The sequence below is a fragment of the Danio rerio genome, chromosome 14 (genome assembly GCF_049306965.1).
Source record: "Danio rerio strain Tuebingen ecotype United States chromosome 14, GRCz12tu, whole genome shotgun sequence".
In the NCBI taxonomy this organism is placed as follows: Eukaryota; Metazoa; Chordata; class Actinopteri; order Cypriniformes; family Danionidae; genus Danio; species Danio rerio.
The window spans coordinates 30,778,563-31,034,654 of NC_133189.1; the positions used below are offsets into that span (position 1 = coordinate 30,778,563).

A 256,092-nucleotide genomic window follows, 5' to 3' on the forward strand; every position below is an offset into this window, starting at 1 on the left:
TAATTAAATAAGTTATAAATAAAATTTATTTAATTAAATACAAAATAAATTTAAGGAATTGTGTTTCACAGTTTTTCTCAACATCTTAACATTCAAATCTCAAAACGTTTTGCTGGAACTATAGAACTCTATTTAATGTCTGCAAAATGTACACTGAAAAAAATATTTCTGCTGTTTGTTCAAACCACCTGTTTAAAATGAGCTGAAACAACACAATTTTTGTCATTTCTTTGGCAAATAATTTGTTCAGTCAATTTAAATTTGTAAACCATTAAGTTAACTTAAGCGTTTTGCGTTGGAACAATATGAAGAAATTGTGTTGGTCCAGCTATCTAGTTAAGGGAGTTGTAGGTCCCAGCATGCTTTGCATGGGATTGAATTAAGAAAGTGAAATGTTGACAATAAAAGTAATCTTATGTGTTAAAGTTAATAAACTTAGACTTGCTAATAGACTAATAGACTTGTTAGAGTTTATTCTTTACTTTAGTTTGAAGATGTAGAAGAGTTTCATGTAATGCTTCGAGTTTTGTGATTACCACCTAGAAGAAGAACCCATGCTTTTTTCAGCTTAATTAGCAAAAATGCAGTTTGTTGCTTTGCTCTGTGAGCAATAACTGTTTTAAAATTAGTTCTAAGATCAATCTCAACCAACTGTATATGTAACTCATGAAATAGGCTTTAAAACACTCTTTTAGTTCATTTAGGATAACTTCAAATAAAACTAAGAGACTTTGAAATGTACAACACATAATAGAAATACATGATATTATCACACCTTTGAGTTTACGTTAAATAAAATACAAATTTATTTAAACTTTTTTTTGATAAATGTCTCACCATCTCAATTGCATTTAGTTGTGTAAATTTTTTTTTTTCAGTTGGTGCTAAACAAATTTATTGGATAGAAATCCTGCCCTCCAATAAATTGCGTTCAACCAATGGCTTATTTTTTTGAGTGTAGTTACTCCCCCAAAACATTTTATTCATGCTTCAAAACAAGAGAAAATCACTTACTGTTGTGCACATTTCAACTCTGATCTGAGAAATGTACCAAAGCGTCTGAGAAAAACTGTAGTCGTTTGCTCATGACATAAGACTTTACATGAAAAATGTTTACATATTGTCATAATATTTAGTCATAATGTATTTTCCTATACATGTCCATTAGACTTCTTTTTACAAATCTGTCTACAATTGGAACATTTCTCCCTGGTGACTTGATTTTTTCTAATGAAGGTGCATCTTGAAGATTGTCCTATGTTAACATTTCTCCCTTTGTTTTGTTTTTTCTCTGTGCTTTTTCTCAGTACTGTGTCTTTTCCTTTCTCAAAACGACATGATCTGTCAACAAATTACAGTACAAACAGCAAAAGGAAAAACAGCCATAATTTACATCAGAACTGCAGCCCTCCAGAGTAGTGTTATACTGACAACATGACTAATCAATTTGACTGTCTCATCTAATGACAGCAGGACTTGTCATTCTGACAGCACTGACATCTTCATTGACACAGAAATTTAGTTTTGAGAGGTAAACTAAGGATTTTGAGCAAAAGAGCTTTTGTGGGTAATCCATGGTGTTTTACTATTTGTACACAATGTCTTGAGAAATGCACTTACTTACTGTTTTGCAAATTTCAATTCTGATCTGATAAATGTAAAGTGACTGAGAAAAACTGTAATCAACTAAATAGAGATCAGTGTATGTGTCTGAATGTGTGGGTGGGTGTTTCCCAGTACAATGTTGCAGCTAGAAGGACATCCGCTGTGTAAAACATATGCAGGGAAAGTTGGTGGTTCATTCCACTGTGGCGACCCCTGATAAATAAAGGCACTAAACCGAAGGAAATTGAATAAATGAAAGAGATCTGCTCTCTCTTTTCTCCCCCCTTCCGTTAAATTCAGAACACAGAGACACACTTCCTGAAGTAAACACAAGGGGTCAGTCTTTCCCTTTGAAAAATTATTTCCCAGTCACTTTTATTCTTTACATTCTCTCCAAATGTATGAAATCGATGTGCCATATCGTTAAACATTTCCATTGTTTTGTTATTTGTTTTAAACAGCACATACAATATACAATACAATACATATATATTGGCAATATTGGCTGAAGACACCTGAAGTAACAAACAATGAGGTCAGAGGTCAGTAAGTTTATTATTAAATGAACAATTACTCTTCCTGAGTAGAGTGTGTTGATATTTTTTGGTGCAGTTGAAGGCGATTAAGTTTAATTTCTCTTCCTGTTTTACTTTGTGCCTCCCCCTTTGATTCCCCCAGATTTTGTTCATACAGGCTTCATGCTTTCACAAGCTGTGAGTTTTATGGATACTGGAAACCTGGTTCTACAATCTGTTCTCACTGGGTGTCCTGCATGTGATATAAAGGGAGCTATTGTGGGTCAAGCCCACACAGCAAAAGGCCAAATCAGAGGGCAACATGTGTAGAGCAGGTCATGCGTGTTGTCAAAGTCATCCATCCAGATCCCCAAACATCTGTGTCTGTCTGTCTGCAAGCGCAGAAGAAGGACTTATTCATTTCAGTTTCGCAAATCTAAACAGTTTGTCTCTTTTATCTCACTGCCTTTTTGAACAGACACTAAAGCCGAGTGCTTTCTGTTACTGTAAGCCTCTCCATCAATGAGAACGCACTCCATCACTTGGGCTAAAAGAGAACAGCTGCATGCAATACAAAAATTTAATGTGAAACTTATGACTAGCATGAAATGACTGCCCTGGATTCCATTTATGTTTGAATGTAAGCCCTGACTTCATTGTGCATTTTTCCAATCAAGACGCAAGTTGCTCAGCACTGATGCTTTTGCAGACTTAGTTCTTGGTTGGACACATCTAGTAGAGTCTACTGATTATGTTTGTGTGGTTGTTACATTAAAGTGTTTTTTTTAATGAAAGATAAATAAGTAATCTTGATTAGGACAAAGTACACATCACTCTTGAAAGTGTATTTAGCTATGCACAGTGCACTCAAGTTCACATTGTATCGTGAAACCCATTTGTTCCAATTTAGGTGGGATACAGTTAACATTAGGGCAAGTTTAGTGGTCTGGGTAGGTTTAAGTGTGCAAGGTTAAGAGGTAAATGCAGGGTCAAGACTAACTAGGGGCCATAAACCTACTGTGTATTTTGGAATTTGGCACAGACAGAGTTTAGTCTCAACTTTAAATAGCAAATTTATAATCTCAAACTCAAAGTCACCAACAGTCCAGATTTTCGTTCAAATTTATGTCAGTAACTTTTGCAGCACATAGCTTAGCTAATTTATTTTTCAAGAGTTCATACTTAGCTGATGATTGATAATAAAGTGTGTTTGGCATGCTGTCCTGGGAGAGAGCTCTGCTCTCAGAATATCGAGCCCGGAGCTCCCTCAGGTTTGAAGGGCGAGAGGGGAGTTTGAGCTCAGGTAGGTCTCGAGAACTCCCCTGCTTGCAAATGTGTTAGGAATAGCTGAGAGATGTAGCTGTCTAAGAGTTTGTCTTATGATGCCACTTAGGATTAGAAAATTTACTTGTATTTTATGTCTTTGGACAGTGGGAGGAAACCAGAGCACCCGGGGAAAACCCACACAAGCACAGGGAGAACCTGTAAACTCCGCACAAAAATGCAGACTGGCCTGGTGAGGGCTCAAACCACTGCCGTTCTTGCAATGAGGCAACAGTGCTAATCACTGGGCCGCCGTGCCACCCTAACAAGAGAAGGGGAGAAGTGAGCCTGGAAGGGGGCATTACAAGATAAATATGACTGTAGTGAGAAACACTGGTTGTTTATAGTGAGTTAGTCTTCATTTGACTGGCGCAATATGTAAAGCTGATGCAGGACCAGCCATGATCAATCGTGAGCATGTGACCCTCTCAAAATTAGTTAAGAAATAAACTACATTTTACAGTCATTCCATGACTTACCCTTTTTCAAATATGCTAATCATTTTCTTTAGACCATGCACACATAAACCTTCTTATTAAAGGGGGACCTGTTATGCAAAAATCACTTTTTAAGAGGTTTAAACACAGTTGTGTGGCAAGAGTGTGTGAATATAACCAGCTTCTAATGGTAAAAAAATATTATTTTCACACTTCATAAAAACGGCTTTGACGCAATCTACAAAAGCGCTACAGTATATAAACTTGAACTGAATTGAATAAAAACAGAAACACTTGGACTGACATTCTCCCTTTGTACATGTCATCAGAGGGGGAAGCCCTGCACATTAATAATGATCTCTCCCTCATTAGCATAGGCCATTAGTTTTGTTTTTGAATCTGCCACTGGCTGTTTCTCAATCACCGTTCTTGCATTCTCGTGTTCTCATGTTATGTCATCATCAACTGCCAAAGTTCAGTTCCAAAACTCAAGACCGCAAGAACAGAGGATGCGGAAAGTTCCCGGATGTATTCTTGATATTGAGGATGCGTGCAGCGTGGATGCAGACTTGAGCGCAAAACTTGCTCGAAAAGACCCAGAAATCATTGTAGCTGAATAAAGAAAGTGAAGAGCACAGCATTTTATATAGGTTTCTTATTCAAGTTCAGAGATATAACTTATTTGTCTCAGCAGTTTCCCTAAATGAAAATTAGTTTTAATTCAACATGGAGGCTCAGTGGTAAGCACTGTTGCCTCACAGCAAGAAGGTCGCTGGTTCAAGTACTGGCTGGGTCAGTTGGCATTTCTGTGTGGTGTATGCATGTTCTCTCTATGTTGACGTGGGTTTCCTCCAGTCCAAACACATGCGCTAGGTGAATTGAATAAACTAAATTGTCCATTGTGTATGTGTGTAAATGAGTGTGTGTGGATGTTTCCCAGTACTGGGTTGCAGCTGGAATGGCATCCGCTGGGTAAACATATGCTGGATTAGTTGGAGGTTCATTCCGCTATGGCGAACCCTGATGAATCAAGGGACTAAGCTGAAGGAGAATGAATGAGTTGTTTGTATTGTGCAACATATATTTGTAAGGTTTTTATAGTTTATATTGTGAAAAGGGAAAAAACATTAAATCATTGTAGGAATGTTGTAATGTTTAAATCACTTTTCATTAAAATGCGTGAAGCTCTTGTGACCATCAGGAAGAATACAGCATTTCATTTCTCACAGGACATGTTCTCTGTTCTCGCGGTCTCCCAAGTTCGTTTTTCTGAGGTAACTTGGCTAGAATGGTCTCCACAAGAACATGAGTCTATTCTCTGCATTTTTGGAATTGAGCCACAGCCACTATGCTGACACATAGGCATTTGTAGCTTCGCCCTCTTTTAAAAACAGGACAGTCTCGTTTGAATTTAAAGCCAAAGCAGCACAATTTGGATCAAAGCCTAAAGGGGAATTTACAAAGTTACAAACATTATTTGTGTAGCATGGAGCTGAAACTTCACATACACACTCTAGGGGCATCTTCTAAAACATGAGCCTGATAGGTCATCTATAACACAGATGAATTTGTGAAACTAAAACTGTGGCTTCATTTCTGAAACATTTTCTTTGCATATTGACACCAAACTTTGTCCTTGCCACCTCACTGTCAGCTCAAAGTAATTACAGATATATGTTTACATGTAACGTAACAGTATACTATCTAATGTAATAAGACTCATTGCTTTGTCAGATACAATTACAAGCAAAAACTAGTTAACTTAATAATATAGAGTATAATCTAAATATTTTAAGCTATTGGACATGTGACCACATGAAGCCAACTTTTGACACACAGAGAGTGAAACATTAACATCTGGACATGTGTTTCACATTTGAAATGAGAGATATCTCAATAGTAGCCGTGTGTAGGTGTAATAGGAACACCTTTCCAATACTTTATTTATGCAGTTCACCCTAAAACACACAGAACCATAAATCATCCATGAAATTGCCAAACTTAACAACGTTTTTTTTTCCAAACCTGGTTACCTGATTTAAATGTGGGAAGTCAGAATAGTAAATATACTAAAGCAAAACAGACATCAGATTATTTATGAAGGTCCCAGGCATCCTGCTGTGCAACCCTGAATTTAATTCAGATGTAAGTGGATTAGACTTGACATTTGCTTCCGTGCAGTGGCATAATTGACTCAAACGTGTGGTTAAGCATAGAGTTGAGCAGCTGTTTCTAAAAGGAGATGAGGATATATTTAATATGTTGCAGCAAACTGACCACTGGTTGCGATACTGTACACTGTGACAACTTAACTTGTATGTTAGCCAACACTAAAGCTCTGTGCCACTAAACAGTGTGCCAGTGTCTCGCTCCGGGAGCAAAAAGCCTGTTGGAATGTTTGGTCGAGGCTGCCAGCTGAGAAAGGATACAGCGCACATATGTTTCCTACTCCAGCACTGTTGGGCAGCTTGAGACATCCCGCGGCAGGGAACTGAAGCTCTGTTTACCATCCTCAAACGCTTCCTGAGTTTACACGGCAATATAACAAGCACAGTAAAGTCAAATGGCAGGTTTAAACAACAGGCATCTTTCCATGTAAAGTCATGCGGAAGCTCTTTTCAAAGACCAGCGGTTGGTTGAGATCCAAAAATTGCACGTCTGTTTGGATTATCGGAGAAAAAAATGCAGAATGTGGATAATAAATCCAACAAACCTTTAATTGTAAATGAAATAGGTGTAACAACATTTAAGACCTCATGAAATTAAGATAAAGGTTTTATAGCTTTTATAGTTGGGTTTATGGTAATGACCTACCCTACAGTATAGCCTATATGTAAAACTACAAAAACCTTTCATTGTCAGATATTTGCATCAGCCTTTTCATCTAAAAAAAGAGAAAAAAAACAGAAGAAAATATTGATGACTCATCCTGCACTATGCTGATTTTTGCCCAATTAGGTGCTGTCTAGAAAAAGAATGTTCACACGTGTACCTTGGTTGTCGGTTCTTTCAGTCTGGTCCAAAAATGAAAAATAAGTTTGTCCTGGTCTGTTAATGGTTCACTAAGTCATCTTCATGATGATAATAATAATAATAATAATAATAATAATAATAATAATAATAATAATACTTATATATATATATATATATTTTAGAAAACACTCTATGAAGCTCAAATAAAAGTTTAGAGTATACAAAAATATACTCTTGATTAAAAAAATCCTGGAAATGTACCTTTAGGATGTATATAATTAAAAATACCAATTTATTAAATAAAAAGGCTAACACGTAACATTTTGAGTACACTGGCTCTTCATCAGACTGATGTTACAAGCTTTGTGTTAGGCTTTTTAATTTACTAAATTAGTATTTTTTGAGCTATGGTGTTGTCTCCTTTTTGATTATGTTTTTGTACTTTGTATTGTTTGTCTGAGCACCCATTAAAATTGATGTGTTTGTTTTTGTGCATTTTTTCCTCTTAATATACACTCAGCAACCACTTTATTACACCAGTCTAACTGCTCGTTAATGCAAATTTTTGCATTTAGGCATGCAGACATGGTCGAGACGATCTGCTGCTGTTCAAACTGAGCATCTGCTGAAACTGCTGATTTACTGGGATTTTCACGCACAACCATCTCTAGGGTTTACAGAGAATAGTCAGAAAAAGAGAAAATATCCATATATCCATATATATTCTGTGGGCGCAAATGCCTTGCTGATGCCAGATGTCAGAGGAGAATGGCCAGACTGGTTCCAGCTGATAGAAAGGCAACAATAACTCAAATAACCACTCGTTACAACCGAGGTATGCAGAAGAGCATCTCTGAATGCACAACACGTCGAACCTTGAGGCAGATGGGCTACAGCAGCAGAACCATACCGGGTGCCACTCCTGTTAGCTAAAAACAGGAAAATGAGGCTACAATTTGCGTAGGCTCACCAAAACTAGACAATAAAAGATTGGAAAAACTTTGCCTGCTGATAAGTCTCAGTTTCTAATGCAATATTTTGATGGTAGAGTCAGAATTTGGCATTAACAACATAAAAGAATCCTGCCTTGTATCAACGGTTCAGGCTGGTGATGGTGGTGTAATGGTGTGGGGGATATTTTCTTGGCACACATTGAGCCCATTAGTGCCAATTGAGCATCATGTCTACCTGAGTATTGTTGCTTATCATTTCCAATCCTTTATGACCACAGTGTACCCATCTTCTGATGGCTATTTCCAGTAGGATAACACACTATGTCATAAAGCCCGAATCATCTGACTGGTTTCTTGAACATGACAATGAGTTCACTGAACTCAAAAGGCCTCCACAGTCACCAGAACTCAATCTAATAGAGCACCTTGGGATGTGGTGGAATGGGAGATTCGTATCATGTATGTGCAGCCGACAAATCTGCACATACAGATTGATGCCTGATGCCAGCATTGATGGCTTGAAGCCATCATGTCAAAAAGGACAAAAGTCTCAGATGAATATTTCCAGTAACTTGTTGAATCTATCTCACGAAGGATTAAGGCAGTTCTGAAAGCAAAAGAGGGTCCAACTGGTACTAGTATGGTGTACCTAATAAAGTGGCCGGTGAAAAGAAACAATTCTTCTGGAAAAATAGATAATATTGATCTTGCACAAGACATCTTTTTTTCCAGTCTTTGCTTCTAGAATTAGAATATTCCTCCCAGCTTCTGCTAAAATCACCTACACCAGGAACAATGATAAACATTAAATAGTGACTGCTGGAATTTTTCTGCTTGTGGTTTTCATGCAGAATTTACATTCAAGCGAGCGAACAGAGAAACGATTTAGTCATGAATAATGTGAGCAATCAACTGAGTGAGAGTTTTATTGCCACACACATTAATCAACACATTATGACAATCCACCACATTGTGAATTCAGCTCAGTGAACTGACAAATTGGCTTGTAACAGACAGCGCAAACTACATTCAAGGGCACTTACTAGTTATATGTAAACTATAACTCTGTGGCTACAAAACAGTCATGTTATAATGAAATATGCAGACAGTGATCTTTGGTTCTTCACAAAATATCTTTGGCATATAAACATGAATAATCTGCACAAGTTACAGGTCTTACATTACACATGAAGACATCATTTTGGTCGTTTTTTATGTGCACAAAATAGCATTTGTTCCAGCTTAAACCATGCAAACATGCTACAGGTATAACAAATACAACCAAAAACATTACAAAAATGATAAAGAGAGAAATACAAAAATGTTATTAATGAACTGGTCTCCTGACATTTCCTCCTACCCATCAGATTATGCTCCCAACATTGTTTTTGAATGGTTCTGAGGTTGGGGTTTGGGATTAGGTAGGGCGATATTACAGCTTCATATCACACTACTCTACATTAAAGTTAACACTGGTAGCAAAACCTGATGGGTAGCATAATGCGTCATCAAAATGTGCAACTTACTTTTCTAAATGGGAGGACAATCTGACAAAGTAAGATAAATCGAACACCGACATCAGATTCAAAAATGCAGACTGAATAAATCATAACACATGAAGTGCCATGGCAACCTGATATAATCAATTTATGAGATTTGAAAAATAACACTGCTTTCCATCCAAGGATCTTCGGCATTTGAAAAAAATGCATTGTTGAACTGCTTTGCATTTTCAGATTTCTGTATGTTGTTCTCTGGATTTTCTTAATCTTCTAATTAGCTCTTCTTAAAATAAGACACCAAACTCTGTGTTTCCATCCTCTGAAAGTGGTGAGGGTTAAAATGAACTACAGTTTTACTTTGTAGAAAGCGTTTACTGGACACGAGACAATGTTCTGCTGCTGTGACTTCTCAGAACCTTCTGGAAGAGATCATCTGTAATGTGGCAAAAAATTATTATTTATTATTTTATTTTACATACAGTGCTCAGCATATATGAGTACACCCCTCACAAATCTATCTTTTAAATTAATATTTTCAATAGGGAGCTATACAATATTAAATTTGTGCATATACATTAGATCAGTCAGTACTGGAGCCAAATCTGGAGATAATCTAACAAAATAACTTTTGATAATGGCCCAAAAACTAGTACAGCCATATTTATATTTTTTAGAAAAATATTTAATACAAATTTTAAAAAGAGGAAAGATCAAGAGAAGCAAAAAAAAAAAAAAAAATTGAGTTTAATTTTTTTTCAATATTTAGCTTGAATTTAATTTGACTAGCTTTTAATTTCTAAATATGTTTGGTGACTAAAGCATGACTTTAATAAATATCTCTAAATGGATAAAAATATTCGTTTTCAAAATGGGGTGTACTCAATGATGCTGTATTTCAGTATCATCACAAAAGTACAGATGAGACTAATAACTGCATTGATGTGAGAAAAGTGAAGTTAGCCAACATTACTTACCATTTTTGGATACTTGAGACCCAGCCTAGAACAAAAAATAAAAACCCAATATAAACATTTTTCTTTATCATTTATAAATAAGTTAGAGGCACAACGACAATTCATAAACAAGTAAAAGTACTGGAAAATTGGTTTATTGTATATACTAACCCTGACAGCAGATGTGCGTCTGATTGTTGAGCCTTCGGCCTGGTCACTCACAATTTTAGGAGCTAAAACAGATGGACACATCGCTGTTATGAACTGTTAAAACAATATAGTTCTTTTATCACAGTGTTTAAGGAATCCTTGGCTTACGCAGTGGCTTGATGATGACATTAACAGCGTGCACAACTCCATTGGTAGCCATCAGATCAGACTCCACCACAGGCACACGGTTCACATATATGGTTGAGTTACGCTGAAAAGAAAAAAGAAAAAAACTGAATGAACAAAAAGAGTTATTAAATGTAGGGAATATTTTATTTTTAAATATATATTGCTTCATATTTTATTATAGTTATTCTATTTCTTGTTTTAGTTATTCTAAGTTATTGAAATTTTTAAAATAAATGTTCAATAATGTAATTATTCAATTGTGTGTGATTGTATATTTAGTGACAAAAGATCACAAAATAAACTAAATAAACAAAAACACTTTCAAATTGATTTACAGTAATACTATATATTCTTAGAGTATATATTTTGAACTAACATGACAGTAATTAAATCATTTTAGATTTTTGTTAAAGAAATAAATGTACAGTAAAATTCAAATGTTTAAGGTCAGTATTTTCAATATTGGTTTATTCAGCTATTATTTACATTCTAAATATACTAAAACAGAAATATGTTCTATAAATTTGTTAAAATATGACTGTTTTTATTGTTTTTGTTGGAATAAAAGCAGCCTTGGTGAGCATAAAACACAATCTAACCCCAGTCCCATAGCAATACATTCCCATAGCAATACATCAGCCTGTACGTATCTCAATAATAAGCAGAGATTGATGGCAGTATACTGACAGTGCCCAACTCCAGTTTGTCTCCAGCTAGGGGCTTCAGTCTGGTATGAGAGGTCACAGCTCCACTGACCAGGAACTCATCTCCAATGTGGTATTTGAGGATGTTAGCCAGCTCTTTAGGGTCTCCTATGTTTTCAAAGCAGAAAAACATCAGATGAAAATACAAACACAATTCTGAAAAAAAAATGGGAGATTATTGTAAAACGCAGTATAATGAAGAAGCTGTAATTTGCCAGTTCACATTTACTTTTATTTAACTGACAAATGAACAACAACAATCAAAGATTTTATGTGTCTTTACTGACAAACAAAATTGTATATACAGTGCTCAGCATAATTGAGTTCACCCCTTTTTGAAAATGAATATTTGTATCAATTTCTCAGTGAATATAGGCAATGTATTTTGGTGCATTTAAACAAAACAGGTTTATTAAACAGAAATTATTTATTAAAATAATATTTTAGTCACCAAACATATTTAGAAATTAAAAGATAATACAATTAAATTCAAGCAAAATATTGCAAAACTTAATTACAACCTACAAAATTTCAACAAAACTTTTTTTTTTTTTTTTGCTTCTCTTGATTTTTCCTCTTTTTTAAAAGTTGTATTTAATATTTTTCTATAACAAATAAATTTGGCTGTACTAGTTTTTGGACCCTTATCGTAAGTTATTTGGTTAGAGAAGCTCCAGATTTGGCTTTAGTACTGACTAATCTAATGTATATGCACAGATATAATATTGTATAGCTTCCTATTAAAAATATGAATTTAAAAGATAGATTTGTGATATATGCTGAGCACTGCATATATGTTATCTAAGCACATGTTAAATATTTGTTTATATTTTAAAAATCAAATTTATTTGGTCAGTGAAAACACTAGAAACCCTTTCTTTGTTATGTTGTCATTGAGATAAAATTGTTGCTTTTATTCTGGAGGTCTGGAGATATTTTAAAGTTGATGACAACAACATTGCCATAGCAAACTATGAGATACTGTATGTAAACTTGGCATTGCCCACAGAGAATTTTTTTTTTAATATATTTACTGTTGCACTAAAGTCCAAAAGTAAAGAATTTGTTATTTATTACTTGATTGCTCAAGTTACCTCACAGAAATGCTCTGTTTGTAAACAGAATTGTTGAATTTTAAATTAACGTGAATTAAATAAAAATAAGGAACATATTGGATTTGTTTCTTTACTCTTCTATATTTTTATTAACGTATTACAGAAGTATCGGATTGGATTTCCGTATCGGCAGATACTCAAAATCAAATGACTCAGACTCGGGGGCAAAAAAACCCTTATCAGGACATCTCTAGTAAACACATTATAACTTAATTTTTGTTTAGTAGTGTGCACTGCTAAGTACTCTATCTGGAGAACTTTAAAAGCAATTTTCTCAACTTTTCGATTATTTAAATATTAGTTAAAATAGGTTATTTGTATTTTGACCAAATATTGCCAATCGATGGAAAGATTATTTATACAGCTTTCAGATTACATTTCATTTCCCTAAATAGACACTTATTTTGCGATCCAAGGTCACAATAAGTGTTGAATATGCTGCACATCCACTTAAGTAAATCTGACCAGAATATATGTAATCATGCACTAAACGTCTGCTTTTCTGACTGACTGACAAGGTGAGACATTACTCATGAGTTTGTTGAGGTCAGCGGACGGCAATGCACTGAAAGCAGCGTTGGTTGGTGCGAAGAAGGTGTAGGTTCCTTTTTTATTCAGGAGCTCCGTCAAGCCAGCTTTTTGAATGGCGCCAACCAAAGTGCTGCACAGATGAAAGCTCATTAGTGCACATTATTAGGAACATATCTTTAGGCTATAAAAGACAATTAAACTGACAGCTCAAACTGCACATTTCAAAAGGTCATCTGAAATCGGAGGAAATTACGGTCTCAAGTTTGAACACGATCATTAGGAAAAAGCTTTAGAGATTGACACTGAAGCCTGTAAATGTTGGTGAGAAACAGCAGCTGTGTATTTTCTTTCAACAAGACTGTGAAAACAATTACACCCTTTCTGCTGGAACTTTTTCTTCTTCTAGGTTTTTATATGGAAAATTGGGTAAATCAGTGTGAGGTTAAAACCTTTTTGTTATGTAGTTTATAGTTTATCACTTTGAATTGGCTTTAGCAGCTTATTTTAAAGGAAATGTTAAATCTTGTCAAGAATTACTCAACTTTTTGTCATTTCTAACATTTACAGTAAACAAATAATACATTCATTCATTCATTTTCTTGTCAGCTTGGTCCCTGAACTACTGAACTAAAATGGAAAAACAATATTTGTTAAATTTCTCTATAAGTTAAATGTTAGTTTTAAAAATAATGTTGAAATTCTCATTGAAAATCTAACAAATGCTCTGGGATTATTTTCATTGTTAATTAATGTTAATAATGTTAACGTTAACCATTAATGCTTAACTAATAGAACTTCAACATAAGTTCTACCATAAATACAGACACAAATACACAATAAATGACTTAAACTTTATAAAACAAGCTTTTAAATGAATAAAAACAACAGAAGTGTCTCAACAATTTAACTAAAATAATCCTCTTACACGCCTGCAAAACTATTTTTTCTTTGTTCTAAATGAAAAACAAATGGTCTGTCAAACTCCAAAAAAAGCAAACATCAGAAATACAAAATATACGACTCAAGAGCTTTGCTGCACTAGGACCTTTTGACAGCAAATGCCATTTGTTCTCATGTGTCTTAAGGGCCAAATGCCATTCATTTAGGCAAAATTTTATTTGAGAGCGACAGCAGAGGGGAAGAGTTTCCATGAATAACAAGTTTAAGTTCTGCATGTTTTTATTAACTTTGAAAGGTTAAAGTACACCAATCCTATAAGCAGCCTTAAACGCTATGATATATTGATTAACCACTGACATTGGATGTTGGAAAATAAACAATCATTAGCATATCTGAATTTCACGTTACATTTACACTGGAGCATTTTCATTTTAAAATGACGTATTCAAGAGTTCACACTTGGCTGATGATTGGTAATAAGCTTGCTAGGCATGCTGTCCCTGGAGAGAGCCCTGGGTTTATAAGATCTTCAAGCCTTGAGCTCCCTCCTGTTAGGAGGGCGAGAGGGGAGTTTGAGTTCAGGTAGATCTCAATGAACTCCCCTGACTTATTTCTGGCTAACGGCAGATATAAGGTGGCTGAGGAGATATACGGCTTGCTAAGGGCTTGATGCCAATTTGGTATGTTCAGTTTATTAGGTTGCGTGTTTTTTGGACTGTAGGAGGAAACCGGAGAACCTGGGGAAAACACACGCTAGCACGGGGAGAACGAGCAAACTCCGCACAGATATGTCAACTGGTTTAATAGGGAGTTTCACCAGAGACATTCTTACTGTAAGGCAACAGTGCTAAACACTGGGCAACTGTGTCACCCATCTAGAAAGGAGGGGGAGTAGGGGTGGGTGGGAAACTCTGGTTATTTATAGTGAGTTAGGAATCATTTGATTAGTAAATCAAGCGTTAGCTAATGTGGAACAAGCCATGAATAGTCATAAGCACGTGATCCTCTCGAAATTAGATTATTCTGCAGATTGGGCATAGATATATCTTGCTGGTATCTGTACACGTTGTCTACCACACGTATTATAGTGAGGAGCTTGATGAATCAGGGAACCATGCAATTAAATAAAGTATGTTGAAATCGGACATGAGAATCAATAAGAACCAGATTCAATAAGCAGAATCAGAACCCGAATCACTAAAATTAAAAGGATATTCAACCCTACAGAAGGCCAGTGCGCTAGCAATTGTGGATAGCCTCAGATTACATTTTTTTAAAAGTCTTTGTTTCAGTCTGTATGCACTGAAATCTGACCATAATGGGGTTTTCAATGTTTTCAAAACACTATATTTTCATGGGTTTAAGATGGCACAGTAATGTGGAAGCCATGTGTAATGTAACAAAACATATGTGTTTTAAATCAGAAATGTGCTTGTGTAAACGGCACCTCAGACCCAGAAGCTTACTAAGCACTTGCACACATAGTGACAAGAACAGAAACTTTGACATTATTTTAACAAATCTTTTTGAGTGCAGTTTTATAATGATACTTCAAGTGTTTGCACTCACAAATAATTGCCCTAATAAGTTTAGGCATATTTGGAGTGCTGTCCGGGAAGAAGACTCTTACAAGGCTCGGAAGGACACCCTAACACTTGTTATTCCTTTATCAGATAAGAGAGAGTTAGAGAGGGGTCAGAGTGCAGTGCATAGCCCAGTCACAAAATGCTCCCCCTAAAGTAAATTCGTTTCAAAGTGCTGTGATAGGGTGTTGGAGGGATGCTAAAGATCAAGAGAGATAAATGGGTAGAACATACTTGATTATTTATAGGGGTTTGTTCTAGTGCTGATTGAATAATTAAATGATTGTAAGTGATGAATGAGCCTGATCTGTATATGCTCCTCCTGAAATTAGTTTATTAGTTTTCACATTGAAAAAATGTTGCAGATTAGCTCAAACTAACATCACGATAATATCAAAAACTTAGATTGTAGTCAAATGCCTGCTTATTGCAAAGTAATTAAAAATCAGTGTATGTTAGTGCAGGATAAAGACTGGAATCCATTTCTTTGTTCTTTTGCAAATAGTTTCACACCTGCATTCTGTTGGTCTGAACTACGATCAAAAATTATATATGACATTTTCAGCCGTTTTGATTCTGTTTCACACCAGACTGCTCTGAACCAAAACAAAATCAATCACGTGACAATATCCACATCAGTCGTTGGCTAGATGAATTTCCCGAACTGCATTTTGAATGGTCAGAATTAATGCGTGGGAATCTCATGGAAGTAACAAAAGCAGAAGAAAATTCGGCAGGCATTATGGACCTCCTCACAACTTCACGTTTGTTGGTGAGCTGCCATAAGTGGTAAAGCGTGAAATTCTCACAACATTCTCACAACAAACTAACCCCTCCAGGGTTTGTTTGAAGACAACCTCTTTGGGAAAATCACGGTACACTAGTTTGGTCCAAGTTTGGTGTGCACTCTCGAGTCGCTTTCACACCTGTCCAAACGAACCTCAACAAAAGGCAAACTGGTACGTTTTAACCTTGGGAGACCTTATCAATCTTTAAAACAAATTTTTGCATTTACAAACAGATACATTACACACTCAACCAGTACCCTAGGATACATGACAGTGTAGGTTGTTTGCCACTTTATTGAAAAACGACCCACAGGAGTATTTACTAAAATAATGCTCCTGTCATGACTTAAATTCATGACTTTTGCATTTCAACTGGTCTATAAAATGTACAGCCGCATTACTTCTTTAATGTGTTTCAGAAAACATCTTCTGTTAACACTATACAACATAAAACACATAATATGAAACACATTTATGAACACTGGGTATGCGCATATCTTGTTGAAATATGACCCACATGAGCATTTGCTAAAATAATGCCCCTATCATGATTTATTTCATGATTGGTGCAGCTTCATCATGTTACAAAGCCTCTACTAAATGTGAATATAAATCTGAATTGGAAATAGAAAACATATAGTAGGAAGGAGGATGTAAAGACTCCACAATGTGCATTTCACTGATTCAGCTTTTTGACTGCAAATGTCTGTCATACAAACTTTCAAGACGGCACACACACACAGCACAACGCTGTCGCTATTTTTTCACCAGCTAAAAAGATGCTTAACTTTAAAATGTAACCAGGTTGTGACAAGCTGCTTGCGCAAACAAACAATTTTATGTAGGACTCTCTACAGTTGAAATCATTTAGTCTTATTTTTTGCCTCATATGTTGAGTCAGATATCAGCCAAGACATTTGTTAACCACCGTGGATTCGGCAGCTGACTTGGGCTCATAAATTAAAAACATTTGTGTCACAAAATTGCATCGATCTGCTACATAAGACATGTATTAACACTATGGTTGCAAATGGGTTAGTTTTACAATGGGTTTATGCACTTTTGAAAGCTTAAAATATGGCCACTACCAAACGCTATTATACAGGATGGAAGAGCTAGGATTGTAGGACTTTCTACACACTACATGACTGAAAAAAAAGCAGAGCAGGGCACTTTAAGACTTCACTGTAAGACGTTTAGTTTAAATATGCGGATCATCTTACCTGAAACGATTATCTGCTTTCAGGACATCCATGACAGTTCCCTGGGGGGGCGTCAGGATACTATCAACGAGGAACATATTTGCATAGCGGCCGTTTTTGTCATGGGCGGCAATGCAGGCGTTCTCAATGCACAGGTTCTGCAACATCCAAGCAAGTGAAACGGTTAAGGTTAGTGGTTATACAGATCAGCGCTTTCGTTTCAAAGCTCTCTTTTTCTCACAAGACGATAATGATGCATGAAGTGAGCTGTGGAAAACGTTAAGGTGATCCAAAGGAGAGGTTTCCGGTGGTCTGTGAAATCCATTACAAAGCAGAAATGTGAGCGTGCAGACAGAACTATACCATCCTCACTGCCAGCTACAACATGGCTGGAAAAAAAGGCTCTTATGTGTGTTTGATGGATTGGTAACTGGGTTATAATTCAAGCGCTGGTCAAGAGGGATTTATTTCCTTAACCACTGTCATCAAAATGACTGTTCTACTGGACATTTTTATCAGCATCAATACATATCAATGTTTCATTTAAAAATAGCAGCAATTTGGGTTTCTTTTAAATCCATCCAATCCGCATATTCCCACACTTACATTTCTGAACACAAACACTCTAAGTTTCAGTCCACCAAGGGTCTCCAACTCCTGCCCATGATAAAGGCTCTTGGAGGAAAACTTCTCCTTGAGAATGTGGTTTCTCAGCAGTTTTTTCATGTCAGGAGTCATAGCAAAGCTCTTGTCTGCACACAAATGATACAATTAGAGTTAATACAGAGTTTCGTAAGGCTCAACTGCTAGATTAAAGAACATTGAGTGATCCAACCTTTAAAAGCCTCGTTGAGGGGGGCTAATAAGGTCACAGACTCAGAGCCGACCAGGTGATCATTAAGACCAGCATCTTTAAAAAGCTTTGCAGCTGTAGTAACAACAGATCCCTCTGCAAGCTCAAGCAGGGTTTTGGCTAAAAACAAACAAACAAGAAAGGGCTGAATACAACGTGGTTCAAGAGTAAATTCAAACAAGTACCTTCAAGTTAAAGAAAATGAATTGTTAATTAGTGAAAAAAATAGTATGACATTGATTCTAAAATAGCCTTCAAAAATCAAACTTCGTTTAAATCTGGTGGTGGCAATTGCAAATTGTATGAATGGCATCTATAGGATTTGAGCATGACTTTGCCTTGTAGAAACACATCACAGAAGACAACAACAAGCAAGAAAACCAGTTTGCTTAGCATTACTCTAGATTGTTATACAGTATATTACTCTTACTCTTCCATTAAAAATGTCTCTTATTTTATGCCTCATACATTGAGTCAGATATCAGCCATGAAGTATGTAAAACATGCATTCGGCAGCTACCAGAAGTTCAGTTCATAAATTAAACATATTTTTGTTACAAAGAATCATAGACCTCCTTCAAAACACAAGTATTAACCCCATGGTGGCATATTGGTTAGTTTTACAATGGGTTTATGCACTTTTGAAAGCTTCAAAAAGTGGCCACTACCAAACACTATGTACAGGATAGAAGAGCCTGAATAAAATGTAACATTTAACAACTCCGACTGTGTTCATCTGACAGAAGAAAGTCATTTACATACACCTGGTATGGCTTGAGGGTGAGTAAATTATGGTGTAATTTTCATTTTTGAGTGAACTACTTTAAAGGGCATCTCTAAGGTGGTTAAAGAGATAGACACCAACATTACTCATCCTCCACTTGTGTTCTAAACCTGTTTAAATTTATTTCTTTTGTTGAAGACAGAAGTGGGTTTAAAAAAAACATCTTAAGACTTCCATAGAAAGAAAATAAAAGAATTTAATAAAAATTTAGAACCACTTCAGTGATGCGGAAAATGTAATTTAAAAATGTAATTTAATAACTGACATACCCGAGTCAGGAATGAGAAGCTCATTAATGTAGTGAACAACTCCATTGGTTCCAAGCTTATCTTTCTGCGTGACGACAGCTTTGCCGTTGATGGTCAAATCTTCACCATCACAGCCGACTTCCAGCATGGTGCCCTGCAGGGTCTCCAGAGGAGTTCCAGCCACGATGGACTCAGAGCAGTGTAAGTTCTTCAGAATGTGGAAATTCAGCAGATCTAAAGGGGATTGAGAAAAAAAGATGGCCATATGACAACACATATCAACAGCAGCACAGCTGTGCTACTGGAAAAAGACAAAATATAACAACTGGCTTGGACAAAAAATGTTGCAGCATCTAAATGTTAACTGTGTAAAACCCAACATAAAATCAGACTTTCCCTAATCTTTTTGCATATTCCTGAACACTGCTAAGTGAATTTTGCAAACCATACCAGTTTACATGGATTCTGGATGGATTTTTCTTCTTGGCTGACATTATTACAACCCCTCATACTGTTTAGCATCCTTCAACACCTTGTTCTATTTATTATGCACTTAACAACTCCTTTTACAATTCAGTTAACTCCAAATGGATATAATTATACCCCACTCAGCATTTTTTAAAAATTATTATTTCATTTCCCTCAGAAATTAGTAAAATTCTAGAAGTAAAATGTAAAAATTTCATGCTGATGAAGACCAAATGTACCTTTAAGAGCAACAGGGTCTCCCAAAATTCTGGTCAGTGTATCTGGAGGAATCTTCTCAAAGGCTTCATTCGTTGGTGCAAAGATGGTATAAGAACCCTGGTTCTCCAACAAGGTAGTGAGACCAGCGGCGGCAACTGCAGTCTGAATGAAAAGGTCACTGAATGTATCAGTCATACTATATAACACATAAAAAAAAAAGAAGCAGTAAATTCCTTTAATCTACCCGCAGAGTGTCCAGGTCATCATCAGTGTCAATAATAGAGTTGACATCGTTTGTAATGGCAGTGATGACTCTGTCCACAACATGCACAATTCCATTGGTGGCATGCTGATCTGTCTTCACAAGCCTTGCGCAGTTCACCGTCACGATCTGCAACCACACATATCATTGGTAACGTACACACAACTTCAAACAAATCATCTGGTGTAAATGCTAGTTGACACAATTCATAACGGCATTAAATAACTACAGATAAAGTAAACAGAATATTTCCAGTAAGCCAGTCTAAACAAGACTTTCTTCTCTTGTAGGTTCAAGCAGTCAACCAAATCTGACTTACTCCGTTAGAATAATGGTGGATATGAACATCAAAGTCTTGATACATGGAGGAGAACGAAGAGCCGTGCTTAAGATCTTCAGAAGTCAAGCGTTTGTTGATCATGTGGTAGTGCAGCGCGTTCAGGAGCTCAATGTTGACGTTGCTCACCAGGGCATCCAGAATTTCCTACAGCACATTTTGAACAACACTGAGCTTATCTTCATATTTTACAGTTTGGTAGACAATATATTATGTTATTCTGGGAACTCGGAGCCTGAAAATGACTGGAAACTCTTTATTTGTTCTACATGATCTATGGAGACGCATTGGGAACTCACAGTGGGAAGTGCAGCCCAAGCCTCATTGCTGGGAGCAAAGAATGTGAAGCTGCCGGGTCCTTCGATCTCCTCCTGCAATTTCGCTCTCTCGGAGTACATCTTAGTTGTGGTGGCTTCAACCACACTCAGGGTTTTATAGATGTTCACCAGAGGTAGAGCTTTGAAAAAGAAATCAAGATTTTACTGTTCAGGGCTGTTCTAAGAAACTGAGCTCCCTCTTGACCCAGTGCTCTTACTGATACCTCCCCCCTCAAAAACACTAACACCACCAATGTGTTCATACATAAACAAAGAGAGTGCACAACACTCATGACAAGCCAGTGAAATAGCAGAAAATAATGCACATTCAAGGTGGTGATATAGTTGCAAGGCGGAGTGTACTTTACACCTTGGCATGCGTTATTCAATAATAATTCCAAGTGGACATGAATCAATTATACATTATTATTGCCACATCTAAGGATAAAACCTTGCTTCATCCTTAAATAACTCTTGCACAATATTAGACCTTAAACATTGTTCAGTCTCATGTAGAGGTACTTGTCTTGCCTCTCTTAAGCTGCGATCACACTGGACTTTTCTGCCCACAGACTTCCATTCATACGCACGCAAATGCGTCAGACCGGAAATGCAAGCTCATGCGACACGTTTTGCAGTTCGCTGCATTGCAAAGTTCAAGCTTGGTGAACTCTGACGTGCGAAATCGCACCTTTTGACTACGTGAGACCTCTCTGAACAGAAATATTAAAATACGGACCAATCGCTCGCTTTTTTAAATGTCTAATCATCTTGTTTAATTCGGCCCCGTTTCGCAGCTCCGTTTGACAGAATTTCACATACTCAAACTCTAGTGTGACCACAGCTTTATGTGTATAGTTAAGAATTTAATAGTATAAGTTAGTTATGTTTATTTTTATGATTAAATTATGTAGCATTGTTGTCCTGCAAGACTCAACATATCATTTCTCTGTATGTCCACACACATAGCGGAATGACAATAAAGCTTGACTTGACTTGGCTTGACTTGATTACATGTTATAACACGATATTTGTCAGTTTATTTTGCCATTAAACTGCTCGTTAGATGGATTAACCCCAAAAAATGTATTTCGATTGTTGACTTGTAGGCAGTATTGCATGCAGTATTATGGTCTATATTTGAGAGAGGCCATTTTTAAAAGGTAAAAGTACACAGAAAAATCACTGAAAATACTATTTTGCACACATTCACTTATTTAAAGGTTGGACTGAAAAGCAGTTTAAAACTGAAAAACTTTTTTCCTTTTATTCTTTTTTTTTCGGTTTAGTCTCATTATAAATCAGGGGTCACCATTGCGGAATGAACCGCCAACTTATCCAGCATATGTTCTACGCAGAGGATGCCCTTCCAGCCGCAACCCAAATGCAAATCTTTTTACTTTTCACCTAAATTGTCTCCAACAACAATCCTACATTTTCTAAACGATCATTTCCACTATAACATATTGAAAAACAGACACCAGACGATGAATCTTAAAGTTTCTAGCTTTCAACTTAATCCATTTACTCACCCTGAAACTAATTATTTAATTTGCCTTTTTTTATTATTATTATTTTCAGGGTTAACACTTTTTAATGGATAGGACAGTAGAGAGGATTGACAGGAAACTGTTGGGAGCAGAGAGAAGGGAAGGATCGGCATAGGGCCTCAAGATGGGGGGTCGCCTTGAGCACTAGAGTGCACGTGTCAACACACTAACCGCTACACCATTGGCGCCGACTGTTTCATTGTTTTGTGAACACAAAAGAAGATATCCTGACAAATATTGATAACCAGACAGTAGAAGGTAGCTGACTTATTTTTACCTTTTCAACAGTGGAGGCCTTCAGCTGTCTGATTGCCAAAATTCATAAAAAAATCCTCTTTTGTGTCAAAAGCAAAACAAACAAACAAACAAAATAGAGAATCTAATACAGGTTTGGAACAACTTAAACAACATCATGCAATTTTGAGTGTGCCTCACACAGGTGAGTGGGCTTGACAAACCACCTTAAGAAAACACACTCTTTTATCTTTTACTTTCACATTTCACATTTGCACCAGATACTTTCTAACAATCAGTCCATATCTCAAAACAACTAACAAAAAATGTTTGCATTTATGAAGTGTGCTTCGATCTGGTGAGTGGACTTGACAAACCACCAGTAGCAAACACCTTTCTCTCTTAAAAAAACACTCCTCTTCCTTATTCTAACACTTAATTCTCTGAGTACTAACAATTCCTTTGTATAATTAGCATTTCTTGTTTGTAGTGTCTCTTGTTAAATCGTTAAATGCCTCTTCAATTGTAAGTTGATTTGGACAAAAGCATTTGCTGAATGACTAAATGTAACTTGAGGGCGATTTAATTATGATCAAATTTAGCTTTCTGTGTGAACCATCCCTTTAAAGTCAGCATTATATATCTGATTCATTAAAGTTTATACTGATTTAGCAATCTGATCACCTCCCAGAACGCTCAGGCAGCCCACACATTAGAAATGCTATTTCTATTACAATTACATACGGGAAACACGATGGCTCAGTGGTTAGCACTGTCACCTCACAGCAAGAAGGTCGCTGGTTCCCGGCTGGGTCAGTTGGTATTTCTATTTGGAGTTTGCATGTTCTCCTCGTGATGGCTTGGGTGTGCTCTGGTTTCCCCCACAGTTCAAACACATGCTCTATAGGGGAACTGAATAAACTAAACTGGCCGTGGCGTATGTGTGTGTATGTGAGAGTATAGGAGTTTCCCACTACTGAGTTGTAGCCGGAAGGGTATTCGCTCGGTAAAATATATGCAGAATAGGTTGGTGGTTCATTCCGCTGTGGTGGCCTCTGATGAATAAAGGGACTAAGCTGAAGGAAAATGAAATGAAATTAAATAGTTACATACCAGCCGGACAGCCTTTTTCTCCAATCACCTTCTCATATCCAGGGCAGCACTCATAACTGATCACCCTACAAAGAGAATTTCAAAAACACAGTCAAAAACAGCACAGCTTTGTTGGTTTTAACAAAAGAGTCTCAACAGATCCCATCGGAAATGGGAGTTCTTTTATAGGAAATCAGGTCTATATTTCTCTCTTTATTGCTGTGAATACTGGAGTGGAGACAACCGACACACTCCTCAAAGTGTTTTAAACTGCACGGCTTAAGATATACTGTGCTTCTTCATTTCATTTCTTGCCAGGTATTTCCATAATAAATAAGGTCTGTGCAAGAGTTGGTCTTAGAGGGTCATAAAATCTAATTTCCTTTGGTAGCAGAAGAATCCAGAGGCACAGTATGGGCCAGGGAAACTCCTGAGAGGAGACTCTACGGCCAGAAGTCCTGCCAATAAAAACAATGGGAAATTCCTAGGAACCACCACGCAAAGGTACAGTAATTTGGATGCTGAAGATTGACACATATAGCTTTCGCTTAGACATTCTTCCTTTTAAGAAAAATGCTATGACCGCTTACTAATGTGGTACGTGCTTTTTTACCAACTGACAACTAAATAACACAAATTTAGGAGACTGAGGGTGAATTTACAGAGGAAGAACGAAAGTAAAAATGACAAAGGTTGGTGTATGGAACTAAATAATAATCAAAGATCCATTTTATCTATTGCTTGTCTGTGCTTATTGACTTACAGTTCATTGAGATATTTCAGTGAAGAACATTAAAGAAGTTAATTTATCCCAAAATGTTCATTTATATGGAGCCAATAATATGCCAAAACAATCTAAATTTCAATTGTGTTAATTTCAATTTAATAAATCTGAATTTTTGTATCCCGTTAAAATTGTTTTGAATTTTAATATTGAACATCTGAAATTAAAGACAACTGAAATTTTTAAGGCTGATTTTTTTTTATAAACGTATTTTCAAAACTTATTTTTTTAGATTTTTTTTGTGTTCTGAATCCACAGACTGCAGATTTTGGGTAAAAATAAAATTTAAAGTTTTCAAGATGAAGAAATTTAGAACATGATATTGTGAAATAGAAAACAAGAAATTCAGATTGTGAAATTCTCATATTCAGCAGAATGTAGGTCAAGGGTGATCATCAGGGAAGAGTAGACGATTCAGTTGTCTTAAATTTCAGATGTTCCAATATTCAAGTTATGAAATTCAAATTAAGGAATTCAAATTTAAAACAATTTTCAATGGCACATAAATATTCAGATTTATTAAATTACAATTGTCAATAATTCATTCATTCATTCATTTTCTTGTCGGCCTAGTCCCTTTATTAATCCAGGGTCGCCACAGCGGAATGAACCGCCTGTCAATAATTGAAATTAACACAATTCAAATTCAGATTGTTTTGGCATATTATTAGCTCCATACATTTACAGACAAATGAATTTAAGTTAGTTTACAAGAATAAACTTAAAGACAATATGGGAAAAGAACATTAGGAATGCAGTCGGGTTGAAGAATGAAAAACTTTTCTGTTAAATGCAGGTAAATAGAGAAGCTGGAGAACAATTTATGCACATGTTTTAATTTACACCTGTTCAACCCAATACAATGGGTTTGACAAATAATGATGTTTGTTGGAAATGTTCAAAAGAGAGGCATTTTTATTTGAGTGACTCTGTATCTGTGTTCATTTGTTCAGCCTATTTTGGCACTAAACTACATTTTTGGAGCTAATGGCTTGGAACTCCAGTGTCATCAAGGTTATGCTTATTGGGAGATAGGAAGCAGATGCCAAATATTACAAAGGCAAAGTTCACAGTGATCATGTTTCTGTGATGGCTAGAGTCATTTTAAAACTCTGAAAAAGGGTCAATATTATGACTAAGACAGCTTCATATGAATGTTTGCTTTACAGATTACATAATAAGGACAAAACAGGGGTTGAGTTCCTGTGCATATCCCAGTTTCGGAAAGACTTTTGGTATTATGTGATTATTTCTTTTCATAACACAATAATATTACCTTTTCATTATTAGTTGTTGTTGTTTTCTAAATTGATTTATTATTATTATTATTATTATTATTTACTTGATTTCGTATCGTCCTAATATTGTAATTTTCGTAATTTTAGCTGATGTATATATTCTGGATTTACATGCAACAGGCCTACTTTTTTAAAACTGTGTTTGTATTATTTTGTCATGTACTGGAAGAAAACAATAAATTGTAAAATTAAGTTTTAATTGCAAAATTAAAAAATATAAATATAAATAAATAAATATATAAATCAGAATATTATAATTATTATAAAGACTACAAATCTGCTGGTATATGGACTACAAGTTCCAGTCAACACAGGAGCAAACAGATGTATACAGGGAATCCAGAGCCTTGGTCAATACACAGGTGAATGGTCAAAAGGCAGGGAGCATACAACGCAAACAAACAAACAAGGCGAGAGTCAAAAACACAGCAAAGCAAGGCATGGGAAACGTGTCGTAATGTTCACAGAAGCAGTATAACAAGACTCAGCCCAGATGTGTGTGTGTGTGTGTGTGTGTGTGTTTATAAATGTATAATAAATATACACAGTGCACATATATTAAATATGTGTGTGCTTTATTTAAAGTCCCTGTAATAATTTTTTGACAATATTTGTGAGTTTGCAATTAGTCAGGATTAGGAACCGGTGTGAGTGTGCATGGTGCACAACTGGAACTTGTGGTCCATATACCAGCGGATTGTGACAATGTGACACTGAGGACTGGGGTAATGACTGTAATGACATGCTAAAAATCTAACTTTTCCATTGCAGAATTAAATAAAGTTTTATAATATATTAAAATAGAAGTTCTAAAAATATTTCTTTTTCAGATTTTCATAATATATATATATATATTTTTTACCATAATTCCTTTTCTTGCCATAATTATCTCTTTGACTTGCAGTTCTTTAACGGAAGGTAATGTGGTAAAGAACATCCAGAACACTTGATATTTTCCATGGTATGTGCATTTAAAGAGGAATCTGATAGATATTTGTTAAAAGCTTGCTCACATACCAATTCCAACAAATTGTTTGCATACTGGCTTAAGTAACCCAAAGCATCTTAGAGTATGATGGAGTGGAAAACTAAAAGGCAAATCTAAACACAGACAACAATCCTGACATTCAGGCATGGGGTAGACTTGTAAAACACACGGATGAGGGAAGCACATTGAACTAATTATCAAAACAGATGGTAACTCAACTCCTGTTTGTCTTCTGCCAACATAAGCAAAGATGGTAGCCATGGATTTCTGACAAAATAAACAGTTAGGCTGTCTAACTTACGTATTGTGCACTTTCAAGTGGTGTGGTAAGAGGTTCCTAGAAAAATTGTGAAAGTTGTATTACGCTATGTTGAAAAAAATATCCATATTTAGAGTATGGATGTTTTAGCTGATTCATCACTTTTCCAAAAATGCTCACATCCAATGATAACATTAATGAAAGTATGATGATGTCTTTTCAAAAGGAGGAAAAAAGTAGATATTGACAATCTATATTTTACTTATTTTTAAAGGCAAAAGTATCTCTTTATCATACATTTTTATCAAATTTTGAAGTATAAATACCAGTAACATGAAATAAAGTCTGATATTTTGACGGTTTGCTTTAAATACCATTATACAGTTATGGAAAATTTTATAAACCACTTGAAACTTCTCAGTTCTCTAAATGTGCTGGATTAATCAGGTATAAATTGTTGTAATATTTGTGTTTATCTATAAATGTCTAATAAGATTTATTCCAAATTTCAAATACAAGTAATGTCATTTAATCTAGGCTCTTTTCAGAATGACAATCGTGGAAAAATCATGGTTATTATAACAAATATTTATATATATATTGCTTTCATAACTCTTCTGAAGTTAATCATTTTGAATCTTAAAGTAAATATGTATGAATTAATTCCATCAATTATCATTTTATGCTCTAAATAAGTGATTCTCAACCATGTTCCTGGAGGACCACCAGCACTGCTTTGGATGTTTCCTTTGTCTATCACACCCATTACAAAGACTTCAGTCTCTGCTAATGAGCTGCTGTTCTAAATCAGGTGTGTTTGATTTAGGAGACATAGGAAATGTGCAGAGCTGGTGGTCCTCCAGGAATGTGGCTGAGAAACACTGCTCTAAATGACAACTGTTTTGTATATTTAGTTTTTGCATCTGGTTTTCAGGAAAAAAATCTCCAAAAATGTGTTTAACTATGAATTTCCAAGTTATTACATTTTATAGATGTATTTAATCCAACATATAACATTGGACTACAAAATCAGTTACAACTAGATACATTTATTTGAAAATCTGTAATCTGAGGGTTATAAAAATCTAAATATTGAGAAAGCTGCCTTTAAAGTTGTCCAAATAGTTATGAAAATGTTCAAGTTTCAAGTTGTAATGATTTTATCAAAAACTAAAAATCAAGTTTTAATATTTAAATTTTAATGAAGTTTTGATAAATTTACAGTAGGAAATGTACAAAATGTCTTCACTGAAGATGATCTTTACTTCCTTTAATTTTGACTCATGTAACGCATTGATGGCTATTCTCACAAATATATCTGTGCAATTTAAGGTTTTGTTGTCCAGGGTCACAAATATTATTTAAAATAAGGTTCCAGGTGTCTATAAAAAGCAGAGCTCTAGAGGGAGTAATTGGTGAAAAAGTTATTGGTCTCTCCTTAAATGACCTGGAAACGTCCTGTTTCACAGCACTGACCTTTATGAACCAGCCCTACAAAGAGCGCAGTTGTTCCCTCAAAATTCCTCTGACCCCAAATTTCAAAACCCCAAAAAACTCTGTAAATCAAGTGAACTTCGGTGTCAAAGCACCCAACCTCGAGCTTTCCTGAGTAAGGTACGTCCTTTCATTGCAAAGCTCAACTTTTTTTCTCACACAGCCGTGAGACGGATGGAAAACTCCTTCAGACCAGGTCAATGATTTGTGTGTGTTTAGGGATGTAAGACCTTCTACAGGACTCCCAGCTGAAGCCATTTCCTAAAAGCTTCCAAGCACCCACAGCAAATCTGACTTCCTCCTTGTTTTCTTGAGAATCGCTATGAAAGAAAACTCTGTCTGAAAAAGGGAAGATGAATAAAACAAGTTCTCCTCTGTCTCAAGATTTCGAGTACACTTTTAAGTCTTGTTCCTGATATGAGTTGCCAGATAGCTTTTAAATATTCAAATGAAGAAGTAATGCAGGAAAAGAACAATGACAAAAAATAAATGAATAATATGTGGTCTTATGTCTTATATTGCACGGGTATATTTTTGCCACACTGTAAAAAGTGATTAGTTGCATTACTTTGAAAAACATGAGTAAACCTATTGCTGTAAAGGGGTGGTCCACTACGATTTCATATTATAAATTTTAGTTGATGTGTAATGTAGCTGTGTGAACATAAACAATATCTCTAAATGTAAGACGCTCAAAGTTCACTGCAAAGGGAGACTTTGGCTTTTACAGAATTGGCTTAGCAAAGCCTACAGCGGGCAAAGTTTGGGGACTGCAAAAAATACATCTGGGCTTTGAGATCACAAACACTTCAGGTGATGCGCATACACTCTGCGTATCAAATGGGCGGGGCAGAAGGTGCTGTAATGTTATAGCTGAGAAAGCTAAAATGCAGTCCAAACACTGCGAATTACACAAAGCTGCTTCTGTTTCAGTGTTTGGGCTTCCACAGGACACAACACAAAGAGAGAAGTGCTTACAATATAATTTTAATTATGCTCCAGAGAATTATAAATATCTATAGTTAGCATTTGACAAAGGAGAGCTTCCAGAATCTCTCCCAATTCAGTGCTAGTTTTGATTTGGTTAAAAACTCCTCAATGAAGGAGCAGCTCCTACCATAATAGATGAAGCTGTGGATTGTGGGCCACAAACTGTAAGTATTTTTATTTGTTAAAATATATCTATTATATACACAGTTTCTAGCGCTAACATTATGTTGTAGCAAGGATGTAAACAAGGATGTAAACAATGGGAAATGCTGTTTGGCACTGTTACCAATTTAGCCACAAAATTCATTTTTATCCAACAAAGCGCTGTAAACAGCCACAATCTTCAGCAGCACTCCAGTGTCTTTCTATGCAGATGCGTTCCCTGCATTCTACATCACAAATAACAAACTCGCAAAACAAAAGTGAATGTTTCATATTACGTATACATGCTTATTTCGATCATGACACTTATTCTGATCATGTGAAAGACACTTGTCAGATTTTATTTTAGAGAGCAGGCATGAGGTTCAGCTGTGTCCTCCGTGTCATTTTCTGTCTGATTCAGGCACAAACTGTTACGGCTAATAGCTATTCTGAATGTCAGTATTTACACAGCACATGCACAAAGCACATGCTTGTAGGGGTGTGACGCTTTTCCTGGTGACTTGAAGCCGATCCATGAATCACAGCACATTATGTTAGCTGACCAATCAGAGCCTCTTGAGGGCTGGCCTTTCAGAGCAACTAGGATGATAGGATGAACTAGGATAATCAAAGTGAAATTTATGAAAAAAATTTTGTGATTTTTTTTTACAAACGAAGGATGAGCACACTTTGTGATTGCTTTGCATCTTATAAACACAACCAAGACTTTAAAATACACTCTGGACCACCCTTTTAAAGCGACATATGGACTTTACTTAAATAGTAGGTAAATTTGTTGTATCTTGGAAAGGTTAAGTTGACCTAACTTATTTTTTTTATAATTATGCAAGTTCATTTATTTAATGATTTTTAAGGCAACAGATTTACTCACCTTTTAAGTAAAGTTAACTAATCACTTTTTACAGCACATTTTAACAAATTTTGATTAATAACATGCAATGTGATGAACATACTTTACAGATGTTTTTCTCAGTATTTTCATTTGTTAAAGTAAAGTTAACTAATCTCTTTCTTCCAATAGTTGTATTCCAGTCAAATATTTTTCTTTTAAAGACTGATGGTAAGCTTTTTTTCAACTTTCAGGTGATGTATAAATGCCAATTTCAATAAACCGACCCATATGACTGCACTGTAAAAATTGCTGTAAAATTTACAGTATTACATGAAAGTTTGGTTGCCAGTAAGGATGCAATTTCGCGGTCTGTTTGACAAGTGTGAGTGCTCTAAATCAGGCCGGTGTGCAGTTCAAATTGGCCAGCTCGTTTGGGCTTTGGTGCTAACTCTTCATTAACTGAAGCCTTGACCCAGTTGGAAGAAGTGTGCCAGATCACGGTTCGGTTTTGCTTTGGCACAGTACGTTTGTAGCTTGAGTGCTAACTTCTAACTGAAGCCCTGACTTGGTGGGAAGAGGTGTGTCAGAGTGCAGTTCGGTTGGGCATTGGCACAGTACGTTTACAGTGTGAGTGCAAAATGTGGCTGAGCCCGAAACTGAAGATGCGACATTACTTTTAAGTTAATGTTTTATATGGATTCATGAATCATTCTTACTTTTCAGTGAACGCAATATGTCGTAGTTTATTTAAGATGCAAATCCCCCACTACACATCAGCAGCACCTTCAGCAAACCTCCTGATGCGTGCAGCACAAGGACTTTATGATAATTTATGAGCTCAGATTGCTTTGGCAAAATATTTGACTGCGTGTCACTGCATCCTATATGACTTAAAATAACACAAAACGATATAACTAAAGCTATCTCCCGTGCTGAGTGAGAGAGCTTCTCTTGCTGTTAAAATGAATAGTCACAACATGCAATGTGAGTGCAGGCCTTCAGGGAAGGGGAGGACAAACTCGCTTTGTCATGCTTCAAGGCAACTGTATCTAGTGTGAGTACACTCGTAATACTGTACAATATACAAGCACACTGTAAATTAACAATCACAACTGTGCTATAGTTTTACAGCGCATTTGTTAATATTAATTTATCATGCACTCGTACATTTTACAGTATTACTGCCAACCAAAGTTGGGTCACATACGTATTGCTAAATGACCTAAATTTTACAAAATAGGAAAAAAAATCCCCACACTCTCTCCCACACTTTTAAAGATTTAATGTGCATAGTTTTGGGGCCAGAATAATAATTTAAAAAATGCTTTTATTAACAAGGATGAAAATGAGAAAAGATATTTATAAACTTACTATTGGAAATGAATGCTGTTCAGAATCCTGAAAACAAAAGTTTATATAATTTATATTAACAGTAATGGTTTCTTGAGCATTCCATCAGCATCCTAACGATTTCAGAAGGATCATGTGACACTGACGACTGGAGCATTAAGGCCTAAGTTTAATTTTGTTTTTAAATACAGTATAATAGAAAACAGTCATTTTATATTTTTAATTATATGTACATGTATGATATTTTTGACCAAACAAATGTACTCCTGTTTAGCATAATACATTTACAAATTATACTGACCCCAAACGTTTGACCATTTCAGCAATTATTATCTTAAGCCAGGACATGCAAATATTGAAAAACACTTCTACACACTAAACCACCCCCAAAACTTTTTGGTTTACCTACTTAGTATGCACACCTTATGTAAGCAACACGAATCTGTTACATAATGTCTGCAATACACGTATAAACATACCAGACTTCATTCCATATTCCAACATACTTGCATTCATTAAAAAATATATGGTAGCAAAATGACAAATTACACCCTTTTTTATTGATACTTTTACCAGAAAGTTTTAATCCTGTATCGTAGACGCCAAAATGCAGTTCCCCCTGAAGTCTAAAATATCTGTCTCTGGAATGTTCATGTAACCAATAACACCTTTTCACCCCATGGGGACATTAAGTAGATGTCAGTCAAACGGTGTTGCTACAAGTTGTAATTGTGATCCAGGTCTCAGTGCACTGAAGAGCTTTCAGACAGAAAAGCACTGATATTTGTTAGCTTCACATTAATGACTCTTCAGGATGTTAGGCAATTTAACCCCACAAAGACTGAAGCCAATTATCAAGAGACATATGGAAACCATTACTACACAACGCTCTTCTATATCTACTGTCAACTTGAACTCAAATACCCTGAGCAGAGTTTCAAAGAAAAGTGGCTCTTAATAACCAAAAGTGGGGATTGAAAGATGTCAAAGTGTCCTTTTACTTCAGCATCTAAAAATGTAATAATTTCATCCTTTAACAGAGTTATTTTAAAATATTCTATATAAGTTTGAACACTTTATTTCTCGTCCAAAATTTTAAATTTAATAATTTACTCATCCTTCACTTACTGTAGATCAAACCTGAGTGAGTTTTGTTTTTCTGTTGGACACAAAAGAAGTCATTTTGAAAAATGTTGGAAACTGGTAACCATTGACTTCCATAGTATTAGTTTTTGCTACAATGGCAGTCAATGGTTACTGGTTTCTAAGATTCTTCAAAAATATCTTCTTTTGTGTTCAAGAGAAAAAGAAATGCACAATGGTTTGGAATGCGTGAATAGAGTGTATTTCATTTTAGGGTTAACTATCCTTTTAAGTTTGTTTATCCGTTTAAGTATCCTGGTCGTCAAATCTAGATTTGAAATTTAATTCCATGAATGTAGGAAAAACTCTTGCACATGACAACTGATGAAATATTTTCCTTCTAGTGATCCCCTAGGTGTGTTTTTCTCTCCACGAGTTGAAAAGACAATAGAATTCAAGATTAAATATACATCATGTTCAGACAGGCTGACAAATATTTGCAAAAAATTATTTATCCCGACAACTTTACCTGTCTTTGATAGATAGATAGATAGATAGATAGATAGATAGATAGATAGATAGATAGATAGATAGATAGATAGATAGATAGATAGATAGATAGATAGATAGATAGATAGATAGATTAACTAATAAGAAATTTGTGGTAACTCACGTTGGTTTGCCACATATTTTGCGGCGATACCATTGCTTGCAGTTGGTGAAGTACTTCTTATCCGACCCTGGGATCTTCTGCATAGCACAAACATTGGGGCTGCAACAAAAATAATACAAACACTCTTCTTTAAATGCTCCATGCATTCACCAAATGCTTCATGCATGTTGAAAGAAAAGTTATTTTCCACTTATGTTGGAGAAACTGTGCATGTTTAGATGTCTTCACGGTTTAAATCCAATTTACCCAGAAGTTATTAGTCTTCAAAATAAATAATGAAAGACTCAAGTGACCAATCACTGCAGAACAGCCCTTACCCCTGAGTTCTTCCTCTTATTCTGCTGTGTTGAAGAACCGCCTGATACGGGGATTTTGCGGCGAAAACAGTCGCGATTAAGGTGATAGCCAGAGCAAACAAAGTCAAGCGCTTCATCTTGCGTCCCTGCGCGCGCACTCCACAGCGGCGCTGCATGCAGCGGAGACCCGCTTAAATACCGAGACCCCGGTGCTCGTGCTCAGGGGAGGAGCTTCAGCAACACGACACTTTCACTTCTGGATCACAAAAGTAACCATTTTTACCCAAATAGAGCTTCTGTAACACTTCAAACGTTTATAGGCTTATAATTAACTATTTAATATAGTTTAACAACATGTAACTGTGCATAAAATCTGCGTGTAAAATTAATTAAGCAAACTACAGTAGCAGTGTAAAGCGTGTGTAGAGGGTGCACAGTAGTTCTATCAATAAAACAGTGGTGAAAATGTGTAAACTGCTCATAAAACAAATTGCTTTTTAATGAGACCTATTATTTGCACATTTAAATGTTTGTTCAGTAATCGTATTTAGACTGGAGTCACTCTGAACAAAGGTAGCTTAAAAGTAATATTTACTAATTAAATAATAAAAAAATAAAAACAAATTTGTAAAAAAATAATATTTAGCTTTTCATACTAAATATGATGTAAATATGAGGTAATTTATGACCGCTGGATTTGTAAAAAGGTGACTTTTGCGTTCACTTGGGAAATGAGATCCAGTTCTAACTGAATATGCAAAAAATGCATGTCCCTGCTACTTATTAAACATTATAATGAGTAACACTGATGTAAATTTCATCAATGTTCTGGAAAATACAACCTAACATCTGGGTTAAATGTTTAAACCAATCTGCTGGGTAAAAATAACCAACCCAGCAAGTGTTTTGCGCGTTATTTGCCCATGCTGCCATTTTTGACTGGTGTATTTTTATTAATACTTTATCACATTATTTTATCATACAGTTATTACAATTATGCATTTTATTAATGATGTACTAACATTTTCTCTCATTCCCTAACAATAGCAGAACACACTTTATTTGTGCATTCAATTCTTCTTTGGCATCTTTTATCACAACATTTGTTATTGTTCTAAACAAGCATTTAACATTAAAATCAAGTGGTCAGGTTTCAAATCCAGTTGGATCCAATTAAATTTAAGGCACAATAAACACTTGATATTCCTCTTGGACATTTATAAACAGCCAAGTACACATTTAAAGCTCCTTTAGCGTGGGAATTATGTGGGTTGTTTTCGAATCTTCAAATCTACTATTGTAAACTCATCTACGTGTTGATACAGCTGATTTTGTCAATAGTCCAAGAGATGATCTAAAATAAACATGGTGTCAAAGGCAGGAGATGAACTGTTTGGACAGGGTTTTTTTTTCTTTCTTTTACAGTAAGTTCTTAAGGAGTGCCATTTGGTCAATTTGGGGGTTACCCTATAAATCTAGCAGCAGTGGTTAATGAGCTCTCCTCGCATCCTCTCCTCTGGCCTGATGCTCCATTAGCTGACTGGTATTTACAGAGGTGATTCCCTCTGAGCACACTGGGAGGGATTTTGCCTGGTCAGACTGCCTTTCTTTTACATTTTGACTTTGATTTTTGAAGTTTATTGAATAACAGGAAAATCTACTAAAACATAATGGGGTTATTTTCCAATCATGATTTTGTTTCCTTGCATAAAAACAGCAGGGATCCAGGATGCTGCATGTTGCAGTCAACACTTGTAATGCAGGCATCTGCCACGTGAAATATCATATCTTATACATACTGGCAAACATGTTTGGGCAAGAAAGCTCTCAGTCTTCAAGAGTTCAACCCAACATCTTTGTGCTTTTTCAGTTTTGCAGAATTTAAAGTGAACCTTTTATTTTGATCATCTGTTTAAACTATAAATGTCTTATGAGTTTGCCTAAGAGAGACTCATTTTGAATTGACTCTAAGTTCAAAGGGAAACAAATTTAAAAAATGAGCTGTTTACATGTTTGCCGGTCCAAATCTGATTGTGTAGATAAGTGTATCAGATTGAAATTTGATAAGATTGGAATTATGTGTAACAGAATAAATGCTAGCTTTCTGCAAAGCAGTAATCCATGTTGAGATTGTTTTTCTTTTGGCACATGGATACCAGTGCAATGAAATCAATGCAGATACTGAATAAAAGAAATACAGCCTAAGGAAACACAAATCAAAACCGAATTATCTTGATACAAAGTGTGGACGGCCAATCATTCAAATGAATCAGATATGACTGGATTACATTTAGCCATGCCAAAAGTCCAACTTGGACTGAACAAGTTCAGTTTATGTAGATTCCAGATAAACATATACAAAAATTGGATTCAGACTTACTAATTGAACAGGCACAATATAGCTCGAAAGTTGTGCTTTGATTAATCACATCCGAAATAAAAGTTGATACTTATACTTGTGTACTTTTATACGTTTTAACTGTTTTACCTGTGTTTTTAATATGTACTGTATATGTAAATACTGTACACAAAAACATGATTAAGGAATTCTCTTTAGTCATTTCCTTCATTTTCCTTCGGCTTAGTTCCTAAATTTTATATATAAAAACAGATATATACAAACTAAATACACACACACTCTACATATATATATATATATGACATCTGTGTGTGTGTGTGTGTGTGTGTGTGTGTGTGTGTGTGTGTGTGTGTGTGTGTGTGTGTGTGTGTGTGTGTGTGTGTGTGTGTGTTTATAAATGCATAATAAATATACACAGTGCACAGATATTAAATATAAATGTATATTTGAAGAGTTCAGATGCAAAAACTTTCAAGTGCTGAGTAAAATTTACATTGACAACTAACATTTTTCTCAGCTTCCTTAGTTTATGTTGAGTTATTCACTTTAAAGACCATAAGAAGGACTTATCCTCTGCTGTAAAAGTGAAATTACTGAACCTACAAACAGAAGCCTGATAAAAATGCTCATTTTAGATGTCATTTTCAGATGGCATTTAGAGTTTTTTTCCAGTAACACTTTATTTTGATGGTCCCTATTGCACATTTTGTTGACTAAAAGTTGGGGTGAATGCCTTTATTAGAGATCATCATTTCTAATTTGAAGTAAACTTTTTTGTTTTATTGCTGAGCAACAAAAAATCTAACTGAAATTAAATGCTTCAACTAGATGTTGTAAATGAATCTGATTTTATAAAAATGTAAATACTGTCACTCGACTACAGAAGACTTCGGTGCGCAAATCAGGGCAAAAACTAGTGGAACTCCATTTGGTTATAAATGAGATTGTTTTTGTTTTTATTGTAATACGTTCATTATAAAAGTGTAAAAACATTATTTTTTGTTTATATAAAGCAATTCTTTCTAGCCCAGAAAGCCTCAATCAAGTTTGGTTTTTGGCCCTTTATAAGAAAAAGTGTGGGCACCCCTGATCTAAACTCTCATTTTTTATTATTTTTTAAATTTTATTTAATAAATCACGATTAATAGCTTCAGAACACTACTTGATTTGAAAAAAATCATATATAATGGGATTTTGTCTTTTACACTACTGGAAAATATGATCAGATTCCATGTGGATTGTGCACGCATATTGGGGCTGATTGTCTGAACATGCTCAATGTTGCTTGAAATAAACTTGCAATTCAGCTGATTTTTTGTTTGTTTATTTGTTTGGGGGGTTTGTTTATCAGTTTATCCAATTGCACAAAAATCTGATTTGGACTGACAATTTGAAGAAGGTCAAGCTTGAAACATATGTGTAAAAATCATATTTTGTGTGAGATATATTTTTCTATTCACACTTCTTTAATGTGACCAGATTCCTGTTGAGTCAATATAGCTTAAAACTGAATTGTAAAATCTGCATTTTATGTGTTTTTTTTTACTGTTCATACTTGCCAAAGATGATCGGATCAGGCATGCAAAAAATCAAATTTGGACTGACACTCTGAACAAGGGTTCCAAGAAATATTTGAAACTGACTTGAACAAACCTAATACCAATCTGTTTTTCTTCTATTCTTTTTGAATACATAATAAACATAAATCTTTCATCTTCCCACAAGTTTACAGTATCCAAACTCTGCTCTGCCATTAATCCCATTTCAGCCAATGGCAAACTGTAGCAAAAACTCCAATAAAAAGTGTCAAATAAAAGAATATCATCATTAAAATAAACTCAGAAATGACTGACGTTCCAAATGACTCAATATTTCTCATTTGTTGTTACATGTCAGAAATGAAATATGGCACATTAGCCTGTCGAGGTCTGTTTCTTCTATTACTTTTTATGGCCATGTCCAGGGGTTGCCATGGGGCCTAGTGTTTAATGTTCAGCTCAGCTTCGGCCAGGGAAGAGCACATTCTTTTGGACTAAAAGAAGAAATAAAATAAAAAATACACATTCACCTTTTAAATGTTTGCCCACTAAGAAAATGAGTGATTTTTACATTCCACATTCAGACATTTGATATTAATCCCTTTGTGTGCTAATTTAGTGTGAGCTATACAAAATTTCCTTTGAAGCTCCAGTAATTTTCTTCTGCCCTTTGTCTTTTTGAATTATTTGTTCTTTCCATTGTTGATCCAACAGAATGATTGTAATGGACTGAATAATGCCTGTGCCACATCCCACTGCAGCTTTCCGTATCAAGCTGCAGGGACTGGTGAAGGGCTTAACTTAAGGGGAAACAATTAAGCCTGTTTTTCCTCTCTCCTTGGGGTACCATGGTCTCCTTACTGTCTGGCATTACTTCCCGCTTTAAATATCAGGTAACTGAGGGCAAAAATTTATTTCAATTAAAGAAAAGATCTTCATTTGGGTGTAAAAAGTGGTTTGTACAACAATATATATTTGTCATTACACTTTTTACAGTGCAGATATTTGGACAAAAACTAATCTAAATTTAAAATACTTTCAGATGAAGACATGAATCACTGGTTAACTGGATCTGTGGCATGAAAATTAAGATAGAACAGCTGGCTTTGTGTATAATGGTAAATTCCCATGGTTACCTCATAAGTTGTGTGGAATCCCTGCTATAAACAATTTGAGAGCATCTTTCCGGATGAGGAGATCAGCTGGAACAAAGCTGCTGAAATTAATCAAAATGTACTTTTTGTGCACATTTTTCTTGGACTGCATCATCACACATTATCTGTTTATGCTAGTTGTTGGAAAAAAAAATGGCCTTAATCTAATTCATTATGGGCCTTAATACTTAATACAGGGAAATGTCCGTCTGTTTGAATAAAGAGGTTGTCCTAAACTTTAAAATAAATAAATGCTGGTGTCATTTATTTAATATGCATTTTTGTACCAGTCTAAATGAAAATCATAAATACCATTTATGGTTTTAGTCAGTCTTCACAGTCTTATTATTATTATTATTATTATTATTATTATTATTATTATTATTATTATTTTGATTCCATTTTCTGGATTTTTCTGTATAAATAGTGGTGAAAAATAGTTTGGCCCCTTGCTAACGTCTTTTTTTTTTGCATGTTTGTCAAATGTTAACATTTAAGACCGTCAGATCATGTTACACAAGTGAACACATCATTCAATTTTGAAATGAAGTTTTTTTTTATTATTATTAAGAGGAAAACAAAATACAAAACTACATAGAACAGTGTGAAATAGTGTTTGCTCCCCCTGTTAAAACATAACTTAATTCTGGTTTATTACTTAAATAAGACATACCTGACAAAGTGAAGTAGACCAAAAGATAATGTAAAATGTAGACATGCCCATACTTTTAAAATTGTAAATATGACATGTTAAAGGGACTAAGCAGAAGGAAAATGAATGAATGGATGAATGAACAGGTTTTTAGTGAACTATGTTTGAAGGACTCTATTTGTGCAGCTTTGTAGCTGAAATAGGATCAAGTTACTGGGACTGATGCCTCAAGGGAAAAGGTCAACATACTGTGCTCTTGTGGGCCTTTGCTCTCAAAATTTACCTTAATATATGTTTCTGCCAGTGGTCTGGAAAAGTTCATCATAGTACTTTCATTAGAGAAAAACTCCAGCTGAAGCTCTCAGTACTTAATGCACTCCATAACCACTTCAACTTAAACCACAATATATTTCAGTGCCAGTGATGTTTAGACATGTGTGAGACGTGTCATACTGAGTGCCCTGGTTTGACCTCGTTGGAATGAATCAGCCTACAGTGAAGCTCTGTATAGGCCACATTACAAGAAAGGCAAGAGGAGAGCATGTGTGTGATCTACTGACCCTGATGCATAGAGGAGACTGAGATCATTTCGAAACATTCCTGCAACACACAGCAAACCTTTCTGGACAGCTGGACAGCACATAGATTACCAGGGTATGAAAATATGTGGATGTGGAGGTGAGCAGGGATTGCCATGATCTCAGTGTAAACAGAGTGATGAAGGGCTTATGAGTGCTTTGGTGATTTGTGTGTGTACAATTTTGTGTTTGTGTTGTATTTTTGCCACTAATGCAGATGCTCTATAATGTTTAAAACAAAATACACTTATACTGTTCATATTCTCTTCATTTTATTGTGTCTTTCCTTTAGAATTTAAACATTTGTTTTATATTTTTTCGTATCATTGGTTGTGCCCACCTGTTCCTTGTTTAGTTCATTAGCAGCTGTGTGTGCATAAGTCTTAAGAATTATTACTTAAGTGCATAAGAATTATTACCCCCCTGAATTATTAGCCTCACTTTTTATCCCCCCCCCAATTCCGTTTAATGGAGGGAAGATTTTTCAAAACATTTCTAAACATAGTAGTTTTTATAACTCATTTGTAATTACTGATTTATTTTATCTTTGTCACAATGACGACACATAATATTTGACCAGATGATTTCAAGACACTTCTATACAGCTTAAAGTGACATTTAAAGGCTTAACTAGGTTAATTAGGCTAACTAGGCAGGTTAGGGTAATTAGGCAAGTTATTGTAGAACGATAGTTTGTTCTGTAGACTATTCAAAAAATATATAGCTTAAAGGGGCGAATAATTTTGACCTTAAAATGTTATTTTTTTTTTAAACTGCTTTTATTCTAACTGCAATATAAAACAAAAAATACTTTCTCCAGAAAAAAATATATATTATCAGACATGCTGTGAAAATTTCCTTGCTCTGATAAACATAATTTGGGAAATAAAAAAAGTATATATATTCAAAGGGGAGCGAATATTTCTGTTCTGACTTCATACATATATATATATAAGTGGATTTTAAATGTTATATGTGTACATATATGTTATTGGTGCAGTTTTTTATACATATACTGTAGTGCGGTAAATACTAAAGTTACAACATTAATGTTACTCGGTGCATGTAAATTGGTTTACCTTTTTACATGCGTTTATAAATTTTTAGATGTCTTGATTAAATATTTTAATTAACTATTTTTTTTCTAATAGTTAAAAGAAAAATCTAGAATGTATGCCACCTCAAGAATACTTTCAGACGAAATAAAATGCTACATTATTCATTCATTTATTTTCCTACGACTTACTGTTTAGAGGTCGCCGAAGCAGAATGAACAGCCAACTATTCCAGCATATGTTTTATGCAGCGGATGCCCTTTCAGCAACAACCCAGTACTGGGAAACACCCATACACACTCATTCACACACACACACACACACACACACACACACACACACACACACACACACACACACACACACACCACGGCCAATTTAATTGATTTAATTTACCTATAATGCATGTCTTTGGACTGTGGAGGACACCACAGCACCAGGAGGAAACCAAGCAAACTTAGGGAGAACATGCAATCTACATACAGAAACGCCAACTGGTCTAGCCGGGATTCGACCCAGCAACCTTCTTGCTGTGAGGCAAAAGTGCTAACCATTGAGCCACCATCACCATTCCGCCAGATGCTATAGAATTTCTTTAAAAAAATGTTTTTGAGAGGTTATGAATATTAGAAATATTTTAATTTTAGTTGTTCTGGCTTGTTATAATGCTTACTATATGAACAAAATATGTAACATATTACATTCTGTGTGATTGGTAAATTTTGAAATGCATTGCTTTTAATTGTGAATGTTTTTAAGTGTGTTTTTAATGTAGTTGGGAATTTCTGTCCTAAGGGGTTCATTAGTGCCCTCTTATGTTTATACATCCACAAAATATTGTCATAAAGGGTAAAATGGTGCTAAAAGCAGAATGTTTAAACGGTCCGAAATATTTTGTTGTTCTCCTAAAACAGTAAATGCCAACAAGCCTGTAAACACATTTAATAAAAAGCAATAAATAAAATGGAATAAAAATAAAATATTAAATACTGTGTCTGTAAAAAAAGCCACTGTTAGATTACTAAGAAAATACAAAATTTTAAAGCATTTATCGGGCGAAGCAGTGGCGCAGTAGGTAGTCTCACAGCAAGAAGGTCGCTGGTTCGAGCCTCGGCTCAGTTGGCAGTTTGCATGTTCGCCCTGAGTTTGCATGTGTTTCCTCCTGGTTCTCCGGTCTTCCCCAATGTATAAAGACATGCGGTACAGGTGAATTGGGTAGGCTAAATTGTTCGTAGTGTATGAGTGTTTGTGGATGTTTCCCAGAGATGGGTTGCGGATGGAAGGGCATCCGCTGCGTAAAAACGTGCTGGATAAGTTGGAAGTTCATTCTGCTGTGGCGACCCCGGAGTAATAAAGGGACTAAGCCGACAAGAAAATGAATGAATGAAAGCATTTATCTAACATGACATACAGTTATTATTATTATTATTTCTTTTTTCAGATTAAGAAGGGATGGGGTTTTGACAGCCCATAATATTAGCACCTCCTGTAGACTGAAGCTGCTCTTTCAGGTGACTGACACTTGTGTCTGCTTAAACTAAGGGTGGCCAATATGTGGATGAGCTCACTCAGCATCCCAAGCAAAGATAAACCCACTAAACCCACACAAAAGGCCGTTTTGTTGTTATTCTGAGCTTCAGACAAAGGCAGTTCTCTAAAATCTGAAATTCTTAATCTTGTCCTTCCAAACAACACACAAATCTATTTGTTTTTATGATAGATGAATGACTTTTGCAGTTCATTTGACATTTAAAGAACAATATTATTATTTATATTGGATTTTTGTTTTGTTTTTGACTTATATGAATGTTTCAACAAAGCATTTACAGGCTTTTAAAGAAATATTTTCACTTATATTTGATTTTTTTTAGTTAATGGCTTCCAAGTATGTTCTGACAAAACATTAAAGAGTCTGGAAGAAATTATTTTTCCAAAGAACACAAAAGACCTGTATTTGGGACATGTTTAAATCCTGAACTGCTTACCTTCTGATAAGCAGACTTTTTACTTAATTTTAATAATGTGATTTCATTTATTTATATTTTTGATAGGAAGGAGTGAGGCTGAGGGAAGTCGATAGAGTTCGAAACAGTAGACCTTGGATTCAGGCTACACACCTGCACAGGTTAAACAAAACAGTCACGGAAAAGAAATCCTTTGAATTGACAAACATGACACCTGATCTATGGATCATCAGTCAGTCTGACTTAATGAGCCCTTGTAGAGACTGCTCCACCTGAAAAACGACATTTCGGTAACGTGATGCCCACTTATATAATGCCTCTCTCCAGTATGGGACTGATGCAGGACTGAAGAGGATGCTCAAATACACCTGCTCCATCATACATTAGATACAACAATACAGTTACCACTGCTGCAACGGATAGAGTAGGCTAACCTGTAAAACAGCTTCATAAACTCGTCAGCTTCCGAAAGCCAAGTGGAAATCAACGCTAAAACACGCGGATCAGGGGCATTTATGAGAGGAGAGTTTAGCCCTGTCTGATCCACTGATCCACCAGGAGGCAAGATGCCAGTCCAGATACCGGACGACACCGATTTCTTATCTTTTCGAGACCAATGTGAAAGTCAGGATGGTTGGGTCAGCCGTTATAATAAAGGATCAGTGACGGTTTGGTGTCGAGACGAGGAGTGCAAAAGTGTGCAGAAACTCAAGGCAAGTGCGCTGCAATGCGGATCAATAGACGCTGACGACTAGTTTGTTGACACTCTTTACTTTCAGTCCACACCGACATTACTGTCTAAAATTCGACTAAATTTAATATATTTTGCTTCTTTGTAGTCCGTAAGTACATTTCAATACTTGTACAGCATTTTAAAATCATAGTTCAACACATTAAGGCATGTTAAAATTAGTCAATGCACTGTGAGTTAACACGAATTTGTTTTCATTAGGTCTAACTAACGTTAAGAAACACAAATAAACAATGTATTAAAGTATTGTTCGTTGTTTGTTCATGTATATACATAAATCGACTTATTGCAATTACAATCAAAATGTTAACCATAACCGATTTCTGGTAAACCAATTGAGATGTTTTATAACTTTCTAGAGCTAGCTTTTCACTGTTGGAGAACTCTGCATCGTGAGGTAGTAAGCTGTTTTAACCTTTATTGTTACTAGTATTTAGCAATGTCTGTTCAATTACTCACCACTAAAAGCCACATATAATGATTTTTTTCTGTAAATTGAGTTACTCTTAAATATTTATTTGTGCGATTTAAGATTCTCCTTATAGTTAAAGTGTAATTGTCATTTTTGTACTTTTTTTCTATTTATTTATTTGTATAAGTATAATATTTACTACAAAAAAAAAACATTATTAAACATGGGGAGTGTAGAAAAACTAATTTGTGACCACAATGATTTGACTACAATAAACTTTACAATAAACTACAATAAAGCTTTTGGTTCTGTTCAAAGTAAATTTTTGAAAGAAACTTAACAAAAAAAAAACTTTTTTATCTTTATTTTTTATAGCAAATAGAAAATAACTGGTGAAATTTTACTAATATTGTCAATGACTTCATCCAGAAGTAACATTAGAAAAAGGGATTAGATATGAAATATGCAGTAAACAGAATATATACCAACAACAATTATACCTGTCATCATCTGTTATTTTCCAATGGGTTTTAAAAATGTTGATGTAAAGCTTGTTTGGCCTACAAATTTAAGAAAGAAGTTCACGTCCATTCTATACTGATTTATAGCTTTACCTATAATTCAAGAATTATTAACATCTGTTTTACAATACAAGTATAAAAAAAATGTGTGTACACACCACCAATGCTAATATTACAAAAAAACTGCGTATAAAAACTTAAAACATACACTACTATCCAAAGGTTTGTTTTTTTAACATTATGACTTTTATTCAGTGTGTACTTTATTCAGATGAGTTGTTATTGTTACTGTGACCTTTATTGTCCACTGTTGGCGTGATTTGTTCTGCAGTGTAATAGATTTACACTATTTGCCACACATACAAGACAGACAACACACAGCATTAATTGTACAAAAAACAGAGCTATTTTAGTAGAACTTCTATGTTAAGCAGCCTTGACACAATCTACATTGTAAAAGTGCTAAAGAAATAAATATGAATTGAATAAACAGCGGCAACTTCATCACATTTAAATTCAGGGAATCAACAGCATGAGAGACAAATGAAAATTTGAATCTGTTTGTTTTTTTCACCCAATATAAAGATCCTGAGGGAAGGGTTTGAAATGAATCAAAATGAGCATATCAAATGTAATGGGATGAGCTTTCTTTAACACCTGGATTTCATATAAATCAGATAACCCCTGCAATTTCACTCATGATACTTTGCTGCATGTATTTAAAACCTTAAACAATGATAAATTGATTAAAAGTGAATCAAGCCTTCAAACTAGTCAAATAATTACTACTTTGCACCAAAGTTCTTTAAAAAAAATAAAAATCTTGGAAAGCAACATTAAAAATTACAAAAATAAATAAATAAATAAAACAAATTACAATTTCTTAAGTACTGGCTCTTGAAGATTTAGCTGCCATCATTTTATTGTTAAAATACATTAAAAGTCTCTTAAAAAAATGAAACTGAATGTAAACCAAAGATGAAAACATATACAATGTAGAACAGCAGTATATCAGCCTTAGCAGTGCAAAAACAGGACTACAGTATATCTTCTAAGATCTTGAACAGTAGCTTTCCTCACAGACTGGAGACCATTTCAGAGAAAATCTTGGAGAAACAAACAGAGATATGGTTATGGGCCATTTGCCCAGGGGAAACTCAGCGTATACAGTAAAGCCGGCCAGGCCTGACTGCTTCATGATCCACAGTCTCTGAGATGAAAGACTGGTCTCTCAGGGACAGACTGCACCCATGAGATGTGCTGAAAAATTAAGAGCGGAAAAAGCGTGGTAGCGTCAGGCTCAGATGATGAAACCTGAGCTTCTCCTGCTGCCTTACCAGAGTCAAGCCCTTTATTTGGTCTTTTTGCATTAAAGCACTTCTGTTGACCTCTGCGCCAATGACTTAAAGCTGTTTGCATGAGGGCCATTTTTTGGGCAGGTGAGAAGAAGCTATTTAGACCCGTTACAGCTGCAAAAACGAGAGAGGCGATGGCAGACCTTCTTCAATAATTCACGCAGCTCGCCGGGGCACTGATGCGTTCTTTTCATGAATTATTGAGCTTCGTAGGCTTTGACGACATTCCATTCATACAGACTAAATAAAACGTGTTCCAAGCAGCCCGATGGAAATGAGGAGGGACTGATCAAGCTGGGGTTGAAGGGGGTTGGGAATAAATTATTAAATGACGCCAGGGTAGAGTTGATTGAGTTACACGGTTACTGGCGACTCGGAGCCATACAATATCTGATCACATTGCATTTGATGTATTCATGCTTACCTGACCCTCCTCCCAGCACAGGCCGAGTTAAAGGATAAGGTAGCTACCTTATGCATGGAAAAAAACAACAAAACGCCGGTTTCACTCGACACATGAGCTTGTAGGCCAACGTGTTTAAATTTAAAGCTGCACTGTATCTCTAACTCCACCGAAGATCCTATTATTCACGCTGTTTGCTGTGTCAACCTTCACTCTTTGTGACCTGACATGGCTCAGTCACACAGAAAGCAATGCTTTTAAAGATAAGGAAATTAATAGATCTGTGTATAAATGGGAGCTGGCCTTTGTCAGCAGAATGTCAGCACTTCATTACGGCTAAACTACAGGAGATTTTTCTCCGCTGAGCACAGTTTGAATTCAGCTGTAATGGAAAAAGTTCTTTTGATTTGAATGAGTTTGTGTCTGTCTTTTCTCTTAGATGAGAATCGTGTGCAAGGACGTGACAGCGGAGACTCTCTACGATGTCTTGCATGACACAAGCTACCGGAAAAAATGGGACACCAACATGATTGACACTTTCGATATTGGAAGGCTGACAGTTAATGCAGATGTAGGATATTATTCCTGTGAGTCATGTCTTTGTCTCCTTGTCTGAAATGAGCTTTTATTTCCACCTTGTTCCTGGAACAGCACACCAGTACACTTTTTAGCATTATTAAGCCAATATTTGTGCTTAGCTTGAAAATCATGTATTTATGGTTGAATGACTCTACTATATTCTCTGCATTGGTATCAGCAATAATTTATGATGTGACAAGAATAAAAATAATTTAAAATGACCTTACAAGAGAAATTCTGTGAGAATATACATATATATATAATATATATAATATATATATAATGACTTTTGCTGCTTGTTTAGGCTACTTATTTAAAATGAGTTCAAACAATGCAATTGCTACTTTTGGGACAACTTAATTGTTTTATGGTTAATCCACCTAAAGTTGAAAACACAATTTTAAACAATTACGTTAACCTAATCGATTTGTTTTGGGAAAACAAGAAGGAGTTGAATATCAAATCTTTCTTAAGTGCTATTTAACTTTGAGATTTTTTTAACACATTTTTACACATAATAGTTTTTAGTAACTGATTTTTTTTTGTCTCTGCCATGATGACTGTACTTAATATTTAACTACTTATTTTGCAAGATACTAGTATTCAGCTTAAAGTACCATTTAAAAAATGGCTTAATGGTAAGACTTTACAATAAGAGTACATGAATAATGATGTATTAACATGTAAACTAAACATTACTTTATTACGGACTCTAATGATGAGTTAATGCACGCGATAATCATGAACCAACTACAACATAAGTGACATGAGTTCATGCGTAAATAACGGCTACCTTAATTACTTGTTAGTACATGATTGTTTGTTAATTCATGTATTTACCACATAAGTTCACGCTTAATTTAACCCTCATGAACTTATGAGCTGTTAATGCATAATCATATCATGACTTTACTTGGAGGGGGACATCATCATATACCTTTTCTTAACTACTTATGAACCCCTTATGGACGTGCTTCTAGTGTGTTTACAGTGAATAACAAAAGAAAAGAGTTTTGTTAACCTCAACAGTGTAAACACAGGAGTTCATGACTAGTTAGGGATAAATAGTGATGTGCCACTCCAAGTAAAGTCATGATTTACTTGTACATTAACAGCACATGAGTTCATGAACTTATGTGGTGATTAATACAGGAATTAACAAACAATCATGTACTAACAAGTAATTAAGGTAGCCGTTATTTACGTGATTAGAGTTGGTTACATTTCGCTTAAACTTAAATGTTATTAATACATTAGTTAACAACATGTACTAACCACAAATTAAGGTAGCTGTTATTCACATGTGAACTCATGTGACTCGAAGTTAGTTCATGATAAGAGCATGCTTTAAGTTATCATTAATTCTTAATGAAGAAATGTTTTATTTGCATATTAAGACATCATTATACATGTACTGTTATTGAAAGTGCTACCGGCTTAGGTTAATTAGTCAAGTAACTGGACAATAGAACAGTTCTGTAGCCAGTAGAAAAAAAAAAAGTCTTAAGGAATAAAATACTGACCTTAAAAATATTTTAAAATCTACAAGAAAATAAGACTACTAGAAAAAAATACTATATGATAGGGCAGTGGTTCTCAAACTTTTTTCATCAAGTACCACCTCAGAAATTTTTTCTCTCTCCAAGTACCACCAAAATGAGCAGTATTGAAATACAGTAGCGTAGTAGGCCCAGAAAAGTAAAGTAAAATTAAAGTAGCTACAACTCTGCACAGTTAAAAAACGTGGCAGATTACCTCAGAAATATAGGCTATATGTCAAATATGGCATATTATATACATCATTTTTGATAAATTTTGAAATGTGTGAAGCATGTACATGACATATTTCATTCCTCTACACGTACCACAGTTTGAGAACCACTGTGATAGGGAATACTGTGAAAATATCCTCGCTCTGTTAAACAGCTCATGGGAAATATTTGAATACTATTAAAATTTCATAGGAGGGCTATAATATATATATATATATATATATATATATATATATATATATATATATATATATATATATATATATATATATATATATATATATATATATATATATATATATACATACATACATACATACATACATACATACATACATACATACATACATACATACATATATATATATATATATATATATATATATATATATATATATTTTTTTTTTTTTTTTACATTTAAGTCTTTTGAGAACTTTGATTACAAGACGTAGACTTAAAGCTTTTTCATACCAAATGCTATAACCATAAGAATAGAAATAAAAAATAAATAGCCACAATGATAATGACACAGATGAACTAGATTGTGTGTTGGATCTCATTTTCAAAACAACATAATTGAAGATTATGAAAAATAGACAGCCAATCAAAATGCATCCTTTGGAAAAGCACAATCATTTAACACTAACTCTCATGGGCCGCTTTATTTTTAAAACAATCAGCACATAAAACTGTTGGTACTGTTTCACAAAGCAATGTCTATGAATTTACTAATATTTATGTCATTATATTTATTACTAATATACATGTCACTGTCCCCTGATATCATGAACTCATCCTCACAAATGCCATTTAGTGTCTCTAATACTTGTTTGGCATCAATAAATTGCCTTTTTTATTTACCGTCTCTAAAACTGATTGACGTCTGAAGTGAGGAATAGGGGGGTATTTAATTCCATATTTGTTATGTACAGTTGAAGTCAGAATTATTAGCCCCCCTTTGATTTTTTTTTTCTTTTTTAAATACTTCCTAAAGGATGTTTAACAGGGCAAGAAATTTTTCACAGTATGTTTGATAATAATTTTATTGCTAAATAGTTGTATTTTTTTTCTAGAATAATTTTTATTAAAAAAAAAAAAAACATTTTAGGGACAAAATTATTAGCCCCTTTAAGCTAATTTTTTTTTCGATTGTCTACAGGACAAACCATCGTTATACAGTAACTTGCCTAATTACCCTAACCTGCCTAGTTAACCTAATTAACCTTAAGCTTTTAAATGTCACTTTATGCTGTATAGAAAAATATATTTATAATTAAAAATATATAGTCAAATATTGTTTACTGTCATCATGACAGCGATAAAATAAATCAGTTATTAGAAATGAGTTATTAAAACTATTATGTTTAGAAATGTGTTGAAAAAATCTTCTCTCCGTTAAACAGACATTGGGGAAAAATTAAACAAGGGGGCTAATAATTCAGGGGTGCTAACAATTCTGACTTCAACTGTACATGTAGCAATTTTTAAATGCAAATAGCTAATAATTTTTTCATTAGTGATGCAAATTTGTCTTGTTATATTTCCATGCTTTAAACCACATCTTTGTTTACTGTCACAGGGAAATGTCCAACTCCACTTAAGAACAGAGACTTTGTCACCATGCGGTCATGGCTTCCTCTTGGAAATGACTATCTGATAATCAACTACTCTGTCAAACACCCGGTATGTCTGTGTTTGGTCCAGATTGTTAGGTCTGTAGAAGTTATGACTGTATTAGTCATTTTGGCAGAGCTCATAATATAGTCCCAGCACAGTGTGTCAGTCGGTATGTAGGTCAGCCTTCCAGGTCTTGAGTCTCTTGAAACAGAAGAGGACAGATCAGTGGCAAAAGTCTGACAGTGGTATCAAATACACCGTCGGGTGATCCAATCCCCATGTTGTAATGAATAATGATTTGTCTAACGTCAACGGTTGTGTCTTTTCTTTATTTTCTCCATGGAAAATCTGACACAAGATGTTGATTGCTTGTTTAATGTGTACAACTCTTCAATATACTAATCAGTCCTGGTTAGATATTTATTCGTCCGGGTCGTCATTCATAGATGTGCGGTGCATCTGCTCAACAGGGTAAAAAACATATCTGGTAATTAACAGTATTTCATGATTGACAGGAGTTTCCCAGTTATTTACAGAAATAAATTGCAATATAAGAACTTGATCTCTGCTCTATTGCAATTTTGCAAAAATGACTTTTATTGGCATTTTAGTAGCTTTGAACAATAAAAAATTATATTTGCAGAAATGAGTCTGAAAAACGACAGAAAATCTGCAGGCAGTTTATTAACAGATTTTTGTACCGTAATTTACATACAAACACAGTAAATATATCACTTATATGAAAAAGATCAGTTTTTTTAACATCTAAAGGTTTTGGATAAAAGATCAAGGTCCCATAATGCAATTCAAAGCTTAAATAAATGAAAACAAAAACCGAACATGAATGATGAAATATGGAAAACTGCTAATTTATGAAAATTTTTACAGTGTATAGTCTTTTGGTTTGTTATGAATTTGTTACTTTTATTGTAATTCAAAAGCGACTAAGCCAAAAAGAAAATGAATAAATGAATGAATATCGTAATCCATAATCTCTATATCTAATTAGCCATTTCGTGCTATTGGTTAATGTCCCTATTGTTTACTGACTACTAACTGCCATTTATCAGATCTTGAGTGTGATAGAAAATGTGAAATAGATTTTTTACTGCAGTTCGACAAAGTTAAGTAAATTTTTAGACATTGTCAATTGTCTCGGTTTTATCCAATAAAATAGTTCGAAGCAAAGTCAATGCTTTACATTTATGCATGTCAGTATAACGAAGCAGTTGCTTTAATCATCTTTTATCATGAGACAATGATTCATAAGAGATGGTGGTGCACTGAAACTGCACTCATCTCTACTGTAAATCTGTGAAATACAGTGTGAAAAAATGTGTCTCCATTTAATAAGATGGGAGAAAAATCCATGCTGTGAACCTTTCCTGAAAAGTGAAGCGCAAATATTTCAGTCGCCCCCTGGTGGCTGGCTGCAGTATCGGTCAAAAATCCCACTTTCTCCATGTAAAGGAATGGGATGTGATTAGAAGTAGGCGATAAAATGTTAAAAAGATTATTTCAATATATTTTTTTCCAGTTTTAAAACTACAATATATTTTATAAATGTGTACTATAATTTTTTAATATAGTTTATATTCGTGTAATTTGTGTTATATAGATTATTGTTCGTGTAAATCATGTGGATAGGTCTCAAATCAGTCGAGTGATCGTTGTTGCATTTGTATTTATACTTAATGTATTCCTATTTGAATAACGCTGTCATGGAACCCACATACAACAATGTTTTCCAGTGATTGTGGTGATATAAATGTATGATTTAATGGATGACATGTTTAATTGTAAATCAGAATATTTATACACAATTTGAACAGGTGTTATTGTTATACTGAACAGAAATGTACATTTGATTCATGTCCTCCAAATCAGTGTATAAAAATAATACAAGTAACACATTTAAAATTTTAATAAATATTTATTATAAATATTCTGCATCAGGTTTGTAAAATGCTCATGTGGCTGACATGTCTGTCATGTTACATGTAGTTTAAATGAACAAATAATGACAAATGTTTTCTTTAACGTTCACCCATGAGCAAAAATCTGCCATTAAACTTTACAATTATTGTTGCTCACTTACAAAACTTAATTATGACTTTTTTTTGTAGCTTTTATGGATTTTTAGTTAGAAAGTAGAAACTATATTTTTATTTACACAGAAACTATAAAGTTTGCATTTCAAATAAATCTGCTTTTTTATTTACATGTCTGATAACTAATGTTTTGATCTGACAGACCTACACTACGTTTCATCCCTAATAAGCAAATTACTGTTTAACCTCATTCCCTCAAATTATTGAGATATCTCTTGTCAATATTGCACATCTCTCCTCAAACATATTTCATGTCTGTGTATTTATTTATAAGGTCCAAAGTCATGTATGCTTAGGGTTTTATACTATTTCTAAACTGGTTAGTTAAATAATGGTCAAACTTGTTTGTGTAAATGATCAAATTTTATAATAAGCTCTAATCTTTAAATTAGCTCATGAAACTAAGCTGTCGCTGTTGTTATTTTTCAGGAATACCCACCAAAGAAGGATTATGTCAGAGCTGTGTCATTACTAACTGGATACTTGATCCAATCCAATGGAGCAAACAGCTGTACTCTTTACTATTTAACACAAGTGGACCCACGAGGTGAACTTTCCTTATTTCATTTATGGTAAAAATAAAAACTAAAGTAAATAAAGGTTTCACTTCGAAAAGTTAGTTCACTGGGCTGAGAGCATCAGAAAGCTTCTTCTTTGAAAGTGGAAAAGTACACTGTGAATATGCGTGTTTACATGACACTTACACTGTTTACACTTTCAGAACTGTTGCCGTTTATACAAGAACTCCATGGCAAGCCATTTTAACATTTAATCTATAAAACATCTATTTTTATGTTACCGATACTTGTTTTTTTAGATACTATTTTTTCAATAACTACTACTACTCATTCATTAGCTAAAAATGTGTATTCTTTAGTATTTATTCTTTATTTACCATTTAAAATGCACTAGTACCTATTCATTATATAATAAATAATATAATCATTATATAATTATGTAATAATTTTAGTTATTATATTTAAATGGTATCTGTTTTGACTAGTCATGACATAAGAGTACAAAACAGACATGAGATGTAAAATAATTTTTTTTTACTAATAATTACAAAATATAATAGTGTCTAATGGGTGGCATGGTGGCTCAGTGGTTAGCACTGTTACCTCACAGCAAGAAGGTTGCTGGCTGGAGTCCCAGCTGGGCCAGTTGGCATTTCTGTGTGGAGTTTGCATGTTCTCCCCTTGTTGGCGTGGGTTTTCAGGTTTCCCCCACAGTCAAAAGACATGCTATAAGTGAAATTAATTGGGTAAGTAAATTTTCCATAGTGTTTGAGTATGTGTGTGTGTGTTTGTGTGTGTGTGTGTGTGTGTGTGTGTGTGTGTGTGTGTGTGAGAATGTAAGAGTGTTTGAGTGTTTCCCAGTACTGGGTTGCAGCTGGAAGGGCATCCGCTGTGCAAAACATATTCTGCAATAGTTGGTGGTTCAAGTAATGCGTAAAGTTACGCATTACTTTTAAAAATTAAGTAATAGTATCTGAGTTAAAGAAGGCCGCTGGTTCGAGTGGCATTTCTGTGTGAAGTTTGCATGTTTTCCTGATATTTCCGTGAGTTTCCTCCGGGTCCTCCGGTTTCCTCCACAAGTCCAAAGACATACGGTATAGGTGAAGCGGGTAAGCTAATTTGTCCATAGTGTATGAGTGTGAATGAGTGTGTTTGGGTGTTTCCTAGTGATGGATTGCAGCTGAAAGGGCATCCGCTGGGGAAAAAATATGCTGGAAAAGTTGGTGGTTCATTCCACTGTGGCGACCCTAGATTAATAAAGGGATTAAGCCAAAATGAAAATGAATGAATGAATTGCACAAAGTTATTGAATTTAAAATACTGTGTTAAAGTACAACTATGTAATAAATAAGCACTCGTACTTAAAAAAAAATTACTTGTATGATGAAAATATTCTTTTATAAACTAAATGTTAAAACGGCTTGCCATAATAACACTACATCAAAGCAGTTCAATTTCATTATGATGTTTTCTTTAAAAAGTGTTTAGATTGAAAGCCTGTTTCGTGACGTAATATTACATAACATGTTGAAGATCCTCTCCTTTTTTCTTCTTCGTTTGTGTACAATGTGGTGCTGTTGCGAGTGAAGAGCCAGGAAGCCTTTGAATCTTCTGCTTTACACATATTTTATGAATTTGCTGATGTCATCTTTTCCGTGCTGCTCGGAGCGATGGCTTTGATTATTAATGTCTTCCGTTGCTGTGATGCACCAGCTGTTTGTGACCAGTGGGACAGACACTTACAGTCAGTTTATTACAGCAGACGCCAACGACACAGAAACAACATTAAAGTGTCTATCAGAGGCGTTTGCGGGAAACAAGAGTATTATTTTATAAAATTACAGAGATTCCAGGAGTGTACACTTTTTGAGTTTACATTAGTGTTGTACTGGTAACACTTTACAATAAGGTTTATATAGTAAAGAATGCATTAACTATCGGGACCTGTTTAGTGCTACTGAGTATATATTTAACAGTGGAATATCTTGTTTTAAAAGGTTATCTTTTCTTTTTCTTTCAGGGTCTTTACCCAAGTGGGTAGTGAACAGGGTCTCACAGTTTGTGGCACCAAAGGTGAGAACCGTGTGCTTGTAAAGATTTATATTTAACCTTTGCTTTTATATATATGTGCATAAGAATGACACATTTAAAAACTATGTCTCTAAAAGAAGTGTAAACTGTTATTGGGAAATATTATTGCAGACAATCATTTATTCATTCATATTCCTTCGGCTTAGTCCCTTTATTAATCAGGGTCACCACAGTGGAATAAATCGCCAATTTATCCAGCATATGTTTTACACAGCAGATGCCCTTCTAGCTGCAACCCAGTTCTGGGAAACACCCATACACACTCATTCTCAAACACACACACTACGGCCAATTTAGCTCATTCAATTCACCTGTACTGCATGTCTTTGGACTGTGGGGGAACTGGAGCACCCAGACGAACACAAGGAGAAATTGCAAACTCCACACAGAAGTGCCAACTGACCCAGACGGGACTCGAACCAGCAACCTTCTTGCTGTGAGGCAACAGTGCTAACCGCTGAGCCACTGTGTCGCCCTATTGCAGACATGTTACGTAAAACATTGGAAAATAATAAAACAGCATTAAAATTGTCATTTTCCAATATTGGAATATAATTAGATTTATTATTTTAATCTAAATATATAAAATAACTGAAAAAATTTTGTGCATTTTCCAGTGGCAGGGCATCAGCTGTGTAAAACGTATGCTGGATAAGTTGGCGGTTCATTCTGCTGTGGCGACTCCAGATTAATAAAGGGACTAAGCCGAAAAGTAAACGAATGAATGGATGTTTGTGCAACTTCATTCATTCATTTTCGGCTTAGTCCCTTTATTAATCTGGGGTCGCCACAGCGGAATGAACCGCCAACTTATCCAGCACATGTTTTATGCAGCGGATGCTCTTCCAGCCACAACCCATCTCTGGGAGAGCTCTTATGATTATAAACAGTAAAATATAGTTATTGTAAAATATCAGTAAAGATGTTTTATAAAATATGTAAAAAGTATATCAGTTTTGAGTATGGTATTATTTCAATTCATATTTTTATTTTTTTATATACTTAAAAAATGTAATTAATTGCAGCTTTGCTGGTAGTAAAACTCAACCTTACAAATTTCAGTTTTCCTCTGCTTCCATCTGCTGGTCACAAAACAGCAATTTCTTTTGTGTGTAAATGCTGCACTCCATTTACTCCTCTTCACTCCAGAGTTTTGAAGAGATGAAGGGTCAAAAGTAATAAAAATAATTCATTAAAACACATTTTCTTTAACATCTCGGTTTAAAAGCAAAGATCACAGAAAAATTTCAATTCTATAATTTTTACGAAATGAAAAGAAAAACTCAAACAGGTTTGGAACAAGTGAAAGGTGAAAATGATTAAGATAAATTTTGGAGAACTGTCCCTTTAAGCATGTAAAATGACACTTCATTATTCCCATAATTGCTCTCACTCTTAAGTTCCCTTTGTAGGCCAATTTATCCCATTTGGAACGCACCAATAGACACATGATGTAATGTAAAAAAAATGTAATGGTCCAAATCTATCGATCTTCTTCTGCACATGCAGGCAATGAAAAAGATTTACAAGGCCTGTCTGAAGTACCCTGAGTGGAAGCGAAAACACGAGCCGAATCTGAAGCCATGGAGGTACCCGGAGCAGAACACACTGCCCTGCATCAACGTGGCGGATCTGACGGTGCAGAGAGCAGATTCACTGGAGAACATTGACGAGAGCGGCGTCAGCGAGGAGAAAGCCCAGCACCACAGCGATGATGACGAGACCTAAAACTGCTCTCTCATATCCATCCTGGAGATCAGGCACAGAACAAACTAACATTATAGTGTTTGCAGAGATTTCAAGACCTCCATACACTCAACACAGTTCTGTAGTCATCTTTTATCATGTATGATCAAATAAAACATTCAAAGTTAATGTCTTACAGATTAATTTTTAAAGGATTAGTTCACACCAAAAATGTAAACCCTTGTGTCGTTTCAATCCCCTGAGACATTCTATCATGTTCGGAACACAAATGAAAATATTTTAGATGAAATCCAAGAGCTCTCTCATCCTCCATAAACAGCAACAATTAAAGACGTTTAAAATTGAGAAAATTAAGCAAAACTTTTATCCATACATTTCATGTAACTTCAGTGGTTCAACTGTAAACATATGAGCCCCAAAAAGCAGTAAAAAAACTGTAAAGGTTTTCTCTTCCTCATCGGGTCATCAGAGTGCAGATTTTCTTTAAACAATAAGTACTGTATTGCTCACAGTAAACTTGCACCAGGACCTTTCATTGATGCAAAAGATCTTGGATTCATTCATTCATTTTCTTGTCGGCTTAGTCCCTTTATTAATCCGGGGTCGCCACAGCGGAATGAACCGCCAACTTATCTAGCAAGTTTTTTTGCAGCGGATGCCCTTCCAGCCGCAACCCATCTCTGAGAAACAAGATCTTGGATTTAATATAAAAAATCTTATTTTGTGTTTCAAAGAGGAATGAAGGTCTCAGGGGAGTGTAGAACAACATGAATGTGAGTAATTAATAACAGAATTTTTGGGTGAACTAACGCTTTAAGGTGAGATGCTGCAGACAAAATGCTTTTTTTCATGCACTTGTAAAGTAATACTAACATATATTATCACACTTTATCAATTTTGTCTATTGATTTCAATTATAGTACACATTTTAGAGCCCATTTTGTGGAAGTGAGTAGCCTCCTACATAAACAGTTTTATTTAAATCTGTATTTTAAAGGATATTAGAGAGGGATATGTTCATGTGTTTTATTCTACAAAAAATGTGAAGTTTTACTTTTTACATTTTTATTTTCTTCCTGTTTGTGGTAGTGTTTGTATTATGGAATAATCCCCTCTGTAAAAACATTTGACACTAATTTGTTAAAATAAATGGTAACTCTTTAGTGCATATTCCCGCTATTAAATATTGGCTTATTTCTAGGGCCATGCAAAATCTGCGGACAATTTTTGCTATTTCTGCGCAGAATTTTGTTAGCAATCTGCAGATTTATGCTGAATTATTTTAGCAGTATCGTTACTAAAAAAACATGTGAAATAAAAATAATATCTTTTTAACTTTGATTCTATGTTTATTTAATGCAAATCCAATTAGATCCACTTATTCAGAAAACAAAGCAAGTCTGTCATATAATATATCTACTAAATATGACTTTACAGACTGTACTGTATATAAATCAAATTAACATTTTCATATTAGTCAATAATATTACTGCAATTAATTTAAAACTGAATAAATATAAATGTACATACATTTTTAATAAACAGAAACAAGCGGTAAAGAAATAGAATCAATGATGGGCTAAAAATCTGCTGAATTCTGCATGCGCATATTCCGTGTGGGCCTTCTTATTACCTGCATATTATTAAGACATTGGCTATATATAACAATTTATAAAGTATGATCTTATTTTACATCCAAAATCCTACCCTGTACCTAAACCCAACTACTATATCTTACTATTAATAAGCTGCAAATTAGAACTTTAATGAACTAAAAATCTTAGGTAATGGTATGATAATAGTGAGAATTGTACATAAAGTAAAATGTGACAAAAACAAAAATTTAAAACCTTATCCTGAGATTTTTTTATGCTAAAAATGTACTATATGCAAACTAGCAAATATTTAATGAAATAAGACATCATTTGCATATTCAAATATAGCATTTTAAAAAAACTTGTAATATGGTCCATTTGAGTATTAGTGCTCCTTCAACAGACATTTCACTGACTATAAGAAACTTTGCAAGTACATGTTAACTTACATTAACCCTAACCCCAACCCCAGCCTAACAGTCTAATTTAAATCTAACGAGAATTAGTTGCCATGCAGATGCAATGTAACTTAAATTCAACAAACGAACCATAAAAATAAAGTGTGACCAAAAAAGGTTTGCAATTCTTCTATAATGTGCTCAATCAACTGAGGAAGTATAGTTGGTGACAAATAGTTATTTGTCTGCAGTGTCTTACCTTAAATATTCTGTAAGTGTAATGACTTTAGTACTCAACATTTTCCAACCCCAGTGCAAATGTTTATAGCATACCCCTATAAATGCTAAATTACTCCTGTGTCAATCAGTTACAGTATATAACAGGTAAAACACATCTTTCTGCCCTGTATTCAGAGGTGAAGGTTTCCCGAGTGAGATTGCTTATAGCTGTGTCCCTCAACCACGTTCCTGGGGAACCACCAACACTGCATGCTTTGGATGTCTTCTGAGTCTGTCACACCCATTACAGGTCTTTCAGTCTCTGCTAATGAGCTGATTATCTGAATCAGGTGTTTTTGGTTAAGGAGACAATTTAAATGTGCAGAGTTGGTGGTCCTCCAGGTATGTGGTTGAGAAACACTGGCTTATAGCAAGGACTTCCACCAATCCTTTTCCATCAGGAGATTCAGTCTGTATTTCACTGCCTTGAAGACCTCAGGGGCTGTAAAAATCAACTCTGTTTAGGTTTGGATCTCTGTGTGTGATTTTCACTCAGTGGCATTTTTCTTAATGCATTGTCCTAAGAATAAAATGTTTGCTCTTGTATTTATAAAACTGGTTTTTAATTATTGGTAGTAGTAGTGTTGTGGGTGGTGCAGTGGGTACCCTCAAGAAAGTTGCTGGAACAAGCCTCGGCTGGGTCAATTGGCATTCTTGTGTGGAGTTAGCATGTTCTCCCCATGTTCACGTGGGTCTCCTCCGGGTGCTCCGGTATCCCCCACAATCCAATGACATGCGCAATGCAGTAGGTGAATTGGGTAATCTAAATTGTCCGTAGTAAATGTGTGTGAATTAGAGCAAATAGGTGTTTCCCAGTGATGGGTTGCAGCTGGAAGGGCATCCGCTGTGTAAAACATATGCTGGATAAGTTGGCAATGCATTCCGCTGTGGAGACTCCTGATTATTAAAAGGACTAAGCCGAAAAGAAAATGAATGAATGAATGAATAAACAGTAGTGTTGTTTTTTATTTTTCCCCTCAAAACAAAGTGTAAAAGGTTAAAGGTTACCTACTGGATTAAAGGGACCTACATGGAGGAAAATATGACCAAAATTGAATTGAATTTAATTTATGAAAGAATGAATGAATGAATAATAAAATAAACAGTAAATAAATTTAATTTGATAAAATACTCAAATTATTCTAAATGGTTTATTTTTTAAATTGAGATTTTTATCAATTATAAATGGCTTTTAGTTTTAATAATACAAATAATAATTCAATTTATAATTAAATATATAAGCAAGAAACAAGTATAATTTAATTTATAATTTATAATAATAACAAATATAATTTAAATAAAAAAATAAATAAATATAATATAGATAACATAACTATCTATTGTTTAATAACAGCTATTACATAATTCATTAAATAATGAAAAATGTATATATTTATTTAATAGTAATTAATTTTAAAATGATCCTAACAATGTAACATAAAAATATTTTTAATAATTTTTTACAAATACTTTACAGAATTTTTTTTTTCACAGTATTACACATACAAATACAAATTAAATTAAATAAAAAAATTGAGAAATATACAGTTGAAGTCAGAATTATTAACTCCCCTGAATTATTAGCCCTCCTGTTTATTTTTCCCCCAATTTTTGTTTGACGGGGAGAAGACTTTTTCAACACATTTCTAAAAATAATATAATAACCCATTTCTAATAACTGATTCATTTTATCTTTGCCATGATGACAGTAAATAATATTTGACTATATATTTTTCAAGACACTTCTATACAGCTTAAAGTGACATTAAAGGCTTAATTAGGTTAATTAGGTTAACTAGGCAGGTTAGAGTAATTAGGCAAGTTATTGTAAAATGATGGTTCGTCCTGTCGACTATCAAAAAAAAAAAAAACCTTAAAGAGGCTAATAATTTAGACCTTAAAATGGATTTTAAAAATATTAATAACTGCTTTTATTTTAGTTGAAATAAAACAAATAAGACTTTTCCGGAAGAAAAAACATTATCAGACATGCTGTGAAAATTTCCTTGCTCTGTTAAACATCTTTTGTGAAATATTTAAAAAATAAAAAAAATAAATAAATGGAGGGCTAATAATTCTGACTTCAACTAATATATTATATAAATACGCAATAAAATATAAATTATAAATTATTAAAAAATGGCTTTTAAATTTTAGAATGAGAAGTACTCCACATTTTAGAAGTTATTGGGAGTAGTAGTGCAGTAGTTGTGCAAAAACTGAAAGCCTGTGAGCTAAATAGTATAGAGAGAAATATTTTGCATTTTTATTTATAACTTTAGCTCTAAGGATTTGTTGTTTAGAGTAGAAAAGCTTTCCTCTGTCGTTTGGCAGTGAGGAAAGTTTATTCACAACAGTATCCTTTTTCTTCATCCATAAATGTACAGCTGTGGACCACTCCTCAAAACCTCTATTGTCTCAGACACTTCCTGCTTCCCATCTGAAACAGTTCCTGCCTACATCAATCAGATCGGCCTGTAGGGGAGAAGAGGAAACTTCAGAAGTGAACCCTCCGGCTTTCTCTCACATTAAGCCTAATGTCTTCACTTCATCTGCAGCTCTCAACCTAAAAACCCACTCTATTGTCAACCCTAATGACGTCACTTATGTATGACAGTAAGATTTATACTGCAGGCACATACAAATGCACACACACACACCCATATATACAGCTACCACCTCAAATATCTTCTAAATATTTTTGATTTTATGATAACATTTCCTACTAATTCAAAATTAAGGTCTAGTCATTTAAACATTTTTATTTTTTATTTTGTTTGCATAAAATAATAAAATCTAGTAGGCTATATACTGTACAGTGCACAGCATAATTGAGAACACCCAATTTTGAATATTTTGTATCAATTTCTCAGTGAATATAGGCAATGTATTTTGGTGCATTTAAACAAAATAGGTTTATTAAACATATATATTTAATACATTTATATTTTAGTCACCAAATATATTTAGGAATTGAAAGATAATACAAATTCATTTCAAACTAAATATTGCACACAAAAAACTACAGAAATGCAACTATATGTTTCAATTGTTTTGCTTTTCTTGATTTTTCCTCTTTTTTAAAATTTGTATTTAAGATTGTTCCATAACATATACATTTGGGTGTACTCGTTTTTGTACTGTTATCGTAGGGTATTTTGTTAGGTAAGATTCAGTACTGACTAATCTAATGTACATGCACAAATATAATATTGTAGCTTGCTATTAAAAACTATGAATTATAAAGATAGATGTGAGGGGTGTACTTGTATATGCTGAGGGCTGTAATAATAATTATTGTTATCATTAAATCTAGTATATTTATTGTAATTTAATATGAAAGTTAAAGTTCACTTTTAGATGAACAAAAACCAGTGTTTCAAGTTAAGAAGAATGAACAAATCCATATTTTAATCCATAATAATCCTGTTTTATTCACAAAAACATGAAGACATCTGTTATTTTCCCAATTTTCAAATTCTGAAAAAAGCTAAATACTCTCTCTCTCTCTCTCTCTCTCTCTCTCTCTCTCTCTCTCTCTCTCTCTCTATAAATATAAATATATATATATATATATATATATATATATATATATATATATATATATATATATATATATATATATACACACATTTGGAAGAAATTTTATCAGTAATAAATCCAGTTAAACCAAGTTGGGACTGTGTTGCTAATTTTGCTGGATTGAGCAGTCACGAAAGGACATGAAAATTACATGAAAAGTGACTTGAAGTAGGCCTAATGGTAACCACAAACCTAATTTCACTCAAAAACGGAAACGGCCGTTCTAAAAGCCAATAATAAAATTCCTAAGGGAACAGGAAAATGCTTTCAGTGTTTTTACAGACTGAACTGCAATCCAGCATATTTTGCAACTTAGTCTATTTGCAGTGAATGTGCAAGACAAGACTGATTCATGATTCAATAGCCACTTTTTTTTTACAACACATTGAATAACTCACATTTAATGTTCAAGCAGCTCTAGCTATAAGGTAGTCAAAAAAAAAAAAATTGGAATAAAGCCTGTTTGGTAATAAATATGAATAATAGATAATAAATAACAATAAATTAATTATAGCTAGAAGGAATACAAAAACTGAAAGTTAACATCTACCGAGGTGTCATAGTGGAACAGTGCCTAGCACGACCGACTCACAGCAAGAAGGTCGCTGGTTCAAGCCCTTGCTGGGTCAGTTGGCATTTCTGTGTGGAGTTTACATGTTCTCCCGTGTTCGTGAGGGTTTCCTCTGGGAACTCCGGGTTCTCCCACAGTCCAAACACATGCAATACATGAATTGAATAAAATTGTCCATAGTGTGTGTGTGTGTGTGTGAATGCAAGAGTGTATGGGGGTTTCCCAGTGTTGGGCTGCTGCTGGAAGGACATCTGCTGCGTAAAACATATGGTGGATAAGTTGGCGGTTCATTCCGCTGTGGCGACCCCTGAATAATAAAGGGACTAAGCCGAAAAGAAAATGAATGAATAGCATCTACCCCTACCCCAACCCTGAACCCAACCACCACAATAATGCAAAAACAGTAATTATACCCTGTATTATTCTTAATATTTGCTATATTATCCATTAAATTGCATTTTATTGACGTCTACCCCTACCCTAACCCTAAACGCAACCATCACAGTGATTATACCCAGTAGGCTATTAATATTGGTTTTATTGTTCATTAAATTGCGAATGCAAAACCATCACAGTATTGCATTAACTGTTGTACAGTGTCACAAAAATGATGCTATATTGATGTGAGTATCCGCAGCTGTATCCCAACTAGACTTTACCATTAAAATAAAGCAGCACAATGTATACTGTTTTTGTACAGGTAAATAACCATGTGGTGGCACCGGAAGTCCTGCGCATACTCCTAAATGCACGCATCCTCTCAAATGTTAAAAACAAGAAAATATATAAAAAAATAACTGGAACAATATGAAAGTAAAGCTAAACATCTTTGCTCTCCTAAACAAATGTATTGATAATTATGGCAATATTAAACACATTTCTTTTTCATCAATCAAAACTACAAACTTTTTTGCACAGGTAAAACAAGCAGATGACACAGGCAGTCCGACACATGCACACACCAAGTGCAAAAACAGTATTTTACTATGTACTTTGTTGAATGGAAGAAGAGTAACATTTTAAACCACTGTAATTTGTTGTGGTTTTGTGGCTCTTAAGAGCGCGGCGATCAGTTAACTGTCGGCTGAACACTGTCCCTTTAAGAGCTCACAGTGCTGAGCAGCGCCGTGCACTGAAACCTCCGGTATAACAAACACAACTATCAGCAGCTCAACACTCAAACTTTCTCCACCACATCTCACATTATTGGAGTTTACAACGCTCCAGCATCAACACAGCGACAAAACACGGGAATATGTGACGCGAATCAACAACGGTAAGGTGCTATTTACAATCCTTTTACATTCCAGTTGACATCTAACGTTAAGTTAGATATCGCATAGCGGTTGGTTTGATTCCACATCTAAACGCTCATCAGAGTGTGTATTGAGGTGTTTCAACTTTTAGTTTCATTTTATTATTATAAGTTAACTCATTTCTTGCAAACGATATAAATTGGTGTTCTAAAGGTACCCCAGGTTTTGTTCAGAAGTTATATTGCAGAAGCTGTCATGTACTTTTTTTTTGGTAGTGGTCGCTAACGTTAGTTTAACCATTAGCCAGGATTGTTGACTGTTCAGATGAAACTGCATTGATTCTCGTTTCAGGATCAGCAGCAGAAGCAGCAGTCATGTAGTCAGCATGTACTGTACTGTGCTGTACTGTGGTGTGTGAGATTGGCAGGGTGTGTTTTTACTCACTGAGGAATCCGATATCCACAGGCTTTACACTCGCTGAATGTCACAGTTTGGTTTAAACTGAATTAGAAACACCCAGATATAATTTGCCAGTTCCTCACAGACACAACATTTGTGGGAGTCACCGGGGATTGTGCTAGAATAACATGCCATTTTGGAGGCCCCTGCAGAAATCATTTCCATTCAGCAAACTTACATGGGGAGAAACTTTACATACACACCCACCACTTTTATAGTAGCCTACATGCATAGTTGTAATTATTTTTTTTTTATTAAACTCATGTATGCCATATGTCTGTCTGAGCAGATTCCCAAATGCAGATTAAGTTCTCACGACATGGACGACTGTATTAATTGTGATAAATCTCTTGTTGCATAATCTGACCTGTATTTCTCTCAGTGCTTTTTAAGACACTTGGAGGATGGGAAGTTTTCTCGAAAATTGTAGAGATTTTGCCTTCGACATGTCAATTTAATACAGCTTTTTTATTTAGTGTGATTATTAACAAAGTATTCCTGACATAAACTTTATCTGGGTAATCGGATTCTTCTTTTTAGATGTAAATGAAAAAATGGCTATAATATAATATAATATAATATAATATAATATAATATAATAATGCATTGAAATATTGCATTGAATAAATAATAATACAATATATAAATAGCATAATTATTTTTGCTTTTTTATCAAGTTTATAATTAATTGATTATTATAATGTATTATAGTCACTTATAATATATTTATAATATAGTAACATGACTTTTTATAATGCTGTGGAGTGCAGACATTTTTAGTCAGACGTAGTCAGTAATGGAATCTAGATAATTAACTTTAGGTAATGTATTCTGACTGCTTTTGGATTACTTTTAGATTACTTACTTTTTTCATGCTGTTTATTAAATTCAGCATGGTTATTCTATTTGGTACAGAGGCCAAGAGAGATTAACACGCTGCAATTTAAGAAAACACTTGCAATTACAAAAACACCAGCAAATTAAGAAACGATCTTCATCAGTTTGACAACACGCGTGTTGCAAATTCTCACAACACAAACAACTGAAGAAACGTGCTGCATTTTGTTACAACACAAACAATTGAAGAAACATGCTGAATTTTGTTACAACACAAACAACTAAAGAAACCTGCTGCGTTTTGTCACAACACAAAAACTGAAGAAGCACGCTGCGTTTGGTCACAGCACAAACAATGGAAGAAACACGCTGCATTTTGTTACAACACAAACAACTGAAGAAACGTGCTGCATTTTGTTACAATACAAAGAATTGAAGAAACGTGCTGCGTTTTAATTCAACACAAACACTTTAAGAAACACACTGCATTTGGTCACAACACAAACAACTGAAGAAACGTGCTGCGTTTTGTTACAACAAACAATCAAAGAAACGTGCTGCGTTTTAAAACAACACAAACAATTCAAGAAACACGCTGCATTTGGTCACAACGCAAACAATTGAAGAAACACACAGCATTTGGTCACAACTCAAACAACTTTAAAAATGCAACATTTTCATTAATCATCAATTAGGCTAATAATTTACAAAAGACAATGAAATGGTGTAATCAGCATTAAAATAAACAAAAAAATCTCACCTTTCAAAGACCATCAACAACTTCACTGAGCAACAGCCACGACATAACACATACATATCTCAGCAGGGTCTGTCATGTTTTTGGGTCCCCTTGAAACATTTCTCTTGTGTTAAGTAGATATTAGCAAGTGTTGTGACAAAATGCACCGAGTTTCTTTAGTTGTTTGTGAGAATTTGCAACGTGTGTCGTCAAACTCATGAAAATCGGTTCTTAATTTGCTGGTGTTTTTGTAATTGCATATATTTTCGGATTATGTATTTCAGATGATATGTAAAAAGGTATTATTTTGCACAACATGCCTCAAAATTCTTTAAATTGTCCCATTTTTATATTTAAACAAAGAATAGAACTTGTAACTTGTAAAAAAGTTAAATTAGAAAAAAAAGTAATTTGATGGGATAAGTAATTTGCACATATTTGTTGGTTATTTGTTGTGATGTATATTATTTGCATCTTAATGCAAGTCTCTTTTATTCAAGAAACATGCATCATCGTCATCATCATCAATACCATCATGTGTTTAATTTTGCAAATATGGTTCACAAAGGTTACAGGAAATGTAAATGGACTCATGTTAACTGTTCACCAAAATAAAACAGAATTGACAGAACAGACTGCAAAACACACACTGACATTTACAGAAATACAACATACAGTGCTCAGCATATATGAGTACACCCTTCACAAATCTCTCATTTAGATTAATATTTTCCATCGGAAGCTTTACAATATTATGTTCAAACATATACATTGGATTAGTCACTACTGAAGCCAAATCTGGAGCTTATCTAACAAAATAACTTACGATAACAGTCTAAAATTAGTACACCAACATTTATATGTTAAAAATATTATTGTTATTTTTTTAAAGAGCTCAAGAACTCAAGAGAAACAAAAAAATGTATAAAATTATGTGGAAATGTTGTTTGTATTTTTTTCCCAGCATTAAACATTAATTTAAATGTATTTTCTTTTTATTTCTGAAGATGTTTGGGTTCCTAAATATTATTTTAATAAATATATATGCTTAATAAATATGTTTTGTTTAAATGCACCAAAATATATGACCAATATTCACTTTTTTATTTAGTTATTATATATTTTTTTAAATATTTATTTGAATATTGATGTTTGCAATTGCATGTGTTGTGTTGACTGATATTTTTTTAGTTAGCCATTTTTGTTGGCCAGTAAGAGATCTGATATGGCTTTAATGTTAAAGCGCAAAGTATGTTATCTTACAACAGTGCGGTTTCAATCCAGTTAGGCGAGGGTCTGTCATATTAATACACAAGTGTGTTCTGTCATCTCAGCTACGCGGCCTCCACCAGTAGTGAACAATGACGTATTGTGTCACACAATAGTGCTTCACTGTTATTTATACACACCCCCCAGCACACTGCATCCCAAAAGCCTCCTTGATTCCTGCGTTTCACAAATTGCTTTTGACTCTACAGCTTCCACTAATTGTTCATTCTGGAAGCCCAGGGATGTTTGAGTAGGATATGAGAGGGAAAGATGTTTGGAGATGTTTTTTTTCTCTTTTGGCAGAGTCACAGCCCACAGAAAGGTGCAATCAACAGGTCATGAAGCATTTATTAAAGTAACAACAAGTGGTCATGTGATGGAATAACTACAAGTAAAGAGAACTGTATGCTCACTTGAACCACATTCTTTTACTGTCCTCTCACGAGAACGAATTACATTAGCTGAGGCCTTATTTGATTTATGTGTTAGTGCCATTTATTGGATGATGTGCTAATGCCTTAATTTCCTGTTGCACATAGAGCTTGGGTGTTCAGAATCTCCAAAGTGCGGCTTTTCGAACCTCTCGAGACTCTGAACATAATTTAAAATGCAAATAGTAATTTTAATTCTGATTACTGCTGAGTGCTACATGGGATTGTTCTGTCAGGGAAATGTTTTCCTGTCCATTACATTCTAGGGAACTTGTCCATTCCATTCCATTCCATTGTGGTTTTAGATAGCACAGTTTTTTCAAATGAATTTCCTATGAATTGAAAGGGTGGAATCGAAACGACGTTTAAGAATGTAGCAGCATAATGCAAGTAATGAGTTGCCCTCACCAACCTTACTGAAACTTCAAAACCTGAGAGAAAATGAAGTGCATCAAGAGTAGGCACGGGATGATAACCGTTTTCAAGGTATACTGCAGTTTGGTAAAGGTTTTAAAACCGTCCAAAATTTCTGCTATACCATTCCTACTGTATGTGTAAGATTTTTTTATTTATGTTTTTAGTTTTTAACTTTTAGGGCAACAGTATCTCCACCAGAAAAGATCTTCAAAGATGACATTTTAAATTGTATAAAAAGAAATCAGTGTTTCTGAAACTAATCAAGACAGCAGAAGTCAAGGCTTCATTTGAATTATTAGGCCTGAGATTACTGCTCTAAAATATTATAAATGTTTCACAAAATAAAATATAATGTGTTCAAAGAGGAAAACATTGTTTTTTTTTACCCAGACATCTAAAAAGAATATATTTTAGAGACGTAATCACAATACTATTAATATCTAAAATTATCATGCCATTAGAATCTTATACCAGCCCATGCCTGAACAAGAGTGTGCAAATTATTAATATAACCAACTGCTTTTCTTTTCTTTTTTTTAAAGTCTTTATGTGTGGCTTGGCATTAGAATGCATTATGATCTATGTAAAATAAATAAATAAAAATGTAAAGCATGCATGTACAACATGTGTAATTAAAATTACAGCATGTCCTGCTTGAGTTACTTGATTTTTGGGAGACCTGCCAAAATGTGTCCAGGCAAAAAAGACTAGAGGAATAAATCTACGTTGCAGACATGCCAATTTAGGAGAGCTAAAAGAGACAGTTCACATAAACTGTCTGTGTCATCGTTTACTTATCCTCGTGTAGTTCCAAAACCACGAGGCCTTCTTTTATCTTTAGAACACAAATAAAGACTTTTTAAAATGAAACCTGAGAACTTTCTGTTTCTTACTTGAAAGTATATTGACAACTCTTGATGCTTTTATAAAATTAAAGAAATGAATAAGCATCAATTTATTCCAAGCCTTCTAAAGATACCTGCTTGCTTCTTGTTTACTTTAGTGTTGTGTGTTAAGCAAGTGTGGATCCATCATTCCACATTTTTAACTTATTTGTTGTATAGTGTTCGAGGATCATATAAAACTGTTATATTTCTTACATTAGCATCATTTCTTGGTTCATAAACGTTTCCAATAGTCTTTTTATTATACATTTTGAACCTGCAAATTTTGCCTGCAGAGACTTCCAGTGGATTGATAAATGATAATGATTTTGGGTTTTTCAAAGATGTCTCTTGTATTTGAAAATGACATGGTCATTACATTTTGACAGAGTGAAATTTTTGTTGAACTAACACTAGATAGTTCAGATAAATGGAATATAACAGGAAATACACTTTGAGTTTTGTACTGACACACCCAACTATAACAGGTTTTAAATGTGCAAAAAAAAAAAAAAAAAACTGTGAAGGTGATGCTAGATGCAAGTCAAAATGAACTTGGAAATTGGCCTTTCTTTTTTTTGAACATTATTTATTGGGTTTTTCCAAATTAAACACAAAATACAACAAAGTGCACAATAATTTAAATTATAATGTAAATACCTGCTCCAAACCTCCAACCCGTAGTGCCACAAGTAAATCATGAATTAAATTAAACAAGAAAACATTAAAAAGTCAGGTTCTATCTAAGCATTCTGTCCTGTTATACCCAAGTAAGAAATAAAGCTGCCCTAGTAATTGACAAACAGATCTTGCCGCCTTTTCAAACAAAATGCACTTTTTTCCAATGGCGTATAAAATGACACTTCTTTAATCAACAGGAAAGTTGAAGGTGGTTTAGAATCTTTCCATCTCAAAGTCATATATTTTAGCAGGTTGCTAGTAGGGCTAGTCTGATAAACCTCAGATTAATGCTTTGTTGATCAAGTAGTGTAGTGTCTCTTAAGAGAGTAATGGTGCTTTCACACCTGTGAATCGATTCAGTTGTTCCGAACAGAGCTTACTATTGTTACATTGTTGCTCTTTGCTCTTGGTGCGGTTCGCTTTCACACGGCAAGATTTCTAAACGGACCAAGATAGCTAAAACAAGTCTATTTTATTTTTTAAGTTTATTTTGCAGAGTCTCGCTCAGCTGTCAGGGGAGGTGATGGTTTGGTGGTGTTTATCAAGGTTCGCGCGACGTGTCTGCAGAGCAAGGAGGGATGCGGTGGGGAGGGGTGGGTGCACAATGTATTAAAGAACTGGGAGGGAGACGCACGATTTCCAGGAGATTATCAGTCATTTGCGGGCATTCGGGAGTCTCTGTGCTTTGCGGGAGACTCCTCAAACTTCCGGAAAACTCGGGATGTCTGTAATGACCTTCCGCCCTACTCATAATTCTCTCTTTACATAGCCATATTTCTATTGCATATCCATAAAACACTGTGATATAATCGGGCTTGGATCGTATCTCTTTCTCACTACAATCGATTCGCTCCAGAGTTCGTTTCAATTGAGCCGAGACCACCTCATGCAAGCGATCTCGGAGCGATTGTTTTGGCACGGATCCTAGCGCGATTGGTGGATTCACATATGCCAAACGAACCGTGCTAACTGGGCAAACGAGACAGGTTCCGAAACAAAAGTGTAGGTGTGAAAGCACCCTAAGTCAAGGCTCTCTAGGCACATTGCCTACAACTATGGCATTAATCTCCACAGCAGGTCGCGACACCGCACACACCAGAGGTTCACATTGGTGTGGAAACTACTCAGGTGGTGCTCTGTGGCGCGTCAGAAATATGAACAGTGTCCTTAATCGTAGCTGGGTGCTGCAGACAGCCAAGTGGTATTCACTGCAGAGCCACTTGGGCAGAGCTGAGCTCCAGCTCCTTCTTCCTTGCACTACATCTACAAGTGATGTCACTGGGAGTTGGGGTTAGGGGTGGGGTGGGAATACGCATTAAAACAGCTTATAGGAGGAGGAGTTGTAGCTCAAGCTCCCCCTCACTGGAGCTCAAGTGGCTCTGCAGTGAGCAGTGTCTCCGAACAGCTGCTGACTTGCGGCATAAGTGTGCGAACCCTGATAGAAATCTATGATTAGAATTCTAAAATGCATGACACCGCATGGCGCAGAGTGTTGCCAAGAGGCACATTCGGTGTGCGACCTCCTTAAGACCTCTTTTCAATATTTTTCTATGTCAGGCCAAGACCACAGGATATGAAGGAGAGTCCATCTATCTGCTTTGCATCTAGGACAAAGCTCAATGATTGGCCTTTCTGTGAAATTTCAATTACAAATATTTCCCAAGTGATGTTGAACAGACCAAGGACATTTCAATTACTAAAATATTTTATTTCGGGGAAAATCCTTTTTTTGGGCTGGAATAAAAGTTTTTTTTTTACATTTTAAAGTCAGTATTATTAGCATGCTTAAGAACTAAATATATTTATTGTCTAAACAAAGAAACACTAGTCCAATAACTTGCCTTATTATTCTAGCTAGTTAACATAATAACCTACAGTAGTTAACTTTTTAAATTGCACTTAAAGCTGAACATGCTGCATCCCAATTCATAAACTATCTATCCTAAATAGTATTCAAAAATAGAATTAGTATCAATAAATGTTGAAAAGAGTATGTCAAAGGTTCCCGGATGGTCTACTATTTCTAGTAGAAGTGTAGAAGCGTCTATACTCTTAACTGCTAATGTTGCCAAAAAAGTGTAAACAAACTAAAAACATGGCAGGTGTGCGAGACCAACCGTCAAGTAGAGAAGCTTTGCTAAAATTGTTCGAATTACTATCAATTAATATCTAGCCCACTGGAAAATATTTAAATCCCATTTTCCATGTAATATTTAATCTACAACATTAATGTGAACTTATATAGACGTGTTTGAACGCGTCATTCAACTTCTGAATGAATAATTATCCAAAGATCTGAGTATATTTCTCTGAATGACAGACATGTGAACGACCTGCTGCTGCTTCTCCAATAGGGGAGTTAATTATATGTGAAAGAAATGTGGAGGATGTGTCGAGATCATTGATGGATGACGATGACGGGATGTAACTAAACATCATAATGGTCTGTTAATGAGGATGCAGTATGTCCCATAGTTTGCATAGTTTACTGTTACAGTGCGAATTTAGACCCAACACTAGTGTCTTGCAAAACACGGTTACCATGGTACCATTACCATGGCAAGGACAAAAGTAATTAACATGCTTGTAATTTTCCATACGGGATGATGGTTTATGTTAGTAAACTAAGTCTTTTTTACTCAAGAAACATGCGTCATCCCTGGCTTTGTGTGGCAGTTTGGTTCCAAATGGGTACAGGAAATGTGCATGTTGTCTCATTGCAATGGGTGCCTCTTTTATTGCATAAACCCAATGTAGATGACAACCCTGTAAATGACAGGCTTATTCTGATTTCCAAACCTTTTCATGGTTTCAGATTCATGTATCATGCACATTATCTGTTTTCCTCTAGCACGGGACAGAGGAGGAGGGTTTTGTTTGAGGGACAGCTGTATCCTGTGTATTCAGTAGTTCGGAGAAAACCCAGATCGGCCATCAAGATAAATATAGTTGGGGCGGGGCAGAAAGAGCAGAGCAGGGCACGGTTTTCCCACCAAAATACATGTTTGTTTGTTTGTTTGAGATGGTGGCCATTTTGCTCTGTGTTTACCGCCTCAGTCAAGATTTGGAGAATGATTTAAACACACAGATATGTTGCAGCTTGGTGTCCTGCTGTTTTCAGCAACCATCTTTACCTTCTCTAGACATTCATTTACGAGAACAGGCCTGTCCGAGAGCATCTCCTCAATCCTCAAGGCTCTTATCTGCAGGCGTCCCTTCCCCCGGCATCCCCAGGGCACACCGTAGTGGGAATGCGGTCATTAGACAAACACTGCCCCGTTTATAGTTTGCTGTTCCATTGCCTTCATTACACTGTTTTAGAAGATTCTACAGTGTTTGGGATGGTTGTATTTTTTAAATTAAGCTTTGTACTCATTAGGCCAGGCCCGGTATACTTTTTTGACGGTATAATAACCTTGGATAAAAATATCCTGGTTTCGCGATATCTAGGTATTGTGATTATTGCTCTAAAATAAGTTCTTTTTGTACATGTCTAAATTGACATTTGCAATTCTAGGCTGAAACGAGTCACTCCAAAAGTTATAACAGTTGTTATAACTTTTGGAATTGACCACTAACACTTGCAGTTTGGATGTAGCCAAAGTGTAATGGCTTCCTGTGCTACTGGTTTCTTTGCAGAATTTCTGTTTCCCATGTAATTTTAAGTTCTTCTTTTTGTATTCAGCTGTCTCATCCACAGCCATGTCTGGACACCTTTTAAAATATGTTTATGCAAAGAAGGAAGATTTAAAATTTTTAATGTGTGCATACTACCTAGTTGATTTGTTTGTCTCTGCATTCAGCTTTTGTTTGCGTTGTTGTAAAATTGGGTTGCATGCAGGCTTGCATTGTGTACAAAAATCTGCAGAAACTCCTGATAAAAATTATATAAAATTCACTGCATACATAGTGTTCTCAATGCAGACAGCTGAAGTATATTTAAAGGGAACCTATTTGACCCCTTTTTCAAGATTTAAGATGAGTGTTTTGTGTCTCCAGAATGTGTCTGTAAAGTTTCAGCTCAAAACACCCATCAGATTATTTATTATACCTTTAAGAATATTGGAATTTTCTGCTCTCAACTCAATGTAGCTGTTTTTGTTGCCTGTGCCTTTAATGCTAGTACTCACCACCCACCGTTCTCAAGTGCCTGTCAGAGTGAGTCTTCCGTCTCCGTCTCTATCAGATAAACGGCACAGTGACAGACATGAAGAAAGTAGATCTCATGTAATGTTTGTGAGAAATTAAGTTAATTCAGCTGTCTGACCCCGTCTGGACCAAAAAGCTGCGCTTAAACCCACTAAACAGGTGACAGCTAAGTGAAAGGAGAATATACTTTATGCATCTGCGTGAGAGGATGTACCCTTCCATAACCACAGGTGGCAGTAATCTGTATTGCCATTCCACTGTAAACAAGCCAGCGTTTACATACATTTTCACTTATTACTCACCACAGAGGGATTCAAAATATGTCTGATAATCTGATAATCCATACCATTTGGAAATATTTAAGAATTAGAATAAAAATACAACCAGCTGCTTTGTGTTCCTTATTGCGTTGTTTGCTTAGTGTCATCACATCAGTTTTTGTTCTCATACTCTTATTCGCAGCCAATCAGAGTACTCTTTCATCGACAGCCAGTGCCAATTCTGTTACGTTTTATTAGCTGTACATGCACAATGCTGATGTGCTATTGCAGGCTTTGAAAGAAATCTGTCTGTTATTGCTGAATACTTGTTGGATGTAATAAATAAGACTGTCAGTATGAAGAACTCAACTCGGTTTTATTTCTAAAGCACTTTAAACATAGCACAATGGCCACTATAATGCTGTACATAAAAACACTTAATAAATACAAACTAGCAAACAGCCCAAATACATAAACTTGGTATATCAGCAGAAACATCTAATGTCTCTATTTTGCATCTGGTGTGTCCATTCTACATGGGGATTTGTGCAAATTCTCTCTAATGTGAGCCTAACGAGAGGTTACATGTGGAATACAAGAAACAAACTAGCCTGACAGAAGCTAAGCGGCAGCCCAATACTACCAAGAGACCGACTGTCAGCTTGGTGTGTGCCAGCATTTAAACACCCTCCGTCTCAACCTGCCTGGTACAGTAGCCATGACTTAAACATGCGTTTTTGGTTAAACAGGGGATTGATTGATAGATTCGAGAGGATCACTAAAATTGTTTTGATGGTGCCCAGGAGGCTCAGTGTTGACTCTCTTTGGGGAGGAGATACCCAATGAGTGATATGCTTATAATGAACAAAAAGCTGGGTTACAAACTTGACCTTTTACCAACAATCAGTTTGTCTAATTGTGGTTTTGACTTTTCGGCTTCCTTTTCTCTTACAAAATTGTCCCAGTGTTACCCGCACAACTGTAGTACATATGGCTATGAGTTAAAATGAACCCTGGGAATCTATTAGTGTACTACTTAATGTGTTGTGTTACTGACTCTTGGTGACTCTTGTACGCTTGTGCATGACACTATTTTACCAGAAAATGCTAACTTTTTCAAATGGGTTTGAACATGCAAGCTTTTTTGAAAATAAATAAAATAAAACGACCACACTTTAAAAAAAAAGTTTTCTTAGTTAATGTTCGTTAATGTATTTACTAACATGAACTATGAACGAGCAATGCTTGTACAGCAAGCATTAGTCATAGTTCAAAATTTACTATAGCACTATAAAATCCCAAGTTGTGCAGTTTATGCACACAGAGTTAACAAGAACGAACAACGTTATTTAAAAAACAAATGTTAAAAAAGATGATTAAATACTGTAATGTATTGTTTGTTGATGTTAGTAATACATAAAGTAACATTAATGAAGCATTATTGTAAAGTATTAACATCACATCTGTCTTCATGTGAATAAAAACGAGACTTTGTTAAAATGGTGACCTTATGCTCATGCATGTTATGTTATGCATTCAGTCTAAAGAAGGAGTACTTGACAACCAAAACAACACATTTGTACTGCAGGACTGCAAATGTGCAGGTGTGAAGTGTTTTTTTACAAAGTGACATCACCAACTACTGGCCTAACATGTTTAATAGAGCATTTAGCCATCAGTCATCTGTATGTCAACCTTTTCAAAGGAAATTATTTTCTGTTAGTCTTTTTCAGACAAACATACCCTTACTCTTAATATGACAAGTTAGAATGTTAAAATTCCATTAATGTGCTGCTGATAGAAATGGTACTTCGTCTGACAATGAAACACCAACTCTTTTCTATAATGACCTGCTCAATCAATATTGTAGGGCTGCAAACAAGGAACACTGCACAATGTGATAGGTAATGCTGTTTGGGGCATTAAACAATTTTACAAATACCAGTAAACTGACTACCACAAACTAGGGGTGTAATGACACACGTCCAACTCCCAAACCATTATCTTTATATTTTGTTAGGGCTGGGTGATTAATTGAAAAGTCATCGAAATCGACATTCAGAACCTTTAATCAATGTAATTTTTCCAGGTATATTTTTTCACGTGATTCTTCTCCGGCTGGTTTATACTTCTGCGTTGAGCGCACACGTATGATCTGGTGCAGCCTTAATGCGGTCACACACCCTACTATACTATGGTACCCCATACCTTCTAATTTTAATATGAAAAACATTGAAAATTATTTATTTTTCTTTTCAAAAGTGCAAGTTATTTATTTTTACTTTTTTATAAGAATAAACTGACTATTGGTTTAAGGCAATAGGTGTTTTCATTTCATTTGTTCAAAGTTGATGTAAATAAATAAAAATAAATAAATAAATAATAAAATAAATAAAATAAAATACAAATAAATGATATATATATATATATATATATATATATATATATATATATATATATCTCGTTTATTAATCGTAATCGAGTTAAAATGTTCAATTAATGAAGATTATGATTTTAGGCCAAATCGCCCAACCCTTTACTTTACGGTGTGTTATAAAAACAGAGTGTAATATTAGTATTAGTAGTAAATAGTAGTAAACTATTTTTATTTCTCAAAGGCTGTGCTATGGTAAAATATATATATATATATATATATATATATATATATATATATATATATATATATATATATATATATATATATATATATATATATATATATATATATATATATATATAGGCTTACTGTTCTCTGTTATGCAAAATTTTGACTTTGGTTGTTGGAATTGAATAGACTTAAAATTGGTCCTGTCTTCAATGCACAGGACAGTGATGAGATCAGAATACCCCTATTTATAGTTCTAAACATTTTAACATTTATTATGAGCCACATGTGCTTATAAAAAGATAATTTTTAATGGTAAAACCAGACTGAACAAAATTTACATCTTTATTATATTATTACTTTATTATTAATCTGTTATTCACAGCAGAAGCAAATGCTTTCAAGCATGTTGACATATGTGTAGACATGGGTTTTCTTTCTCTTTGTGACAAACAAATCCCCATGTGCATCAGCTCGCATGCGATTTCATGGCTGTGAAACGTCAACATGCAACATAATACACGAAGACAGAATTTATCATTTTAGGTGAATTATAGCCTCTAAATGCAGCAAGCTGACTCTTAAAAAACCAAACAAAAAATTTTTAGTTGGTAATTTCTTGATATTATTATTTTTCATTTACAAAAGTTTTTTTGCCTAAAAACTTTGCATCTGAATGGGAAACTTCTTGAAAGGTTTAACCAGAAATAAATGTCAACATTTTTTTCTCCATTTCCCTACAACAGTTTTTATTTATTTATTTTATTCCAAGCCATTAATATCACGAGTCGTGTTGCTTACATCAGCTAAATACAGCGACTTTTATGTTGTTTATTTTGTGATTTCTCAATATTTGATTTATCATTACACCCGTGCCACAAATAAACCACTTTTATTGCCCATAAACTTTGCCTCTGAAAGGTAATTTTCTTAAAAAAAATGTCAATTTATTTCTTTATTTCCTGACAATAGTTCTTTTCTAAAACTCCAAACTATGCTTTGTGGTGGTGCAAGCTGTAAGTAAATCACGGCCCCAAATGTGCTGCCACTGCTTTGGCTTTATGATGACAGTCTTGCTCTAGAGAGTTTTAGTGCATTGCTACTAAGGGGGAAAAGACAACACCCGGACCCGTTTCTCTCCTTTCCTCAGGTCACACTTTATCAGTCCACCTCACAAGCTTCCTGCCTCCCCCCTTGCCATGGGATCCGGTGAATCAGAGCCAAAGGTTAGCATCCAGAGTCCAGACAAAGGAAGACGAGGATATGACTCATCAACCTTTTTTAACAGCATTCTAACGTCTGCTTTTCTACTCCGACTCAGAGCTGTTGAGTGAAACCGACCCTGTTGACGTTATCGAGGCTTTTTAAACATTTCTGACTTTCTTATTGTGTTTTATAATTGAGTGATTGTGATTTGAACACACGCTCAACTATTTGAGATGCCCTTGATGGAGAACACTGTGCATCCTTTGTGGATTTGAGTCGCAATGAGAGTTTATCCAATCATCACACCCACCCATTAGGCTCCGCCCCTGCCGGAGGTCAAGGAATGTAGCAGCTCTCTGTTCCTGGGTTTGGTCGTGTGTGCCATTGGAAGCCCTGAGATTCCTCCTAAGTCACTGTTCTCAATTTCACAAGCAAGCAGTCAGGAAAGTGTCAGAAATGTTTATAGAAAACATTCACACAGGATCGCTCCCAAAGTTATGCCATCCCAGCTGAAGGAGCTTTGCCCCACCCACAAGGAGATTTTGGCCCAGGCCCACCCAGTGGAGTTGACTGCTAGTTCCCTCATGTTGACCATGCTTTCAACAGCATTCCCTCAATGAATGGAGACTTCTAAAAATAGCCAAATGGAATATGGCTTTATTGTGTCAGGTCCTGCATTTTCTCTGTGTGCTGCAACTTATCGTGATTTTCAATTCTGTAGTTGTGTTTTTACTCTGAATGCCCAGTTTCAGAGGGTATAAAGATTTGTTTGATTGTTTTGTTCCAGTTCTGTGGTTTAATGAGGCTATGAAAGGGCAGAAGGGTCTGGAAATGTCAGGGTGATTCAGCCTCAGCCTGCTGAAAAATGCTCTTTGTCATAAAATCCGTACCGAGTCTGTCAGCCATGACTTGTCAAATTTAGAGATATTTTGTTAGGTATTATAAATTTAGGTATTACCCTTTACACTATTACCTAATACCCATTTATTACCCATTTAGTTGTTTTGTTAGATTTATTTATATTATTCTAGGGTTAAGCTTACCAAATTATACCCCTCTATCTCCTTCAAATGTAACAAATGTGAACCATGCAGAAGGGTCCTTAAGACTCCTTTTTTATCATGCTCAAACGAATTTTGGAGTAAAATTTTTAGATTCTCCTCAAAGGAGAGACTTAAGCTGCATCCCAAATGGCACAATATACACTATGCAGCACTAGTACTTATGTACTTACACACTCAACATCGTAGTACTGTATATGTATGTAGTGTCGTCCCAAATGGAACACTAACAGTTTTTTTACTAAGCAGAAATTCAAACCAGATGACGTTTGATGGTCGCCAAATAAGTGAAATAAATGACCAAACTACCAAATAATATCATGATAAAATACCATACTAAAATCACTGCGAGCCAAGTAGTATGTCTGAATTGATAGAATTTGAAAATCAGTACATGAGAAGTATTCGGATGACCTACTACTTCTGGTGAGATTCTGAAGTGCGAATCGGATGGACGCTGCACTTTTCCATAATGCCTTGCGAGAGAATTTATGAATTGGAGTGAAGCGACGCAACTGACAGGGGTAGGTCACATGATCATGACAAAATAGCAGAAGTAGTACGTTTGAGTTCCATTCATACTGCTCACTCGGGCTGTGCGATTTGGGGAAAATATCAATTTTTTTTTTTTTGACTTTGCGATTTCGATTTGATTCGTGATTTAATTTTGTAGTCAAACTTTAGCTCAATATTTTGTATCGTAGCTTCTTACTGCTAAAATGCAGTTAAACAAAAGAACTGAAAAGATATTAACTAACTCCAGCTTATAATCAAAATGGTTTATGAATATTCAGAAATGAAACACTAATTTTTTACTAGAGCAAACAAACAGTAATGAGTTATGGCTTTAGATATCTCCAGGTGTTGTCGTGATGTTTTTTCATGTGGTGTGATAACTGCAAACAACTGTGAAATTGTGTGAGGCAACATTTCTGCTACAGCTCTTGCAAATTACCGTTTTTTTAGTGAATGGGACTTAAAAAGCCTCTGAAGCTGCAGATGCCATCATCCCATTAGACCGCACTTTCCTATTTGTTTTATTGTGGGCTTTCCGCCTAGTTTGGTTGCGCAATTCTGATTGGGCAGAACAAAAGTGTGCTCACTCAGTTGGCTAGTAAGACTATCACACTCAGACGGCAGTCAGGTATTTTCTCTGGTGGTGGAAAACTAAATAATACATACACAGTTGAAGTCAGAATTATTCGCCCCCCTGTTTAATTTTTTCCTCAATTTCTGTTTAACGGACATAAGATTTTTCTAATTTCTAAACATGATAGTTTTAATAACTCATCTCTAATAACTGATTTATTTTATCTTTGCCATGATGACAGTCCATAATCTTTTACTAGATATTTTTCAAGGAGATTCTATACAGCTTAAAGTGACATTTAAAGGCTTAACTAGGTTAACTGGGCAGGATAGGGTAATTAGGCGTTATTGTATAACGATGGTTTGTTCTGTAGACAAGCGAAAAAAATAGCTTAAAGGGGCTAATAATTTTGTCCTTATAATTATAAAACTGCTTTTATTCTAGCCAAAATAAAATAAAAATAGGAGACTTTTCTAGAAGAAAAATATTTTCAGACATACTGTAAAATTCCTTGCTCTGTTAAACATCATTTGGGAAATATTTAAAAAAGAAAAACTATTCAATAATAATTCTGACCTTAACTGTATATTTCATATCGCAGCCTCTTGTGATAAGCTAATCTTAACGTTTCAAATCGTGATTGCGATTCAATTTCGATTAATTGCATAGCCCCACGGCTCACATTCATATACTGTATAGAACATACTTTTCTAATGGCCAAGTAGTGTTTAAATTTAAATGCACTACCTACTGAGTAGTAGGTGATTTCGGACGCAGCCAAAGTAATCCAACATGAGCTCTCAAAAGCTGCGGTCGTTCAGTGTGTAAAGGGTCCAACATTACACACTTCTGTTTATCGCTTGAATAAGCTCATCATCCTGGTATTTAAAGTGCAATTATTATTTTTACAGTTTTCAATGTGAACGCACTACTTACACTATTTATACTACAAAATTATGTAGAATAGTGTATACATATGCGATTTGGGATGCTCCTTTAGACACAATCCTTATGATAGCATTGGTGGCTTCAAAGCCACCTGGAAACCCTTTTTTTAATGATCTGTCAAATGTTAGGCATAACATTATGAAGGTATGACACTATCATTGTTTGCAAGATCACCATATTGCCTGTGCCCACTGGCCTAGAAATACATGTATAACAGTGTTAACCTGTGTATAAAACTGGAGGAACTGATGTAACAATGGTTTTAAAACTTTTTTTGTCTTTTTTGCTGCTTTAAGATCAAAATAAAAATGTAATATAATATACTGGCTTTCTAATAATAATAATATTATATTATTATATATTTATATTAATATAATATTAATAAAAAAAATAAAAAAAATTTAATTTATTTTCTTTTTAGGCTTAGTCCCTTTATTAATCAGGGGTCGCCACAGTGGAATGAACCACCAACTTATCCAGTTTATGTTTTACGCATGAGATGCCCTTCAAGCTGCAACCCATCACTGGAAAACACCCATACACTCTCATTCACACACAATAAGTAATAGTTATCCAAATTATTATTATTATTATTATTATTATTATTATTATTATTATTATTATTAATATTATTATTAAAATGCATTAATAAACTATACACACTGTTTTAATGAAGAGATGAAGATTAACATGAAGATTTGATTAAAATACAATACAATAATACATTAGCAAAATGTATAATACTTTTATTAAATACATAATAAAAAATAAGCATTTTTTGCATTTCTTCAACAACAACAACAACAACAACATAAATTAAGCAATAAATAAATAATGTATATTAATAAAAAAAGGTTTATAACTTTATTATAACTAATATTTTTGTTAGTAACAACAATTAAATATGGATAAGTATTGTTGTTGGTGCCTTGGTGGGATTATTTGTGTTATAAATCTAGTTGTTATTCAGCACATTATTTATTTACTACACAGAGGGTCTATACAGGGGTGGGCAATCTCGGTCCTGGAGGGCCGGTGTCCTGCACAGTTTAGCTCCAACCCTATTTAAACAGACCTCCCTATAGAGTTCAAGTGATCTTGAAGACACTGATTAGTTTGTTCAGGTGTGTTTGACTAGTGTTGGAACAAAACTCTGCAGGGACACCGGCCCTCGAGGATCAAGTTTGCCCATTCCTGGTCTATAACCTTTAGTATTTTAGTGATATGGTTTTGCGTGTAATGAAACAGTTAGCAAACTTTTTTATCACTGTTTTTTTTTTCTTTTTGATATCGCAGATGAAGAACTGGTGTGGTCTTCTTCTCTTGGCTAAATCTGCTGCTGTTCCGCATGCAGCCTAATGAGCCCTCATGCACACTATGGCAACAATCGGTCCGTGCTCAGATGCAGAGGACCTGTTGGCTTCCATCCACCTGGAGAGGTATCTGGACCACTTCCGTCAGGCAGGCTTTCTTCTCGCCCGAGACTTCTGTCATGTGGACAATGCCGCTCTGAACCGGGTCGGAGTCGCTGCCACCGGCCACAGGAAGCGGATCCTCAAACTGGTGGAGCACATTCAGCTGATCTGCCAACATCAAAGCAAAGAGCCATCGCTAGATCGTTGTAATTCAGAATCCGCTATTCACGATGTAACTCCTGTCAAAGCCAAGCCTCTTTCCCCTTCAAAACCTCCTGGCACCACTTTCCAAGCCTTACGCAACAGCTCTGCCCCCAATCTTTGTGCACAAGTCAAGCGCTCATTCTCGGAACGCAGCACCAGTGTTGTAAAGCCGGTACCAAAACCAAGAACTGTCTTCCACAAACTGAGAGGAGACAAATTCTCTCTAGCGACGCAACACGAACACCGAAAGTCATCTCAGGATCCAGTTGTAATCGATTCATCCTCTCTTTCATCCAGTACAGACACTGTTAAAACAGCTACTGAATCTAAAAAGGGCCATTTAGAGCCAAGTCTGAGCTGTACTGCTTTATCTCCAGAGAGTGAGGGGCCGTTACCTCCGGTTCCCCCCAGGTTAAATCGAGGGATTCCTCCATCCACGTTCAGGAGGATGTCGGGACAGGAGCGTCTAAGCACCCCACCACTCTGTACCCCTCCAGACTCGCCATCCAGTTATCAGTGTTCTCCCTTCACTAACACACCTGGATCCCCCCCGAGTCCACCCTGCTCAGGGCTAGAGATGGTCTCTAATGAAATCTACTGTGGCACTTTACCAGACACTCCACATGTGTTTTGGAGTCGTTCTGTACCCGTTCCCCCTCCACGTCAGGAGCCCAGTCCATCCACTGAAAATCATAGGTACAGCCTTTTTGCTAAATGTTTGTTACTAATTGACACTTTACTGCTATGTCTCACTGACAAATATATTTCATATTACAATATGGTTCTGTTGAATGCTTGATTCTGATTGAATGGTGCACATTTTTGGGAAAGCAATGGGCTAAATGCACAGCAAGTGTTTTTCAGCAACTAATAAACTTCAGGTGAAAGGTTTATGTGACTATTTTTAATTTCATAAGTTTTCTCTTAGAGCATCATAGTGTTATTTAAATAAACGATAGTCAGTTAAATAGACTCAAGCATTAATGTAGCTCTTTGAGTGTACTACCAGATGAAAGGCTGTTTAAACACAAGTGCCACCAGGAGCAGTGGCGAGCGCTGAAACTCCACTGAAAATACTGTGGTACAATAAAGTTCCATATTTCTTGTATAGTTCTTGTCAGATGTAAGACATTCTTTGTCATATCTCAATCAGGCAGTGCAGATCATTGGTTTTAATAAAACCAGATCTTAAACATGGCGATTGTATAAAGGCAAGGAAGTTCGCTGGAAGTCACTAAGCGGGCTTATTCAAAATGTAAAGTCTCAAACTCGATTCTTGGAGGGCCGCAGCTCTGCACTGTTTTGCTCCAACTCTGATCAAACACAGTCGATCCAAATAATCAAGGTGTTCATGACTCTTCTGATTAGTACAACTGCAGAGCTGCGGCCCTACCAGGAATTGAGTTTTAGACCCAAGATATAAGATTTTTTTTTTGACTCTCTTTACACTAAGGTTGTTTTAAGGTACTTGTGCTCTTAACAAGTAAATATCAATTAGAACCATGTTTTTTTTTATAATTATGAAACCTATTAAAAGACAAACTGACAAAATGGAAAGGAAGGGAAGGGAAAATTACATTTAAAGAGATGGTTGACCCAAAAAATGAAAATTCTGTTATCATTTATTCATCCTTAACTTGTTCCAAACCTGTTTGAGTTCCTGTTGAACACGAGTGAAGAAATTCTGAAGAATGTTGGGAAAAGCAGTCAACTTAAAAAGTATTTATTTTTTGTTCCACCGCTGTTTTCTTTAGAAATGGAAAATGTAGTTTACGTTTAGGTAAATTACTGAATCTAAAATGTTTATAAACTGATAAAAGGAGATATTGGTTAAAATTTAATTAAACAACTGAAAGCACTACAAAGATTTAAAAATTAAAAATGTCATTTGTTTTATTGGCAAACTAAACTTTTGTATCATCGTTTTTGTGCAGCATTAAATCTATATTATGCTGATTCTTTTTACTGTGATATAAATGCTGTTTCTTGCTCTGACGAACTAATGTGTTTCTCTCTCTGTCTCTCTAGCACTTTAGAAAAGTCGAACTCAAGTGAATCCTCTAAAAGAACGTCTGGTAGGTTTATTGACACTATTTATTTGGTGCTTTGATGTTAAAATGTCCTGACATGTACAATATGACTGCACTAAAGATTTGTATGAAATGTATAAATATTTTCAACTAAATTTATATATTTTGTTTTTGCCAGTATGCATTTATTTAATCAAAATTATAGCAAAGACTGTTGTATGTTATATTGTAAATATCAACAAATTACTGTTGTAAATAATAGTGCAATCAGTTTTTTTTTTGTTAAGTGCTGAAAAAAATGTTTAACTTTTTCCACAAAATACTATAAAACAATGGTAATAGATATTTTTTGTGCAACAAATCAACATATCATTATGCCCTCTGAAGCATCATGTGATACTGAAGACTGTAGCGATGACGCAGATTTTTTTTTTTTGCATCACTGGAGTTAATAGCATTTTAAAAGATAAAAAAAGAATAGAAAATATTTTTCTTCCTACTGAATTTTTACACAGTAGTATTACAGTTTTTTTTACTGCATTTTTTGTCAAAATAAATGGTGAAGTCTTGGCAAACATAAAAACGGCCTTTTTCATAAGAAGAATCTTTTTTTCAAAGACATTTTATCATTATTGACACTCAAAAAAAAAGGAAACATTTTAAACAGTACTGTACATGTGAAACCAATGTGCTAAAAAGTTTCCACCCATGTGCGCACAATGCTGTAATATGTTTTATATGAGAGCTTTTTTTGAACTATAAATATCTAATATTTTTCATAAAATAAACTAGATTTAGTTGAGTGTGTTTTTCATGACTATTAAATCTGATGTTAATGTTGCTTATTCGTTTATCTTATGCTACCTTTTGTACAGCATCTGCTGAGGAAGATGATGACATGATCAATCCGTACTGTGAAACCGTTTTCCACAGCAAGCGACAATATCAGCATTCAGAGGTGAGAAACCTAAAGTGAGAGAACTTCATTTTAGATGCTTTTTCTTTATGCGTTACATACTCAAACAGATTGCATGCATATTTGGTTGAATGTGTTCAGGTTGAGAGAAGCGAAAGTAAAGAAAAGACTTCAAATAAAGAAGATAAACTGAGAGATCATGGGTAAGCATGATTTGGCATTTCTTTAATGTGTTTATAGCTTGCAGAATTTTTTTATTGTGTTCACTCACTCTCATGTTGTTAAAAACCCCTGATTCTGAGTGTTTTACATGCATGAATCAGAGAATTATAGCACAATTTTCCAGCTCTTCTGGTTGTTTAAATTGAAAATGGGGAAGCATGCTGTCAAGCCTGAAATTTGCATAAAACTGTAGAATAAGTCGTCTAAATGGCTAATGTGCTACACGGCAAGTTCTCTAGAATATGAAATTAAGAAATTAAGAAAATGTTTATTAATAACAGATGTTATATAATATTTTATATTGTATATTCATTTTGAAGTTTAATATATGAATCATTTTATTTTAATTTTATTTAATTGTTAGTTTTAGTTATTTTAGTTAAGTTAAATTGAACAAAATGAGAACTCTCTCTTCAATAAAAATAAGTTAACATTGATTTTATTCCAATACCAAGCAATTTAAATGTTATGATTCAGTTTCACATAGCTTCCCTATTGGCAGCATATTCATTCATTCACTTATTCATCAATCTTTCTGTTTTAAATTCTTTGCATCAATTCCATATTAGCCTCCCATTGTTAAAGGGATAGTTCACCCAAAAATAAACATTTCCTCACCGTTTATTCACCCACAAGTAATTCTAAAGTTATGATTTTCTTTCTTTTGTTGAACACATTTTAAAGAATGTTCAGGAAAGCAAAATCCATTAAACAAACAAAAAATAGTATGGATGTCAATGACTGTTGCATTCCAACATTCTTCAGAATATCTCTTCAATAAGGGAAAGAAATGACTCACTTCATTTCAGTTTATTCCCTGCTTTGGAATAAGTGGCTGCCACAGCAGAATGAACTGCCAGTTATTCTAGCAAATGTTTTACCAACTGATGCCCATCCAACCACAACAGTACAACCCTCAGTGCTGTGTAACACTCACACACTCTCCTATTTACACACTGTGGGCAATTTAGTTGATTCATTTCATTGACTGTGGGGGAAACCAGAGCACCCAGAGGAAACCCACATGAACTTGCTCTGAGGTGGCAGTGCTAACCACTTAGCCACTGATGACAACAGTAAGACATCCTTAGGACAATCCTTAGTTGAATTTTTTTGATGAACTATTCCTTCACAGTTGCAGTCAAAAGTATTAGCCCTCCTTTGATTTATTTTTATTTTTTACGAAAAGTAGTATGATACAGTTTGCTATTTGGTATCTTTTAACTGTGGAAATGACCCTAAAAGCGTACCGAACCTTACCGTATCGTACCACTCAGTGGAAACGGGCCATAATTAATTAAGCTTCTAAATGTCACTCTAAGCTGATTACTAGTATCTTGAAAAATATCTAGTAAAATTTTATGTACTGTCATCATGGCAAAGAAACTTGTTATTAAAACTATTATGTATAGAAATGTCTTGAAAAATATTATTTCCATTAATGTATTAATCCACAAATGTATGTTGGGGGGCTAATAATTCTGACTTCAACTGTAAGCTGTTGTAAGGATGTTTTGGAACACAATGAAACTCCAGTACTGTATCCACTCTCTCTCCCCCCACAGACATCACAATCACTCATGGCTGAAGCGTCTGGACTCTCCAGGCTACTGTACAGTAGGTGAATCCTCGCACTCCTTCTCTCTCCCTCACAACCTGTGCTCCAGTGAAGCAGACGAGGACATCATCTCCCCCTACGCCAGCTTCACCTCCCTGTCAGAGCGGGCAGCGCCAATCCTAAGCGGCTGGCTGGACAAACTCTCTCCTCAAGGGTACGAGCCTCCACCGGGCCTCCTGCTCCTGATCTCCTCTCGTCTCTGCATCTCCTTCAGTGGCTTCAGTTTCTGCTTCCTGTCTGTCCTCTATGGCCGGTTTGTCATCACTTTTGTGTGTTGTGGCTCCTGCTGTTTGTTCCTGTCCTCTGCTTGACAGCTGCCAGTGTCTAGATTCACTTCCTTCTGACCTTATTTCAGACCTATTACATTGGGACAGTTGTGACGTGTGATGTAGTTGTTTTTCTCTGATGCCGTCTCTGTTCTTTTTTTAGAAACTACGTGTTCCAGAAACGATATGTGAAATTTGACGGGAAGAACTTAATGTACTTTGGGAGCGAAAAGGTATGATTGTGTGTGAACGGGCTGTTATGAAAGTTTAGGGTTTCATAAGTCATATCATGCATTCATTACATTTTTTATTTGTTTTTATTTTTTAACAAAATCATGTTTTCAGTAGAGGTATGGTTAGAAGACAATTTTCAGTTTTGCACTTTGATTTTTAAAGTTGGTGTTTTTAGATTCCTCAAATACTATTGTTGTGTAAAACTGTAAAACCCACAGGTTTGAAATATACTTGCACTGGTAGCCGGATTGTAACACACCCTTTACCCAGGTTGCTTTATTGGCATAACATTTAAATCAAATCAATTTAAACCACTTTTATTGTCACATCATCAGCAGCACGTGTGCTATGATGAGTGAAAAGCTTAGGTGCTGGCTCCAGACAGTGCAAAATACATTCATTCATTCATTTTCTTGTTGGCTTAGTCTCTTTATTAATCCGGGGTCACCACAGCGGAATGAACCACCAACTTATCCAGCACGTTTTTACGCAGCGGATGCCCTTCCAGCCGCAACCCATCTCTGGGAAACATACACACACACACACACACACACACATACACTACTGACAATTTAGCCTACCCAATTCACCTGTACCACATGTCTTTGGACTGTGGGGGAGTACCCGGAGGAAACCCACGTGAACGCAGGGAGAACATGCAAACTCCACACAGAAACGCCAACTGAGCCGAGATTCCAACCAGCAACCCAGCGACCTTCTTGCTGTGAGGCAACAGCACTACCTACTGCGAGCAATGCAAAAAGCAAAAGTCAACTACTAGACATTTTGGGAGATTTAGAACCAACGGTCGTAGTTGCCAGACACACTTTAAAAATTTTAACAGGCGCATCTCTGTGGGTCTCTGCACACCACATGAGACTGTCTGAGGAATTGTTGTTGACAGTTCTTGCGCACACACAAAGTGTTTTTTTTTTTTTTTGTACACGAAATGTGTAAGGCGAGAGTAGATTTTCCACTGATTAATCAAACGTGGATGTTTCGTTATCTTGGGTGGATACAAAAAAAAGTGTAAATGGAAGATAATATTGGTAAATAAAACTGTCACCAAATATGCTTGGGCGGCTGTTAATATATCTGGGCGGCCCCCCTAAGTAGAGTCTATCCGTGGGAAGCACTGGAACAGATAAAAACACATCAAGTTTTCAGTTCAAAAATTATATATAAGAAAATTACTTTAAATGGATTTTTTTTTCAAATTTACATTTATTTTAAATGTTTATTTTTATGAAATTATTTTTATTTGGTGTCCTCACTAAATATGCTGATTTATGTTTACTATCAACATTCATTTAAAAACAGTTTTGCTGTTTAATATTAGTGAAAATCATGATCTTTTTTAAGCATTCTGTAACTAAAAGAAGAATATTTAGTGTCAAAAAGATCAGCATGCAGACAAATATACATGTTGTATTCGGTCACTTTTAATGAACTGTTCACTGTTAAATATAGTTTTTAACCATCACTGCCTTATCCCGAATATTGGTAAACAGTTGAACAACACTGAATAGATGCTATTGACTTTTAAATGACCTCACACACCAAAAGAAAACAAGAAATCTTTGTGAATTACCTTTTCACACCAAGAGCGAAACCGATATTGAATGATAAGTAAACTGCCAGAACAATAGACGGAGCTGATTGACAAACACATTTTTGTTCTTTTGGAGCCTTTCATCTCAGCTGGTATGGGAGATGTTATGATACACTATGGTATGATACATGCTTGGAAGTTCCAATAAATGGTATTTTGGGCTGGGTAGGATGTTTATTGTTCTCAAATTTATAGTACAGCATGTGTTTATTACAATCAACTGGTTCATCGTGATGTGTGACCGTTTTATGCATTTCAGTCTTCCTGAAGATCTGTAAAATATAAACACATCACACATTCCTTTGTGGTGTTCTGCAGATGCCGCATATGCTGCTACACTGTTATTCCTAACACAAATGGTCTTTTTCCCCCTTCAGGATGCCTATCCCAAAGGTGTGATTCCTTTAGCTGCCATACAGATGGCCCGTCTAGCCAAAGACAACAAATTTGAGATAGTGACAAGTCACCGGACATTTGTCTTCCGAGCTGATAATGATGGTAAGCGCTGCTTTTTTTGACATTCTTAACCTTTTCTTGAGGTGTCCATTTCATCAGTGCTTTCATTCTCTGGGAATCAATTCATTACTCTCTCTAACAGCATGATTTCCTGCTTAAACTCCAAGCAGTAACCCTTTTTTTGTATTGACATTTATCACTTTGCAGATGTGACATGTTGCATTCAAGATATTTATGCATTCTATGGGAATTGAATGCATAACCATGCCATCGATAACATCAAGCGATTTAACTGAGCTTCCAGCAGATAACTTGTGTTGCATTTAAGGAGTATTTCATCAGTTCATGCAATCTCAATTTACAATTGACAATTTACATTGATAAATTTATGAAGTTAAGGATTTTATATTTAAAGACACTTTCATTCAAAATAACTCATTTCATTTGTGTAGATTTCATCAGTTCATGCATGAACTCGCAACCATGCAGTTGCCAACACCCTGATCTTTTGCTTGAGCCACAAATTGATAACTTATATATTGATTATAGATTGTAAAACACATTACAAAAATATGAAAAAAGGACAACATAAATATGTAACAATAAGCGAATAGACTGAAGAGTGTTTTGAGCAAAAAATTATAATATTATTAAAAATAAATGAATAAATAATAATAAAAAAATAAATAAAAAAGGAAAAACACTAGTGCAATCTTATATACAGAAAAAACAAGTCTACAATGTGTTGACCAGAACTAGTATCCAGTACCAAGCCGGAAACTGGGGGATGGGAACTCAATCAGAAGGAGACAAGTCAAGCTGAAAAGTTTGAACATGTTTGCAAAGGGGTTCCCACAATTGAATGAATATAGTGCTAGGTCGGTGAACAGAGTACCTAATATTCTCTAATTTCATTAAAAAAAAGAAAATTTCTTATCCAACAATTCTGAGAAGGAGGGTAACGGCTCTTCCAGTTCAGAAGAAATAATCGCTTAGCCAGATGGGTTAAGAAGGCTACAAAGTCTACAAAATGATAGGGCAAAGTGTGCTCGGGCAATAGAGCCACAAATAAACTAATAATTAGACATGGGGTGATTTCAACAGTGGTAATAGCTGACAGTAAGAGGAAAATTTGCCTCCAAAAAGAAAGCAAAGAAGGACAGGACCAAACATATGGATTAAAGTAGGTGAACCAGAATGACACGTCACACTCGGGGTCAATAGACGGGTTGATGCTAGCTAGCCTGCACTTGGACCGATGAGCTCTATGCACTACCTTGCATCGTATTAGCCTGTGTCATTTACAGATTGAGGAAAATAGATAACTTCTAGATAATAGATTAATTTTAGATAATAGATTCATTTTACTTTGCTTTTTGACAAAACCCAAAATGTCATTGTGTTTGCAAATGACCTTGTCAGCATTTTTCATGGCGGATGATGTGGTTTTGATATGACCTGTCCTTAAAACACATAGTGGCTCAATATAAAAAAAAAATCAAAGGAAAAAAGGTCTACAATAGATCTGTAGAACAGCGCTTTACAGCGTATTTGAAGTTTTACTAGAGGCCTGCTTTATGTCTTTTTGTAGTCCAGAGGAGCAAATGGTGCAGCACGTTGCAGGAGCGGGTCAAAGAACAGCTGGTTTTTGGTCGCCCACGTTTTGGCCCCGGCAGTCACTGCCAAAAGAGCGGCTTCCTGGAGCTCAAAGGAACCAAGTCAAAGATCTACACCGCAATTATAATGGAGCAGATCTGGTTGTACAAGAGTGAGCAGGTGATTAGTTAATCACGTTATAGTTAATTGTGTTATAGCCATACCGCTGTAGATTTAATACCAGTGATTTGCTTTACCTTACAAAATGCAATTCAAGTGTTATAAAACCTTTGTAACTTCTCAAAGAATATGTGCAGTTTAACAAAAAATTATGCAAGTTATTTTATTAGTGATTTGTAAATAAAAGCTGGCTCTTTTGTGTTTCACAGTGCTTTAAAAATGGGATTGGAATTACAGTAATTGAGGCGAGAGGTGCTACAATTCGTGATGGGAAGGGCAAGAGCTTTGATCTCATTACACCTTATAAAACCTTCAGGTAAACGGCTGAAGTCACGCTATGCTTTTGTTAAGAAGATTGTACATGTTTAACCTCTTAAGCCATTTACAACAGAGCAAAAGCATTGTTTAATCTGTAATATTGATGTTTGTAGTGTATTTAATAACGCTATTTTTATTTATTACATCCATAATTTAAAAACGGTTAAGGCATTAATACAAATTATTATCATGTGCAATTTTGATCAGTTGTGTAGATGTTTTTAATGGGTGAAATGTAGATTTTTTTTTTGTACTTTTTAATAAATTTATATTATATTATATTATATTATATTATATTATATTATATTATATTATATTATATTATATTATATTATAGTCACTATAGAATTTTAAGGTTGTAACATTTTTGTTAAAATTGAGTTATTCACATATTCTTATAATTTAATAAGACATCATTTATTTACATCATGTGATGTTTTTTCTAAGTTGTATTTCATTTTAAGACTTTTTTTCATAAGTTTTATTTAATTTTAAGACTTTTTATTTAAAAAACAAAAAAGGTTTAATATAAAAGGTTGAAACCTTCTTTCTGTGAGCCAATCAGCATTTTTTGACAATGAGATGAAATGTTAAACTATTTATTGTTGAAAAAGCAACAGTTATTTAAAACATGTAATATATTAAATGTGAAATATTTTTATTTGTGTTTATATAGTCAGTGAAACATTTTTCAGTGTTTATTAAACTCATTTGCTCATTGTCTGTTTTCTTTTAGAGTTTTTACATTTTATATTAAGCCTTGGAGGGCAAATACTTAATTTAATTCATGGGACATTTCATTCAATAAGTAAAGTTAAATAGTTCATATAAAGCATAAAATTCAATAAATAGCACCATATTAATTACATAAAATTAACATCTGCACTGGAAAAAGATATTTATCACAGCCTTGTATGCTTAATTAAAAAAAAAATCCATCCTAAAACATTATATAAATATTACAGAAAGCAAAAAAAGTACTTTCTCAAGCATCAACATGTTGTTACAACACCAATTTATATATTTCTAATTAAATTATTTAGCCGATTATTTAGCTGATTGTATTTCTTGATAAGTATTGTTGCATTGTAGCATATTGTTTGCTATATGGAATGCAAAAACTTTAAAGCTCACTATATCATAATCTTTTAGAACGCAAATAGAACCTTATAATTCCAAAGTGACTATATCATATTATATATATTAAATTACATTGTTATGCTGTTATAATAAATAAAGAATGTTATATTATCTAAAAATTATGCTAAATTACATTACATAAAAAATTATTACAACATTACTTTAAAATATTATTTGTTTATAAAAAAATATTCAGTACTATTTGAAATTTTAAGATCTGTAAACAATAAATAAACATAAAAAGTCCATTTAATTGTATATTCTATGAAACAAACACACACACAGAAGACACACTGTGGTTTATTTCCATAGACTAGAGCTATTTAATAAGATCTATGCAGGTAGAGTATTAAGAGTGTCGTGTGCACCATTGCAGCTTTACGGCAGAGACGGATCGTGAGAAGCGGGACTGGATGGAGGCCCTGCAGGAATCTATAGCCGAAACACTCTCTGACTACGAGGTGGCCGAGAAGATCTGGTCCAACAGGTCCAACAAGATCTGCGCAGACTGCAAAGCCATCAATCCAGACTGGGCATCAATCAACCTCTGTGTGGTCATCTGTAAAAACTGCGCAGGTCTGTGTGTGAGTGTGTGTGTGTGGCAGCTTAACAGACTGTTTTAACAGCTTGATGGCATTTAGAATTTCAGCTGAGACATTGCAGACAAAAACGTTTTGGCCTTTTGGCTTTTCATGCAGTAACTCCTCACTCTAATGCAAAGTAAACACTGTAAACACAAAGGCTGTTTTTTTACAATTAGTTAAGGGATAAATCTCCACTTCTGCAGCATTTAAATACATCAAATATATTATATATCTATATTCTGAAGGTTTTTCTAAACAATTCATACATAATTTTGCAGATTACATACAAACATTTTATTCTACAAATAGTTTTTTCTCTCCAGTATTTTCTATGTAACATTTTTTGACTGCAATATATGTCAAAAACCTGATCTCATCAAATGTTTAGATTGTTTTTGTCCTAAAAAAATATGCAAATGATTACACATTTCATCAAATAATTCCTCATTTGCATATTTGTTGTTAACATTTTAGAAAAATGTTTGAAATTCTCAATGCAATCCATCCACTGAAGAAGTAAGATGATGACCTTTATATATTTAATTAATTGTTTACTCCATTACTCCATTAAATTTCACAGTTATAAAGTCTGACTTAGTGTGGGACGGTTTGCATTCTCAAACAGTGACTAAGCAGCAATGGTAGCGTCTCGGTTGATCCAGATGGTGCTAAGAGTTTGTAAGCTCATTTGAGAGTTCACACGAGGTCCTCCATGCAGATAAAAGTGGCTCAGAGGCACCATATCAGGAAGTCTTTGTAGGCCAAACACAGTGAATGAATGGTGTGTGGAGAGTGATGTGCTGCCTCTTTTGTTCTGTCCGCCCGCAGGCCAACATCGAGGTCTGGGCACAATGGTGTCTAAAGTGCAGAGTCTGAAACTGGACACCAGCGTGTGGAGCAATGAGATCGTTCAGGTTAGGGTTTGTGTTTACAGCTGCATTTCGGGCATTTTAGTGTTACGTGTTGCATAGTAATGCTTATGTTTATGTGTTGTAGCTCTTCATAATGCTTGGCAATGATAGAGCCAATGAATTCTGGGCTGCCAGGCTTCCTGTGTCTGAAGAGCTGGACTGTGATGCTACTCCAGAGCAGCGGAGAGAGTTTATAAGCCACAAGTACAAAGAGGGCCGATACAGACACCCCCATCCTAGCTTTAGCAGCCAGGAGGAACTGCTGAAGGTAAAGGAGAAAGGGGGTTTTATAGATCATGGCATGAAAATCAAAAGTGTTGAGTATTGCTGCTGAAACATTGGGTTTTACTTCAACGGGCTTAATTTTGAACTTACTTTAAATAAATATTTAAAAAATAAAGTGTAATAGTGGTTGTAGTTACAGGCTTATATTATCTGAAAATAATTTATAGCCATAGTAAATTAATGATAAACAAACAATGAAATAAATAAAGTAACACAATATAAGAGATGTACTGTTGTTAATAGCGTCCATGTGTGCTACATTCACAATAGATTTCTAACGTAATACACCATAACTTAGTGGGAAGAACATGTTGTTTTATCTTGACCAAGTGAATTAAGTCATCAGTAAAGCTTATTAAAAACAAATTGCAAGTGCGACTAAATACATTTTCCACTTCCCACACAGTTTTTTGTTGCAAATGTGAGTGAAATAGGCGCACCTTTGAGGCCTGAAATAATGTTTTTATGCCAGATCTATACATAATAATAGTATTTAATATTGTATATAATTTAGTATAATGATCATTTAAAATGCAATAAATTAAATTATGCTACGAGTTTAGTAAAATACCAATTATTGAAAACAAGGTCATTTTCAAAAACTTTAATCTTTCTTAAACTTATTGTAACATTATTTAAAATTTAAGAGCTACTGCAAAAAATACTACTAATACTAATAAGAAATCTTATCAAATTTGAATAAAATTCTTAACTTTTTTAAAATGCACAATAAAACGAATGTAGATAATAATAATTATTTCAATACTACTAATAAATGACCGTAATGCAGAATGACATTATTATTATTATTATTATTATTATTATTATTGTTAATATTATTATGATTATTATAATTATATTGTTGTTCTTATTATCATTCTTATTATCATTATTATTGTTATTATCATTATTATTATCATTATTATTATTATTATTGTTAATATTATTATTATTATTTTTACTAGTATTTGTAAGTGCACAGTAAATAAAATAAAATTGTATATATAATTATTAAAATTTGTTATATTAAATAAAATAAATCTTGTACTCCTACTAATAAAATTACAATAATAGTAATAACAATTATTTAATTTTTAAATACTATAAATAAAATACAATGATGCTAAATTTGATGCTTCTATTTCAAATACTGCAATGGCTACTATTAATAGATTTGTTGTTGTAAAAAAGATAAATAACAGGTGTAAAATTCAAAACTAATACAGTATAGTATCATTACTGAATTAAAATCTAAAGTCATTACAATTTCTATTGTAAAAAAACAATTATCCCAGTAATGAACAATATAACTAGATGGCGAAAAAGAAAGTGTAGACAAGCCTGTTTTCTTTCTAACAGTTAGCAGTGTTTGAAGTCTCTGTGCTGATCTACACAGACCTTTATATGCAGATAACACCGAGCAATGTTTTGACTAATGCTTTTTCCGAAGTCTTCAGGGCCTCATAATCTTAATACTTTTGCACAATAACTGCGTTTCCTCTACCTCTTCTGCAACCGACACTTCATTTTGAAATACCCACAACACTTCCCTACATCAGAAGCAGATGCCGTTTCACATATAATAGGTTTGCTTCAAAAGAAAACTTTTAGAACAGTCGGCACTAACAGGACAGCCCAGCTTAATATAGCCAGAGCCATCTAAGTATTATGCCGGCGGTCAAGCCAAGATTAGTGTGTATTATTCTTCACCAAGACTATCATTTGTGCATCCAGTCTACCTCCTGCACCCCTGGAATTAGCCGACAGCAGTGCTGTGAATTGTGAATAATTGAGAAAGCTAATAAAAGGCTTTTATTTTGATAGAGCTTTGAATGTCCTTTGGCTGAATGGTCCATTAGCGCTGCATTGGTTTAAGTGTGTGTATGTTTGGTTCCTGTAGGCGCTGTGCACCGCCGTGACCGAGCAGAACCTGCTGAAAACAGTCACTCAGATTTTTGCAGAGGCAGAGGCCGCGAGACTTGCTGACGCTAATGGAAACGATAAGCGTGTGTCGCCGCATTACTCATACACACAGTCTGCAGGTATGAGAAGAGAGCAGAACTTCACTTCTGCTTAATGGAGAAGTTTGTCTGTTAATCAGCAACAAAAAGTACCATTAGGTTTAATTCTTCACCTGGCTGACATGGTGTTGGTTTAATTTGGTCAGATAGATTTTATATATACCAGTCAGAATTATTAGCCCCCTTTGAATTTTTTTTTTATTCTAAATATTTCCCAAATGATGTTTAACAGGGCAAGAAAACTTTCACTGTATGTCTAGTAATAATTTTTCTTTTAAAGAAAGTCTTATTTGTTTTATTTCGGCTAGAATAAAAGCAGTTTTTAATTTTTTAAACACCATTTTAAGGACAAAATTATTAGCCCCTTCATTCATTCGCTTTTCTTTTTGGCTCAGTCCCTTTAATAATCCGGGGTTGCCACAGCGGAATGAACCGCCAACTTATCCAGCACGTTTTACAAAGCTGATGCCCTTCCAACTGCAACCCATCCCTGGGTTATTAGCCCCTTTAAGCTATATATTTCAGATAGTCTACAGAACAAACCATCACTAAACAAAAACTTGCCTAATAACCCTAACCTGCCTAGTTAACCTAATTAACCTAGTTAAGCCTTTAAATGTCACTTTAAGCTGTATAGAAGTGACAAAGATAAAATAAATCAGTTATTAGAGATGAGTTATTAAAACTATTATGTTTAGAAATGTGTTGAAAAATCCTCTCTCTGTTAAACAGAAATTGAGGAAAAACTGAAACAGGGAGGCTAATAATTCAAGGGGGCTAATAGTTCTGACTTCAACTGTATATAATTGAGTACACCCCATTTTGAAAATGAAAATTTATCTGTATAATATTTTAGTCACCAAACATATTTAGAAATTGAAAGATATTACAATTAAACTCAAGAAAAAATGGCAAAAACAATTACCACAAAAAAATTCAACAACATTTAAAAATTTTTTTTTTGCTTCTCTTGATTTTTACTCTTTTAAATTTGTATTTCATATTTTTCTATAACATATAAATTTGTGTGTTCTACTTTTTGGACCGTTATCGTAAGTAATTTTGTTAGATAAGCTCCAGATTTGGCTTCAGTACTGACTAATCTAAGGTATGTGCACAATACTATATTGTATAGCTCCCTATTTAAAATATGAATTTAAAAGGGATTTGAGAGGGGTGTACTTAATTTGTTTTCTACTCATTTTATTGTAAATTTATATTTAATTTTAATGTCTTTGTTATTATTCATTTTATTATTATCTGTTGTTGCTAGAAAAGAAAGTAATGATTTTTGGTTAGCATAATGTCAGTTTATTTTGATTAGCTACTGTACGTTTTAGCGTGATTAATATTAAAAGAATTTTTTGGAATATTTTGTTGTGCGTGCGTTTGCGTGCGTGTGCGCGTGTGTGCGCGTGTGTGTGTGCGCGTGTGTGTGCGTGTGTGTGTGCGTGCGTGTGCGTGTGTGTGTGTGCGTGCGTGTATGCATTTAATTATAATTAGGTTTAAAACGGTTGTTCTGAAAAAGGAGAACTTTAAAAAGAAAAACTTTATTCATCAAGCACACATTAAATTGATCAAAAGAATTGATTCAAGACATTTATAATGACACAAAAATGTATGTTAAACATATGTTGTTAATGTGAAATTTATATCTCTACCAAATCCTGAAAGTAATTTTTTTAAATTATTTTTTTTCAACAAAATAAAGCAGAAGAAATTGATTATGTTTTCAGCATTTATCATAAGAACCAATAATAACTTCAAGTGTCACACGACACTAAAACATGATGTATAAAATGTTCATCTTTAATCACATCAATAAATTGCATTTTGAAGCTTTCACATAGGAAAGTTCACTTTAAGCTATAATTAATTGAATATGTAATGTACTATTGGTGAGCAACTTTTAAAACGAAAAAATGAACAAATCTTCCTGTAGCCAAATTTTTGAGTACTGTATATTTGCTATGCTTTCCTGCATTTACTACAATAAAAAATTAACATCAGTAAATTTAATTCACCTTTGATATAATTTATAGTTTATTTAACTTTTTATATTATATAAAAATGTCTTGTTTAATCTGTTCAAGTGTAATATGAGCGACATTTTTTCAGATTCCTGCGTGTATGATGAGATCATGCAGCCCATCCTGTACTCCGGCTTCCTCTACAAGTCAGGCTCTTTGAACAAAGGGACATTATCACGCAGGACCAGAGACGGTAGGAGACTATATAGCAAAAACAAGTGCTGGCAAAAATTCAGAAATAAAATGCATCTCTTACAAATAAATCTGTCATAATGTTTCAAATTCATTAATCTGTTTGAAAATGTAATGAATTTGGTATTTTTAAAGTGCTCTTCAATATTTATTTACTTTATTTTAAAGTATTTTAAAGTTTGGAATTGGTGAGATTTAAAACATATATACCAGTGCAAAAATGCATTAAAATCATCGAAAAAGTCTCAACGATTCACAATTTTACAAATAATTTCTATACTTTTTTCAAAGAATCTACAAAGATGTTATATATATATATATATATTAATATATTATAATTGAAGTCAGAATTATTAGCCCCCTTTAAATAGTTTTTTTTTTTTTTTTTTACTTTTTTAAGTATTTCCCAAATGATGTTTAACAGAGCAAGGAAATTTTCACAGTATGTCTGATAATATTTTTTTCTTCTGGAGAAAGTCTTATTTGTTTTATTTTGTTTTGTTTTTATTTTAAGCATTTAAATGTGACTTTAAGCTGTATAGTAGTGTCTTAAAAAAATATCCAGTAAAATATTATTTACTGTCATCATGACGAAGATAAAATAAATCAGTTATTAGAAATGAGTTATTAAAACTATCATGTTTAGAAATGTGTATCATGTTTAGAAATGTATAATATATATATATATATATAATTTTATTTTTTATATGTTTTTTATAATAATAATTTAAGTATTATCAATTTTACTGGATTTTTTTTAACACTTTAAAAATATTCAGATGGGCACTTGATTGCAACTTGGTTTTAAACAGCATTACTCTTATTCTTAATACCATAATTTGATGTGAAGCATTCATAAAATGACTGAGTACAAATACTAATACACATTCAGATGTTTCAGTTTTTGTTGTTTGATTGTTTTATTACTCTTTCAGCAGATTTCCAAAAATATTGGTGTTCGGTGGAGAAGTCTATTCTCTTTTATGAGTCTGACAGATGTCATGAGCCCAGTATGAAGATCGATGTTAAAGACATCATCTGTTTAGGAGTCAGCAGGCCAGACTCCAGCAACAACAGCGGCTTTATTGACAAGTGAGAGCCACTGCTAACCAACATCCCTCAGGACATTTAAACATTAAAAAAACTCTTAATAATCTTACTCTTGATGTTTTTCTCAGATTTCGCTACACTTTTGAACTTTACCTAATGTCTGATAAACTGGTCCAGTTTGGCTTGGAGACTCCAGATGCTTTGCACAGTTGGGCGAGAGCAATAGGGAAGGTAAATATGAATCAGAACTAGCTGTGTTTTATATGCAAAGGAAACAGTCGCATTGGTGCATTAGATTTCACCTCGGTTTTAATCTCTGGCAGGCCACTACTCCTCTCAGCTGTCACTGCCTGCTGGCGAGAGAGTTCGAGCGGGTGGGTGTGCTGAGATACAAGGCCATGTTAGACCCACAGCAGTGGAAAGAAGGCTTCTTTGTTCTCCAGAAGTCCAACCTGTTCATATGCCCTGGAAATGATGGAGCCGCCGAGGATATTATAAACCTGAAACGCCTACAGGAGCTCAGTGAGTCTGTTTGTTCAATCACTGTGACACTGATATGGTGTTTCAGAGAAAAACATGCTGATTAATTTACCCTTGGGGATTAATAAAAGAAATATGTGCTTTTTTGTCTATTCCTTGGGTTAAAAATGAAGGTATTGCATCGGAAATGGAGAACCATGAGAAGAAGGACATTCTGGTTCTTGTTGAGAAAGGAAGGTAGGTCTTTGACTTGCACAATTTTAAGGGGTCATGAACTAAAAAAAACTAAATTCTCTTCATTTTTAAAAATGTATATATATTAGCTCATAGCACTATAAAAATGTGTCCTGTAAGTTTCGAAACTCAATACATTGTGGTTATTCTAAAATCAACGTGTATTGAAGCCAGTCTGACAAAACCACAGGTTCTGGAATGTTGATGTAACAGGGTGGAAAAACTCCACCTCTGGAGAAGATCCGTGCCTACTTCTTTTTCACTGCCTGTTTAGTCGTGTTAATATGCAAAACTGCAAGCCAATCAGAGCAGTTGGCATTTACTAAGGAGTCTACACTTGGCCGCGCCCATTCAAACTGTTCTAATATGGGAGTCAAAAACAGCTCAGAATATAGTCAATTACTTCCTAATTTGTTTTTTGATGTAAAAATCTTGATAACATTATTAGTAAATTTTAGAGAACAGTACAACATAGAGGTCTGCAGGGGACAAATTTTTTAATCCCGCTCCAGCAAGGTTTTATTCCATACCTAACCGATCCCACCGTATATGCAGCCTTTGTTCACTCGCTGCCCAAACTGCCCCATTTTCTACCCAATCTGACTGTTCTTGCTAAATTTAGATCTGGTTTCCAAAATCTCATGTTAAAATTGAGTACTACCAAGAGAGAGAGATGACAGATTAAACTATGGGTTGTGCAGGGGGGGGAGTGCCACCTTAAAGGTTCCAGTCCTTTGCCTCCTAAAGGGCAAAAGTTTAAGGTATTATCACATCACGCTAAGGCCCCGTTTACACTAATGCGTTTTAGTTTGAAAACGCATAAGTTTTGCTACGGTTACGCCATCCGTCCACACTACGCCGGAGTTCTCGAGCGCCGAAAACGGAGCGTTTCGAAAACGCTGGAGAGGCCGTTTTCATTCTAAAACGCTGCAGCTCCGTCTCAGTGTGGATGGGGAAAGACGGAGACATCTGAAAACGGAGGCGGGGCTGCAGACATTCGCCTCTCTGATTGGGGCTTTTCCTCAATATTAAGTAGCCTAACACACAGTTCAGTCCTGAATCTTCTCCGTGTAAGTTCAGACTTCGCAAGTTTGATCAAGGCTGCATCTCTTCTTCTCAGTTTGATATGGAAAACATACCGAGGACATGCGTCAATCTTCACAGGGAACAGTGTACTTTATAACTTCATTCACATCACCTTGGCTACGTTGTTTCACTTTCTCAACAATAAAATGTAAACTTGATATAAGGAACTGCCTATTTTTATTTTAATATTAACAACTAAACAGACAGCAGAAATGTTGAGGCGTCGTGCTGCATGAGCGTCATCTTCACTGTCTGCATATTTATAACAAAACGGAGCCGATAACAACTGCCTCCTTTCAATTTCAGTGAAAATACGAAACACACCCTCTCTTTTGCTGAAGTTTTAATAATCGATAATGGCCATTATAAAAGTATAACATACAATAAGTTTATACATTATAGGAAATAAAGGCTAGCGATCAGTCAATATACAGAATGTACGTGCTTACATTAATCATTAACTTATCTTTGCGCTCAGCCAAAACACGTTACCTGAGAACAAGTAATAGATTCCAGTGACCAAAGTCAGGGAATATGTCGTTAGATAAAGACAACAAGATGAATGAAATATCCCGTTTAATAAATATAGTGAGATTAGATCCAGCGGGAGATGCTTGATGAGAAGTCCGACTAGCAGAGCTCTCATCTGGGTAGACAGGCTCCAGCGATTGCCAAAGTGTGTGTGTGTGGTCACGTGATGTGCGTTTTCAGCGTTTTGGTGTGGACGGAGAGCAGTTCAGAAACGCTGGGTAAAACGCGAGTGTGGACGCGGATCGTTTTCATTCTAAAACGCCGTTTTAAAACTAATACGCACTAGTGTAAACGGGGCCTAAGGGTCAATTTTTTATTTGTGTCTATGACACATGAAAAAGACTCCCATACATCAGACATCCCTTATGTGGGTTTCCTAACAGTAAACTGACCATTTTCTAATGCAAGCTGAAGGACAGCGCATCTTCACTTTGCTCTCCCATGTTGGTAATGCCTGCTCTGAGGACCGTTATTCAGTTCAGTTCAGTTCACCTTTATTTGTATAGAGCTTTTACAATGTAGATTGTGTCAAAGCAGCTTTACATAAAATATCATAGTAAATTGAAACAGTGTCAGTTAAGTTTTTAGAGTTTAATTTCATTTCAGTTTAGCTCAGTTCCGTGTGGTTTAATATTCACTACTGAGAGTCCAAACACTGAAGAGCAAATCCATCGATGCGCAGCTCTACAGATCCCGAATCATGCAAGCCAGTGGCGACAGCGGCAAGGAAAAAACTTCACCAATTGGCAAAAGTGAAGAAAAAGAACCTCGAGAGAAACCAGGCTTAGTTGGGCACGACCATTTGTCCCCTGGCCAAACGTCTTGTGCAGAGCTACAGTCAAGGCACCAGAGGTTGGAGAATGCTGGACCTCAGTGAAGACTTGTCTGTCCCTGGAGCATTACAGGAATCAGTCTCATGCTGTTCACTCCTCCGTGACCACCACAGTAGCTGCTCAGTATACGGCCTGGTCCAAGAATATGGTCACATAAGGATCATCTCGTTGCTTGTCTTAGATCGAATCAGTGGCACTGCATAGTCTAAGGGCCTCGGGAAGAGTCTCCCCAGGTGGAAATGGAGAATAAAGAGAACAATTAGCTTAGCCACTGTTTATAGTGTATATAAATGAGATGCAAAAACCTGTGTGGAGCACATTCATGTATATACCGCTAAGTGATGCACTGAGTTTATGCTTTGCTAAACAGATAGGTCTTTAATCTAGTTTTGAACTGCGAGAGTGTGTCTGAGCCTCGGACATTATCAGGAAGGCTATTCCAGAGTTTAGGAGCCATAAATGAAAAGGCTCGACCTCCTTTACTCGACTTTGCTATTCTAGGTACTACCTGAGGCCCTAAGTTTTGAGATCCTAAACAGCGGGTTGGATTGTAGCAAGACAGAAGGTTGGTTAGATAAACAGGAGCTAGATTATTTAAAGCTTTATAGTTAAGAAGCAATATTTTAAAATCAATACAAAACTTAACAGGCAGCCAGTGTAAGGAGGATAAAATTGGGGCGAAATGCAGATGATGCGTGCACAGACTATGCGGAATAAAAGCATGTGCAGAAAGCACTGGTGATGCGTTTATCATGGGTTACAGTCATGAGAACAGGCTGTACCGGTGCTTAATAAGAATGAGGAAATCACAGATAAGCTGTTTTTAAATCATGTTGGGATTTGGGAGCCCTATATTGTTAGACTGCCTGCTCTCATTCAAATTACACCAGTTACCGACCGCTACCGAATTTTATTCGGAAATGTATTCCCATGTCACAAGAAATCTGGTGCAATGCAGACCTCTAGTACAAATTAAAACCCTTTTTAAAATGTCCCTTAAAGTGATTTTTTTATATTACTTATTATGTGCTGTGTAATGAGCTGTTTGTGAATGTAAGAGATTTCAAATAGATGGTTCACACACCCTCCACTTGTTCAGAAAGTGTTTGGGTTTTCTTCTGTAAAACACACAATAAAATGTGATATTTGTTGGAAAACATATGACATATGTTGAAAACTGCTAGCTATTGGTAGCCAGTTCATGTCTGTATATGCAAAGTGCCTTTGACTACAACAATGCGTTTTTTGGCAGCCTGCTTAGTATCCTACGAAAATCCTCCTTATTTATTTTATTTTTTTCCCCTTATGTATGTACAGTACCTTGTCAGTTTTTTCTCTGCTTTTACTACAAATTACAAACCATAATACAAAATAAACAACTGTATATAAAGAAAAAACAATGTACCAATATTATGAGTGAGTCCAATTTTATCTGCAATTCTTTGCCACATAACTTTTGCTTTTGTTGATGGTTTTGTGGTCGCTGTGACCTTTTATCGGAAAGTTCTCTTCTCAGATAGCAAACTTAACAAACACTTGCACCACATTCCATTTGGTAGGGCTCATCCCCATGCCCTAATCCCTTTGATGGGTTTACCTTCCGAAGTGATGGCATCGAAGGGATTAGGGCAGGGGTCCTGGAGGACCACATCTCTCCCAAGTGTAGATCCAAATCTGCTTCAACACGTACCTATAGTTTTCAATCAAGCATGGAGTGCAGAGTTGTGGCCCTCCAGCAACCTTTAACCCTTGACAATTTTGACACCTGTAGATTATGAATAAGCATAGGATAGCATAGGAATGAAAAAAAATATTTTCATTGCACCAGACATGAATAGCAACAGAGTCTTTTGTTTTGATTCAAGAGTGTTATTGAGTCATATATTCACACTTTTTAATCACACTCAGGTTTTCATCCAAAGATGTGATTTAGATTTATGCACAAAACTGGAACTCTGCATAAAACATTCGCAAATAAAGCACCGTTTCCTTCCATAGAGTCAAAGAGAACAAAATTGTCACTTTCTGATTAACTGGTGCCAAATATCAAATAGGAAATGGAATTTGCTGCAGATTTAGACCCTTTTTCTTATATAATTAATTACATGTGCCCCAGTAGACGAAGACAAAACTCATTAAACAGTCATAACGGCTATTGGGAGTGCAAGACTCCTCTTTGGGAGTTCAGTTTGGTTAAGGAATTTTATAATGATCAAAATAACATTTTATATATGCAATCCCTATCTCCTATCGCACCTTTTGTTGTTGTGCTGGAATTTATTCTGTAAGTGTGTTGCCATCATAATTTATGCACATTATTTTCTTATTGGAATTTTAAAAATCATACTCAGTTTTATTTTATAAACCTATTATTGAAGATTTTAAAACAAAATAAGAAACCTTTAAAAGACCATAATAGAGGCACTTTAATACATATTTCTGATTCTATTCCAAACAAAGGAGAAGTTGCTCTAATTTTTCATCATAACTGAATGTCTGTCTGCAGGACTCTTCATCTGCAGGGCACTGGCAGGACTGATTTCTCCCTCTGGTACGCGGACATCCAGAAGGCTGCAGGGGGGAAAGGAAACACCCTGAAAGATCAGCAGCTCAGCAGAAATGACATTCCCATCATAGTAGACAGTTGCATTGCTTTCATAACCCAATATGGTGAGAAGAGAGACTGATTCATTTCCTTCTGATTTTTTTAGATTCTTGTTTGCCTAAATCTTCTATTAGATGTACATGAAAAATTAGCTGATTTCAAACTCTGCCACAGGTCTGGGTCATGAGGGTATTTACAGAAAAAATGGTGCCAAGTCCAGAATCAAGCTTTTGATGGAAGAGTTTCGTAAGGACGCCCGCAACGTAAAGCTCCGTATTGGGGATAACTTCATTGAGGACGTGACGGATGTTCTGAAAAGGTTCTTTCGGGAAATTGATGACCCTATATTCATGGCTGACCTCCACCCCTTCTGGAAAGAAGCTGCCAGTGAGTACAGTATTCAATTGAATGTTAAAAAAATTTAAATATTATGGGTTGTTTTTAACATTATGTCTGCTACAGGGGGAGTTCACCCAAAACGAAAGGCTTTGTCTTTATTTAGTCTTCATTTACTTGTTGACTTTATTTCTTCTGTTAAACACAAAAGTGTTTAATATATATTTGTATAACATATAAGTGTTTAAAATATATAAAAATATATTTTTAAGAAAGTTGAAAAAAATATTGAATTTTTTTTTTCTATGGAAGTCAGTGGTTACAGGTTTTCAGCTTTCTTCAAAATGTCTTCTTTAGTGTTAAACAGAAAAAAGAAACTCATTAAGGCTTGGATCCAATTTTCATTTGTGAACTACCCCTTTAAATTTATTTGAAGCCTGCTTATGATAGCAAACGGTATTGTCATTTTATTATAATTTGCAATATGTTTTTTAAAATGTTTTTTTTATTAGTATACATTTTTTTATTAGTATATAATTATACTAATATATACTGTATATTTAACTAGTATTTATTTATCAGAAATACAGCAAAACAGTTATATGGTGAAATAATTTTACTATACTATTAAACAGCCTTTTGTGTGTGTGTGCGCGTGCATGCCAGTGTGCATGCTTTTTTAGCATCAATATTGCAGTATTTAAAGTCACATAATTCTTCAGAAGCTATAATATTATAACTGTCAATATACATTTATAACCTGAAACATTTCCTATAAGAAACATTTCCAATTTGAAATGTTTAATTTCAGTAAAGAGTTGTTAGCAACTATGTTGCTTAATATATACAGAAATATGATTATATACAGACATCATGATTCATTCTGTTTGTTGTTGTTTTTATAATTTCCATTTTTAATAATACATAATTACATTTCAGCATCAATTATGCAAATTGACAATGTATTTGCATTTTTATTTACACAAGTAAAACAAAAATGTATTTCATAGCCACAGTTGTGATGTTGAAAACAAGCCCAAATATTCAAATGAATGACAACAAACACAGAATTGTCAGATTGTCTCAGTGATTTCTTGTGCTTTACGCAGAGATCCCTCTGAAGACACAGCGCTTGGATCGATATAAAGAGCTGATTCGAGGTTTACCACGGGTCAACAGAACCACTTTAGCAGCGCTCATCAGTCATTTGTACCGGTGAGTAACTTTATTGTCCTCGCGTCGGTTTTTTGTGAATAATAGCTCCTTCAACACTCCTTTTCTTTCCATAGGGTTCAGAAGTGTGCGGATCTGAATCAGATGTGCACTAAAAACCTGTCCCTGCTTTTTGCACCCAGCCTGTTTCAGACTGATGGCAAAGGGGAACATGAGGTCAAAATCATAGAAGACCTCATTGATAACTATCTCTATATATTTGATGTAAGTGGATAACTTCAAAGTTGTATGATGTTATAGCATATGTTTAAGAATCTATTCACAGAATATTGTGCCAGTAAGTGGTACAAAAATACTTTTGAAATTGTATGTTTTGATTAATATCTGTGAATTTTTGAAACATTTTTGCTAGTAATTGTTTTTGATTGTTTTGTGTTTGCTCAGGTTGATGAAGAACATCAAACGCAGATTGATTTGGAAATCAGTTTGATAACCACATGGAGAGACACACAGGTACAGTATGTCTTTATAATATTGATTATATTTATTTAGCATTATTCCTTTTGGAAAATCATTAATAGCATTTTTTTAGAAAATGACAATGTTTTGATCTGTTGTGATTTAAAATATCAAGGTTATTCCACCAAATATAGAAAGATATAGAAACATCAAAACATTTATCATATAAATATGTATAAAATAAGACATATATTTTTTATGATTTATTATAAAATAACATACTTATTTTACTATTTATTATTTAATGCAAAAATTACTTTTTTTGTTGTCGAATCTCATTTGTAGTTTACTGAAAAAATAAACAAATATTTAGTGCTGTTTAATGATAAAAAAAATTATAAAATAATAAAAAGCAAAATAAAAGTTTGTTTACTTGATAATTTTGTTTATATTGCAACATTTTTTATTATGTTGATCTAAATACATACATCCATTTTTAAATGAATAAATGTATAAAAGATATGTATTTATATTTATATATAAACTATCTATAACATACAGTTTTATATACAATGGACATGGAAATGTGTCAAGATTTTTTAAAAGCACATACATATCTGTGTGCATTTATATATACATAAATATATACAGTAAATATGTATATAAAGTTAATAAAAAAGTTGTGATTATTCATTAAACAACAATATTAGATTAATATTTGGCTTTATTTTTTGCATAAATGTAAAGGATTCCATTCATCTTTTGATAACTGTCTTAAACCTAATGTTTGTCTTGGAGAGTGTTAATTATGTTCAAATAATTAATTATTTTTTCCTCTTGTTGTTGTTTTTCCAGCTCTCACAGGCTGGAGACCTGATCATTGAAGTTTATCTTGAAGAAAAGATACCAGATTGCTGCATCACTCTGAAAGTAGGCAATTAAACCTGTAAAAAAGCCTGTTCTTTTAAAAATGTTATATATATATATATATATATATATATATATATATATATATATATATATATATATATATATATATATAGATAGATAGATAGATAGATAGATAGATAGATAGATAGATAGATAGATAGATATATATATATATATATATATATATATATATATATATATATGTATGTAAAATAATATCTGACAACCTCATAGATAGAATAATAAAGTCTGACAAGGCACACCAGCACATAGATGGCATCAAAGCTAACATATAAAACATTTTATTGTGGAAAGAACCTAATAAAACATTTAAGTAGTCTGCTTTATAACTGTATGTGACTTGAGTTGCTACTCCACAATATAAGCACATGGTGGTAGATTCAAACCATTATTGCATACCACTTGTGTGAATTTATTTTCATTATTTTCCCCCACAGGTGTCTCCCACTATGTGTGCGGAGGAACTGACCAATCAGGTGCTGTATATGAGGAACATCCCCGCAGGAGAGAAGGATGTGTGGATGACCTTTGAGGCCATTGAGGATGGAGAGCTCGGTAAAAACCAAATACACATTCGTTTAAGCAGTCACTTCTGAATGACTAAATCTCACTTTACAGTCAACAGGTTTTTTTTTTAAAGCTCTGTGTTAATTATTGTCATTTGTGCAGAACGACCTCTTCACCCCAAAGAGAAGGTTCTGGAACAAGCCTTACAATGGTGTAAAATGGCTGATCCCAGTTCAGCATATCTGGTGGTCAAGAAAGTGCCCAGAGGAGAAGCTATAGACATTTTCACAGGTGAAAGCACTTTCATTTCAGCTGATTTCTTTCCAGAAAAAAGTGTCTGTCATTTGATCATGTTATCATGAAGATAAAAAATGTTTAAAGCCATTCATGAGTTTGGCTCAAAGTTTTTACATTTATCATGACTACTTTGTTTTATACAAGTTCAAATATTTTGTATAGTCTCTTCGCTAATTTAGGATGATAAAATGCTTCATGATTATGTATTTGAATAATATTTAAAATTATTATATTTACTATTTAATTATATTTATTACTGTATGTATCATATTTAAACTATTTATATATTTAATATACATTAATTTATCCTTGTGGTAAAGCTGAAATTTGGCATAATTTTTACAGTACTCAGGAAATTATTCTTTTCGATGTTAAAAGCAGTTGTTCTGCTTAATATATATCTGTGGAAATTATTTTACGCTAGGACTGTTGATTAATGAAAAGTCTTCAAAAGAAATAAATGTCCTTAATTTAGAGGTTTTTTTCGCTCTTCCTTTCAAAAAAGACAAGGAAATCTGACTTCAAACTGAATGAGATTGAACCAGTAATAATAATAACAACAATAAAAATAAAAATAATAATAATAAAGAAAGAAAAAATTATTTAATAACAAAAAGTAAATAAAATAATGTCATTTTGGAATATTGCTAGACAACGTTCATTCATCACTTTTATTGCTATTTAGTCCCTTATTTATCCGGGGTCGCCACATTGGATTGAACCGCCATTACTAGACAACATCTAAACCTAAAACTCTAAAACTATTTGTTGTTGCATTAAATAAATATATATTTTTTTTTTCTGTGTTGTTGCTGGATTTGACCGGTTGTTTCTTTCATAGCCTATAAGAGTGAAATCGTCAAGTCTGGAGTGCTGAAGTGTCGGGAAGAGCCGCCCAAACTCTTACAAGGAAACAAATTCCAGGAGCGATCTTTCCAAATTAAAGACCACAAATTACTCCTGATGAAGGACAAAAAAGTGTGTATTCTTTCCTTTCTCTTTTTATTTGAGGAAAAAATAAGTGAATAAGCTTGAATTTGTCATGGATTACACCATAAAGGATTAAAAACAAAACTGATTTCCATTGTTGTCCTTTTAATAAGCAATAATAATAGAGTTCTACATTACAGGCTTCTGTAGAAAAAAACAGACAGTCTGAAGTGAAAACAAAAGTTGTAAAGCATTTCATTGTTCCCATTTCACAGAGCAACAAGCCTGAGAAAGAATGGCAACTGAAGACCTTAAAGATTTACATGGGGATCAGAAAGAAGCTCAAACCTCCAACTAAGTAAGATGCCTGTTTTCACTTCCTTTTTTTGTCAGTTGATATAATGTATTTGTTGTAAATAATGACTGTGCTTTCCTGCAGATGGGGATTAACAGTACTGTTGGACAAACAGCAATTGTAAGTGTTATATGTATATGTGCTATACTGTAGAATTAAATCTGTTACCCCATTCGAAATTGTGGTAGAGAATGAATCCAAAAGGAAACAATACTTTCTTAAAGGAATGGTTCACTCAAAACTGAAATTTCTGCCATCATTTACTTTCTCTTTACTTTTTCAAAACCTATTTGATTTTCTTTCTTCTGTTGAACACAAAAGAAAATCTTTTAAAGAAAGCTGGAAACCTGTAACCATTGACTTCTTTTACTATGATAGTCAATGAGTACAGGTTTTCAGCTTTCTTCAAACTATCTTTTTTTTGTCTTCGCCAGAATAAAGAAACTCTTAAACGTTTGGAGCTTGAGAGAGAATAAATAGTAATTAAATTGTTTTCTTTTTGAAAGGAATTTTATATTAAGGACTGTTTTGTTTTATGATGCCTTGTAGTATACCAATTCAATTGGTTATATCAATATAAATAACTGTGATTGCAGTTGTAACACGCTACATAGATATTTGATATACTTTTTCCCCTCATTGATCAGTTGCTTGAATCTGTGCATTTAAAAAAAGCAATAAACTGCATTTTTAATCTCATTTAGCATTACACAGCCTTTAAGATTTATCTATTAAAAATGAGACCCATTTTTCCCACGCCTGTGGCCGCTTGCTTTACTAATCCTGTCTGACACTGTATGTGCTTTATTTGATTAACAAAATTTGTAATATTAAAGGTTTATTAATTTATTATTTTACAAAATAACAAAATCCATAAATAATGTACATGATAATTCATCATAACTTTTATTTATACATTAATGCACATATGATAATGTGTATAGATAAAAACAAATAATTTTAAGCTGTATTACAATAATTGGTAGGAATGAAACCCTCTTTTTAAACATGAAATGTTAGGCAGCGTGTGAGTGATAATCACAGAGTGACACATCATATTATAAATTTATCTAATAACAGTCTGATTTAAAAAATACATCATTTTCATTCTTTTTTATTTCCTTAGCTCTGAAATTATAATGTTTTTTAAATATTTTCCCAAGTAATGTTTAAAATTATATTATATTATATTATATTATATTATATTATATTATATTATATTATATTATATTATATTATATTATATTATATTATATTATATTATATTATATTATATTAAACTAATAATTTTGTCCTCGACTGAAACTAGCTGTATTAAATTACTGTCAGTGATTTTCACTCTCTGGTTCTTGATGCACTGTATTTATTTGAAATCTATCTGCAATGTCTGTTATAAGATCTAAATCATTTGACCTCACAGGTACCTCAGCTGTTCCTGTGAAACTGAATTATGGGACTGGATGACCAATTTACTAAAAGCACAGGTACCGCCTAATTTACCTTAAACAATTGTGAATGTTTATGTAATAGTCCAAAGCTACAAATGAACATTATATTTTCTGCTTCAGAATGATGATCTGCGGCCGCCGGTGATGAGGCGTCACTCATCCTCAGACATCTCCAAGCAGAAGTTTGGCACCATGCCGCTCGTGCCCATCAGAGGAGAGGAAAGCAACACCAACTCAACCATGCTCTCTGCCAATCAGACTCTGGTACAACACACTGACGCCCTCTAGTGGATCAGGGCATAGGATGCATGCTTGTTTGTAGCTTTGATACTTTATCCGAAAGCGTGTTTTGTTTTATATGCACCTGAAAGCATAGCCTGAGTAATTTGATGCCATACTAAAACACTATGGCATGCCTGTTTAAGATTTAAAAGGATAGTTCATGCACAAATACAAATGTACTCAATATTTACTCACCCTTACGTGCAAAGTTGGTGACCAGGAGCCATTGACATACATAACACTGATTCCCATAACAGGAAAAATACATACTATGGAAGTCAATGGCAAACATTTTTCAAATTATCTTCTTTTGTGTTCAACATAAGAAAGGGACTCCAACAGGTTGATGAGTAAAAGATCATAGAATATTTTTTTTTGGTGAACGGTCACGTAATTTTTTTTATAATGTATTAGTATGTAATTTCATGCTTATTTTTCAGCTGCTAGTATATTTCCAATTAGCTGCTAGCGCCTATTCTTTAGGTATTATCTCTTGTGGTACTATTACCTAAACATTCTCTAGATACAAGTTGTTGTTTTTAGATAATAGTATTTAAATAAGGACTAGTAACTACTTTAATTTGAATGGTACTAGTGACACTTTTAATACATTTGCTGTTGAATTCTATTGGGATCTGTCTTTCAGATATCAACTGTTTAGATCTGTCAAGTTTTCATTTTTCTAGTGACTATTCTAGTGTATCATTTTAAATATTACCTGTAAGCATTTGTAAGATAACATATTGATTCATTTAATATGATTGTTTTTCATTAGATATTAGTAGTTATTCATTAGGCACTGGCAACAGTTTTTGTGATATACATTTTTATTGAATAGTTATTTAGAATGCACACAGGTTCAATTAAAAACCTTAGAACTATAATAATAAATAACAATAATAATAGGGTGTCACAGTGGCGCAGTGGGAAGCACGATCACTTTACAGCAAGATGGTCTCTGGCGAGCCTTTGCTGGGTCAGTTGGCATTTCTGTGTGGAGTTTGCATGTTCTCCCCATGATCATGTGGGTTTCCTCCGGGTGCTCTGGTTTCCCTGACAAGTCCAAAGACATGTGCTATATGTAAATTGGGTAAGCTAAATTTTCCGTTGTGTGAATGGGAGTGAATGGGTGTTTCCAAGTCATGGGTTGCAGCTGGAAGGGCATTCATTGTGTAAAACAAAAGCTGGATAATTTATTTGTTTATTTATAATCAATTTCACTGTAAAACATACAGAGCAACCCTAGATTTATAAAGGGACTTAGTCAAAAATAAAATGAATAATAATAATATTAATAATAATAAAAAAATTGACACTTTAGTGTTCTCATTATATGAACTAGTGACTTGTTATCTGCCTATTATTATGATACTGGCTGTTTAATTGTACTTATAAAGTATACGTTCTGCATGATCTTATTGTACATCCTTAATCCAACCCAATACCTAAATTAATTGGCAGCCGATTAGGAGTTAATTAAGAAAAAACTAATAGTTAATGGAATGTTAATAGAATAAACACAGTTAATAAATACTAGCATTTAATAAGTACTAGTATCTAATAAATATAGACTACTGTCTAGTAAAGAAGAGCTACTAGTATGTTATAGCTGTGGGGAAAAAAAGGAAATGAAGGAACACTGGTAAAACTCAATTGCTTAACTCTACTAGAGTTGTTTGTGTTTCTTTAAATAAAAAAAAATTATAAAATAAATAAAATTTACCATAGTTTTTGTTCACTGTTGTTCACTATTCTTTACTGGCTGTGAAACAAAGGCTTGATTTAGTGTTGACATCTTGTGGATGAAACTAGTAAGTGCAAAAACAGTCAAAGGCACAATTAGAAAAAAAAAATCAGGCAATAAGCATAGTCCTAGTTAATGTCACAACTAGTGTTTTAAAATATTCTTAGAATGTGTTTACACAACAATGTGTTAAAAATGGGAAAGCAAAATGACTTACTGTTGTGATAAATTAGTAGATAAATTATACATTTGTATGATTTTTAGAAAGAAGGTGTATGTACAAAACCGTTCAAATTCATATGAATTAACTACTAAATTAGCAAACCATAAGATAGTTATGCATTGGCATGATATTTGAAATGCTACATACTTTATTGTAGTAGTAGTTCAAAAAGCATACTGTGCTGAAATTAACATCACATGCACTGGTCACAATCCTTAACACAGATGCACTGTAAAAAATATCTGTAAATTAGCAGTTTTCCGTATTTTGAGATTCATGTGTTTATTTTTTTCTCATTTTTTAATGCTTTTTAAATTAGATTATGGCACCTTAATCTTTTTTCCAACAACCTTTGTAATATTAGAAAAGTTGTCTTTTATTAACATTTTTAATAGTTTAAAGTTATCTATTGTCTGGGTTGGTGTTGTATATTATGATACAAAAACCTTGTTAAACTGCCAGTACATCTTCAGCTATTTTACAAACTTATTTCTCTATACGCAGGGGCGGACTGGCCATCTGGCAATTCTGGCAAATGCCAGAAGGGCCGGACCAATTTTTAAATGTGGGCCGGTCAGTTTTTTTTTTTTTTTTTTTTAATATGTATTGTTTTTAAGTGCAGACAGCTTTTATCTCTTGCTAGATGCTATTATGTTGATGACAATAATAATAATAATTAATGTTAAGCATTTGGCCCAATCGGCAATTGCCGCCTGGTTTCAAGATGGGCCGACCCAATCCGAGGTTACCTGAACGTAATCAAAATCTGGCAAGAATGTCATATTATTTCATCATCTGTACACCAAAATTAATAGTGAATGTGCGTGTCTGTGGGTGGGGCTGTGTCGGTGTGGTAATTTGTGTGGCTACAGTGCCAGGGCTGAATTTTTGTCCCAGTCTGCCCCTGTCTATACGTATTATTTCTTAAGTCACAATAAAACACCAAAAGTCTGCAGAGCAGAGATCAGGGTCCCATATTGCTATTCACACTCATAAATAAACACTTGTGAATCACAAAATACTCAAAATGCAGATATTTCTTTACAGTGTGTATAAAAAGACTTTGGGTTTTAGCTTCACTTGTCTTTGTGTGTGTTTGTTTTTGCAGAGGAAGCTTCACACAAGAAGAGCACTCTCCATGTTTTTTGTAAGTATTTCTCTTTACCTGGAGATTATATGTCTTTAATGTTCAATTATTGCACCTTTGCCCACTAAATTGTTGCTGTTTCTTTAACACACTCAGCCAGAATTACTCCGATTACAGTGTCTTGTCTGAAGGTAAAAAGCAGGAGGTTTGGAAAGTATCAAATGACTTTTGCATCGAATAACTTTTAGAAGTGCGCTTTACAAAAGAGCCCGTACTTACTAGAGGAATTCCCTTTGACTTCCTCGGTCCTTCCCCCCATTCCTGTGGCTTTCCTGATATGACAGGATGCATTTGGAGGAAGAAAGGCGCTTCTGCATTGTTCTGCAACTGTAGCCTTAAGGGAGGGTTGTGTTTTTCGGGCCTCTGGTGTGTGTCCCTGCCCAGAAGCTTTCGCTAAGCAAATTGTCTGCGGGCTTCTTGCTTTGTCTTCAGTGTATTCGGCAATTATCTTGATGTTGTCACTCTGATAGTGAGACAAAAGTTTCAACTCCGAAAAGGAAGTGATTTGTTTTGAACATTGTCGAGGGGGGAATTTCGCTCGCTCTGCGTCACCACAAATACTGCTTTTGTTCACATAATGGTAGATCATCTAACCAGGTTATCTGTATGATTACGTATTTTGGTAAGATAATAGTCACCTGTGTGTTGGGAGTCTAAGAGCTCTGTGGTTAAAATGCTGATTTTGTGATGCTGTTTGTGGTCAGGACACTGATTTGCTTGGACTTGCACATTTGTGTGCACAAGAGTACTTGTATGGATGAAGTTTATAGCTTCCAAAGTTCTATTTAAAAATAGATAGCTTTATAGACTGGTCTGATTAGCTGAGTGATGTTAAAAAAAACAATTATTTCATATTTAAAAGTACATTTAAAATGAGTATTTTCACATTTATTTTTAGTTTATAGTTATAAATACAGTTGAAGTCATTAAACCCCCTGAATTATTCTGTTAAATGGAGAGCAGATTTCTTTAACACATTTCTAAACATAATAGTTTTAATAACTCATTTCTAATAACTGATGTATTTTATCTTTGCCATGATGACAGTAAATAATATTTGACTAGATATTTTTAAGACACTTCTGTACAGCTTAATGTGACATTTAAAGGCTTAACTAGGTTAATTAGGTCAACTAGGCAGGTTAGGATAATTAGGCAAGTTATTGTATAATGATGGTTTGTTCTAAGGACTATCAAAAAAATTTGAAAAATTTATTGACCTTAAAAATATTGACCTTAAAATGGTGTTTAAAAAATTGAAAACTGCCTTTTTTCTAGCCGAATTAAAACAAGTTTCTTTAGAAGAAAAAATATTATCAGACATACTGTGAAAATGTCCTTGCTTTGTTAAACATCAGTGGAAAATATTTAAAAAAGAAAAAAAATCAAATGGGGGCTAATAATTCTTTACAAGCCTGCATGAACCGGAAGTTGCAACAATTTTTTTTTGTATTGTCACACCGTATTTTAAAATTTTTTTTGTATTGTGACACAATACCTCTGACATAATCTGAGAAGAGCATTTTCAAATTTTTATTTTGAGATTACAAGGTCAAATGATTTTTTTTTAAATGACGTTCACCACAAAACTAACAATGTGAGCTAACAAAATCAATATTGTTAGTTTTGATTTCATGTGTACTTCAATATATTTTTATGTATTTTTTCCCCTTCTGGTGGGGCTTTATTTTTGTGAGCTAAAATGACTGATTTTGTGACCTCTTTTCTCTAAATTTAGGCTATTGTTTGCTTTAATTGAGTTTTGCTGTGAAAATACACAAAAACCCTGTAACATTCTCTTTTTTGATCTCAAAAAACACTGGGTTCTCAAAATCCTGGTGGAGGCGATTAAATTTGATATCAAAAACAACAACATAATACTATTTAATAAATTCAAGACATTATCATTGAAAGAAATTTGCATCATACTTTTAATATTATTTAAAATTGTCATTTATAATTGTTATTGTTGCGTAATATAAGGTTTATGTAATATTATATTCACTACTACATTATTGCTTTTTACTATTAGATTGTAATTCTGTAGATCAACAATCACGTCTGAGTTACAGTGTATTATAATAATATGATAATGATGGTGGATTTTTGAATATGATGCTATACAGTGTAAAATGCTGGGTTTCACTCAATTGATTTAATTAAGTTAGCTTATTAGTTTTTGATTGAACATAAAACAATTAAGTTGTTCAAACAACTCAAGAATTGTGTTGTTTCCTCTCATTTTAAATAAGTAGTTTGAACAAAATGCAAACATATTTTTCGAGTGTTTATTATATAAATATGAAATGGTACACTACCTGACAAAAGTCTTGTCGTCGATCCCTGTTGTACGAGCTACAAATAATTACTTGACTTCTAGTTGATCATTTGGAAAAGTGACAGAAGGTAGATTTTTCCAATGAATCATCTGTTAAACTGCATCTTAATCATCACAAATACTGCAGAAGACCTATTGGATCCCGCATTGACCCAAGATTCTGACAGAAATCGGTCAAGTTTGAAGGAAATATCATGGTTTGGGGTAACATTCAGTATGGGGACGTGTTGAGGGATCTGCAGTGGATGGAAACATCAACAGCTTGAGGTATCAAGACATTTATGCTGCCCCTAAACCAAAGGAGAGGGCAAATTCTTCAGCAGGATAGCACTCCTCATAATTAAGCCTCCCTATCAAAGTTCCTGAAATCAAAGAAGGTCAAGGAGCTCCAGGATTCTCCAACCCAGTCACCAGATATAAACATTATTGAGCATGTCTGGGGTAAGATGAAATTAACCCAAAGAATCTCTGGAAGTCCTGCAAGAATGCTTTCTTTGCCATTCCAGATGACTTTATTATGAGTGATTTCAGTCATTGCAGAGCTGTATGGATGCAGTCCTCCAAGCTCATGGGAGTCATACACAATATATATTTTTTTCTATGCACCATCACTTTATATTCTATATTGTACGTTGTTTCTGTTAATTGCCAAGACTTTTGTCTAAGAAAAGTCAGACTATACTGTCCTAAATAAATAATTAAAAAAATCAAGACATGATCATATTTTATTTTGGTAAAATAAATGTAATCTAGAGGCCTTATAAGCCACATTTGATACCAAATGATCAACTAGAAGTCAAGTTATTATTTATTGTTCCCATACCTTAGATAAGCGGCAAGACTTTTGTCAGGTAGTTTATTATTCATATTTGACTTATGCAACAATATTATTATATAACAAAAGTAATACAGTACAATAATTAAATTGTAACATTAAAGTTTGTGGTATATAGCGTATATAATGAAATAAATTATTATAATTAATATTATTTAATATATTACAGTATTGTACTTAAAGCCAAACAACACTGAAAATAATAATTATAAAACAGTATAGTTATCTTAAATAACAATATCAGCAATAATGCATTAATAATATAATAAATAAATGTACATTTTTATAATAGTACATTGTTTTTTCCCTCTTAAAATAAAATTGGCAATTTGCTATTTAGTGAATGATAGTTTCTCATACTGCTGTTTTAAATTTAATTCAACACATTTGTATGTTTTTACCTAATTAAAAGACATTATTAATAAAATGAATGGCCTTATTTTAATGAAAGCCATTACAAGAACTTTGCTATTGGATTAGTGACATAACACACTGCAGTTAAGTATAGTCTTTTAAAATTTACTAGACCTGTTTCTTCATACCTCTCAGTACAGTATGTCATTGTTGTTTCCCATTTGTCCTCCTCAGCCCATGAAGATACAGCAGCAGGACTCATTTGAGGAGCGCATTGAAATCCCCGAGCCTTTATACGAGGAGGTGGGAGACTTCGGCCTGCAGGTGCTCAAGTCTTTGGAGACCAGTTTTCTGTCCAGCGGCCATGCAGAGACACAGGAAGTGCCCATGCGACCCATCAGCCTGGGACAGAGGAAAACCACATCTCTGGACCGCATGCTGGGCTCCAGGCCATTCGTGTCCTCAGGTGAGTCTCTGGATGCTCTGAGCCACGATGGATCTTCTGACTCTCTGCCCATCCCAGGTCGACACAGAGCTCACCGCTCGTGCAGCCCGCAACAGGAACTACTGCTACAGGAACTTTCCACCATGTTCTGCAAGAAACCAGAGTCAGATGAGCCTGAAAGCCTAACCTGAGCTTCAAATTGGCGTGCACTTTTGTTGTTGTTTTGTTTTGAAATGGGCAAGGAAGAATCCAGTATTAAATGTTTGTTTATTTAAAGAGTCAGTTCACCCAAAACCAATTTCACTTCACTTCAGCTTCTTCTGTTGAATGTGAAAGAAAAGCAATATTGGAAACCAGTAGCTTTTTTACTATGGCAGTTGGTGGTTACATTTTAAGAAGATATTTTAGAGATTGTTGGAAACCAGTTACTATTGATTTACATAGTGTTTTTTTAATATGGGACTCAATGAGTGCCTGTTTCTAAAATGCTTAGAAAAGAAGATATTTTGAAGAATGTTGGAAACTGGTTGCTATGGTCAATGGCTATCTATTTCCAGCATTGTTAGAAAAGGAGATATTTTACATGAGAATGTTGGGAATGAGTTGCTATTAATTTTCAGAGTATTTTAGCTTGCTGTAGGACTGAACAGCTACTGGTTTCCAACATTCTTAAAAAGAAGATGCTTTAGTGAATTTTGGAAACCGTTTGCTATTGATTTCCATCGTATTTGTCCTGTTTCTAAAATTCTTAGATAATAAGATATTTTGTAGAATGTTGGAAACAAGTTGCTATTGGTTCCCATAGTATTTTTCTAATATTGAAGTCAATAGATACCTGTTTCCAACTCTTTTAAAAAAGAAGATAAAAAATGTTGGAAACTAGTTGCTATTGATTCCATCGTATTGTTTTCTACTATGAGACTCAATGAGTGCCTGTTTCTAAAATTCTTAGTAAAGATTATATTTTAAAAATTGTTGGAAACCAGTTGCTATTGATTCTCATAGTATTTTTCCTACTATGTAAATCAACTATTTTCAGCATTCTTAAAAAAGAAGATATTTTAGAAAATGTTGGAAATGGGTGGCTATTGATTTCCATAGTATTTTATTTGTACTATGAAAGTGAACGGCCACTGGTTTCTAACATTCTCAGAAAAGAAGATACTTAATTCAATAGCAAGTGGTATGCAACATTCTATAATGTTTTTTTTTCCTACTATGGGAGTCAATGAATGCCTGTCTCCAACATTCTTAGAAAAGAAGACACTTAGAGAATTTTGTAAACTGCTTGCTTCTGATTTCCATATTTATTTTTTCTACTTTGGGAGTCAATGAGTGGCTGTTTCTAAAATTCTTAGATAATATGATATTTTGAAGAATTTTGGAAACAACTTGCTATTGGTTCCCATAGTATTTTTCTAATATTGAAGTCAATGGTTACCTATTTCCAACTTTCTTAGAAAAGAAGACATTTTAGAAAATGTTAAAAACCAGTTGCTATTGATTTGCATCATTTTTTTTCTACTATGGAACTTAATAAGTGCCTGTTTCTAAAATTCTTTAAAAAGAAGGTATTTTGAAGAATGTTGGATAGCAGTTGCTATTGAATCTCATAGTATTTTTCCTACTATGTAAATCAATGGCTATCTATTTCCAGCATTCTTAGAAAAGAAGATATTTTAGAGAATGTTTGAAATATGTTGCTATTAATTTCCATAGTATTTATATTCTTGCTATAGGAGTGAATGGATACTAGTTTCCAACATTCTTAGAAAATAAGATACGTTATAGAATGTCGGAAACTGCTTGCTATTGAATTCCAGTTTTTTTCCTACTATTTTTTGAAGAATGTTGTAAAGCAGTTGCTATTGATTCTAAAAGTATTTTTCCACCTATGTGAGTGAATGGTTTTCTGGTTTACCGGCATTCTTAGAAAAGACAATATTTTAGTGAATGTTGCTAATGAGTTGCTATTGGATCCCATAGTATTTTTCTTAGTTGGAGTCAATGGTTACCGGTTTCAAACTTTCTTGGAAAAGTGGATATTTTGAAGAATGTTGTAAGCCAGTTGCCTTTGGTTCCTTAGTTTTTTTTTTTGTTTTTTTTTTGTAATATGGGAGTCAATGGTTACCCGTTTCAAACTTTAAAGAGGATACTTTAGAAAATGTTGGAAACCAGTTCCTATTGATTTCTGTTGTGGTTTACAACATTCTCAGAAAAGAAGATACTTTATAGAATGTTGGAAAACCGCTTGGTATTAAATTCCATGTTTTTTCCTGCTATGGGTGTCAATGAATGTCTGTCTCCAACATTCTTAGAAAAGATGATGTTTTAAAAAAAATACAGGAAACGTTTCAGCATTCTTCAAAATATCTTCTTTTGGGTTCAATTGAAGTAAGAGACTTGTTATAGTTTGGGAGATTTTATGGAATATTGTTGAGTAAATTTGGACTTTTAGGTGAACTTTCACTTTAACGTAAAGTGCCAAAGCAGTCACTGAAAAGAGAAACACAAAGTCTGTGAACCAGTACTAGAATTTATTTGATTTTTGATTTTTTTTTGTATAAATTGAGTAAATTTGTTTAGGCTTTTGTATTTGTTTGTATGCTACACTAAAACTGACCGACCTCTCATCATTTTATACAGTTTTACGTAAAAAAAAAAATCATTTTATTTTATTGTTGTATTATAAAATACAATAATAATTGTATTTTATTGTTGTGTTATTTGTACTTAAGGTTGAAATTGCAGTTCAGTTCATGTGCTATTTTTTAAACACATTTCTTGGCTCAGTATTGATGTGGTTTCTGTATAACAGTAAGAAATGAATCATAATAACGCATGTATGTAAAGCAGCCTGTGATACACAATAGCAGTGGAAATATTTACAGGACTGCAGATGGATGAAATAAATACTGCATGGATGCATTTCAGTTCTCCTGGGACCTTGGCCAGGTCTTTTTATATGTATACAGTTTATGATATTTATTAATTTATTTATATAGACTATTTGAATAATTCTCAAAATATTTGTCAGTGATAGGAGGCACAGTGTTTTAACAGTAGAGGGCAGTGTAGATACAGCGCAGATACAATCCCCACAATCCAAAAGCCTCTTCAGTGCACGTTTTCACTTCTCTCTTTACAGGCATTCATTAAAGGCATGTACAGTTGTATAAAGTCTCATAACTAAATAAAACTGTTCTTACCTTCTGATTTTAGTCTGTTTATCTGAAGTTTTACAAAATGTACTGTATTGGTTGTGTTTGCTCCCTTTCCCACATATTTGGACTTGTTTTCCAAATACCTAAACATTACTTGTATAGCAAAATGTTAATAATAATAATAATAATAATAATAATAATAATAATATAAAAGAAGAACTAAAATAGTCATTGAAAGTCTCTTCTGTACACTAAAGCTGTGATAAATAGATTAAAAATGGAATAAAACTAGTGTTGTGAATTGGTATTTACATGTACAAAAATGTTTTCCATGTAAATATATTTCAAAATGATATTTAGTCCTGGTATTCAATCACAACTCCTGTCTTTAATGTCACAATATCTTTCAGAAATCAAAATAATATGATTTGGTGCTAAATAAACCTTTATAATTATTACTGGTGTTGAATATAGTTCATTTGTTTGTGGAAAACTGTAAAAGTTTACAGGATTTTTCTCTCTTAAAATAATATACAAGGATGTTATATTAAACAAATGTGACAAAGAAACATTTATAATGCTACAAACATATTTGTTTAACTATTTCAAATAATTTCAGTTGTTTTAAACCTTGTATTATACTTTTCAAAGAGTGTTGGGAAAGTAAAATGTATTTTGTTTCACAATAATAAGATAAAATGGGAACAACAATAATAATTAATGAAAAATACTGCAGCAAATAAACATTATGTTTTCAGAAGAGTCATGTGATAAGGCTAGAATAATGATACAAAAATAAATAACATTTTGAAATATATTCACAAAGCAAACAGTCATTCTACTGTAAATGTGAAGACTATTATATGTTATATTAACAATAATATATTTTTTAAATGTAATATATTTAATAAAGTAAAAAAATAATTAACTTTGTTTTAGAAAAGAAGATATTTTGAAGAATATTGTAAACCAGTTGCTATTGGTTCCTTAGTATTTTGTTTCTATTTTATAGGAGTCAATGGTAACCTGTTTCCAACTTTAAAGAAAAGAACTTTAGAAAAAACAAATTTTTATTTTTTTGTTTAATTCAGAAAAGGAAGATACTTTATAGAATGTTAGAAACTGCTTGCTATTGATTTCCTTAATGTTTTTTTTTTTCTGCTATGCGAGTCAATGAATGTCTGTCTCCAACATTTTTAGAAAAGATGATGACTTAGAGAATACAGGAAACCACTCAATGCTCTTAACAGGTATTGTGAAAAGTAAAATGTATTTGGTTTCATAATAATAAGATAAAAATGGGTAATAAAAACAATAATAACACATTATGTTTTCAGAAGAGTCATGCGATTAAGGCTAGAATAATGAGACAGAAATAAATGCACAAAGCAGTTATTCTAAATAGAAGACTCACAATATTAATGTTATATTAACATTAGTATATTAATTAAATGTAATATATTTATATGAAAAATATCTATATTAACTCTATATGAATCAAATAAAGAATAAAAATAACGTTTCGAAACTTTTGACTGGCAGTGTATATAATACAACAGTACTGTATACATTGCTGCTGTTTATTAGCCCCCTTTTCATTTTTTATTTATTTTATTTTTTTTACATTTTTGCCTAATGGTGTTTAAGAGAAAAGAAATTTTCACAGTCTCTCTGATAATATTTTTTCTTCTGGAGGAAGTCCTATTTATTTGGCTAGAATAAAAGCAGTTTTGTTTTTTTTTTTAAGCTGTTTTAAGGTCAATATTATTAGCCTTTTTAAGCTATATTTATTTTTTTGATAGTCTACAGAACAAACCATTATTATACAATAACTTACCTAATTACCCTAACCTGCCTAGTTCACCTAATTAACCTAGTTAAGCCTTTAAATGTAACTTTAAGCTGTATAGAAGTGTCTAGAAAAATATCTAGTCAAATAATATTTACTGTCATCATGGCAAAGATAAAATAAATCACTTATTAGAAATGAGCTATTAAAATTATTATGTTTAGAAATGTGTTGAAAAAATCTCTCTCTGTTAAACAGAAATTGGAGGAAAAAATAAACGGGGGCTAATAATTCTGACTTCGACTGTAGATATCCTTGTTTTAATAATAAAATCTATTTCACATGTATAATATATTTGTTACAGTAGAAAGGTTGTGAATGTATTTCCTATTTTGATTCACCTCTTTGTAAGTTTAGTAAGTGTAAAAGTAAATGCAGAGGCATAAAAATCAAGATAACCTGTGTTAAACATCCGCTTCAGGAATGGTAACACAAGCAGTTTGAGCAAAAAAAGATTGTTTTGGTTATGAGTGCAAGAACGCAGGCCTGGCTGAGGATCAGTCAATCAAAAGTGTCCTCTGAGGAGAGTAATCTTATTATCCAGGCTTATAACAGGTCACCTCTGAGGTAACCTTGTCATGAAAAGGATGCCTCTCATTTCCTTTCACATAATCTCTCTCTTCATGTCCAAATCAGCCAAATATTGGCTTCAGTTGTTGCATTAACTACTTGTTTTTTTTCATGAGAAATGAAACAAAAGAACATTACTGTTATCATATACTGTATGAATTATAATGTATTGGAAATCTTTGAAACTTGTATAAATAGTTGACTAGATGACTATTTTTCTGCAGCTTAAAGTTAAAGCTGGATTTTTTTATGGGGTTGTAAGACATTGAAGTCTTTTATGAGAATATTAACAATTAAATGTCACCAGTTTCATAGAAAGTGCTTCTGATATTTGAATTTGGCTCGGTAAATCAAATGCTTGACCAAGATTTGGCACTATATGAAGCCCTTTCTATGACCCGTGTTTTTTTTTTTTTGTTTTGTTCATTTGCAGAAACATGGATGATTTGTTTCTTATGGGAACTGCTGGATATGCCTCTCATGTTAGCAACAATGACAGAATTTTTCATTCATGACAGAGTCTATTCATTTAGGCTTCATTTTCTCTGCCAACTCCAAATTTAACACACAATTACTGATTTAAATACTTATTAAATATTTGCAATTTTATAGCATATTTAAAATTATAAATGTTTGCAATTAAATTAAATTACTGGTGGCTACATGGTGGCTCAGTGGTTAGGACTGCCGATTCACAGCAAGATGTTCGCTGGTTCGAGTCCCAGGTAGGTCAGTTGGCATTTCTATATGGAGTTTGCATGTTCTCCACGTGTTCGCGTGGGTTTCCTCCAGGTGTTCTAGTTTCCCCCACAGTCCAAAAACATGCGTTATAGGCGAATTGGGTAAACTAAATTGTTTGTGCACTCTCAGAAATAAAGGTACTCGAGCTGTCACTGGGGTGGTACCTTTTCAAAAGGTACAAATTTGTACCTAAAATGTCCATATTAGTACCTCAAGGATACATATTAGTATCTTAAAAGTACAAAAGAGTTCCTCTTAAAATGTTTAGGTACTAATATATACTTTTAAGGGACCTATATGTACCCTTTAAGTACAAATTTGTACCTTTTGAAAAGGTACCACCCCAGTGACAGCTCGAGTACCTTTATTTCTGAGAGTGTAGCGTATGTGTGTGAATGCGTGTGCATGTTTCCCAGTAATGAAACATATGCTGGATAAGTTGGCGGTTCATTCCGCTGTGGCGACTTCTGATAAATAAAGGGACTAAGCGGAATAAAATGATTGAATTAATAAATTACTGATTTGATTGTGTTCTAAAAAGTTAAAAAACATGCATTGATTTCAATTTTGATTTGGGAACCATTTAATTATTTTACATCAAAAATGTTAGATTGCAAAGACATTGTACCTAATTATTGCAGTAAATTAATGAATTATTGGTCCATTATATTCATGTTATAGTCATGAAGATAAAAAAAAATTAAAAACTGACTGATAATATTGCTGTTTAACACACTGGTGGATCTCTACATCCTTTATTTTATGCCATTTATGTTTTGTATTTATTTTCAGAGACTTCGCTTCATTTATCTAAATTAACAGAATGTGCTGAGACAGATTTATGATCAAATTCTGTTTCATAAGATTGCATTAATGTATATGTTTTCAAATATATCTGTCTATTTCAATATTGCTTTATCACTATAATATAGTATAGACTGTAATATGGTATCAAAATCATCCAAATGAGTTTAATGATCTACTTTTGCTTTTAGATATAACAGCTGAAAAAAAAACATTGCATTCTTTATAAATTTTTCTGGCATTGCTTTTCTGACATTATCAATTCCAACTTTGACAGAAAAGTTGCAGCTGCTGGTTCATTCCCCTCACAGTTGGCACAAAGCAAAGATATGTACATGATTTTTTCCCCTCCTCTGTGTGCATTCAACAGGCTCAGAGTGGGAGCTCTTGTTTGAGTTGCTTTGTGAGTGCGGGGTCTTTTCTAGGGAAGAAGGGACAGCAAAGACAAGCCCCAACAAGAGCTTAGGGGATTAAGTTCATTCTCACTGCCAATTCGTCACCTTCCCTGTGCCCTCTGCTAGTGCTCTCAATGTGCTGCAGTGTTTTGTGGTGGCTGATTCACTTCAGTGAACAATTATAAGAAACATCAGCTCCTCCAAAAGCAGGAGGAAAAATATCCTCAGGGTTTTAGTCCTTCATCGAGTGCAAAGGGACAAAAAAGCTCTAAATCATGAAGTTGTACGCAAGCTGCTCGGGCTGTAGCTGAACAATGTTACGAGTCTAGAAGATCTTTAGCGAGCCTTTGTTCCAAAGAGGCACTTCTGTACTTTTTTCTGTACAATAAAGCAGATTATATGAGGATTTGATGTCAACTTTGTCAATCTGAAGGTGCGGAAATGTGGGCGAAATCCAAAATCCAAAGTCATGGGAATTTGTCTGATCAGGAGCATGAAAAAGTTCACCAGCCACATTTGTTTGAATACAAATAGAACATCATTAATCTCACAAGAAATCTGAATACGCTGAAATCTGCAGATTTCCACAGGTTATGTTGCCCATCATTGAGTCTTTTTATTTACCTATGTAAATGTCAACATATAGTTCTTCAGTTTTGATATTTATTTCAGTGATAATATGGTATTATTTTGCATAAAAAGTTTGGCCAGGGGAGAAATAGTCGTGCTCAACTGAGTTGAGTTTCTCTTAAGGCTTTTTTTCTGTCACTTTCGTCAATTGGTGAAGTTTTGTTTCTCACCACTGTCCTCAGGACTTGTAGAGCTGTGCATTGATGGACTTACTCTTTAGTGTTTGGTCTTTCAGCAGTGAAAATTAAACCACACTGAACTAAACTAAACTAAACTTCAACTCTGAAAACTGAACTGATAGTTTCAATTTACTAGTCTTCTATGTGAAGCTGCTTTGACACATTCTACATTGTAAAAGCGCTATAGAAATAAACATGAATTGAATTCAATGATTAAAGCACAATAAACTTTAGTGTTTTATATTAGTAGTTACCAAAGACTTATGTTCTTTACAAGACAAGTTCTAATTTGTTAACCTTAACTAAAAGTTTAAAAGTGATTTTTTTATACTATGATTTTTCTCTAAAGAAATAGAAGAAATGTCTACAGATTCTGTCTGGCCCTGGACATCATCATGCATGTTTTTTAAACATTACAAGGTCAACAGAAATGCTGAATAACGTACTGTAAGTAACTCATGTGTGAGGGAAATCTGAAATGTTGTTGTGACAGCACATTAGGTGATAATTCACCACAAAAATAAAAAATTATGGAAATATAACCTCAGCCTAATCCAAGACGTTTTTTTAGCCACATCACCGCTCCCCCATTATTTCTAAATATTTTTAGTTATGGTGACCTGTGACCATATTTCAGCTCTACTTTCAGTGTATAAATAAATAATTTTATATCAAAAAGAATAACGTTACTTTCAAAAATGGCTTTATTTCTGAGCACTGATAAATTAGTGTCCTTTTGCTTTGTCTAATCTGTCTGTAGTAGCCAATCACGTGATAGTGTTTTATGAAGTACAAACTTATTATCCAATCACGATTGAAGATTGAAGTCAGGGAAGGCGGGATCCAGAGTAGAGTATCTGGTTTCAGTTGAGAACACAGAGATCAAGTTCGACGAAAAAGCTATTCGTTTTTGTTATAAACAACAACAACAACAAAAAACAACAACAACAAATATGAACATTATAAGGTATGTTTAAAGTACAAATTTCTGAAATGTATTGTGTCTTATCTATTAATTGTCTCATCTAATCGCTAAAATACACTATCTCACGTAAGAACGGTTTCGTTTAACGTTACCTCACGAAAGCCATTCAGTTACCAAAACCACAAAAACAAACATAAAAATTAAGTTATGCAGAAAGTATTTACCTGAATTTATTGAATTCATACACAATTTGACATATCTATTTCTTATTGATTTACTGAATTGCTCTCATAACATTTCCTACAGCCATAAAAATAACGTTACTAAAACTAACGTTATACTAACGTTAGTTTTTGTAGTTAACGTTAAACCATGGTAGCCATAAATTATGCATATTTTCCCACTCTAACCACAGTTTAACCATGGTATTTGCAGTAAAATCGTAATTATACAACTAGTAATCAGTAGTCCAAAAATATGGTTACCACACATTTACTATAGTAATTCTATGGATTCTAATGGATGTACGTTAAGGTTGGCATTGTTTAATGAAATCTGTCTGTTTATGATAGCCTCCATTTCAGTTTGTGCAAGAAGCTGAACATAAATTTCAACATTATTGCCTTTTGTTTTACAGTCCTGGCACGCAAGCCTGAGCATGTTCACCAACTGGAGTGCCAACTTACTGCCACATGATGTATGAGTGGACACAATCTCACAAGTAAGCTGATGCTGTTTATTTACTTTGAGTTAGAGGATGCTTGTGTTGTAATGTTCATCAAAATGGTACTTGTGCTTATCATGAATATGAGCAAATGTAATATGCTTTTTTATATGGGTAGTTGACAAATAGACTGTAAAAATGTTTTTGTAAGTCTTTTTGAAGAACAAATTGTTATATTTATTTAATTTGAAATCTGATGTTTGAGAAAATATAAGGGGTCACTAACTTTATCGATTTTTTTGGGTGTTTTTGTTTTACGTAACAAGAGGTCCATAGAAGACAGAAGTGTTTAACCACTTGCTGCATTTTAAATGACAATTATGAGCAATTCCATGCAAATGTCAACCTTGCCATGAAAAAAAATAAAGTTTTCCCCAAATTAGCAAAACCGTTTCTGCATTTTGTGTAGGCTTGTATTTCACAGTGCTTTAAAAATACTCAAAAATGTCTCTGTCAGTGTTTTTAAACAATTATATTTGAATTACCCAAGTCACACAAGTTTCATGTCACATCCATAAACATTACATCCATAACAAAGTTTTTCCTCATAATTGCAATAAAATAAAATAAAATCAGTCATGTTTGTTCTATAGTGATCCTACTCCTATCCTTTTGATTAGCATTGTTTCTTTTGGGTTGTACAGTTTAATTCACAGAATTTCTACGAAGTATGTTGTGTACTGTACACTTGCTAACTTTTTTGGCACATCCACAACGCATGATTATTTTCCTCATTTAAAATATAAAAAATGTTTACATATTGGAATTTTTCTGCTCATACAACTCTGTGGCTAGTTGTTTTGAAAAATATAAAGAGATGTTTCAGTATAATGTTAACATATACTTCCTCTGTCAATTTATGTTTTAAGATTTTACTGCAAATGTCAAATCCTTTTCACTTGAATTGCTCTAATTAATATAAATTTTGTCACATGTGACAGTGTAAAAGCAATGTTATGTCAACATCTTGCATACAGTCTTAATCTGGGGTGCGTTTCCGAAAACCATCGTTAACCAACTAAGGTCGCAAACTCCGTCGTTACAAACATACTTCATTGATTAGACCAGGGGTGCTCAATCCTGTTCCTGGAGAGCCACCTTCCTGCAGATTTCAGTTGCTACCTATATCAAACACACCTGAGCCAATTAATTAGGACCTAAACACCACGTGATAATTACAGGCAGGTGTGTTTGATATGGGTAGCAACTGAAATCTGCAGGAAGGTAGATCTCCAGGAACAGGATTGAGCACCCCTGGATTAGACGTTTCCCAAATCCGTCTTTCCAACAAATGTTCACAAAAAACTGTTATGTTAAGTCTCCAAAGCTTGTATATTTTTAGTCATTGCTTCAAAGTTTGTGAAAACAAAAAAACATAGCATACGTTGATGCTTTTATTTTATAGTAGGATATTTATTAAGAAATGTAGCCTACTGTATATGACATGGGCCTATTGGTTAGAACAATTCTGGAGTGGTTTGCATGTGTCAATTTGTAAAAGTAGACTTAAAAAAATAAATAAATAAACAATATCCTACTTAATCATCATCATCATCATCATCATCATTATTATTTTTAATATTATTATTAAAGTAGTTTTTTTTATTTCCTAATAAATAATAAATATTACATTTAATTTCCTTATAAATCGCCTTATTTATTTATTTATTTATATGATTTATATATGAGATTAGAATACATGTTAGCTTTTGTAAGTGATTTTATGTTTTAGAATAGAATATGTAATGTTCTCAAAAATATTTGTAAAGAAAATATAGGCTCCATACATTGCCATTTACATTTATTTCAATTAATTTGAAAAACGAATGCATGGTTTTTACCAAAACTAATATTGTATTTTTTTAATGATTGTGCATGTAAAACTATATAATTTGCACAAAAAAATGATGGGGTTCTTCTCTAAAGAAGTAGTTAGTCCACCCCGTTTAGAGCATCATTATGGGTGTTTTACATTATAACTAACGTGGTTCAAATGATGGATCTGCGACTACCCGTTTTGGGAAACACTCGTCACTACATCGTTCTTTTCCCATACGATGCATAGTACTGTGATAGTTCAGCAGTGAGTTACATCATTGTTTGGGAAACGCACCCCTTCATATTTCACAGATTCCTAATCTTTGATATTATTTGATGTTATTATGTGACAGGGAGCTTCCTGTAGTGCTGCACTTTAGTGTACATGCTCCAGACCGAAAGAAGTCTCCTACGTTTTGGATGACCTAAGGGTAAGAAAATTGGCATTGAATTTTCTTTTTTTTTGTGAACTGTCAATTTATTTGCTAAAGTGACAAAACTCATGTCTAAGAAAGCGATATCTTAGTTCAGACCAACAATAGTTATTAAACCAATGCAACAAGTCATCATTTGAATGCTTCTATAGTCTTTAGTTGTTTCTTTCTCTTTTGGCCTGCGGAATCGCTTTGAAAGCAAGTGTTGAGATGATGGACAGTTGTGGAGTGATGACACTGCTCAGTCTTCTTGCACTGGGCACCCTCTTGTGAGCAAACACTTATTGTTGAGTCTGTCTGGGTATGAGTACCCTGCTCTGAAAGGCTTCATTGAGTCCATGGATGAGTAACCTCGGGCCGCTGGCTCTTCAAAAGGAGCCTCTAGTGTGTCTTTGAAAGCAGACTCCTTCAATGTGAATCTGAAGGGGGACTCTACACCCATTTAGCTGTGATTTTGGAGTAAGCCTCACACTCTGGGTGTCTGACCCAATGGAGAGATAGGAGCTACAAAAAAGGTAAAGAAACCGCAGGCTTACCACAGAACAGGATCTCGTTTCAGTCTTGAGGAGGCGCTGCCTGTTTCCGAGCCCCCATGACAATTGGGTGTAATTGGGACTTTTGTCTGAGTAGCATTTCTTCAAAGGCAAGGGAGCCTCTCGGATAACCACCATTATAGTTGTCCTTTGGCCTGGTAATTAGGATATGAATTGGATGGTCACAAACCAAACCCTTAACACTCGTTTAATATGACCCTGGATGGAGTACAGTCCGACTCGTTTTGGATGACAGTGATCATAACAGTAAAATACTACTACACATACATAAAGCAGCGTTCAAAAGTCTGTTGACAGAGTTGACAAAAATGACATACTAAATATATTTAAATAATGGAGTAAAATTTCTAATTAAAAATCTGATTAAAAATAAATTTTGAATCATAAATTTTCAGGGAAGACCAATGGTCAGGATGAATACCAGTTGTGTTGTTGGCTTACATTGTTTGGTCCAGTCTGGATCCAAAAACTGCCCATGAACACCCCAAATGGACAGCAGCAGACTGAAACAAGAGCACGTGTTCTGCACCTGCGTTAAAGGATGTGATTTTCTCCAACTGCATAGGAAAGTAGTTGTCCAATTTCTTGTTCCACAATGGGAAACTGGAACTTAATAATCCACATTGTTTGCAAATATTTGAGAAATTATAACCGGTTTTAGTGTGTTCCTTCTTAACTTGAATTGTTTTCTTGTGTATGACACTTGTATGACACTCTGTTGTAGTTTTTTTTTAAATCTTGATCTGTAATTCATTGCTGAATAACCAGCCAGATTCTACATGCTGAATCGGTCCAACATGTTCTGATGTTAACCCAACAAGAAGCGATGTGTGGAACTCACCAAACCCACTAGCCTGACTGGCACTGAGCGACGGCCTAGACTGTTCAATGGCTGGTCGTTGGCTCAGTGTGTCTCTCTGTTTTTTCCACTACTTTATATTTTTGCTCTTTTGTGTCCTGCATGAATATGATTGCATATATTTAATTCGACTGAAATATTTGTTGAATTATTTAGCTCATATTATTATATAAAAAAAAAACTAGATGATGAGTATTTTCATGAAGATTAACTCATGTTTATGCTGTTTACATCACTGTTTTAAAGATTACTTGTACATTGTAGAAATGGTGCACAATTAACATAAGCGTGAAATGTTTTAAGTTTTGATATTAGATTTAGATAGTCACCAGGCTAGTTGTGGGTAATTTCTAATTGCCCATTATGCATTTTTTAGCAAACCTGGCTACCTTGGTCTCAAATCATTGGATCATTCTGAATAATAGAGGACATGAGGAGCTTTTGGGCTGCTATGTGAGAGATCCAAAAAAAGAAACATGCTACTCTTTTTGTCAAGACATCATAAGGTATTCCTTTTGAGCATCAGTTGTCATTCAAAACATTATCTAACACTAATTTTTTTGAATACCAATGATAGTCTTTAAAGACTTTAAAGACTTTAATTGTATTTCAGAGGGATTGTGCCAAAATCTGCCTGATATCACATTGTTTAAACCAGCTTCGCAAATTTGTGGAGTAATATACTTTAGTCATTCAAATGAATACGTCATTAATTGTTTCAGTTAATTTTTCATACATTTTATCTTTGCTGCTATTTGATATGCTTTATGCAATTGAATTAAGGTTCAAAAGTTCATACAATGTAAGCTTTTGGACAGACATTTTAGAAAAATGAAGGTCATCTAGGATCTATACTAGAACATTTAGTACTGATGCCATTGTACAAGTGCAGCAGACATAAAAATTTAATTCTCTGATTAAATGTGGATTTAATGACAGGATGAGATTAAGTGAGTACTTTGTTCAACATTGACTAGTCCATACAGGTCATAACAAATATGACTAATCATGTCCAACAAAATATTTCATGTACTTTTCCTTGCAAAGCATGTTTAAACAAGTTTTGTTTTTGCACTGATAGTATAATAAACTCAGTTCAAAAAATTTTTTTAATGTAAATTCTTTATATATGCTTTATTAAACACTTTTTGTTATATTATTCTGCATTCTTATGCAGCATGCAAATTTTAGAGATCAGAAATGCACGCTTATGCATTTTGATGTGTTCCCAAAGTTCAAGTTTGGTGAACCCTGCAAATTTATATTGTGACCTTTTAGCTGAATTTAAAGCATGCAGACTTTTCAATAGCCTCATAGGCAGCAGTCCATCATATAGCTTTGTTGTGCTTTGGGTTTGAGTAAGTAACAGTTCCCAATACTGGTCTTAAGGCAAAAAAAAAACAAACAAAAAAAAAACAATATTAAGGCAAAAAAAAATTGTTTTAAGAAAATGTTCAGTTTTATGGCTCTTTAATGATTAAACAAGTTTATTAGTTGACTATTTTAAGGTGAACTTGAAAAAGTGCACCTGCGCATTTTTCATGATCGCGGCATGCCCACTCACTAATGAGAGTACGATTTGTCTTTAGTTAGACACAACGTCCCCCACAAAACAATTGCATCCTGTTAGATGCCCCAGTTATTTAAAACAACTTGAGCCTGTTTAGATGCGCTTGAGTTATGCAAATCTGCATGGCGATTGCATTGTTGCACACATATATCCCTGGAGGGATGAGCCTGTAAACACCATGGCGGCATTCTTCCCTCTGCCCGAGTTTCCCCCTCAGCACCCAGCCGACAAATAAAGGCAACGTTAAAGGGGTCTAATCCTGGGGATGACCCCGCTTTGTCACGTCACCTCTCCAGAGCTGAAGGGGGACGGGTGGGGAGAAAAATGGGGGAAAACGCTCCACATTAAATCCACAACAGTGCACGTCTAAGCTGTCACCTCTGTAAATGACCTCAGGCCTCGAATAGGGAAGACAGCAGAAAAGGACACACTTTATAACTCGGGCTCAATTCAGCCCTGAAGGCCCCACCTCTTATTTTGGCTGCACAAAGTGTTGTTGCCGGCTTCTCCGTACATTAATCTTCAACCCCCCGCTCGTCTCCCCATCTCCTCTTGGACGGCTCCCTCTATTGTAGCCCGGCTCATTGTAATGTGAGCCTGACTTCATCTCTATGCACCGGCAGGCAGGACTGTCTTTTCCTCTGTCCTGCGCTCCCCCCTCACTTCATACCCTGCCTTAATTGCCTCGGACCACCAGTATGTTGCGGCTGCAGATGTCTCTCTCCTTAATTTGCGTAGGGAGCACAATCAGCCCCATCTGCTGCAGTTTTTCCTTTCCACCGGCGCCCCCTCCCTCCCCGAAGAAATCACCTCTGCTCTCGCTTAAGTCTCTGCGGTAAGCCCCCCTACCCCAGAGCCAAAAAAAGCCACAACTCCTACTCCTCCTAAAGAAAACCTTGTCAGTGGGGCTGGGATTGAAAGCCTATCAAAAAGCTATAGAAGAGTGCTTTGCCTCGGAAGGGCACAATCGAGGGTTGGTGTGAAATGAGGGCCCCCTACCAGTTTACTTTTTTCCAGCGCTACTCCCTGTCAGGCCTCTGAAAGAGGCTCGGGCTACAGAATCGGGGACAGATGGGAGGACTTTAGGGAGGAATAATCAGAACGCACTGCGGCCGATAAAGGTAGTGCGTAGCGCCGTTGTTTATACAAAACAAAATAAAGTACACAAGCATAAATCCTCTCAATGGGCTGTGTGACACTCGGCCAAAGGCAGGCGACGGGCGGCCTCCCCCCAGACTTGCGCCGAGTCTAGCTATTTCCACATTGTAGCGGAGCAAATGCAGATGGCTTTTTTATTTTATTATTCCTTCAGAGATGATATATTCAGAAGTTCTCACAGAGAATGCCATTCAGTTACACTTTCTTTTGGTGCTTCCCTTCAGACATTTTGTTGATCTGTTAAGTATTTTACAACTACAAGACATCTAACTCTTAAAGGTTAGAGCTAGTAGAAATAAATGGTATGCAAAGTTGCTCAGAGTCAGTAAAATATCTGTTGATCAAACATTAGAATAAAGTGTTAGCAAATAAAAAGTTTACTATTATTCTAATGATTTTTGAAGTTGGAAAGAAGCCAACCACAAGAGGACCGTCCAATCAGAAGGTTACCTTTATTACATGCAAAAACAGACAGACAGGGCAATTACTCTTCAAGTGACAGATGAAGAGAACAGGCATTTTGACTGACATCTCCACTCCAAAATGCCCATAGACTGCATTGGAGTGGACACTGAGAGTTGGGAATGATTGATGGTGCATTGGAAGACAAGGGAACTCCCTTTTTTGTGCATTTTCATAATTTTGAGAGACGACTTTTGTTCCGTCAAACAAAGCTTTTTCAATTTTTTTTTTACTTTTTGTCTTTCTGCTAAAATGAGGGTGTGAGATGAGTGAAGCCACTGTCAGCCATGCAAACCCTTATTGTGGAGGGTTCAGTAGGCATTTGTGTCAGTTCATGGGTGCAGATGATCTTCTTTTCTTCGTTTTTATTTAAACTCTAATTTAAAATATATTGAGGATGTTTGCAAAAATTTGTGTTAATGACAGGTGGAATCGTGTCTGCGGTTACAGTCAGCTCTGCTTCTGGGTTTTTGTACAGCTCAGAGTTGGCAGTATGTGTGTAAAGCAAACCTGTTGCACAGCATTCTAGATCAAATGTATTATCTGATTAAATAAATCAGGATATATAAAATATCAGCAATATCACACGAGTAGCGATGTGGCTGCATATCGACACTGTGACGGATTTAAAGACACATCGCACTGGTATGAGTGTGATATTGTGTTTATACAACAGTTTTACGGCATAATCATAAATATAAAAAATAAAATCAAACACTAAGAGTCTCGAAATCCTTTTGTATGAGGAACTTTCTTTCGCCATTGCTTCACATCTGCTGCTAATGTCAGAACAGCAGAAACCTCTGGCTTTTTTCTTTTTTTGCTATATCGAAAACATACCGAACCGTGACACCACTGTGTCGTATCGAACCAAACCGTGATTTTTGTAAACCGTTACACTCCTAATATATATATATATATATATATATATGTGTGTGTGTGTGTGTGTGTGTGTGTGTGTAAATATATGTATATGTAAATGTTTTTAACCACGATCCACTCTTTAGAAACATTATAGCCCTAATTACACTTGGTATTAATAAACATTTTCATTAGTTTGATTACAAGTGGACCACATTGTACCAAAGTACATATTAACTTGAAACTTGCTTGCAGTGATAAATGTTAATGGTGAAAGTTTTGTTTTTTACCTTTTCATTTTTTTTTAATTTTGGTGAACGTTCACCGAGTTAACTTGCTTGGTGTGCAACTGAGACTTGACTTTTACTTGACTGATGGAGGCTGGAGAGAATTGGTTGAATGCTTTACTTGCTCCTACTTCAGGGTGTGATTGTTTTATAGCAAGTTTCTATATGATTGCTAGGGTTTTATCTGTAGGTTTTATCATGTCATTTACTTGGATAGGTCAAAACAGCAATAGTTCTGCCATATACACAAGTTTCCTGTCGCACACAAACTCGGCCCTTCGTCATGGTCCTTTCTAAATAAGGCACAGTTTGTTCTCAATTAAATGCCTTTGTATTAAACTGAATGCCTTTTTTGCAAACTGCATCTCTGCCATCTGTGGAGGGTTTGCATCAGGATAAAAGATGTGGCATTCATTTAATTACATCAATAATCTCCCTTTTTCCCAACTTTGTTCAAACTTTGGCAAATTATCTTTGCACTGGTTCAAAATGTGTTTACACCCTAAATTGGCTCATTAGCTGTTCTTAGCTGTTCTTCAAACATGGCTTTTCATCATGTGGCTCTTTTTTTTGGCATTCATATTTGTGATTTTAGCACTCTGGCACTAGCAGATGGCACAGTTTAATTCCTTGATTTTTATTGGATGATGTAATTGACAAATATAGGCTTCAAAACTACTGCAGCTTTAGTAAACCCCCACAGGTAGCATCATAATCCGTTTAAACAGGGATTTGATAGGACTGATATGATGAAGCTGCCTAAGGCTAGACTAATGATATTTTTGATGAATGCAGTTTTCTGGATGAATGGATGAATGCATATGTAATATACACCATGAAATGAATGCAGTTTGTGATGCTTTATACTTTCTAATAAAATAGCTTCACTGTAATCAGATTCTAGGATAGCACTGTCATATAATACTAACATTGGATAAACTTTGCAGCAGATCAGCTTGACCATATCTGCATGCCTAAATGCATTGAGCTGCTGCCATGGCTTATTTGAATTTTATGTTAACCAGCAGTTGGACAGGTGTACCTAATAAAGTGGCCGGTGAGTGTTTAATCTATAGTATAAGCATGTATAAAATGAATGTAAATGTCGAATGTACTATATCCACTATGTTGTTCTTACATGACCTACAGTATCACTTACAGTATGTTACTTCACTTCAATTTAAAACTCTTCTCCTTTGGTTGCATGGAATAGTAAATTTAGGGGTTAGGGCTGAATGAAAAATCCAAATAAAATTGCTTTTGGAATTTAAAAAACTGTTATTGTCAACTTTTAAGGGTTCTTAAAGACTTCTGTTTTTTATATTTATTTAACAGTATTTTGGGATTTTGGGATAGGACCACAAAGCGACATTCGGTGTAGAGTGCAGTATTCAGTGATTTGCTGGGCAAACACACCTGAGGTCAAGGATTCAGGTAAAGGGGTGCAGAGACAGTAGCTGTTTTGTAGGCAAATGACAGTGACTTAAATTTGATGTGAGCAGTGATTGGTAACCAGTGTAGATTAACAATTATGTGTGAAATGCACTATTTTGATAGACTTGATAGTATTGGATGGGAGGTCAGCCAAGAGTTCATTTTAAGTAGTTTAGCCTGAAGGACAATGGCTTGGAAGAGCAGCTGCGCAGCATGTTCTGGTAAGAGGGGTCTGATTTTCAAAATGTTACAGAGTGAATCTGTTAGATTTGGCAACTGCTGCAATGAGGTCAGTAAATTTCAACTAGTCATCAAGAACCAGTCCTAGGTTTCTTACATCCTGTCAGGAGTGATGGCTGAGGCCAGCTGCATGATTGCTGAGGCAACTCAGTAGCAAGATTTTGTGACTCAGTCCAACCTCTCCAAGACACCCTGAATAATTGATTAGAATTGATTATAAATTAGAAATGTTAGAATTCTAATGAAAAATGTGAATATAAAAAGAAACCTTGCGAAAACGGAAATGCTTGTAGTTTCTGCCAACCCGACTCTACACCATAACTTTTCAATCCAGATGGATGGGGCAACCATTACTGCATCCAAAATGGTGAAAAGCCTTGGAGTAACGATTGATGATCAAATAAACTTCTCTGACCACATTTCTAGAACTGCTTGATCGTGCAGATTTGCACTCTATAACATCAGAAAAGTCCGACTCTTCTTATCTGATCATGCAGCTCAACTCCTTGTTCAAGCTCTTGTTCTCTCCAGACTGGATTACTGCAACTCTCTGCTAGCGGGGCTTCCAGCTAACTCTATCAAGCTTCTTCAGCTGCTCCAGAACGCAGCAGCATGAGTGGTCTTTAATGAACCTAAAAGAGCACATGTCACTCCGCTGCTCATCCGTTTGCACTGGCTGCCAGTTGCTACTCGCTACAAATTCAAAGTTCTGATGTTTGCCTACAAAGCGACCTCTGGCTTTGCTCCTTCTTATCTGCTCTTACTTCTGCAGATTTATGTGCCCTCCAGAAACGTGCGTTCAGTGAATGAACTTCGCCTCATGGTTCCATCCCAAAGAGGGAAGAAATCACTCTCCCGAACTCTCTCATTCAATCTGCCCAGTTGGTGGAATGAACTCCCTAACTGCATCAGAACAGCAGAGTCACTCGCTGTTTTTAAGAAACGATTAAAAACTCAACTATTTAGTCTCCACTTCACTTCCTAATCTGCAATTGCCTCTCTGGTTCTACCACTAACTGTACCCAAAAAATAAAAAATTAAAAAATTACTAATACTTTCCTTCTTAGACTTTACAGACCTGAAACTTGCCTATAGAACTTATTCATTGTTGCTCTTATAGATGTGTAAATTGTTTCCTTATCCTCATTTGTAAGTCGCTTTGGATAAAAGCGTCTGCTAAATTAAAATATAAATATAAAGCCAAATCATTCATTTATCAATTTTCTTTTCGGTTTAGTCCCTTTACTAATCTGGGGTTGCCACAGCAGAATGAACCGCCAACTTATCCAGCATATGTTTTACACAATGGATGCCCTTCCAGCTGCAACCCATTCCTAAGAAAAAGCCAATTCAAAATCTGTATAAAAACTGTCCTTTTAAAATGATGCATTAAAATGTACACTGTAAAAAATATTTTAGCCTTAATTCATTTTTTTGTTGAATCAAATGAACTTTTCTAGTCATCTCAGCTTACATCAATTAAACTGACAAAAATATTAAGTAAAACTTTGTACAACTTGGAAAAATTTAGTTGAAACCTGATTAACGTTTTTAATTAAGTTAAACAATTTTTTTTACAGTGTATGTATTTTTTGTACCTTTTTGTGTTTTAGTAATTTAGTTTTTTTTCCATAAAAACTGTTAGTTTAAACTTGACCTTAAATAAGAACAAATTCAAAATAAACTAAACCTAAAACTAAAATCAAAGGTTCTAAATGTGAAAATTACAAATAGTTGTAATGAAAACTAAAAAACCAACACAGGCTAATTCTGAAAATGTTGTCCCGTTTCTGGAGACTGCGAATTACATAGCCGGAGGTATGTATGGCTGCATTTAATTTTTTTATGTGAACGATATGGGGCGATATGACGCCATGTCTTTTGCCGCTTATTGGCTGACCGCTTACCTCTGTGTGGAGGGCTTTCCCGCCGCAACCAGTTTATCCAGCTAGCTTGTTGTGTACCTCTGTGGATTGGAGGTGTAGAGAGGAGTTGACCACGAAGTTCGAGTCCATGGAAGAGGGGTTCTAGAAATCAGGTCAGACAAAAACAGAATCCAAAAATAAAACGAACGAGTGAACTACATGGTGAGAAAGTGGTAAAATACGAAAACATGGTAAAAATCAAACCAGAGCTTTTCTATTTCTGGACGGCTTTTGTTTAGGCAAGTAAGCAGGCGGGCGGGACAATCGGTGAAATTGGTTGGGTTTAGGGAAGGAGGAGGGTGGGTCAGTCGATTGGTTGGTCACCCAGTCAATCATTCAGTTGGTTGACAGCGGCCTCTTGTGGGTTTACGCAAGAACAGCGCGGGCACGAACAGCACTCACGAGGGGATTTGAGATGTGAAAAAATGCACACAAAGGCCTCTCGTGGATTCACGAAAACAAAAACTGCAAACAAACATACCTCTCGGGACGTATTTCGCGGTCTCCAGAAGCATCCACAGGACCAGTGGTTCCCAACCTTTTTCTTAGGGGCCCCCCCATGAGCAAATACAAACATTGGAGCCCCCCCACCATTAAAATACACACTCACGCACACACACACACACACACACACACACACACACATATATATATATATATACTGTATGTGTGTGTTTGTGTAATATTAATATATAATATGTATAGAAAATATAAATTAATCAGTTTTAACTTGTCTTCGCCTCTAATAAAACCAAAATTTAGGTAGGCTTTGTCATACTGTTTAATCTTTTTCTTCGCCTCTGAAGAATTACTGCATTTACGTCTCTCTGCCGATTTTGTTTTGATTTTGCCTTTACGACACGTTGACAAGCACATTGCGTGAGTGAGCAAAATTTAAATAATTATTTAAAGTTATTTATTTTAATTATTTTTACTATTATGTTGGAATTTTAAGCATGTGTTTTGATATATATATATATATATATATATATATATATATATATATATATATATATATATATATATATATATATATATATATATATTTTTTTTTTTTTGGTACTTAAAAATACATATATAATAGTAGGGCTGCTCGATTTTGGAAAAAATCATAATCATGATTATTTTGGTCATAATTGTAATCACGATTATTCAAAATGATTATAAGTTAAAGTCAAAATTATTAGCGCTCCTGAGAATTTTTTTTTATATAAATATTTCCCAAATTATGTTTAACAGAGCATGGAATTTTAACAGTATTTCCTATAATATTTTTTCTTCTAGGCTAATTTGTTTTATTTTAGCTAGAATAAAAGCAGGTTTAAATATTTAATTTAAGGTCAATATTATTAGCCCCCTTAAGCAATAAATATTTTTGATTGTCTGCAGAAGAAACTACTGTTATACAATGACTTGCCTTATTACCCTAATTAAGCCTTTGAACTGCACTTTAATCAGAATGCTTGTATTTTAAAAAATATCTAGTAAAATATTATGTACTGTCATAATAGCAAAAATAAAAGAAATCCGTTATTAGAAATGAGATATTAAAACTATTATGTTCAGAAAAAAAAAACTTCTTTCCATGAAACAGAAATTGGGAGGAAAAGGGTTGCTAATATTTAGGAAGGCTAATAATTCTGACTTCAAGTGTATACATACAGTTATTTTCCACCCTGCACAGGAAAGAGAAATAAATACAATAGAATAAAAATATTAAACAAACTGTGCTTTAAGCATCTTCACTGTAAGAAAAACACTTTAGCTACAGCAGTCCTTCAGTCAAGACTAGTGAGGGATTTTCTAGTTGTTTGATTAATAATCATAGAAACAGGCGGCAGCAGGAATATTTCTCGCTGTCTCTTTGGTTTCTCTTTCACGTGTCTTTTGATTCTCAACTCGTTTGTTTATTACACAAATGAGGGTTAATATAAATAATCACTAAACACTGCGTTTTGACACCTATTTGACCATTAAAGTGCTCACGTTAATGACTTTAGATGTCTGCGCTCCTCTGTTCGTCTCAGAGTGCGAATGAACGAATGCTGACCGGCCGCATGATTCTGACTGAGTGTGCTTGCTGCACACACACATAAGCACGCGCTCGTTCGCGCTTTTAAGAGCAACACATGTACAACTAGAAAGGTGGCGGTATATAATGCAATAATCGTTTATCTCGATTAATGCTTCTTTATAGTCGTTTGAAATCGAAATCGGATTTTCGATTAATTGTACAGCCCTATATTATAGTGGAGCATTTTTATGCCTTTTTCTACCTCAACACTTATCCTCTCCCGCGCCCCCCTTGGTCCCCAGGTTGGGAACCACTGCACAGGACTACGTTTTCAGAATGAGCCTGGGTTGAAAACTACGATTAGGAAAAAAAAAACAGTTCAGCCACTTCTAATCAAACTGTAATAAAACATATAATATTTAAAATATATTTAATAACCACCCAGTTAAAAGACCAGTTTATTAGTAATGAACCACAGTTATCACTTGATATTGATTCTCAGATACAATAAAATGCTTAGATTTTAAACCATATGACTTAAAAACTTTACAATGCTTGTCCAATATGTTAAACAAACAAAAAGCGCTCATTACTGTAAAGTCTAAGGAGTACGACTAGCACATTTTAAGTCTGTATTCCTACAGGTGTTGTTATCGAGGGAGAGAGTAGTGCTAATTGTGCCACTTTCAGACCGGCAGGCGTCTGGCGAGGGACAAATGGGACATACAGCCGCCCTTATAGGTGCGAGTGGCACTGACACTCATAATGGTGGCCCAGTGAAGCCCCACAGAGCCCGCTTTACTGTGAAGCACCGCCTTTTGTTTGCCATTTATTTACCTTGCTTACTCAAGCCATAGTATTGAGAACAATGAGGTCTAGATCAACAGCTCCTTGAATGGCTGCGGCTTCTTTATCCTGCGCCTCTGAACACTGGTTACCTCCGAAAGCCAGTGATTAAGATCCCAACGGGCATCTTCAGTTCAAAAGCACAAAAGAGCTCCACTTATCCAATAAAGAGACCCACATTCTGTATCCGTAGCTTGTTGGAGGTAGATGTTGGTGGCATGAAGGGTCTTTGTACACTTGAAATGCAATTATGTTAAACTTTGATTTGTTTGTGTTTTTTTTTTTATTTGTATAGATTTTTTCCATGAAATATTCACAGAAATATTCAAGAAATTTTTGGAAAGTATGTTCTGAAAGAGTGCAATTATTTGATTTTAAATGCTGTAAAACACACACGCACACAGACACATACATATTAGCTTTTGTAACTTTTTTTTGTAACGTTTTTCTTTTTTATATTTGTTTATTTGTCTTAAACCTTTTACTATAGTTTGAAATGATGTGAAATATCAGAATTTGTTTTGTTAAATTAGCATTTTCCTCTCCCTCCTATATTTATGATCAGTTATTTCACCTTGAGACAAATGCTCATTGTAGAAGTAAGTTTCAGTGAGCACTTCAAGATTTTCACATCTGAACGAATATAGTTTTATGTATATGATTGTGTGTCAGTGCGCTTTTTTATTATTATATACTGGAAAACTGAAGGATAATAAATCATAATGCATTTAGTCTTTATGTTTGTTTCCTGTTTCTATTGATCTTTCTGAGGTTTTGTTAATGCGGTGTAAGTTTTCGTGTGATGTTGTTGGCTGAATATTGGAGGTTGCTTTGGCTGCATGGGGTGGAAGGAGGTTTGGGAACTGGCGGCCTCAACCAGCTGCATGGCAAAACGCCGCCCCTTCCCTGCTCCTCAACAAAAGATGAAAGCGTGTCCTGCTGGGTGGCAAAGACACCAGGTGACTCCAGCAACCTGTAGGTTGTAGCCCAGTGTTCTCCAGTGCTGAAAAAAGCAGGGTCCCATTCTATGGCCACTATTTAAGCAGTTCGCAAAGGGGAGTTGTTTCCCCAGCTTTTAAAACATGACCACATAATCCTTTCCCTCTCTGAACACACAATAGATTGGTAAGAAGGTGGCACCGCTGAAGCCTTGCAGAATAAAACCAAGCATTCTGGACCAATGCACACAGGTCAGGTTTCACTGGAAACCAGGATCACCAGAAATCAGCCAGGACGGCTAAGAAAACGAATGCTTTACAGTTTACATTTGATTAATGTGTTCTAGATATTGCAAGTGAAGCAAAACATAACAAAGCACAAAAAACATATCTAAAAAGAAATATCTAAAAATATTTCATATATCTAAATGTAAATATCATTTAGGGCTGGACGATATGGCAAAATTGTTTTTTTTTTATACAATTTTTTTTTTTAACAAAAAATTATACTTTTTATTTGTATTAGCCTTTACAAACAAGATATGTGAAATAAACTGTCAAATAACTAAAACTCTTAGACTCAGCTTATTTATTTATATAAATAATATATAGTCATAGTTCATGGAGGTTAGCTTGACCAACAGAAACTTTTATCAGCCTTTTTATTTTTTGTATATGCTGAATATTTAACAATAAAAATAATACAAAAATCTTACAATTATGACATACACATAATAAAAAACATAAAAAATTAATAATTATAATAATAAAAAAATTAAAAAGAGTGTAGGCTACATTAATATTTGCAATAGAAAAGAGTTGTTTGAGTATATTCGTAGTTCTGGTCGGTTTTTATCTTGAACGTCTTTTAAGGGTTGAATCAGACTATTTATATTTGTGTGTAATTACCTAATTAAATTAAAATGTTTAACATAAAATATTTCTTATATTTTATAATCTATTTTTATTATTTTATATGACACATTTTTATTATTTAACAGATTTAATACTTCTATTAATCACATTCTTTCTATTTCATCAGCTTTGCAATAACCAGATTCCTGATAAATATGTTTGTGAATTTTATTTTGTAAGTTTGCACGAGTGCTATATGCCAACATGTAGCAAGTTTGTGTGTGTGTGTTAATTTGGCAGTTTATGCAAGGATCGAGCTATGTATGTGCGTGTATTAATGTGGGAGTTTATGCACAGATCAGGTTATGTATGTGCGTGTGTATGTGGATGTATGCAATATGCATCAAGTTTATATGTATATGCCCATCAAGCTTATATGTAAATGCGCAAGTTTCATACGTTTTGAACATTCAATAGTATAAGTTTATATGCAAGGAATTAATAGGTGTATATGCATGTGTTAAGCGAAGTTTGAGTTAAATCTTACATCGCGTTTTTAGCCATCTGTTTGCTTCATAGGCTTCTCTTCTGACTCCGCTAAATTCAGTGTCGGGAAGGTGGATGGTGGTGAGATGACAGGATGGCTTAAACTTTTATGATGCCTTATCTTCTGACTCCTAGTATGTTCTATCGGGTGGAACAGATTTGATCTGTTCCCACTGCTAGTCAACACTCTCCCGCACATTTTGCTGAGCACCGAAACTATACGTTTATCGAAACTTAAAAAGCCGAACCACTAAGACACCACTGCATTGGTCTTTCCCCTGTTATAAACTAATTCATCTGCATTCTTACTCATTGAAGCTTGTTCATTCACATCTGTATTTAGAGCACACTTGAGGGCAAACTTTCTGCTAAAGAGCTAACCAACTGCTGCGCTGAGGCTGAGCGCTGGCAGCGTGTCTGTTATGTCACTTGTGTGATGATGTACATCACACTCTCTCTGACGGCTGAATACTGACAGTCACTCAGTGACAAATGATACAATGTATAAGATCTTATAAATATAATAAAAAATATATATGCAAATTTATATCGAAATACTGGAAATGAGTTTAAAACTCATCACCGTTATTGAAAAAAAAAAATCTATCACGTTATATATTGAATTATTGTCCAGCCCTAATATCATTATTTTCAAACATTTGAATGATGTTCTTTCAACCTAACTTAGAGCAAAGTTAACTTTTAACCAATGAGATTAAGGCCCAATCCCAATTCTATTTTTGTTAACAACATTAACATTATATATTAAGAGAATTGGGACACCCCTACCCTTTCACAGGAATGCGCAAAACGAGGTATAGGGGTAAGTGGAAGGGCTAAGGGGTAGAATAAGGATTGGGCCTAAATCACTTTTATTTAAATCTAACTTGAAACAGCAGAACTTAATTTGGTCAACCAGAATATTCTGTTAGCTCTTGAAGTTCAAAATTAGCTACTACTTTTCTAATGTTCACATTTAAAGAAAACGCAGCGGTACCATTCACAAAAAAAATAAAATAAAATAAAATAAATGCTCAGCTCAAGAAAACACTTTGGTGGACACGCACCCTAAGTTTTGAATGCTTTTGCTCATCTATGTGTATAATTTCTCCAGGAGTCCCATAGGATTTAACTTAGAAACTTCTATGATTTCACACTCGGGAAATCATGATAATTGGCATCATGATAATTCTCCAATTTTGGTTATTACAACACATTAAAAAAAAAAATTGGAAGCATTTGCCACTTTGTATTTTTGCTATTCCTTTTCACACTTAAAAGATGTTCAGGGTCTGATGACCAAATGATGAAGTGTTTCAGGTGTTATTTTGTTTCATTCTTCCTGAAAAAAAGTCTTAAGTCTTTTTGTTTCCACTGTGTGATGGTCAATGCCAGATGCCTCCAAGGCCAGAGAAGTTGACAACGGTACTGGACACTGTTAACATAGGGCTTTCTTTTGGCATAGTACAGTTCTAACTGGCATTTTTGGATGTAACTATTTATTGTGGTACCTGACAAAGGTTTGGCAAAGTAGTCCTAAACCCATGTGGTGATATTGCTTATGGATGAATGATGATTCCTGATGCAGTGCTGCCTGATGGATCGGAGATCATGGTAGTTCAGCTTAGGCTTGCGCCATTGTCCTTTACGCACTAAAAAGTCCTCCAGATTCCTTGAATCTTTTAATTACGTTATGCGCTGTTGTAGGTGAAATATCCAAATGTCTACCTATCTTTCTTTGAGGAACATTGTTTTTAAACAATCCAATAATTTTCTCACGTATATATATTGGCAAACTGGCGATCCTCTGGACATTTTTGCACGAGATCTTTCTTGGGTGCTGCTTTTGTACCAAATCATAATTCCAATCACCTGTTGATATCACCTGTTTTTAATCACATCATTATTTAACCAATGAACCTGATTACTAGCCCTAAATGGCTCCTGGCTGTCAACTTTTTTTGGAATGTGTCACAGATCTGATTGACTGGAAAGGATGTATATTATCAAATGAAACGAACATATTTTATGTTTATATTGTCTGCAATGAAATACAAGTCAGAGTAAACTTGGAAATCAATACTTACTTTTTTATTGCAATTTCAAAATTGTCCCAACTTTTTCTAATTTAGGGTTGTAGTTGAAGAATAAATTATAGTTTAATTATAGTACTTGTATTGTCTTACACTACTAATTACAATGAATTATGTTGTAACACTTTATACAGTCCTTTTTTGCATTTACATAGTATATTTTTCATACTGTGTAACATTCGGTGACATTCCAGTTTTGAACATCTCATGCTACCGGTGTTGTAGAAATGAATTCAAAACCAAATGAATCAACTAAACCATTTTTAGACATTACATAATATTGGTGTCTCCATGGGATTAGAATAGTTTGTGCTTTGCGTTTACACAGTGGTCCAAATAAAGGGTTCAGAAGTTCAGGAAATAAACCTGACTCGCGAAGGCAGTCCACAATTGTTAGAGAGGGTAAAGGGGAATCATAAATATGACACTTTCCTTTTCTCTACTATATTTCTTTCATGCCGACATATTGACTTTGCCATTTCTGGGCTTTTATAATAAAGAGTATAAGATATAAAAGGATGCAGGCAAACTAAAAATAATTAATTAAATGAAACATTGATAAACTACAAAAGTGCCAGAAAAAAAAACCTAAACATTTTTTCACACTATATTTTTCTATATTGAATAAAGTCCAACTAAAATAAAATTGAAGTAATACAATTATGTGTTAAATATATTACAGTAGATTAGAACCATTAAATTCGGCCCTAAGGGGAAATTAGAACATAATAGATTATAATTAAATAAGCAAAGACACTGATCAGATATTCGTTCAATGCGTAAAGACATTTAATATTGTTATGTGATATTGCAGTCAACATAATAAGCACAACACATAAAAACAGTAATTATTTTATATGCAGTGCTTAGCATATATAAGTCAACCCCTCACAAATCTATCTTTTAAATTTATATTTTTAAAAGGAAGCTATACATTATATTTATGCATATTCATTAGATGAGTCAGTTCTGAAGCCAAACCTGGAGCTTATCTAACAAAGTAACTTACAATAACGGTCCAAAAACTAGTACAGAAAAATTTATATTTTATAGAAAAATATTAAATACAAATTTAAAAAAGGAAAAATCACAAGAAGCAAAAAATTTTTAATAAGGTTGTAAACATTTTTTGTAATATTTTGCTTGATTTTAATTGTATTATTTTTCAATTTGTAAACATGTTCGGTGACTAAAATATTATTTAAATGAATAAATCTGTTTAATAAATCAGTTTTGTTTAAATGCACCAAAATACATTGCCTATATTCACTGAGAAATTGATACAAATATTTATTTTTAAAATGGGGTGTACTCAATAATGCTGAGCACTGTACATGTGTATTTATCTATGTTGTGCTTAGAATACATACACCTTTTTATTGAGTGGAGACATGTACAATTTATTAAAACATAATGCTAAGGAAAAGGTAATGAAACGTTTAGACCCTCAGAATACATTTTCATTCAGATTAAAACAAAAAAAAATAAAGCCATTTACAGAGTTCATCTGGTCATGGAAAACCTGGAAAAGTCATGGTATTTTAACAGCATTTCCAGGCCTGGAACAATTTTGGAAAAACTTACAAAGTTTTAGAAAAGTCATGGAAACTAAACTATATTAAACTATATATATCTCAACATTGCATTTCCTTCAAAGTGACTATTGCGGATGCACACATTGCGATATCGATGCTAAAAACGATATATTGTGCAGCCCTAACTTGAATATAGTTTAGCTGTCTTTACTTAATTTCTGTCCTTCGCCAAAAACTTGCTCCCACATTGTAAGTTGTTTGTAAGCATTATCAAAATTAGTTTTACATATAAAAACTAATTTAAACAAAAATAGATGTTGATATGCTGTAATAAATTTGAACGTCATTGTATTTCTTAATATTTACCATGTATATGTAGACATTACATGAAACAATACATCATGAAAATGTACTTGAAAGTTCTGGAAAAGTCTAGGAAAAGTCATGGAATTTTTTTGTATGAACATTGCATTTAAAAAATCTATAATTTTTTGTATTATTATGATTATTAGTAATGTTATATCTTTGTTTATTCTATGGAATATTTATTTATTTCATTGTGATTTTTACTGATACTATTCAAATTATACAGTCTCTTAAAAAGCATAAAGTAATATTTTTTAAATAAAATACCCATTAACACTGAACAATGCATATGCATATACTGTATTATAATTGCTTTTTGCTCTGATTTATGTAATACCATAGTATAACAATAACAATCCAAACCTTGAGTTCACTCATTAACAGAAAGTTGCTGATCAAAATGGAAGTCGATATGAAACAAATATAAAAGAAGTCAGTTTCAGGCTCTAAATTGACCCTAGAATTTTGAATGTATCATGTAAACCCTCATCTGCAGCCTGTCACAGACAGACTGTGGAAATGATGACTGCTGTCCATTACCCTGTGAATGGGCACTCACAGCTCTAGTTAGTTCAGAAAGGGTTTTTTGGCAGTAGGTTAATCATTCTCCTGACAGAGCACTGGCAGAAACCTATCAAAAGCCCGAGTGTCGAGTCTTCAGGCCCTGTGATGGATGTTCACCCCTCTCTGAGCTTCCACAGGAGACATCAGCATCTCCTCTGCCTTTACAATAATGAGCACAGGAAGCCCCGATTGCAAAAGAAGTGCTACGTCAAGAGCGGAGTGGGATCTCCAGGCTTGAATAAGAAAAAGAGAGGGCGCGATTGATCAGCAGCTTTATTGATCATTTCTCCCACTGCTACTCTAGTCTGAAGGAGTGAGCGGGGCAGATGAGGCGTTACGCCAGCGTCACACCCCGGTGCTGAACTCTTTTACATTATCACTCTGACAGGACGATTAACTACGCTCTTTAGTATGCATTAGACATGCTGATAACTAAAAATTAATGTAAATGAGGAGGCCATAGAATGTTCTCCCCATAGAAAGTTCTCCCCGTGTTTGCATGGGTTTCCTCTGGGTGCTCTGGTTTCCCCTCACAGTCCAAAGACAAGTGGTATAGGTGAATTGGGTAAACTAAAATGTCTGTAGTGTATAAATGAGTGTACATGTATGTTTCCCAGTGATAAGTTGCAGCTGGAAGGGCATCCGCTGTGTAAAACATATGCAGTTCATTCTGCTGTGGCAACCCCAGATTAATAAAGGGACTAAACTGAAAATAAAATAAATAAATGAATGAGTGAGGAGGCAAAAGAATATTTAGATTTGTTTTTAATTTGTTTTTGTGGCAGTTTAAATAAAGCAATTAGTTTTGGGTTTGTGTTAACAAGAAACATCCAAATTTCTAAAAGAATATGCAACAAAAGTGTCAAACAATTCAAACAAGGAAAACACAAATACAAGGCATAGAAAAAATGCATCTAACAAAATATTAAAATAACTGAAGAATAATAATATATATGTGCAACAATAATATTTATTAAAATAATAATTGTATTCAACAGTAATTATAACTGATTATATATCTCATATAAATTATTCTTTCCATGGATTTTAAAGAACCAATAAAATAACATGTATCCTTCAATCTTTCTTTGAACAAACATTTCACAAGGATTTAGCAAAGGATTTAGCAAAGTAATAAACTATTGAAATGGAATTATAGATAATAATGCTGAAGATCCTCACACATGCCACTACCTTACATTGACAGAGACAGATTGTGTATAATTGTCTGAGATCAATATCTAGCTTGTCCTGTAGGATATGGCAGACAGCAGTGATTTAACTGCAAATGGACAGTGTGGAGCTTTACTACATTATTTGTCTGTACATTCTCTTTCCTGTTGCATTATACTAGCATTACATTAAATAGGCTAATTTTGACACATTATGAAATAAATTATATAAATATTTAACGTTTTTGGTTTGGGAAACACACCCGTTCCATCACATCCTAAAGGTGCTATGTTGGATTGAGTTCTAGTTACTGTGGAGTACAGTGAACTCATTGTCATGTTCAAGAAGCTAGTGTGAGAAACTTAAGTATGAGGTGACATGAATGTTTTTTTTGATCAGTTTAGGCCGAAGTGACAAACTGCAAGCTTTAGATGTTTATATCAGTTTTATATTTTCTAAACACAAATTTTATCACTGTTTTGGAGCACACTAGATAAAAGATATCCTTAACATGAAAACACTAAAACAAGCATTTAATAAAAAATGAAAAAATAAAATAAAATAAAATATATATAAATATATATATATATGTGTGTATATGTATATTCATCATATCATTCATGGGACTTTTAATTTTTTTGTGAATGTTGTGTGTTCCCTGATTTGTGAAATGACAGCCCTCTCTGATGATGTACAGTATTGTGGATCAATCCAATTATTTCAACATAGTCTCGTAGTGGATACGTATCCAGGTATACATTTCTGGGGACAGTGAAATATGTAACCGAAGGTACATCTACTTGCAGTTTTTGTTTTTGCAAATCCACCAGAGGCCGCTGTGTATGTTTTTTGATTATCTGATATTTCTATCGTGTGTCCTCTTCTTGCGTAAATCCACCAGAGAGTGCAATATACACTTCAGCCAACCAGGCCATTCTACTGACTAACTGACTGACCCACCCACCCCCTTTCCTAAACCCAACCGATCGTGTTTTCAAAAGCAATCTAGAAAAAGAAAATCCATCGCGGCCACATAATTTCACCATGTTTTCAACCTGTTTTTTATTTCTGTCACTTTTTTGCTTTTGTTTTACCTGGTTTCTGGAAACTTTCTTTGCCAGACTGGAACGTTGTTGTCACGGTTAATTCCGCACCACATCACAAGTCCATCGACGTACAAGGCAAGCTAATGGGCAAACTGGTAACACCGGAAAAGCTGTCCATCAGGAGCTAAGCAGTCAGTGGAAAAGCAAAAAGGAACTGAAACTGTCAGCGACGTCATACCACTCCACAGCGTTCATTTTATAGACCTCTGGGTACATACTACATGGTTTCTCTAAATGTAGACAGCGGTACGTATCCACAACAGGGGCGTTGCTAGAGTCGAAAGGGATAATGGGGCTTTTCTGCATGTCTTCAAATTTGAAAATATGATTTATTTTATTGACCTTATTCTCCGTAGACGAGCGGGCGCTGCCATTTGAATCTTTTTGGCACGAGACTTCCGGTCTCATTCACTTCCATTCATTTTTAGACATTAAAAACTGCTCGTTTCGCTGTTTTATGTTGCAAACTGATATTTCCTTGTTATATTATTCTACTTGGTCTGTATAGTCATGCAAACATTTGTTTGTAGAGCAAGTAGTTTGACCGTTTTTTGCCGTTTATTATTCCTTGTCATTTCTCCCATAGGCGACTCCAACGGAAGTTCTAAGACAATCGCGAAAATAGGCGCACTTCCGCATTTTAGAATAAGGTCAGTAGTTTGAGATGTTATTCAATGTGATACAAAGCTACAAACATGTTCAGTTGGACAGAGTAATTGACTGAGGTGTAGTGTTGTCAAGATACTGGAATTTCTAAATTCAATAACTTGCAAAATATTGTTATTCAATAGGCTAGTATTTTTGACATAATAACAATTTTATCAAAAATAGTACAAAAAATAAAAATAAAGATCTATATGCTAAAAATGTGTTTACTTCAAATTTCTTTTGAGGTAGATTTTTTTCAGTTTTCCTCAAAATAGGGTGATGTGGGCATTGTAGCACTTTAAATGCATGTAATGCTCGTTTCATTCATTCATTGAGCAGAAATGAGCCTCACAAAAGTAGTAGAACAGTCCAGGAAATCCTTAATATGGATGAAGGCATCCAACTATTGCTGTAGTTAAAAGAATGAAAATAAGATCTGAATAAACATAAAAAGGCTTTAACTGATCATTTACACGACTGCGATAATAAATGTTTATTAAGGGTGTCACGATCCTCCAAATCCTTGATTCGATTACATTTTCGATTCTAAAGGCACGATTTGATTAGATTTTCGATTATGAATAATTAATTAATTAATGACCAATTAATTATTCGTAGCCTACCGTTTAAACTACCTGACCTGCATGGTCTTTGTTTTACCCATAAACAAATCATACAGTAAATGAATAAAGGCAAGATACACACATAATTGCCACCTGTCAATCGCTTTTTCTGCGGGACTCGTGAATAGGCAGTGATCTGTGTCGTTATAATGGCGTCGGTAAAAAAAGACGCACAAGCAACAGGAACCAGCCAACAGTATCTGAGGTGTGCGCTAAAATGAAAAGTACAAGTGAGTGAAAGATTGAAGCAGTCCTCTGACTGCCTGGACCTGCTGTCTCGAGCGCATGGCTGTGAGTGCGTCTGTGGCTGTGTGGTCACGTGATGTGCATTTTCAGAGGTAGAAAGAGGACAAATCGTTGTCGTTCTAAAATACCATATAAAACAAAGACAATGTAAACAGGGCCTGAGTGTGTACTTTTCGCGAGCAGATTTGCAACGGGGGCGGGCGGAGGATTGCGATGCCGGTGTTGTCTATCGGACGAACCGTACGTAATACGTACATAGCAGAGCTTACAAAACTGTGTTTTTTTTTTTGTCGACAACACGAACGTTCCAAAATCCAAAATGCTTACACACCGGCGACTTCATTGAAAGAGGAGAGGGTTTAGGTTCTGTCAATGGGTCTCCTACTTCTGCAGTTTAACAAGCACTTCAACAAGCCTGTTTTTTTCCCGCTTGGCAAGCCAAGCTGACGTGACATGGGGGCGTGGCAGCATCGACGATTCTATTTTTTGATTTCATAATCGAAATTGAGCATAAATTTCGACCGATTTCGATTAAAAATCGAAATCGTCACACCCCTAATGTTTATACAGTTGAAGTCAGAATTATTATTCCACTTTGAATTTTATTTTCTTTTTTAAATATTTCCCAAATGATGTTTGACAGAGCAAGGAAATTTCCACTGTATGTCTGAAAAGATTTTTTCTTTTAAATTCTTATTTGTTTTATTTCAGCTAGAATAACAGCAGTTTTACATTTTTAAAAAACCCCTTAAGGGTCAAAATTATTAGCCTCTTTAAGCTAAATTTTTTTCTGATAGTCTACAGAACAAACCATCGTTATACAATAACTTGCCTTATTACCATAACCTGCCTTTAAAGCCTTTAAATTAGGGCTGTAACGATACACGATATAAAATCGAAATCGCGACACTCAGATCTACGATCCTCTGTCGCGGTGTAATAAGGAAGAACCGCGACACACCCACCCCGTGATACCTTTCCAATAACGTCACGCGTGCCTGCAAAAGTTGAGCTAATTAACACTATTTTTCGTTCGACATTACAAGCACTGCTCCGTTTAAGCCCTCACAATATTTAGCCGGGAGAGCTCGCACAGAGCTCTTAGTAAGGGGCCGTCTGAATGTGTCAAGAATATCAAAAACAAAACCAACTTAACCCCGCTTGACAACCGACAACGCCAGAAACATTGCCAATGCTGTCAAAGCGGCCGGATTTTCAGCGCATATACCATGATTTGCTCACACTGTTAATGTGGCTGCGCAGAGAGGGATGGGCATTCACCAGATGTTAGGTAACAGCCAAACTTTTCTGTAACCGTGCAGTGCGCTTTCTGTTTGAACCTTTGGGAGTGCTGACTGACAGGTGCGTGAGGTCAGAAAACACGACGAAGCTTTCAGTTAAAATAAACACAGTTTCTATAGTTATAGCCTACTTTATTTAGAGATAAAGGTATATGGCTCTGCATATAATCACTCTATCTTGCTGGAGTTTATAGCCGTTTCGCTTTACTTCAGGACGCATTAACACCGCTCTGAATGTCTAATCGCTGTTTTAAGTTATCCAGAGCTGTATGAATATACAAATCTTGAATATCACAATAGTATTAAATATTACAATTGCAACAACACAGACAGCAACACTTTTGCACAATCGATACCCAGCTGATTCAGTCGTTTATAAGAGGACAGAGCCTCTTCTTTTTCCTTGTCAACATAAAGGCAGTGAGGTGAGCCTTGTTTTCGGCCACTTGTTTAACTGCAAGGCATACTTAATTTGCGGGATGATAACGTATAACCCGTGCCTACAGACACATTTGCTAAAGAAGCAAAATGGAAGAAGAATATTGCTGTTTGAAACAGACCTGTTGATGCTAAACCAGCGCTTATGTTGACCTGGATCTGCGTAATAAACGCAACAAATAGGCTTTACTTTTTATTTTACAGCTTAAAGCATGTACGCAGATTAATGCAATATCATATTTAAACAAACTGTTTACAAAAAGTCTACATATGTGCGCGTGTTGTTGTCTTTTCATCAGGCAGCGCGCGCACTTGAACCGCAAGGGAGAGAGAGGAAACCATAGGCTATATCAGGACATAATCTTTAAAATAAGGATTTCTATTAAAATGTAAAAGGTTTTGTGATTATAATAATAACAGCGGGGCATTAAATAAATGCATATTTTCTGTGGAGCGAGCAATTTGAGGAAGTCTGCGATTTTTATTTGACGGAAGAAATAAACATATGATTGGAAAAAAAAGCCTATGCCGGTTATTAAAAAGAATCAGTCAGTATTTTCGTTTTGTAAAATAAATTAATTATTTAAGTGAAAATAATTTAGGGCAGTCCTATTTATTTTATTCATTTTATTTAGTTTATTCTGCTCTTCTGTGCTAAACACTGCAGGTGCGTGAAGATGCTCTGTTGTTCTGTTCCGCTATTAATATATAAAAATAAATCAGTATTTTAAAATGCAATATTTAATGTGTCATACACAAAATAGACACGTCTATTTATTTAATATAAAATTAATAGTAATCTGACCAGTTAACCGTTAATAACCGATTAATGAGCGGCAGTTGTCGGTTAGCAAAATTAACGAAATGAGCATCCCTAGCTATTTAATTTACTTTTTCTATGCAAGAGAACTTGATTGAAAAATAATTTTCAACATGCTTGAACCATCTAAACAATAGAGTTTAGTTTGGTTTTTCAACAGTATTTTGTTACAAAGAAAACAGAAGTGATATAGCTTTGGCTATTTATTTTATATATGGCTATTTATATTGGTAATAATTTGCATAGTTAATATTGTTCTTTGATGTTTAGTTTATAAAGATTTTTCAAATGTTATTTAATTAAAAATAAATTTTAAAAATCTTTTTTTTTTTCCCACCCCACACGAAAAAAATAAAATAAAAAATCGTGATACGAATCGAATCGTGGGTCAAAAATCGTGATACGAACCGAATCGTGGGTTTGGTGTATCGTTACAGCCCTACTTTAAATGTAACTTTAAGCTGTATAGAAGTGTCTTGAAAAATGTCTAGGCAAATATTATTTACTGTCATCATGGCAAAGATAAAATAAATCAGTAATTAGAGATGAGTTATTAACACTATTATGATTAGGAATGTGTTTAAAAAGATCTGCTCTCCGTTAAACAGAAATTAGGGAAAAAATAAACAGGGGGCTAATAATTCAACTGGGGCTAATCAGACTGTATGTCTTCTTCCAGCCATCTCAGGTATTTTCATAAGAAAGTCGATTTTTAATCCCCTGCTAACTGACATAGCATGTTACAGTAGAATGTAGCTATACAATATGCTTGATGCATGAGCTCACTGTTATTTAACTATTACAGAAACAGATGTGACTGGCTATATCATATCTAGATAAACATACCTAGATATCTATATCTAGAAAGCTAGAACAATTTACGTTTTTCTGACTAATTCGCATATATGCATTGATATGATTCACATTTTATTGATTACAGTTATTTTATTTCACCAAAACTACACACATTTTATACTGTGGAAACACATGTTCAACTTCATCAGTAGTTAGAACTATTCAGTTTTGCGAAAGAGTTGTATTATTACCTCATCAGCTTTAGCTCTTCAAAATAATGAATAAATGAAGTGCAGTGGCGGAATTTTTTTAAACATCACGTGACAACAGTGCCACTCCCACCTGCCGGTAGATACAGGTACTGCTGAACAGCTGACCCGACACAAACACTGCGTTAGGTGGAATGTGCGTGATGTACGCGGTAATTTTCAGTACTTAGATAACAAATTAAATGTTATACACCATTATATATACTTATATATTATATATACTTGTATATTTATTTAAGTGCAACATATTGCAACATATCAGGGGCTTTTGACAATACATCAGGGGCTTAAGCCCCCAAAGCCCCCCCCTCGCAGTGCCACTGATCCACAATGAGCATGTGTTGAATTATTTTGTCTGCTCAAACTTAACTTTTTTTTTTTTTTTACAATTGACTGCATTTTCATACATTCCTGCCTTTGTGCATGCAACAAATGATTTTTAGGGCCAAGACCCCATCCTGTGTTTTTTCTCTTTTTAATAATCCATTTTAATCTGATATTAATAAGCTTAATCTTTTAATTAATTTCTGCTTCTTTTGTTACATTTTTGACTGTAATTACTGCTACTGAAATTACACTACAATATAGTAAAAATGTACAAATATTGGCTCACTTAAAAGTAATAAGTAGTAATCTCTCCCATTGCAGCAACTCCGCCCACTTTAACTGAAACTGATTAATTGTTTACACTGTTATTCAACAAATCTGTCAGGTCACCACTTCAAAATATCAATAAAAGCAAAAATAATAATCATTAAATGAAATGTTACACTCGCATAGTTTCACTTTGTCAACACAATAGCTAATAAAATTGCTCTGTGAGTCAATATTTGCATGTATGATACAGTGATACATTGAGATATTTAAAAATGAATTCATTAAAGATTGTAATGACATTCTGGTAACATGGTGATACATGTAACAGTATTTCATGTAAAAGTAATGTAACATAAAACACAAAACTTTTGAATTAGAATGTAACATGTCCAGTGCAATTGTTCAATTTTTTTTCCCCTTACATGTCAGTTATGTTTAAAGAAGCATTATTATCCTTTCAGCTTAATTATTTAATTGGCGGTATATATAAATATATATATATATATATATATATATATATATATATATATATATATATATATATATATATATATATATATATATATATATATATATATATATATATACTTAATATGGTATTCATATGTCAGGCTCATGGCTTGTTCTTAAAGATGATAGATCAAATTTGTTACTTTTTTTTGATTAAAGGAGTGGTTCACAGTGTATTTTAAGGCTTGATTGTGTTTATAAGATGCAAAGCAACGTGTTCTTATGCTTCACTTGTAAAAAAAAAAGTCACTTATTTTTTTTATATATCTTACAGTGATTATATACTGCTACTCGGCTAACATAAAAACGACTGTCATATATTCTAGTTCCTCTAAAAGGCCTGTCCTCAAGGGGCTCTGATTGGTCAGCTAACATAATGTGCTGTGATTTGCGGATTGTCTCCACGTCACCAGGAAAGGCATCATGCCTTCACATGCACATGCTTTGCATCTGCTGTGTAAATACTGTCAGTCAGAGTAGCAGTTAGTCCTTTTGCTGTGCCAGAATAAGACAGAAAATGACACAGAGGACACAGCTGAACCTCATGCCTGCTCTCTAATATAAAATCTGACAAGTGTCTTTTACATATATTTGGGTTTAAGAACGTGTAAGTAATATAAAACATTTACATATCTTTTGCGAGTTTGTTGTTTGAGATGTAGAACGTATGAAAAGTGGACGTATAGAGTCACTGAAAACGGCTGCATAGAGAGTCGCTGCAGTGCTGGTGAAGATTGGGTGTTTACAGCGATTTGACGGATAAATGAAGCAATTAATAAAATATAGCCTGTATTTCTTTGCGCTTAGCATCTTTTCATTAATAAAGCTTTCCTTTTTAAATTTTACCACGTCATTAAAAAATATAAACACTTATTTGAGGACACAGAACACATTTTGTATTTGCAGTTTTCCCTAATGCGTCTGTAAAGTGGCGCTGCGCAGCTGGATGACAGAAAAAAGGTAGCTTAGTTTCTGCTTTCACTCACGCATAAAATGCTCTGTTTGCATGATTTGATTAATATAATCGTATCCAAATACTTTATAAATAATATTTTAAACCTTCTCCGGTGTTTATTGTTTTTAGAAAATATCTAAAATCTTTTTTTTTTCAGACAGGCCTTTGTAAAATGAAAGTTTAATATGGCTTTAAACAGTTTGATTTGTATATAGCACCTAAATTGTTATAGCTAGCTTTTATTTGTTTTATATTGGTTTATTTATTTAATGTGATTTTATTATATTGATATTTGTAATTCTTTAAATTATTTCAATATAGCTTAGGCTATTTTATCAATATAGACACGATTGTGTTGAGCCTTCAAAAGTGGACATGTAATTTGTAAAGTTTTATGTCTTACTGTTGTATTCATATTGTGTATTATCTTCAAAAGAAAAAAAAAGAAAAAAGAGCTGTGAAGGAAGCACTGTTTTGCTCGGTCTCACATTCACATACAGGCATCTAAACGCACAAACACACCGTTTAAACTTGACAAAAACTCTCGAAAACCTTTACTGTCTGCTGTGTCTTTAATATTGTGTATAGATTATTATCTGTTATTGAAACATCAAGGAGGAAGCAGCAAAGAAAAGTCACTTATAAATTAAAACTACTTTATTATTTTATGCAACAGCCTTGCATTTAAAAGGGAAACATAAGGGCGATCATACGCAAAAAGACCCCTATAGCCTATAAGGCTAGATGTTTTCGTGGCCTTTTTTATTTATTTGTTTATTTGTTTGGTGCATGTACTCGTGTGCGATCGGAAAACTGTGCCCGCCTCTGCTTTCACTCCGCCCCGAAGCCCCAACTGGCCCTCTTTGCCCCAAGGTATTTGGCGGGCCAAAAAAGGCCAGCCGCTGGGCTCAAGAAAGCCCCACTTTGGCCCGATTAGGCCCCGGAAGTGACAGTGGAAACGCGACTGGCCCTGGCTTGCCCTGGCTCGTCCTGGCTTGTTCGCTTTAGGCGCGATAGTGCAAACGCGGCTAATGTCTCTCTGAGCATTGAACTTAAAGCGTCTTACTATCAGAGATGTAGTTTATGTTCACACAGTTACATTACACATCAACTAAAGTTTAAAATATGATATCGTAGTGGACCACCCCTTCCCTTTAACAGTAAAATGTATTGGATTGCCAGATCTGCACTCTAAATGAATCTCCTTATTAAACAGCATGGACATCAGTGTTATGCCAGCGAGTCAAAAACAGCTGTTCTTGCTCCGTGATTAACTAAACTGACAAGGATTTTCTTTAAAAAATGCAACTGTTTTATCTAAGTTTTTAATGCTAGCATGATGGAGCCTGGCTCTTTAGCTTTTTTGTCAGCATGTAATTTGCCCAACATCTGTCCACTAAATTATCCTCTTAAAGGTGCATTTAATGTGATTTGCTTACATTAAAGTGCATTTACATGATGCTTCCATAATTTTGTTCACACCTAACTATAGATAGTTTGCATGGCTGCATGTGTGTTATTTTAAAAATGATTTCTCAATCTTCACAGGGGGAAAAACAAACAAACACATTTTAAATCTCTGATCCATTTGAAGAACGGGGTCTTTATTTGTCTTCTATTAGAACCTTCAACTCAAAGGTTCAGTGTGACAAATCTCCTGAACGCAACAAAGAAAACCGGGCTTGGTCATGATATGTGGTCTCAATTCATTTTCCACTTTTTTAACTGTGGAAAACAGAGATGCCTTTCCAATTTTACCATGTACCGTTTGCCCCCTGCTTCGTGTGGCCTTTTGCCCTGATCTCTCCCTCCTCTCATTATTCCTACCAGCATCACAGAACTTGCAATAATTGCCGATTTCTAACTTCCCCTGGAACTAATGTGATAAAATCTAAGAAAAAGACAAGGTAGACAAAGAGAAAGATGTAGCCCTGGGCAGGATGGCTACAAAGGTCTAAGCCAAGGCAACAAGTGCCTTTGGGACCTAATGGGATTTTCAGGGGCTTGCATTGATCTCCTGCATGCCCATTCACAGAGTCTTTTGGCAGCCGGACGGCACACTTCAGCCCCCCAGCTCTGCCTGGTGCACATCGAGAGGCCCCCCGTGCAAAAGCAGATCAGCGGTTCTCTGAGGTCACAGCTACAGGTGATGCTAATGGACAGAGGACATGTCATTAGTGTTTGAGCACTGAACCACTGCATATGCACAACTCTGTGCAGCTTAGACTGATTAGATAGAATATGCAGGCAGTATATCAGATTTTGCAGATCTACAGTGTTGGGTCACTTAAGGGTATGACTGATGTGTCCTCGTATGCTGCCTAAAGATTTTACAATAACAGGGTGTCAGCAGGGTCTTCAAAACCTATTAAAAGTTGATAAATCAATGTACAGAAATTTAAGTTTAACAAAATGTATTAAAAAATAATTATATCTTAAATGCTATTTTGCTAGGTATTATATCATCAGAAATTATATCAATCCTTTTTGATTATGCAATGTTTGGTCCTATGCTAAAGTTTACCTGAATTAAGTCTGTGAATATCAGGATGCTGTGTAGTTTATGAAATCAATAAAATCCGCAAGATTTGATTTCTTGCTGCCACTGCATGGAATTGAACTAGATTTTGGTAAAAACCCAAACAATACAAACATAAAAATTAAACAAAACAAAACAACAAAAAAAAAATCAGAAAAATGTGTTAAGTGTAGGAACAATGGAATGGCACAATGAGAGCACTGAACTACTAAAACATATTTAGTACTTTTATATAAAAGGCTTTTTGGTGATTGACTCCTCTCATGGAGAATGAAGTCCCGTGCATTTCTTAAGTGTGAATTTCTTCTCAGACGTCAAGAGAGTGTAAAAATCTTGAGGGTTTTGTGGGTCTTGTATCAAATTTGATCTTTAATTTGTATTTTCTATTGGTCTGAAGTCAGGTGATTGGCTGGGTCATTGTACAGCTTGAATTTCTTTCTTTGAAAGTAAGTATTTGAGAGTTTCCTTGGTTGTGTTTTGAATTATTGTCTTGCTAAAATGTTTGCCCTGGTTTCATCTTCATCTACTTGGTAATGAAGCAGCTTGTATTAATTTACAATGACGAAGGGCAGACAGTTGCTGGTCAACTACTGAGAGATTTCAGCTGCTGTCTGGGCTTTCACTGCCTTTCGGCACCTTCCTTTCTTCATGTGTTCAATACTTTTTCACTGCATCATTTCATATTATCACATTTAACTTTATTAGTAAACTAGTTAGATTCCAACATCCGGAGGAAATTTCAATGGCACCTTTAGAAATATGTTTTTTGAGAAATGGTGAAAAGTGCTCTATACTTATTTTCCCTGCAGTAGACAACAATGGTATCAAAAGGATACCCATTCAAATGGATTCACAAAAAGCACATTTAGAAATCTAGAAGAGTATCTAAAGGTGTAGTTCATCACATGATTTGTTTTGAAACAAAAACATTCATACAATTTTAATGGTACATTAAAGGATAGTGCATGGACAAATGCACAAACAGATGCTGAAAGGTAGAAACAGAGAATTCATCATGTTTTTTTTGTCATCAGATCACCCTCTTTAGGCTGGCTGCACACTAAAATAATTTGTAAAGATTTTTCTAAATGACAGTGACCACAAAAATAAGGACAAAAAGTTCTAAAATTCAAAGACAGCAATCTGCACATCAGTAGATTTTGAACCAGTTACAAATGTGAACACTGAAAATCTCTAAAAATCTTTCGAGCCTTGACAAAATACTGTATATGACGGACATTAAGCAGGAAGAAATGATGACAGGGTTTGGAATGATTTTAACAGATAATTCAAGAGAAAAGGAAAGGGTTTGAGTGAAGTCATGGAGACATCAACAAGCTCACCCTCCATCTCTGCTGTCCAAATCCATTTCAGTTTGCGCTGTCGATGCTTGTTATGCTTCTGTCAGCTTGCTTACTGATTGGACATTTTTATTTCATCTTTTTATTTCATCCAGCTCATATGTGCATTTGTCCTCAGATTTCCCTTACAAATCAGGATTTCTGATTGTAAGTATTCAACAAGTTCAACACAATATCAACACACCACAGCAAAATCTGAATATATAATCTTTAGAACCACTAAAGGTAATCAAGACAGCACTTAGGATTTCAAAGCCAGCCGATTATATTGTGCACAGCCTTAGCTTGGCATCTCCTTCATCATCATCTTTTGAATATGCTTATGAATCAGTGCTTGTCAGTTCTTATAATGTTGTGCTTTTGTATCTGGCAACTGTCTGCGTTTGACATCTGTCAGTGTGGTGTGAATGACCTTTACACAACAACAGTGTACTAAAAACTTTAAAGGTTGCATTCAGGCAACAACACTGTCAAAACAATCCATGTTCACTTACATCCCCTAAAACAAAAACTAATACATGCTTTTACATGCCAGGCTAGTGGTTGGTGATGTCACTTTGTACACAAAATGTGAATACACATTGACTAAACATGGCAACATGCATGTTTACCATATTCAAAACACGGCATTTTTGTAGTTTCTTCAGCGATGGTATTGTTTTCAAAAACTATAGGTAGTCATCCCAGTTCTGGTCTAGATTCAGCTTTTTGAAGATTTCAAATCATCCCCAATGAGGACTTTGAGCATTACAAAACCTTTGATCAATATACAAAATGACATTTTGCATACTGTAAAAGAATAAACAAGCTGTTTCTGTTTAATTGTATATTACACACCGATAAAGGGTCATGAAACCCCCCCTCTTTCAGTTCAAGTCTACATCCAAATTTTTTCCAAAATGCTCCAAGATAGGTGTGGAATGCTGCGATAAGAGGGAGGAGTGGGTGCAGCTAGCATAGCGGGGGAAAAAAGGGCTTTTGTCAGTTGGCTCACCAGCTCAAGATAATTAAAAAATCCAATAAAATGTGAGGAGACCCATGATTTTATAATTTACAAAGTTAAAATGCGAAGACAGTAAGTAACTTAATGCCAGTTACATATACTATAGGCTATTTGTAATTTCAAATAATATATAACCACAATTTGTTGTATCATTATAGATATATTCAAATATTACAATCATGTTTAATTAAACAATATAAATGAGGAGGACTTGAATCCAGATTAGACCTGGATCCTGGGTCTGAATGCAAACAACTATAGCAGTACAGCAGGTCTCTTTCCTCTTCTATTTCAACCATAAGCCCTGCCAATAATCTGATTTTAAACATGTGCGAACATGGCAGCACAGCGATGTGTTTCAATGGTAAAGAACTCAACTAATAAAAGACAAAGTACGCCATTTTCCAATTCTCGTACAGCTTTCCTGACAAAAATGCTTGCTGCACACGAACATGTTAGCTGTATCAGCTTGGACAGCATCACAGAGAAAGCAATGCAACAAACTATGTTGATCGTAGAAGCAAACACATACAAGCCTTCATGAATGACTAAAAACTGCTTGTCATGCGCGGACACAGTCTCGCAGCTTGGCAGGTTTGTGGTCTGTCCATATTAGTGTGTTATCGGAAAGCACATGCACTCATGAATAATTAAGAAGCAGGGTCTTCTTATAGCATAATAACAATGACAAATCGATGCGTCATCACTCTACTAGCAGATGCGCACTACGTCATCGAATTTGATCCCGCCCCAATAATGAATTTAAACCCGGAAGATAAAATTAGCTGACAGAAGCTCCAAATGATCCATTTTTTCCCCCACAATTTAAGCTAGCAGGTGCTAACACTGTCTTAAATGATGCTCAACACAAATTAAAATCTAAAAAACAAGTACTTCAGGGTGTCTTGAACCTTTAAAGGGGTAGTTCACAAAAAAATTAAAACTACCTCACCATTTACTCTCACTCATTTCAAAACATCATTTCAACCTTGATCTTTTAAAAATGTTTGTTAATGGTACCAATTAGTTGATTTCTGATAACACTTTCTACTCTTGATTGTAACAAAGAAACATGCAATTTAAAAAAAAAAATCTGCTCTAAAAGAATACTAATTGTGAAAAGTGAAAACCACTTTTCAGTGTTTTTTTGTTTTAAGGCTGGGGCAACATGGTGGCTCTGTGGTTAGCACTGCCAACTCACAGCAAGAAGGTTGCTGGTTCGAGTCCTGGCTGGGTCAGTTGGCATTTTTGTGTATAGTTCACATGTTCTCCCCGTGTTGGCATGGGTTTCTTCTGGGTGCTTCGGTTTTCCCCATAGTCTAAAGACATACACTATAGGTGTATTGGGTAAGCTAAATTGGCCATAGTGCATGTGAGAGTATGTAGGTGTTTCCCAGTACTGGGTTGCAGCTGGAAATGCATCTGCTGTGTAAAACGTATGCTGGATAATTTGGTGGTTCTTTCTGCTGTGGCGACCCCTGATGAATAAAGCGACTAAAAGCCGAAGGAAAATAAATGAATGAATGTTTTAAGGCCCCTAGTTTTTTATTTTGTTTATTTTTTTATTTTTAGTAGAAAACATTGTCAGTGAATTATTTCAAGAAAGCATCCAGTAAACATTTAACAATATTAATTATAGTAAGTTGATTTTATTTGAATGAAATAGTGAAAGTGACTCATGCACACCCGAAGAAGCATTTGATAAAATTACAGAATAATGAATTGAATTTGTTTGTTGGTTGTGTGCTGGCATTCACATTGGAACAGGGCAATTACCTCAAGCCATTCTCCGCCATTGCTGAAAATGTTACCATAACAAGAGCGCGAACACTTGTTCATTCATCAGTCCTGCCACGTCTGTTGTTACAGCATGTACTGTATATAGACAAGTGGCTTCATTCTTCGCAGCGAGGGCTTCTTTTGTATCACTGACGGCCAAAGAGAGAGCTCCAGGGCTTGATCTGAGGGTGGGCAAATCTGACAGCCCACACTTTCAGATGGCAGGGGGGAAGGGAGCAGCAGCTCTGTCAGGCAATCTTCAAGTGGCAAAGCTTTTCAAAGCTTTGTTATCCACTTTGGGATGCCCCCTCTGACCTCACTGTGGACATGCTTAGCCCTTCAAGGAAATGGAGAGGGATCTTGGGCGTTCTGTATTGTCGTCCGAGGGAAGCAAGGTTCAGACTCGCATGACCGCCATTCCCCAAGGAGCGGTCGGGGTGAAGACCCGGCACAAAGGTGAACCAGGGGAGTTGTCATCGGACACATGAGAGAAGCAGAGCAGCAGAAAGATTTAATGTCCACAAGGCGACCTCCTTGTTTTGCAAGCTCTAATACACAGTGCCTATTCTCTCTTTGTCTTACTTTTCCTTGTGCAACTGTGTCATGCCTCTATATCCTTCTCTTATATTAATGAAAAGAGTTTCAGTCAATTCAGTGTGGATTGTGAGTGTTTGCATTCTGAGCTTGTGTTCTATATTTCACTGAATTTTTCATTTTTCGCATCATACAATGTTTCAAATCAGGTTTGCTGGTGCTATGCATAGAATGTCTAAGATTCAACTCATTTTTGATATTGAATTTAACCCACATTCTCAATTTAAAGGAGCTGTGTGTGAGCATGATCACATATTTAATGCTGCTTTATTGTCAGAACTTGAGTAATAGTGGTGAAACTTTAAAAACAGATTTGCTCGGTCATCTATGAAAGAATGTGGACTGATTTTCATGTAAAGGATGGATTTGGCAGAAAAATTAAAAGGATGTAAAGTTTAACTTGACAAATCACGTACAGTACCATACATAATATAATCAGGACCTTAAAGGGGCAACAAAAACAGCTATGCCACACTTAAGCTGAATGTTCACACACCAGACACATTAGCCACCAAGCTGCGAAAACATTAAAATAGTTGTTACGTTGTGAAGCTCTTGTCTCGCATGATGTTATGTATTATTTTTCACTGCTTGTATGTGTTGGGTTGTTAAAGGTAGTTTATAATCCAGTCAAACATGTCAGCAATTGTCCTATTCAAATGTTGTGCACTGATACCCCCACTCATGTTCTCCATGTATATTAATTGGGACTTAATCAAGTATAATAATTTTATGTACGTTTTAGCCCAGATTAAAATGGTTAAATGAAACCAATTGTTTAAAAATAAGGGTCTTTCTTGTTGCTTGATGGCTATATGATCACTTGTAAAATCTGAGAAGCGCTGTCAGAAACAGAAGCTCCCTGATGTCAAAGACTGGATTCACATTTGCACACTCGTGCACACTCACGCACACTCACACACTACGGACAATTTAGCTTACCCAATTCACCTGTACTAATGTCTTTGGACTGTGGGGGAAACCGGAGCACCCGGAGGAAACCCACGTGATCACAGGGAGAACATGCAAACTCCACACAGTAACGAACCAGCGACTTTCTTGCTGTGAAGAGGTTGTGCTACTCACTGTGCCATCATGCTGCCCCATCTAAAGCAAACAATATTATTAAAACATTCTTTTGGACAACAGAATTGGAACTCTTTTTGTAAACTACAAAGTTTTTATTTTGAGTGTGCATTGACATGTTTAGCCTTCCTGTCGTTTTCTGGTTACATCTGACCGATTTACAACTTAAATCACTCATAAATATTGTGTTTTACATCTGATTGCCTCACGGCCTTATGATACCCTCCACACTGTGCATTTGAACATTTAAAAGTGATGATAACCTCTTTCATTGAATTTTGAGTGTTTTAATCAACCTTGTTACACCTGTGGTGTCAGAACTTTATTTTATCAAAAGTGACCGAAATAGGAAATGAATGGGTATCCAGACTTTATTCATTTATCAGACAGAAAACATTCCCCACACACACACACACACACACACACACACACACACACACACACACACACACACACACACACACACACACACACACACACACACACACACACACACACACACACACACACACACACACACTACCCCAACTCACTCACTAACTCACTCACTAACTCACTTACTAACTCACTTACTCACTCACTCACTCACTCACTCACTCACTCACTCACTCACTCACTCACTCACTCACTCACTCACTCACTCACTCACTTACTCACTCAGTAATGAAACAAAGTATTTTAATTTCAGTCATCTATTGTTCATTTTGTAATATATTTTCAATGCCTATTTAACTATTTTTACGTTTTGTGAATTTAGTGGCTAATTCATATTAGTTTAGTTGTACAAAATTGTAACATTTAAAGGAGGTGTGGCACCCAACCCCACCTCTAAACCCTATCGCTATTGGGAATAAGCAAATTATACAAAACTGTATGAATGAGATTGTACAAATTCATATGGATTAGGTACTAAACCAGGGGTGGGCAAACTCGGTCCTGGAGGGCTGGTGTACTGCATAGTTTAGCTGCAACACTAATCAAACACACCTTAACATGCTAATCAGAGGCTGTTTCTCAATTCCAAGAACGCAGAGAACGGACTTGTGTTCTTGTGGAGACCGGTCTTGCCAGGTGTCCTCGGAAGAACAAACTCAGGAGACCGTGAGGGCAGAGAACGCGTCCTTTGAGAATTGAGATGCTGCGTTCTTCCTGATGGTCACATGACCTTCACGCATTTTAAATGGTAAATTATTTAAACATTACAGCCTTCATAAAACGATTTATTGTTTTTCCCCTTTTCAAAATATATACTTTGCATAAAAACATTATAAATATATGTTGCACAATATAAATGAAACAGATTTTAATACGAATTTCAGCAAACAAACACCCTTAATGTGTTTATTCCTTTACTAAGATGTCCATGGTAATGTTTACTTTCACCGTTTCATTTAGGGAAACTCCTGAGGTAAATAATTCATATCTATGAACTTTAATAATAAATCTAGATAAAATGCTGCACTTCCCACCTCCAGTCGCAATGACTTCTGGGACTTCCAGAGCGAGTTCGGTGCTCAAGTCTGCATCGGTGCGTCCTCGATATCAAGAACACATCCGGGAAGTTTCACGCGTCCTCCGTACTTGCGGTCTTGAGTATTGGAACTGAACTTAGGCAGCTGATGATGACGTTTCACGAGAACACGAGGACGCAAGACCGCTGAAGAATGCATATTGAGAAACAGCCAGAGTCTTCAAGATCACTAGAAATCTATAAGCAGGTGTGTGTGATTAGAGCTGGAGCTAAATTGTGCAGGACACCGACCCTCCAGGACCGAGTTTGTCCACCCCTGTACTAAACCAATAAGTTATGAACTGCCATGAAAGTGTTGGATTCTCCAACGTGAATCAACTTCCGCATAAAAGTTTATTATATCTTTCTTTCTTTCTTTCTTTCTTTCTTTCTTTCTTTCTTTCTTTCTTTCTTTCTTTCTTTCTTTCTTTCTTTCTTTCTTTCTTTCTTTCTTTCTTTCTTTCTTTCTTTCTTTCTTTCTGCCAGCCAATCTCCTAATCTAGCAGGAGCACTTTTAGCTTGGCTTAGCAACAATTATGTTAACAATGAAAAGTATAACTGTTGCTAGTTCTGTGTCCATGCTTACCGTATATAACCTCAGTCACTATTCCCTATATTAGTACACTTGAAGGACTGAAAATTCGATCACTCAGAGCAAAGGAAATGATAGCATTTTGTTTGTGCTTTACTGGTTGATAAATCATTCAAATGGATCAAAATTTCAATTTCTTTGGTCAGACCCTGGGATAGTTATTTTATCAAGCTGTCTACTAGTAATGAAAAAAAAATATTTTGATTTGAGTCATCTATTGTTTATTTTGTAATATATTTTCAGTGCCTATTTTCATTTTCATTGTAGTTATTTTAGGTCTAAGTGTGTAAATTCTTGTTAAACACTACTTTGAGACATTATTCACAGCTAAAGAATGTCGAATAAAAATTTGGTGGAGAAAAATGATTTTTGTGTTAATATAAGAGCAGTTAAAACAGACCGGTCAATTTTGACCAGGAACACTTAAGTAAAGGGCAGGATGTGAACACGAGGGTTAGTCATGTTAGTCATGTTAGTGTGATTACCTGACAACCAAAACAACAGTGGCAAACCACAGGAATGTATGTTTGCAGGTGTGTTTTGTTCTTTAAAATTGACATTTCCAAATACTGGTCTGACCAGGAAGAATACAGCAGTCTTTATTTTGCTAATCTTGTGTGAATGGGAATTGTTTAGACACCTTTTTTTCTGTTCATGAAACTTTTAAAAATGCAAAGGAAAACGTTTTTCACACATTGTTTTCATGTAAACATGCATGTGGAGTGACCATGCTGTGAGTCTCAGTGGTTTGAGGAAGGATTGTGACCGAAGCAGGTGTCACACACTTCTCCATTATGAGCCACATCAAAAAAGCCACCAACCCCTGACATCAGCCGCAACACGCAGTAACAAATGTGCAACAGTTGGCTCTTCCTAAATCCAAAAGCCCAAACTAAACCCATCATTGTGTCTCATTCAGCAGCAAGGTGAAGACTAAAAAGTTGTGCTTGGTCTCCTTTGATTTAACCCTTGCTTTGAGATTCTGCCCAGTCTTGGCTCATCCCTGGCACACCAATAGCTCCACACAAAATGCAATTAAAAGAGGCTGCCTTCTCATTCTCCGTTCCAGACACTTTCACTCAGAGCTTAATCCATCCCCCAGCTTTAAGACCCTTATGTGATCTGGGACACACGGTTCCCATTCACACCGCTTCATCCTGCTCTTTTGTGTTCTTAATCGTTCCTCAGTATTAAGCAGCCTTGGCAGGCCAATCCCCTTACTAACACACAGGCCTGGCGCTTTGTTAGACACAGGCGCATCACCCCCATCCTCTGGGCTGCGTGCTGCCCCTCTCCTGCCTGAGAGGCCCTCCTTCACGGACAGAGGCTTATCCCATGTTGCTTCACGTGCCAGTTGTGTACCCGCAGACAGAGAAAGAGGGCTCATCACGACCAACAAATAGTCAAATCTTATCCAACTTTGTGGATGGTCAACAAGCACATGCAAAATGCTGCAATTTAAAAACTCTAATGCGACTCTGCACATATCTGTGCACTCAGTGCCCAAATGTTTATGCTTTTTATGAATTAAGAATGAAAAAGTTTGCTTGGTTGGCAATAAATCGTCATTTATTTACTGTTTAATACTGGCAGATGATGATCGTGTATAGTTTATGTCCATTGCAAACATTTAATAACAAAAATTACTAATGAAACTAATGATTGGGTAAACGTTTTGATTTTATTTTAATTCATTAAGTAAATGAGTAAATGACTGATAAAATTAAACAAATTTAAGACAGGCTTTAAAAAGATTTTGAAATACAGCAAAAACTGCAATTGTTAAAATGAACTATTTGAATTGTTTGTTTTCTATTTTAATGCATTTCATTCATTCATTCATTTTCTTTTCAGCTTAGTCCTTTTATAGTTCAGGGGTCACACAGCGGAATGAAACGCCAACTTATCTAGCACATGTTTTACGCAGCGGATACCCTTCCAGCTGCAACCCATTACTGGGAAACACCCATAGACTCTCATTCACACACATACACTATGGACAATTTAGCTTACCTAATTTGCCTGTACCACATGTCCTTGGACTGTGGGGAAAGCAGAGCACCCGGAGGAAACCACGCCAACATGGGGAGAACATGCAAACTCTACACATGCCAACTGACCCAGCCGAGGCTCGAACCAGCGACCTTCTTGCTGTGAAGCGACAGTGCTACCCACTTAAATGCATTTATAAAATGTAATTTATTCCAGGCAAATTCATCTGTCATTGTTCAGTCACAAAAATTATAATACATCAAGTAATATTTTTAATGGAACATGATTTTTAGGATTTGCTGAACACAACACAGGTTAAAAAGAAGAACTTTTGTTTGAAATAGCAGTTTGTTTGTAAAAATAGGACTGTCATTACAATCAATTTTCTGATAAAAAGTTATTTTTTTTAAGTTACAATTTTATTTTAAATTAGAAGATTCAAGTATTTAAATATATGATTTTGTCAAACTGAGCAGCTAAAATAAGGCTCATAATCAAATCATGTTTTCAGTCCCTAAAATAACAGTTTTCTTTTTTTTTATATAACTTTCATTCTTGTATTATATACATTTTGTAAGTAACTCTGCTCTCACAAACTTAAAATATTGTGATTGAATACTGGCATTTTCACTGCATTTCTTTTTCAGTGCAAAATTGGGATTTTCAGTGATTTTTACTTTCCTCATCCAATCTTTTTATCGCCTTGCCTTAAAAAAATTCTCCTTACACCAAACTACTAAAACCAACTAAAAACAATGTGCGATACAAGCCAGACCAGTATGTGGCACAGTATGTGCATAAACATTGCATGCTCTATGCATAAATATGCTTTTTAATAAACATTAAGCTTCTGCAGAATTAATGTTTTTGTTGCTCTTAAATGATGTAGCGTTTCCTGACTATGATTCATATGTTGGCTTTTGACATCATAGTTTACAATATAAAATTAAAGTCAGAATTATTACCCCTCCTTTTAATTTCTTTTCTTTTTTTATATTTTCCAAATGATGTTTAACAGAGCAAGGAAATTTTCACAGTATGCCTCATAATATTTTGTTCTTCTGGAGAAAGTCTTGTTTGTTTTATTTTGGCTAGAATGAAAGCATTTTTTAAAACCATTTTAAGGTCAAAATTATTAGCCTCTTTCAGCTATATATTTTTGGATAGTCTACAAAATAAACTGGTTAATAATTGCCTAATTACCCTAACCTGCCAACTGTAGTTAACCAAATTAATGTAGACAAGCCTTTAAATGCCACTTTAAGCTGTATAGAAGTGTCTTGAAAAATATCCAGTCAAATATTATTTACTGTCATCATGGCAAAGATAAAATAAATAAGTTATTAGAGATGAGTTATTAAAATGTTTTGAAATGTGTTAAAAAAATATTCTCTTCGTTAAACAAAATTTGGAGGAAAAAATAAACAGGGGGGCTAATAATATGGAGTGCTAAGAATTCTAATTTCAATGTACGGATTAGCTGTTTACACGAAAATGCTATGGCGTCATTTTCAGATTTATCTGGTCTGGTTACCAGTTACAAAAAATAGAAGTTGGATTTGTTTCGACAAAATGGATATATAATAGAAAAAACTGCATATACAGCTAAACGTCTGTATGTGAGGAAAGGGCCTTTCTTGCATCAGACAGTGGACCGTGCTTTCCTTCTCACCACAATAGGCCTAATTTTCCGATCCAATTCCATTTCAAAGCACTTCTGTTTCTGAGCGCCATTAACTTCAATGAGCAAGAAAAACAGCATAGAGCATTGTGAAGCCATTAAAAGAATATTTTGCCCCTGTCATTGTTTTTATTTCCTCTGTCTCTCTCCAAGTGCTTCTCCACACAACTCTCAGGCGCACAAACAAATGCAAATCAGTGCGAAAACTTTACATAATGTAACTCTGAGCTCTATTTTAGAACAGGCTTGAATGGCTCTTAAAGGGGGCCTAATTAATCTAAGTATAGAGGCAATGGGCCCTCTTGGAATTTTTTCTCTATGCAGAAAGAAAAGAATGGGATCAGGCCTCCCCTTTCTGTCCAGAGAGGAGTCCGCCTCATTCAGCCATTTATGTTAACATTGCCGAATGTTATACCCTGTGGGTGAGCAGAATCAATCACTCCAACTCTGTCCTCATTCCTTTTTAACTGTTGTAAAATGTGCAGCGGTGCAAAGGCCTCCAAAGATATATAGCAATATTCGCAGTTGTTTTGGCCTGCACGTTTTAAGCCTGGTGCTAGAGTTGTCAGGTGCTGGGGTGACCGGAGAGAACAATGGGAGAAGAGAAGCAGAAGGCTCGAGATGAATGCTTTTGGTAAATCAGTAATAGAGCTAAAGGGCATAGCCTGTGGGGAATTTGCTGGCTTATAAAAGAGCTTTAAGAGGCCTTCATTCATATGGACCCAAAGAGATTTGAATTGCCCCCTTCACAATCACTTGAAAGGCAGAGCTCAGGGTGTTCCGAAACAAAGTGGAAATCACGCTGCCTTTCAATGGCTCTAATAAGCTTTTAACTATTTTACATTATGGCGTTACCCTCTTCATCTCCTCTCCACGAGGCATTGTTTTGCCATGTAGCAGGCCAACTTAAATGTCTGATTTATACTTTTCTCCATGGTGCATTTCAACAAAAACACAATTTCAGAAACCAGACGCACGGTGCTGATGAATGGAGTGATTCAGCTTTATTTTATATGCTAGAAAATGGCCTTCATTATTAACCCACTCGGCTGGCTGAAAAAAAAATGTCTGGTTTTCATTTTTCATTTGAAGTAAGCGTTTCTGCTATGAAAAACATTATGCATGTCAGGCTTGCACTTTATTTTTACAGAAGTAATGACTTGATTATATTAGATAATTACAATGAATGAGGTTTAATTTTGGGATAGTACTTTTTTAGTTTATATAATGGCTAAATACATTGTACGTTCACAACAGAATTGTAAAATAAAGTTCTAAACAATTCTTTATACTTATGCTATTGTGCAATTCTTAAGTGAAGGAGCTTTAAATAGTTTTGTTGTGCAAATAAGTCAAATATTTGTTTAAAAAACACATATTTGTGAACTTTTTGCTTCCAAAATTAATTAATAAAGAAATGAATGACAGACTAAACATAAAGAATAACCAAAATGTAATGTTTTCATTTGACAGAACACATTTCTGTCAGGATTTTCAGCTAAAATAAAAATCACAAATGCTAATGTGCATTTGGTTATGAAAAAAAATCCTCTCTACGGATATCAAGCAGTCCTAAAGGCCATGAGTCACAGACAGCATCTCTGTTGCCATGGAGGGTTTTATTGCCCTGGAAATTGCTGCTCTCCACAGTCTGCAGGGGTCATGGGTTCAGCTGGAGCCCGACTGCACCTTCAACTTCTGCACCGCATCAGGGCAGAGCGAGAGACGCACAGCCAGAGCCCTCGCCCTCTAGATGACACTCTCAGATTCGGGGATCTCTCCACTGTGTGGACATTAAGAATTTCATGGTAATTGTTGAAGACAAGGAGGAGGGCTTGACCTCCAATGCCCTGATTGAGTTCTCATAAAAAGCCTATAGCCAGAGCCCATTGATACTATCAGACAGTAAAAAAAAGTGGTCATGAAGGGGATCTGTGTCTGACCCTTTTTCTTTTTTACATTTCTGTATAATATATCATTATTTACAGACATATCTCTGTATGTGTGTGTCTATCTACATCTTTCTGTGGACTTTATTTTAAAAAGCACAGATGCATTTGAGGGTTAACGAAATGGATTTAACATATATAAGTTAATATAAATCAAATTATTATTGACTCACCTGCAAGAGCTTTCAGACTTTTATAGGTTACTTTGCTTTGTTTTCTATTGCATACATAAAATATTTTGAAAAATGATGAACAATAGTAGCCAGTGACTTCCATAGTATTCTTTAATATATGTGTGACCCTGCATCACAAAAAGCAGTCTTAAGTTGGACGGGTATAATTGTGGGAATAGCCAACAATACATTATAGATTAACATGATAGATTTTTTTCTTATTTAATAAAATAATGTGGTAATTTTGGATTTGCAGGCTTATTAAACACAGTTTTGATTTGATTAGTAATCAGATATTTAATGAATAGTATGCTTTGAACTTTTTATTCTTGGAGTGTATTGTTCAGTCAACATGTTTTTGGAAATAAATGTGTTGTCCATTATGAACTCTTTGTGTTAATGTGAGCATTTCAGACCCATGGTTTCAATGTATTTTAGATCTGTCTGTGCAAAATTATGGTTAAAATGCTTATTTTTGTACATTAATGCTTTTAGTTGGGCAGAATTTATGGTATATTATTTGTTATATTATATTAGGGCCGTCACGGTGGTGCAGTAGGTAGCATGATCGCCTCACAGCATGAAGGTCGCTGGTTCAGTCAGTTGGCATTTCTGTGTGGAGTTTGCATGTTCTCCTTGTGTTCGCATGGGTGTCCTCCAGGTGGTCCGGTTTCCCCCACAGTCCAACGACATGCTCTATAGGTAAGCTAAATTGTCTGTAGTGTATGTGTGTGAATGCAGGAGTGTTTGGGTGTTTCCCAAAGATGCATTGCGGCCGAAAGGGCGTCCGCTGCGTAAAACAAGCTGGATAAGTTGGCGGTTCATTCCGCTGTGGCGAGCCCTGATTAATAAATGGACTAAGCCAAAAAGAAAATTTATATTATATTATATTATATTATATTATATTATATTATATTATATTATATTATATTATATTATATTATATTATATTATTGTATTTATCTATGTGAATGGTTGGATGGATTGTTATATATTTATTGCTTAGCCAATGCAGTGTTATGGCAATTTGTATCTGTTTGATTTAGTGGCTAATTCATATTAATTTGAACGATCTAATTCTACATTTCAATACAATTTGCCCATCCCCCAATGAGGGGTAGGGGTGGGCTTTGGGGCTCATGCCTACTTTTAAAAACCGTACATTTTCATATGAATGAAATATTATAAATCTGTAAGAATTAAAGACTTTTCTGACAATACATGAAATATTTACATTTCCTTTTGAAATCCCGCTGTCAATGTCCAATGTTAGCAGTTTGAAATTTAAATACAATGAACGTATTTGCTACCTGTTGACTTGTGTTTATTTATTTATTTACAACATTACTATTATTGTTGTTGTTATTATTAATATTGTCATTATTATTATGGTGAACTTATATTACAGGGCATCAAACATTTGCAAATGAATTAATACATAAAAAAATTTAAATACATTTTTATTAAAAGTAAATTAATGTTAAACCAAAAGATAATGATTCATATGTAAAAAGTATGAATGAACAATAGCATAACCGCAAATCAAGTTCTCATAGAAAGTTATAACCTTGAATTTGACTAGCATTAAAGCCACCATCATGTGATTTAAGCTTGCCTCCTTAATATTGCATCACTCACAACTGTCAAGTGATACAGCCAAAATAGCCAGTAGTTGGCACTAAATTGATTAATTGGATGGTTATCAGCGATTGGAGGTCAAGAGAGAGCAGAGCAAGGCATCAGTCTTGCTGCAGGTGCAGGGTCAGACGGGGGAAAGAGGTTATCAGCTGTAGAAAAAATCACATCTGTTTATCCAAAGCTGTGGCTTGGATTGAATTTCCCTGATTTTTATCTGCAGTCTCGGAGGAGCTGCTCCAGCAGTGGGAGTGGGGTGAAAAAGCCATCTATTTAGCTCGGAATCAAAGTTTGCATTCGCGCAGCTGCATGGCTTCCCTTTTGATTGACACTTTCCTGTCGGCCGTGGGTTGGAGTGGCATCGGGTTGTCCCTCCTGGGCCTAAAGGCAGATCTAGTGGGGGCAGGTGAGACGCAGGTGACGGTGCGTGGCGTCGCTGGCAGGAGCTGCTCCTCCTCTATAGGCTCTCCAGTCTCATCAGACTCACTTAACACAGTCTGCAGCACTTGTAACCTGCTGCCCTCTACTTCACAGCCACTTGGAGATGCATCCGTGTCAAGCACGCTGATGGTGTATTGAAAAGAGGACACGTTATGATGAGATGGTGTGGATGACTGCTGGAGGAGGCCAGTGTTGTTGTGAGCTTAAGCCTTTGAAATTGATACAAAATGGATATTATTTTAAAAAGTCATAAGATTGTACAGTACAAAAAAAAATTCCAGACTCTATCAAAATTACCCAATTTTTGGTTAGATATGGGTAAACCCAACCTTTGAGTTAAATCCATAAGTAGTTTTGAATTACATTTTTAACCCAACTTTTGGGTCTGCGCAAACTTAAAGGTATAATTCACACACACACAAAAAAAATATCTTCATAATTTACTCACTTTCAAGTGGTTCTAAAGTTTTATACATTTCTTTCTTCTGTTAAACACAAAACAATATATTCTGAAGAATGTTGGAAAAAAAGCAGCCGTTAATATCCAAATTAAACCTGTAAGTTCAGTCAGGGTGTTCGTGGAGTCTTAAAAAGTTCAGTATTTTCAAAAGCCAAATTTACGGCCTTACAAAGTTTTAAATTCACTGTATTATTGTGTTGTAGGTCTTAAATCATTTTACACAGGTCTTAATTTATTTCCAGGTAAAGCTACCCTATTGGGCCGACACATGATACAACTTTTTTAGATATGTTTTTGATATGTTTAGATATGAAAATGCAATTCAAAACGGCTGTTAAGACATGTTTAACAGAAATTCTCCAAATAAATTCCCTAATCAAGGAAAAAAAAACTAAAGCAACACACCCCATTACATAATCTTCTAATAATACAAAACTTATTCACTGACATAACTGGGCCATTAGAAAAAATCCTCAGTGTTTAGCCCTGTATAAGTCTAAAAGTTCATTCATATTGGTCTTAAAAGAGTTAAAAAATCTTAAACTGTTTTTAAGAAACATGCAGAAACCCTGTTTTTATTTGGACTTTTTTTAATAATTTTTTTATTTTATTGCTCTCTAATAAGATGGTGTTTATACATTTGTTTTACTGTTAGGTAATATATTTAATAATTTTGATTGATGACTTTGAAATGTATTTTTTTTTACAATTGATCTACAAACATTTTTACTCAGAAATTGCAACATTTTTGAACACTGGGTAAATTAGAAATTTTGTTTTTGAAAAGTTTTTAAAGAACTTTGAAAAGTAAATTTTTTTTGTTAAAATGTACTCTACTGATCTTTTTTTTTAAACCTCCATTTGATTTTATCTTTTCATCCAAAAAAATCAGTTAATATCAGCATAACTGTTTTCAACCTACAATAATAATACATTTAAACATCAAGTTATAATATTAGCTTGATTACTGAAGGACCATGACACTGAAGATTGCTGGAATAAATTGGAAAATTTATCTTTGCCAACTTGAGAGTAATATATTTCAAATGATATATTAAAATATATAAAATTTGAATAATATTTCAACACAAAACAAATGTATTAATTTAACTTTAAGTGGATTGATCATGAAACAATTAAGTCAACCCCCCAAAAAACATATGAATTGTGTTTTAGCATTTTAGCAACATAGAGTTGTTGAGTGTACTAAAAATTACATTTTTTTTTTACATGCAGACAATCTCCATTCACACAGATCTATATAAACAACAACATAACTGCTTTATTATACATGCCAGCAGTAGTTGGCATTGTTTCTTAGACAAAAACAATAATATCATGCTCCATGTCCTGAAATGTAAAGACATCATTTATAATGCAAATATTTTACCCAGCAGTTAGATTTGTCCACATTTTACCAACATTTGGGTTGAAATGACCTCCTGTTTTTAACATTAAATGAAACCTGTAATTTTGAAGAAAGAAGGGTTCAGTCATTTTTATTTTGACTTACTTTTTTATTCAAGTGCACTCTTAAAAATGGTAATTGTTTTAGTCATATGTAATTAAAAATTTTGATTTATGAAATCTTGATTTTTAAAATATTTACATGGTGTGCTAAAAACATTGATCTTCTTCAAACATTTTTACTCAGAACTTGCAACATTTTAGAACACTGGGTAAAATTTTATATTTTGAAGACCTTTGAAAAGTTTTTTTTTTGGTAAAATGTACCCTACAGATCTTTGTTTTGTTTTTTTGTGATCTTTTGATAAAAATAAAATCAGTTGAGCAGCATAATTGTTTTCAACTGACAATAATAATACTTTTAAACATCAAAACCTTGAATACATAAGGACCATGACACTAAAGATTCCTGGAATAATTTGGATAATGTAGCCTTCACATCTTGGGAATAATATATTTCAAACTATATAATAAAATATATACAATTTTATTAATATATCAAAATGTGCAAAGTTCAAAAAGCTTAAGATTATGGATTAATAATATACATCAAAACATTTTATGATTATAAAAATTAATATTTAAGAAAACCAATTTAGGTTATAATCTCAGTTGATGAAGTGATCTAGTTTCCACTAATGCTTATGACATCACCTCAACTTTTGTTCCCTAATGCAAACGTCTTTTCATACGGTTGCACACCAAAAAGCTACAAACGAGGTTGTTTGCATGTATGCATGTGTGTTGAGAGGCGGAGGTAAGAGTGTAGGTGTGTGTCAGTGGCTTTCCATTACAAATGAAGACAAGGTATCTTTACATACTGAGAGCAGTCGCTCGGAACCGGCAGGCCTCAGGCAAGGGCCCTCAGTGTCTTTGTCTGCCTCTGTTTTTAAAGTGGACTCCTCAAGCCTCTTCCTCAGGTTATGGGTGACATATGCTTAATCTACCATAGAGGAACATCTGCACTCACTGCTTCGGTACAGGTGGAGCCGCTTCTCAAATGACTAAAGCAATGAGGCGATTGCGGCGCCAATGCTTTACTGATACACAAAATATACAATCACTTTGCATTAGTGAGTGGCCACTTGAGATACAAGAGCACAGATGCTTTGTAAAGTTCAGCTCTGCTTTTGAAAATTGAAGGGGTTCGTAGGTGGTTGAGCAGTAAAGTGGTTTGGATTGTTGTTGGTTTGTTTGTGATAAGATAGACAGATAAATTAAAATTGTTTTTATATTAAATATTTTTATATTTTCCATTTTAAATTATAATTTGTGTTAAAATATTTTGTTTTGCTAATATTGTAAGGTCCGTATAGTTACATTTTTAAAGGTATTCATTTATATTACAGTTTTATTTATGCTCTTTGTTAAATTAAATGGGAAATGCTGCTCTTTAAAGCCGTTGTTTTATTTTATTGAACGTTTATTCTATTTTAAATAAAAAAAAAAAGTATAACCATGTTATAATGTGATTTAATACATTGCAATATTTGAATCTAATCTTGATAGATAGGCTTTAGGTTTTAAATAAATAAACACAAAACTGACTATAGCTGTACATTTACACGGCAATGTACACTGAAAAAATGTGTTCATAGTAAAATATGATACCCCTGGACTTTTTTTTTTAAATAAGTGGTTGTAAACAATTTATTTGGGCTGAATTTAAATAAAAAAATTACATTTTACATTACTAAATTTAATTTGTTTAAATGCAACCCATATAACTTGCAACAATTTAGCAAAGATTGAATTGTGTTGTTTCAACTCATTTTAGCAACAAAAGTAGTTTTTGAGTGCACTAAAAATGTAAATAATTTTAAAGTGCGTTCTTTTTTTTTTTTTTTTTAACATACAGACAATCTCCATTCACAGAGGTCTATAAAAACAACAACATAACTGCTTTGATATACATGCCAGTCCAGTAGTCGGCATTGTCCCTTTGACAATAATAATATCACACTCCATGTCCTAAAACCTGCAATTAAAATTTTGTTCAAACTACTTATTTAAAATGAGCTGAAATAACTCTTCTTGAAAACGTAATTGTTTAATGTTCAGTACACTTAAATGTATAAAAACAAATCAGTTCACTTATTTCTTTCATGTTATCTCAACACAAATCGATTGTGTGGAATCTAGCATTTTTTACAGTGTGGCTGCATTGTTGATTTGGTTGTCAAGTATTCACACATCACTATACTGTAGCTGTCACCGCTTTTACAAATCAAACTGTTGTTGTTTACAGGGAGATGATACTAGTTTATCTTTTTAATAATGTGCTCTTTCAAATAATTTTTTGAAGCACTTTTTTATTTTATTGAACGTTTGTTCTATTTTGAACGACATGGTGGCATGGTGGTTGCTGGTTCGAGCCTCGGCTGGGTCAGTTGGCATTTCTGTGTGGCGTTTGCATGTTCTGCCCGTGTTCGCGTTGGTTTCCTCCAGGTACTCCGGTTTCTCCCACAAGTCCAAAGACATGCGGTACAGATGAATTGGGTAAGCTAAAATTGTCTGTAGTGCATGTGTGTAAATAAGAGTGTATGGGTGTTTCCCAGTGATAGGTTGCAGCTGGAAGGCCATCCACTGCGTAAAAACGTGCTGGATAAGTTGGCGGTTCATTCCACTGTGGCGACCCCTGATTAATAAAAGGACTAAGCTGAAAAGAAAATCAATGAATGAATGAATTAATAGTTCTATTTTAAATATTGAAACATTTTTAAATAATCTTTAATAACCATGTTCATTCTTTTTTTTTTCTTTTCGGCTTAGTCCCTTTATTAATCAGGGGTCGCCACAGCGGAATGAATTGCCAACTTATCCAGCATATGTTTTACGCAGCGAATGCCCTTCCAGCTGCAACCCATCACTGGTAAACACACACACACACACACACACACACACACACACACACACACACACACAATTTAGTTTACCCAATTCAACTGTACCACATGTTTTGGACTTGTGATAGAAACCAGAGCACCCGGAGGAAACCCACACGAACACCGGGAGAACATGCAAACTCCACACAGAAACGCCAACTGTCTCAGCCGAAGCTCGAACCAGTGAACTTCTTGCTGTGAGGCGACCATGCAGCCTATACCCATGTTATTATGTGTTTGAATACATTTTAAATATTTGAATCTAATCTTACTAGATAGGCTTTAGTTTTTTTCAAAAATAAACACAAAACTGACTCTTAAGAGGGTCACACACCAGAAGTGCCGCTCGGCATCGCACCACGCAGTGCGTTTCTAAACATATTCTATACATAGGTTTCTATCAGGGTACACACATTGGTGCCACAAGTCAGCGGCTGTCTGCGGCACCCAGCCATGACTCGGGGGACTGTTCATATTTTCGCCAGGCCACAGAGCAGCATCTGAATAGTTGGATTTTTAATTATCATGCGAATGTGCACGTCTAGTGTGCGATACTTTCAACTGTCATGTGCGCATCGTGTCGCGCCTCTGAGCAGCACATCTGGTGTGTGACGCCCGTAACTGTACATTTACACAGCAAAAATGTACACTGTAAAAATTTCTGAGATACACACATTATAGGTCGTCTTAACACAAATTGATTAAGCTAACTTCGTTTAAGTTGATTGAACATAAAACAATGAAGTCGACCCCCCAAAAACTTATAAATTGAGTTGTTTCATCGTTCATTGTTTAGTGCACTAAAATAGAAATAATTTTCCATTTCATAATTTTTTTACATACAATCTCCGTTCACAGAGGTCTATAAAACAATAACATAACTGCTTTATTTTACCTGCCAGCCCAGTAGCATTGTCCCTTTGACCCAAATAATATCACGCTCCATATTCTGAAATCTGCACGTAAAAATAAATTTGCTGTTTGTTCAAACTACTTTTTTTAAATGAGCTAAAATAACACAATTCTTGACTATTTTGGGGGAACAACTTTATTGTTTTATGTTCAGTACACTTAAGTGTGTAAAAACTAATCGGTTCACTTATTTCTTTCATGTTATCCCAACACAAATCGATTATGTGGAATCTAGCAATTTTTACAGTGTGGCTGCATTGTTGATTTGGTTGTCAAGTACTCAAACATCACTATAGCTGTCACCGCTTTTACAAATCACACTGTTGTTGTTTACAGGGAGATGATACTAGTTTATCTTTTTTAAAAATGTGCTCTTTCAATGTGTTTTTAAAAGTTAAATACCATTGTTGTTTAAATCAATGCGGTTTTAGAGGGGTCAAAGAATAAAACATTTTATTTCTTCCAACATAAATCGCTCTTATCTTCAGTGTTTGTCAAAGCTCAAGCTCAGTTTGCTTTTCTTTCGAATTTGCAAATCAAAGCCATGACCTGTTGGCATTAGCATCCCAAAAAGCGAGTGTGGATTTGATGAAAGGTTTGCGTGCTTTAGGCTACATTCACCATTATGAAACATCCATGAGAAAGCAGCTCTTGCTCCTAGCTAGAAATAAAGCACTAATGGACTCATTTCCACCTTCATAAAGTCTAGAGAAAGCACAAAGAGAGAGGGCGTTCAGGATGAGCAGCAGCAGCCTGTGGCAGAATACAGTCGGCTGAGTTTGAATTCTCCATCAGGCCAAGAGGTCTTTTGACTTTTGACACTCCGGGCACACGGTGGTTCCTCTCCACGCACAAAACAAAGGTCAAACTGTCGTAAAGCTGACTGTAGGAGGATTCGGAGGGAGGGTCTGGAGAAGTGGGCCTTTAGTTCCAGCAGACAAAGCATATAAAGTGGGTTTACAAATTGAGAACAATGTTCAGGAATTTACAGTGAGATCAATACTACCCCATTGTGCCCACTGAAAGAGCCACTGAAAGCCCACTCGGATGCTGAAGTGTTTTGAGTGGAATGTGGACACACTAAATCTACCTGCAGATTTGAAATATATACCCAAAATCTGCACTGACATTTATGTAAATCTACAGCCCTCTGTTTTTTTTCTAATAATTAATTCAATGTCCCATGATTCTTTGCATGAGTTATGGGAATTATGTTTGTAAATGGGATAGACCACAAAAAAAAATAAAAAAAAATAAATGAAAATTGAAAATTTGGTCATAATTTACTTATTCCAAGCTGGTTTGAGTTTCTTTCTTCTGTTGAACACAAAAGAACATTTGCTGAAGAATGATGGAAAAGCAGCAATTGACATCTATACTGGGAACAAGAACAAAAAAACACTAAGGAAGTCAATCGCTGCTTTTTTCCAATATTCTTCAGCGATTAGTATCACTGAGAAATGTAACTATTACGTTTCTTTGTCACAATGTTTTTAGCAAAATGAGAAATTAACAAGTGGCCTTTTATTATTTCTTAAATGCTGCACATTTCTTTATAAAATAAAATAAATAAATAGAAATTGCAATTTTAATTTAAAGGGGTCGTGACCTGAGATCTCAACTTTAAACTGAGCGTTTGTTATATAAGAGGCCTTCATACTAAAAGAATATCCTTTAAGTTTCAGAGCTGAAAATGTCCTGATTATTAAATAGCAGCTTTTATTGGCACTATAGGCCCAGAAAACACCAGATATTGCAAGGTACCTGTTTATGACATCATAGGTAGGTTAAACACCCCCTCCACCAAACAATATAAAAGCCTGATTCTGTAGCTCCCCGCCCACCAATTTGAGCAGGGCATAGTCAGATAAAGCTACAGACGCGTTCAGTTTCTCACATAAACATAAGCTGGAGTTGAATACTAATTTACTATGTAAAACTGCACATTCTCTGAGAAGGCCTCAATACTTGTGAAGGAAAAAGATTACTAATTGTATTATTAATTGATTTTGATATTTTCAATTAAATTGACATAAACATTATAACGTGAACCTCAGACATTAGAATAAAACAATAAAAAAACAATAACCCTTTTAATCTAAGACTTTGCCTTTTTTAGCTTGCATTTTAAAAATGTTTTTTTTTTTAAATGTTTTTAATATGCCTTTGTTTTTACATCAGCATATGCACAAAAACACATTAATTATAATTATATGAGTCAAAAATTAAAAGCGCAAAATAAATTTGGTAAATGTTCAAATTTTTTCCATAATTTTCAACTTGATGCTTTTTAATACTAGTCATGGGGTGACACGGTGGCTCGGTGGGTATCACTGTGGCCTATAAGCAAGAACGTTGCTGGTTCGAGTCCCAACCAGTTTGCATTTCTGTGTGGAGTCTGCATGTTCTCCTAGCGTTAGCATTGGCTTCCTCTGGGTGCTCCGGTGGTGTTATAGGTCAATTGGGTAAGCTAAATTGACCGTAGTGTATGTGTGTGTGTGAGAGATGGAATGTGTTTGGGTGTTTCACAGTACTGGGTAGCAGCTGTAAGGGCATTCCCGGTGTAAAACATATGCTCAAATAGTTGGCGGTTTATTCCGGTGTGGTGACCTCTGAAATAGAGGCTAAGCCGAAAGAAATAGAATGAATGAATGATACACGTCTTGTTTACTGTCATTGATAAGATTAAACTTGTGGAAAAAAAAACAGCAGAGATGATAATACACTAAAGTGTAGATCATTCCTCAGATGCGAGAGAGCAGACGTGTGCATCTGTGGAGTTGTCTCCCCTTCTGTGTGCAATCATCTTCGCCGGTTTGATTACAAGTGAGTTAAATCATATTATCAATGACATCAAACAAACATAAAACGTAAAGAAAAGTCTTTTATGGACCAGCACTGCTCTGATTTAAATGAGATTGAATCTTCCTCAATATCAACATCCACATTCGCCATCACTTTACACTATTTATTACAACTTCATCTGGACTAATGTGCATGTTAAGCTAGTTTGCAATAAACATCTACTGTTTAAAATGTGAATCTTGATTCTTTTAACAACCTCTCAATTTTCAACTGGCTCACTGTGAAATGTTTAGGACTGCCACTAAAGACTATTTTATATTGATGCATTTATCAACTATATCAATAATTGAGCTGATCTAAACAATAATCATTATTTTAACCATTGCTTTTATATTGTTAAACAATAATTTGAGAAATTCCTAATTTGAGAAATTGCCATTAATTTGTTTCAGACGCATTTTGGGATATTGTATTAGAAAAAAAACACACCACACAAACACCTAAGTTTACAGTAAAAACTACATTATAATTTAGTTTTAATGGAAAAGGGAAGTTGCGGTAACACTTTATAATAACTACAAACTGAATCATTTATTAAGCATTATCTGTTTTACTTTATAACAGCAGTTAATAATGCTCTATTCTTAACTTCAGAGCACATATATAATGTGCTTAATAATTGTGTTTTCATATTTTGTTAATGTTTTGTTTTTCATGGCTAAATTCACTATTTGCTAATGCTTAATAAATGATTCATAGTGTAAAGTTATAAGAAAGTGTTACCGAAGTTGCTTAATTTTTTAAAAATAAAATAGCTATAATATTTTTGCAAACAAAACAAATGAATATTGCATTGTCAGAAGTGTAAAATAATCAGCATCTTAAGTCTTTCTGCATTAATATTACAGACATGTTGAATGTTACTTTAAAACACAGTAAACTCAAACTTCGATATGCTCAACTAGTGTGACATACCTCTCACACAGTTTTTATCATGTATATTATTTATAGCACAACATTTAAAGTAATTTGTTTCAGTTCTCTTGAAAGGAAATGTCCAATGCGGAAGTATTTCAATGCAGTCGCCACATGTAAAAAAAAAAGGGTGAATAAAAGTTATAAAGAAAATAGTAGAACTGCTTTTAGGAGTAGATGGCCAGTAAAGAACCGTCTGTGACTTCGGTCTCTCAAATGAGACTTAAAATAATCCTCTATTTTCCAAACAAACCATTAGCTTCCCTAATGATCCTGTGCTGCTGTTCTCAGAGACTCTTTGAGCTCCATCAGTGGTTTCTGTTTAGGTGCTAAAGGGAAGGATTGCACTGATCTAAAGGTGAGTTTTGCGGAGGGCAGGACCATGCAATTTTCAGCACTCATCTGTTAATCTCTGTTTAGGAAAAGGCCTCAAACAGAATTAGTCACAGATCTCCAGGGTTCAGGAGAGCAAACAACCCAAAACAAGCAATCAGGTGCTGCCTGAGGTTTCTGCTACATCTGCTGCATTAGGAAGGATATTACATTTCCTCATTAAGATATCTTTTTTAAGGCAATCATTATATATGGTAGGGTTGTGGCGATACCATTAATTCATCTTATGATACTATACCAGCTACAACTACTATACCGATACTGTATTCATAATTACCTCTAATAAAGAAAATTGTCAGAAATTATTGAGTTATTTTATTATATTAGTATATTATATTATATAACATTATATTGAGTTATTATATAACGATTGTTTGTTCTGTGGACTATCGAAAAAAATAGCTTAAAGGGGCTAATAATTAAAAAAAATTAAATATAAAAAAATGGTGTTTAAAAAATAAAATACTGCTTTTATTCTAGCCAAAATAAATCAAATAAGACTTTCTCCAAAAGTAAAAATATCAGACATACTGTGAACATTTTCTTGCTTTGTAAAACATAATTTAGGAAATATTTAAAAAAGAAAAAAAAAATTCAAAGGGGGGCTAATAATTTTGACTTCAACTGTAGGTATATATATATATATATATATATATATATATATATATATATATATATATATATATATATATATATATATATATATATATATATACCATCTCAATCTCATAGCAATTTGTAACTTTTTGATTTAGTGGCTAATTCGTATGAATTAGTACGATCTAATTCGTACAATTTAGTACGATTTGCTCATCACCCAATGATGGTTGGGGTTAGGGGTGGGGTTGGGTGCCACGCCTCCTTTTTAAAATTGTACATTTTTGTACGACTGAACTCGTATGAAATTGTACGAATTAGCCGCTAAACTGACAAAACATAAAATACTTGTGTTTCCTCATGAGATCAGGCTGATATATATATATATATATATATATATATATATATATATATATATATATATATATATATATATATATATTATATATAACAAAATTTATTTTGTTTTTTTTCCCCTTCCTTTTCGCTTTATACCAGCTACTACTACTATACCGGTACTGTAATTTATAACTCAAATAATAAAAAAAATGTCTAAAGTACTATAATTTACATTTTATCATTGGAAATTCATAAATCCCTTATTATTGAAAAAAAGGCTTATTTGCACGTCACTTCACCTAAAAATTATTTATTCTTTTTGTTTATTTTGTAGATAACTTACTAACAAAAATACATTTTAATAAAGATACAAATTTCACCAAATGAAATGTGTTACAAAAATAGCATTTAAAAAAAAAATTAGGCTTTATGAAGAATGAACAAAAATAGTTTATTTTGGGTTTATCTATTGTTTTTTCTTTCTGTCTTATTAGGTAACAATCCAAAGTAATTAAAAAAATTCACCTTGTGAGTCGTTCTTTTTAAGAGATTGTCACGGTTGTTATAGCTCTAAATTATATTGAGATGAACAGAAATGAACCGATTCAGATGTGTGTTTGAAACATCAGAAAATTTCGGAAAACTTGCAACCTTAAAGGGCTCCACAGACTATTAAAATAAAATAGTTTATTGTTGCACAAATGTGTGAACATTTTAGTGACTTTTCCACATGCAACATTTTGTAGATAAAAAGGCTTAACTAGGTTAATTAGGTTAACTAGGCAGGTTAGTGTAATTAGCCAAGTTATTATATAACGATGGTTTGTTCTGAGGAAATTGCAAATGCTTTTGGACATGCAGCAAGTATGTTCAAAAGTCATTACATACACAAAATTTGTTGTCAAAATCTGTCAAGCAAATTTTATAAACATTTTTTAAATCTTTCTTTTTTTCCTGAAAATTTCTTCTAAATTTAACAATTTCATAATTGATTTACAGACCTATGTATGTTATAAGTTCAGTTCCAATACAGTATGTACTGCAATATTGTTTATAGTTGTGCACAGCTCTACCTAAAGGAAGTTTCTGTTTGTTGTAAATAAGGCTGTATTTATTCTTATGCACAATGCTGTGAATAAATTAGAATTACAAAGAGCAAATGCAGTAAAAATGTAAAACATACATATTCATTGTCTTGTACTCAGACACCTCACTAAATGCAGTGATGTTTAACTTTACTGTAGTTTTCAAATGGCTGTGCAAATAGTATTAGTGCTGTCTTGAGCATTTTGTCATCAAAATCTGACTTTTTTGAATTGGAAAAAAATGTAGAGAGTAAACTGTCAAAATGAAACCATGACAAAGCCATTTGACTATCTTGTACATAAACAATGGTGTCAGGACTTTTCCTCTGTATGACACTGACACTGTCATTGACATGAATACTTGCTTTTGAGGAATGAGCTATCCATTTTGAGCAAGTGATACGCTTTTGCAGGTTATCAGCTAGGTTTTGCAGTTTGTACTAATTGTTTTGAGAAATGCATGAACTGTTGTGCAAATGTAAATAGTGTTGTGGGAAAAGCACTGAGAAAAAACTGTAAGTAAGGATGCATTTATTCTTTTGCACAATGCTTTGAATAAATTAGAATTGTAAAGAGCAAATGCAGTAAAAATTTAAACATTCATATTCAATGTATTGTACTCATATACCTCACTAAATGCAGTGATGTCTAACTTTACTGTAGTTTTCAAATGGCTGTGCAAATATTGAGCCTTCATCTGTAAAACAAACAATTATAATATACAGTTGAAGTCAGAATTGTTTGCCCCCCTGAATTTTTAGCACCCCTGTTTAATTTTTCCCTCAATTTCTGTTTAATAGAGAGAAGATTTTTTTCAACTAATTTCTAAACATATTAGTTTTAAAAACGCATTCCTAATAACTGATTTATTTTATCTTCGCCATGATGACAGTAAATAATATTTTACCAGATAATATTCAAGACACTTCTATAAAGCTTAAAGTGACATTTAAAGGCTTAACTAGGGTAACTAGGTTAACTAGGCAGGTTAGAGTAATTAGGCAAGTTATTGGATAATGATGGTTTGTTCTGTAGACAATTGAAAAAAAAAAGCTTAAAGGTGCTAATAGGTTTGTCCCTAAAATGGTGTAAAAAAATAAAAACTGCTTTTATTCTAGCCGGAGTAAAACAAATAAGACTTTCTCCAGAAGAAAAAATATTATCAGACATACTTTGAAAATTTCCTTGCTCTGTTAAACATCATTTAGGAAATATTTAAAAAAAGAAAAGAAATTCAAAGGGGGCTAATAATTCTAACTTCAGCTGTATCTATAAATATTTAATACAATTCTATTGCTGTTTATTTCAATACTAATACGCCACTCTCCTCAGCTCAGATTTCTTTTTTTTTTCGTTTTATTGAAACTGAAAATTGACAATCTGAGTTTTCGATAATAGCTTATGTTGATCTTTCCAATCTTGTGTCCCTAGACTGTCTTTACTCTCCTTCCCCTCTCCTCTGCCTTCTGTTTGTCATTAACTGGCAGTTATAGTTTAATTGGCCCTTGTATTGAGCTTTTTGTGTTTTCATATGTCTCTCCGGGGCCTCTGGTTAAGTTTTCACCAAAGAACCTCGTCAATCTTCTGCTGAATCTCTCTTGTCCTGCTGTGCCATGCCACTTTTCCCCTTTTGGCGATATGCTTGATCACTCTTGATCCTTATTGACAAAAAGTCTGCACGCATCCCTCTAAAACATGAAACGGTTATAATAAATGTTTTCCTTAATGTAAATGAACCACTAGTGAAAAACAATTGCTGGTCAGTTTCACAGCATATTGTACTAAAAAGGAAATACATAGAGGCAAATATTGTTTTACACAAACATTTTATGGGCTTAGTAATTTTAAATCTTTCTCTCCAGTCAGCTTTGTTACTGAGAAAGTGTTGCATGTTATAACATTTAATGGACTGATTTTAAAGACAAATTGATAATTCAACCCCTTAATGCTGTGTTCACACCAGACGCGGAACGCGCGGATAAATCGCGCTATTCGTGTGTAAATAGCCGCGTGAACATTTGAGTTTACTCGCTTCATTCTTGCGTCAAACCCTACTTCATTTGTGCGTCAAATCCGCTTCATTCGTGTGTCAAATTTACTACAGAACAGACGCGGATTCGCGTAATTGGCAGGGCTTCTGTCTGCCTGGTGACTCTAGCTTCATAGCTAAATGGCTAACATAGATTTTATAAAGAAAATAACAGTGCTTATGTGCTTTATGAAGGCTGAAAAACAGCATTGATACGTTTATGGTCGTGTCAGAGTCCACTACATCCTTTCAGAGGTGCACCCAGCTCTGTGAGCTCATAAACTCTTCCAGAAACTGAATCTGGATGACGGAGGCTTTCAGCGTTGCTTCTGACTGAGCCAAGCCCAGTTTGATGAACTGGAGGATTTTCCCCCGGAACACCGACAACAGGCGATACGTCACAATCACGCCCCCACAAGAGCAAGATCCTAATTGGTTAACGTGGCGCAAATGTCCGCTGAAGTTCAGATTTTCAAACTTGAGTGATTCGCGCAATAAGCGCGTTAAACGTGCAAATCGCTCAATTCACGCCACGCCATTCGCGTGTATCACGCCATTCGCACTGCGCCATTCACGCAGTTCGCGTCATTCTCACCGCGCCATTCGCGCGTATCGCGTCGCAGGATGTCTATTCGCACGTTTGCATTGACTTAACATGTAAATCACTCGCGCTTGATGCGAGTTCCGCATCTGGTGTTAACGCAGCATAACACTTCACTCTTAAAATATAAAACAGCATTGCCAATCTTCAATGCTTTGCATTTTGTGGTGCATGGTCTAACAGGGTTGAGCTTATTCTCTTAATGAGTTATAAGTGTGATTTGAAAATAAACCAATTAGAGTCTTATCTCCCATTCTCTTTAAGAGTCAGTTGTGTCGTGCCATGGCGCATTTGCTATTTACATAGTGGGCTTTCCAAGTGGAAAAACTGAATGCTTCACTAGAGAGAAAACATCTACAGCGTGAGATGAGCCTCCTCATTCTTTACTTTCACTTTTCACTGTTGTGAAGAGTTCTAATTTCCAGCAAACAAATAAATGAACAATAATAACGAAGTGTGGTCAAAAACCTGAGTTATATCCAAATACACATGCTATGCCTCATATGATCTAAAACCTGACAGGTGGACAACCCTAAGCTTGTAAACAAATATAAATATGGATATAGTAAATAATACTGCTAATAATAATAACAACATTATACAAAAGCAAATTGTCATGAATAAACTAAAAAAAGCCCCCTGAGATGAAGAAGGCATGGAGGCGGTGGTTTTATATTTATGTAGGCTTGAAAATAATAATTTTTGTAATATTTTAATCCTTTAATTCTAATAAAAAAATTTAATTTAATAAAAAAACAACAATTGTGTCACGCCTTTCGTCGCATTGTGCCGGGTGTATGATGGGGCCCTAAATCTAAAAAAAAAAAGCTTTCAGGAAGATTTTGTTTTGGCGTACTATCATCATCACCACCTGACGCTGTCCAATTTTCATGACGTCCCCTATTTATGTGTATGTTTTGAGCCATATGAACCTAGTGAAACTAGTGAGCAGTTGCCAATGTCAGTTTTTTCCAATGTCATGCAGCCATAATCATCTATAAAACTAGAAATTTTCAGCTTTCAAATAATATATCATTTGTCATGATTGCTGTCACCGACTCGGTCCCAGTCATTCCCCTCGCTGGCCAGCAGAGGTCACCATCCCCAGACTATTAACTATTACGTCATCCACTTACACTGATAGCCTACACACCTGAAGCGCATCCACTTGATCACCCTCGCTCACGCTTATAAGCAGCACACTAACATTCACTCATTGTGAAGTCTTGTTCTGCCCAGGCTAACACTACTGAGCGTTTCTCTACACTGCCTGCTTTCCCGTTGCTTACCTTGCCTTGTTCCTCGACCTTGTCCTGCCAGCCGCCTGCCTTGTACCTCTGCCTGATTACCGACTTTGATCCAAAGTCTTTTGTCTTTTGATTTTTTGCCTTGAACTCTAGCCTGTACACTGACCTTGATATTCGCCGCCTGCCTCAGACCCATGCCTGAACATTCATACTGTGGTTACCTACCTTCAACCCTGCTACGTAACACTTGTGTTTGATGTGAGTTCGCACACGCAATACATCTGTGTGCTTGTCTGTATTAAACTGTGTTTAATAAATATACTGCAAATGGATCCCTCTGTGTCAGCCCCTTCGTTACTTGCTTCATGTTTAGACAAAAAAAATGTAAGCACAAACAATCCACAAGTTTTGGTCTAGCACTCCTGTATAAGAAAATTTTGAGAAAAATCTGTAAAATATGTATTCAGAAGTCATAGACTTTTAAAATGATAAATAGTTTGTCATGATTAAATTAGTATTCAATGGCAATATACTGAAGTAAGAAGTAACAATCAACATCTGTCAAAGAGCATTTTTAAAGGACAGGTATCAAATTTTGCCTTACAAACTAAAGCCCTTGCTGCTAGACTTTTGATATCTATAAAAAGCATTAGTGCTTGTGGCCTTTTCAGATGTGCTGGTGTTTGATGAATTCTCTTCTACTCACTGATTGTTTTCTGTACAGCATCATGTGTATTGTACTGCTTCTGCACTAATTCTCCTATTAAACAATTGTTTTAAAAACCAAAAATATTGCATGAATTATATTGTTTTCAGTAGACACTACTGGATATTATAAAACAAAGATAAAACCATAGTTCTCCATTTAATCAATCACAGTAAACAAGATTATGTAATGCTTGAATGTGCAAATTAGGTATATCTGATTAAAAACGCATTATTTATATTTCTAGAATAAAAATCTGAACACTGTGTTCTTGTTTCATTTTGTTGACATGCAGTTGGTTTTTACTAAATTAGTTCAGTGACCACCTTTCATTGCATGTAGGTTGTGGTAGGGGAAAAAGTAAACAAGTAAACATTACTTTGAAAATGGATATGTATCTATTTATTAAAACAAATAAAGGGCAACAAAATGACATACTTGTATGCAAATGTTTTACATTTCATGGACGCAAAATGGCATATTTTTTACCTTTATTTTTGAGAGTACTCTCAAAAAATATTTTTGCTGCTTGTTTATACAAATTTAAAATGAGCTGAACTACCACAATTCTCAATTTTTTGGGGGGACAACTTAAATGTTTTATATTCGATCCATTAAATTAGCAAAAACAATTAAGCCAAATTGATTGATTTGTGTTGGGACAACATGAATGGATTGTGTGGAAACCTGCCTTTTTACAGTGGCTATTAAGCAATCAGACTAAATGGGATAGTTCATCCAAAAATGAAAATTCTTTCATCATTTTCTGACACATTTATGAGTTTCTTTTTTCTTTAAACACAAAAGAAGATATTTTGAAGACATTGGCTTGCATAATAATTGTTTTTTCTACTATGGAGGTCAATGGCTAGAGATTGTCAGCTTTTTTCGGAATATCTTTGGATCTACTTGATGGTGAGTAAACAGTATGTAAATGTTCATTTTTGGGTGAGCTGCCGCTTTTAAACTTTTATTCTCATTGTGGTTTATGAAATGTTCATAATCTTTGTCAGTCTTGGGTTCCCCGACTTTATCTCATCTATGATAAACATTCATAAACGTTCCTTTTCAGTAAGATGGAACAATCTCAAAAACACTTGGTTGACACAACCTTAAATTGATTTAAAGATAGGCAAACACTTTATTCTTCAATAAAACAAAAGTTTCAACTCAATGGTCGGTTTATTTGACCCAACACTGTTAAAACAACCTGCTGTTTTAATCAGCGGTGGAAATAGTACTGAAAACTCGTACTCAAGTATAAGTACCATTACTTACCTAAAAGTGTAGTGCAAGTAGAGTAAAAGTATTTGTAGTGAATAGTATACTGTGAAAAGCTGATACGTGCACATGCAATCTGTGCATGAGTGTATAAATGTAACATTTTGTAGTGCATTAGTAATTAAGACTATTTGGTGCTTTGAGCCATCATACAGTAAACATCCATAACCTTCTCATCTTTTCAGAAACTGTTAAAGCTTTTATGGTTTGCTGCATTTATAAAGTGTCCTTGTCTTGAGGTAGTTCAGTATGATGAAATTTAATTTTGATTGGACTTTTGATTCGATTTGATTGGACAGGAAATGCAGAACTGATTTTTTTACTCAGCCAATCCCATAAACAAGAAAAAAGTAGCAACTGCAGGTTGAAGGAAAATAATGGAGTAAACGTACCAACACAGCACTAAAAATGTATTCAAGGGAAAGTAAAAGTACACACTTTTAAAACTCATTTAAAAAAAGTTCATCTGTGTGGAGTTTGCATGTTCTCCCTGCCTTTGCGTGGGTTTCCTCCGGGTGTTTCAGTTTCCCCCACAGTCCAAAGACATGCAGTACAGGTGAATTGGGTAGGCTAAATTGTCCGTAGTGTATGAGTGTGTGTGAATGTGTGAGTGGATGTTTTCCCAGAGATGGGTTGCGGCTGGAAGGACATCCGCTGCGTAAAAACTTGCTGGATAAGTTGGCGGTTCATTTCGCTGTGGCGACCCCGGATTAATAAAGGGACTAAGCCGACAAGAAAATGAATGAATGAAAAAAAAGTTAATTTTTAAAATTTACTTAGTAAATTACAATTCCTGACATAAACTAATTAATTACAGTAATTTGAGTATTTGTAATGGATCATTTTACACCACTGATTTTAACCCAGTTTATAATTTCACTTCATTTAATGCATTAATCAAAATGACAATAATAATAATTTTTAAAAATTTGCTCAGCTTGTGTTATCAAAGGGATAGTTCATCCTAAACTGAAAAATCTGTCATGAATTGTTCAACCTTCATCTGTTCCAAACCTGTTTGACTTTCTTTCTTGAACCTAAAGGAAGATATACTGAAGATTCCTGGGAAAAAACAGCATCACGTTTTTTCCTATGGATGTCAAAATTTTTTGTTTTGTTTTCAATACTGTCACTTTAACTAACAGAGTTTAAAACTACTCAAATGCATTAAAAATAAATCTGTTTACACTTTTTTGATCAGGCAATGGAATCTGATAAGAATGTATCAAACACTGCTTTTAGACTATTATGTTTCCACCCGAAGTACCAACATTTCCACTCACATTTCACAAGTGATACAAGTGATATTTCTGACAGAAGTGAGGTCAAGTATATGTACCTCCCAGGGCATGATGGCCCCCGCAGCCTTGTCTCTGAAGGGCTGCGATGTAGCTGTGTGCAAATGGCTGTACAAACATGAAGGCTGTTTTGATGTTTTTGTGCTCGTTGACATGGGAGGCCGTCTCCTTGGGAGGTGAGGGGTCTTCTGCCCTTGAGTGACCTGTGACCTGAGAGAGCCCTTCTGCACTGATACAGCCTTTCAGCCCTAAGGGAAGGAGGAGAGAGAGAGAGAGAGCGCATTCATCCGTATGCCTCTTTATTTATACTTTAATTATTTAATCAGATTATGGGGAATAATATAAATCAGAAACTTGCACTTTTATAAATGCTGGATTGTTTTGAGTCAGATATGGACAAACTCAACCGTTGGGTTAAATATGTGAATTAAAAGTTTAGGTTTGTTTATTTGGCCCAAATTTTTTTTTATAACAAGTCAGCATTTTTAAGCTATAGAGAAAAGTGTCACAAACAACATAAACTTTTTATTTATTAATATACATGAAAGTACTTTATTTTATAATTAAACTGAATAAATATATAAAAATGTACTCTTGCAGGTGCATTTCGGAGAGCAGCATTGTGAACAAAGAGATAGTCATGTCAGAGAAGACATAAATTGTGCTGCACTTTGAAGCTGATTATTACTTTTGTGAATGTGCCACACGACTTGCCTTGGATGTTTGATGTGCTGTAAAATGAACTTCTTGAGAGGGTGATAAACGTGATGTCTGTGCCCCCTTTTCTCGTTTCAGCTGGCATGCGCCCTTCCCTGAGGCTTTCAGCACGCGCTATTATACTTCTCTATCCCCGACACGTGCAGATACAAGAGCCTTGGCTGGACCTCATGCGGAACTCCCAAATAGAGGATTTAACCTGAACCCCTTCAGAATCAACTTATCCACACACAGCGCGCCTAGAGTAATAATAATAATAATAATAATGATAATGATGATGATGATGATGACGCCTAGTCTGCAGCTTGATTTTTTTTTTTTAATTTTTAATAATTTTTAGACTCATTTAAAATTTTTGCATATTAATTGTATCAAAAATTTAATGGAGAATGGTCTGGGTATAATTACATTTTGCGCGTTGTGATAAGAAAAATAAAGTAAAAAACGATTAAAGATTAAAATTGGTTAATTTGCTGTTACCTTACCATTTACTTGTATGGGAAAATATAGGCTATCGTATTTTATGTCAATTATATTGTTTAACTTTTTCAGTGAGAAAGTTTAACCGCGAAATAGTTATATTTTAAGCCTACGTGAAAAAAAAAACGTTTAACCTATCATATAATTTAGCCTATTATTTGTATTATTAAATCGGTAACACTTTAAATATAGTCCGTTAATAAACATTGGTTAATGAATAAAATGTAGGCCTAAGCTATGCAAGATTATTCGTTAACCTTTGTTAACGTTATCTAATAAGCATGATTAAGTCATGAGTAAAACTAGGCTATTATGGGTTAGCCAGGTGTCATGTTAATGATGTTTATTAATTTTGACTACAGTTTGAGGCCAGTTTTGATGCTTTAGATTATCCTCCTATTATCTTTCCTATCACGTGGCCTGAGCCTTATTAAGCTTAATTGTCCTCTCGTCTTTTTTTTATAAATGCATTAATTAAAAGTTGGTGCACTGAAAAAAGGTTAATTTGTTTAATTATTGTTTAACATCAGCCAAACACGCCAATTCAGCAAGACTAATTTAGGTTAATGGCTATGGTTCAAATCAGGTTAAAATAGTTCCTTGTGGTGTCAGTTGCTAGTCAGCACTTTTTTGTTAGTGTATTGTATATAATTTAATCGAATGCAAACGGGTTGTAAAATAGCCACCAAAACGCGCCGTGCATGCAAAAAGTATAGTATTAAAATTCATCCTAAGGGTTTTACATGATTGAGTGCAATCGTGTATTAAATGTGGACGAGCAGTTTGTCTGACAGATTAGATGACGCTCGGCTATCTCCGATCTGCATCCTCATGCACCTGCTGCATAACCGTTATTTCATGCGCTGTGACCCAGAGTGACGCTTCAATGGCTGGGCTCATTACAATGATGCCCATTATCATGGCAGAGTTGTTTATGCATAGTAATTTATATTAGATTCAGATTATGAAGCACACAAGCATGCACAGATATTTAGTAGAAAACGTATATTTATTCGTACAAACATGTTTGCACCAGATTTATATTCTGAGGTAAATACATAATAGAATAAATCTCTTTATATACAATAAAAATACAATAGCATAAAGAAGCAACAGGTTGAATAAATAAAAAAAAGAAAAGTGGTGGGAAAGCCGTCATGAGAGCTGGTTAACTGTACGGATCAGTTGGACAGATGAGGGTTTCTTCGGGTCAAAATACATAATGCATAAGGCCAGATCTTTGTCTTGTCCTTTCAGTCTATTGTCACAGCGTTGAAACTGATTTTTCACGCTCGTTTTTCAGCTTTATCGCTCTACAAATTGTAATATTGACTTTTCACCTTGGACAGCAAAGGCCAATCTGCCTTGCTTTTTAAATTATAATTTTCTCTAACGGGGTTCTGGTCACGCTCCAAGGAATGCAAAAAGTGCAAAGGTATTGGAAAAAAGCATCAACATCAACATCAATATCAAAACGTACAAAAATAAAACATTCTCATTTGCAGACTGTCATTAAGGCAAACAGTGAATACCTAACGTTGTGCTCTTGGTTCTAATAGAAAAGTAACAGTGGTCTTACACTACTACATACTTCTGGAGATTCTATACCGACATGAGAACGCTTAAAGTCACATTAATAGATGCTAGGCACGAAGTTGCGGTAGCTGTACACTACGTCGGTTTGCAAGTATCCAAAATCGTCCATGGCTGCGGGGCTGCCCGGGTCTGAGTTGCAGTAAGACGGTGATGAAGACGACGAGGATGCCCCCGACGGCCAGGAGCAAGAGTCACTGCCGGGGCTGGGTGCATCTGCCATGCAGCTTAGTCCGGGGAGCAGCAGCGGACCGTCTCTTGACTTGCCCTGCTTCTGGTCTGCGATCCGGATGGTCTCCGAAAGTGCCCAGATGTAGTTGTGAGCGAAGCGCAGAGTCTCAATTTTGGTCAGCTTTGTGTCGTCAGGAAACGCAGGCAGGACGCTTCTCAAAGCATCCAATGCGTCGTTAAGGTTGTGCATCCTGTTCCTCTCGCGGTCGTTGGCCTTCAGCCTGCGGTTCTTCTTCACGACGTGCACAGTGGTTTCGTTCCTCGCGCGCCCCCTGCGCCTTTTCTTCTGCTGGAGCCCGGCTGGAGACGCAGGTGGTTTTCCGCAGGAGGACGCGGGGGACGCGGGGTGGAGGCTGCTGCGCGAGTCCTCATCATCCGTGTGCGAAAAGGAGTAGTCACAGCTTGAGGTTTCCATATCGGAGTATACGATCTCCATTGTTGATAACCTGGAGAAATTTACAAAATCAGGTTAGGAATACGCCAGAAAAGAAACAAAAAACAACATCAGTCGTGCAAAGTCCTTTCAAGTTATCTGCGTGACGCAATACGCACCTTATTGGTGGGCTGGGAGATGCTTGAGGTTTTGCAGAATCCTGCAGATAGTTTGTGTTGAAGATAATGGCACGCGTCTGTCTTGCTCTTAACCCTCAATCAGCTCGTGTGAGCTTGTGAGCTTGGCACACGACTGGCCTCACCTACCTTATATACCCTGATGGGACAATGGACATACCCCCCTCGCTTTGGCATTTTTGTGAAGGATGAATGAATGGTTTGCATCAGGTCTGCCCCGTGCCGCACGACCATCTCATTAGCATAATTTATGCCTGTTGTTTGTTCGCCCTCTGAAGCGTGCCTGTAATCACCGCTGGCCAATCAGAGAGCAGGAGAACTGTCCGGCCACGCGAGCGGAGCTGTTGCTGTCTGTCCTGCATGCAACAAGCCCACTTTAACTTAAATCTCAAGAGGAAATCGAAAAGAATGGACTTCAGCAAAAGTGGCCTGAGGCTGCAAGACACATTTTGCACATTTTTCTAATGTATTTTGTTATATCACATCATATCTGTCAAATATTATTTAAGGCCAAATTGTTTTGGTTTGTTGCAGAATTCTAAATGTTATATATGTTATAAATATTTTTCTATGATATATATATATATATATATATATATATATATATATATATATATATATATATATATATATATATATATATATATATAAAGTTTGCGGGCTACTTTGATCTCAAGCTATTTTGCAAAATGTAAAAAAAAAAGTATTTTACTAAATGCATGTTACTTCACAAAAGTGATTCTGCAAGACCTCACACGTTTTTCATATAGGCTAAAATGCATATATGCATCAGATCTATGTTTTAATTTGAAGCTCGCAATAATTTGGCAAAACAAAACTACATAAAATAAGAGCAGAATAATGGTTAGGCTAAAACAACAACAACAACAACAACAACGCGGTAGCCTACATTACTGCACAAATAATCCATCCTTTCTCCAAACCTCCAATAGTAGCATATATGCGTTGGTTAACGGAAAATAAAACACTTTCAAAGTTTTGCATTTTCAATGCACATTTTAGACCGTTAGCCTTCACATTAAACGTTTTTTTCTGGTACATTGCCTTTTTACCATACATAACCTATATTTCACGTCCACATCAAAATGACGCGTTTACAGAAGTGATATTTTACTTTATTTCACGGTGTCTGCAGCAGCATTTTGAGTTATAACAGACAGGGTGAAAGATGCAGTTCAATCAAACTTGCTCCAATGAGCCCAGTGGCTTAAGTTTTATTTAAAGACATCTTTATGAGACAGCCGTACAATTGTTCATTAATTATTCAATTTATTCAATTGCAAGCAACTCGCCCCTCTTTGGAAAAAAATGAAGGGGGCACTATTTAGAAATAGTTTGGCGAGAGACCTGCGGCGCTTTTCTCCGTGCGGTATTATGGCGATAGGGGCACAGTCATTTATAAATAATTACACAATGTTTAGAGTCTTCAGGCATGTATGATATATCAAAGCGATTATAAGGTGAATTGTTCCATTGTGCGCCTCTCCTCTCTCTTCTTTTCAGCTCTATACGGCTTGTCCCCCGTCCAAATTCTGCGCCTCTGAGCTTTTGTCACTCATTTTTCTCGGCCTGCGACACTCCAATAGCATTATTCTTATTCAAATAGTCCCAGCGTGAACAAAAAACACCCCGCTTCTGAGACACGTTTGTGCTTTCGCTGGCATCAAGTGAAGCACAAGTGGACTGGATGCATAATTTCAGACAACCTAATATGAACTCATAAAGATGTAGGGAACTTCTGAGATGTTTTTTTTTCACTGCAATGAATAGCCATTTCAAAACAATATAATGTACTATATTATCTTATATTATATTATTATTATTATTATTATATTATTTTTTCAAGTCACGCATTACAATTTGGAGACAAAAGTTAGCTCAAACGTAATCTAAAAGTAATTTAAAAGTTGCAATACAAAACCTAAAACAAATAATAAGAAAATAAGCAGGTAGCCTACGTGAAGTGTTCTTAATGTAACAAATGATCTAATGTGGCCTAAGTAATTTAGAATAAATAGTTATTTTAGTTTTTCTTTAATTAGTTGCGGACCACAATTAGCAAGTGATCTAAGTTTTTTTTTTTTTTTTTAACGATTTTAGATTTTATGGCGAACGCACTGGTTTTAAAGCCCCTCTGATGCCTCCGTGGAGGTCCAGACCGGGGTGATGGGGGGAGATCGATTTTACTATTACAACACCAACCTGTCAGTAATAACTTCAAAGACGGAAAACAGCTTGAACGACTATTTTGCTTCCAGTCAGAACATTAGCGATCTGGCCCGGACCGTGCACTTATTGCTCTTATAAAGTCATAAAAAAGTTATTGTTTTACAATGTTACTTAACATTACTTATTTCGACAAAAGTGATGGATGTGTCAGAGTTTTCTCTCTCTTTCTCTCGCTCTCTTTTCCTGAAAGGGGCGGCGGGGAGGAAGAAGGGCTTTGCCCACAGCTGAGAGATGTTGCCAAGGAGATTCTGACAGGATTAGCCACAAGTGCACGAGACCTGATTGCATTTCAATAGCAGAAACACGTGAGAAAATGAAACAACTGAATTACTTAAAGAGGGTCTGATCTGAACCCCAAAACAATCATGCACGCTGCACTTTTTAAAAAGAAAGCAATGCAACGCACGTGGTCTGCTGTCCGCGAGCACAGGCTCAAATTAAATATACGGCCTGAATAGAAGTGATATTTCAATGCACAATGCCTATTGCAACATTAAAAAAGGGAAGAAGAAAAAGAGCAGTATTAAAACGCCAAAGATTTGCTTGGCAGGTGTGGAAACGGTGTGTGAAAGGTGCATTGGAGTTGTTCGACCCGTGGCTTCTGTTTTGGATTGGCATGTGACGTGTGAAGAGCAGAACTCTCTTTATTCTCCGGCAGAATGGCCTTTTAATTTATTTTATATCTATTTATGCAATTCGAATTAAAATTCAATTTTGCATTCGGCCCAGCATTAATCCCCGGGTATTAACGCGATTACTCTTCGCAAAAGATCTTTGAGTCAGAAAGTCTGATAGAAGTTTTCACATGGTAATCCCCGGAATAATCCTTTCCCCTGGCGCTGCGGCAGGATCGGGGCCAGAGGACCTTTTCTCTCCTTGTTCAGAATTCAAGCAGGGCAGAATAGGGCCATTACTTTTGAATGATAATTAATTCCTTACTCCAGTGCTTCAATTGTACGCGGACACCACACCCCAAATAAGAGAATCACCCCCACACAGCCCTCCCTCCCTCGCTTACAAACCGAAAAGAAACGCTATAGGGTTACAATGTTTAAAGACTGCAGCAACTTTGTCACACCCTGCTGGAAGATTCTAGAGCTTTAATAAAGTCACGGCTTTGTTCACATCAATATTTGAACGACTTGCTGTATATTTTGCCGAATAAAATAGACTTTTATTGGGATTGGAAAAAAGTTATGAAATCTTGCGTTATACACCTGTTTTCAGGGGCGAGTTTTTTTAATTTGGGGGCTCTAACTAAGCAATTCCAGCCATAGGGTCCAAATGTTCTAAAATACACCTCTTGTACTTTAATTTATTTTTATCTATTTTGCAGTTGTTTTGCTGTCCTTTCTACATTTTATCTTAATGCAAAATAATAATACCATGTAAAGCATCTTGCAACACCTTGCAAAACTTTTGAAATGACTTGTTTTCTTAAGATGGATTCACAACTAAAAATAATAAATGAACTGTTTCGTTTTCAAAACTAAACCTTTACTGATTAGAATGCTAGATTTGGACTGATCTTTCTTTTTTTCTTTCTCTCTTCCTTCCTTCCTTCCTTCACAGATTTAAAGTTATGTAAACATTCATTCTTCCATAACTGTTTTACATAAAGCACCACAATTATGTACCATAATAAACAAAATCCAGAAATCTGTAATTGTGCATTACATTTGATATTCATTCAATCAGTTTCTTTCTTTCTTTCTTTCTTTCTTTCTTTCTTTCTTTCTTTCTTTCTTTCTTTCTTTCTTTCTTTCTTTCTTTCTTATGTAAATCTAATCTAATCCTATTTTTATTTTTATACTATTTTTTGTCTTTGCAATGTGTTGTCAAGAACATGTTAAATGTAAAATAATATTATTTAATTTACTTAAAGTGTTTTAATAGTTTGTGAAATGTAAATATAACATAATTACACTTAAAATAATTATTTATATACAGTTGTAGTTAGAATTATTAGACCCCCATTGATTTTTTTTCTTTTGTACATATTTCCTAAATGATGTTTAACAAAGCAAAGAAATTTTCACAGTATGTCTGATAATATGTTTTTCTTCTGGAGAAAGTCTTATTTGTTTTATTTAGGCTAGAATAAAAGCAGTTTTTAATAAAAAAATAAAAACATTTTAAGGTCAAAATTATTAGCTCCTTTAAGCTATATATTTTTTCATTAGAAAACAAACCATCGTTATACATTTACTTGCCTAAATACCCTATCCTGCCTAGTTAACCTAATTAACCTAGTTAAGCCTTTAAATATCACTTTAGGATGTAAAGAAATGTCTTGAAAAATATCTAGTAAAATATTATTTACTGTCATCAAATCTTCTCTCCTTTAAACAAAAATTGGGGAAAAAATGTACAGGGCGGCTAATAATTCAGGGGGGCTAATAAATCTGACTATATATGTGTGTGTGTGTGTGTTTATTTATTTTTTTATATAATGAAAATCATTTTATATATTATTTATTTTACCATATGGTACTGTTTACTATCGGCACTGCTCTCAAATGGATTCCTGTAACTTGAAATCTACATTTCATAATCATTAAATTTCATTATTTAAATGTTTCCCACTTTTGGAAATGGATTATAAGTTTGTGTATATTTACTTGATTTCAGAACAGGTGCTATTATCAAAATGCAATGGAATCTCATTACAAGTGATGTGAATGTAAATTCTCAGCTCTCTTTGTGAGCCCGACACATAATGTACCAGTTCGTGAACCTAGTACTATCAATCAGATGTCCAAGTCTAAATACAAACCCTACGGTGGGGCATTCACTTGTCTTGGTGTGTTTGTGCAAGTGCATAATTTACCTCTAGTTTACCCTGCATCAGTGCTAACAATGAAAGCTGTGTCTCTAAAGACTTTATATTTGAAAGTAACCCAGGCAACTCCTCACTAAAATGAGAAGAAGCTTTGCACAAGCTACATCAGCGTAAAAGGGAGGAAGTATAACAGCGATTCTCTGACTAATGATAAGTTCATACACCTGACCTCACCAGACCGTTGCATGTGTTAGACGTTTTGCAGAGTTGCTTTTCTTTTGGGCTTTCCAGCTTTTTGTTTTTGCAGCAAATATTTGTTGATGCACCGTGTCTGTTTACTCTAAAACAAAGATTTTTAAATCGCTTGTTTAATAGGAGCTCAAACTAGAGAATTCAAGATTTTGTTTTTTACTTTTATTATATTCAGTCCACTTAAATTTCAAAACAAATAAGTTAACTAAATAATTTTGGGTTGGGACTACACACTTTTTGACAATAATGTTGAGAAAAGTGTAATCTTAAAGGGAGAGTTCACTCAAAAAAATGTAGAACTCTGCCGTCATTTACTCATTCTTCACTTGTTCCAAACCCTGTTTGACTTTCTTTCTTCTAATGAACACAAAAGAAGAAAAATGCTGGCACCTCCATTGACTTTCACTGTATTTTTTCCACTATGAAAGTTAATACCAGCAATAAGATTTTTTTCTGAATGTATTTTGTTGTATTTAATAGAAGAAAGCTGCTAATACAGATTTAAAACCATGTGATGAGGTAGTTTTCATTTTCGCATGAACCATCCTTTCAATTGTTTTAAATACAGAAGAATACTTGTTGGACTTTTATCGACACTTCTTTTTTAATTTAGAGGAAATTAAAGTTTTTATTATGCTTAGGATGTTTTCTCCAAGTGTGTTGCTTCACCTATTGAGTAATAATAACTGTGCTAATTCTAGTTCTGAGTCTCTGTTTACTTGTCCAGTTCATATGACGAGTAAAAGACTTTTCTTTTTTAATAAAGTAGTTTTTCTCAATTGTTCAAAGTGATTTGTTTATGCAACAGTAAACTGTGTTCAAGTTAAAACAATTTAAATGAGTGTTTTTTATTTTGTTTATGGGTTCTGTTTGACTAAATTAAGTTAAAAGAACGTAATTCAGATGTTTGAGTCCAATGACTCCAATGATTTCTTTTTTTTTGACTCATTTATTCTTGAAGTGAAACAGGTTGGGGTGATGGCATCACTTGGTGCACTAGGTGTTCGAATCAGCCATATGGTTTTGAGTGCAATAACTCGAATCTCTTGCCAACAATGGAGTAATTGAGAAGGGAAAGAAGTCTGAGCTTGACTCGACAAAGCTGCAAAAACTGCTTCTTTCACTCTAATGAAGCTGTTGTCTGGAGATTCGGCGTGGGGTTGGGAGGGTGGTGGTGGACGTGATTTGTCATACAATCTGAATCTTTAGGAGGGCTGGAGAAAGACCTCCTCTCCATATGTCTGCTTATTTTGCATCTGAAAGCTACCTTTGGCGAGAGCAGGGAGAGGGGGAAGGAAAGTAGTGAGCCGGAGCTCAGGAACAGGGCTTTTCTTTGCAGGAGCTCGGAGAGCACTCACATCAACACCGGACAAGGGCTTTGCTCTCAAAAAAACAAAAGCCGCACCAGAGAAATATATCTGAACACAGTGTGCTGGTCCAAACAAAATGCTGCACAATGAAAGGTGAATAAACCACTACTGTGGTAGGTTTGCTTACATATGTTCACTTTCTTTCACGTCGTGGTTAACAAAACTGTCACTTCCTATGAGTAATTGCAGAATCAAGAAAATTATACACACACACACACACACACACACATACACACACTCTCCACATATAAGTACACCCATTACAAATCATTTTTTTATTAATATTTTTAATAGGAAGCTATACAATCATACATTTGTGCATATACATTAGATTAGTAAGTACTGAAGCCAAAGCTGGAGCTTATCCCACAACTTACGATAACAGTCCAAAAACTAGTACATCCAAATTTATATGTTATAGAAAATTATTAAATACAAATTTTAAAAAAAGAGGAAAAATCAAGAGAAGTAAAAAAATAAATGTTTGACATTTTGTAGGTTGTAATTTTTTTGCTTTCAATATTTTGCTTGAATTTAATTGTATTATCTTTTAATTTCTAAATATTTTGGTGACTAAAACATTAGAAATACTAATACTGGTAAATGGATAAAATATTCAAAGTATTAAATATTAATATATTTTCCAAATGGAGTGTACACTGATTGCTTAACTCATCTTAATATCCATATATATTAAACATATCTTTTAAAAATCCTTCAAACAACTAGTTTTTTTTATAAGTTTGTAAACAGTGCACTTTATTTTATTGCAGTACCTTTCTAATTCAATGATTATATTGTTGTTTATATGTATAAAATACAGGTTAGAATAAGTGTTTCATCTTTACACACACTGGCTAACAATATTATTAAATTTTGTTTGTATAATACCAGTATTATCAAATAGTGCTTACTTTTATAATTATTGTTGTATAGTAAAATTCTATATATTATATATAATATAATCATTTACAAACTATCAATACTAGATCAAACTAAACTACATTTATTACAAGAAATGAAAGGTCAGCCAGTAACATTTGCTGCATTTGATGTTTACTCTTGGAAATCAAGTTCAATATTCTCTCAATTTCTACATGATTTAGTTTTTTGCAAGGCCTTGTGCTTTTGTATTATACATTTGTATTGATCTTGGCCAAACAAATATATTTTAAGTGCATAAATTATCCAAATAAATAGAATCTGCACTCTGTGTCATCCACAGCAGCGATTTAAAAGTGAGAAATTGCTGTAAGTTGATCCAGCAGTGAGGTCTGATCAAATGACGGCACTGTATCCACAACATGAAGGCCATGAACTTGTGACTGTGAAGACATCTGCACTCATTCTCTCCTCCGCCCTTTATAATATCAAGGTTAATGCGATGAGTGAATTCCTGCTCTTTGCAAGAATGTGCTGCAGACAGAATGAAGAAATCCCCGAGGAGCGGCCTGGATATGCATGATGCAAAGCTCATCCAGCATGCTCAGATATGTGTGTGGACATCTGCCCTGCTCATCAACATGCATGGCTTTAGTCCTGGGGTTTCTGACCTGCCTCTGCAACAATAGAGGGACAGTCTGATCTATAGCACTGCACTGCATTTGCTTTTATTTGTCCGTGAAAGAGAAGCGTTTAAAACTTGCTATTAAAGCTACAAAACAGCAGCCAAACTGGAAGGAAACGTTTCAGAGATCTTTTCCTGTATAAACGTTTTATGCATCACTTAACATTTAGTGCAAAGGACCTCCTAATTCTTAAATACATCATGTTTCATTGCTGGCTCATTATAGGGAGTGTAATGATTTGCTGGTGTTAATAATTAAGTAATAATTTTAGTGATATATTATAATGATGTATTTTATTAAATAGATATTATTGGGCTAGTTAGATTTTTTTTTTTTTTTTTGATGATGAATTTTATTTATTTTTGTTGGCAAAACTACACTGTTTTTATATTTATTTATTTATTTAGTTAGTTAGTTATTTGTTTATTTATTTAGTTAGTTATTTAGTTATTTGTTTGTTTTTTGTTTATTTATTTGTTTGTTATTTAGTTATTTGTTTGCTTATTTATTTATTCATTTATTTATTTAGCTAGTTAGTTAGTTAGTTAGTTAGTTAGTTAGTTATTAATTTAGTATTTAGTTATTTGTTTGCTTATTTATTTATTTATTTATTTAGCTAGTTAGTTAGTTAGTTAGTTAGTTAGTTAGTTATTAATTTAGTATTTAGTTATTTGTTTGCTTATTTATTTATTTATTTATTTAGCTAGTTAGCTAGTTAGTTAGTTAGTTAGTTAGTTAGTTAGTTAGTTAGTTAGTTAGTTATTAATTTAGTAAGTTTGTCAGTTAGTTATTTGTTTATTTGTTTAGTTAGTGATTTGTTCATTTATTTATTTAGTTAGTTATTTAGTTATTTGTTTATTTATTTATTTAGATTATTTAGTTATTAGTTTTTTTTTACTTAGTTAGTCAGTTGGTTATTTGTTCATTTATTTATTTAGGTAGTTAGTTATTTAGTTATTTGTTTATTTATTTAGTTATTTGTTTGAAGATCACACACACACACACACACACACACACAAAGATATATGTATGTATGTATATATAGACTATGTATGTATGTATATATAGACAATAATATAATTTAGGTTTACATAGTTGCTAGTTGTCAAGATACCTCTGGATTATTGAGAAATAGACATTTTATTCGTCACTTGGATTCAACAGCACTAAAACTTTAATGTAAGATATTGGTGCAAATATCACTCGCTGCTTCGATAGAAAATGCTTTTTTAAACAACAAATACAGAAATGTACAATAATATACAAAAATATATGCCAGAGTGTACATAAAAAACCTTCAGTAATTAAAAATCGTATATTCATCTAGAAAATGCTTTCAAGTTCCTATATCTGGGGAATGATGACCTCACAATGCAAAAGTTTAGAGTTATAGTGACCTCTTGTGTTCGTGTGTTGTTTTGCAGGCTGTGTGTAAACGCTGAACACGGGTCAGCAAACAAAGTGGTGCGTTTACAATTGACTGAGTAAAATCGGATTTAGTGGAAACAACGATGATGTTATTGCTGGTTATTGGTTCAAATTAAATTACCATAATCTTAAGACAACATCGAAATTGATATCACTGTGTGTTCAATGTTTTAAAAACACAAATAAAATCGTTCGAATCTCATTTCACTAGTTATAGACCATTTCAGTGTGGTCATGTCTTTGGCCCATGAACATTTCCTGCTTGTTATCAAACTATTTTATAACTGTATCAAGAAGCAATTCAATCATAACTTAATATTAAAACAGCTATCATAACATTATTTATTAATATGTGTCTCTTTTTAGATTCTTAGAAGCTATAGAAATGTAAAACAGGAAATACGTTGGGACCATTGTTTTTGTTCACATCCCTCAAAATGGTCTATAGGCAACCATTCAGTTTGGAAAAGAACATGTTTTCTATTGTAAATAAGTTCTGCATTATTGATATTCATTCATTCATTCATTCATTCATTTGTTGCTTGCTTGATTGAAAAATCTCAAATTATTAAAAAATGCATGTTACAAATATTTATATTCTTTTAAAATGTATTTAATTATGTTTTATTTGCATGGCTATTAAAATTTAAGGACATTAAAAACGTATACAACATTGGGTCATAGCAAAAAATCATGCAAGTTGGGTTATTAACTGTTTATTTTATTTTTATTTTTTTTGTTACGTGACAATCTTAAAAGTTAAAACAGAAGCAAATGTGAACAACAAGATATCTGAATTTACTGTGTGGTTTTTAAAAGCTTTATTGTGTCCACGCCAATAGCCAATATATTTTGAACATTTAGCCTACTATTAGCATTTAAGCAGCACATACTCAAAACTTGCATATTCTCATTTTTAAAGAAAATGTTTTGAAAGAAATATACATTTTGGGCCTGACTTCAAAGGTTTTGATTTTCGAGGTAAAATGTCTGCAAATAAATAAATATCACACATAGCATTAAAAATCATAATGTAATAATCACTCATCTGGTGAAGTAGCTGCTAATAAATATGAATTCATTTATTTTTCATCTGCAGTGTCTTACCTTAATAGGGAATCTTATAGACAAAAACAGTTGAAGTGTCTACATTTGTATAAAAATAAAATTCTGAATCCAGAATCAACGCACACTAAACTAGCAGGGACTTTATTTCTAGGGAATCTTAGGGCTTTTAATTTGCAGTCGTTTTCACCCGGAAACATTCGCGTGCTCGCGCTGTCGAGATTCGGCGCCTGAACGCACTGACATAGAAAGTCGTGGCTGTAGAGTTTTAATTCAAGACTTTTGGAAGCTAAAATACAATAAGAGATGTTTTACCACGTAAGTCAGTGGGTGTTTTAGTTTTACGTGATAAGTGAGTTGCAGCACTTATAAATGTCCGTCAATGTTTTCTGTGCTCACTGTTGTTTACACGTTGTTTGTCACAATAGATCTCTCTGGAGCATGAAATTCTCCTCCATCCAAGATATTTTGGACCCAACCTTTTGAACACAGTCAAACAGAAACTGTTCACTGAGGTTGAAGGAACATGTACTGGAAAGTAAGTTAACGTTACTTCATCAATAAATGAATGAACGTTATGAGATCTGACTCTCTAATGCTCGTGTGTTGTTTCCCAGGTATGGCTTTGTTATTGCAGTAACCACAATCGATAATATTGGAGCAGGGGTTATACAGCCGGGCAGAGGTTTTGTGTTGTATCCCGTCAAATACAAAGCCATCGTCTTCCGTCCCTTCAAAGGAGAAGTTGTGGATGCTGTTGTCACTCAGGTTAACAAAGTACGGTTTGTGTTTTTATTTTCATACAACAGTTACAAAAATATAAATATAAAACATACATTATATAGAACATCAGTACGGGATAATTAATACTTATTAAAACAATAATGCTCAAACAAGGTGTTGTGTACATAATGTTTTATTATTTTCTAATTGTTCAATAAACTGGAGACTATTATTGTGCTTATACTATGGTTACTAGACATAAATGTTCAGGTCAGATGATTTAAATCGAGACATTTTTCAGATTTCTGTCCTCAGACAGCTCACGTGTGTAATACTTATGTAGTGTCATAATTATCTTAGCCAAAGCCTTTAGTTTTGATTTTTAAATGTGAAATAACTGTAACCATTCATCGTAGTGATGTGGAACTAATGCAGTCAAGACCTGCCTGGAACTGCGAAAGCAGTGTGCTTATTTAAAAATAATTGAACACCTTAAGTTTCACCAGCCAATCAAAATCAAGCCCTGTAGTATAATTACCTTTGTTTCAGACCCTTGGCAAATGGTCCTCAGAGCTTTTATATAGGCATAAGGTGTTATCAGATTTTCTAGTTGTGATAATTACTGAAGCTTTTATCACAATCTATGGCATTCTCAAAATATTGACTTAAGCAGTTACAAATTAGTTTTAATAACAAATAAACACTACATTTTGTGTATTGCACTTAAATGTTCACAGTTGACAGATTTTCCTAGCAAAATAAACTGTAAAAGTATTTCAAAGTGCCATGGGTAACACTTTACTAAACAATTTCATTTGTTTTAAATGTCAGTGTTAGTCTTGAACAATATAACTGAATGTTATTAGTTAATTATTATTCGTTAAGAATTTTACTTAACCTAGGAATAAAGAATAGGAAACGAGTTGAACCAATGGTAATGAACAATAGGTCTGTAAATAATCTAAACATTTTCAGTCGATGTCATTGGCCAGATTCATGTAAAAAATGTTTGCTTGCAAATAAATAGTCTATTAAATTGTCATGTTATTGACACCACTACCGATACAATAATCTGCTTAAACTAAAATGTTTTCTAATACTATACAGAAATAATAATTCAATGTAATTTTGAAGTGTCCATGATACCAATTTTAGGATTGTTCATTATCAGGATATATTGCAGGGAACCTGGCACATGTTTAACCGGCACTTCTAAGAGTAAAAAAAAAGCCTGCACTGGCAAAACAAAATGAACACTCGAATTGCGGCTCCTGACAATACATTTGTCTTACAAAGTGAAAGCTCAATCTCTACATGACACTGAACATTAATTTTTCTCTGCTACAGATTTTTCCAGTGTTCAATGCATTTTTTATTTCTTTTTTTCCCAGGTTGGACTCTTTACAGAAATTGGCCCCATGTCTTGTTTCATTTCTCGACATGTAGGTTTTCATGGTAAAATATATTCGTGTATTGGTAAAAGACATGTGTAATTGTCTTAAATCTGTGTGTGTGTGTTTTTTTTTGTGTGTGTGAATCTAGTCTATTCCCTCTGAGATGGAGTTTGATCCAAACTCAAATCCTCCATGCTACAAGACAGTGGATGAGGTAGGATTGAATGCTTTTTGTTTTGAAAGTTGTTCTTTTTCAACAGTTTTAAACACAATTTTTATTTTTTTTTTTTAACAGGACGTTGTGATTCAACAAGATGATGAAATTCGACTGAAGATTGTGGGAACTCGTGTGGACAAGAATGATATTGTAAGTAAATGCCAGTTTTCTCGAATATGTCGATGATATAAATCATTTTTTCAATGTTTATTAACAGTTTTTAATGACTTGTTTTGTCCTTTTATTTATTTTTTATTAGTTTGCCATTGGATCTTTAATGGATGACTACCTGGGTATATGTTTTCTACGATTTAAGCTTGAAACTATACTTATTAAATTGATAACAGAACGTTTTAATTAAGTCTTCTTTAAATAATTTCTGGTGATGATATCAAGCTTTTGTCTGAACATGTCTCTTATTCTTCTAGGTCTTGTGAGCTGATTCCTCTGCCGTGAATATGGGAAATTTGAGAGTTGTTGCTGTGGTGGTGATGATACTTAGTTTGTGTATATACTGTAATTATTTCCCTATTCATTTAGATTAGTTTTTCTTTTTTTCCATTTTCTGTTTTTATTGTCTCCTTTTATTAAAATGTTGGTAGTACAGTTTCAAGTTCAAATTTGAAACCAGATGAAGTCGAATGGGAACAAAGAGTAGCTCAGCAGTGGCTCTACATCACGTGTCGAACTCTGTTTCTGGAGGGCCGCAGCTCTGCACAGTGTGGTTCCAATTCTGATTAAACACACCTGATCCAACTAATTGAGTCCTTCAGGTAAATGTGTTGAAGCAGGGTTGGAACTAAACTGCAGTGCTGCGGTCCTCCAGTAACTGAATTTGACACCCCTGCTCTACATGATGGAAAATCCAGGGGTGTCCAAACTTAGTCCTGGAGGACAGGTGTCACTGCAACTTCCTCCAACTAACTGGCCTGGATGTCTAATATACCTAGAGCATACTTGGCTGGTTCATATGCATTTAAATGGGGTATGAACCAAAATATGGAGTACACTGTACCTCCAGGACCGAGTTTGGACACTCCTGACTTATTCTACAGCGAGGCAACAGAGAACATGGTATAATAAATATGCCTGTTGAAAAATGTTGAGCAGATTGACATGTATGTTTTGTAAGGACTGTAATTATTCATTACATTGTTTTTAGAGTTTTACAGTCTCCTTATATAAAGAGAATTTTTATATTTTTTTTTTGTAAATTCCTGTCTGTACCTATGTACTGCTCATTTGTAATACAGTACTCACAAAATTTTGAACACGTCTTTGTCTTGTGTCTTTTTTAAAGAAATGTGTATAAGTTGCTGATTTTTGCTACTCTTGTAATGTCTGATAACACATCAAAGAAAACAACTCTGACAAGAAAATGCATACAGATGGAACCTCCCAAGCATTGCCCAAGTAAAAAGATAACCCACTGCTTTTTACATTTTATTTTAAATGATTAAATAACGTTTTATTTTTCAGCAATTTTGTAAAAACTTGTAGATTTTTTTTAAAATTCTGAATTTATATTTTATAATTGCAAGATTATATTCCATTAAGATATTTTGTAAATTTTCTACTGAAAATATATCTAAAGTTTCTGGACACAAACAATATGTAAATTAACAATGAAACCAAACAAATTCGTTTTAAACTTGAATGAATTCACTGGAACGCAAAAGCTTTTGTCGGGCAGGGACAAATCTGTTTTCAAAATACTTTTTATAGTAGGGAAAAAACATTTAAAATATAATGTGTTTATTATTGGTTGAGACCATTGTAAACAAAGGTTAAGCAATTTTAATATTTATCCATGTTTTATAGGCAATTTCGCTGATGCTCCCAAATAAATTAAGTGGAGCACGTCCAGCTCTCACTTTGACACCCTTACTGCGTTTTATTTCTGCGACCGAACAGGCCTATACGTCACCAGCGCGCCGCTCGTTCTTCCTTTCTCTCGTCCTGAAGATGGCGGCAGGGGTGAGTAAGATGGGAGAAAACCCTCTGACGCCTGATATCAGCTCATCTCCATCTGCAATCACCCCATAATCACCCCAATCCTTATATCTACACATGTTTTCTCCGTTTAGAATGATTTAGTGGTCTTTTTTGTAGCTGTTGTGATGATTATTTCTGTTGTAAATACTCCCCACACCCCTTTATAAGGTGGTTAGAGTGATGACGGGCAGAAACAGCGCTACGCTCTTTGTGCCACGTTTCTTGTTTTTCTTACCCCTTTATGACGCTCATGTTTTGCTTTTTTATTTTCTAGATGACAAGAGGTCACGGTATTTGTTGTTAGCTTTTAATTTAGGAAAGTACAGCGCGTATATTGGCTGACTGAAAAGCGATTTGAGTTGATTAACGAGCGGTTCTCATTAATAAGACAAACAAGATTTTGTAGTTTAGTTAAAAGCACCTACTTGTGAATTTTCTTAGTGTCAAAACACTTAGAGATTTTGTTAGAAATTAAGTTTTTAAAGCTTGGTGCCACCCGTAGATTCATAAATAAATAGCAATTTCAGCCCTTCAGTGTCTTCTGGCAATATTGATTCTCTATTTAAATATGCAAACACTGTTTACACGCTGAGTGAGAAGTAATTTATTGCAGGGCAGTTTGCTGTCAGCTGTGTCTGGCTGAGGGAAAGTGCTGTGTAATGCTCTATGAGTGGTCTTAATGATGGGGCAGCTTCTGTTGGCACTGAGTTTGTGTTACAGAGGGCTGATGCCAAACAAGCAGCATCAGTTTCAGCAATTCAATCTTAAACCATGTTTCCGTAGACTCTCTACACATACCCAGAGAACTGGAGGGCCTTTAAGGCTCAGATTGCTGCCCAGTACAGTGGGGCTCGTCTGAAGATTGCGAGTGCCCCCCCTGCCTTCACCTTTGGGCAGACAAACCGATCCCCTGCTTTCCTTGGAAACTTCCCCTTGGGCAAGGTCAGTATTCTTTTCCTTTTCCCTGCATCTGTTTATATGCATTTTTGCAGAATGATTATATGATATTTTTATGCTCATTCATTTAGGTTCCAGCTTACCAGGGTGATGATGGCTTCTGTCTGTTTGAGAGCAATGCCATTGCTCACTACTGTAAGTAATCTTTATTAGAGCCTGTTTGCTATTGATCATTTAACAGGTTTTCTTGTTTAGTTATCTGATTTGATTAAATGGTATTATTTAAACATGGTCCCTCTTTCCATCTGCTACCAGTATGTTGTCATTGAAATTACAATTTTTAAATTACAAAAAAAAAAAAAACATTACTATGACTTATTTTAAATTTACCAACAAAATACATTAATCCTTTGTCTACTTCAATGGTTCATTGTTGACGATGTGGGTACCTCACACTAAATAAGATTTTAATGCTTGTATACTCTGAGTGTCTGCGGGGTCTTAAAGTATTAAAAGTTGATAAAACAATCATGAGAAAATGAAGCCCTTTAAAAATTATTCAAGTTATAATTGCGTTTTCGCAAGGTCTTAAATGTTGTGCAAAGTGTTTGACTTCAAAAAAGCATAAATACATTATTTTCCTCCTAGTATTAACAACGGCGTGCTGGATCCATGGTTTTGGTTTGGGCTGGGTTGCAACCGGCCAAGCTCTTTCGTCCGGGTTATGTCACGTAAATTACGACAAACGCGGGAATGTGATGTGATGCTCTCCACTTGTATCAAAATCATAAAGTAAAACCGATGTCAAAATGGGAAATTGCAAGTTTGCATACTCCTGGTTGAAGAAAGACTAGTTTAAACAGTGGCTGAAACCTGTCACTGAAAACAACCGCGCAATTTATTCCTACAAGCTTAGTTTTTTCAGAGCTTATCTGAGTTCTGTTGTGTTTGTGCGCCATTGATTTATTTAACTACAACTGTTTAATAAGGTGAAGGTTCGATACTGATTAGAACTTGAAGTGGTGATGAGGTCCTAAATTATTTCGAGAAGGTCTTTTATATGCACATTAAAATTCTCTTTAGGATTCCTATCTTCCGTGATGGTGTAAGTCTGGCTCACGCTGCATTTTTGGTCTTGATTTTGTTTGAGACGATTTGTAAATTTAAAAAGATCCTTGGCTAAAGTCTGTGCTCCTTGATCGCTCGTTTGACAGAATTTCATCGGAAGGATTTTATTGATTTTTTTTAATTTATTTTTTTTATTATTTTGTTGTCTGTTTTCAAAATTTCAGTTATTTTCCTGCAGTGTGAAATCTTTTACAACAAGCTATAATCATAAAGGATTATTGAAGTGTGAGCTATACATGGCCATGAGCTGAATGAGCAATATCTGGGACCTGCAGACTACACTTGTATACTTGCGTTTTTTTTTTTTTTTTTTTTTTTTTTTTTTTTGCATCTACTGTGTTTTTGTGCCTTAAGGATACACATTAATAACCTCTATTTAAATTTCCATTGAGGAGTATTGTAATAAACCAATAACAATTTCCCAAATCATTTAATGCATCGCTGGCATCTCCTGGTGCAGTACCATTTCCATCTAGTTCATTCATTCATTTTCTTTTCGGCTAAGTCCCTTTATTAATCTAGGGTTGCCAAAGCGGAATGAATCGCCAACTTATCCAGCATTTGTTTTAGACTGCGGGTGGCCTTCCAGCTGCAACCCATTACTGGGAAACGCCTACTCATTCACATACACTGCAGACAATTTAGCTTACCCAATTCACCTGTACTGCATGTCTTTGGACTGTGTGGGCAACTGGAGAAAACCCACATGAATGCAGGGAGAATATACAAATGTCAACTAAGCCAGCTGAGGCTCGAACCAGCAACCTTATTGCTGTGAGGTGACAGCACCAGCAACTGCGCCACTGCATGGCCCCATCTAAAGTTAACAGCCTCAAATACATCTCCCATCAAAAAAAAAAATTGAAGGTTTTTATTTACATCATTTGTTTTTTAGAAACTTGACTTGAGGCAGATTGAATTGCTATATGCATAACTGTTAATGGTGTCTTAAAAAGGGTTTCTCTTATATGCAACATTAAATCAACATTAAAACATTGACTTTTCCTCCCCTTAGTGAGCAATGATGTCCTTCGTGGCAGCACTCCACAGGCCAGTGCCCAGGTGCTGCAGTGGGTCAGTTTTGCTGACTCTGAGGTCATCCCTCCAGCTAGTGCATGGGTGTTCCCCACTTTGGGAATCATGCAGTTCAACAAGCAGGTTCGCATTGAATGCCTGTTAATACAATGGCTTTTGCTGTCTGCAGCTGCATTGAAAGCTTTGTGAGACTGTACTCTGTCTGCATGTAGGCCACAGAACAGGCTAAGGAAGAGGTGAAACGAGTCCTTGCAGTCCTGAATCAGCACTTGAACACTCGCACTTTCCTGGTTGGAGAAAGAATCAGTCTGGCTGACATCACTGTTGTCTGCTCTCTGCTCTGGCTCTACAAGCAGGTCAGTCTGCAGTGTTTCTCAAATCTTAGCTAGGCCTGGATAATGATATCGATTAGTATTTTAGTAACTTAAACCTATTTGAGTGAATTACTTTTCACTCATGCAACGCTCTCTAGGTTCACGTAGTTCCTCTTGAGTTTGTCATAGAGAAACAGAACAGTGAACAAATGTTGTGTTGTATGAAAAAAAAAAAATCACAAGCATACCCTTCAAAAAAAAAAGGCATAATTAAGGGCTGTCACGCATTCACTATGAATGACACATTTGAACCGGCTCATGTGCCACACCTTGTATTTCTAAAGTGTGAAAAGTAATTAGACTATTAATAGACGAGATGCACATATGAAAGGAATTTAATGTCTAATGTTGATGGTCAATGTTACTCTGCTCTCTGTATAAATTGACCCATTACTAGGTACTGCAAAAATCAACATTGACAACTCGCTCAGTACACCAGTCTACCAGATGCAGATAAATAAAATATTAATTAATTTTGTTTGTATTTATTTTGTAGGGGAAAACGATTTGTTTCTCCCAGCCATAATCTCAGCTCTAATCGTGTGTAAAGGCTAATACTATATGCAATTAAGCACATAACCAGTGCTTGAGTGTCACTTGGGCTCTGTTAGTAGCCATTACAAGGTGGATGTGGTACAAAATTTGGAAGTGGCCACCTCATAGTTCTCTATGCATGAAACAAAATACAACTGATGAAGCTAAAAGCTATTAAACACATGAACCCTACATTAGTAACACCTCATTTGATTTGCTTTGTCATGCACAGCAGACCAATTGCACTAAATTACTTGCATTTTTTTATTTGCATTTATTATTATTATTATTATTATTATTGGCTTTCAAATCTGTGTGAATATATAATGTACTTTTCAAAATTCCTATTGTCAGTGATTTGTTGTCATGTGAACGCTATGTGTTTTTGTGAAGCAAAATATGAAAAACTATAACCTTTAATCCTAATTTCACTTCATTTGAAGGCTACTGTTCTATTGAGCTCAGTCTTATTTCTCAGTAACTCTGATGCACTCGTTAGGTCAGAAAGCCGTGTGTGTGTGTAGACTATTAAACGCAAAGGTCGGTAATAGTTTGCAATTACAGCGGATCTTTCAGTCCATAAAATTGTAGTGATATTAACAAACTAATTGACTTAGAAATTATTTTAACTAAGGTCTGTCTTTAAACACTGAAAGAGTACTGCTGACGATTTGAACTAACTTTGCCAACTGAATGAACAAAGAAAGGGCACTGATCATACACACTTACCAAATCTGTAGAGACGAGACAATCAACACATACTGGAGCTGCATCTTTTTTAAAATTTTTTTTTTTATTTAACGGAGATGAGCAGCAAATCTGGATTTCACAATTTCCAGATGCGAAAAGCTCTTGAGTAAAAACAAAAAGTTCAGTACAAACTTATTTCTGCTGCGTATTGCGTGCACTGATTCACACGTGAGTCCAGTTGTGCTCTCAATGAGGGAAAATGAAAACAAAACCGTCACTGCAGCACATTATAAAAGCAACACTCAATACAATCAATTTTCACTTTTTAGTGAAATATATTTTCCTAATAGTGGTTTTAGCAGGGTGGGACACGTATACGACTGTCAAAAACTCCAAGTCCTCTAATTTAGTGCAGTTTGAACAGCTGATGTAACTACCCTGGTGATCAATTGAGTCTGTAATCTGTGCATGTTTACCAATATTAATATTGTTTATTTTCCAGGTTCTTGAGCCTGCTTTCCGTCAGCCCTACCCCAATGTCACTCGCTGGTTTGTGACCTGCGTCAACCAGCCTCAGTTTAAGACTGTTTTGGGAGAAGTCAAGCTCTGTGAGAAAATGGCTCAGTTTGATGGTAAGTTCTTTTTGTTTTGGCTCCATCTTCCTGTAAATAAAATCAGTTTTGATATTAGCACAGCGCCATTGAGCACAAGCAAATATTAAATGCATATGTATAGGAGCAATCTACCATAATTGTGGCAAATCTTTAAATAAAATCTTTTTTTTTTTTTTTTTCAAACTAACTTTGAATGCATTCAAAATATTAAGATTTAGAAGTGCTTTCCACTCCATTTTCACCCTAGACCCTTACAGTAGTTATGTTTTGTTTGTATCTTGTGATCATGCATGTTAAACTGATAATGAAGAATGGTAACCGTTGTACATTAGGACTTTACTGACTCGTACACAAGTCACAAATCACCTGGGTTGTTATTTGCAAGTTTGTCCTCTGAAATTAATGACAAAATAAAAATAATAGTGTTTAGCTGATGTGGTTAATGCAGTGGGGTCTGAACTGTGAGTGAATTAATAAAGAAATGGTCTGATTTAAAGGTACAATTTTGTAGAGTCTAATTTAGGTGCAAATAGCACACCCTCGTTGGAATGAACTAGAGTGATTTGTTGTGAGACAACAAAACTAAAGAGCATGGCAAACAGCAGTGTGAGTGGTGTAGCTCGTAAAGCGCACGGCAACATGCTTGACGCGTTCGGTCATGAACTTTGTTTAAATCCAGTGTCTGAGATCATTCTTTTTTTCCCCCACTACATATCAGATTTTGCCCACTCTTCATTGCAAGCAAGACAAGTAGGAGTCATTTATAAGTGTGTGTATTATGTTAAGCGCATTTGAGGATCACATTATTTGCACATTTATTGAATGGAAAGTTTCTGATTCACGTATGCAAATTTGTCTTTAGATGGTGCCTTTATAGCAGTTGATCGCTCCGATTAGATTGGGAAAACCGGCGATCGCTGCAAATTGCACTTTAATGTTTGGCTGGTCAACTGCACTGTATGGAAACCTTTTATACCTGCTAGACATGCGGATGATCCCGTCCCATACAGCTGCCACTGCACGGCTAAAAGATACTTTGTAGTGTACAGTTTAACATAATTGCCTCTAGGAGTCACCGATAGAAATAAACACAAGAAATGCACGTATGCCAGGCATGAAGTTGGCGTGGACCAACACATTCTCGCGCTCATTTGATTTTTAGTTAATTCAAACGCGAGCATGAAATCTGGTGTCCAATGCTGGCTTAGGTTTTCACTTTTTCGTGTTTAATAATTTTTCAGTTAATTAATTAATTTATTTTTTCCCTCCCCCTCTCTAAAGCAATATTTAGCAGTTTCTTTTTTTTGGTTTATTTTTTTCCCCAGAGGACAACTCAAAACAAATCTCACATAGTATGCTTTAATACAGATGTTTCCTCTAGGAAAACATTCAGTGCTACAGTTCCTGTCCTTTAATGTTAGAGTTTCAGTATATCTTTGCTTGTTTTTGTAGCTAAGAAGTTTGCTGAGATGCAGCCGAAGAAGGAGGCTCCTATCAAGAAGGAGAAGGGTGGCAAGGAAGGAGGCAAGCAGCAACCACAGCAGCAGGAGAAAAAAGAGAAGAAAAAGGAGGAAAAGAAAGCCGCCCCTGCTGAGGAAGAGATGGATGAATGTGAGGCTGCATTGGCTTCTGAGCCAAAAGCAAAGGATCCATTTGCTCACCTTCCAAAAAGGTACTTAATACACCTTCACTTTAGAGCTTGAGAGTGTCTTGGCGCTCTCATCACTTTGCCTTTTGTCCTCCTGCTGCTAGTTCTTTTGTCATGGATGAGTTTAAGAGGAAATACTCCAACGAGGACACCATGACCGTGGCATTGCCTTACTTCTGGGATCACTTTGATCGCGAGGGCTTCTCAATCTGGTATGCTGAGTACCGCTTCCCTGAAGAGCTGACAATGGCCTTCATGAGCTGTAATCTTATCACAGGTACGCTTGGGTCACATTGACTGCACTCATTTTTGTTTGATGTATTTTGAAATATAAAGTGCCAGGAATGTTCTCAGGTTATATCGAATTCAGCATGTGCTACTTGCGCAAGAGTTTCTCACTACATAGTTTTTCACTGAATGTACGTGTACTTTCTTGCTCTTCTCCTCAGGAATGTTCCAGCGACTCGATAAACTGCGCAAGAATGCGTTTGCTAGTGTCATCCTCTTTGGTGCAAACAACGACAGTTGCATCTCTGGTATCTGGGTCTTCAGAGGCCAGGATCTTGCGTTTCCTGTGAGTAGTTTTACCAACAACTGTTAAAACAGCTACATGTGTTTCTAGTTCGCTTCAAGGGAAAGTTTCTTATTTGAGCTGATAAAAACTTTAAATTTTGTTGTGGGTCAGACTGACACATTGGGTTTAGTTCAAACCTAATTTTGCTGAAAACACACTAAAAAGCCAATTGGGTGAAACCTGTAAAATGTAATGTTCACGTGCATATTTTCATTGTAGAGTTACATTTTGATGCTCATTTTTAGGCTAAATGCTTTTGGATGAAGAATCAACCAAATGTTAATGTAAAGGTCAACAAAACATAGTTGGAACCTGACACACTTTTTGGGATTGTGTGGAAGTGCTGCTAGCCAGAACATTGCAGATTAAGTCTGCCTATGACCATCATAGAAACAAATTTTATGCAAATTCCACAATAGCACATGATGCCAGAATCCTGCAGGGATGCTCATGGACCTAAACCAGAATTGATTTAAAATGGCTTTAATTATCTAGGATTTAACTACTTTTTTTTTTTTTTTCCTTTGTTTAGGTCAAAATGCCTAAGGTTTCTTTTTTTTTCTTTCTTTTATTATTATTATTATTATTGCACAACTCTAAAGTAAACTTGGGCCTATTTAAGTTGATGAGCAAAACATAATTTAATTATTAATTGCAATTATTTGCTTAAGTCACAAATTTAATATTTGTTCTTTTAACAAGGTCTATTAAAAACATTGGATACTGAGGAAATCATCTTTAGGACACTGGAGCTTGATTCATAAGTTTTGACAGTTCTAGAGGTGAATGTATCTGGTGTCGTATTTTGAAGAGAGAAGTGTAAAAGATATGCACATTTTGCTGCGAGTGTTATCCACACTTATTCTGTAGCATTTTTTTTTTTCTCATGAAATTGAATGCTAACTTGAAACAAACATGAGACCATTTCAGTCTCTCTTGTTTAATTTTAAAAAAAATATATAAATCCAAGGCACATGGTCCATGTTTAACTCGTGGCTTGCATCATGTTTATAAAAAGCACAGAATAAAAGGAACATTGGCTGTTTTGAGATTTTGTCCAGTTGTGACCAATAACCAAACAATCTCTTCCTCCCAACACAACTGGTGTGATCAAACTGCAGCAATAACAAATGCAGCAGGGCTCCAGGAGTAAACAACTTTAATATTCAAAGTCTTGAATGTTTCACAGAAAGAGAAAGTGTTGTTAGATAAAAACCAGCGCATCACAGATTTTCTTTGAAATTTCTGTCTCTCTTGTTGATGCCAATTCAATCTAAATGGTTAAGATAACATGTTAAGTCATTCCTGTTTAACGATCCTTAAATCCACAAATGTTGTACAGTACGTCATGCTTTTATTTTGTAATTTAAACCAGATTATAAAGGTGCTTTTAAAACATGCACTGTCAAACAATGTTTACCTTAATCACACTAGCTGCTTTTAAAAAGTGTATTACATTGATTGGCAGATTTGTTCAGTGTTGTGCATGCAAATTCTTAGTTTAAGAACACAAAACCAATGATTTAACTCTGAGTTTAAACTGCATTTAGTGGATAACTAATTTAGTACATAACTGTATCCAGAGATGCTTGAATTCATTGACCTTTTTTGCATCTGTACATAATGGATCAGAAAATAAATGTAGAAAAATAGCTCTTAATGCTTTGAAACAAGTTGAGCATTTATAGCCATCCCTTGAATTTTATTAATTTTCTTCTCTTCACAGCTGAGTGACGATTGGCAGATTGACTACGAGTCCTACACTTGGCGCAAGTTGGATGTGGACAGCGAGGAGTGCAAGACCATGGTGAAGGAGTACTTTGCATGGGAGGGTGAATTCAAACATGTAGGCAAACCTTTCAACCAGGGCAAGATTTTCAAGTGAACACCCTATGCCTAATATTTATCAACGTCAGCATCAATGGACATGAAATCTGTTTGAGAATCCCATGTACAAGGCTTTGAACTGTGGTGGGAGGAAGACTTAAGTTGAGAAAAATAAACTTTTTTTTCCACAATCCCACTCTGTTGTCTTTTTGTTTGAAGGAGGGCATGTAAAACTCAAATCTTGGTTTGTTGCCAGATCTTCCTTAAGCCACTCGCAGTTTGATGGTGCTAAATTGTTTTATAAACGTTTACAGTAGTTTTTAGAGTGGACTGGTAAGCATTGAACAAGGTTGAAAGTATAAAATTAGCTTTTAATTAGGCAGTGCTGGTTTTAATGTTCCCAGAAAGTATTTTTTCCCCACAATGCCGAATTCTCTCCTGGGATCTGAGATTGAGAGTTTATAAATTATGATACACCAAGTCTGGAAATCATTGGAGCTTAGGAAACAAAATGGCGTCTCAGCCATTTAATTAAGGGAATGCTTGCATATTTTGACTCCAGCTTTTGGAAAAATTGGTAAAACTGAAATCCACCAGAGGGAGCCTAAGGTCACGCTTTAATGCCTCTAGTGTGGTCCCAAGTTAAAGGTGCTGAAGTATTTTATAGATAATTATACTTTAGTTTTTTGTATCGAAAGTTTGACTATCCTTGAATTACATTTTCTTGCAAACTAATTTGCATTTTAATTGCTTTTGAAGTTAAATAAATTAATATAATTCAATGTTTCCCAAGGAAGTTAGTCATAGCTTGTTTTATTTAAAATGACTGACTTGTAAAGGCTGAGATGCGTTCATACACCCTTTAATGAAATGTACCTAGTTTGTCATTGTTATTTTGAAAGCAAATGCTAGCAAGCTACAAGCATTGAAGATCAAGTTCAGACGTTAGATTGGGGGGGGGGGGGGGGGGGGGGGGACACACATTTGAACTGAAGTCTTTTATTTATTTTTTGGCATAGGAATGCCTGATTTGTAGTTAAACTTATAAAAGTTTGTGACTTGTCTGTATACATTCTCAATGCAAGGTATTGGTATTATTAATTCTAGCTGTTATCTAAGGTGAACAAAGTTCTGGCTGCAAGGGTCAGTTGTAACAACTTTTGGTTAGTTGTAACCAGTGAAACCCCAAGCAAATGTAGCCATGTATGTGTTTTGATTTCAGTACATTTATATAGGCTTATGTCTTGGAAGATCAATATCTCAAAGCCAAAGAAGTTTGAAATCAGCAGAAGCCTGCAAGAACATTGTTCAGTTGTAGAAGCTGATGCACATTTACCTGTTTTACAGCTTTTTAAAACTGAGACCAGGGGCGGAGTGGAAAAGCATTTTCCACCAGGCCAATGTTACAATCAGGACCCGTCCGATGCAAACTAGAAAGTGAAAAGCGGTGGGTGGGGGGTTAATGGGGCGCAGGCCAGACTCGTGGTGGCAGGTCATCGCGAAATCTCCCGGTGCTCCCTATGGCCAGTTCGCCCCTGACCGACACCCACTTTACTGAAAACAGCTTTTAAATCTGTTTTAATTATTATTTCTTTATTGTGTTACAGCTTACCCTGGTGTAAATCATGTAACATCTTACTCCAGGGTGTGTTAACCCAGACTGGGCTGAATGGTAATATCACTTCGGTTTTAAACTAAATTGAGCATATGTTTGTGCTGCAAAAAATATCAGTCATTTAATAGACTTTTGTGGGTAGTTTGAATCACATTTTGAACACACGTGGCTTAAAAGATTTTATTTAAAAGACCCGGTCTCCCCTGCTATATGTAGGTAAGGTTTTCCACATTGCATTTATAATGCTATTTAAAAGCAACTTGCCATATGCAAAGCTTCAAGTTACGAAATTGACAAATGCACGCATGGACTGTTTGTTCACACATGTCTGCATTTTTATTCACTAATTTTTTCCTTTTAATCTGCCAGCAAGACAACTCACTTACTTGCTAAAATCCACACACTTCTGAGCATTTGAGTATGCTTAGGTTGTCGTGTTGGTTGACACACCTGAGGTAAGACTGTGTAAACTTCACGAAAAAGCCACACCCTGGCCGCGGGCGTAACCGGTAACTTATACTTTTATTTTGTTTCCAACGCTTCATTGATTTAATGTGCTGGAATCTGAGCGCTAATCTCATATATGAAACAAAGGAACACAAACTTCATCCGTGTGGGAGAAGTAAACAATTCCGAAATGCGCTTAAACTAGCTACATTAAACACACACAAGGGAAAATAATCAGAACCGTCAGTTCTGAAAAAAAGAAAGGGTTTCTACTCGAAGAAAAGATGTGTTTGCTTCAGTGCTAAAAGGGATAATTTGAAACAAATGAATGACAGAATTTTCATATTTGCGTGAGGTGAGCTATCTGCTGAAGTGAGTTGCAGTGATCAAATTCCTGCTGAAGAGCTCAGTGTTGCTCAATGGTGGAGTTACACAGGGTGTGTCCTCAATGCTGCTGCTGGCCTCACTTAACCTTACACTCCTGTGTGTGTGTGTGTGTGTGTGTGTGTGTGTGTGTGTGTGTGTGTAGGACATTTGCTTGCAGGCCTTTGAAGAGTAAAGACATTGATTTTATGCACATGATTGTTATATTAAATGGCCTTGTGGGCTCTCATTTGAAGTTTTGTATGACCTGAAGGCTGCTGGGTTTTACAACTCTAAACAAAAGGGGGTTTCAAGCATCACAAATGTTAAATTGGGTTACAGCTTGTATTTTTTATTTTGGAATGACTGCTCTTGGCAAATGAACTAGTTATTACCATACTTCATCAGTAACATGAACATTGGATGAAGACAGGTTTAATAATTTTTGTGATATTTTGGAGTCAATGGATTAGAGAATATTGGGAATAATTTTATCCCTCCTTATGCCTGGAATAATAAAATACTGCAAACAGCCAGAAAGATGTTTATAGAATAAAATACTATAAACATCCACCAAATCCTTCAGAATTTAAGTATGAAGGAAACAAGTTTGATGCAAGTGCTGCTGAAGTGGAGATTTAGGATTCCGTACAGGAGAAGAAAAAAATAATGTAGAGAAAACAACCTTTAAAAGTATGCAGTCTCATTGAAATCTATTGACAAAATTAATTGTGTTATAAAAGAAATAATCCAAATATTTTAAAGGTTTTTTTTGTCCATCAGACTGAAAAAACACAATATCCAAATCTCAAAATTGATAAGTGCATCTCATTTGAATTGTCTTCATATATATATATATATATATATATATATATATATATATATATATATATATATATATATATATATATATATATACATACATACATACATACATACATACATACATACATACATACATATATATATATATATATATTAGTTGAAGTCTGAATTATTAGCCCCCCTGTTTATTTTTTCCAAAATGAAGGAAGATATTTTTCAAGACACTTATATGCAGCTTAGTGACATTTAAAGCAAGTGATTGTATAATGATGGTTTGTTCTGTAGACTATTGAAAAAAATAAAGCTTAAAGGGCTAATAATATTGTCCCTAAAATGTTTTTAAAAAAATAAAAAATTGCTTTTATTCTAGCAATAAAACAAAATAAGACTTTCTCCAGAAAAAAAGTATTATCAGACATAATATGAAAATTTCCTTGCTCTGTTAAACATAATTTTGGGAAATATGAAAAAAAAAATCAAATGGGGTCTAATAATTCTGACTTCAACTGTATATATATATACATACACACACACACACACACACACACACACACACACACACATCATTCCGCATAAATAAAGCACAACATATTTCTCATTTTTAAATTAATAATTTCTATGAGATTTATGACAACTGTAATGGTTGTACAAATCTGGTTGTTTTTTTCAATGGATTAGACAGTAACATGCAAAGGTACAGCTATCTATATTAGAAATGATTTGACTAATAATTTCACTGAAGAAATAAACACAATTTGTTAAGAGAAAACCAAATAAAAGTCTAAGGATAAGTCATGGCTCATGGGCCATACAGAATAATAATATAACAATAATATGTCACGCATGTTTTGACTTTTTATTTCTAGCAAGGCATTTTGAAACATTACAATTGTCATTGTAATCCAATATGCTTTTGTACATAAAATTAAGTATTATTTTAGAAAATGGAATTGGTTGTGAACACCACAAAACCACTTCTTGTCTTCAACCACCAATGCTGCTCTTAATTTCTTAATAATAAAGTAAGAACATTATAAAATATAAGATCAAATTTATTAAAGTGTTTTGAGCAACACTTTACAATATAGTTATTTGTTAACATTAGTAATCTGCATTACTAACACAAATTAACCAATTTCCACCATTTGAATTTACGCAAACTTACACTGAATAGTTGCATTTAAAAATTTTATTAGCGTTTGTTATTAATTTTGTCAATATTAACACGAACAACTAATTAAAGCATACTTTTGAACTGTAATTACTCTGGTCATCATTATATGATGGTTTGGGGCCTACAGAAACACTATTATTGCTATTATAATTATTTGTGCTGCTTATTATTAGATTATGCTTAATCTACTTAACCTTTTTATTACTAATAAAATCTGTTTAAAAATATAATGTATTTGTATGCTGAGTTGAAAAGTAAAATCATTAATTCCTTTAATAAATCATCAAATAAATAAATAAAAGTTCTGTTGCAATATTGTAACTCGATAAATAAAATCACTAGATCTTTCTTTGTAATCCTTTAAATCTCTCTTTCCAGCGAGTGAAAATCGTATCAGTGTTAGGAAACGCAGAGGGATGTGAAAGTCTGCAACTGGAATGTTTGCCAGAAAACCTCCTCTTCCTTTGTATTGGTTCAGAGACTGGGGAGCTAAAAGGGTCAAACTAAACCAGATTGAAGAACAATAAGTGCTGTAATGCCAACAGCAACACTAAACTAGCTCTGCCAGCTCCCCCTGAAGTTCCCCAGCGCTTCCTCGCTCTTCTGCTGTTATTCCCGAGCTCCTGTCACACACACAACTCCTTCCGGATTCATTTTATTACCCTCATCAAATGCGTCTTACAGTGACCCAAACTCTGCGTGCTGTACATTGAGTCGAGGAGGAAAATCTGCCATAGGCCTGTGTTAGGAATCTGTTCCACACATCTGGAAAGAGTGAGGTTTAGCAGCGGTTAGGAAAGCAGTCGGCTTCGAGAAGTATTTAGAAGAGCTCATATTCTGGAGATCGCACTGGTAACTCTAGAGCATTGTTACAAAAGCAGCGTTTCCTTATATGGGTCAAAGATGAGTCCAGGCCCATTTTGGCATCTGCCTTAAATTAGGTTTACAAAGGGATTTTATACATACGTTGAAAGCAACTGTTCTTACACTGAATAACATTTTGGTGCGTGTCTTCTATAAATCATGGTTAGTGTGCTCGGTGTAAAAAAAAAACAATCAATGTGTTGTCAATACCTTCTCTTCACAAATTCTTTTTGAGAGGTTTGTAAAGTAGAAGAGCCTTAAAATTCTTAGTGATCAAGGCCATAATCTTCACAAGTATGCTTTTCATTCTAAACACTGCTGTTAATTCTGGGTAACAACACAATTCACATATAGAATATAAGTTTTTTTTTTTTTTTTTTTTTACCCAGGGTTATCCAGAGTAGGGTTAACACTGCATTTCTGCAGGTAACCCCAAATTGCAGTCCTAAGTTTTACAGTTTGAAATTGAACAAAGCAAAAAGTCAAAGCAGCTTAACATAAAAGTTCTAGTAAATTGAAACTGTGTCAGTCCAGTTTTCAGAGCTGAAGTTCAGGTCAGTTCAGTTCAGTTCAGTGTGGTTTAAATTTCACTGCTGAAAGTCCAAACACTGAAGAGCAAATCCATCAATGCACAGCTACACAAGTCCCAAACCAAGCAAGCAAGTGGCGACAGAAGCGAGAAACAAACTTCAGCAATTGACAAAAGTGAAGGAAAAAACCTTAAGAGCATGACCATTTCTCCTCTGCCCAAAATTCTTGTGCAGAGCTGCAGTCTAGTTGTCAGAGGCTGAAGAACACTGGGCATCCATCGTGGAGAACTGCAGGTGTGAGTAGGTCACAGACGGGTGTTCAGATCGGTGCACGGGATCAATGCTGAGACTGTCACTGTGGTCTTTCTGGAATCAGTCTCATGCTCTCTGTTCCTCCATGACTGTCATAGCATCAGCTTGGGATACTGCCTGGTCTAGGATTATGAATATCTTGGCATCAATTCTTCTCAGGTCGATAGCACTGCATAATCTCTAGGTGAATCTAGGTGAAAATAAAGAAAATAAGTGGAGCAGCTGCTGTTTATAGTGTATTTAAATGCAAAAAAGTGTTATAAATGAAAAGAGTAGTCATGAACAAACATAGAAACAACCATGTAAAGCATATGACCCAGATAGCATACGAAAATGGGCCACTTTAGACAGTGGCCCAACTGTGCAATGGCAAAGGGGGGCCAAAGATTCTAATTCATAAATGGTCCATTTAAGGCAAAGATTTGGCACTTATGGCAAAATGTAATCTGAAGGTGAGCCTAATGGGGCCCATGTGGCAAATGATAAATTTATCCCAAATGATGGAGGACAAATCTGGGCCACAGTTGGCAGAAATGTGGCATAGTCATTAAAAGGTAATCTGAGTCTAAACCTAAAGTGGCTCACAAGTGTAAGTGCAAATGTGGCCCAGTTATCTCAAGACAAACGTGGGCCACTTTTGGCAAATATTTGGCACAGTAAGCTCTGGCTATTACAATTATAAGCCTAATGTGGCCCAGAGAAGATGTGGCAAATGTGGCCCAGTTATTTTAAAACATATATGGGCCACTTTTGGCAAATATTTTGCACATTAAGCTCTGGCTAATGTGGATTTGAGCCTATAGTTGCCCAGATATGATATGGCAAATGTGGCACAGTTATCCTAAAACAAATGTGGGCCACTTTTGGCAAATATTTGGCACCGTTAGCTCTGGCTAATGTGGCTGGGAGCCTAAAGCGGCTCAAAGAAGATATAGCAAATGTGGCCCAGTTATCTTAAAAATTCATGGACCACATAGACTAAAGTTACCATCATGGAGAAAAGTGTTTGCTTTAGTTGGGCTCATAGCATTTAAACTCTTAATAAAAATGTTATTTTGCGCTGCTGTAACTTTTAAGTACTTTGCTTGAAAAGTTTATTCATTACAGCAAACAAGCCAAAAAATAAAAATAAATAAAAATAAAATAAAATAAAACAATAAAATTAAGTGAGGCACAACCTATGATCAAATAATTTAAACTGATGTTAACCAATGTTCTAATCCATTATTAAAAGTAACATGATAACATACTTGCACATGCCACAGAATTTTGAAGGTTTATAAACTAAAAAAAGTCTATGGTTCAACTTCTGCTTACAGAGACATCAATAATCAGCGTATACACCTCAACAACGGTGACAATTAACTAAATGAACAAAACTTACAAACATTACAAACAGGACACTAAAAGTGACAAAATAAACAGCAGAGTCAACAGCAGATAATGAAAACTGGAGCATCAATAAGCTATAGAATGTATTCATACTGCAATGCATGCTGGGAATTTTTTTTACTTTGCCACAGTCAGCAAGTGTAAGGTGTAGGCCCAATCTGGGCCAGAATAAAAGCAAAATGTGGCCCAGAATAGACTCAGTTCTGGTTCATTTGGTTGAATTCTGGCTGACATGTGGAATGTCTATGGCTTAATTGTGGCCCATATCTGGCAAACAAGAGTGGACCGCCCTATTGCCATCATTCCATGCGGTGTGTGAGCTGGATTTAAGTGTCTGGTGTGGGCCAGATTTGTGCCACATAAATTTTGCCATCTGGGGAATATTTCTAACAAAATGTCTGATGCATTATGACAGGAGTAGTATGTTCTACAGGTGGTTTGTCAAGCCAGCTCACCTGCGTGGAGCACACTCATGCATCATACTGTTATGTAATACATTGTGTGTATGCTTTACTAAAAACATAGTTCTTTAATCTAGTTTTGAACTGAAAGAGTGTGTCTGAACCTCGGACATTATCAGGAAGGCTATTCCTGAGTTTAGGAGCCATAAATGAGGAGGCTTGACCTCCGTTAGTAGACTTTGCTATTGTAGGTACTACCAGAAATCCTGAGTTTTGAGTTCTTAAAGAGTGTGTTGGATGGTAGCGAGACAGAAGTTTGAACAGTGATTGTTTGTTGATGCATCAAACACTCACTATCCTTTGGCTTAGTCCCTGATTCATCATGAGTTGCCACAGCGGAATGAATCACCAATTACTCTGGCATATGTTTTTTGTGCAGCAGACAGTCTCACACACACACACACACACACACACACACACACACACACACACACACACACACACACACACACACACACACACACACACACACACACACACACATTCATTCACTGTCGCCATTTTTTATGTGACAGTGCTGAGCTCCCACTGAGCCACCATGCTGCTCCCGGCAACAAAAACAGCCAATCAGAAATTGAGGAATGAGGTTTACATCACATCACATCACGAAATGCATGTGGTGTAAACCAACAAGTGAGAGGTAACAATAGGTAAAAACTTCAAAATGAGAAAATGTCAAATGATGGCTGCCTGCTGTTTGGCCAATCAGTGACAGTGGCACTGCAAATATTTGAATAGGAATGTTAACCTGGGGTTTAGGAATGTATATTAAAAGTCTCTTAATGAGTACCATTTGTTTACCTGAATTAGCAGTGTGAAACTTCATTACAGATAAGGTTGATTTATCCGGGGTTTAGGATAACCAAGGGTTAACAGTTTCATGTGTGGAAAGCTGTGTGAGTATGAGCTGCTTTCAGGGAGGAGATACAAGGTACCAACTTGTAAAATAAATGTGCAAATCATAAAGGATAATTAATATTAGGAAAAAGTGTTTGGGTGGAACATGTAAGGTATTGTGAAATGTATAATGTAAGTGGAATATTCATATTTTGTGTTGTAATTTATTATGTGCGGGTAAACAGTTTTGTAATGTAAATCTACTCTCTCGATTGCTCAAGAAAAATGTCTCTTGGGGAATTTAAGGCAATTTAAAAAATATTTTTGTTGAAGAAATAAACATAAATCTATTAAAATAAGATGCGGTTGTCACTTTTGATTAAAATACCAGGCTTTGCTGAATACAATAATTAATTCCTTTTAAAAAGTCTTTTGCAATATGATTACGCTTTGTAAAAATACTATTTACTGTGCTTAGCCTGAAAAGCAATGCAAGTGAATGATAGAAAACATATTAAATCCAAGTTTCTATATTAATATTTGAAACCACTTTTGTGGAAAAAAATATGTAAAGATGAAGGACCATATTCTGACCTGTACTTTATAAAGTAGTGATCATGCTATGTTTTATTATTTGTTAAATGATAAAACAATTGTATTGCTAATGCTGACAGATTTGTAAAACCTAATGGTTTTAAGGACAGTGGCAGAGTATAAGACGTTCAAATGAATTAGTATTTTGTGTCTGCACGGTTGTCCTACTTTTATTATGTCATTAAATGAGTCTCGTTCCAAATATTCCTGACAAGATTTATTTACTTTTACCTTTTTTTTTAAGATTTACTTTTTATGTAAATCTTGATTAAAAATGTTTGACTGTCTTTTAAGCTAAATGAAATGCCTTTAACACAATCTGATGGACAGAAGAAAAACCTTTTGGTCACACTTCATTTTGATGATCCGTTTGTTACATTGCACCTACATGTCAACTAATTCTCAGTAGATTTTAAGTAGACTGTTAGGTTTGGGGTTAGGGTTTGTGTAAGTTGAAATACAAAGTTTCTTATAGTCAATTAAATGTCTGTTGACGGGGTATGAACAGATATAAAGCAGATAGTCTACTAATACTCAAACGGACCCTCAAACCAAAGTGATTCCAAACTTTTAATTGTTTTGCCGTGTGGTTGTCTTGATGCTTGACAACCCGCTTCTGGTATTTGACCCACAGCTTGTACAAATAGTATCATGGCAACAATGAGTCAGTAACGAAAGCTTAATTTTAGATGAGGAATAGAAGAACAGAAACCAGGCTGTGAAAGCATATCTCTGGTTTGTGCTCCGTTGTGCTGATATGCGATTTTTCCCCTGGAGTCAGTCGCCACGCTCTTTCTGCCAGGAAAAAAATAACCACCAGACTCACCAGAACTCAACACAGAAATTCTCTAGCATTTTTACGCTGAAATACATCAAAAAGTGTTTACAAGAAGTGCAATTCGGCTTTTTATCCCTGTGTGGACATTTGGACGCCAAAAACAAAGTCTTTATTGTTTTGCTAAAAGAAAAAAATCTCTCATTGAGAACAAACCATTGGAAAACAAGCCAGTTTTATATAATACAATTTTTGTTAAATATATGTGTGCCACATTTATTTACACCCCTCTAAATTCACATGTCATGAATACACTATATTACCAATAGTGTTGGGACAAATCACTGAATTCAGGCGTTCCTTTCGCATGACCACGGGTGTAAAAAAATCAAACACCTTGGCAATCAGATAGCTACGACAAACATTTGTGAAAGATTGTATCACTTTCACAAGCTTACTGGTTGCCACCAGTTTAGTTCCATTCAGGAAATTTCCTCCCTAATAAATATTCCACACTCAGCTGTTATTACAACAAAGTGAAAGAGATTGATAACAACAGCACCTCAGCTGATGCTGAGACGCACAGTGCTGAGACACAGTGTGCAAAAGTTACCAACATTTTGCAATAGCTACATACCTCATGTGGCACTCAGATTATCTCAAGAACAGTGTGTAGAGCTTTATAGAATGGCCTGCCCAGAGTCCTGACCTCAACCCAACTGAACACCTTTGGTATGGATAAGAGCTAACACTGTGAGCCAAGCGTTTTCATCTAACATCAGTGCCTCGTAAATGACCAAAAATTCCCTTTCAACTCAATTCAATTCAATTTAAATTCATGTTTATTTGTGTAGCACTTTTACAATGTAGATTGTGTCAAAGCAGCTTCACATAGAAGATTATAGTAAATTGAAACAGTGTAGTTCAGTTTTCAGTGTTGAAGTTCAGTTTAGTTCAGTTCAGTGTGGTTTAATATTCACTGCTGAGAGTTCAAACACTAAAAAGCAAATCCATCGATGCGCAGCTCCACGGGTCCCAAACCATGCAAGCCAGTAGCGAAAGCAGCAAGGAAAAAACTTACTCAGTGATTCATCAAAAATGTGATTTTTGGCTTCACTAAAATGAGAAGTAGCTGTAAAAAAAAAGTCAAGAACACTGAAAATGCCTTTTCCACCACCAGGGCAATAATTAAGCAACTGAAGGTGTCATCAATTAGCCTGAAAGAGAACAACAACTGGAGAATTGCAGAAGTTAATTGGGTCTTGGGGTCAGAAAGTTTCCAAAACTGTTCAGCATTACCTACATCTCCGCAAATTAACCAAACCCAAACTCAAGGCATTGACCTCCATTGTATTTTTTCCCTGCTATGAAAGCCAATTGTGATTAACAGTTTATTCAGTGGATATTAACATTTCTTATACCAACATTTTTCTAAATATTTTTTGTGTGTTCAACAGGTTTGGAACACACACAGGGTGAATTGTGAACTACTCATTGAGCAAAAGGTCATATTTCTGCTTATATTTACCAAGGGTGGCCGTATCATTGGAAGGACTGTATGAATCTCTAATGATGGCCTACATCTTTTTCTCTTCTGTAGCTGCGTAAGAAGGAATTTTTGTCATTCCAGTGAAGGGGTTGAAGGTCAAAAGGTGCCAAAAGGAAGAATTTGGATGGTGCTGTCAATCACTGTGAACCACCACAAAAGTTCATTAGCACGACATCTGGAGATTTACACTCCACACATCCCTTTCTTTGCTTTCAGAAGTTTTAAAGCAGACCAACGCCTCTCGCTGTGTTTGGATAAGAGAGCAACAGGGTGATTTTCGTGCATGGCATTGCAGAAATAAGAGGGGAGAGTGAAAACACACAGCCCCTGCATTTTTGGACATGAGACCCCATGCAATAACTGTGCGGGCTCAGATTTCCATTGGGGGAGGAGGAGCGAAGACACTGCTTTCATCCACAGCTCCATTACAATGCTCGCAAATGCCACGCAAAACTATTCTTTAAGCATGCAGATAGTTTAAGCTGGAAGTTTGTTGTATTTCTGCATGTGTTTATTTCAAGACGAACATGTCAATTGTAAAAACAAGAAGTGGTCTTACATACAGTTGAAGTCAGAATTATCAGCCCCCCTGTTTATTTTTTCCCCAGTTTCTGTTTAAAAGGAAAGATTATTTCAACACATTTCTAATCATAATAGTTTTAATTACTCATTGTATTTTACTAATAACTGATTATTTTATCTTTGTCATGATGACAGTAAATAATATTTTACCAGATAATTTTCAAGATACTTCTATACAGCTTTAAGTAAAATTTAAATGCTTAAGTAGGATAATTCGGTTAACTAGGCAGGTTAGAGTAATTAGTCAAGTTATTGTATAACAATGGTTTGTTCTGTAGACTAATGAAAAACGTTTTTTTTTCTTAAGGTCAAAATTATTAGCCCCTTTAAACTAGATTTTTCTTGAAAAATATCTAGAAAAATATTGTTTACTGTCATCATGGCAAAGATAAAATAAATCAGTTATTAGAAATGAGTTATTAAAACTATTATGTTTAGAAATGTGTTAAAAAAATAATCTCTTCTTTAAATAGAAATTGGGAGAAAATAAATGGGGACATAATTCAGGGAAATTATAATATAAAATTATAAAAAATACAAATATATAATTTAGAAACTCTCTCTCTCTCTCTCTCTCTCTCTCTCTCTCTATATATATATATATATATATATATATATATATATATATATATATATATTAAATTAAATAGTGTTTAACTATTGTCAGGTCATATTTAAACAACAATCATTTGATTATAAAGCATCGCAAACAATATAAATGTTTATATTTTTATACTTGATCCTTTCGACCACAAGGTTTTACTTATTTACCAGCAATTTTTACATTTATTCAAAATACAATGAAATTTATAAAGATCAATTTTTCTTTAAAATTTTAAACACAGGTCAGAATAAATATTATGTTTTTTCTTTCTAAATATGTGTACCTCTATAATAACATGAACCATTATTTTACCTATATTTTTTATTTTATGTTCAAACAGACATTGGAAACATTAAATGTGATATTTAATACACTGCCTATGTTTATAAAATCACTTTTATAATTTTCATCTGATGCAGACCCCGAAATGGAACGTCTATTGTTAGCCTTTAGTCAAATCATAATATTTATTTTTTCTTATGGTTTCTCCATTTTTTTTTTCTTTTTTAATAAAACAAAGTAAACAACTTGCATAAAGGGTTCTGAGACCACTATGGAAATGTTTGCATTACAAAATATTTGATACAATTTGTATATCATTTTGTACAACAATGAAAGTCTTTTGTTATTCAGAGGAAGAGCATCTGACTGTATAAATGATTTCACATGATCAACTTAAATGAGTTTATTCCATTACTTACTCAGAAATAGTGCCAAATCTTATTTTTGTTTTAGTAAGCTTAGTGTCATCTCTTATGTATCAGAGGATTTCAATTCAAAACCTTTTCTTTTCAGCTTTTTAGCTCCAGGTTTAATGGAGATTCAGTTGCAGAACTTTTGTCAGGGTACATAAAAAATAAATGAAATAAAATAATAAGTTATACTGACACACACAAAAAGCTAATTAACTAACTAACTAACTAACTAACTAACTAACTAACTAACTAACTAACTAACTAACTAACTAACTAACTAACTAATTATTAAAAAAAGTTTATAAGGATATTAGATATTAAAATTAGTTGTTCAGCTTATTCTGGCTAGTACTGCAATATAATTTAAATGTAATCTTTACTTTTATTTTGTCTTTATAATGTTAAATGTCTTGCAAAGTATGTAAAGAGCTTGTAAAAAAGCCATAAACAGATAATGAAAGGATTATGATCAATCATACTGCTGCCAGTAGATGTCAGTTTATTATATTGCTGGCTATATAGATGTAAAACTGCTATACTGCAGTCTTTATGGGTTTTTAATTATTATTTTATTGCCGCAGAGTGTGATTTGCAGATATTTGATTGATGAAATCAAACTGACCTCAGAGGAATCATGACTCCCGCTCTGACACCTGATGTTTGTACTATTTGTCCTCAATATGTTGTGTACATTTTAGGATTGTCTCGGTTAAATGTGTTTGTGTTTCGCTGGTTTAAAGCAGCAATAACCATAAAACCACAGGAATTCTGGTGTGCCAACAAAAATAAGCGTTAACACGTTTTGTAAGGTAAGGTGACACTCTTTACTTAAATACATATACTGCTTGTTGTTAGTTGATAATTCTGAATGTTTGTAAATTCAAATAAAATCTTTTCAGCACATTTTGTAATCATATTTTTTGCTGTAATAAAAACCTGCACATGGAACTACAATTTTTTACAGTGGAAAAATAATTTGAAAACATTTATTAATAATGCCAAAAGGTGCTGCATAATTAAAAAAATAAAGTTGTAATAGATGATATTATTTAATGTAGACAAACTAACAATAAGCAGCTCAGTTTTTATTATCTGCAGTGTTATAACCAATTGTATTGTATTGTAAATGTATTATGTGTTTTACTCGTATGTTCAGTTAGCTAACAAATATACTAATATATTTTGGTTTAGATTAGATTTTTTTTTCATTCATTCATTCATTCATTCATTCATTCATTCATTCATTCATTCACTTTCCTATGGCTTAGTCACTTTATTCTTCAGAGGTTGCCACAGCCAAATGAAACATCATTGTATTATCAAATATGTATACCTTTTTGACTGTGTACCTGTCTATCTGTGCAAACATATGTGCAATGTGTGGTTTTCTTTATGGCATTTATTGTCTTTCGTGATTACTGTCAACATTGCTAATAGTATATTGTTTTGTTTTTTGGAGCATTTTGCACTGTCTGGAGACAGCATGTTGTTGATAATGTGACAATAAAAGTTATTTGATATACATTTGTCATATTTTTTTATTTGATTTGATATAGTTTTTTATATTTTTGATTTGATTTGATATACTTTTTTCTATTTTTGGTTTGATTTAATATAATTTAAAAATATTTTTGATTTGATTTGATATAATTTTTTATATATTTGATTTGATATATACATTTTTTATATTTTTGATTTCATATAATATAAAAAAATGTTTTTGATTTGATGTGATATAATTTTTTATATTTTTGTTATAATTTGATATATTTTTTTATATTTTTTTGATTTGATATATTTTTAAATTGATTTGCTATTTGATATTTATCTTTTAATTTTGTATTCATATTTAGTATTTTGTATATTTTTTAATTAAGTTTTAGATTTAAAAAGAAAAAGTAATTATACAATGAAACTAAATTCAAAAATACTGCCTTGACAGCTAGTCGAAATACAATTATAGAATGTTTAAAAGAATTACACAGAAACATCCGGTAGTGCACAAACCAGAATATTAAATTCTGAAGTTGAAAATCAGGCACATTTATGTAAAGACACTCCAGTAATCTCTGAATTCTGAAAAAAACTGTCAAAACAAACAGTACAGTATAAATCTACTTCTCAAAAATGGGAGGTTTATTTCTCATTCCTCTCAATTATGTTATGAGACATACTGTTAATGTACACATTGTTCTGTTGGCTAAAGATTGCTTGTCAGTCATGTATTAACATGTGCGTGAGGTTTGAAACTCGCACTGTAAAAGACTGTGCTGTCGAAACACTTCACAACTATGAGAGGAATGTAATGATCATAGGTTGCCTATGTGTCTAAAAACCAGACGAAAGGGTAGAGTCAAGTGAACATAAACAGTACTGGCTTTTCACTCTTTCCTTTTCTTCTTTCATATGTAAATATAGCTTGAGGCTGAAATAATAAGACCTGTCAATAATTAGAGCACAATTTTTTCTCAAGGAACAAAATCATGTTTGGCTGTACGCTGCTGCAGTAAAAAAACTTATTGTAGATTTATATGTAATGGCATAATTTGCATGTGTAAGAGCAGGTAGAAGAATTAAGAGCACTCTTGCAAATTCTCAGTTTCTATGGATTTAGTAGATATGTGTTTGAGTAAAATGTTATAATAAAAATGTTTTATTCCACAAAGCATAACATTTCCTTCAAAATTTCAAATACAAACTCAGAATATCTCTGAAAATGACAATTGGTCAGAATAACAATTTATTTCATTTGTTGTAATTGAAACGTAAGGATTATTTCACACTGACAAAAAAAAAAAAAGATTTATTGGACTTACAATTTTTTTTTCAAAGATAACCGGATGTAAACAGTTTATATGAGCTGAATTTAAACAAACAAATGAAGTTGAAAATTACTACATTTTATTTAAGCCATGGCTTGCTTGGTTTAAGACTTCGATGGATTTGCTCTTTAATGTTTGTACTTTCAGCAGTGAAAATTAAACCACACTAAACTGAACTAAACTCTGAGAAATGGACTGGCCCAGGTTCAGTTTATTAGATCTTCTATGTTGAGCTGATAAAGATGAATTGAATTGAATTATTTGTTTAAATTCAGCCCACATAAATTGTTTACAACCAGTTACCTTGAAAAAAGTAAATCCAATAAATGATTTTTTTCAGTGCACTAAAATTGATTTCTTAACTTAAGTAAAAGCATGGAATGTGCTCTATGCACAGCTACAGTTTTAAAGCTAACGATGAACTACCGGTGAAAGCTTAAAGTAACTATTTTTAATTTCACAATGTTGTTTTTACAGCATCAATGTTGTAATGTAATTACAATACATTCAGTTAAATAGACTTAAGCATTCACGTAGTTGTTCAAGCGTAAAACAAGATGAAAGACCGTTGTAACTAAACTAGCGCTGTCAGTAGCAAAAGGCTAGCGCAGAAATTCCATTAAAAATACTGGGGAAAATAAACTGGGGTGAACTGCTTCTTGTCCGATCTGAGACCCACTTCATATCAAATATCTAACAGACAGTGAAGAGCGCTGATTTTTAAAGAAAGCATATCTTAAACTTGACAATTTAGTAATGGAAAGACAGTTCACCTAACGCCCTTGGGCTGCCTGGCTGAAAATTAAAAGTCTGTGTGCATTTAGCCCATTGTATTGCCTAAAATATATATATTTTTTCTGGTCTACATGAAAACATTTGTATTAAATATTTAGAGCCCTAGTTTGCAGAACAAAACCACAGTTGTATTATACTCAAATGCATCATTTTAAATAATCCATTTACATTGTTTAATTCTAAGAAATGTTAAGTGGTCTCCTAATTTGTCCCGTAGCTCTGCTGAAAAATCGATGTCTGCAAAATTGTTGCAAACAATTTATATGGGTTGAATTTAATCAAACAAATACAATTTTGTAATGCTTAACTTAATTAGTTTGTTTAGATACAGCCCAAATAAACTGTTTACAACAACTTAACTTATTTTGTAAATCCAAGGAATCAGCTTTGAATTTTTTTAGTGTACATTTCTGGACATTTCACCAATGACAGTATGGTTTATAAGAAAATGAAACTGTAAATGGCTTAAAAATTGTCAATGAAAATGGCTCTAAAGCATTCACACAATACTTTAACCTGTATATTTTTGGCTGCCTTGCCATACTGGCCTTAACGTGTGAAGTGAAAACAATGTACATGTAAATACAAACCATTCATCCAGGCAAATTTAGCAGGATTTAAAGGAGTGTAAAGTATGTCGTCTTTGCTCACATGACTTTATGACGCTGCTCTCCAGCAACTTACTACTTTCCAAACATTTTGACATTCCATATTTATATACACAAGGAGATCGCCATGGAAACATCCCTGCAATAACCTTCCCCCCTTGCTTATTATGTTGCTATGGCAGCCATCCCAGAATAGTCCTTTTCAGTTTGTCCCTCCCTCGTGTTTATGACTCACGACCTGCAGGGGAAACCACAATTCAGGCTGTATCTTATGATGTTCCTCCCCAGCGCTTGTACTAGAACATATTGGATCTCAAAGAGGGGAACTCCATGAAAATACTGAAAAAATGTGTCTGTGGAGAGCACTATGATCAGAACCATCCGGACGGGGGATGGGCATCATTTTTCATCAGACTTTTTACTGTTGCATGGTAGCGTTTACAAATAGTATATATAACAAGGAAATAAACATTATTAAATGGGGAGCATGTATCATATCAGGAACAGTTCTAGGGTTTCATCCTTTTTATTGTGCCTTCACTACTGTTACTAATAAATAGATATATGAATATCCACCTTTTTCCAAATGTGACTGTTTAATTTAAGGGTTGCACTTCCGGTTTGGGGAACTTTCATATAAAAGAACTGAAACAAATGATTTACAATAATAAGTTTGTACCACAAACAATTCATATCCCTAAAAACTGAATCAAAGCTATTTTTATGTCTTTGTGCTTCATGAAAATGGCATCATTCTATCATTTATAACATTTAATGTGCCGTTTTTATCAGCATATTGGTGGCAGAAGCAAATTTGAGTTCACTGTTGTTTTTCCTGATGAACTCTTTTTGATAGTGTGTATTTTATGCTATTTTATTATATCATTTGTCCATAATATTGCTGAAGAAAGTCTAGAGGTTTTGGGTTATTTTTATGGCAGCTTTCTCTCGCAGCTTCCCTTATGGTTGATTAGTGCAATATTGAGGTAAGGTTGGTTTATATTCGCACATTCGTTCAGTGACAACTTGTGACATGCTCCCTATATCGTTTACTATGTTACTTTGAACATTTGGTCTGAAATCACAAGCAAGTATGACTTGAAACAACATTAGCAATTTGTGGATGTGTGTAAATGTAACATTCTGTAGTGCATTTAGTTATTGCCCAGCAGGCACACAACGACATTAGACATAAATATTAGGTTAGATTTAGGTCGTGACGTCCGATGATTCCAAAATTCCCAAAAATGTCTAGCCAGCGTCTAAGGTGAGCATTATTTTGATGACCAACAACAACGTCAAATGACGTTAGAAACCAAGACTAAGAAGAATGCCACATGATTGTACACAGTATTTTAAATACTTCACTGACTGTTTACAGTTTAACGAATGTAACTTCTTTTTTGCAATAGCATCATGGTGTATAGGAAAAAGTGGATCACAGTAAAGTCTTGTAAAAAAACTACATATTATATTAATTTTAAATTAAAAATTATTTGTCTATTTTTGAAGGCACTAACTTCCTGTAGATCCATAGATTATTTATTCAATTAAATCATATACTTTTGAATTTTTGTCATGACATTAAGCAAGACATTTAATTATCAATTTGAGGTTTTTTGTCCCAAAATTATAATTAGTTCATTTTCCTTCAGCTTGTTCTCTTTATTCATCAGTGATCACCACAGCGGAATGAGCTGCCAACTTATTATTATTATTAAACTTAAATTATTATTTGTTTTACACAGTAGATGCCCTTCTAGCCGCAACCCAGTGCTGGGAAACACCCATACACACTTATTCACACACATACACTAAGGCCAATTTAGTTTATTCAATTCACCTATACCACATGTCTTTGGACTGTGGGGAAATTGGATTACCTGGTGGAAACCCACGTGAACAAGGGGGAAGACATGCAAACTCCACATACAGTAGAAATGCCGACTGATCCAGCTCGAACTTGAACCATAGATCTTCTTACTGTGAGGCCAGGCCACCGTGTCGCCTCCCAAAATCATTATCAATTTATTCAAATTATTTTAATACCTTTTCTAGTGCCATTTAACTCTAGAATTACATATTTGAAGCTTTAAATTTTTAAATTTTAGTAACCTTAACTATTCAGAAATGTGTGTACATTTCCTGCTATTGCTATTTAAAAATTATCATGTGGTCAAATTGACTGTATGCAGTGTAATGTCTGATACTTTTTATTGTAACTTTTTTTGCAATGAAAAGCATAAGTTCACTTCAGACATGTATTTCAAGCGGTCTAAAACAACATTTTTGCTGCTGTGAAAAAACCTTTGCTCTCCCGTTTGCCAGACAAATTGAGGTATGCACCTTCGGGACAGTCTAGAAGTATAATTATATAAGCTACAAAAATGTATTTTTATGACAACCGTGTCATAAAATATGATGACAGACATTCAAAGCTTAATTTTAAAAGCTAGTTAAAAGTTTTAAATGCCAATATGACCAATAAAAATGCAATTGGTAAAGCTGTTATTTTACCAGTTTCAGTGATAAGGGGTTGTGATTTTTTTATGGTCTATTTCATCTGTCCAAAACCTTTACCTTTTGGTCACCAACATCTTTGAAAGCTCTAATTATTTGTGTAATGATCATCTTTACATGGGTTGTAAGTCAACACAATTCCTTAGCACAGACCAATCTAATGTTTGGAGGAGTTTGTGAGGCTGCCATGATTGCACCAGTGTGGGTAATTTACTTTGAAATCATAGATTTTACATCTTGGATGCACTGTAGAACCCAAAAATAAGAATTGGAAAATTTATTTCACTTCAATTGAAATCAATTCATATTTATTTTTATAGCGCTTTTTACAATGTAGATCAGTTTAGAAGTGTACAAGTTCAGTTTAGTTTAGTTTAGTTTGGTTTAAATTTCATTGCTGAAAAATCAAACACTGTACAGCAAATCCACCAAAGCACAGCTCCACAAGTCCTGATCCAAGCAAGCCAGTGGTAACAGTGGCGAGAAAAAAAAAAAAAACATTATCAATTGACAAAGTGAAAGGGGAAAAAACCTCGAGAGAGAATGGGCTCTGTTGGCCACGACCCTTATTCTTCTGGCCAAACTTCCTGTTTGGAGCTGCAGTCTAGGTGCCGAATGCTGGATATTTGCTAAAAGCATTACAAAACTTGTTTTGTTTTTAATATTTATCATGATATAACATCAATAAAGTAATAAAGGTGTTCATTTGTTAATAAATGAAGATGGGCGGCATGGTGGTCAGTGGTTAGCCTCACAGCAAGAAGGTTACTGATTCTAGTCCCAGCTGGGTCAGTTGACATTTCTGTGTGGTGTTTGCATGTTCTCCACGTGTTCACGTGGATTTCTTCTGCGCGCTTCGCTTCCCTCCACAGTTTAAAGATATGCGCTAGGTGAATTGAATGAACTAAATTGGCCGCAGTGAATGAGCGTGTGTGTGAATGTGAGAGTGTGTGGGTTGCAGCTAGGAGAACATCTGCTGTGTAAAACATATTCTGGAATAGTTGGCGGTTCATTCCGCTGTGGCGATCCCTGATAAATTAGGGACTAAATAAATAAATCAAGCCTGGAGTTATCAATTTTGTATCATATTGAATACTTGATGTGGTGCATTTTCTCAGAGGGTTGCTTTTGTTTGTTTTTTGTAGCATTATCTGGCAACACTGCACTGCTGGCACTTGAATTGACACAGTGATCATCATCTGTACACAATTCTGTCAAATGCTATCAAAACAGTAACACAATGACCCCCTAAAAACACTTTGAAATAATTATTTAGAGAAAAATTATACAAATATTAAAAACCCTTTACAACATTAAAAAAGTCCCTCCCTACAAAAAGCAGTGTAGCAAAATATCCCTTTGTTCATACAGTTCTGAAAACTCTCCCATCCTCCATACTAACTAGAGAAAAGCAGATGTACCAACTGTAATAATAATAATTGCAGTCTTCAGAAGTAACCTACATTCACAGGTAGCACACGCCCTAGCTCTGCAGCAAGCCCTCCCATAAAGAACAGGATGAACCTATTGAAAAACTGCACAGCTCGTCTTTGTTTGTAGTGTACTCATGATACAATAACATATATGTCTGTTATGCCTCAGCAGCGTTACTAAACACCTGGCACTTTGTGTGGATTTAATTTACATTATCTAAATAAATAAGCTCATCTGGGTGTTAAAAGGGATTGTTTTCAAGTGCAGACAGAAAGAAAAATAGATTTGTTTTCTACGTGGCATGTTGGAAAATGACAAATATCACTCAGACAGTTAGTATATACAATTGAAGTCAGAATTATTGAACCACCTGAATTATTAGCCCCTCTTTTTCCGCCAATTTCTGTTTAACAGAGAGAAGATTTTTTTTCAACACATTTCTAAACATAATAGTTTTAATAACTCATTTCTAATAACTGGTTTATTTTATATTTGCCATGATGACTGTAAATAATACTTGACTAGATATTTTTCAAGAAGACAGAATTCAGCTTAAAGAACTGAATTCTTAACTAGGTTCTTAACTAGGTTTATTAGATTACCTGGGCAGGTTAGGGTAATTAGGCAAGATATTGTATAATAATGGTTTGTTCTGTAGACTATTGAAAAAATATATAGCTTAAGGAGCTAATAATTTTGACCTTAAATATATATATATTTTTAATTTAAAACTGCTTTTGTTCTAGACGAAATAAAACAGATACATTTTTCTCCAGAAGAAAAAAATACTATCAGACATACTGTCAAAATTTCTTTGCTCTGTTAAACATAATTTGGGAAATATTTCACAATAAAAAAATTAAATTAAAACAAACTAAAACTAAAAATTGCAGATAAGTAAATATAATTTTTTTCAATAAATTGTACATTATAAATAAATGTAAAATATCTCTTTTATACCTAGCATGTTTGACCAGGACATGACTAAACCTGTCAGGAAGTATCATATCACTCAATCACTGAAAGTAAAGGTTAACTTTGTTTATGAACATATATATGTGTATATTAGGGGTGTAACGGTTTACAAAATTGATGTCATGGTTCAATACAGCAAAAGAAAGAATTTAGTTGAAAAATGTCAGTTCTTTCAAATTTAGTTTTAATTCATTTAAAAAAATTATAAAAATTTAATTAACAATAATGAATAAATAAATAAATAAATAAATAAATAAATAAATAAATAAATAAATAAATAAATAAATAAATAAATAAATAAATAAATAAGGCGAGGCAGTGGCGCAGTAGGTAGTGCTTTCGCCTCACAGCAAGAAGGTTGCTGGGTCGCTGGTTCGGACCTCAGCTCAGTTGGTGTTTCTGTGTGGAGTTTGCATGTTCTCCCTGCCTTTGCGTGGGTTTCCTCCGGGTGCTCCGGTTTCTCCCACAGTCCAAAGACATGTGGTACAGTTGAATTGGGCAGGCTAAATTGTCAGTAGTGTATGAGTGTGTGTGTGAATGTTTGTGTTAATGTTTCCCAGAGATGGGTTGCGGCTGGAAAGGCATCCGCTGCGTAAAAACTTGCTAGATAAGTTGGTGGTTCATTCCGCTGTGGCAACCCCGGATTAATAAAGGGAATAAAGTGACAAGAAAATGAATGAATGAATGAATAAATAAATGAATAAATAATAAATGTTTTAGCTACAACATTTGCATTTAGGAAACAAAGACTATATGTTAACTGATCACTTAAAACAAGTGTATACTTTAACAATGCAACTATTATTGTTTGTCTGGACAGGACTATCATTTATGGCTATTGTGCGGCTGTGGTAAGCATCAATGAAAGCTTTCAAACTTTATATTAGAGACTACACGTCCTCCTTGCAGCACAACTAGCTGTTCTCTGATTTACAAGTACAAACACTAGCGAGAGTGCACATTTGAGATCACTTTGTTCTGCACTGTTTTCTTTAAACTTCAAATAAAGTGGCTCCTCGTATCCTCTAAAGTTGATCCCAGGACACACCCAATAAATTCATCCCCTCTGCCCCTCCTTTCTTCTTTTCCCTTCCTTCTCTTCTTGGTACAGCACGGCGTGTATTGTAGTCATACGGGATGACTCACCCTGACACACCAACACTGACTGCTGTTATTCACACTAGTTCATACAGGCAGACACACCTATGAGCCGCTCACCAGGAAACACCCGTTCCCACATATCCTAGAATTGAACTATATTAACCAATGTTTCATGACTACTCCGGCATCGTTGCTAACTCACTTTATCCAAATGAAAAGCATGAGATCCTCTTGTTTATATTACAGTGACTAATCTCTCAAATATGCATCTGCCTCAAACTACAGAGCTTTGTTGCATTTGCTGCGGCCATTTCATGTCTTTTTTCAGTTTTTTTCCTCCCCTCACATGGTTTTGGAGCTTTGCAGAAAAGCATGACTGTTTTGTTCCTTGACATTCTTCGCCTGTTTGTGATCCAAAAGTTTTTATTGCATCGGGGAGACAAAACTCCTACACCAAGACAGCTACAAGAGAACATACGCACATTGTTCCAGTTGTTTGTTTTTTAGTTTTTTCAACTCAAACTGTATTTCCAAAAGTTTGTTAGGATCATGAGGCTTTCAGTCATGACTACTGAACATTAGAACTTACAAAATTGCTATTCTGTCATCATTTACTCAGTCCCTTTAATTTTTTTCAAACCTTTGTGGGTTACTTAAAGAAGCTATTTCGAAGAAAGCTGGAAACCTGTAACCATTGACAGCTATGAATGTCAGTGGTGACAGGTTACCAGCTTTCTTCAAAATAACTGCTTTTTATCTTCAAGAGAATGAAGAATGTCAGAAAGAGCCACTTGAGGGTGTGTAATTTTCATGATTTAAGTCCATTTTCATTTTTGGTTGAACTATCTCTTTAAAGAAAGAGCGAGAAGCATTAAATGAATTTATTTGTTTTTATTATAAAGTAATTTAATTGTCTCATAATTCTTTGAATGCTTTTACTCAAAGCGACTTGCCACTCCTTTCACTTCTTCACAAGACAGAAAGTAAAATGTTGTTCTCATTTGGAGAATGCATCTCCTGTTCACCATTGCGCAGCTCTGAATATGGGTGTGACACATGGATTTGTTCAGCAAGCGCCTCGGGCTTCTCTCTCTGCCTGCCTGCCTGCCTGCCTGTCTTTCTATCTCTCTGTTAGCCTCAAAACCAATGAACCACCCTCCCACCCCACAACCGCATACACACACCTACGCTGTTTACCTGCATTTCATGGTGTGAGCAATATCTGAGGCAGCTGTAACAGCCCTTTAAATGAAGCAACCAAAGATGTCTTACTTAATCTAATGTGAGTTAAACATTGTGAAACCTTTTTTGAAAGATTAGGGCAGGTTAAAACGAAGCAGAAGCATTGGAAAGGGTACAGTGAAGGGTTTAGGGGAACATGTGAGATGCTTCAGGCTGTTTTAGTCAGGGACGAATGATTGATTTAGTGGCTGCAGGGCAAGACTTGCAGCAACAGGAACCTTTACAGCACATAGAATAGAAACTATCAATGGCAGGGTAGAGATGGAAAGTCGGATTAGTATTCCAGGCCTTCCAGGTATCTCATCCGCCATGCAAATTTAGTGAAGTTCAGTTGTTGCTTCGGGTTAGGGATACATTTCACTTCACTTTTCTCTTAGGCTTGCTTGGTTGGGTGTGACAATCCCCCAGTCTGATCTCACAAGAAAAATTACTACACCAAAGTAGCTTACTCGTACACTGTAAAACCAAAAAAGTTCAGGTAACTCAAACGGTTTGAGGAAACCGATTGCAACAAGTTCAAAAACTCTTCCTAATGAGTATGTGAACTTAATCCATTTGAGTAAACGAAGAAATTTGAGCACAGTAAAACCCAATAAATGAAGAGAACTCAAACCAACTTAGTACTGTAAAAGCCAATAAGTTAATTTGTCTCAAACTGTTTGAGTAAACTAATTGCTACAAACCATTTAAGTTAAAAAACTAATCTATATGAGTACTGCAAACTTACTTCATTTAAGTTAAAGTAATGAGGTATTTATTAACACTGAGTTGAAAACTCTTTTTAAATGAGTAGAATTAACTGTCAGTACATTTTGAGTTACCTACACTCATTTCATATGATAAGGTCAACTGTTGAGCTTTACAGTGTACAAATCCATATAATTTCATAAAAAAAAAAAAACAATTGAAGTTGGACGTGCTTCCCAAACCACAACCCTAACCCTCATTGAGACATGAGCACAACATACTAAAATGTGGAATTGAGATTATACTGAGTAAAATCAATTAGCCATCAAATCAAAATGCTACTATTTATGATGAAATCTCAGTGTCTGATATTAAGATTGTCCATTCAGCACCAACAAATCAGTCATGTTCAAGGTCAATTTAATTATATTTATTCTTATTCTAAGGCTCCTTTCTTTCTCATTCTTATCCAATCAACTTACTTAAATGTATTGAGTTGCTGCTATTTTATCGAATGATTAGATAATTGGGTGAACAAGTAGTTAGTTCAAGTAAAAATCTGTCATTATTTACTCCACTTGCACCAAACTTCTTTGAGTTTCTTTCATCTCGTATGGATGCCAGTGAATACTGATTTCCAAAACTATTCAAAATTGCACCTGTTTAACAGAAATAAAAAACAAACTCATAAAACTTTAGAGCCTCTTGTGTTTGAGTAAATTCGTCATCTTAGAATTATAAGGTTCTATCTGACATTTTTGTCAAAATTGAGTTATTGACATATTCTTATTAAATGACAACTTATTTACATTATGGGATTTTTTTTATAAGTAATTTATATTTTAAGACTTTTTATTTAAAAAATAAATACACACATACTGTTTACAATGGAACGCAAAATCTTTGAAGCTCAATATCTCAAAATCATTCAGAACGCAGATAGAGCCTTATAATTCCAAGCTGACGAATTTTCATTTTTGGTTGAAACTTTTAAACCTAATAAAAAGTCAGTTGAGTGAATACTTTAATTAGATACTAGGACGACTAAGACAAAAATGAAGACTTTTGAGATAAACATGCAAAGGCCATCACATATTATCTCTTCACAGTTTTGTATAATGCAACAGTCTTTTGGTCGCTTGATAAACGCGATGCATCTTGAAAGGCCTGTGCTCCAGACTGCACATTACTTGTCCTAATGAACTGTCCCAACTTATCCTAATTTAATTGCATATGGGTTTATAATGTTCACAACCTTTATTATATGAGTTAATTACGTCCATTGCTCTATTTTATTTCTTAATAGTCTCTTTCATTGTGAGTGTCTGTAATTTGAGTCTGTTTTCTTACTAATAATTTTGCTTTCTCATTTGTTTATTCACAATAGTAAATATGCTAAATATAAAATATGAGCAGCTGATAGCATGGTTTAACAGCAACGTTTACTCTATAAGTTTTCTGTGGCACCTTGGTCAGCATTGGCTATTTAAATAGAAATAACCATGCCTTTTTGTAACAAACCTTTGTGACTTCATTCTGACTAGTCTAACTTAAGGCTACAGTGTACCATTTTGCAGCGACAGTGCTGTTATGTCATTTAGGCCCTGTTTGTTGGTTTCAATTCTTCTTTCAAATGGCAAATGGAGTATTCTTTTAGTAGTCTAATTTAGTAAATCAAAAAAGAGCTAACTGGATTGAATTGGTGGTTTCTTTTCTTGTTTAAAATGAAAGAATTTTCACTTATTATTTAGAAAGGGGATCAACAAATCATTTAACTGCATGTTTCATTATTTAAATAGTTAAGGAATATGAATAAAATACTCATTAGAGATTTACACTGGATTTTCTGTTATGAAAATGGCATGGAAATTATGTTGAAGTGTCTCAAAGACAGCACTATGCATGCTAACAGACACAATGAACGCATTATCAAATACAAGAAGTAATTCTTCAAATGTCAACAAATATTTGACATTTGTCAAAACATCTGCCACAGATATCTCTGAAACGAATTAGAAATTAGGCCTCTATTTAAAAACAAAACAAACAAAACACACATCTCTGATTTAAAACTGCTCTGAATGTGCCGTGTCTGTGGCAGACATGCTTTCTAGCAGGTCCTGGTTCTACATTTACATAAGTCTACAAATGAAGTTGTGCAAAATGACAATTATACAGCTAGTTGTCACATGCTAGTCACAAGAACTATATCTCAGTAAGATTTAAAGTCAAGCTACACAAATATGTGTTTAGCTGGGAGGATTTTGTTTGAACATCTAGTTCAGAATTCACCATCATCCAGAATTCTGTTCTGCAAAGTTTCAGCATCTTTGTGTTTTGCTGTCTTTTGGTTAATCAACTGAGAACAATAAAAGCAGACTAGCATCAACAGTAAAATATGTAATGAAAAACTAGTTTTGACAGGATTATCAGGATTATATTATATTATATTATATTATATTATATTATATTATATTATATTATATTATATTATATTATATTATATTATATTATATCATAATTCAGAACCTTAAGGGTCAATTTTCTAAATTAAGATATTTACATAATCTGAAAGCTAATTAAATAAGCTTTTTCATTGATGTATTAGAATAGAAACCTTTTTGTTTTGTCTGGAATCTCAGGGTTAGGTTTATAAAGTGCTTAATATACATAACTATTTGAAAATTAAGACTTATTGCATTTACGGTTTTCCCAGAGATGGGTTGCAGCTGGAAGGGCATCCGCTGCGTAAAAACATGCTGGATAAGTTGGCAATTCATTCCGTTGTGGCGACCCCGGATTAATAAATGGACTAAGCCGATAAGAAAAAGAATGAATGAATGAATGTATTTACGGTACGCAACGCGGTGGCGCTGTAGGTAGTGCTGTCACCTGACAGCAGGTTGCTGGTTCGAGCCTCGGCTGGGTCAGTTGGCATTTCTGTGTGGTGTTTGCATGTTCTCCCTGCATTCGCGTGGTTTTCCTCCGGGTGTTCTGGTTTTCCCCACAGTCTAAAGACAGGCGGTACAGGTGAATTAGGGTTCATTCTGCTGTGGCCACCCCAGATTAATAAAGGGACTGAGCTGAAAAGAAAATTAATGAATGAATGTATTTATGGTAGAAACTTTATAAATCATATCTTTACTTTTACTGAATATTGGCAGTAAAAGACAAATCTGGATTGTTGACCCATACAATGTGTTTTTGACTTTTGCCAAAAAAGCATCTGCTAAATAACTAAATGTAAATGTAAATATACCACGGCAAAATTAATGTTTTGTTCCAGGGTCAGATATTCTATTCTATTCTATTCTATTCTATTCATTCATTCATTCATTTTCTTGTCGGCTTAGTCCTTTTATTAATCCGGG

General features: G+C 34.7%; 6 protein-coding genes across 11 annotated transcripts; 4 read left to right on the forward strand and 2 right to left on the reverse strand.

The window, feature by feature from the left end:
* Nucleotides 1-8,707: 8,707 nt before the first annotated feature.
* tgfbi (transforming growth factor, beta-induced) lies at nucleotides 8,708-34,160 on the reverse strand. The gene is given in 17 exon segments (NM_182862.1): nucleotides 8,708-9,741; nucleotides 10,283-10,307; nucleotides 10,433-10,494; nucleotides 10,580-10,682; nucleotides 11,288-11,412; nucleotides 12,950-13,080; nucleotides 17,445-17,581; nucleotides 18,030-18,175; nucleotides 18,259-18,396; nucleotides 19,330-19,542; nucleotides 20,016-20,157; nucleotides 20,240-20,386; nucleotides 20,577-20,741; nucleotides 20,894-21,051; nucleotides 23,809-23,873; nucleotides 33,704-33,802; nucleotides 34,021-34,160. Coding segments are annotated over 17 exon segments (2,034 nt in total). The 5' UTR covers nucleotides 34,137-34,160; the 3' UTR covers nucleotides 8,708-9,679.
* Nucleotides 34,161-43,624: 9,464 nt separating this feature from the next.
* Nucleotides 43,625-59,961, forward strand: stard15 (StAR-related lipid transfer (START) domain containing 15). The gene is made up of 6 exons (XM_001337418.6): nucleotides 43,625-44,012; nucleotides 47,181-47,328; nucleotides 50,672-50,775; nucleotides 53,250-53,367; nucleotides 55,359-55,411; nucleotides 56,939-59,961. Exons 1-6 carry the CDS (start codon nucleotides 43,866-43,868, stop codon nucleotides 57,155-57,157), a joined length of 789 nt encoding a protein of 262 aa, XP_001337454.1. The 5' UTR covers nucleotides 43,625-43,865; the 3' UTR covers nucleotides 57,158-59,961.
* A 4,701-nt stretch (nucleotides 59,962-64,662) lies between these two features.
* Nucleotides 64,663-123,942, forward strand: arap3 (ArfGAP with RhoGAP domain, ankyrin repeat and PH domain 3). Of its 5 annotated transcripts, none has more exons than XM_073921873.1 (34): nucleotides 64,663-64,837; nucleotides 83,150-84,168; nucleotides 85,501-85,547; nucleotides 86,378-86,460; nucleotides 86,560-86,621; nucleotides 88,206-88,511; nucleotides 88,688-88,757; nucleotides 90,748-90,868; nucleotides 92,418-92,602; nucleotides 92,812-92,918; nucleotides 94,437-94,636; nucleotides 95,473-95,558; nucleotides 95,641-95,823; nucleotides 97,741-97,882; nucleotides 99,980-100,084; nucleotides 101,019-101,175; nucleotides 101,262-101,364; nucleotides 101,457-101,655; nucleotides 101,787-101,850; nucleotides 106,804-106,967; nucleotides 107,077-107,289; nucleotides 108,348-108,453; nucleotides 108,528-108,675; nucleotides 108,856-108,924; nucleotides 109,726-109,800; nucleotides 110,259-110,376; nucleotides 110,491-110,619; nucleotides 111,467-111,603; nucleotides 111,831-111,913; nucleotides 111,995-112,030; nucleotides 113,331-113,394; nucleotides 113,479-113,622; nucleotides 116,716-116,754; nucleotides 120,516-123,942. In XM_073921873.1, the coding sequence occupies exons 2-34, from the start codon at nucleotides 83,222-83,224 to the stop codon at nucleotides 120,915-120,917; spliced, it is 5,094 nt and encodes a 1,697-aa protein (XP_073777974.1). In that variant the 5' UTR covers nucleotides 64,663-64,837; nucleotides 83,150-83,221; the 3' UTR covers nucleotides 120,918-123,942. The 5 variants fall into 5 exon arrangements, 4 of the variants coding, with proteins under 4 accessions (XP_073777974.1, XP_073777975.1, XP_687312.3 ...); XM_073921874.1 differs by having other exon boundaries at nucleotides 101,022-101,175; XM_682220.9 differs by having other exon boundaries at nucleotides 88,206-88,412.
* A 5,786-nt stretch (nucleotides 123,943-129,728) lies between these two features.
* On the forward strand, nucleotides 129,729-216,875 carry polr2g (RNA polymerase II subunit G). Of its 2 annotated transcripts, XM_073921194.1 has the most exons (11): nucleotides 129,729-130,025; nucleotides 130,621-130,704; nucleotides 132,879-132,956; nucleotides 134,749-134,878; nucleotides 213,697-213,806; nucleotides 213,886-214,045; nucleotides 215,383-215,433; nucleotides 215,534-215,599; nucleotides 215,681-215,752; nucleotides 215,862-215,895; nucleotides 216,031-216,875. In XM_073921194.1, the coding sequence occupies exons 4-11, from the start codon at nucleotides 134,849-134,851 to the stop codon at nucleotides 216,042-216,044; spliced, it is 537 nt and encodes a 178-aa protein (XP_073777295.1). In that variant the 5' UTR covers nucleotides 129,729-130,025; nucleotides 130,621-130,704; nucleotides 132,879-132,956; nucleotides 134,749-134,848; the 3' UTR covers nucleotides 216,045-216,875.
* Nucleotides 201,150-202,638, reverse strand: neurog1 (neurogenin 1). Its single transcript, NM_131041.1, is given in 2 exon segments — nucleotides 201,150-202,429; nucleotides 202,536-202,638. A coding segment is annotated over 1 exon segment (627 nt). The 5' UTR covers nucleotides 202,420-202,429; nucleotides 202,536-202,638; the 3' UTR covers nucleotides 201,150-201,792.
* A 683-nt stretch (nucleotides 216,876-217,558) lies between the features above and the next one.
* eef1g (eukaryotic translation elongation factor 1 gamma) lies at nucleotides 217,559-227,109 on the forward strand. Its single transcript, NM_173263.1, is given in 10 exon segments — nucleotides 217,559-217,579; nucleotides 218,381-218,539; nucleotides 218,626-218,689; nucleotides 220,638-220,780; nucleotides 220,870-221,013; nucleotides 222,758-222,887; nucleotides 224,322-224,541; nucleotides 224,622-224,794; nucleotides 224,967-225,091; nucleotides 226,818-227,109. Coding segments are annotated over 10 exon segments (1,329 nt in total). The 5' UTR covers nucleotides 217,559-217,567; the 3' UTR covers nucleotides 226,977-227,109.
* Nucleotides 227,110-256,092: the final 28,983 nt, after the last annotated feature.

Bases quoted from the DNA above. Each gene is read 5' to 3' on its own strand.
- stard15 (XM_001337418.6), top strand. From the start codon at position 43,866: ATGCCAGTCCAGATACCGGACGACACCGATTTCTTATCTTTTCGAGAC. The intron at 44,013-47,180 runs GCAAGTGCGCTG...CTTTTCTCTTAG, and splicing joins AAAGTGTGCAGAAACTCAAG to ATGAGAATCGTGTGCAAGGA. The intron at 47,329-50,671 runs GTGAGTCATGTC...TTACTGTCACAG, and splicing joins AGATGTAGGATATTATTCCT to GGAAATGTCCAACTCCACTT.
- arap3 (XM_073921873.1), top strand. From the start codon at position 83,222: ATGCACACTATGGCAACAATCGGTCCGTGCTCAGATGCAGAGGACCTG. The intron at 95,559-95,640 runs GTTAGGGTTTGT...TATGTGTTGTAG, and splicing joins GGAGCAATGAGATCGTTCAG to CTCTTCATAATGCTTGGCAA. The intron at 113,623-116,715 runs GTACAACACACT...TTGTTTTTGCAG, and splicing joins TCTCTGCCAATCAGACTCTG to AGGAAGCTTCACACAAGAAG.
- polr2g (XM_073921194.1), top strand. From the start codon at position 134,849: ATGCTACTCTTTTTGTCAAGACATCATAAG. The intron at 215,600-215,680 runs GTAGGATTGAAT...TTTTTTTAACAG, and splicing joins GCTACAAGACAGTGGATGAG to GACGTTGTGATTCAACAAGA. The intron at 215,753-215,861 runs GTAAGTAAATGC...ATTTTTTATTAG, and splicing joins GTGTGGACAAGAATGATATT to TTTGCCATTGGATCTTTAAT.